This window comes from Zalophus californianus, chromosome 14 (genome assembly GCF_009762305.2).
Source record: "Zalophus californianus isolate mZalCal1 chromosome 14, mZalCal1.pri.v2, whole genome shotgun sequence".
Lineage (NCBI taxonomy): Eukaryota > Metazoa > Chordata > Mammalia > Carnivora > Otariidae > Zalophus > Zalophus californianus.
The window spans coordinates 7152985-7373139 of record NC_045608.1 but is presented as its reverse complement, the minus strand read 5'-3'; the positions used below and the strand labels follow the sequence as shown (position 1 = coordinate 7373139).

Below are 220155 nucleotides of genomic sequence, written 5' to 3'. Positions count from 1 at the left end.
TATAATTTATTAAATAATTCCCGAAGGCTCCTTGAAGGAGCATTAAGAGCTCTCAATAAAATAAAACCAATAAATTAACATCGGCGCCTCGTCCTGTGTTCACAGAGGCGTAACGAGGATAAGATCTAAGTCTGCAGAGGAAAAACATTCTCTAAATACCAAGAGTGTTAACGGTGACATAACCTGAGATCTTTTCAAGTGAATTCACACATTTATACCTCAGTTCTCCCAAGACTGGCCCATCTGGGGATTTGTTGAGATTATTCATTGGAATAATTTACTTTGGCTGTCAGTCATGGTGTCTCAAGGTTTCATACGTCCGCCGTTCCAGAAGGAATAGGTTCAACCAGATGGCCTTGCATGACCTGCGGGGGTCCTGGGTTCAGTGATTTAAACACATGGCCCAGGCACGCCGAGAACTGTTGTAAAATCGCCAAGATGAAGCTTTTACTTTCAAAGGTATCTGCAGGCACAGAAACTTCTGTTTCTGGCTCGTGCTGAAATTTGAGTTTGTCGAGCTGTTCAATGATTTTATTGATAATGTTCTTATCTGATAATGGCCTGATCGCCCTGAAATAAGGCAGGATGGCTGAGCTGTTGATGCGTGGTGGTTGGGAGTCAGAGGTGAGACACGGCAGCAAGAAATGGTTGGATTCCGGCACCCCCATCTCTTTCTTCAGCTGTGGAATGAGGAGGAGAAATGGGTGAGCATTAGGTTTGCAATAACACCTAGAAGCCCCACCGCTAACATCTGAATGCTCCCTTTGTGATGGGTGGGGGGCAGGGCGCTTTCCCCTGCCATCTCTTGTAATAGGTGCCACAACCCTGTGAGGCAGTGATCATCACTATTTCCCTTCCCAGAAGAGACTAAAGCTCTGTTGGTTTGCGAAGCTGGCCCAAGATCAAGTGGCAGGCCCAGAATTCTAACCCATGTTAGCAGCAGTCCCAAAGACTATGCCAATAACCACGGCTCCATCCTGCCTCCACTGCCCATCTATCTGCCCAAGGCCTTCACAGCCCCCTGGGATCTTCTCTTAGCTGCTCAGGGCCTCAGAGAGCTGGGGAATAGGAGAGCATCTGGGTTTCCATCCTGCTTCTTATTCTTTGTGACTCTGTGTTAAAGCCAATGTATCCCCAGCTCATGTATGCATGTCAGGCAAGGCCTCCAAGGTGCCACAGAGAGTGTTTCCAAAATTACCATGGACTCCAGACCAGGGCCTCTCCTGTCCCTCTTCTTTCTTTTTTTTTTTTTTTAAAGATCTTATTTATTTATTTGTCAGAGAGAGAGAGAGACAGAAAGCGCACAAGTAGGGGGAGCAGCAGGCAGAGGGAGAAGCAGGCTCCCCGCGGAGCAGGGAGCCCGATGCGGGGACTCGATCCCAGGACCCTGGGATCATGACCTGAGCCGAAGGCAGACGCTTAACCGACTGAGCCACCCAGGCGCCCTCTCCTGTCCCTCTTCTTGAGGACTAAGAGCTTTTGGGTTCACCTGAAGTGCTAAGAACACCTCACCAGCCTGAACTGCCTGGTCACCTTGGCCGGTAACTAAGCATCTATAAAAACCAAGGCGAGGGTTTAAATGTCAGGGTGGAAGGGAAGGGCAAGGCCAATTTCATGAGTTGTTTCCAGGTTTTGGTTTTTATTTGTTTAATCAAAGGTGCCTACGAGGTTCTCTCTTGATCACAACTCTGAGAAAATGGGAGTATTCACATTTATTTAGCCTCAAACTTTCTTCCCAGTGGGGTTGGGCTCAGAAGAGCCTCTGGTAGAAGCAGTCTGGGTCCTAATTAAACAATGAAGTAGTATACAAACAGACACCCAATTTGTTAACTGCCCTTCTTTGCGGTAAGAAAGACTCTCTGTGACCCAGGTGAGGATTTTCACGTCCTGAGTTCACTGAGACCTCACTTACAGCTTAGGTTGACATTTGCTGCTCCCTAGCAGGCTCCTAAATGGTCAGGCAAGATGGCCCGTCTCTAGGGATGTGCTTCAGGCAGGAAAATCCACGTCATATTACTATGAACCAAATATGTTAGGGATCAACAGACCTACTAAAGCAAATCCTATAGTACATGAGAAGTTGTTGAATTTCAGGCTGTCTGGGCTAATCTCTGCCTCCGACCCTCATAAAAAGTCCATCGTAGCCTGTCTGATTGTTCCCGTCCCTTTCTGGGGTATCCACAGCCCTAGCTTCAGGTCTGAAAAGAGGAGGCTTCTTCTGGGGGCAAAAGAAGGCATTTTAAAGAAATGACTCAGAAAAGAAATCTGTAGTGCACTTACATAGTCTTCCAAAAGTCCCTTCGATAAAGGCTGTAATTCCAAGATGATTTTCCGCACATCACTCGGGTGTAGCTGATGGATGGGTGCCGTCTGGGAGGTCAGTGAAGTTCCCATGAAGCAGAGCAGGAACAGGGCAAACCTGGCAGGTCCTGGTGAAAGAAAACGATGCTGTGAGACACATGATCAGACACCCCCTGCCCACCCAGCTGCCACCACCGCTGGCTGAACCCCTCCGGAGTCTTCCCCTCTTTCTGAGGAGACAGGACCATGCTCACAAATGGGGCGGCGGGACCCGGTCGTACCTGCGTGGGAGAGCATGGTGAGTGCACGAAGACTGCTTCAACAACAGCTCCTGGAGTCAGATGTGCTCGCCATGGTCCTCGGGGGATATATAAAGGGCCAGATGTGGGGAAAAAGAATGATCAACGTCCCCCGCCCATGGCAAAATCATTGCTCAGCTTTTCTCCAGAAAACACTCAAAATTCTGCGGCCCAGGTTTGGGTGAAATCAGGGCTGGAAGGAAGCGCTGAGGTTACCCTCACGTTGGGCAGATGCCTGACTCAGTACAGACACACACAGGAAGGCACACACATCTTTGCCATTTCTTCTGGGAAAAAAGCTTATTGATTTGACTAGAAGAAAGTTCAAAGCCCAGATTTGACAGGCATAACTCCCCAGGAACAGGTGATTTACAGGAGTTAAGGGCCAGTGCCCCATAGGGAATTTCTGGGGAGGGTCACAGCGAGTGTGTGTAGGTGTCAGGTGGGCATGAGGTTTTCAAAATGTATTACCTTTGTAGATTTCTGAAGCATGCTCATGCCAGTGTGTGGGGATGGCCCTGATAACCACTGTGAATGTGGTGAGTCAAAGGCTCACTCGTCTCCACTCTGTTTGGCCTTGAACATCATTGGATTCTCCAGTGTGCCTGGCAACAGCAAGGCCTAGAACCAGAATCTGTGCTCCAGAGTGATTTGTTGAAGGCACTTATTCCTATTTTGAGTGCCAACGTTGACCAGGAACTCTTCTAGGGTCTTAGGATTGGTGGCAACGAAGTTAAACAAGGTCCCGGCCCTGATAAAGCTGGTGTTCTAGCAGGCAATGGGCAGGCAGTAAGAAACATGAATAAACAAGAAAGTGTAAGGCAATGATAAGAACTATGAAAATAAAACAACGTGATGGGATAGAGAGTGGTGGGTGAGATCCTTTAAGTCAGGTGATGAAGAATAGTTTCTCTGGGGAGATGTCTGCTGTGGGAAGATCTGGGGAAAGCGTGCTCCAAGCGTAGGGGACACTAGTGCAAAAGTGAGCTTGGTGTGGCCAAGAATGGCAGCTGCAGCAAAGTTAGAGAAGGGGAGGGTGGTAGGGAGGTGGGCAGAGGCCAGGTCACAGAGGACCTTCTGAGGCCATGATAAAGAACTTGGGTTTTATCCCAAGTATGACAAGGCACCGCCGGATGGCTATAGGGAAGGGAATGTAGAATCTGGTATACTTTAAGAAACGAGAGGGGACAGGCTGCTAAATGGAGAGTGGATTGTGTGAATCCAAGATGGAAGCAGAAGACCAGTTGGGAGATTATGTGGCTGTCAGGTAGAGATGATGGTGGATTGGACCAGGGTAGAGTGGGTGGGGATGGAGTCCACAGAACCGGCTGACGGACTTATGTGGATGGAAGAGGAATCAGGGATGACTCCTAGGATTTTGATGAAGCAACTGGATAGTTGATATGCAGAGAAGGAAAAGAAGTCTAGAGAGGGGAAACTGAGAATCCTGTCTGGAATGAGGTAAGTTCAAGATGCCTGTGAGTTAAGTTCAAGATACCCATTGGGCATCTCTTTGATGACAAGTTAGCCATTGGATAGGAATCAAGAGCACAGGCACAAGGTCAGGCTGGAGCCATCCACAGAACCCAAGATGCACAATGGAAAAGAGAGTTGGAAACCCCCTTTTACCCTTAAACCCAGGTCCCCCTCCAGCACCTGCTGTGTCTTTCCTCTTCTTATCCAAGCCTTTTGACAGAATGGTCTACACACACTTTTGCCTTACTTCCCAAACCACCACAATATGGTTTTACCCTAACAATTTAATAAAAATCCTCTAGCAAAGTCCACGGTAGGCAGAATTTTGCCCACATGACTTTCATCCTCTGATGTTTACTCCCATAATTTTATTACATTACAGGGACTTTGCAGATGTAATTAAGTTTATTAATCAGCTGACCTGAAGATAGGTTGTTTGCCAGGGGGGTCCAATGTAGTTACACAAACCCTTAGAAACAAAGAGGAAAGCAGAGAGACTCGAAGCATGAGAAAGACTCAGCTGGCATTGCTGGCTTGCAGAGGGAGGCGCCAGGTGGAAAGATGAGAAGAAAATGAATTTGGCCAAGAACCAGTGAGTTGGAGGAAGACCCTGACCCCAGGTGAGAACCACAGCCCCAGCTACTACTCTGACTTTAGCCTGGTGACACCCTGAGCAGAGAATCCAGTTACTCCACGCTGGACTTCTGACATACAGAAACTGTGGGACAGTAACTTTGTAGATTCAAACTGCTGAGTTTATGGTATTTGTTATGGCAGCAGCTGAGAACCAATTAGTCTCCAGTGGCCTCATGTTGCCAGCCTTACTGGGTTCTTCTCAGCCTTCATTTTGACCCCTCCATGACACACAGTAATGCCAAACACTTCCTCCTTCTTGAATACCTCTTTTTCCTCTTATTCTGTGACAATATTATCCTGACACATTTTGGCCCTCTGACAGTGCCTTCTCGGGCCAAATCATCTTCCTGCCTGGTCCTTTAATGGGCGTGTCTCCAAGGGCCCCACCCTTGATCCGTGGTCCTCACACTTTAATGTCTCCCTCTTTCAAGCTCCCGATCTAAATGTCCAACTGCCTAATGGACATGTCCACCTGAATGCCTTACCCTTGACATGTCTAAAGTCCAAGGATCTGAACCAGGGTAATAATGACTGTGGAGATGAATGGATGTGAATGGATTGGGGAAATCTGAAGGAGGCAAGATTCACAGGAGATGGTAGTTGATTGGTTATGGGGATGGTGGAGAGGGAGGAGGTGAGAACCGCTTCTGGGTTTGTGGTTTGGGCGACTGCACTGATGGGGATGCTACAAACAGAGAGGACCACAGGGCTCAGGTGAATGAAGAATTCAGTTTTGACATGGTGAGTTAGAAGTGTCATGGAACTCTCAGGTGAAGATGTACAGTGAGCCATTAGGCATTTGGATTTGCAGCTTGAAGGAAGGAACTAGAGATATGTGGCATCTTTGGGTACCATCTGTACATTGTGGTTGAGAAAACTGTAAGCCTACAAGAGGTAACCGATGAGAGACGTGAGGTAAGTGTGGAGGCCAGGGGTACACCTCTATTCACAGAACAGGGAGAAGAAGATGACAGTCTAAAATGCTGAGAAGGCATTCTTGAGAGGGAGAGAGATGCACTAGAAAAACCTGTCATGGAACAAGATGAAAAGTGGTTTTCAAGAAGGCGGATGTGATTAGCACCATCACAAGCCATGGAGAGGTCAAATAAGATAAAGGCTGAAGAGAGGTACTAAGTTTGGCAACATGAGGTCACTGGGAACTTTGCTAGAGGAGTTTGAATACTTATTTGGGTGTGGAAGCTATACTGTGGCGGTTTGGGAAGTGGGGTAAAAGTGCACGCAGACCACTCTGTCAAGAAGCTTGAATAAGAAGAGGAAAGAGACAGCAGTGGTTGGAGGGGCACTTGTGGTGGAAGGGGGTTCCCAGCTGTTTCTTCTGTTGTGCATTAGGTTCTGCAGACCACCCAGGGCGGACCTCGTCCCTGGGCTCTTGACTCCTGTCCAACTGTTAACCTGACATGGAATAGATGCCAATGGGCATCTTGAACTTAACTCATTCCAGACAGGACTCTTGGTTTCCCCTCTCCAGACTTCTTTTCCCTCACTGCATATCAACCACCCAGTTGTTTCATCAAATTCCCAGGAGTCATTCCTGATTCGTCTCTTTGATTTGTTTATATCACTCATAGATATTTATCTTATTCCTTAAAAGGATATGTGACTCTTTTTTTTTTTGTCTTATAACCCAGTTTTGGAGAATTTTTCTAATAATAGTAAAGGTGTTCTGACATAGGGCAGTCAAAAAGGATGATAGATGTCTACCACAGTGGATGTTTTCAGAAGAATCACATCAATAAATTGGACTTCCTCAAAGTTAAAAAGTTTGGTCTTCTAAAGACACTGTTTAGAGGATGAAAAGACAAGCGTAGACTGGGAGAAATATATTTGCAAATCACAATATGACAAGATATATAAAGAACACTAAAGCTCAATTTTATTAGGATTAGGCAATTGTTTCTTTAAAATGACACCAAAAGCACAAGCAACATAAGAAAAAATAGATAAATTACACTTCATTGAAATTAAAAACTTTTGTGGGTAAAAGGACACTATCAAGAAATTGAAAAGACAACCACAGAATGGGAGAAAATATTTGGAAATTATATGTAAAACGGGGCTGATATCCAGGATATATATGTAAAAAAAACTTTTAAAACTCAACAATTAAAAGACCAAAAAATTTTTTTAAATGACCAAAAGATTTGAATAGACATTTCTCCAAAGATATACAAATGGCCAAAAAGCACATGAAAAGTGCTCAATATTGTTATGAGTCAGGCATTCGCAGCTTCTGTGTTAAATGGTTTGGCAGTTCCTCAAAGTGTTAAACATAGAGTGACCATGTGACCCAGTTCATTCCTAGGTATCTACTCAAGAGAAATGAAAACATGTGTTGACATAAAGATATGTACAGGAATGTTGAAGGCAGCGTTATTCATAAGAGCCAAAAAGTGAAAAAGGCCAAATGTCCCCTAGCAGATGAATGGATAACAAAATGTGGTCTATCCATACTATGCAATATTACTCAGCCATAGCAAGGAATGAGTTGGGGCGCCTGGGTGGCTCAGTCGTTAGGTGTCTGCCTTCGGCTCAGGTCATGATCCCAGGGTCCTGGGATGGAGCCCTGGGTCGGCCTCCCTGCTCTTTGGGAAGCCTGCGTCTCCCTCTCCCACTCCCCCTGCTTGTGTTCCCTCTTTCACTGTGTCTCTCTCTGTCAAATAAATAAATAAAATCTTTAATAATAAAAAAAAGGAATGAGGTACTGATACATGCTACAACATGGATGAAGCTTGAAAACATTATGCTAAGTGAAAAAAGCCAGACACAAAAGAACAGATATCGTATGATTCCATTTAATATGAAATACTTAGAAGAAGCAAATCCATAGAGACAGAAAATCTATCAGTGGTTGCTAGGGGATGACCCAATGGGGGGATGGGGATTGACTGCCTAGTGTGTATGGGGTTTCCTTTGGGGTGAGGAAAAAGTTGAAAATCAGATAACAGTGATAGTTGCACTATGAATATAGTTGCATTGTGAATATACTAAAAATCACAGAATTGCGCATTTTAAACGGGTGAATTTTGGGGTTTGTAAATTGTGTCTCAATAAAGATGTTGCGTTTCCAAATTATAGGAACCAGAATCATTTTATCCCATTTATTTCTCAAACCTGTGCCCAGGAGCCCTTACTGTTTAGCCAGCAGTAGACTAGATGCTAGATGCCCTGAGAATGGAGAGATGAATGCGATTGCTTCAGGCTAAATGGGATCTTGGTGCTAAAATCACTGCAAATTATATTTGCAGTGATTAAAGCCCGTGACTCAGGGGTTAAAGAGATCCACATTGGAATCCACTGGTTAGAATCCTGAGATTGTTTGACCTTGGGCTCATTTCTCCTTTCTAGATCTGTCAAATGGGCATGATAATTGGCACTTTTTTCATACGAGAAGCGCTCGGCACCTACTAGGAGTTGCAGCCGTTACAGCTCCCCCCCCTCCCCTTCCCGGCTTTTTTACAGCTGCGAGCACAGATCGGTCAGAAGAGAAAACCCAGGTCGTCCCCGCCTGAGTCAAGGTCTCGGACTCCCGGTCGGAAAAGTCCGCAGACACCGGCTAGTCGTGGGGTTCGGGAGCGCCTGCGTGCCGCGCGCCCCGCGGGGAAGAGCACGCGCTCGGCACTGGCGCGCATGCGCGTGTGTCCCGGCGGTTGCCTAGCAACCGGCCAGGCAGGGTGTCGCGCGGCCATGGAGAAGCCGGGCGCGCCCCTGAGCGCCGCGGTCCGGGAGCACCTGAGACACTTGTGTCTGCGCGAATTCCCGTGCGGCACCGGCAGCTGGGTGCGGGCGCCGGCGGGCGGGGGGCGGCCCGACGAGGGACTCGGGGATCTGGGGGACGGACGGGACTGACCAGGGGCGGGTGGGGTGGGGCGGGGCCGAGGGGCCGCCAGCCGCAGGATGTGGCTGATCTGGAGAAGCCGGGGGATGGGGGTTGGACCTGGACATTTAGGGAGCGGGCTGACCTGGGGTGGGGGCTGGGACACTGCTGGGGCCGACGGGATGGCTCCGCCGCAGCGCCCCTCCCCCACCCCGTCTGTGGGCCTGACCCAGAGAGGAGGGCAGGACCCCCATCCTGAGCACATCAGGCTGACCTGGGGTAGGGCTTCTCAATCTGTTAAAGACACCAGGCCCCTTTTGGGGTGAAGAGCCTTTGCCTGGGCAAAGAGCTTCCTGACCTTCAGATGCCCCAGATCTCACATAGCGAGAGCCCCCAGGCCCAGGGCCACCCGGTCCTGAGCAGACCCTGTTCTGAGGCCTGCATAGGCTGGTGGGTCTGGGAGAAGGGGCTTCCTCCCTCCCTGTCTCCTTGTCTCTAAGGCCAGAAACACTTCCCTTCCAAGGCTTCTCCCTGGGGAGCAGGTGGTGGCTCAGGAGGGCTAGAGCAGTTGCGTCTCCCCCCACCCCCAATCAGCTAGGTGCTCCTGCTAGGGATGAGGAGCATGACAATGACAACCTGCCGCCCCTCAGATGTGCACAGGAGTATCTTGGGGGTCTGGAATGTTTCCCTCCCACTTGCTGAAAAGCTGGCGCCCCCCACACTGGTAAGGGGCTAAGGGGAGATCAGTGTTCCCATCTTCATAGAGGAGAACACTGAGACACCAATCAAGGAACTAATTCATTTGTTTGTTTCATCAACAAACTTTGTTGCACATCTCCTGTGTGTGCCTGGCATCCATGCAGAGCTTTGGGGTTTCACCGATGTCTCTCAGGAGTCTCCTGGAGGAAGGGCTGGGAGAAAGTCAACTCTGGGACTCATCGTTTCATCATCCACTGGCATCTCAATTCTAAACTCACCTTTCCAGCCTTGCCACTTCGTCCTCAAAGACCTTTCCTTGGTTAATACATCCCCCAGAGGGCCTTTCGCACCTCCTAGCTTCTAGCACATAAATCCTTCTGAAATGTTTGGTTGCTTTCACCTGCTTCTTCAAGGTTCCCAACTTGAGTGAACTCTTAAAGGCAGGAATGTAGTTCTCGGTCTGTAGTTCTATCCGTGGCTAATAGTCAGTCAAAATTATTGATTACTCACCGTCTAAACGTCTAAACTCTTTGTCCCTGATTGTCCTATCTTACGATCTGTTCTATTTGGGGAGTCTCGAATCCTTGCGAGGGGCTGAGTGACTGAGGAGCGAAATTCTCCACCTCTACCGCTGCAGAATAAGTCACGCTTTCTTCCTCGAACTTGGAGAACATGGAAGGAGCTGGTCCCCAGAGAGGAGGCCGTGAACCCTGGGGAGGAGACCGTGGAGGCCCTGCTGGGCCTGGTCCGCAGCCCCCACTCACCCTGGGCTCTGCTGGAGGGCTCCAGTGCAGAGGACCATTTTCTGAGAGAACTGGCCATCCAGAATCCCTTGATGCTCAAAGACACCTTCTTCTACTCCTACTTCAGGTCCCTACGGGTGGTGGACAAGCAGGTAAGAGCGGGAGTTGCTGCTGGGGAGGCCAGTCGCCTTACAGAACTGTACAGTCCTTAGTGGTGGGTCCTCAGTGTTAAGTGGGAGGAAGGATGGGAAGGTAGCTGTGCCCCCGCCGAACTGATTTCACCAGCCCCCCACCAAGCAGGGCCAGCTGCTCATTTGTTGGTGTCTTCTTTCTTCGCCCCCCGGGGCGGGGGGGGGCCATCCAGGTGTGTCTTGTATAGCTGACTTCTGGTGCACCCTGCAGTCGGCCCTCCTGGGTCCTAGAAGAGATGTTTAAAGTGTCTGTATTGGTTTTACTTAAACTGTGGGGACCCGGGGTTAGGGAGGGTTGGCATGGTGCCGTATTAGTTTCTGTTATGAAAAAACCTTCTTCGCTGCTACCAAATAACAGAGCCCCAAACTGCAACCTCAGCCTTCCTACCTTTCCTTCTCCTTCCCCAGAGAAACTGTGAACTTACACAGTACCAGGCATGAGGAGTGAGAGCCACTCCTACCAATGTCCTGGGACCTTCCCAGCGTCCGCTCTGAAAGTTTCATGTCCTAGGAACCCCTCAAACCTGGGCAGACTGGCACAGTCACCAGGAAGGGCCCTAATGTCTTTGAGGCCACAGACACCTGAAGATTCACAGATGGACCCCTGAACTTTGGGTCTGACCCTGCTGGGCGTCAGCTAGCAATTCCTTACAGCCTCAGGGTCCACAGTGGCCCAGGGGTAGACAGCAAAGAACATGGCATCCCTGCCCTTGGGAGCTCACAGTCCAACAGGGGACACAGGACACTGAGCTGGAAGTTGGACAACACCTCTGGGGGGCAGGGTGAGGGCAAAGAGGTGAGAGATCCCCTCTGGGGTCGAGGCGCAGGGATCCTGGTGGGAGGTGCAGGAGAGCCGTTCAGGAGGTCGGTGAGGGAGAGGACGGAGTTTGGCGTGTGCAACGTGACTCCCTCAGGAGGGGAAGGGGCTGTCGCTGTCCTCCTGTGGACCCCATTTCTGCTCCACAGCTGCCTCGCCCACGAGAGTGCCTAGCTTCCTGCCCGCTTCCCTTCCAGGTGAGCCTGGTGGATAAAGGTCTCCTGAAATTTCAGAAACTTGAAGAGTTGGTACTGAGTGCCAATCAAATCAAGGAGATCGATGCCATCAACCTGCCCCCAACCCTCAAGGTAAAGGAGCCCAGGCTCCCTGTAGCATCTTTGTGCTGGCGCAGCCCAGAGACCCTGCCCTTGCCTTGTCCTGCCACCCGACGCTTTAGCCAGTGTGGCTGTATGCCAAGGGTACCAGCCCCAGGCTTCAGAAGGGGAGGCCAGAGTCCTCAAAAAAGTAGAATTTCTGTGTGACCCAGCAATGCCATCTCTAGGCATATGACCCGGAGAATTGAAGGCGGGGACTGAGATTCTTGCAGCCAAAAGTGGGCCCCAAATGTCCATCAACAGATGAGTGGGTAAACAAAGTGTGGTCTCTCCATACCGTGGGATGTTGCTCAGTCAGAAAAGGAATGATTCATGCCACAGCATGGATGAAACTTGAAAACATGATGCTGAATGAAAGAGGCCAGACCCAAAAGGCCACACATTAGGTGATTCTGCTTGCACGAAATATCTAGGAGAGGCAAATCCACGGGGACCAGAAGCAGAGCAGAGGTTACTAGGGCAGGGGTGAGGGCGGTGGGGAGTCACTGCGGCACACGACGGGTACCCACTGTGATGGGCACAGAGTGTCCATCTGGGGTGATGAAAACTTTCAGAAATAGGAGTGATGATGTTGGCTGCATGATGATGGGACCCCACATAACGCCACTGAACTGTACACTTAACAAGTAGGGAAAATGGCAAATCATAAATATTTTGCCACAATAAAAGAAAAATCATTTTAAGAAAAGCTGGCCTGGGCTTTATTATGAGTTTTCTGCTGAACCAACCAAAATGGTCTCAATTTTATTTTATTTTATTTTTTTTAAATTTTTTTTTTAAGATTTTATTTATTTATTTGAGAGAGAGAGAGAACGAGAGATAGAAAGCACGAGAGGGAAGAGGGTCAGAGGGGGAAGCAGACTCCCTGCTGAGCAGGAAGCCCGATGCGGGACCCGATCCCGGGACTCCAGGATCATGACCTGAGCCGAAGGCAGTCGCTTAACCAACTGAGCCACCCAGGCGCCCAAAATGGTCTCAATTTTAAATTAAATGTGGAAATCCATAGATTTCGTGGCAGAAGGGACTCAGAACTATGGCTCAGTGCCAGGCCTAGGAAGAAACCAGGTGAGGCCTTGGAGCAGAAATCCAAGAATGCTCTGTTATCCTCCAGTGAGTCCTTACTCCAGCCAGGGGCCCTTTGGCTTTCCCAAAGACAGGCTGCCATGGGTTGGGCAGTTGCCAAAATGCTATGCCTGTCCCATCCACTCCACCACCCCCTCCCATGTGTCCTTCACAAAAGGAAAAGAAACTTTCCAACACCTGCTGCAGAAATATTTGTTCCCCATATTTTATTTTATTTTATTTTATTTTTTAATTTATTTTGAGAGAGTAAGTGAGAGAGAGCATGAGAGGGGAGAGGGAGAAGCAGGCTCCCGCTGAGCCAGGAGCACAATGCGGGGCTCGATCCCGGGACCCCAGGATCACGACCTGAGCCAAATGCAGACACTTAACCGACTGAGCCACCCAGGCGCCCCTTTTCCCCATATTTTAAAGGGAGCCCAGGTGGGCACAGGGCAACCGGATATGAGAACTTCCCCGTTCCACCTGCTGTTTCTCAGGGAGGAGGGAGGGAGGACAGATGGACTCACAGGCCCCGTTCTTTCTGCTCCTCCCAGGTGCTGGAGCTCTACGGCAACAAGATCAGCAGCCTGGAGTGTCTGTGCACTAACCCGCCCCCTTTTCTCCAGCACTTGGGGTTGGGTCACAACAAGCTTCTGGGCCCCTTGCAAAGTCTGTATGTCACCGCGGATCACTGGTAACTCGAGAGCCCGGGATGGAAAGAGAGAGAAGGGCTTAAGCCTTAGGTTTGGGTGGTGCCTTCAGCACTCAGCTTTGCTCTTTTCTATAACTACTGGTTGGCTGTCAGCCCCAGACCTAGGATTCATGTCTCTGACTGAATAAGCAAAACCTCCCACTGCAGCCCAGGGAAGGATTACAAGAGGTAGCGGGAGTGGGTCAGACCTTTCACTCTGAAGCTTTTAGAGTGGGGTTGCTGACATCGGAGTGGGCAACGGTCGGTTGTGGGGCTGTCTCATGCGGCATCCCTGGCCTCCACCCACTAGCTGCCAGGAGACCCCCACACCAGTTGTAACCACCCAAAGTCTGTAGACTCATGCCATGGCCAGAGTACCGTGTGTTCTGATTTTTTATTTGGAAAACATACTTCCTCTAAACCGAGGTAACCTGCTTCATGCCGGGTGTGAGTTTCATCAAAACACATAAGTGAAACCTCTGTCTTTCACTGCCTTGAAATTCACAAAGGAGGCTACCCTGCTCATGGATCGGTTTTGCTGATGTCTTCCCAGTCTTCTTTTTTTAAAGATTTTTTTTACTTACTTACTTATTTATTTATTTATTTATTTGACAGAGAGAGACACAGCGAGAGAGGGAACACAAGCAGGGGGAGTGGGAGGGGAAGAAGCAGGCTTCCCACAGAGCAGGGAGCCCGATGCGGGGATCGATCCAGGACCCTGGGATCATGACCTGAGCCAAAGGCAGACGCTTAACGACTGAGCCACCCAGGCGCCCCCCCACCCCCAGTCTTCTTGAAGGCTGACATTGGATAAGGTCCATGGGCTGACCTCATGAGATGTGTTTCTCGTGTGTTTCCCGTTGACTGGCTAGCCAGCCTCACATCACGGGCTGCCTGGGGCTGGGAAAGCAGGGCAGGAGGGGAGGGGAGGTGCCCAAGTTCAGTCCGCTGGGGACCGGAGGGTATGATGTGCTGATGACGTGCCCCTTGCGTTCTTGCAGCTGTATCAGAGCTGGTACCAGTTTGCTCTGTGCAGTGGGGAGAGCACCCGTGCCTCCCTTCCTGGCCCTTTCCTCCAGACTGGGATGGAGGGCACGTCCTTTGTCCTCACTGGCATGTTCTTCACTCATGTGCCCCCAAGACATGAATCACAGGGCTTCCTATGACCATGAGCCAGTGGGGCCTTTGGAAGGCGTCCTCCAGCTTCTGGACCCCTCAAGTTTCACGCACCCTCTTCCCAGGTCCCCATATTTACTGGCCCCTCTTACCCTACCCACGGCTCCTCCCCACGTGGCTTCCTTCTGTCTTCCTTGCCACTGTCAGTCTTTGTTGAGAACCTTCTAGATGCACAATGCTGTATCAGGCTCTATGGGCGGTACCAAGAGTTGAACTGAGAAGAAGAGATCTGTGTAAATGGAAGTCATTGCAGGCAGGAAGTGGCCAGGGCCATCTCTATGTCACACTGAGGATGGCAGTGTCATGGGGAAGGGGGCAGTACAACCAAGAGGGCTTCTCAACAGGGGGGCAAACTTGAGTCAAGGGCAGCTAACTTGGGAGTCGGGAGTGGGGCTCCTATCCCGCCCTCAGCACGGGCCTGCTGTCTGTCCTGGACATGGGGTGCTGGGGGGTGTTGAGCAGGGCGGGCCCGGTGTGTGACCACAGCTGCCTGTCCCCATCCCCACGCTCACCCTGCCTCTGACTCCTGGATGGCCCTGCTCCCCTTCGAGGCCCAACCTCGTCTCTCTGGACCTGAGCTTCAACGACCTGACGGACCTGCAGGGCATGATCGCCAGCCTCAGCACCCTCCCACACCTGCGGCTGCTCGTGCTGCAAGGGAACCCCCTGGCCCTGGTGCCCTACTACCGAGGCTTCACCATCGACAGCCTGTCTGGGCTCTGCGTGCTGGACGACATCACCGTGTCTCCCAGTGAGAAGCATCAGTTCCGGGGGCTCAGCCACAGTGGGGGTGAGGGAGCGGATGGGCAAGTGGGGAGGGGCTGGCGTCTGACCCCCCCAAGCCTCTGCTCACCGGCCCACCATCGAACTGGGTGGCCTGTCCCGGCAGCTCCCCAGTTAGTCAGGGGTAGCTTACCTTCTTGGTCACAGTTCTCTCCCAGATTTTTGATCCCTGTAATTGGGATTTGGGGGCAGAAGTGGTAAGGAGGCTGAGACCATCCTAGGCCAACAGGAAACATTCTTTCATCAATTTCTTTACTTTTGTGATGGTTTGAGATCACCCCCTGGTGGCCCATGCCACAAGCTGCATCAGAGCCTTCTCAAGGTCGGGGTGATGGAGCATTGGTAATCAGAGCTTCCTGTATACCAAGCTGTGCTAAGGTAACATCGATTCTTCATCTGTAAGCATCCTGCAAAGGCAGCTACTATCATTCACATTATATACAAATCCGGAAAACCCGCTTAAGGGCGGTATCTTACCAAAAAGGGACTTACTCCAAATCACTGTGTTTGAACTTTGCAGAACTGGGATTTGAACCCAAGTCTGCGAACTTCGAGGCTCAGCCCCGCCTGCAGGGAACCAGCTGGGCCTGCCCTCCCCTGCTGTCCCCCTCACTTCTGCCCCCTCCCCTTGCAGACCTCTTGGCCCGTGAGGCCCAACTCGTGGTGACTATTGGAAATGTCAAGGGCGTTCTGGACACCTCTATCCTGGACCCGGAGCCGGGGCCTCAAGGCCCTTTTATCACTTACAGCTACTACGTGACCTACGATTTTGTGGAAGACGAAGAAGGAGAAGGAAGTGATTACGGTGGCGTGCTGGCTGAGGTTTGTGCCCCGCGGGCTGCTCCCGGGAGCTGGGGCGCATGCGCTGTACTCCCCCAGGGTCTCCTGTGCAGGCAGAACCGCTTCTTGGGGCCCAGAAAAACCCCTTTACTTGGAGCTTTCTGGTTCACACCCTACTCTGAGAAGGGAAGCGGCTCTATTCAGCCCCTTTCTTGCAGCTCCAGTTACTCACCTGTGTTCACCTCCTTCCTTTGCCCTTGAAATCCGAGCAAACGGCCTCACAAGAGAGCAACATTTACAACCAGCTGGTTGCTCCCCACCCCATGCTTCTCCCCTCCTCTTCCATCGCCCTTCTCATTGAAAGCAGACCCGAGGGTATCATCCAACCAGGAGAGATGGGGGACACCCTAACTCCTGCAGAAATTGTCACTGTTCTTACTCCTATCATAGACCTCTCAGAAGGGCCAAGATGGGCTTTTTTTTTTTTTTTTTAAACTTCCTGCCCAAGCCCGTGTGTTGGTTGATGCTTCGAGTTCACCGCGGCACGGGCGCCTGTTCACGCACATGCGCGCTGCGCGCGAGGAGAACCCTGCGCACAGCGCCCGGCGCGGGTGTCTGGCTCTCTCCCGCAGATCGTCAAGCCGTCGCCCGGCATGGAAGAGCTGGGCGAGGACATTCCCGAAGAGGTCTTCGAGGAGGCTGAAGACTCGCTAGAGTCCGGGCTGTCCACCCAGTCGGGAGAGCTGGAGGGTTCGGTGGCCTCGGGCGGGTCGGGGCCCTTGCCCAGGGTGACCGACTCCCCCGAGGAGCTGGCCAAGTTGCGGCCGCGAATAGATCCCCGGCTCTGCCCCTCCCCAGGGTAAGGACGGAGGCCAAGCGGGAGCAGGGCCTGGGTGCCCGGGGGACCCTCTGGGCCGGTGGCCGCGCAGGTGCGGCTGGGTTCAGTGGTCGAGGCCCCGGGAGCACCCCCTCACCAGAGCGCAGCTGCGCCTTCTTTCCCTGCACGCTCAGGTGTTCTGAATGCTGGGCTTTCGTTAGTCACCGCAGAGGTGAGAGAGGGACAGCCCTTTCCCTCCGTCCTCAGAGTTGAAAAGCTCCTTGGTTTAACTTTTTAATTCTTCTGGAGTTTATTCTGGCGTCTGACACGTGGTGTGGATCTCGCAGCCTGAGCAGCAGGTGCTTTCTCACCCTCCGAAGGCCCACTTCCCGGGCCTCGTGCCTATCACATGTTGTGTCTTATTTGACAAAGAATCTTTCTCGATGATGAAGAATTTTACAAGAATTTAGAGTCACTTCTCATTGAGTCTTGAAGCTCCGTTAACTGATTTGTTAACACATTTCAAAACAGGGAGCCTGGTTTGGGTTTATTTTATTTTTTTTGCAAATTCCTGCTATCAGCTGGTGTTGTCACTTGATTCTTCTGACGGCCAGAGCCCCGAAAACAGAATTTGCGACTGAGTTCTAATGAACTGAGCTTTCGCCCCACACAGATTTTGCTGCCGATGCCCTCAAGGAACTGGGAAAGCGAGTTTCTCTTGAAGCTAAATTGTTATTTTTTTTTTAAATTATTTAACCTCCACTGAGGGTAAATGATACAGGCTTGTGGAGACTCTGAGGGGGCTGCTGTGGGCCCCTGTGCTGAGTTCCCGTGGGTGACAGAACGAGGGAGGCGGCTACCCCAGCTGTCAGAAGAGGGGGAGCCCCCAGCCAGCCCCGAGCCAGGCTCCCTGGTCAACCCCAGCCTTGTGGTGCTGGTCACTGTGGTTGTTGTTGTGGAGTTTTTGGAAATAGTAACCACACAATAAAACCACAAATGATTCTGCCTTAAAAAATATGTCGATTAGAAAATAAAAATCTCTCCTCCTGCATCTGTCGAACTCATCCCATAGAATGAATTACTCTTTTATTTATTTATCTACTTTAAGTAGGCTCTACGCCCAATGTAAGGCTTGAACTCAGGACCCCCAAGATCAAGAGCTGCATCCTCTGCTGACTGAGCCGGCCAGGCGCCCCAGAATGAATTACTCTGAATAGCTTTGTGCATGTAGTTCCCTGTTTCTTCTTACACAGTCATATATACAAACGTATATACTCCTGTAATTTTTTTTCTCAAAAAATGAACTCATATTCTGTGTCTCAGTTCGAAATGTGCGGATTCTGCATGTGGCTGTGGACACACAGACCTGTTCTATTATTTTATTAAAAAATAAATGATTCAAACGTAACCCACATATCCGGAAGTATCCACCTTACAGCCAAATGACGAGGGCCCCCAGGCAACCACTGCCCTTGACAAGAAACAACATACCAGAACCTCCGAAGACTCCTTAGGCCCCTCCCTCCTTCTTGAGGGTCACTGTCAACTCAACTAACACCGTGAACTCGTGAGCCTCTCTTCGACCTTTCTGTAAATGGCATCGGGCAGTAATCCTGTGTGGCCACGCTGTGCGCACGGCTCCTCACAGGCCTCGCCCTGGTCCCTGGCCACGGCCTCCCGGGTGACGGCCCCCTGTCTTCCTCTGCCCCGCCCCCCCCCCCCCAGGACAGTTCTCTTCAGCACCGTCCGCAAGCCCTGGACTGATGTCATCCCCTGCAACTACAAGATGCAGCACATGCTCAGGGACCTGGTGCCCCTCAAGGCCTTCCTGCTGGCGGGGACCACCGTGACCATCGTGGAGGAGAAGGTGGGTGACCAGGGGTCCCATCTTCCGGGCTCCAGTCAGGGCATCACTGGGGGCCCTGCTGCCTTGTTGGCGAGGCCTCAGCGCCTTTCCAGCAAGATCCCAGCCAGCCCCCAGCCGGGCCTGCCGTCACTCGCGGCCACCTCGCCGTCCCCTAGACTCTCTCCTGGCCTCTGGTGCCTCTGCCTGTCGACACTGTGTTGCCTGACAAGAAAGCAAAAGGGGAGAAGGACAAGAAGGGGAAGAAGGACAAAGAGAAGAAGGGGAAGGACGGGAAAGGGGAGAAAGAGACGGCGCCCAAGGTACCGGCTGGGCTGGGCTGCCAGGTGCCCCGGGCGGTCGTGGCGGCGGGGGGCGCTCTGGGCCCCGTCCCTGCCGGGGCCACATCCACTCTCCGCTCCTCTCCCCACAGGAGCAGAAGGCGGCCAAGAAGAAGGAGCTTCCTAAGGAGCTCCGCCAGGACCCGCCCATCCTGCGGGTGCTGGGCAGCGGCTTCGTGGCCCTGGAGCCCCTGCTGGTCGGGGAGCCACTGGTGTCCGAAGTGTGCAACTTCGGGGTGATCCGCACCCTGGAAACTGACAGGCTGACCTTTCTCAGGGTACGGCGGGGAGGGCCTCTCCTTCGGCCATGTGCTGCCCAGCTCCCAGCTTTATGGGCCCCGCGCCGTGGGCAGCCTTCTCAGGTGCGAGGAGCCCGGCCAGTGGGCAGGTCAGGCCCGCTCCTCCCTGGGAGACCTGCCCCCTTTTCCTGGGCCCCTGGCGGGACCTGCAGCTACCCCTGCCCCAGTGTCCCCCAACTCCAGTAAGCCTCTCTTGTCCTGGTTCTTTCTCTCAGGACGCAAAGAAGAACAAGAACAAGAAAGCTAAAAAGGGTAAGAGCTAATGATGGTAACCGAGAGCGGGGAACGTTCCTGAGGACCTTCGTCTGTTCCCACTGCGATAACAAGCCACAGCCTGGGGGGCTTATAAACAACAGACATTTACTTCTCGCAGCTCCGGAGGCTGGGAAGTCCAAGACCAAGGTGGCAGCGTCGTTAGGTAAGGGCCCTCTTCCTGGCTCGTAGCCAGCCCCTTCTTGCTGCGTCCTCTGGAGCTTCTTTTGTAAGGATACTAATCCCACTCATGAGGCTCTACCCTCACGACCTCGTCACCTTCCAAGGCCCCATCCCCTAATACTATCACTTCTGGGGGTTAGGATTTCAACGTGTAAATTTTGCAGGGACACAAACATTCAGACCGTAGCAGGACCTGGGGAAGGATCAGCCTGATTTGGGACCAAAGAAATGGAAGGACAGAGAATCCTGTCTTCTGGGCAGCGGGAAGGCGATGCCCACCCTACGGACCCAACCCTCCCTCTTTCCTGCATCCCTGAGACAAGAGCAGCTGCTGCAGGTCATGCTAAGGGCAGGAGAGGCAGCCTGGGGTAGGAGGCAGGTGAGGCGGGAGAGGGGGCTGAGTTGGGCCCGGCCCAGGGTCCTTCTGGCCCAGCAGTCTGGTGCCTGTTTCAGGTCACTGGTCCTATTTGCCCAACGAGGAGTCTGGGCTTGTTCTGTGAACAGGGGGCAGTCACTGGAGTGTCTGCAATAGGTCAGCTTTAGATCTGAGCTGTAGAAAGAACTGGCTGGCTTGGAAGGAGCGATAGGAGACAGGGGACCGGCTGGGAGGCTGCTGCTAAGTGTTAAGACCAGGTCGAGGCAACACTGTTCCCGACAGCCGGAAAGTGCAAACGGCCCAAGGCCCATCAGTGGATGAATGCCTGGATGTGGCATTTCCACACAACGGGGATTCCTCGGCAGCTAAAAAGGAACAAAGCGCGACATGTGTATAGCCTGAGGAGCCTTGAAAACATGATGGCGAGGAAAGAAGCCAGTCACAGAAGGCCACATAGTGTTTGAACAACGTATAGGCAAGAAGGGCTAAGGGCCTGACGTGGAAATGGACGGCAGAGGTGGTGTGCAGGGGACAGGTCTGACAGTGACTGGGGGTCAGGGCGGGCAGGAGAGGCTTCTGCCCGGGGCCTGCAAAGCTGCATCCGGGGCTGGGCTTGGTTTTGCACCTGTGAAGTTGAAGTGTATGGAGCATCCAAGAAGCCTTTCCCTCTCTTGCCCCTTGTCTCCTGATGCCTTCTCCATCTCCTCTGCCACCACCCCAGACAACCACCATTGCCACCTTGCTGCACCTCCTTCCTCCCACATGGCCACTCTGTAGGCTCCCCCGCGGCAGCCAGGGCGATCATGTTTGCAAGTCCGGCTGAGTCACTCCCCTGTTGGAATTTCTTCCATGACTTCCTACTGGCTGCATCACAAAATCCAGATTTCCATGTTCTATAAGCCCCCGAGAGTTCTGCTTGGCATACTTTATCCGCTACTGTTTACTCAGCTACTCCATCTGCCAGATCTCAGCTTTAGTTGCCTTCTTCAGGGAAGCTGATCCTCTGGATTAGGGTGGGCTCCCTTGTTTTCTTCATAGCATTCGGTGGGTTTTGGTTTTTTGTTTCGTTTTGTTTTGTTTTTAAGGGATTTTATTTATTTGTCAGAGAGAGAGAGAGCACAAGAAGGGGGAGCAGCAGGTAGAGGGAGAAGCAGTCTCCCCACGGAGCAAGGAGCCCTATGAGGGACTTGATCTCAGGACCCTGGTATCATGACCTGAGCTGAAGGCAGATGCCTAACCAACTGAGCCACCCAGGCGTCCTGAATCCAGTGTTTTCATCTATAGTACTCAGCACCGTGCAAACTATAGAGATATGAATCCATGTAATTGTTTTATTTTTATTTTGTCCACTACACTGAAACTACAAGTGTGTGTGGGGGGCGCTGCCCCTGCATTCTTTAAAGTCATACAATCCCCAGTCCCCAGCATAGTAGGCTCATAGTAGGCCATCAGCATTGATTGAATGAATGAATCAGCTTATAGATGGTATTTAAAACCACGAAAATATGTGTGCTTATGTTGACAGAGAAAAGGATTGAGCCCAGTACCCTGGGGTACTCTACAAATTTTGAGCAGGAAGGGACAAGACCTGGAAGGATCACATTTAACCATGTCCTAAAGCAAAATTCAAAGATATCGTAAGGAATACAAAAATAGCACGCAAGGTGGGGCACCTGGGTAGCTCAGTCTGTTAAGCATCAGACTCTTGATTTCAGCTCCGGTCATGATCTCGGGGTCGTGAGATCAAGCCCCACGTTGGGCTCTGTGCTTAGCATGAAGTCTGCTCGAGAGTCTCCTCTCCCTTTCCCTCTGCCCCTCCCCCCACTCGCACGCACTCCCTCTCTCCAAAATAAATAAAATCTTTAAAAAAAAAATAGCACCTGGGGCACCTGGTGGCTCAGTTGGTTTAAGTGACTGCCTTCGGCTCAGGTCATGATCCTTGAGTCCTGGGATCGAGTCCCACATCGGGCTCCCTGCTCAGCGGGGAGTCTGCTTCTCCCTCTGACCCTCTTCCCTCTCATGCTCTCTATCTCTCATTCTCTCTCTCTCAAATAAATAAATAAAATCTTAAAAAAAATAGCACCCAAAGTAAAATTCACATATGCCATCCAATAAAAAAAAAAATCAGACATGCAAAAAAAAAGCAGAAAATTTAATATATAATGAGAATTTATCAATCATAACTGACTCAGAAATGACATACATGTTAGAATTAGTAGACAAGGACATTAAAGCAATTATTATAATTATATTCCATATATCTAAGAAGCTAAAGGAAAGATGGTGGTATGTAGGACTATAAGCCAAACTTTTGGGATGAAAACTACCATGTCACATTAAAAATACATTTACTGGGATTAATGGCATATTAGACAATTTAGAAAAAAAGATTAGTAAACTGGAAGCAGTAGAGACTATCCACAATTAAAGTCAGAAAAATGGCTGGAAAAAATGAACAGAGCATCGGTGAATTTTGAGACAAATTCAAAGGAACTGATGTCCATATAGTTGGAGTCCCCAAAGGACAGTGGGGGTAGGCAGAGAGAATATCTGAAGAAGTAATTGCTGAAACATTTCCAAGTTAGATGAAAATGGTAAATAAACCAATCCAAAAAGTTCAGTGAACTCAGAACACAAGAAGCATGAAGAAAACTGAACTAAGCTAGATAATAATAAAACGGCTTAAAATCAGTGATAAAGACAGAGGAACGAAGATAAAGATGACAGCAGTCTTATCATCAGGAAAATGCCAAATAGAAGACAGTGAAAGACTTCTTAAACCCTCAAAGAAAAATAACTATCAACTTAAAATTCTTTACCTAACAAAAATATCTTCCAAAAACAGAAGTGAACTGAACACTTTTCTAGACATACACATGCTGAAAGAATGTATCACCAGCGTACTTGTATTACAAGAAATGTTCAAAGAAGTCCTTTAAGCAGAAGAAAATACTAGATGGATCTGGGTCTGCACAAAGAAATCAAGAACACTGGAAATGGTAACTGTGGTTAAATATTAAGACTCCTTTCTTATTATTTAAGTATGTTTAAATGATTGTTAAGTGTTTAATGAAAAAATATATTGCAGTGGTTATAATACCAGTAGAATGTATAACAATAGCAAAAAGGCTAGGGTTGGGAGTAAGGAAAGAAATGGAAGCGTATCACTGTAAGGTTCCTATTTCTATGTGAAGTGGTATAATATCACTTGAAGCCAGACTGCAGTAAGTTAAAGATATTTATTATAAACGCTAAAGTAACCACTAAAATGATACAACAAAAAGTTCTAGCTAATAAGCCAACAAAGGAAAGAAAAGAGGGATCATAAAGATATTCAGTTAATCTAAAAGGGGGTGGAAACAAAAAGAAACAGAACATGTGAGATAAATAGAAAACAAATAATAAGATGGTAGACTTAAACCCAATCATATCAATAATCACATTAAATGTAAATGGTCTAAACACCCAATTAAAAGGCAGAGATGTTCGGATTGGATAAAAAAGTAAGACCCAACCACATGCTGCTTACCAGAAATCCACTTTAGATATAAAGATACAAAAATATTAAGAAATGGAGAAATATATTCATGCTTACACTAATAAAAAAAGGAGCAACTATTAATATCAGACAAAATAGACTTCGGAGAAAGAATATTACCAGAAATAAAGAGGGTCATTTCATAATAATAAAGGAGCCAAGAGGATTTAACAATCCTAAGAATGTATGCACCTAATAATCAAGCTTCAAAATACATGGGGAAAAAAAAACTGATAGAACTACAAGGAGAAATAGGCAAATACAAAATTATATTCAGAGATTTCAATACACCTCCCTAAGTAATTGATAGGACACATAGAAAATCAGTAAGGATGTAGGAGACTTGAATCACATTGCCAATCAATTTGAGGTAACTGACATCTATAGAATACCTCACCCAATAACATGAAAATACACATTCTTTAAGTGCACACAGAACCAAGATATTCCATAATCTGGGCCATAAATAAAATCTAAGTTTAAAACAATTCAAGACATACAAAGTACCCTATCTTCTATGACCATAGTGGAATTAAATTAGAAATCAGTAACAAAGATATTTGCAAAATCTCCCAATTTTTAGAAACTAAATAACACACATCTAAATATCCCATGGACCAAGAAGAAATCAAAAGGGAAATTTAGAAAGTATTTTGAATTGAATGAAAATAAAAATATAAACTGTCAAAAATAGTAAAACTTAAGTAAGCCAGTATTCATAGAGAAATTTATAGCACTAAATGCCTATATTAGAAAAGTTTCTGGGTTGCCTGAGTGGCTCAGTTATTTAAGCATCTGCCTTCAGCTCAGGTCATGATCTGGGGTCCTGGGATCGAGCCCCATATTGGGCTCCCTGCTCAGTAGGGAGTCTGCTTCTCGCTCTCCCTTTCCCTCTGCCCCTCCACCCCACTCATGCTCTCTCTTGCTCTCTCACAAATAAATAAATTTTTAAAGAAAAGAAAAGCTTCTAAAACTAAATTTCACAGGGCTGTAGGATACAGGGTCAGTATTCAAGAAATTAAGTGTATTTCCATATACTAGCAATGAACAATCATAGTGAATTTTTACAATGGCATTGAAAAATATGAAATAGGGATAAATCTGACTAAGGTTGCGGAAGTCTTGTATTCTGAAAACTACAAAACGTCGCCAAGAGAAATCAAAGACTTAAATAAATGGTGGGATAAATATGTACACGGATAGGGAATTCAGTATTGTTAAGATGTTGGTTTTCCTCAAATTGATCTATAATTCAACCTAATCTCAATCATAATTCTAGGGGAATTTTTTTTCTCGTAGAAATCAGTAAGTTGATTCCTAACTTAATATGGAAATTTAAAGGACCTGGAAGAGCCAAAAGAGCTTTGAAAAAGAACAAAGGACATACACTGCTGGACTTCAGCACCCATTCAAATACGGACATCTGATTTATGATCAAGCCACAGGGTTAGGATGGTCTCAAATTTTTTTTACACTTTTGCAAATCTTTTTATTGTCTGGCTTAATTGACAGTTGCATTGGAATAGCTGCCTCTGCTGTTAATCTCTTGTGTTGCAGTGTTTGAAGTGTATGAAGAAAATCCAATCTCATATGGACATGTAACTGGAAAAGGGAATATGTTAAAATAGGTTTTCAAATAACTGGGTATTTTTCTTTGATATTATGTCAAATTTGACAACTAGTAGTTTTTTAAAGGCTGTTACAGAGTGAAAACAATCTATGTGAATGCATTTTTTCGTAGTCAGTTATGTTAAAATCCATTGGTCTACATTGCCTTTTTTTTTTACATTGCGTTTTGAAGGGCTATTTTAACTCATGCACAATTTGTAACATCAGGCATTTGGTTATTTGTAAAATACTGGTTCGCTGAGTTATGCAGATCTTCCAACTGTTGACACATTTCATTATACATTCCAAAAATCACATTCTTTATCAGCACCCATATCATCAGAAGAGTCTTTGAGTATTGGGAAACTGTTAGGTTCATGGTGGCAGATACAGTGTTTCAAAACTCTAATTTCTACTTGAAAGCTCAGAGGTTATAAATTTATCAAAATGCTTTCCGTTGTTTTCCCTGAAATGCCAGACTTCATTCTCTTTTTAGAAAATAACCTGCCAAACATTCACGTCTGAATAACCGCGGTTTGTCAGCGTCCTTTCAAGTGAAGACGGTGCTCCAAGACACAAGCAGCGGGTTCAGCTTGCAGCTCAACACAGCTGCGCCTTGTTCAGGGATTTGATTAGATGCGATTTAACTGTGTTCCTCCCGACGGTTAAGACCCGAGGGTGGAATCTCGGCCTCCCAAAGCGCGCTCCCCCTGGAGCCCGTCCAGGGCGGCCGAGAAGCAGCCCGCTCGTCTCTCGGGACTCACATACTCGTGTTTTTATTTCTCAGAAAAAAAATCTGCGGCTCCAACGTACGACAGCGACTACCAGCCCCAGCCGCTGACGGTGGAGGTGCAGATCCAGCTGAACCAGTACCGCTCGGCCGAGGAGGCGCTCCGGGAGATCGCCCTGTAGGGCGCCGGATTAAAGGCTCTTCCGACGACCGCGGCTCCGCGTCCGTGCGGCCGCCGCGTCGGGTAGCGGGGAACCGGCAGGGGGCGCGGGGCGGCCGGTGCGCGAAGCCCCGTGTGGGAGGGGTCCCGCGGCGCCCCGGAGCCCCGCCCCAGCCGAGCGGGCGGTGCGAGGCTAGAGCCCCGGGTCCCGGCTCGGCTGCGCGAGCTCCTCGCCTGTCGCTGGCCCCGCGTCCCGACTCAGGTAGGTCCGCAGGGGGCGGGTTGAGCGGGCCCCGGGGCGCCTGGGGCCACCGCTGCGGGGTCAGGCGCGTCTCACTGGGCCGGAGGGTCCGCGCATCCGCGAGGGCGCTGGTCTGGCGGCGGGGTCGTCTCCCCCAGTGGGCCGTCGGGGCTAGGCGGCCTCCTGCTGCCCCTCGGCTTCTGCTCGCCTGCCGGGGCCCGAACGGCCGGAACCGGGCCTCGTGGACCGGGAGGGGTGTCCGCCGCGGGGCCCCTGCTCTTTGCTCCGACGACCCCGCCGGCCTTCGGCCCCCACAACAGCCAGTTAGAGGCTGTCGCGTGGAATGAACTAGCCCTTGGCACTTTCCCTTACCGGAGCGTGTTGGGTCGCCGAGCCCCCAGGACCCGAGACGGCTGTCCCCGCCAGAAACAATTGCAGACCCTTGGGACTCGGCAGCACACTTGCGGGGGGTGGGGGTCGTGCCCTCGCTGAAGCCCACGAGGGGTTAAGAACCGGGCTCCTGGGGGCTCGCCGTATGGAGACCTACACGGGGCGGGTACTGAATTCGGATTCACAGTAGTGTGAGCGGTGGGGAGCCTGGCTCCGCGGTCTTTCCGGGGGGTGGGGGGGGGAACTGGCCTGGGTCAGACGTGGGGGGGGGTGCGCCGCAGGCCCAGGCTCCCCGCCCGCAGCTGGAAGCCCTCCCGCTCGCCCGCGCCGCAGCCCCGGCGCCCGTCCCAGCTGCGGCGTGGGCTTGACTAATCAGCCGTTCCCTAGCTGGTCTCCTGCTTCGCCTTCCCTTCCGTGATCCACCATCTAAGCCGCCGCAGGAGGAACCTCTCAAGCAGTGTAATTTGTCACCGCCTTCGCCGAGTCCTCCAGTGGGTCTGTCCCGAGGTTGCAGTAAACCCAAGCCGCCGCGCGCCCCTCACCGGGGCCTTCTCAGGCCCGAGCTCCCCTTCCCTTTGTGCCCATTCCCCCTGCCCCTCATCCTCCGGCCGCAGCACGCTCCTGGCCGCCGAGCCGTCGCGCCTGCTCCGACTCCGGGAGCTCCGTGACGCTGCCTGGCACTCCTGCCCCCCCCCCCCGCCCCGGTCTTTGCGGTTTGGCCCCTCCGTTCAGCCCTTGCTCAGATGCCCCTTATCAAGGAGCGCTTCCTGGACCACCACAGGCTGGAATCCTCTAACCCAGTCGCTGCGGTCCCTTACGCTGCTTCCGTTTCTTCTCAGCACCGTCTCAAGTCGGGATTGGTTTTGTTTGGTCTCTGTCCTCCGCGGCCCTGCCTGTCGTGGCGGCCTCCGCGTCCCCGGCGGCCGGAAGCGGTGTGGGACCGGGATGGGGCGACCGCGGGCGGACCGGGTAGAAGTGAAGGCCTGTTGGACAAGGACCACATGGCAGCTGAGGTGAAGGGGAGGGGCTCGAGGCCTGGCTTTGCTGCCCTTGATCTTGGGCCGGTCCGTCTCCCGGCCTCCATTTCCGGGCCTTCTCTCGGTCCTCGGGGTGCTTGCCGAGAGAACCAGAGCCGCGTGGCGGGGAGGGATGGGCCACCGCGGCCGCAGGGCAGGCAGCTCGGCACAGGTCTCCGGCTTTCCTGCTCTTCCGTGCAAGGGGTTTGTTCTTAAAACCCGCTTTTAAGTGACTCCAAGAAACCTTCCAAGAAGCTGCGGGAAGAAACTTGAGGCCAATGTGAAGGATGTGTCCTGTGGTTGCCTGTCTCAGGAGGAGCAAACTAAGGGCAGTGCCCGGGGCTGTCCTCTCTGGGACACCTAACACAGGGCCTGCCACCAACAGATTAGAGCGCACACTTTTTTTGGGGGGGGGGGTGGGAATGGTTTGATTTTGGACTCAAGGGCCCTGAATGTCAGGTTTTGTGCTTAGAATGAATTTCACTGGAAACTAAACTAGCTCTGTGCCATTTTCACTAGAAGATACTGGAGTTTCCTGGGAAATGCTAAAAGTGCTTGTGGTGCCTCAGGTTTTTGGTTTTTTTTATTTTTATTAAGTTAATTTAAGTCATCTCGACACCCAGTGTGGGGCCCGAACTCACCACCCGAGATCAAGAGTCCCATGCTCTTCTGCCTGAGCCAGCCAGGCGCCCCATGGTGCCTGGGGTTCAAAGCAGCTGCAAGTCCTTTGGGGGAGAAAGCTCACGAGAGCCCTCTGAAGACCGCAGAAGGCAAGGGCTGGCGTAGGTGTGCTTGGCCTGTCCGGGGGACAGGGACTCTGGAAAGAGCCAGAGGATGCGCTGAGAAAAGTAAATAAAGGGCAGGCCAGCAGGAACTTCGCGGCTGGGTGGCGGCCTGCTCACGCGGCGCTCTCCCTGCAGGCCCTGCCATGTCCCGCAGGCTGGGCTGCCTGGTCCCGTCCAGCCTGGCTGTGCTGCTGCTCAGCGGCCTGCTCTTCCTGAAGAAGGAGGCCACGCCGTCGGGGGGCTCCGCGGCCCGCCAGCCCTTCTGGGCTCCCCCGGGGCCCCGCCGCAGCCAGTGTGCCCCCAACCACACGGTGGCTAACGTCTCCCTGTCCTTGCCTGGCCGTCACCGCCTCTTCCTGACCTACCGCCACTGCCGCAACTTCTCCATCTTGCTGGAGCCCTCAGGCTGTGCCGAGGACACCTTCCTGCTCCTGGCCATCAAGTCGCAGCCTGGCCACGTGGAGCGGCGTGCGGCTATCCGCAGCACGTGGGGCCGGGGCGGGGGCTGGGCCAGGGGCCGGCAGCTGAAGCTGGTGTTCCTCCTGGGGGTGGCGGGACCCGCGCCCCCCGCGCAGCTGCTGGCCTACGAGAGTCGCGAGTTTGATGATATCCTGCAATGGGACTTTGCGGAGGACTTCTTCAACCTGACCCTCAAGGAGCTGCATTTGCAGCGCTGGGTGGCAGTTGCCTGTCCCCAGGCCCACTTCGTGCTAAAGGGAGATGACGATGTCTTCGTCCATGTCCCCAACGTGCTGGAGTTCCTGGAGGGCTGGGACCCAGCCCGGGACCTCCTGGTGGGAGACGTGATCCGCCAGGCCCTGCCCAACAGGAACACCAAGGTCAAATACTTCATCCCCCCGTCCATGTACAGGGCCCGCCACTACCCACCCTACGCTGGGGGTGGGGGATATGTCATGTCCAGAGCCACCGTGCAGCGCCTCCAAGCAGCCGTGGAAGAGGCTGAACTCTTCCCCATCGATGATGTCTTTGTGGGCATGTGCCTGAGGAAGCTGGGGGTGAGCCCCATGCACCATGCTGGCTTTAAGACATTTGGAATACGGCGGCCCCTGGACCCCCTAGACCCCTGCCTGTACCGGGGGCTCCTACTGGTGCACCGCCTCAGCCCCCCGGAGATGTGGACCATGTGGGCGCTGGTGACAGATGAGGGGCTCAAATGTGCAGCAGCCTCCTTGCCTCGACTCCAAGGGGCAGGTTGAGTGAGTAGACCCAGTGTTGATTTTCCTGTCATGATGACAAATTGAGAACTTGACACTTGACCCTGATGGTCTATAGGAAATGCTGACTTCATTTTTGTAACCCCCACCCCAACCTTGCTAACTCTGATTAAAAACACTGAAACCTGGCTTCACCTGTCCCAGCATGTGTTGAATGGGAGCCAAATTTGGCTTAGCAAATGCTGCCAGAACTCGGGTGCTGGGGCGGGGGGGGGGGGGGGGGGGGGCAGGGTAGTTCCTGGAGCCCCTTGGGGCTCTGCCAGTCTGGGAGGTGAAGGAAAGAGGCTGCACAGGGCCCCAGAATATACACACAAACATGTTCTTTTTGAAGTGCAAAACAAAAAAAAATTATTCTCCTTCAGATACAATAGAGAAACTCGAAGGAAAGAAGGAAACAAGCATGTGTTGGAACGTGTCCTATTGAGCACCAGGTAAACGCTCTACTTTCAGTTCCTTAAGGATAATGGACTTTTGGCTCCTAGGCTTCGCTGTCCTTACAGGCAATGGGGCTAGATCACAGAAGGCATTAGAAACACTTAAAAAGAAATCTTATGAACAGGCTCCCCTCCCCCCCCAAAAATGCACATTCCTATGGGGGGAGCAAAGACTAAATCATATTTGAAAATGTAAGACTGGAAACAGAAGTTAAACAGCTACTGAACTTGTCTGGGCATGACAAAAAAGGACCCCTCTCTCTGGCCAGGCTGCCGAGATGCCCTGGGTGAGAGGTAAAAGGATGGGTGCATGGGAAGCTGTGCAGACTGGGGTCAAATGTTAAACAGGGTGCAGTGCCCCAGGGGTAAGAACCAGGTCCATGGGGTGGGGGGGTGCAGGCGCTCCCAGCTCACTACTGCCTCCGGCCTGATGGGCCAGGGCAGGACCTGCTGTGTCCTCTCCGTGCAGGGAAGGCTGGGCCGGCCCCGCCTTCCCCAGGCAGAGCCCGCAGACGTGGGCAGCAGCCGGGCACTCAATCCTCACGCAGGTAGGCCTCCTGCTCCGGCTCGGCCCTCTCGTCCCCTTCCTCCTGTGTTTTCTGACGGAGCTCCTCCGTCTGTGCTTCTGCCAACTTGGTCTCTGCTTTCTGGGACAGCTGACGCACTTCCTGTACCTGCGACTTCACCAACTGAATGTGATTCCGGGCAGTTATCGAGGCCTGATCTGCTCCTGCCAAAAGATGGGACAGTGAGGCTGAAAGGTTGCATGGGGCGGAATGCGTGGGGCAGGCGGGGGGGGGGTGTCGAGGAAAGCCTGGGGCCCTGTGGCTGCGTCTGAGCCCCTCCGTCTTAGTCTGTCCCTGCCCTCCCTCTCTGCATAGCAGAGAACTTCCTACCTCCACGCTGAGGTCTGCATTTTTCTCCAGCTATCGGCAGCTCTCATTAAGAATGACAACCCCCACAATCCTCTTTATAGCTACAGAGCTCTTAGCACGGACACCTTATGAATTTAACCACACAACTAACACACTTCTTTTTGACAAATTAATAGCTCAATGGAATTGTCAAAGCTCTCTTTCATCACCCAACCCAATCTTCAGAGATAACCTCTGCGGGAAGTTGAAACGGCATCTTTCTCCTCTTTTGTACATATGGAATGCACAGAGAAATACTGTTACCTTTTGTGTCATTATGTAAATTTATACTACTTATTGAACATATTTTGCAATTTTTTTCTTTAAAAATGTTTTTGGGGGGCGCCTGGGTGGCTCAGTTGGTTAAGCGACTGCCTTCGGCTCAGGTCATGATCCCAGGGTCCTGGGATCGAGCCCCACATCGGGCTCCCTGCTCAGCGGGAAGCCTGCTTCTCCCTCTCCCACTCCCCCTGCTTGTATTCTCTCTCTGTCAATTAAATAAATAAAATCTTTAAAAACAAAATGTTTTTGGGCTCTCATTTTGTTTACCTGCTACTAGTATGTCCTCATATAGATACACATATTTATCAATTCATCTATAGAAGATCTGGGTGGTTCTTTCCAACCTTACTGTATTAATAAGGATCTTCAGTACAATGCTAAAAGTTAGTGGAGAATCGTAAGCACCCCTCTTATTGCTGACCTTGATGGGAATGCCTCTCATAGTTCATTATTAAGTAGAATTACTTAACCTTTATCATGTTAGGAAAATTCTATTCATAACTGTACTTAGATTTACATCATAAATGGGTACTACATTTTACTGACGGCTTCGGGGCACATGGTGACATTACATGGCCATTATATTACGTAGCTTTCCTCCTCTACTGCAGATGATCTCAAGTAGTGAGTTATGTTGATAGTTTTTTTTTTTCAGTATTGAAGTGTCTTGTATTTTGAGGGTGAATGGCTATATTTGACTTACATCCATATAAGCGATGCTGACCATAGTTTTGTTCCAGTGCTGGCCTAGTGCAGTTTGCGGTCAGGGCCCATGCTGACTTTATACAGTGACAACAGTCGGAAGGCTTGCCATCACGTTCTATGCACTGGTATGCTTTCTGCAACAGGAATTATGTTTCTTGAAGATCTGCTAAGACTCTCCACGAAACAGTTGGACTTAGTGTCCATTTTGGGGGCACAAAATCTTTGAATACTATTTCAACTTTTATGGTTATTGGTTTTATTTGGATTCTTTACTTTTGGGGACAATTTGGGATTTCCATAAAGACTGTAATATTTATATAATGAAAAGCCCTCCGTATCTCTAATAGCCCTTTCTGATGTTACTTTTGCCCTCTAAAAAGTCATACTTGCCAAATTTTTAAGGGAACATATTTTGCCTTTTTAATTATTTTTTAAAGATTTTTATTTATTTTAAAGAGCGTGAGCAAGCGCATGAGTGGGGAAGGGGCAGAGGGAGAGAAGAGAATCCCAACCAGACTCCCCACTGAGCACAGAGCCCAACGTGGAGCTCCATCTCACAACCCTGAAATCATGGCCTGAGCAGAAATCGAGTCGGACGCTGAATCGACTGAGCCACCCAGGTGCCCCTATTTCTTTAAATCTTCTTACACCTTTTATTTCACATACATACATCATTCATTTCTTTACCACTCATCTACCGATGGACACTGGGTTGCTTCCATATCTTGGTTACTGTAAATAATGCTGCAGTAAACACAGGTGCATATATCTTTTTGAATATTTTTGTTTTCGTTGGGTAAATACCCAGTAGGGGAATTACTGGATCATATGGTATTTCTATTCTTAATTTTTTGAGGAACCTCCATACTGTTTTCCACAGTGGCTGCACCAATTTACATTCCTACTAATAGTGCACAAGCATTCCCTTTACTCCACATCTTGGCCAATACTTGTTATTTCTTGTCTTTTTGATAGGAGCCATTCCGACAGGTGTGAGGTGCGATCTCGTGATTTTGATTTGCCTTTCCCTGGTGATTACTGATGTTGAGCATCTTCTCGTGTCTGTTGGCCATCCGTATGTCTTCTTTGGAAAAATGTCTATTCAGATCCTCTGCCTGTTTAACTGGATTGTTTTTTGGTGTTAAGTTCTATATGTATTTTGGATATTAGCCCCTTATCAGATATATAATTTATAAGTATCTTCTCCCATTCATTAGCTTGCCTTTTTGTTCTGCTGACAGCTTCTTTTGCTATGCTAAAGTTTTTTATTTTGGTGTAGTCCCAATTATTTTTGCTTTTGTTTCCCTTGTCTGAGGAGACCTATCCATACCTAGATGTTGTTAACGGTGAGATTGCCTATGCTTTCTTTTAGGAGTTTTATGGTTTCTGGTCTCACACTTAGGTCTTTAATCCGTTTATTTTTTGCGTATGGTGTAAGTAAGTGGTCCAGTTTCATTCTTTTGAACGTAGCTGTCCAGTTTTCCCAACACCATTTGTTGAAGGGACTGTCTTTTCCCCATCATATAGTCTTGCCTCCTCTGTTGTAGATCAATTGACCACAGAGGTGTGGGTTCATTTCTGGGCTCTCTATCCTATTCCATTTATGTCTCTTTTTGTGCCAGTACCACATCGTTTTGATTACTATGGATTTGTAGTATATCTTGAAATCCGGGATTTTGATACCTCCAGCTTTGTTCTACTTTCTCAAGATTACTTTGGCTATTCAAAGTCTTTTATGGTTCCATACGAATTTTAGGATTATTCTAGTTCTGTGAAAAATACTATTGGCATTTTGATAGGGTTGCATTGAATCTGTAGCTTGTTTGGGAGAGTATGGATATTTAAACAATAATAATTATTCCAATGCATGAGAGCATGATATGTCTCTACATCTCTGATGTCTTCAATTTTTTTCATCAATGTCCTAGTTTTCACTATATGTGTCTTTCACCTCCTTGGACAAATTTATTCCCAGGTGTATTACTGCTTTTTATTTTTTTTTTTAAAGATTTTGTTTATTTGAGAGAGAGAGAATGAGAGGGAGCACGAGAGGGACGAGGGTCAGAGGGAGAAGCAGACTCCCTGCTGAGCAGGGAGCCCGATGTGGGACTCAATTCCTGGGACTCCAGGATCATGACCTGAGCCAAAGGCAGTCGCTTAACCAACTGAGCCACCCAGGCGCCCTCAGGTGTATTATTGCTTTGGGTGCAATTGTAAATGGTTGGTTTATTAAGCTTTTGTTTATTTATTATTTATTTATTTAGAGTGTGTGTGTGTGTGTGTGTGTGTGTGTGTGTGTGTGTGCGCGCGCGCGCGCACGCGTGCACAAGCAGGGGTGGGGCAGAGGGAAAAGGAGAGAGAGAATACCAAAGCAGACTGTGCCCAGCAAGGAACCCAACAGAGGGCTCGATTCCACAACCCCTAGACCATGACTCAAGCTGAAACTGAGTCGGATGCTCAACCAAGCCACCCAGGTGCCCCTTGTTAATTTTTTTTTTTTTTTTTTGTAAACATTGAGTATGTTAGCTGTGGGGTTTTCATATATGGCCTTTATTATGTTGGGGGATGTTCCCTCTAAACACACTCTATTAAGAGTTTTTAACACGAATGGATGTATTTTGTCAAAGGCTTTTTTTTGCATCTATTGATCCTATGGTTTTTATCCTTCCTCTTATTGTGAGGTCTCACACTGATTTGCAAATATTGAACCACCCTTTCATCCCTAGAATAAATCTCATTTGTTCTTGGTGAATGATCTTTTTAATGTATTATTGATTTCAGTTTGCTAATATTTTTAAAAAAGATTTTGACAGAGTGCGCTTGCGTGAGCACAAACACAAAGAGCAGCAGGCCAAGGGAGAGGGAGAAGCAGGCTCCCCGCTGAGCAGGAAGCTGGACTCGGGGCTTGATCCTAGGACCCCAGGATCATGACCTGAGCTGAAGGCAGATGCTTAACCAACTGAGCCAACCAGGCGCCCCAGTTTGCTAATATCTTATTGAGGATTTTTGTATCTATGTTCATTAGAGGTACTGGCTTCTGGTTTTCTTTTAAATATTTACTTGAGACAGCGTGAGCACGTGTGCTGCTTGGGGGCGGAGGGGCAGAGGGGAAGGGAGACAGAATCCCAAGCAGACTCCCTGGTGAGTGCCGAGCCTGATGCAGGGGCTTGATCTCGTGACTCTGACATCAGGACCTGAACTGAAACCAGGAGTAGGAAGCTTAACAAACTGCACCACCCAGGCACCCCTGGTTTTCTTCTTTTTGTAGTGTCTTTGGTTTTGGTGCCAGGGTAATGCTAGCCTTGTAGGATGAATTTGGGAATTTTCTTTTGTCTTCTATCTTTCAGAGTAGTTTGAGAATAGGTATCTTTTTAAATGTTTGGGGGAATTCAATTTGGTGAAGCCATCTGGCCCTGGACTTGTTTGTTGGGTTTTTTTTTTTTATTCCATCTCATTACTAATAATTGTTCAAATTTTCTATTCCTAATTCACTTTTGGAAGATTTTCTGTTTCTAGGAATTTATTATTTCTTCTAGATTGTCCAGCTTGTTGGCATATAATTATTCATACTCTTAAACCTTTGTATCTCTGTGGTGTTGTTGGTACTTCTATTCCAGTTCCAATTGAGTACTTTTTTTTTTTTTTTGGATGAGTCTGGCTAAAGTTTATCAATTTCTCTATCTTTTGAAAGAACCAACTCTTGGCTTCACTTTTTTTTTTTTTTATAAGATTTTTTGAAAATTCTCTACACCCAATCTGGGGCTTGAACTCACAACCCCAAGATCAACAGCCAGCCAGGCGCCCTTGGCTTCACTGATCTTTTCTCTTTTTAAAACTTTATTTCTCCTCCAATCGTTATCATTTTGTTCCTTCTACTAGCTTTGGGATTTGTTTGTTCTTTTTCTAGCTCCTTTAGGTGTAAGGTTAGGTTTTTTGAAGGTTTTGTTTCCTGAGGTAGGCCTGTATTACTGTAACCTCAGAACTGCTTTTGCTGTGTCCCAAAGATTTCAGTCCATCGTGTTTTCATTTTTCTCCATGTATTTTTTTATTTCCTCTTTGATTTCTTGGTTGGCCCACTTGTTTAGTAGCATGTTGTTTAGCCTCCATGTGTTTGTGTATTTTTCCAGGTTTTTTTCTTGAAATTGATTTCTTGTCTCAATTTGTTGTGGTAGGAAAAGATACTTGATAGGACTTCAATTTTAAACTTAGACTTGGTTTATCGCTTAACATGATCTATTCTGAAGAATGTTCCATGTGCACTTGAAAAGAATGTGTATTCTGCTGTTTTGGGCTGGAATGTTGTGTGTGTAAATGTAGGTCTATCTGGTCTAACGTGCAGTTCAAAGCCATTGTTTCCTCGTTTTCTGTCTGGATCATCCATCCTTTGATATAAGTGGGGTGAAGTCCTTTACTATCATTGGATTACTGTCAACTTCTCCCTTTATGTCTGTTAATATTTGCTATATATAGGTGCTCCTATGTTGGGTGCATATTTACAATTGTTATGTCTTGGATTGATTCCTTTTTTTTTTCTTTTGGTTAGGGAGAGAATGCACACACGGGGAGGGGGAGAGGGAAGGAGTGAATTTTTTTAAAGATTTATTTTAGAGTGTGCTTGTGGGGGATGGAGAGGCAGAGGGTGAGGCAGTGAGAATCTTAAGCAGACTCTGAGTGGAGTGTGGAGCCTGACGCTGGGTTCGATCTCATGACCCTGAGATCATGACCTGAGCTGAAACCAAGAGTCAGTCAGATGCTCAACTGACTGTGCCATCCAAGCACCCTGAGAAAGTCTTAAGCAGGCTCCATGCCTAGTGTGGAGCCTATATGGGGCTTGATCTCATGACCCTGAGATCATATTAGCCAAAATCAAGAGGCAGATGCTCAACTGACTGAGCCAACCAGGTGCCCCACACAGTCTTAGTCTACTTGTCTGATAGAAGTATCACTACCTTGGTTCCCCCCACCTCCCCGCCGGTCTCGCTTATATTTGCATGGTGTATTTTTTTTTCCATCCCTTCACTTTCAGTCTATATGTGTCTTTAAGTCTGAAGTGAGTCTCCTGCAGGCAGCTTATAGATGGGTCTTGTTTTTCTTACCCATTCAGTCACTCTATGTCTTTTGATTGGAACACTTAGCCCATTTACATTTAAAGGAATTACTGATAAGTATGTACTTACTGCCATTTTGTTAATTGTTTTCTGGCTGTTTCTATAGTTCTCTGTTCCTTTCATCTTTTGTTCTTTTCCCTTCCAAGTTTCATGGCTTTCTTTAATGTTTATTTTTTGTGTATCTATTACATATTTTTGATTTGTGGTTACTACTAGGTTCATATATAACATCTTATGTGCATAGTAGTCTATATTAAGTTCGTTGCTTAAGTTTGAACACATTCTAAAAGCACATTTTTACTCCCCATGTTTTATGGATGTCATGTTTTACATCTCTTTGTGTATCCCTTGACTAATTTTTGTAGATATAATAGATTTTTACTACTTTTGTGGTTTAACCACCATACTGGCTTTCTAAGTGAATAATATTTTTACCAAATACATTTGCTTTTACTTGTGAAATTTTTTCCTTTGTTAAAATTTCAGAATTTTAACATTTCCTGAGTGGTGATGAACTCCTTTAACTTTTGTTTGGGAAACTACCTCTCCTTATATTTTGAATGATAACCTTGCTGGGTATTCTTGGTTGTAGGTTTTTTCCTTTTAGCACTTTGAACATATTATGCCACTTCCTTTTGGCCTACAAAGTTTGTGCTGAAAAACCAGCTATCAAATACCCCTTACGGGGAATCTCTTGCATATAACTGTTTTGCTGTTTCTAAGATTCGGTTTATCATTACTTTTTGTAATATTAATTGTGTCTTGGTGTGGATCTCATCCTGTTAAGAGCTATCTGCTTCCTGGACCTGGATGTCTGTTTCCTTTCCCAGATTAGGAAAGCTTTCTGCCCCCTTCTAGCTCTTTTCTTCTGGGATCCCTATAATGCAAATGTTGTTATACTTGATGTCACCGAGTATCTTTAACCTGTTTTCATTTTTTATTTTTGCCCTTCAGCTTGTTTTCCATCATGCTGTCTTCCAGGTTGCTGACCCATTCTTCTGCATCTTCTAATCTGCTGTTGATTCATTCTAGTGCATTTTTTTAATTTCAGTTGAATTCTTCACCTCTGACTGGTGGTTTTTTTGTTGTTGTTCTTTGTTTTAGAGAAAGCAAGAGCAGGAGGGGCGGGAGGGGGAGAGAATCTCAAGCAGACTCTGTGCTGAGTGGGGGGCTCGATCTCACGACCCTGAGATCACCACCTGAGCTGAAACCAAGAGTGGGACGCTTAACCTGTGCCACACAGGCACCCTTTATTTTGTATTTTCTCTTTGTTGAAATTCTGAGTTCATCCACTTTTTTCTCAAGTCCAATATCTTTATGACCATTACTCTGAATATCTTCTCAATTGTCTTAATGTTCTTTTAGTCTTGAATCCTTATTCTGACATTGTTCTGCCAGCTTTTTGGGGTAGCTTTCTTTTAATAATGGTTTGGTTTAGCTTTTTATAACTTTTTTTTTTTAAGATTTTATTTATTTGCCAGAGAAAGAGCACAAGCTGGGGAGCAGCAGAGGGAGAAGAAGCAGGCTCTCCACTGAGCAGGAAGCCCGATGTGGGGCTTGATCCCAGGATGCTGGGATCATGACCTGAGCTGAAGGCAGATGTTTAACCAACTGAGCCACCGAGGCACCCCTAGCTGTGATTATTTTTTTTTGAACATATTCATAGTTATTGTGATGACTCATGTTGGAACTTGTTCCTTTTTCTTTTAAAACTTCCCTGTCAGGGCATCTGGGTGGCTCAGTCGTTGGGCGTCTGCCTTCGGCTCAGGTCATGATCCCAGGGTCCTGGGATGGAGCCCTGCATCGGGCTCCCTGCTCTGTGGGAAGCCTGCTTCTCCCTCTCCAACTCCCCCTGCTTGCATTCCTGCTCTCTCTCAAATAAATAAAATCTTAAAAAAAAAAATTTAAAACTTCCCTGTCTTAAATTCATTTATCAAGTTTTGTTTAGCAAGGTCTAATGTTGAGCTGATGTCTATCTCTTCTCAAAACTACTGGCATGCTTTCACTTCTTCCCCAAACAGATTTAAAAAAATTTAAGTTTTACTGAATTTTGTTCATTCTTACATCTGTTGTTCCTAACTTTTTTCTTCACAAAGTAGTTTCTTCAGAAAGCATATGTGGTTGGTAAACCGAGTATTTTTATGTCTAAAATGATATTTGGGTGGATATAAAATTCTAGGTTATTGATTTGTCACTTTGCATCTAGGGTTGTTGATCAGAAGCCATATCTGATTATACTTCCTTTGTAGGTAAATCTTCTTATAGTTTAAGTATTACAAAGGAAGTACATAAAGGAAGTATATAAAAATTGTATATTTTATATTGAGCCCTTTTTATTTTTTTTAAAGATTTTAATTTATTTATTTGAGAGAGAATGAGAGAGAGCACGAGAGGGAAGAGGGTCAGAGGGAGAAGCAGACTCCCTGCTGAGTAGGGAGCCCGATGTGGGACTCGATCCTGGGACTCCAGGATCATGACCTGAGCCGAAGGCAGTCGCTTACCAACTGAGCCACCCAGGCGCCCTACTGAGCCCTTTTAATCAGTTTTGTAAAAATGTCTTTTTTCCCAGATAATGCTTACACTTTACTTTCCCTTTTCTCCAGCTCAATCTAAGGCTGCCTGGGAATGTTCACACTGGAATGCCTCAGCAAACCTTCCTGTTCACTGTACCTAGAAACTCTGCTCCCACCTCTGGTGTGGCACTGCTATAATGCTTTCACGTTTCTAATGTTTCACTCTTCATTCCACTTGTGCTTCTAGGATCTCGGATTCCTTTAGTTAAGATTTTTTTTTTTAACTTCTAAAAATATATATTAATTAATTATATCCTTTTTAAGATTTGGTACTAGAGCCCCTAGTTTGTTATCTTAGAGTCAGAAAACAAAAATTTCTATGAGCTACCCAGTTTGAGACCAGTTCAGGTAAGAATAAACTAGTTTTCTTCAAAATATATTTAGTTAAAAACCTTCAGCTCAAGCCCACTGGGTGGATTGAGAGGTTCAGAAAACATCCTGGTGAATGAATAACTGCATTTTCTATATTGGGATACAAAGGTGCAGAGGCTTAGCATTGAGCTGAATCTTACTGTACCCAGTGTCTCAGTGCATTTCTTAACCCTTCGGTCCCCATTTTCTTCATTTGTAACATGGGGATACTAATCCTCACAGTTCCTTAAATTAAAAATTCTATAAAATACTTACTGCAAGTGTGAAACAGACCAGTACTAAATAAATGGTAGCTATTATTTGTCCTGGATTTGCCACTGACTAGGATTCCAGGTCTCCATTTCTCCATCTACACAGTAAGGTTCATACAGATTAGTGGTCTTCAGTCTCCTCCAACTCTGCCACTGTATGACCAGTTATCAATAAATATGGGGTTATAAAAAGAATAAAATGCTTAAAGATGATTTAGATGCAATTATTCTAATTGGCAATAGCTGTGTCGTTTTCTAGAATATGGACTCCCTAGCTAGTGGAAATGGGGACATTTTCTCACAAAGTTAGAGCCACATGGGCCTTAGACTAATGTAAATCCCTCATTTTACAGCCAGATGAAAACTCAGATGGCACCTAGGGAGTGACAACTTGAACCTACCAGTTTGGTATGCAGCTTCTGCCGCCATCTCTGAAAGACCAAGTGCAGTCAGCCAAGTGGTTTCCAACTTCAAGTATTCTTGTTGTTTTGAAGTCATCTGTAAATTAAACACAGCACTTGAGCCAACATGAAGAGGTTAATAAGCACATTAACATGGCCTTATTCAAAACAGATTTAGAGAACAGTTACTATAAGACACCACAACGAGGTAGGCGCACTCATACAGAAACGTCTATTAACATTTTGCTTACCTCAACTCTGGCTCCTATGATCACCTGCCACACTTCATCTTCCTCCTGTGAATTCATTTTCCCAAGTAAACTTGTATATTGTCGGTACAAAGAAATTAAGGTATAAACGGCCTACAAATATAGAATAAATGAGTAAAATAAGTGAGGCATATTAGGATTTGTGAGATTTATACCCCAAGGAAATAGAGTCCCATTACAGCAAACTATTCAGTCCTTCCACCTCACTGAAAATGCATGACTGTAGGAGGTAGAGGCATTATTCCAGGACATAAGTATTTCCACTTGTCAAATTCTGTGTTTATAAAAGCTTGTTAGCAATTCAGACATAGAGAATACAATGTAGAGGGAAAACTCAGAAGGCGGAGGGAAAAAGCTGCTGAAAAATGAAGGTACAATAAACCTATAAATGATTTGGATTCTCCAGATACCTCTCTACTACCTCAGGTAAGTGGTTTTCAAACTGTCTCCACAGCGAAATCCCTGGTGCTGTGAGTGGTAGACTCTAGACCCCTTTACCCATAACTGAACTCAATCAGCTTGGCTTTCTTGTCTTTACTGGGCTGCTGTATTTAAAGATCTAAAAATCACTGATTTAGGTCAAAGGCTCAGCCAACTTTTGTAAAGGTCCAGAGTAAATATTTTAGGCTTTATGGGCCCTATAGTCTCTGTTACAACTATTCAACTCACAAAAGCAGTCTTAGACAACATATAGACAAATGAGCCTGGCTACGCTCCATTAAAACTCCAAAAACAGGCATCACAGATTTGGTTTACAAGCCACAGTTTGCTAACCCCTGGTTTAGAAGATCAAGACTTAACAAGAAGACACTTACCTTAGTATATTCAGTGATTGCTTCAATCAATGCATATGTGGTCTGAGAGAGAAAGGTGGAGGTGCTATCTGTTACCAAAGACACAGCCCTCCTCATTAATGCATCATTACTAAGAGAATGAGGCTCCAATTTCTGAAAGACATAAACATTTCACTCAACTTCTAAAGCTTGAACCAGCTGAAGAAACAAGTGAAAAACACTTCTCACATTGCAACTGCTTGTTTTCTTTTTAGGCTTTGTTTTGGCTATTAAAGACAATATATGGAAATAATTCCAAAGTATGCTTTCTATCTACTTTTATTCTTTATGCTATGTTCCAAATAGCCAAGCATTTCTTTATATGAAATAAAAGTCTAGTAATTATAACAAATTCGATGAAATTATGATTCATTCATTACTACAGGCTAGATACTTGGGATATGAAGATATGTAAGATCTATTCTCTGTCCTCAAAGATTTCAGATGGGGAAGGGGAGGAGCTGGGGCTAACAGGGAACTTGAAAAATTAATGCAATCAAGTACGATGGTGGCAGAAGTCTGTATAAGTGTCTTTTTTTTTTATTTTTTATTTTTTTTTAAATTTTTTTATAGATTTTTTATTTATTTATTTGAGAGAGAAAATGAGATAGAGAGAGAGCACGAGAGGGAAGAGGGTCAGAGGGAGAAGCAGACTCCCTGCTGAGCAGGGAGCCCGATGCGGGACTCGATCCCGGGACTCCAGGATCATGACCTGAGCCGAAGGCAGTCGCTTAAACAACTGAGCCACCCAGGCGCCCAGTGTCTTTTTTTTTTTAAAGATTTATTTGGAGAGAGTGCGCACGCACCAGGGAGAGACAGACCCCCTGCTGAACATGGAGCCTGATGCAGGGCTTGATCCCTGGACCCTGAGATCATTTCCTGAGCCGAAGGAAGACACTAAACTGAGCCACCCAGGCACCCAGAAGTCTGTACAAGCTACAAGTAGGGACATGCATGAGAAAACAATCACTTTTATGTTGAATGAAAATAGCTTAAAAAGACTTCACAGAGTTGATAAGGGATAAGCTGAGTCTAAGAAAGTAAATGGGTGGATGGCGGAGAGCAATTCTGAGCAGAATGAACAGTACAGTCTTGGGTAGGGGTTGGGGACACTTCACTCTGACCTCAGCTATTATGTTAAAAAAAAAAAAGCCAATGTACCTATCTCAAGAGTTAAGGAAATGTGGCTGCCTTAACTAAATTCAAGTATTCCCTGCTTTCTAAAAGTCTGCGCTAAGTCTCTTTGCTTTTAAGGTACCTGACTGTATTTAGTACCTGATTTCAATAACCAAAAGAAGTCCGGAGAGGATTTTCAAGTTTACAAAGAAAAAAAAAGCCTTTACTGTACTAAATGTCTTTTGTAAAAAGCAAAGTGGCATAACATGAACTTTTGGAAAGATATTCTTCACTTTATGCTGAATTATGAAAGGTTTTACAGGAATGCTCTACTTTCAGGTCATCCCTGACTCTGCCTTTTCCTTCCTCAGCAGAGCATTTATTGTATCAGAACAAAGAAACCAATTCCTCTGATCATATGCAGTCTTGTTTTTGCTAGAGTATAAACCCACAGAATCACTTACTGAAAGTAGCAGTCAAGAAATCTTTGACACATGAACAAATCCAGAATTTTACTTACCATATTTATCTTCCATTCAAATAAGTATTCATTACATACCTTGCACTGAAGGTACAGGAAGACTGAAAAGAATATTATTTCTGCTCATTGGAAGCTAATTCTGATATATTCTAACTTATGTCTTCATAATGCATTTTATTTTAATCTCAACACAGGGCTTGATCTCACAACCTTGAGATCACAACCTGAGCCAAAACCAAGAGTCGGACACTTAACCGACTGATCCACCCATAATGCATTTTACAGTGCGTTTCACTTGTTCCTCATGACAGGCCAGGTATTATCACTTCTTTTTTACAGATGAGGAGATGGAAACCCAGAATAATTACATTATCTCCCAAAAAGTCACGTATTTGACCTTAAACCACATCTTCGTCAACTTTTGTACCCTTTCCATTATGCTCTGCTGACTCAGGAGAGTGTAATCATCAAATATCAAAATACAACACAAGTGGTCAGAAAGAGGGAGATCATTGTTGGCCAGAAACTCTGAAAGGCTTTAAAAAGAGGTGGGACTGGGCCTGAAGATAGCTAGGAAGAGAGCTGTCAGGCAGCCTGGGGATGAAGAAATAATGAGGAAAAGATACATCTGTTGCATGCAGGGGACATTCAGGGATCTGGCCTGGTTCCAACAGATAGATAGCACAAGGGAGGTAAGAGAACAAGGAGACTGGAGTACGGGGAGAGTTGGCTGGGTTTTAGTTCTGCAACACACAATGGAGAGCTGCTGCAGGTTCTGAAGAACAGAAGTGAAACGGCCATTCCTACAGGATAATGACCTGAGGCTCCTGTCATGTGGCCCAGAACTGAGGTAACTGGGGCTTAAGAAAAGTGTATGAACTGAGAAAGGACAAACCCAAAAACTTCTTTTGAAGGAAAGAAGAAAGGCTATCCTAATTGTGGCAGAAAATGGCCTGGTGCTCAAGTAAGGGTTTTAGGATTAACAATTCTATGAACAAGCAGAGATGAGGTTTGGTGTGAGGAACAAAAAGAGGCAGGCTCATGAGAAAGCCTCAGAAAATGCTGAAAAGATTTGTGATTAAAAGATCAATTCCATTTAAGATTTATTTATTTAAGAGAGAGAGAACACAAGTGGGGAGGGGAGGAGCAGAGGGAGAAGCAGGCTCCCCACTGAGCAGATAGCCCGATGCGGGGCTGATCCCAGGACCCTGAGATCATGACCTGAGCTGAAGGCAGACGCTTAACCAACTGAGCCACCCAGGCGCCCCTGGAATTGATCTTGTTGCGATAAACACACATATAAGTATCAGAAATATTCTGCCGAAATGGGGTTTGCTAATTTCCTATTGAGCTCTTTCGCAGAAAGCATATAACCAGTGATCTTTTTAATAAGGTACCACTTTCATATCACCTACGTGATAACTCCACCTAGATGTCTACTAGACATTTTAGACTGTCATTTCCAAAACTTAACTCTTGATTTCATCCTCCCCAAACCTACTTCCCCTCCACTCCAATAAATGGTAACTCCATTCTTTCAGGCGCTTAGGCTTTTTCAAAAACCCTGGAATATACTCCATATTCAATCCATCAGCAACTCGTGCTGACCACATTTGGTCCACTTCTCCCCACCTACACTGTTGCCCGCCTACTCCAAGCCTGGACTAGAGCAACAATCTCCCATTGGTCTTCCTAGTTCCACACCGCAACCTTTAAAACCTTATGTGAGATGGTAACAGCCTGTGTTAAATTCCTCTGTGGCTTCCTTTTCAGAATAAAATTCAAAGCCTTACAATGGCTCAAAAGGACAAGACAGTGTGAGTCTCAGCTAATTTTCTGGTTTTGTCTATTACGCTCTTTCTCATTCCACTCCAGCCACATTAACCTTTTTGCTGTTCATCAAACATATCAGGTACACACACCTGCTTCTAGGTCTTTGCACTCAAGAGTTCCTTCTGCCTGGCAAACTCTTCTCCAAGATATTACCATGGCTCATTCTTTCAGATCATTCTGATCACAATTTAAATATCACCTTATCAGAGTAGCCCTCCTGGACCAAACTCTCCTATCTAAAATAAAACAACTCCCTCCCAGTCCCCCTATATTCTTACCCTATTTGCTTCCTACATAGCACTCATCAGGTAGCATTTTATATTTATTTTCTCCCCTTTCTTTTCCCTAGAATGTGGGTTTTTTTTTTTTTTTTTTGAGCGAGAGCGAGAGAGATGGGGGGAGGGGCAGAGGGAGAGGGAGAATCTTAAGCAGGCTCCATGCCCAGGGTGGAGCCCCATGCCGGGCCAATGCAGCCCGATCTCACAACCCTAAGATCATGACCTGAGCCTAAACCAACGGTCAGATGCTTGGCGCACCTGGGTGTCTCAGTAGGTTGAGCTGCTGACTCTTGGTTTCAGCTCAGTTCATGATCTCTGGGTTGTGGGATCGAGCCTGGGGTAGGGCTCTGTGCTTAGTGCAGAGTCTGCTTGTCCCTCTCCCTCTGCTCCTCCCACCCCCACCCCGCCCCTGCTCTCTAAAATAAAATCGTTAAAAACAAAACATCTAAGAGTTGGACTCTTAACCGGACTGAGCCACCCAGGCGCCCCCACCCCAGAATGCAAGTTTTATGAGAGCAGGAATTCTGTTTTGTTCTTACATTTCCAACATGTGGCACATTAAAGTTGCTCAATAAATTTTTGTTGAATGAAAGACTATTCTGATAGATTGTAATATCCTCATCTTATTCTCCTCCCTCTTTATGCAATTTGACCACCTTGACATACTGTTCCTACCAAATGGGACAATTAAAAATGGGAATATTAATATATTTGCTCAGCTATGAAAAGATGAGGCTGGTATAGGAGAAAGTAAACCATCGCGTGGGTGGGGGAGCACTGGGTAACACGAAGAGCTGAGGGTTCACTGCCCGCACTGTACACTAACACACACCCACCGACACTACGGGATTTTTACCTGTGCGATAGGAACTGCACACAGGGTCACACCAAATCCAACTGCCACAGTTCTGTGCCATGGTCTTATCAAGTCTGAGAAGCAGCGCTTCTTAAAGTTAGCCACGACAGGAACACACTGCCTGTACCTAGAAACACAAGTCAAATTTAGGAAGGCGGTGACTACCAATCTGTAAGTCTCTTCAATTTGTTGGCAGGGGTTAGAAACTCACACTTGGCCAAGCAGGAGCCTACACGAAGATGCTGGGTCGGCCTTCCAGGTGACAGGGCTCGGGGGAGAGCGGGTCGGACTGGAAAGCCTCGGACTCGCTGGAAGGGGCAACTGCTACCGAACTCTCGGGAACCTCGGCCGCACAGGGATGCGCGCCCAGTGATTTCGAAGTTTCATCGGTAACAGGTGTGGAAGTTTAAAAGGCAGTCTCAAAGCTTTTTAAAAACCTTCGGCCAAAATAAACACTGCTGCACGCAGCGTTTAGCTCCGGACCTGTGGCCGAGGTTGCCAGGTGTCCCCGATGGTCCCCACTACGTCACACCCGGAACCCGCAGCCAGCAGGGCCGCGCGGGGACCGACCAGCTCCTCTCCTGCCCGCAGGGAAAACTTCCTCTCATAACCCGCCGCTCGCCCGGGCCGCTCCCCCATCTCCTTCCAGTGACGGCGATGGGCCAACGGGAACTCGCGGGCAGGCCGAGGCGCCGCAGGAAGCCAGCCCGAGCTTGGGGAGGGAGGAGGACTGGCGTTCAGCCGGTGGAATAATGGAAAAACCGTCAGAGAGAAATAAACCCCCGGTTTGGCCGCGGGAGGCGGGAGGCAGAGCCGGGACGTCCTCGGACCTGAGAGGGGCGGGACGCCGCGGCCTGCTCGGCCGAGGAGCGAAACGAGCGCCGGCTACGCCGGCGCTGCCGTCCCGGCCACGGCGCTACTTGCGGCGCCTCCCCCCTTGCGGTGCTGCCCTCGTACCCGACCGCAGCGGTACCTGAAGAGGGAGGCTACGCTCCGCGACAGCCAGCTCCTCAGAGCCGCCATCCTGCGCCGGCCAGCCGCCAGACGCACACGCCGGAAGTGACGCCACTTCATGAGCGGAGAACGGGGCGCGGCCTCTTCTTGAGCGGGCCTGGCCCCATGACCACACCCCAGCCCGAAGAAGCAGTCGGGATTGGACGGGAGGGAGGGAGGGGGCGGGGCTTAGGGTAACGCCAGTAACGGCTGCGGCGAACGCCCAACGGCCGGAGCTTCGGCGCGGGCGGGGCGGGCCCTGGGCCTGAGGGCGGGGCGGGCCCTGGGCCTGAGGGCGAGGAGCGGGCGGAGCGGAGTCGGCCGTCGTGAGGGGAGCTTGGACTCCAACCCGGGCGTGGCCGTGCCTCGAGAGGCAGCCCTAGCCCGGGCGCGAGGCGCAGAGCTCTTCCGTCAGCGAGCCGAGCGCGTCCGGCGCGGGGGCGGAGCAGCTCGCCGTGGGGCTGGCGGCTGGGGGGGTGGGCGCGAGGCGGGCGCGGCGGGGGGGCGGGGCTGCGGGCGCTGTTACTTCAGCACCAGGAAGTAGGTGGTCCAGCCGGCCAGCAGGAGCGCCCCGATGAGCACCGTGTAGCTGAGGAGCACGAAGGCCAGCAGCTCTCGCAGCAGCTGCAGCACGTGGATGGTGGACGAGGCCGGCATCGCCGTGCGCGGGAGGCCCGAGGACCTGCGGGGCAGGGGCACTCGGGAGTCCCTGAGCGCGCAAGGAGGACGGTCCCCCGGAAGCCCACCCACCAAGCCTGCGCTGCTGAGCTAGGAGTGCTGTAGGCAATGTGGACACAGGAAGAAGCTAGGCTAGGTCCTGGCCCTCAAAAGAGTAAACACGCTGTCCTAAGGCTAAGGAAGCCCAAAGTACTGATTTTCTCCCTAACAACCAGCTGGACGCCCTCTTTGCATTTACACCATAGAAGTCTTTTAAACCAAAAGTTCCCCTCATTCTTTGGCTCCTAATCTGGATCTGGGTTCTGAGGAGAGAGAAGCCTGTCTCTTCCCAGCCTCAGCTGCTGCATTAGTCTTCCTCCCTGGCCCTCTCTCCTCCCATCCACCTCCTGCATTTTTAATGCTGTGAGTGCTGCTAATGGCCTGGTGGAGTAAGGCTTTCTTTTCCCATCACTCAAGCTGCAGCCCCAGCTGTCGGTGCTGCCTGGGAAGGGAACAGGAGAGACCCATTCAGGTGGGAGAAGACAGCAGGCCCTCCCTGAAGCCCCTCTGCAATTCCCTGGACTCCAAAGCTTGACAACCTGCGGAGTTTGAAAAATGTTTGCTTTATGGTCCAGCACGCTTGCCCTTGTGGGGAGCCAGTATTGCAGGAGTGCCAAGAGGTGGGTATCAATTTGATTCTGGGCTTCCCTCTCCCCACTGTGCTCCTGTGCACTTGCTCCAGTCCTGCTATCTTCCCCCACAGACGGAATCTCAAGGCAACAATCACAAACTTCCCTCAGGGCCAGCCACTAGCTTCCTTCTCTCCCCATTTCACTCACTCAGCAAAGTTTCCGCGACTCCTCTGCTGCAGCAGCTCCACGGTTCCCCTCCCGGTCTGGTGTCTGAGGTAGGCGTGTGCGTACTCCAGCGATCTCGGCAGAGCTGTGGGGCAGCAGCTGCACTCACCAACTAGGTGTGGTCTAGAGACCGATCACAGTCTCCACGTGGTCCCTGAGCAATCAGGGAGCTGCGCACAACCCATCCCAGGCCAGGCGGGGCACTGGCAACCCTGCCTGTTTCACCACCATAGCCCACAGGCTCTAAGGATGCCTGCAAAGCTCTTGACTCGGAGGGGCTAAGCAAGTGGTACACTAGGGGATTTTTCATGCCCCTTCTTGTCTTGCTTTTCTCAACACTGCGGGTGGGATACAGTCCAAATCCTTTTCTAACAAGCTCACATTGAGGAGCCCCATCCTACTCTGAGTCTCAGACTAGAAGAACCATTATACAAATGACTTTCACTTATGACTGTCCAACTACAGCACGGGCTGTTATCTTAAAAAACATGTACGTGTGAGCATGCATGTATGTATGTGAGAAACAGGAGCTTAGAAAACCAAGAGCTCCTGAGTGCTTGATTCTGACAGTTTAGCAGTTTAGAGACACACTGTACGGTCACCTTCCCAATGAGCCCACTTCCAATTTCAACTTCCAAGCGTGATGCAAAAAGGGCCAGTTAGGATTTCAGCAAATAAAGAACAGACCCTTCCCCACATGTAACAATGAAGAAAAAGCACAAACTTTATGCTGTTACTGATTATTTTGCTTTTTGTTGTAGTTTGTGGTTAAAGACTGGGTTTTTTTTGTTTTGTTTTGACCTTTAAAATAGCAGGGAGTGTGGACATCAACCCTTTTTTATCAACATCATCATCCAGAAGCAAATGGCTCCTTAATTTAATCAGGGTCTGTTATTATCAAATCATTGCCCCGGCCGCAGCCCTGCTGAAAACAGGAGCAGAACATTATCAAGCTGCTCAGGAAGCCAGTGAGTAGTAATTGCTCCCCCAGAGAATTGGTCATCTGAAGGGCTTCTATGTCCTGCCTAGTCACAGGAAAGAAAGTATGGCTAAGATTTATACCCTCACCCCACCCCAGAGCAACAGATGAAGAAGAGAGGCTATTAAAGTAGGCTCAGTTCGGTTGGCTTTCACTCCCACGTCCTTCAAATGGATGTCTCGGGGCACTTAGGTATTCCAGCCTCTGCAGGCTCTAGTCACCACGCAGTAACTGAACCTAAGAAACATTATGTGGCTTAAAATTCACAGGTGTTCCTTTAGAAATAAGAGCAACTGAGAAAGTTTACATTGTTTGCCTTTGACAAAAAGGCACCCTCTATGTTCTGTAGCAGGTCATTAAGCCTATGACTGTAAAACACATCTGGCTTTAGAGTACAATTCCATCTCTCCATGATTCACTCTACATGATGCTGCATTTCTACGCCTTGCCATCCTTACAACAGTCCCTCTTCCTGGCTGCTTTAGACACTCAGTTCATTTGGTAGTTTTTTTTAAAAAGTATTTCTTCTTGAATTTCTGCTGAACACAAACACTTCCTCCTGGTGACAGGCCAGTCTTTAACATACAACTGAGAACAAGAGACGGACCAGCATGTCACAGTTAACTGTAATCCATTTCTAGTGAGGGCAGAGCGAGACTGCCCAATCCCTTCCCAGTGCTCTTTAAGAATTAAATGTGCTACTTTTAATATTCCTCCTTTTAACCATTATAGACACACCTCATCTTACTGCACTTTGCAGACAGTGCGGTTTTTAAAGATTAAAGGTTTGTGGCAACCCTGTGTTGAACAAGTCTGTCAGCGCTGTTTTCCCAACAGCGTTTGCTTACTTTGTCACATTTTGGTAATTCTCGTATCTCAAACTTTTCCATTATTATTATATTCATTACGGTGGTCTGTGATCAGTGATTACAATTCACTGAAAGCTCAGGTGATGGTTAGCATTTTTTAGCCATATTCTTTAAGGAATATACAATTTTTTAAACACAATGCTATTGCACACTTAAGAGACTACAGGATAGTGTAAACATAATTTTTATATGCACTGGGAAATCAAAACATGCATTTGACTCGCTTTATTGCAACATTCACTTTATCAGGGTGGTCTGGAACCAAAGCCACAATATCTCTCGATATGCCTGTATTCTCTTGCTCTACAGTTAAACTACAATTCAAATACTTCTCTGTTGGCTAAATTCAGAAGTGTATAGTAAGACACAGAACAGTGCCTATGCAGACTTCTTTATCTACATAGACTTTTTTATGGAGTTGCTGGTGTAGCAGAACTGCCTACCTAACTAGACAAAAGTCCAGACATGATGTAAACAATCCGCCCTCTCTAGGAATAAATGTACCATTCACATACCCTTTCTCAGTAAGGGCATACTCCTTTGAGACAAAGGCTGCTTCAAGTATTAAGTGAACTTACACAAAGGCGTATAATATACAATTATCCACCACTTTCTATTTGCATACAAATGAAGCAATTGATGTTGTTAAGTCTTCTGCTAAATGCATTTTAGGAGTTGACCTAACTATGCTCTGAGCAAGCGAGAATAAACTCAGAAGTGAATGTAGACACATGAGACACAACTGAGTATCTGTTCGTAGGACAAAAACCCCAGCCAAGGAGACCTGACCAGACTTGAATTGAATCCCATGAGCCAAAAACATTGAGGGACAAGGTGGATTTCATTCTCTAAGGCGGCTGAGGCTGACAACAGCTGGGGCTGGAAGGTATAAACTAATCTCCCTGGGATAACAAGTATTTGAAATAAGATTTTCTAAAATAAGCATAGTTTTAAACACCGTTTTCCAAATACTGAATGTCAAGGCCAAACTGAATGCATGAGAAGCAGATCTCTTAAATATGACCTCTTCTACTCCTCACTCTTAAACTTTTTTTGATTGTAGAATTTCTCTTTCACTCATAGCATGCAATGTGCTACCAGAAATTCACTCAACGAAACAAAATGAGAATAAAACATGTGGTTACTGATAAACAACAGAGGCCACACCTCCCCTGAGGAGGGATGCTGACCTTGATCCCCCAACAAAGGGGAGACTTGGGCAAGGGCCACGAAGCCATCCATTTGGTTCCCTTCTTGGATTTAACTTCCAGATGTTAGGATGAAGCAGGAGGGAGGTAGGGAACACACACAGGTTTCCAGACTCTCGACCAATACCCTGTACCTCTGCCCCACAGGCTAATCGTCTCCTGCAGGAGCAGCTGCGACTGCTGGACTCCGAGACCATCGACGAGCTGTCCCAGAGAAGGCTGAGGTCACCGGACCAGGAACTGCAACGGAGCAATATGTTTCCAAGCAAAACAAATGCAAGAGGCTGAGTGTGGAGAAGTACATGCGACAGTTACCATGGAGGTGGTGTCGCCAAATGCTGAAGAAGCAAGAGTCATTGCTGCACACGGTGGGACCCGCTGGTGCTGGGGCCCATGATGGGTGGGGAAGAAAACCCAATGCCTCAGTGGAGGCATCTGCCACGGAAACATCGTGGAGTGAACAGCACGTGTGCTCAGAAAGTGTCTTTGAATAGTGTCTAAGAAAATTCTCAGGAAGCTGCTCCCCAATCCTCACGTTCCTCAATGTAAAAAGCCCTTGATAGGGCGCCTGGGTGGCTCAGTTGGTTAGGCGACTGCCTTCGGCTCGGGTCAGGATCCTGGAGTCCCGGGATCGAGTCCCGCATCGGGCTCCCTGCTCGGCGGGGAGTCTGCATCTCCCTCTGACCCAACCTGCTCTCGTGCTCTCTCTCTCTCTCTCTTTCATTCTCTCAAATAAATAAAATTAAAATAAAAAGCCCTTGATAAGTATGAGACCCACAGAAATTTAGCTGGTCAGATGAACTTCGATTTGGAGAAAGAAGTCCCTCCACCCCTCTTGCTTTATAGAAGCAGAGGAATTGAAAGCAGAAGGAATCAACACTTGCCTTAGTGATCACCTAAGACAGAGGCTGAGGACACCAAATATAATGTGCCATACTCTGCAGGAAAAAGAAATCTCAACTCAGTGACAGGACCAGCTCTTGCCCCAACACCCAGCCACTGCCCCAGGCATGATGTGCCTTCAAGAAAGCACTGTTTATTAGGGGTGAGACTTTCCACTTTTCATATTTACCCATCCGTTTCTGCCTTCCTATTTTAACAACTGACCTCATTTGTGCAGCTGTATAAGATTACCCATCCCCACCATCCTTAATACGTTTCCAAGAGGTCTCTAAGAAGACCCTGAGCTTAGAACATTAACAACTGGTGTTTCTGTTAGCCAGATGGATTCTCTTCTATTCTTTTTTCTTCAAGAAATTATAAACACAAAAGAGAAGCAGAAAGGAGAAAACAGTGTAATTGAAGAGGCTGACCCCCGAAGTAAATTCTGTATCCTTCTGTTACTCTTCAGTGGGGTTTCACTTCCTTTTGGCAGCTTCTCCAAAGGAGCAGTTTATTCTGCAGTTCATTCAAGTCGACTTTGATCAGCCTAGAAAGGTTTTTCCATTAGAGACTCTATCCAGGTGGCCCCATTCATTAGCTTAGTGGTGGCAATGACATATTCTGTACCTCCGTCTTCCAGCTGGGAGAGAAATCGCAGGGCCGCGATTTCAGCAAAGGTTACGCCCCCAAGGAAAAATATCAGAGTGACTCGGTTTTCTCCTGGTTGACCTAAAAGGGAAACATTTCAGAATTAAGAATTATTTATTAGGGGTGCTTCTCTTCCCATGTCTTAAAAAACTACATCATGGGGGCACATGGGTGGTTCAGTTGGTTGGGCATCCAACTCTTGGTTTCAGCTCAGGTTGTGATCTCATGGATCGTGGGTTTGAGCCCAGGCATTGGGCTCTGTGCTCAGCAAGGAGTCTGCTTGTAGATGCTTTCCCTCTGCCCCTCCCACCACTCACTCTTGCACATGTGCTCTCTTCCTCTCTCTCTAAAAATAAATAAATCTTTAAAAAAAACCCACATCACTGGGGCGCCTGGGTAGCTCAGTCAGTTAAGTGTCTGCCTTCAGTTCAGGTCATGATCTCAGGGTCCTGGGATCGAGCCCTGAGTTGGGTTCTGAGCCCAGTCGGGAGTCTGCTTGAGATTCTCCCTCTCCCTCTGCCCCTCCCCCTGCTCACTCTCCCTCTCTCTCTAAAATAAATAAATAAATCTTAAAAACAAACATGGCATCATTATAAGAAAAAAAAAAGTTAACTGTGTCTTGGTACAAATAGTTCCTTTGAAACTCAGCAACATGATTTTGATCTCAACTCAGACGTTGAAAGCTGCTACTCCTGAGGAAATGATGGGTTCTAGCGCTTACACTATACATTGGCGACGAACAAAAGAGGTCTACCGGACTCTGAGTGCTGCGTACCTTACAAATGTACTTTACAAAGCAACAGCACAGTCCACGAAAACCACAGCAGCAGTGTGTAACTGCTATAGATCCTGGCCACCGACTTACGTTTCTTTTGCAGTCCCGTGGGCAACGGCTGCCGTTCTTCAAAGTGGGGCCCTGGGAGTATGCGGAGAACTTCCTCGATACTGCGCCAGCCAGGCCGTGAGAGCAGCTGTGCCAGCCGCACGCTGAGAGGGGCATAACCACTGTACACATACGATATGTCCGTGGGATTCTGTTAAATAATTAAAGGGGAAAAAGTCTATAGATATAGAGACGTAGAGCCACTGAACAGCGGCCTTTTGCGTAACCCAAAATTATGTGATTTGGCTTTGAAGGTAGAAACACAAACTCCAGCAACGTTCTGCTCCAATCCACCCCAGCTTGGCCTGATTCTTAGCTGCCTGAGGTTCGCTTTCAACTCAGATCTTGCAAAAGCCACTCAAAGCATCTCTAGGTACTGACCATGAAATGCTGTTATTTGCTTTGGCAAGAAACTTCTTGGAGGGAAACCCAGCATTCTCTAGCTGAGCAACAACGTGCGTATCCCTTGAACTCAGTCATTCGACTTCCAGGCATTTCTCCTACAGAGGGGCTTGTCCACCAGGATAGATCAAAGCCCAGATGTATTAGCTGCAACTCCGTCTGTTCTAGCAAAAGACTGGAAACAACCTGAATTTCTATCAAGAGAAATCTGTTAATCATAAATTAAGGTTTATCTGCAAAACCACTATGTAGCAATTAAAAAAAAAAAAACTTACAAAAAAGAATGAGGTAGATCACAGAGGGATCTTTAAGACATAGTGTTAAGTGGTGGTTGGGGTGGGTGAGGAGAGGCAGGTCAGAACAGGGAAGAGAACTAGTATACTGTCTACCCTGTACAACATAGAAATTAAGAGTATCTATATTCCACCCCCGGGGGGAAGATCATCTGATTCTGCCACTGGTGGACGAGACATTTTAATTATTAGCTTTTGTTGCAGGAGGCAGCCTGATAAAGTTCCTATGAAAGTCTAAAAAAGAAAATAAGAAAAAGAAATTTAGAAAAACTGGACTCAACAATAAATGTAAGGCAAAGTACACTCTACTTTGGAAGCCAATGGTATAAAATATGCATCATTTATATTAAAAGGTCTCCAGATACACAGAATCTTCCTGGAAGGATAGATTAAAAACACTGGTTACAGTGGTTCCTTCTGAGGGAAAACCAGGGTGAGATGTGGAGGGAACCTGACTTTTCACTGTTTGCCTTATTTTTGTATGGCCGACATTTCTACCACACGTGCTGGACATTTTCCAGATCCTTCACCACCACCCCCGCCCCCCTCCCCGTGCTCTGTGTCCAGGAGGCGAACCTGTAGGCTCTATGCCAATGTGCTCCCATGCCCTCTTTGGGTTTGGCCAATGGGAGGCACCAGATGGAACCTGGAGAGTGGGCAGCATGTGAGGTCAGGGGTTTACAGCCCCAGCTTCCTCTCTGTGACACTGCTGGAGGCTGGCTGTGTCTCTCCACCAGAGGCCTCTCATCCCTTGTCTTGTCACATGGCCTCTCCACACAGCTCTTCTCTTCAAGTTCTGGAACAGGTTTCTGCAACAGTTCCCTCTCCTTGCCCTCGGGCCCAGGTTGGTAAGGAATCCCCACTGCAGGCCTTTTGCCGGCTCCCACCCTGCCCACATCTTAAGAAACTCCCCTCAAATTCCCCAGCGTCAGAGCGCCCTTTGTTCCCTGCTGGGATTCTGACAGATAGGATATGTGAATGCATTACTTTCTAAAAAACATTAGAAAACTGTTCTAGAAAGGGCAAGGTGGATGTATAAATCAAGTAGCCTAGGTGGCCACGATAAACCATTAACCAGTAAGTAAACTGAGTTGAAGTGGAGGGGTGTGTCTCACCTGTTCGTTCACATCATCCATCCAGAGGCGTAGCGTTTTCCGGATTGTTGGGTAATTGTTTCTGCCCCCCGTCTGTGGTTTCAGCAGGCCAGCCTTCTCTAGGTTGTACAAGGTCAATATGTGCTCATAGCCATATGTCTGCAAGACAAGCCGTTCGGATTGATGTCAGAACAGGAAAAGTGTTTCTGCCACTTTCTAAAAAGAGCACTTCCAACAAATGGACTTAGTGTGTACTGTGGGGCACGTTACCCAAATCCACGGAATGACTGTCTATGGACACAGGGGCAGCATGGAGGATGAGATGGGCCTGCCCATTACAATTAACCCAGCTCGCTTCTTCAAAGACCGATTTACAGTTTTATTATTTTTTTAAGGATTTTATTTATTTATTTGTCAGAGAGAGAGAGTACAAGCAGGGGGAGAGGCAGAGGCAGAGGGAGAAGCAGGCTCCCCGCTGAGCAAGGAGCCCGATGCAGGGCTTGATTCCAGGACCCTGGGATCATGACCTGAGCTGAAGGCAGCCGCTTAACCAACTGAGCCAGCCAGCACCCCTACAGTTTTTACTTTAAAGTCAGAATTTATGGACCCAACTTAAGTGAGCATCAAATAAATTAATATATATTTTATATGGGATATAATTTGATACTTAAAAAAAAGAATGAGGCAGATCTATACATTCTGATAAGAAAGATCTAGATATATTCTTTTTTTTTTTAATAATTTATTTGAAAAAGAGAGAGGGTGTGTGTGTGTACACGCGAGCAGGGGAAGTGGCAGAGGGAGACGGAGCATTTCCAGCAGACTCCCCGCTGAGTATGGAGCCCCACATGGGGCTCCATCTCACGAACCTGAGATCACACCCTGAGCTGAAACCAAGAGCTGGATGCTCAACTGGCTACACCACCCAGGTGCCCCTGGATATATTCTTAAGGACAAAAAATATTGTAACAGAATATACAGTAGGATTTTATTTCTATTTTTAAAAAGATACAGTAGGGGCTCCTGGGTGGCTCAGTTGGTTGGGCAACTCCCTTAGGCTCGGGTCATGATCCTGGGGTCCTGGGATCGGGCCCCGCATTGGGCTCCCTGCTCCTCAGGGAGCCTTCTTCTCCCTCTCCCTCTGCCTGCCACTCCCCCTACTTGTGCTCTCTCTCAAATAAATTTTTAAAAATCTTTAATAAATAAAAATAAAAAGATACAGTAAATAATAATAGTAATAGCCAACACTTACATAACACTTTCTGGGGGGGGGGGCAGTGTTCTGTTGTAAGCCTGTCATATGTGCATTAACTCAGTCTCTTTATTATAACCCAATGTGCTAGGTGGTATTACTATCTCCATTTTACAGAGAAGTTTAAGTAACTTGCCCAAGGTCACACAGCTACTTAGTAACAGAGCTGGGACATGGATCCAGCCAGTCTTACCCCAGAGTCTGTGAATGTGAATATTCTTTGTCTGTAAATGCAAACAAGGGAGTGTGGAAGCACACAGACCAAACTGTTGCCATTGGTCCTATTTGGGGAGGGCGATGGGGGTGTGAGTGAGGTGCAGGAAGGATCACATGTTGCTCCAGATGCTTCGCCTTATTTGAATCTTATATGATGAGAATGCATGTGTTTCCTATGTAATTTTTTAAAAGATAATACCAAAAAAAAATTTGAGCATTTAGTTTTAATAACAATGTACTTAACTATGGCTGGTGGTAGCAAGTAAATACTACCTGAGACATTTTCAAACAGAGGGGAGAATATTTTAAATAATTGTGGCCTTTTCCTAATCATGAAGTAAAACAAGCTTAATTTAAGTACATCTGTTAAGGGATTATCATCAGAAAATTTGCAAAAAAGGTCCCCTCCTCCATCAAATGCAATCTGGTTAAGAGCAAAGGCACCAGACCCCAGTTCCCTGGGTTTTGGCACTGGCTCTGCCACTCACTAGCCAGGTGACCATGGGCAAGTTACAAAATGACCCTGTGCCTCAGTTTTTTCATTCATAAAATAGGGATGATAAGAGTATCTAATTCACAGGGCTGTAGTGAGGATTAAACAAAGAATACATTAAAGCTCTTTCACTAGAGCCTGGTACATAGTAAATGCTCAATAAACATTAACCGTTATTATTATGCAAACACAGTAAACGGTGATCAATACCAAGAACAACCCCCTCTAGGTGTTAAAAAAATTTAAGACAGTGGAAACAATATACCAAAATAGGAGCTTTAAGCTGTACTTTGTTAAAAAGATGTTTCCTCCTTTGGTAAATTAGTAATTTGAAATCTACTGACCTGGAGAATTTCTCTTTTGTAATAATCCAGAACTTTTTGTTTGAGTCCACTATTGCACACGGACTGGAGGCAAACCAATCTTAACACCTTGATCAGCGGGTGCTTTTGGGCAATACAGTCTTCAATGTAGCTATTGACCTGGAAACAAAATATATAGGTATGTATCCCAGCATCCAGTTTGGGGGCCTAACGAACTTGGTATTTACGATTATTTTTCAAAGTGGAGGACACACTCAGGCAATGCAACCGCCTGTCTGAACACAGCAGACAGCCTTCTGAGAGGTTCCTGAATGTCTGGGGTGTCTGTGACCGTGTCTGTCTCAATAACAGAAGTGATTTATTGGCCGCAAAGTAATAGGAACTTTCTTGGGAAATAGGAGATTTTCTAGAAAATAGGAATTTCCAGAAATTGCATAATTTTAAATGTATTAATACAGGTGGATATTTACAGGAATTATATGAGCAGTTCCCTCAGAAAGCAGTATCTTCATTTATCTACGACAGGCCTTAAAGATGGTTGGTTGCAGGGGCTGGAAAGCGCCTTGCACAGAGCAATGGTAACTACACATGACTTGGAGAAATCTGGACTTCCACATTTTGCACTTGCTCTCAAAAATGCCTCGGCAAGGCATGGGAATCAACACAGTTGCTTTTCTAGCTATAATCTGACCTTTGACAAATCACCAATGATTTGTTAGTTTTACTGTTCACATACCTTATCAGTGTCTATTCCAGACATAAACTCCTGCTCCACTGTTAGTTTATCAAAGAAGTCTTCAGAAGCTAAAATGTAATTAGCAAATTTGCAACTTAGAAATTAAATAAATGTTGATTTGAGCAGTGTGCTTTTCTACACAGAAGATAATTAAGAAACAAGACGCGCAAAAACACAAGCAAGCAAAAGGCTCAAACTGTCATCTGAAAACAATCTTCTAAAACATGGAAAACCCTACAACCCTGTGTTCCTAAATTACATCGACATGCAGCACTGTACCCCTTTGTTGTCCTTAGGACTCAACACAGATCCCAAGAATTTAGCCTTGGTACCAGGGAAAGCTAATCTCCCTAGCACTTCACGATCATCATCAAATTCAACCCCATTTTAACTGCGTCCTATTAACAGGAAAACAAAGGACTGATTTTCCAACACCAAGTTTTACTTCAGATTCAAAGTAGACTTCATAATACATGGCACCCAAGTTTTATGAATAAACTCGTCTTTGATTTAACACACATCTTCTGAGCTCTTTCAAAATACTCAACGTGATCTCTCTACCAATTCTGAAGGAATTTTTCAAGGGAAAAACAAAAACAAAAGCAGAAACATCACATTGCTCTGATGAACCCTTAACAAGAGGGGAAAAAACTAGATAAAAAAAGAGCCTCATTATGGTGGCAAACTTACAGAAGAGTTTTTTTCTCTTATCACTATTCCAAATATCTTGTCTTAGGATTATATTAATAACGGGGAAAAAGTGAGTTAACCACAAATGAAACACATTTAACTATGAACATGCATGCACTTAATTAACACTGAGAATGACAAACAATGTTCAAATAGAGCTGCCTTTCCCGAGGAGATATCATGGTGCCCGTGACCCCGGCGTCAAGAGTGTGCATGCAAGTCAGCCCTGATGAAAATCATCACTCCAAAGGATACTCACTGGTAACGTCTTTGATTAACTCAGCAATCGAGGTGTGGTTTGCAAGTGAGCCTCTTGCTGCCTGCATGTGGGGCAGCTGGGAAACAAACTGCTTGATCTCCCCAACCGTTTTAGCGTTGTGCCTTTCCTGAAATGGGGGAAATGGCAGACCCATCAAGCAGGGGAGATATTTTATTTATTAATTTATTTTTAGAATTATTCTGCTTCTTTTTCAAGATATTATTTATTTACTTTAGGGAGAGAGCGAGAGCGAGCACGAGCAGGGCAGAGGGGCAGCGGGAGAGGGAGAAGCAGGCTCCCCATTGAGCCAGGAGCCCGACGCGGGGTTCGATCCTGGAACTCCGGGACCACAATCTGAGCCGAAGGCAGACGCTCAACTGACTGAGTCACCCAGGTGCCCTGAAGGTATTTTATTTTTAAGTGCTCTGCTCTGTGTGTTGCTCACAGGATGTATAATTTATATCAAAGTGGAAAAAAAAATGGAATACAAATAAATCAGGCCAAACCCAGCTCCGCCATTACGAGAAAAACAGAGAAGATGAGTTCATGGTGCCTGATTACTGTGTTAGTTCTTCAGAGAGCAAACATGTGAGGTTTTCTCCTCCTATGCCCGGGTTCCTATCGTGATTAGTATTTGGGGGCATCTGAGTATTTGTGGGGGCACTATTAGGTTACCCAGAAATACTTCTGAATAAAAAACAAAAACATTATGTTAAGAGGGGAATGTAAACAGCAAAAAGTGTCCTCTGTAATAAAAAAAAAACTAAAAAGGCATTCTTACTGCTCAATCTCAATCTTGAATATTGTCCACAAAGCAAACCTCGCTTAGTGATGGGATTTTTTTTTTTTTTTTCAAAACTGAATCATGTAAACCAATGTAACTTCAGAAATGTGAAAATCAATGAATGAATATAATCCCTCAGAAAGATGAAATCTAGAAATACATACTCGGTGCAACATTAGTTTTCAAAAATTCTCCCAGTTTACGTTTCCAAAGTCTAAATATTCAGAGTTTATCAGCTTACTGAATTTCCCTGTTTCCAAAATGAGTTCACCCAAGAGTAAACAAGCATCCGGGCAAGAGGAGGCAAGAGGTGATAATGAAGCGCCTCTCGCATTGTCACCTACCGCATCGGCGGGGCTCCGCCACCATTGGCAGGCTGGCTAAACTTAGAGCTTTCACCCCAAACCGCAAGTTCTATTCTAGAGGATCTTTTATTTATAGTACAGCCAGCTTCCTCTTGAGTGAGGTAGGAAAAAATGAAAAAGGAAAAGGCAAAACAAATATTTCTAACGAAAGCCTTTAAACCGCAAACACTGCTCCCGCCACTCTGCAAAAAAAGGAGGCAACTTACACCTTCTGTCATGGGACCTGGGAACAAGTTCCAAAAGAAACCCTGCACGTTAGGAGAGAAATGTGCACTTGCACCGAAGCCCAGAGGCTCTTCCTCTCCTGGGGGAGGGGGGGCAGTCTAGCCTGTGACCCAGAGCTGCAGCAAGACACAGCCAAAGTGCCTCACCTCAAACGCCGCGGAGATCACCTTTGCTTTCTTGCTAAGCACGGAGCCCACCGCGTTGAAGTTTTTGTCTCGGATCTCAGCATAGAGCTCCTCTGCAGAATTCAGCTGAAGCTTCTTTGCTTCCGTGGGGAGATCCTTCCCAGCATCGCCCTGCTTCTTCGGTACAAATTTCTCCGGAGGTAATTTCACATAACCTGAATGACAGTGGAAGGGAGAAAGCACCTGTGTGCCTTTACTGGAAGAACGGATCAAAGTGCCAGGCACAAAACAGGATTTTCCAACTCAGGAGAAAAGTAAGCCAGCTTTAGGAAACAACGGCATATAATACTAAGGTTTTGATTTTTCCATGATCAAAGTACACTTTGATCATAAAGAAATACATCAGGACTATTTTAAGCATTTCCAAAACCAAACCAACATGTTTGTGAACTTTGACCTAATGACCTGTCACACCTAAACGCTAGGAGGCCTCCCCCGTCTTCCATCCTGTGTCCCCAACCTCGAGTGTCGGCCCTTCCCTGGATACGCCCCACTGCAATGTCCACAGCAGCATCCCTGTGTCTCTGATGCAGCCTGCCCCTCGCCGTGGCCCTCTACACCTACCCCTCCCCAAACCCAGTGCAAATGCCACCTCTCCAACGAGCTTTCCCAACAACCACCAGCCACGAGGGTCTGCATTCTCCAAACTGCAGTGCCACCTGCATCTAACCCAGGGCCACTGCTCACGGGGACAAGCAGAGTCCTGCACACTAAGCATCCGGCCAGCCTTCGTGGGACCGACAACAGCAGTTTTTGCTTGGACTTTGTTTAATCTGGTGTCTGAAAACCAGAAGTCAGTATTGTATTTTCTCAAATATCCTCTAATTTAAGAAAGCATCTCTAAAAAAAAAAAAAATGACCTTTTGGAGATTTCTATCCAATGACCTTTCAGGAAACACAGATGTCACTTTACTTACTGTTCTGAATGCCATAAATTTCATCAATGAGTCCTTCATACGTAAGCTGAGTGGCAAGAGGCGTTAATAAGTCAACGTTTCGATCGAGCAACAAGAGATTATCAAAAACAGGAAATATTGAATTTTGGCTTCCTGTAAATTCTCTCTTCATCCTGATCATCATATTGGCCACTTGCTGGAAAAAAAACATTGGATCAGGTGGGACTTTTCTGGGAAGTAGCAGAGTTTAAAATGTAGCTAAAAACAGAAAGACAATCAAAAAATTTAAAAAGGAGAGAAACTGTGGAAGACTGAGATTGATCAGAAATAAGCAGTTAGAGAAAAGCGTCTGTGTTGGCCACCCACTCCCACACACGCATGTGCGCTGATGGCAGCCACTACTCAGTGAGGCACGAGAACTCGGATGCAGTCTGTTCTCGGTATTGGAGGGACTCCTGCAAAGTCACCATGAGCACGGACTCGGCGAGTACCGAGCCACCGCTGTCGGGCAAATACGGGCTTAGGTTTCTGCGAGCCTCTGGTCAGATTTTTATCAAATAATCAATGTGTAACCTTGTTTTACGTGTGTTTCTATTTAAAGACACTTTATTTCCTATAGCTTGTTGATTCACCAACAATGAACTCACTGCCAACAGCACCATCAGTCACACCTGAGGGAAGCTGAGGCAACACGGTATTCTCTCAGTAAGGCCCATCACAACCTTCCTGAGCTCAGGAACACGGGCATTGCTTCAGGACCACCCTTGGGGCCACGTGAAAGAGTAAAATCACCAAGAGAAAGCGCCAAAATGCAAAAAACGTGGTGTTAGGTAGTGCATGGCCCTACACAGTGGCAGGAAGGACACCTGTTTACCGCTTGAGAGCCAAAACAAGAAGGCAGAGCATTGCTGTACTGGACATCAGCTGGGAAGGTGCACAGCGGGCAGCTCAAATTTTTTGCCGCTCTTGACATGTCCACAAACACTGCAAGTATCGATTTGGGGTTACAAGTGCATTTCAGCAATTAGGTGAATTCACACATAAATAGGATTAACTGTACTTGTTTGTAGATAGCTTCTTATTGCTCCCCTTTTGGGTACCAGGGCACCCCTTCCTTCACCCCAGAAACATGCACCATTTCTTACCCTGGCACACTCCCCTTTCCCAAAGATCTGGGGGATTGTCCCGTACAGAGCCTGCAGGGTCATCAGCCCCTTGGCTGCGTGGTAGAGGCTCGTCTGGTCACTCTCCAGGTAGCACTCCTGCGGGGAGAAAGGGTGGTTACTGTTAGGCCCCAGTCACTGGGTGCTTGCTGGGGGCCTGCCTCTGTCTGGCCCCGGGACTTTCCCCTTATTTCCCACTTTGCCTGGAAAGCTGGGGACACAAGACCGTTTCGTCAAGCTGCTACTTGGCAGTCAAGAACACAAGGCCAACAGCTGTGCTACTGGGATGCAGCTGTGGAAGCACCTGGCAGAGCCTTCTGGAAGAAAACTGTTCACCAACCACACCAATTCTTCTTATTTATCGAATCTCAAGTAAACTGATTAACAAAGACGGACAATGAGAATGGGTTCTCTCGCTCCCTGTGGGGAGTGCAGACTTTGGGAGGGCATTCGGGGAAGGCCACATGCTAATACCCACAAAGGCACACATTCTTTGTGCCAGAGGACCAGACAACAGAATACTTAGCAGTTTTCACAACATGAGATGTTCATATGTGCTGATAACAAAGGTCCTAACGTCTTGAGGAGTGAAAAGGGGTAGCTGAACGAAATTTAGAGTCTGATCTCATTTTCAGAAAATACACTTTACTTTATAAAATATATAAGGTATATTTCGTCAAGGCCAACAAAATACACACAAAGCCAGTTGGGAAGCGAGAGGGGAAATGCTCAGTTCTGACACTGACTCAGGTCGCCTTGATCTGAGCCCCTCTGTGCCACTTACCAGCTGCTCCCTAGGCCAGTTAGATAACCTCTGTGTGCCTCAATTTACTCATCTGTAGAAGGGAGTACATTCCACATGGTGTAAGGAATAAATGAAGAAAATGCATGTAAAACATTAAATCCCAGCACTTGAAACATATAGTAAGTGCTTAATAAATGTTAGCTTTTATTGTTTGGATATTTTTCACAATCATCGTCTGCTCATAAGTCAAATGGTACATGAGGTGCCTGGGTGGCTCAGTCAGTTAAGCGTCCAACTCTGGATTTTGGCTCAAGTCATGATCTCAGGGTTGTGAGATCGAGCCCCACATCGGGCTTTGTGATGGGTGTGGAGCCTACTTAAGAATCTTTCTCTCCCTCTCCCTCTGCCTCCCCACAAAAAGAAATAATAAGTCAAAATGGTATATCGCACCAGGCACCTGCTCTCCACCCACCCACCCAACGTATCTAGTCTCCAAAGCCAGGAGGGAAAGGATACCAAAGGGATTAGGGAAGAGAGTGGAGCACTCCAGCACTCTGCCCATGGGAGGAAGGAGGGCTGTCCCCCCGAAGACACTGTGAGGAGTATCTGGTCACCACTGGAAGCCCTGCCGGATGATGGCTCTTCCAAGTCTGGGGTATTTTAATACTTCACTGAAAAGGAAAGGTGAAAAAAAAAAATGTCTGAAGACACACTTTCTGGCAAAATTACTTAAAACTCCTGATTGGAGCAGAAGTCAGATAAAAATTCAAGAAAAAAAAATAGTAGGGAACATCTCTCAAAATAGCATTCATATTATTATTATTAAAGATTTTATTTATTTGAGAGAGAGAGAGAGCATGAATGAGTGGGGGGTGGGGCAGAGGAAGAGGGAGAATCAGACCCCCCGCTGAGCAGGAAACCTGACATGGGGCTCAATCCCAGGACCCCAAGATCACCACCTGAGCCGAAGGCAGACACTTAACCAACTGAGCCACCCAGGTGCTCCTTTAAGATTCTATTTTTAAGTAATCTCTATACCCGACACGGGACTCAAACCCAAAACCCCGAGATCAAGAGTTGCATGCTCTACAGACTGAGCCAGCAAGGTACCCCAGCATTCATATTATTTTTAATTTAAAAAGTTGTGTTACTACAGACATTTTTTTTTTAAGATTACTTATTTTTATTTTAGAGAGAGAGGGAAAGTGAGCAAGTGTGGGAGGAGGGGCAGAGGGAGAAGGGAGAGAGAGAATCTCCAGCAGACTCCCCACTGAGCATGGAGCCTGACATGGGACTCAATCTCATGACCCTTAGATCATGACCTGAGCTGAAATCAAGAGTTGGATGCTCAACTGAAGGAGCCATCCAGGCACCCCAGACATTCCTTTTACAAGGCTATCTTTTAAAAAAGATTTAAAAGTTAAAAACAGATATTAATCTTGAATTTTTTGCTCTAATATAAGTGTCGGGGGGGGGTGATAATTTGTGTTAATATCCCAACTCTATTGTGCACTTGTGGAATTTTAAGCCAGGAGGACATTTTGGGAGGGACAAATGCTAATACTGTTAACATTTAAATACTTTTTGACCTCCAAACCCCACATGCCTACACAATAGAACAGCCAACAGTTTCTATAAAGGAAACGGGTTAATATACACTGATTTTTATGTGTACATATGAAGGCTGTGATACATTAATCACTGTTACTGAGCGTTCAACAGGGTGAACTCTGATTCCCACATTTTATACAGAACAATGATGGAGAAGATCCTAATCACATCCCCAAAGCATAGAAAGATCTACACGTGCCTTCTGATGCCAAAAATCACTAAATTATGCTCATTGTTTAAAATCACATAAATATGTAAAATTACATCAACTCCATCAGAAATTGGGGCTGAATTTCGCACTAGGTGGAATTCTCAGCTTTACCATCCAGGCAAAATATCTAATTTCTAAACAGAATCTGAAGTAAACATACAAAACCAAGAGCTTGAGATTCCCAGCAGAAAATAATTCTGTCCTTTTTTTGCAAATCATCAGAAAAACAAACAGGAAATCTCTCCTCTGGACAGGGTCTGTCATGCCGGGACAAGTTTTCCTCAGCTGCTACCAATTCACATTAATTACAGAGATGTGAATTAATGACATGTGGGTATACCATTACAGCTACACGATAAAACAGATATAGCAAAATGGTAATTCCAGAATCTAGGTGATGGGTATATGGGTGTTCCCTGTCAAACTCTCAACTTTTGTGTATGTCTGAAATTTTTCATTTAAAATGTTGGGGCGGGGGGAGTCTATACCATCTTTGGATGAGATTCAGCGTATAAGCAAACCACTAGGGAACATGGCGGAAAAAGAACCTTCGTTATTCAAATTAGTCAGTGGTGCCACTGAGATCTACTGCCTCAAGTTAACTCTTTTAAGGTGGTGATCACTGTTAACAACATCCTGGGGAAGAAAACTTTCAAATAATTTTTTTGTACAACACCAGAGGTTCTCAAAAGTTCTAGTCTCCATCACAAACCCATGAATCAAGGAAGGAAATATGGACAAATGTGAGTGCACTGAAAAACACGCATGGCAAAAACTACCATAAGCAAAGTCCAAAGACAAATGTCAAAGGAGAGTAAAGAACAGTCTACAGTTACAGGGCCCACATGCACAGTGACCTACGTACAGGGTTATTCACCACCTCCAACAGCACAAGGTGAGAAACGCTGACATATCCTACAGAAGGGGACTGGTTTAATAAATTATGGTAACTCCAAACAATGCAACGGTATGCAGCTTCAAACAAAAATACAGAAGCATTTTCACATATGGTAGAAAATGATCTTGAGATAATATTATCAAGAGAATAAAGCAAGGGGCGCCTGGGTGGCTCAGTCGTTCAGCGTCTGCCTTCAGCTCAGGTCATGATCCCAGGGTCCTGGGATCGAGCCCCGCATCGGGCTCCCTGCTCCGCGGGAAACCTGCTTCTCCCTCTTCCACTCCCCCTGCTTGTGTTCCCCCTCTTGCAGTGTCTCTATCAAATAAATAAAATCTTTAAAAAAAGGGAATAAAGCAAGATACCAAACTTATATGGTATATGCCACCATTTGTATAAAGTGGGGAGGGTATTTTATATATATTATGAGCTGTAGCTACACAAAGCATCTCTGGGGAAAAAAAAAAAGAATTAGTAATAGTGATTGCTTCTGACAGGGAATTGGCAGTTTGAGCACTGGGAGGCTTACTTTTCATTCTGTATCCTTTCTTACTCAAAGAAATCATTGTGCAAGGATAACGTTCTCAAAAACTTTCAAGGGCACCTGGGTTGCGTCTGCCTTCGGCTCGGGTCATGATCCCAGGGTCCTGGGATGGAGCCCCGCATCGGGCTCCCTGCTCTGCGGGAAGCCTGCTTCTCCCTCTCCCACTCTCCCTGCTTGTGTTCCCTCTCTCGCTGTCTCTCTGTCAAAAAATAAATAAATAAATAAATCTTAAAAAAAAAAACACTTTCAAATCATTTTATTAAAGATCAAGTAATATTCTTATGAGAGAAAGTGTTCTTTGAAATAAAGGTGGTAAATAAAGCAAATACATAAATTTACATTTGCAAGAAAACTCTTAGTTCTGAAGGCGTGCACGTTTGCTATAAACATATGTGGAAAATAAGCAGCGGAGAAAACCAGGGCTGGAACAACTGGCTACCCAACTGGAAAAAATTAAATGAGCCTCTACCTCACACCACACACTCCACACAAATACACAATTCAAGCTAAATCAAAGACCTGACCTTTTTTTTTTTTCGTAAAAAGCAAAACTTCCAAGATTTTCGAAGGAAAATATAAGATTTCCTATGTCTTCAGCGTGGAGAAGGATTTAGTAATACTCAAAGAGCACAAATTAAAAGAATAAAAGTGATATATTTAACTACTTTAACTTGGAAGACTCCTACCTCTCAGTGTCAAAGCTTACTACAAAACCACAGTAATTGAGAGAGTAGGGTGCTGGCATAAGGACAGGCATATTGATTAATGGAATAGAATTGGGACATCAGAAATAAACACTTACATTTATGGACAATGGATTTTCAACAAGGGCACCAAGACAATTCAATGAGGAAAGTACTGCCTTCCAGCAAATGGTGCTGGAACGAATGGACGGCCACATGCAAATGAATGAAGCTGGATCCCCACCTCACATCAGATAAAAGTGAACTTAAAATAGCTCAAAGACCTAAATGTAAGACTGAAACCATAAAACTGTTTGAAGAAAACATAAGGGTTCCATTAGTCCGGGTTAGGCAATGATTTCTTAGATGGGACACCAAAAGCAAAAGCAACAAGAGGGAAAAACAGTTAAACTGAACTTTAAAATGAAAAATTCTGGGTTGAAAAAAAAATTTGTGTTTCACTTTTACCAAGTGAAAAAAACTCACAGAATGGGATAAAATATTTGCAAATCATGTATCCAATAAAGAACTTGCATCCCGAACATTCCAGAATTCTTACAACTCTTCTAACGAAAAGATAAACTACTCCACTTTAACAAATGCACCACGGATAAGAATGGATATTTCTTTAAAGGAAGACATACAAATGGCCAAGAAGCACATCATTGGTCACTATGGAAATGCAAATCAAAACCACAATGAGATAATGCTTCACACTCTCCAGGATGGCAAACTTCAAGAAGACAGATAACAATGTGTTGCTGAGGATGTAAGATTGGAACCCTTATCTATCTCTGGTGGGAGCAGAAAACGGTGCGGTGACTGTGTAAAAGTCTGTCAGCTCCTTCAAATGTTAAACACAGAGTTTTACCGTATGACCCAGCAATTCTACTTCCAGGTATATGTAAGAGAAACGAAAACACATGTACATACAAAACCTTGTAAGAATGTTCACAGCATCATGATCGCCAACAGGTGAAAAATCATCATCTGTCCACTAAAGATGAATGATAAACAAAATGTGGGCTATTAGTACAACGGAATACTGTTTGACAATAAAAAAGAATGAAGGACTGATAATCTGCTACAACATGGATGAGCCTCGAGAACATGATGCTAAGAAAAAGGCCAGACACAAAAGACCATGTGTTACATGATTTCGTTGATAAGAAATCTCCAGAATAGGCAACTCCATACAGATGGCAATGGGCTAGTGACTGGCAGGAGCTGCGGAGGGAGAGAGGGGGTGACTGCTAATGGGCAGAGGGTTTCTTTCTGAAAGGAGAAAAATGTTCCACAATGAGACAGTGGCAATGGTCGCACAATTCTGAATACATTGAAAACTAGTGAACTGCACACTGTAAAAGGGTAAATTTTGTAGCATGTGAATGATGTCTCAATAAAGCTATTACTACAAAAATAAAGCACTTTATGATGGGAAATGTCTACAGGATAAAAGATATCATAATGAAAAGACAAATCACAGATTGGGAGAATGTACTTGCCACTTCTATAACCTCCAGTGATTCGTGTCCAGAATATACAAAGAATTCCTTAAAAAGAAAGAATGAGCAACAAAAAAGAACAAGCTGAAGATGTGCTGAAGAGAAAAATCTTAAATGTCAATAAACATATGGAAAGAGGCTCAGCTTCACGGCAATCACAGAAATGCAAATGAAAACAGGATCACTGACGCCGTCATGCTCACAAATACGACAAAAATCAAAGTCTGACATTAAAAAGGAGAATGTCAAACTTACTTTGAATGCACCCTCCGATTCCATGGATAAGAGATCCCCATCAAATGGAATGAGGTCAAGGCTGTACTCCTCCCTATGAATAAAGGATCCCAGAACACCCAGATCCTTCAACCGCTGTTCACACAGTAAACTACGTCGCGGCACAAACAAAATGTGGAAATCTCTTGTTGGACCACGTCTGTCTTCACTGCAAATGAAGTAACATTTGTTAGCTTACAAGCGCCTATGAGTCGTAGCCTATTTCACTTATTTTATTCCCAGCGCCTGGCCCGTGGCCTGGCACACAGCAAGCACTAAATAAATGCTGGTCAGATAAACATACACATATTGACTTCCAGGTTCAAACTGTTATATAGTTGCTCCTTTGCTCTCTTTTTCCGTGACAGGAAAGAGGCATTGATTCACAGCCAGTGTTTCGTGATGCATTTTCTAGCTTTCTCTTAAACCATTTATGGGGCTTTAAAGCTCTCAGGTTTATTGAAACAGGATATCTGTGTCTTACTGAAAACAAATGACTCTTTAACCCCACCAATGCAGCGACACAGTCTTACAGGAAAATGAAAGATCACTCTTGACTCCCAGGTCTAGTCTCCTTGACAGTGGACTTCCCAAAATAGCCCATATGCTTTTAAGATCTTAAGGGCCACATCAATCAACTGTACCACAGAGTGCAGATGGGGCTGAGAACTTCCTCTACAGATTGGATGCTATATTAAATTTTAATCAGCTCATACTTATTTTACTTATGAAATTCAAGCACACTATATTGAGTGTATTGAAAAATAACCATTAGGGGTTTTGGTTTTGTAATCAGAGTCCTTTCTATTGATATAGGTCTCAATTTTAGCTGTCCTGAAAATGGGGTTATATGTTGCCCCCCTTCTCCAACTGTTTGAACAACTTCATGAGTTTCCCATCTGCCCTCTTATGTTCTTTCACGCCTGCCCTGTTTTCTAAAAGACCACCTTTCCATGCACTGGCAAGATGAAGAATTGCAATAAGAGGCTCAGGACATTAAAACCATGAGAAGGACCAACCTCTTTTGGACCAAACATAAGCTCTGAGAGATACCTGAGCACATTTTCGGCAATTATATCCATCAGTTCTAGCCTGGGTCTGACAAAGAAGATAATATTCTTGACATCAGCTGCGGGCAAACGACTTCCTTTAAGTGTGAACATTTTTTCCACTTCATGTTCCTAGGAAAACACATACACAAAAGGTTAACAAAAACCCTGAACTTTACCTATCCTATCCTGATTCAGACATCATTAACACTCCCAGCCAAATGACATTATTACTTGATTAGCAAAATTTAGTTTCCCCAAAGCCAGGTGTATAAAGGAAAAATTTTCAGGATTAAGTCACTGCTACTGCACCTGAATTCAAATGACTCTCACACGAGGAATTGTCAGTGACACTAGGTAATGGTCACATAATACAAAGCTAGTAATTTCCCTAGAATTAGGATCAGCATAAAATCACTGGCCAATGGACCACTGTATAAAGAATGTTAGACATGCATTAGTATCACTGTCTATAAAGACCAAAGAGCTTTGCCAATTACTCGGGAGAAAATGTAAAATCCTATTATTGCTGAAGTTTAGAATTATTAATGCCTGAACAAAACCCAAATAGCTCACTTACCTTCAGTAGTGAATATTGTGCAATCAGGCCAAACGGTCCTGTGAGATACTCGTCCCAAACTATTGCCTGTAGGAGAAGAGGAGAAATACTCTTGTTATGGTTAATGTCAGGAATTTCAACAACACCCACAGAAAACAGCAGTCATACGTAGTAGGAATATTTGCTTCAAACTCTGAATTAACAAAAATTTTAATTGGCTCTAACCACATTCATATCTTATAGGTCTAAAGAAAACCAGCATCTGGACAAGTGATGATATTGCTGATTTTTTGTTTTGTTTAAAGATTTATTTATTTGGGAGAGAGAGAGAGAGAGTGTGAGTGAGTGCACGGGGCGAGGGAGAAGGAGAGAGAGAAAGTCAAGCAGACGCCGTGCTGAGTGCGGAGCCCAACTTGGAGCCCAACACGAAGCCCGATCCCATGACCCTGAGATCATGACCTGAGCAGAAATCAAGTCTGACGCTTAACTGGCTGAGCCACCCAGGTGCCCCCTTCTTTTTTAACTGAAATTTTTACTGAGATAAGTGTAGGTTAACATTTATTTGTAAGAAATAATACAGAGAGCCCTTCTATGCTCGGCCCAGTTTCCCCCAATGGTAACATTTTGCAAAACCAGAGTACAATATTACATCCAGGATACTGACATTGATCCAATCCACGATCTTATTCAGATTTCAGTGTCATTTCTTGAGCCTGAACTGGGCACCTAGGACTTAGCCTGCTTTTTTTTTCCTCTCAATGGCTGCTAGTACCCACTCTATCTCCTGGGGTTCTATTCTTCCTACGACTGATTCTTGAGATTCCCCGGTTTTCCTTTTCTTTTCGGAGTTGTACTGCCAATTACTTAAGGGGGCCTGATAAATCCTAAGGGGAGAGGAGAAAGGTGACACCGCTTAGAAGAAATCCTATCAAGTCTCTGATCTACCATTTCTCACTCAGTTGTGAGCTGAGTGGTGGTAAACGTCTAACAGGAGAAACAATCCTCAGAATGGCCACGTTAAAACCTCAAATAACTCTAAACTTCTTTCATAATCCGTGTGAGCAGCAGGCTGTAAGCTGCTGGAGCTTCAGAGACTTTCGACGGTTCGATATGCAACGACACGCATGATCGCTGTAATGCATGGGCACTGGACCATCTACGTCCTTGGGCCGGACCCGCCCCACGCGTCCGGATCTCAGGGGGCACCACACCTGCCCCTCTGGACCTGAAGGGCACCTGACATAGGTGGTTCACGAGGGACTGAGATACCACAGTGGCTTACTCTGCTGCAACGAAACAATTGCTATGCCACGCCGACTCTGTGGACTGTGTGCCTCAGGACCCACCGTCAGGTTCCTCTCCCCGCCTCACTGGTCCCACCTGTTCCCCTCCTCGTAAGTCCCAGGGACCCCGTACACCTGGAGCTCAGACGGTCAGGCACCGGATGAGGCCAGCCCGGACGGGCGGCTGGAGAGCACTGCCGCCACCTCCCGTCCCTCACCTTACTTCCCGCGCACTTGTCCAGGAATTCGCGCAGCTCGCGACGCACCGCCTCGCGCAGCACGTTCAGGTTCACTCGTCCGTAAGACAGGTGCGCCGCCATCTTGCCCCACCGCCCCCTCTCCTGGCTAAGCCCACGGGCGCGGTCACGTGGCAGCACCGTCACGTGACCGAGGCGGCTGACTGCACGCAAACCCGGAAATTGGAATGGGCCGACGTCTGCTGTCTTTCCTGGCCCTAGCGCCCGCCGTTTCCTTCTCCCCCGTCGGTTCCGACACTCCCCCAAGACCCCCGGCCCTATCCGGACCTTGCCTCGGTCCAGGAGTCGTTGGGCGCGGAGAATTGAGTTGAGAGACGGGGACTGGACCCTACTCTTTCTTCTTAGCATACCCACTCTAATGGAAATCTTGTGTAGCAATCAGAAAGCCCTTCGCTTTGCTCTCTTAGTCTGTAGGCTAAACTTTACAAAAAAGGACAGCGGCCGAGGGAATCTGTCATGTGACGTCTCTTTAGCTCTTCCTGGTAAACTTCCACTGCATGGTATTTCACACAAATAACTGTCCCACGTGGAATCATGTTCCCACTGCATCAGTAAAATTCGTATGTTATCTTGTGAGTTGTGAGGATCAAAAAGATGGAATTTACATCATGTTTCATATTAAAAGCTTAGAAGGGTGCCCGGAACTTAATTGCTTAATAACTATTGTTTTAGGAGGATATGTGCGTTTCAATACTTTGAGGGTAGAAATTGACTATTTGGGATGTGAAAGAGGCTTGAAAATGTTGGGTCTTCGAGTGGATGGCTCCTTTCAATTCTTTATATACACTCCAGAAGAAAGGGCTCACTAAACAACTACCATGAAGTCTAAGTAAGCAAAGAGCAGAATTTGGGGATGATGCAGAAAAGCCATCAATCAATCATACATATATACACAGTTGTACTCTCAATTCCATGATTCATCAAAACCGTTTAGATTTTAAAATAACTTATTTCCACTCATGCAGATTGCCACGCCCTATTTCTCAACCCGGTTTTCACAGTGGTTCTCAACCTGTATCACGAATTCTTGTCACATGTGCAGGCTTTTTGCCCAGCTGAAAATGTGTTATTATTTTAGCACCATCTGTGAGAATACATGTTGAGCTCAGCAGGCCTTGTCATGAACTGTTAAATGAGGCCACAACTTACAGTTAAGAGGTGAAACACTCAAGGCTCGTGAAATCCCAAGCATGCATGAGTATAAATGAGCAAGACCAGGACGATAAACTCTCCTCCTCAGACAGGATCAGGATGCTAGAAGATGATCAACATAGGTGTTTAACCTGCATAGCGACCCAATGTTTGGAAACTATACTGCTGTAGTTGCCCTATAAATATTGCAGACCTTAGGGTTTTTAGTTTTTATGGATATAATCGACATGTAACACTGTATTAGTTTCAGGTATACAACGTGATTTGACCTAAGTATAAATTGCAAAATGATTACCACAGTAAGTTTATAGTTTGAGTCTTTTAATCCCCTATGGTTAGTACTGAAGTCAAGGACTAGTGTCAGGGTATTATTTAGGTTAAAGTAATGTGCTTGTTCAACTAATAACTCTGCTTTGGAAGTATCGACCTGTTGGTGAGTCTGTGCTCCTAAAACAAATGTTTGGTTCAGTAATCATTTTGCTGAACAGCCCAACAACTTTCAGGGTTTCTTTCTAAAACGTCATGGATTGATAGTTGGTACTACCTGCTGCCATTTATATTTTTGTCAGGTAATAGTGTGATATAGCAATGGATAATAACCTTAGTATTTATTTTATGTTAAGTGCATAGGATGCTTTGAGATGGGGATACGTTGATTTCTTAAAAGCTGTTTATCGGGCGGGGTCTTAAGATGGCTGCCAGGGGGCCGGCTCCTGATGGAAGAAAAGATGTGGAGTGGGCTGCTACCTCCGGGCCTAAATGAAAGGGATATTGAGTTGAATTCTGAAGATGAAGCCCCATTAGAGAACTCTGGATTTAACTTACAGGAAGATAAAGAAGATGGGGCCGTTACAGAAACAGAGATCTCAGATTTCCCAACTGATGGACCAAAAGCCTGGAGTAGAGGCAAATGTAAACGCATATGAAGAATGCCCCTCTGGAATTCCCTTAAATATGTGGCATAACTTTCAAGAATTTCATTAAAAAACGTTCAACAGAAAACCTCAACTTCAGGATTCAGAGGGAAAAGAAAATGCTGCAGGAAAGGTAAATTGAAAAATGAAGATTCTCAAAAATGAACAGACCTCAAGTGAAACCCAGTGGAAGGAGCTTACTCAGTATTTTGGAATCAACGATAGGTTTGACAACCCCCGCCCCGCCCCGTTAAAAAGAAAAAAATTGACAAGTCAGGCCTTGAAAAGACCATAGGCCAGGCTGTGGAAGAGTGGAACACTGAGAAGGCTGAGGAACTCAGCAACCAGCTAGCTACTTGAGAGCTTGGTGTAAAAATTGCCAAGGCAGTTGCGTGCCACAACTTTGTAAAAGCCAAAAAGGACGCTGAAAATTCACAGGTTGCCCAAAAAAAGAAACTTGCATGGGGGTTTGAAGCAAAGAAGAGATAGGAAACCAAGAGCAACATGGGATATATGTAACTTGCCAGAGTTCCTCAAGACATTTGAGTCTTGACTTGGGTTTTTGCTTGAGTCTTCAACTGCTCAATTTACTGAAAAGATTTACCTGCTTATATTAACTATGTCAGGAAACTGATAGATCGGAAAAATAAGCATAAAATTTGGGAGTTATTAAATCTTTTCAGTCTTTTTCTAAAAAAAAGGCTGTTTATCAACAAGACTGTAGAAATTTCTATTTGGATATATAGTGCTTGCTCATTTAAAGAAAAAACACTGACAAACAAACCTGAGAATATCATCAGTTTACTACCACTGGCAAAAAAGAACCATTTATTAAAGTAGATACAGAACACTTGTTTGCTCAAATTTTAATACTGCTTTACATTCTGTTTGTGAAACACTTCCTATTTTAATATGTTTATAACTAAAAATTTCAACTCATTACAGATTTTTCACTCGTCAGACACACATTTGATAATCTTGAGGGGAAAAATACATCAAAGGCATATATACAATTATAGAAGTTCTTATTATACATGTAGCATGGAAGATACATTTATTACTTTTTACATATTCTAGAAGACATTCAAATGAAGATAAATAGACTCAAACTTGTTGATAAACTTCTGATGGTTGAGGTCCTTCATTTTATTTTTTGTGATAAGAAAATCCAAAATTATTAATGTTGAATTTCTCATCGTACATTCATCTAAAAACAGTAAAAAAACTTGTAAAGGTTGTAGATTGGTTAATTTAGGTGTTTTATAGTGGCTTATTATCTAGTTAATTGACTGCTGGGGATATCTGCTGAAGAAATAAATCTGGAGAAAATTCTCCCAGTTATTTTTATCTGCTAAAGAAAACAAAATGAAAACAGAAAAAATAGTTGCAAAGCCACGTGATGTTATATTCTGGCCTAGTCCATCATGTCTTGATGTGTTTTCTTTTTCATAAAGGTAAAAATCTGAAAAGAAATTTTTTCCCAAAATATAGATTTTTAAAAAATATATACATATAATATATAGAAGCTGAAATTATGCAAAACCAATGAACAAAACACCACAGTAGAGTGAGTAGGTGCAGCATATAGATTATAAAATGTCCCCACAGCAGTTTGGGGCTTCCCCCCCCCTTACCTGTTTCATGATTATAATCACACCCAAGTATTATCAAGCCTGAAATAAAGGCACTACTGACATCAGGTAGTGCAAAGAGCTCAGATACTTCTTTAAGAATAAAATACTTTAAATGAGTAGATGAAAATGCAAAATGGCACATTTTTCCAACTCATTCCAGTGTCAAAGCTTAACCCAAATATCTAAATATACAAACACAGCCTGGAAAAATTTTAGTGCAAATATGAAAAGTAATAGCATAATTTAAAGTTACTTAAATAAGGTATTGTGAGGGTAGGGATTGTTCTAGGAGGGTTCCCTCAGGACAGTAAATGTAATGGCATCTGGTGCAATGTCTTGTTAGAACTTTTAAAAAATCAAGACAAAATCAGAGGTGAAAACTCACCTACTAAGTATTTATTATTTTAAATTCTAAGGGGACACTAAAAGGGTGATTTAATGAAGCTCAAAATATTTTCTTAGATTTGTTGATGGGGGTCAAAAATAACGTGAGTTCTCCGGAAGTCTGCACACACGATGCTGGTGTTCCATCGCCTACATGTTAGTGCGTCTGAGAAGCCCGGCGCAGGGCTGGGGGTCCCATCAGAACGTCTCATCATCATTGCAGTGGGTGGCCCAGTGCCCGAACACCTCACAGATTTCACAGTACGGACGCTCCTCGCTCCGACTGCCATGGTGTGTGGAGTGGGGGGGGTCCTCTGACGCCTGCGCCTGGGTGGGGCAGTCCTCGGTGTCGTGGAGGTCAAAGCAGTCACATATGTCACAGAAGAGGCGAGGTTTCTTCTTGGACTGTTTCTCCTGGTCGTCACTACAAATGTTAACATGTACAATCAGAAACTCATCTCTACCAGATGAAATTCAAGAGACAGTATCACCCTCAAAGAACAAAAAATAAGCAGAATTAATTATGGCCAAGTCTGGGAGCCTCAAGTAGACGTTCTACAGTCCACATTTTAAATTTTCACATCAAACCATTTATAGGGTTACATCACTCTCTTGCCAGATTTATGGAAATCGATTTATGGCCAAGGCAATTGTTTTCTCCAATCCACTGAAGAACTTAACTTTAAAAACCTTTATTTAGGTGGAACAAAGGTTCTGATCAGTACTGCTTAATATAAAATACCTGTCGTAACTGTTTAGGTCATCCCCAGTCCCATTAAGGGCTGCTTCTGACATCATCTCCACCTTCATCTTGAGGTCTTGATTCTTCCTCTGAAGGTCCACTATTACTGAATTCAGGAAATCAATCTGATTTGTCCAGAAAAAGAAGAAACAAATGTATAGAATGTCTAAATGTACACTGGGGTATCGAGAACACCATGAAAGTACACTCTCACGCTGTGGCTACAGAATATGCTGTGCCTCACGGGGCGGGGGGGGGGGGCAGCGCACGCAACAGTGGCCATTCCTGAGCCCACATTTAAATGCTTTATATATACACACATACATACACAAAACTCTATAAAAAGCATAACCAGTCAATTGTTCCATTAAACTCTGGGACAAATCCAGAACTTTTATGCTCTGTAGATTTGAACAAGTTCAGGAAATTCCCCTCCGACCACCGCTTAACATCTACTGACTGATCCCAGTGGAACAGTCAATACACGTTACCTTCAGACAAAAATGAAGGTGTTTCAAAGAGAAGGCTCAAGCTCCCTTTCAGCTGAGGAGACAGTGACACATGGCGACAGGGCAGTGCTCAGGTACCACATGTACAAGGAACACCTGTGCCAAGATTCACTGAGCAGTGGGACAATGAGGTGACCATCAGGAGGAGACACTCGTCCTAACGTCTCCTTTCAAACCAAGGGCACTTTAAAAACAAAATGTTTTTACCCTCTTCTACATATAACAAAAAGGTCCAATTTCTCTAAATATCCACTGAATAAATCCTACTTTACAATATTAAAAATGATACATTTCACTTTTTAAAGAAATCCTGGGCCTAATTCTCTTGCCAGGGCAAGTTCTGAAACAAAGCTAGCAATCACTAGCTTCGGGATTCTCTGCAGGAGACCCCTTCCAACACTGACGGGAAGTTTCATTTTCTAAGACTTTATCCTGTTAGGAGCTACACTGCAGGAAGAAGGAAAAGCCACAAAATGGATGTAAGTATAGTGGGAAACCACACACACACACACACACACACATGTGATCACAAATTAGGAAACATAAAACAAACCATTTGCTGATTGGAAGAAAGTGTTGGCAGCGGCAGATGGAACAAACGGAAGCAGAGAAAGGGGAAAAGAAAACACCGTTAATTGAATCTATGCTTATCAGACGCACAGACGAAGCAGACAACACCATCAGGGTGAGTCAGTACACCTGCTGAATCCTTTCATGTCTTTCAAAGGAGATGTTGGATAACTAAAACAAACTGCAAACTCACTAAATTTTTCTTTATTTGAAGAGGATGGTTTTTGTACCTTTGAGTTTTGAACAGAATAAATATATCTAAAATGTCCTATTAAAATTGAAGATGGAAACTAGTTGGTCATGTGCAAGTACATTTCCAAATACAGAACAGTTTGCCTCCATATAATCCCATTTTTAAAACTAAGGCTGTTTTGATAATTTTGGCTTTGGGGAAACAGTTTTCAAGAACTCTGTCTTTTTAAGGTCAAGAGGAGCAAGGAATCTTTTGACAGAGCAATTCCACTTCTATGAGTCTGTCCTAAAGAAATACTAGTATATCTGCAAAATGATAGATGTTCAAGATAATTCATTACAACATTGTTCCTAATACACCTGAAAGATCAGAAACATCCCCGATGTCACGTCCACTGACGTGCTATACAGATACGCCACCATTTGTGTCCAAAAGGAGAGGAAAAGACAACTAGTTTTGGTTTTTATGTACATGTTTTTATATCTCTGGAAAGACTTTTTTTTTTTTTAAGGTACCAATAAGAATGATAACCTGTTTAATGACAACCTGCTCGGGAACTGAGCAGATGAGAGATGGTGTGTGGAGGGAGATTTTCTACTGTATATATTTTTAATATTTATTGTTTAGACCATACGGCCTAATATTAAAAATACATACAGTATATTGCCTCTTCAAAAGGTTAAATGATCTTTTAAAATAGTGAGTAAGCCAAACAAAAAAAAGGAGTATTACCTGACTCTCTTGGGCTCTTTCATCCTCTTCTGCCTGAGTATCAGTATTACCTTATATTTAAAAAAAAAAAAAATGGAGCAGGATTCACAACACTTGCCATCTTTTTTTCCTGGGTTACTGCAACCAACGGGCCAGTGTCAGACACGTATTTTCATGTGAAATTCCCAAATGGGCCTCTTTGGGAACAGTGCATAGGTTCCTACCGGGCATCTGGAGCCCTGAGGGATGTACACAGACGCTGGCCCTCACCCGCCCGTCTTCTCCCTCAGGGGGCTGGCTCACTGGTGCGGAGGATGCCCATCACACCCACCTGGAACCCAAAGTAGCAAAGCAAGCGATCATTTGCTCACAAAGGGACCACCTCTGCCTTCCATCATGGCAGTGCGCGGACGTCTCCTATTGCGGCCATCACTCCAGAAGGGGGCATACCAGGCACGCCCCTGTGTGGAGGACCTGTGTCATGACTAGCCCTTATCTGATTCGGTGGTTGGGAGATCCAAAGGCAGATGGGCTCGGTCAGGGGCAGCACAACAGCCTTCCAAGGACATCTCACTAGCAACAGCTCCTCTGCAGGAAGCGGCGGTGTTGGAAAGAAGCACCATGTGGCCATCACTTTACCTGAGGAGCTGCCGAGCTGCCTCCTGTTTTCTTTGAGTTGAAGCTCCAGGTTCTTTACCTGGAGTTCAAGCTTCGCCTTATCCGACTCCAGAGACTGAACGACGGAATGCAAAGACTTGGCGGAGGCGCTCTCTCCCCTGAGCACTGTGACCTGAAACGCAGCAGGTTAGCTTAGGCTCGCAGCTGGAACAAAAGCAGGAGTGGCGACGGCCCCCCCAGGTGATACTCTACCTCATTTCTCAGCTTTTCCAGCTCTGCATCCTTTTCGGTGAGTAAGGCACTAGTAATACTGATGGATTTCTGCAAGGAAGCTTTTTCTTCATCTGCGTCTTTTATTAACTTGGATTCTCTAAAAGACCAAAGAGTTAAAAAAAAAAATTCCAGAAATCAACCAAGTGAGTGGTGAGTGCACAACGGCCCTAGAACGAACACGCAATTAACTTGAGTTAACGTAAAGAAAAAAGTATTACGGGGAAGTTTTAAAGGGGCTGAGGCTATTATGCTTGCAAAATTTTACTTGAAATTTTACTCACTGTGAGGGAGAACAAGTTTACCTAGGCATAGACATGCAGAATCTGCATATCATTGTATCCATTTGAATTTAAAGAAACAAGTTAATAACTTTGGAAGACGTAGAATTAACAAAACAAAACAAGACTGTTACCCCCAAAGAATTCTTTTAAAAATCTACCCTCCCAACTGAATTGTTCTTTCTTGAATAAATTACTACCAAGCAATAACAACAATTAAAATACACACATGCAAAGCGGTTATACACGGATGTCATGCAGAGCAGTTTTATGCTGGAGGTATCGATTGGTTCTCACTAATTTCAGTAAACTTTTCGCAACTTCTGAGAATGTGTTTTTGAGATCTTATGGGCCAAAACAGTCGCAAAGGTTATTACTGCTATTCATACTGAAGGAGTATGACTTTTCATCCATAGAATCTGGAAAGGACTTTACGTTGCTCATAGAGATTAAAGGTAATTACATAAAGGCTGGAACAGAAATGTTAAAATGGATTTCCAGGTGGAGAACAAAAGTACTTGGGGGGGGGGGGGGAGTCTGGAGGGAGGACGTCAGAGCGCTTGGTTTATGTTCTCAGCCTGACTCAGCATTCGGTTGTCAGCAGAGGGAGTGGGACCAGGCCTTCATGAGAGGGAAACATTTATCCCGTAGTCAAGGGGTGGAAAAAGGAAGGGGAAGATGAAGGAAGACAGGGAGGGAGGGCAAAGACACAATTGATACAACCCAGAAGGGGAAGCTACTGTGTGCTTGTGTGTGTGTGTGTGTGTGTGTGTGTGTGTGTGCTTGTGTGTGTGTGTGTGCGTGTGTGTGTGTGTGCGCGCGCGTGTGTGTGCGCTTGTGTGTGTGTGCGTGTGTGTGTGTGCGTGTGTGTGTGTGTGCGCGCGCGTGTGTGTGCGCGCGCGCGTGTGTGTGCGCTTGTGTGTGTGTGTGCGCGCGCGCGCGTGTGTGCGCTTGTGTGTGTGTGTGCGCGCGCGCGTGTGTGTGCGCTTGTGTGTGTGTGTGCGCGTGTGTGTGTGCTTGTGTGTGTGTGCGTGTGTGTGTGCTTGTGTGTGTGTGTGCTTGTGTGTGCGCGCGCGCGTGTGTGTGTGCGTGTGTGTGTGTGTGCTTGTGTGCGTGTGTGTGTGTGCGCGCGCGTGTGTAACTTTTTGTTGTAAAAATTACATGTATTCAAAAGTGCCAAGCTCATGAAAGACAAGGAAAGACTGAGGAACTGTCACAGACTGAATAAAGGAGGCTGTGGAGGCATGACCACTGAATGCAATGTGGTTTCCTAGACTGAATCCCAGAAGAGGAAAAAGACATTAATGGAAAAACTGGGGAAATCTGAATAAAGTCTAGAGTCTAGATAAGCAAACCGAACCACCGTTGCTTTCTCAGTTTTGACAAACATACCAAGGAGTGTATGATGGGCTTATCAGGGGGCACAGGGTGAAGGGTACTCCGTGGGGACTCTCTGTGCTGCCTCGGCAACTCTTCTGCAAATCTCCATTTTAAAATAAAAAGGTTTTAAAAATTACATGCAGTGTGAAACAAGAGGGAAAGAGTCCTTGTGTATATCTATATCATCTACATCTATATCTATATAAGAGTCCCAAATATATTTTGGGAAAAACACAGACTGGGGAAAAAACGTCCTAGCTAGCCCTCAGGCCATCCAACCTACAACACTGCATTACTGTAGATGATCATCAGTGAGAGTTCAAAACTTCAACAACAAGCAGCCAAATCGCTCCTGGTTCTAGAAGAAGGAACGGTGAATGCGGAGCATGTCATGGTTCAGTCTGTTTTAGAACTGACTGGAAGAATTGGAAACTGAGGCCCAGGTTAGAAATGGCAGAATGTATGTCTGGTTAGTGAGACCCAAGATATCCGGCACACGAATTACAGAATTCTCATGATTTATGGTAAATTGAAATTCTACACAAAGATGAAAATATAAGTGTTGTATTTATCTTGTTGTGTGGCTTACACTTATACTTCAGAATAAGTAGTAAGAAAAGAATCTGAGACTTACAGAAATTTCTTCAATTCGACACCCAAGCATGATATGAACACTGGAGAGTGGATGGGTATTGGTGCTGTTAAATCACTAAGTGAACAACACCTTGCTAGGAAATAGGATCTTGTTTAGGTCAAAACAAAGCAAAGATTTTAATGGAAGGAATGGACAGGTACTTCTTCCACCTGGAAAGTAAATATCTGATGTTATCCGAAGTTATCCAAAAAATCTGGGACTCAAGTTTCAATTAAACATATTTGGTAGTTTACTCTACTGTAAAAACTATTTCAAGAGCTTTACTTGTTATAAATCCAAGTCAAATTTGAAAAATGTACTTTAAAGGACGCCTGGGTGCCTCAGTTGGTTGGGCGACTGCCTTTGGCTCAGGTCATGATCCTGGAGTCCCGGGATCAAGTCCCACATCGGGCTCCCTGCTCAGCAGGGAGTCGGCTTCTCCCTCTGACCCTCTTCCCTCTCATGCTCTCTATCTCCCATTCTCTCTCTCAAATAGATAAATAAAATCTTTAAAAAAAAAAAAGAAAAATGTAGTTTTAATGTTTTTACTGAAAAATACCAGGATTTGGGGATTACTGAACAGAGTTAAGTTCTTCTATAATCAGAACTCTAGGTAGCCAAAATCGCATAGGGTCTTTGTGTTAGGGAGGGAGAGACCACCAGCTGGCAGAAGAAGGTACAGGAACCGCTGTCTGCTTATCGCATACACAACCCCTAAGAGAGGCTGCCTTCTAAGAAGATGGCAAGCAGAACGTTTCTTGTACAAGTTATCAAAAGACACAAGATTAAGAAAGGGATCTGCCTTGTGATTTATATACCAAATGACAGGACAAATAGCCTTTGGCAGCTCATCTTTGTGGCAGATCTTCATTGCTGGCTTCTGAGGCTATTTCTAAACCCTAATCCCATTGTGCGAACCAAGAGGGACTAATTTAAACCACTTACCCACTTACGCTAACATTCCTGACATCTGAGTCACCAACCACACTGCCAGGGGGCCTCTGTTACCTTGAAACCATGCTAGCCAGAGTGACTTGTGTTACTCAAAGTATCAAGAAGTGGGGGGTGGGGGGGGCTGGATGGCTCAGTCGGTTCAACGGCTGCCTTCGGCTTGGGTCATGACCCCAGGGTCCTGGGATGGAGCCCCACATCGGGCTCCTTGCTCCGTGGGGAGCCTGCTTCTCCCTCTCCCTCTGCCTGCCGCTCCCTGTGCTTGCGCGCTCTATCTCTCTGTGTCCAGTAAATAAATAAAAAATCTTAAAAAAAAAAAAAAGTATCAAGAAGGGAAGATAAACATGATACGAAAGAACAGCTATGGGGGCCAGAAATCTTTCCCCCCAGGGGAACATATTTGCCAGATTCTTTCCTTACTACTTACTTAAGAAATAAATTCTAGTAATAAAGCAAATACCTTAAAGTGTTACTGGGCAAGCTTTAAAAATGCAAGATAACAAGAACCAAATATTAGAAACATGAAAAGAAATGCAGGTACAGTAAGGAGAGCTAAATTTGCGCTGAAGTTCTTTGCTGTATATAGGTATAAAAACGGCGTGTGTGTGTGTGTGTGTGTGTGTGTGTGTGTATGTGTGTGTACTGCTAAGAATATTTTACAAAACAAAAGCAAGACACAGAGGGACAAAGGCAGCCAAAAAATATATACAACAATTTGTTTTACTAAAAATATATGAAATTTATTTATTATAACGTGGATAGACTTTCTTTAGTCTTACCATTAAAGACACACAGATAGAGCAAAGGAAGCAGGAGTAGGGAAGGGAAAAGAGAGGCTGAAATGAGCATTGGTAAGTAGCGCAAGCCCGAGACAGTCAGACAGTCAGCAACCCACAGTGAGCCTAATGAGCTGAAGTAGCACAGGACCTCTTCAGACTCGGTATCTTAGACGGTATCGCCAACCAGCTTCCATTCCTGACATTTATCCTGCATTTACACTAACCGAGTGAATTCTGACTCCAAAGAGTCCACGTCTGAGATTGGGGCTCTCAAGTCCCTGCAGTGACATCACAAAGCCTAGAGAAGGGAGGGAAACCAAACATGTTCCCAATCTGCTGCAGGCTTCAGTGGACAGAGGAACCCGCTTCTCCACTTCCATCAGGCAGAGCAATTCAAGGCTGGCTCTGCTCTGTCAGCTGTCTTGGAGCCTGTTTTGGAAGAGGTCTGCCTAACTTGGAAACCCGTTTCCAAAATAATGATCACATGTTTAAGTTAGGAGAAAAACCTTTACTACATGTTGCTGCAATTCAATGTTCAGATACCAAAAGACCGTAGCAAATACAGGACAATGCTACTATTGAATGTTAAGTAGTTTGTGCCTACAGGTCAGGAATAAGTTCTGCACTTCAATATAATGACCATTTGAATGACACAATTAGATACTAACTTGACTATGTATGTTCAATGATCACTGCTCAATTAAACTCTTGACTAAGATCTCAGTTCTTGCATGAATGACTACACTGCAAATACCTTTATGATTTAAGTACTTGCCAGCCTTTTAAATTAAGAGCATATCAAATTCTTTTCAGTACTCCATGCTCAATTTACTTTAACTATTACACACACAGACCTACATATGAATCCATTATCAAACTGGCTTTTAGAGGGCATTTAAGGGCCCAAATTATTAGCTAAAATATATTTGCATTCAGATTTCAGACATAATGTTCCATAAGGATTAATTTGACAACAGAACAGTGCTAAATAGGAGAAGCTAGGTTTTTTTAAAATTTTCACTTTCAGAAAAAATTACTATCTGTATCTGCATTTACTGATATAAAGAGTAATTTTCAAGAGACAGTCTTCTAAACTTATCCAGGACTTAAAATGGGAGCAAAGTTGGTGAAGTAAGAAGTGGCCTTAACAAGCACCCAAACGTGGTCCATCCTTTTAAGCCGTGAAAAAAGTTACAGGCCTGATAACATTTTGAAAGGCATGTAATTTAAAGTCACATGGTAAAGACTAAAGAAGCATAGCAGCTTTACTCTATTAAAAAAACAAAAAAGATTTAAGAGTAACAATAAATAAATAAATGTACAGTGAGAAAAAAGCCAGCATAAAAATCTGAAGCCCTCGGTCTTAGGCCTGCATCTGAGTTCTTGGCCAAGTTGCCTAACATTTTGGGCTTTCGTTTCATCGTTTGTAAATGCAAGCCCCGCCATATATTTCACTGGGTTGTTCTGAGATTGAGTGTGTGAATTATGAATACAAAGGGATAATGCCAGTACCTGCTGACTTACACCAGCCCATTTTCATATGCTCTCTCACCAGAATGTCACAGGAATAAGCCCTATTAGTTTTTTTCACACACCCCTGGTAACTGCATAGGGAGGTTCTCGTAACAGAGCCTTATCTATGTAAAAGAGCTGTGGGGGCCTGCACAGGTGCTGGGGAAGGAATGGCAGACCAGTCACCACAGCTCATGGTCGCCTGGAGAAAAGCTGGCTGGATTTGGCCGGGGGGGGGGGGGGGGGGGGGGGGTTGCTGATGAGCCATATGCGCATTCTGGTGTGAAACTTTACAGAAGAAGGAATCTAAGTATTTCTTAATTAAAAAAAGAAAGGAGGAAAGGCAGCCCGGGACTGAAGCCTGACGTCCTTTAGAATGTAGCTTGTGGATCCCACTATCTGTGGGTTGACTAAAGCCCTCAGTTCCTAAGCAACCGCCATGTTGGTGGGAGGAAACACTGTCAGAGCAAAACACGTGAGTCAGTGGTGAAACTTCCTTCTCTCTGACAAGAATAAAATCCTTTGCAAGAGCACTGAAGAATTCTTGATTGAGATATTCTTAAAGAGTTACTTTTAGTTTCATTAAGAAAAAAAAAGTGCATCCCCACTGCGCTGCCCATCTATCTACTCAGTACCGCACAGGCTGCTGTTCTGAGCAAGAGCACGCACCACGTCTGCTTGGCATGCAGCATAAAGCACAGAATTTCTCTAGACACAAACTGCACATTTTAAAAGAGCAGACAGAGCCTGTCAGGATTTAGAAGCATCAAGCTTCTAAACGGTTATTTCTCTGGGCCGGTTTATCCTTACTCAAAAGTGCTGGAAGGTTTCCATTTCAATATCATTTGATTATCATGAAAGAGTAACAAATAACAAGGCTCTTTTCTAGAAAAATAGAAACATTCAAATTCATGCTAACACATTATTATTGAAAAGTTAAAGTTTTTATATAATGCAATCAGTATTTATACGCTGATTAATTACTCTATGTAAAATTACAGCATTTTTAGCTCCTGAAAATGAGGAGGTGACAGCAGTAATAATGAGACAATCTGATCTTAGAACACTTCTGAATAAATGCAACTGAAGGAGGCTTAAAAATTAACCTATTCTTTGTCTTGGTAATTAATACTGTAACTTTTGCAAATACATTTTCATCATTTATCAGTTATGAGCACCAAACTATCACAATCCAATTCTCTGAAAAGAAGGTGGTATGTTTTCTACAAGGCACCATACGCATCATGTTCTGACGTTTTCCTAATTAAACACATACACGCAACAATAAACACAAAAAGAAAGCCTACCTCTTTTTCATTTCTAACAACTGATTATTGAGCACAGATCTCTCCTCTTCTAGCTGAAAAAAAACACACACAAAAAAGTTCAGTTCATTAGAGAAGTCCACAGAGAGACCTATTTCTCATTCCACATGTCCCATTCCCAGGCTCCGGGGCAGCTAAAGCAATGGGCCTTCCTCACTGGCGATGAAAAAAATAGTGGTTAGTACATCATGTACAGTTGTTAATTTACAAATCACTTATGACGCGAATGACTCTCCTTCCTCAGAGCAGGCTGTATCTTCAACATTCGATAAATGTTTCATTCATTTCTTAAATGAATGAGTGAAAGCTTCACTGTTAACATTCTGGCTCCTTCCTTCACCGAAATCACACAGATCAAGTGTCACTAACTCATGGGGAGGCTAGGAACAGGCTGTTTACTCCGCCTGGGCCTCATTTCATGCCTTCCACATTCCAGGCATTGGTTTCTCACCTATAAAACAAGGAAGTTAGAAGAGAATTTCCAGTAGCCCTTCAGTTCTAAAATTCTATTCTTCTACGAAGGGTGAAAAACAAAAGACTCCGTTAATTAATCCTGTGAGAGAAGACTCACCCCCACCCCCTGGTCTGTACCACACAGAGTTTATTATATTGAAATACCAATTTCAACTCACACTGTTAATAAAACTAAGGGGTGAGGGGCGCTTGGGTGGCTCAGTGCGTTAAGCGTCTGCCTTCAGCTCAGGTCATGACCCCGGGGTCCTGGGATCGAACCCCTGTCCCTCTTCTCGGGCTCCATGCTCAGTGGGGAGCCTCTTTCTCCCTCTGCTGCTCCCCCTGCTTGTGTTCTCTCCACACCCCCCAAGTAAATAAATAAAAAATCTTAAAAAAAAAAAAAAGCCAAAAATCAAAGGGGTGAGAACACTCCTTTGTGGGTTTTTTCCCCCCCAAATCAAAGAATAACACCAGACTATGGAATGGTTTCCAACAGCCCAGAATTTAAGCTACTGGCTCACTATATGTAGCTATAGTCTTATTTCCGATTTTGTATCAGTTATGCATATGCTTTGCTATGAGGTCTTCATACTATTAAAGTTCTTATACATAAACGTGTTTTGAACATAAAATTGTATTTATCACAAAATCTACTGAGACTAAACATTCAGTTTTTTCAATGTAAACTCTGCTTTCCTAGTCCACTAGAGATGTATGCTTTTGCTGCATGAGTAATTCACAAAAAATATTTAGAAATTTTTAAAGAGTGAAAGGAAGGAAAAAGGGTGGGAGACAAACCTTAAAAACTAAAATAAGAGGGAGAACATCTGGAGAGTGGGATGTGGAGATGAGAGGGGTTTTCTTTGTTTTTCCTTCATGCCCTTTTATACAGTTTATATTTATTTTATAAACAAGGAAGCTGTTTTATAATTAAGAGTAGGTACTGAGAAGTACCTACAGAGAAAATACGAATTATTAATAAACACGTGAAAAATCATTCAACACTTTAAAGAACAAGTATGCAGAGATTTTCCCTCTTTCTTGGAGGGTGCATTGTGCCTGAATTTCCATGGAACAGAAATTTGAAATACTTATGGTACGGGTTTCTTTATAAGAGACGTTTTTTCCTTCTTCTCCTTCAGGACCCAATCCAGGTTGACAAGTTCATTTCCTAGTTACGTTTCTTTAATCTAATTCCTCACTGTTTCCTTATTTTTTGTGACCTTGACATTTTTGAGGCACACAAGTGAACACAATGTCAATTTGGATTCATCTGATGTTTCCGTATGAATAGAGTCAGAGCACACACTTTTTGGCAGGAACACCACAGAACTGATCCTGCGTTGTCCTCAATAGGGATCAAAGGGCACACAATGTTTTTTGATAAGGGTAACTTTGATCACTTGGTTGAGGAAGTATCTTCCATGTTTCTCCACTGTAAAGATACTATTTTTCTTTGTAATTAATACGTATTTTGTGAAGAGATACTCTGAAGTATAAGCATAAATGTAAACATCCTGCTCCTCAGCAAAATGTCAATCCATTTCTTTTAGCACCAACTGATGAGTCTTCCCTAAATAAAATACTACCATCATGGTTACCCAATAGTGATTTTCTAATTCCATCATTTCACCTATTTATTAGTTATCATTTCACTGTAAGAAAGGGCCTTCGTTTTTCCTCCATTTATTTATATCTACCTGTTTCCATGATACACCATGGTTTCTAATGTTCATCAATAGGCTATACTCCATAACTATATTTCTTTTGATATTCAAATTATCTCAGATTTGGCCAGTGGGAGCCCCTTCAACATGATTATGATGTGCTTTTGACTAATCTCCAATATTCTTTAAGTACTCCCTTGCTTCCTGGTATACAAGATATTCCAGGTTCATCTTGTACTCTCTCTGTCCCAGCCCTGGAATCAGCCATTTCTCTAAGAATCTTTTAAATGCAGAAGTACACTTAAAAAAAAAAAAAAAAAAATGCAGAAGTACACTTAAAACCAAAATCTAGGTGCTAAGTGTACTCACTAACATTAGAGTGTTGTTGCTTCTAAGCCCTGTCAGTGTACTTGATCAAAATTTAAAACTGCTGGTCTTCAAAAGATACTTTTTTTTTTAAAGATTTTATTTATTTATTTGAGAGAGAGAGAATGAGAGATAGAGAGCACGAGAGGGAAGAGGGTCAGAGGGAGAAGCAGACTCCCTGCCGAGCAGGGAGCCCGATGTGGGACTCGATCCCGGGACTCCAGGATCATGACCTGAGCCGAAGGCAGTTGCTTAACCAACTGAGCCACCCAGGTGCCCTTCAAAAGATACTCTTAAGAAAGTATAAGGACAAGCCACAGACTCGGAAAACACTTGCAAAACACAACCTGATAAAGAACCTGTATCCAGAACTTACTAACAACACTCACAACTCAATAATATGCATACAACCAAATTAAAAAATGGGAAAAGAGGGCCCCTGGGTGGCACAGTCAGTTGACAGTCTGACTCTTGGTTTCTGCTCAGGTCATGATCTCCGGGTCCTGGGATGGAGCCCTGTGTCAGGTCCATGCTCAGCACGAAATCAGCTTGGGACTCTCTCTCCCTCTGCGTCCCCCTCCCAACTCTCTCTCTAGAATAAATCTTTTTTTCAAAAATGGGCAAAAGATCTGAATAGACACTTGACCAAAGAAGAGAGATAAAAGGCCAATAAGCACATGAAAAGATGCTCAAAATCATTAGTCAACAGGGAAATGCAAATTAGAACACCTGAGATACTTGTGTTACAATTTCTAGTTTCATTCCATTGTGGTCAGAAAACATACTTCACATGATTTCAATCCTTTTAAATTCAATGAGACTATTTATGGTCTATTCTGGAGAATGTTCCATGTGCACCTGAGAAGAATGCATATTCTGCTCCTGTTGGGTGGAGCGCTCTACAGATTACTGTTAGGCCTAGCTGATTCATAGTGTTATTGAAGTCTGTATCTCCTGTTGATCTTCTCTCTAGTTGTTCTATTAGTGAAATAGGGTATTGAAGTTTGAAGTCTCCAACTATTATTGTTGAATTGTCTATTTTTTTTTCTTAGGGTTTTAAAGATTTTTATTTATTTACTTGAGAGAGTGAGAGAGAGTACAAGGAGGGGCAGAGGGAGAGGGAGAAGCAGGCTCCCTGCTAAGGAGGGAGCCCGACTGGGGACTCAATCCCACGACCAGAGCTGAAGGCAGATGCCTAACTGACTGAGCCACCCAGGTGCCCTATTTCTTCAATTCTATCAATTTTTGCTTTGCATATTTTGGGCCTCTATTATTAGGTACATATACATTTATAATTGTTATATTTTCTTAATTTTTTATCACTATAAAATGTCTTTCTCTGTCTCTAGTAACAATTTTTGTTTTAAAAGCCTATTTGGTCTGATATTAGTATAGCCACTCCAACTCGCTTTTGGTTACTACTGGCAGGGAATATCTTATTCCATCCTTTTACTTTGAGCCCATTTGTGTCTCTGAATCTAAGCTGTGTCTCTTACAAACAGCATACACTTAGATCATCGTTAAAAAAAATTCATTCTGGGGCGCCTGGGTGGCTCAGTTGGTTAAGCGACTGCCTTCGGCTCAGGTCATGATCCTGGAGTCCCGGGATCGAGTCCCGCATCGGGCTCCCTGTTCAGTGGGGAGTCTGCTTCTCCCTCTGACCCTCTTCCCTCTCATGCTCTCTATCTCTCATTCTCTCTCTCTCAAATAAATAAATAAAATCTTTAAAAAAAAAAAATTCATTCTGGGGCGCCTGGGTGGCTCAGTCGTTAAGCGTCTGCCTTCAGCTCAGGTCATGATCCCAGGGTCCTGGGATCAAGCCCCGCATCAGGCTCCCTGCTCCGTGGGAAGCCTGCTTCTCCCTCTCCCACTCCCCCTGCTTGTGTTCCCTCTCTCGCTGTGTCTCGCTCTGTCAAATAAATAAAATCTTTAAAAAAGAAAAACTGAACAGAAAGTATAGACATTTCTCATACACTCCCTGTCCCCCACACATACACAATCTCCTACACTATTAACATCCCACTAAATCTACATTGACACATAATTATCACCCAAAGTTCATAGTTTACTTTAGCTTCGCTCTTGATGGTGTACATTCTAGGAGTTTTGGTGAATGTATAAAGACATGTATCCACCACTGCAGGATAACCAAAATAGTGTCACTGCCCTAAAAATCCTTGGTCCTCTCCCTAGTCATCGTTCCTTCCCCTCTTTACCCCTCCCACAACCACTATCTTCTTCTTGTCTCCACAGTTTTGCCTTTTCCAGAATGTTGCATCTTTGGAACCATACGATATGTAGCCTTTTCAAATTGGCTTCTTTCACTTAGTAATATGCATTTAACATTCCTCCATGTGGTTTCATGGCATGATGGGCCATTTCTTTTTGGTGCTGAATAATATTCCATCATCTGGATGACCACAGTTTATTCCCTCACCTACTGAGGGACATCTTGGTTGTTTCCAAGTTTTTGGCAACTGTGAATAAATCTGCTATAAACACCCATGCACAGGCTTTTGTGTGGATTTAAGTTTTTAGTTCATCTGGGTAAATACCAAGGAGCACAACTGCTGGATCTTATGGTAAGAGTATGTTTAGTTTTGTTAGAAACTGCTGAACTGTGTCCCAAAGCAGCTGTACCATTCTGCATTGCCACCAGCAATGAATAAGAGTGCCTATTCCTCCACAATTTCACCAGCATTTGTGTTGCCAAATGTTTTAGATTTTGGCCATTCTGAGAGTTGTATCATATTATCACATTGTTAATTTACAATTCCCCAATGACATGATGTTCAGCTACTTTTCATATGCTAATTGCCATCCACATACCTTCTTTGGTGAGATGTCTATTCAGGACTTTGGCTATTTTGTAATTGGGTTATTGATTTTCTTATTGTTGAGTTTTAAAAGTGCTTTGTATATTTCGAGTAACAGATGTATCCACAATCCTGTGGCTTGTCTTATTCTCTTTTCACACTCTTTCACAGAGCAAAAGTTTTTAATTTTAATAAAGTTCAGCTTATCAATTCTTCTTTGTGGATCATGTCTTTGGTGGTCTTGTTCCTAAAAAGTCACCACTGTACTCTAGGTCATTTAGGTTTTCCCTGGTCTTATTTCCCAGGAGTTTTATAGTTGTGCATTTTACATGTAGGCTTATGATCCATTTCAATGCAGTTTTCATAAAGGATGTAATATTTGTGTCTAGATTCACTTTTTTGCATGTGGATGTCCACTTGTTACAGGACTATCTCTCGAAAAAAAAACAATCTTTGCTCCATTGTATTGCCTTTCCTCCTTTGTCAAAAATCGGTTGTCTATATTTATGTAAGTCTATTTCTGAGCCCTCTGTTCCACTGCTCTATTATTTTCTCAATCCCACACTGTATTGACTACTATATCTTTATACTAAGTCTTGAAGTCAGGTCGTGTCAATCCTTCAACTGTGTCGCTCTTCAATATTCAGTTGTCTATTTGGGGTCTTTCACCTCTTCATATAAACTACAGAATCAGTTCTCAATAGCCACAAAATAACTTGCTAGGATTTTGACTGAAATTTCATTAAATCTATAGGTCACGTTGGAAGAGCCAACATCTTTTTTTTAAGATTTTATTTATTTGACAGAGAAAGAGAGAGAGAGATATCACAAGCAGGGGGAGGGGCAGAGGGGGAAGCAGACTCCTCACTGAGCAGGGAGCCCAATGCGGGGCTGGATCCCAGGACCCTGAAGGATCATGACCTGAGCCAAAGGTAGATGCTTAACCGACTGAGCCACCATCTTGACAATACTGAGTCTTTCTATCCATGCACATCTATCCATACTGAGTTTCCATTTATTTAGTTCTTCTTTGATTTTGTTCATCACAGTTTTGTAGTTTTTCCTCAGAAGCTGTACACATTTTGTTAAATTTACCTAAGTATTTCATTTTGGGGGGTGTTTATATAAATCGTATTATGTTTTCAATTTCAAATTCCACTTGTTCATTTCTGGTATATTAAACAGAGATTTGACTTTTGTGTATTAAACCTCGTATCCTGAAAATCTGTTGCAACCACTATATGTTTGTATTTTCAAATACACATACACATAGGTATGATCATTCTTTGTCAAGAATGCTGTTGATTGTGTGGCCATAGGGCGGGGGACTGTGACTGAGTGAGGCCAATACATATGAAGTAGCTCTTTACACAGTGCATGCACACGTCAACTTAGTCTCTAACTTTTATTCCTGGTTGCTTTCTTCCACTTTCTTTCCACTCTATTACCTCATGTATTGTTAATCATACTCTTTCTGTAATTTGTCTATGCTTTTCTCCTTTTTCTTCCCTATTTTTTTTCTTGCAAATGTTTTAAACTCACATTCACTAAATAATCAAAATTAACATCACCAGTAAATGGGATAAAGCAACATCACATGCCTCTTGGAAGGATATATCAATTATCTTCCTGCTAAAAATGCATAACCATCATGATTAAACATCACACAAACCCAAAATGAAGGCTTTCATACAACATCATTGGCCTGTTCTTTAAAAAAAAAAAAAGTCAAGTCATAAAAGACAAAGGCAGAAGCACTCCAGATAAAGAAAATGAAAGAGACTTGAGTCGGTGAATGAAATGCATGATCCTGGATTGGATCTTGATCCAGATAGGGGGTGGGGACTATAAAGGACATTTAGTAGGACAACTGCCTAAACAGGAATATGGTCTGTACATTAAATAATAGTGTTAAAAATTCCTGATTTTGGTAACTGCATTGTGGTTAGGTAAAAACAAGTCCTTACAGTATGAGTATCCTGTGTTCTCTTTCTATAACTTTTTGCAAAGTTTGAAATAATTTCCAAATAAAGTTAAAACATGAGTCTGTTCTTACCTGTAGCTCCCTGAGCTGTTAGCTTAGTTGTCTATTTACTTGCATTTAGTGCTCACACCAGTACTAGTCCTTTGGCCGTAATTTCTCTTTAGCTAAATCCTGAATTTTGATTCATGACCAGATTTTATCATCAAACAGCTTACTTTCCAGAAGGACTCACAGATGCTACAGCTTCTAAGTTCTTTCATGATGTTTTTTCAGATGTTTTTCGAAAACATCTGCCTGTCTAATCTGTGTAATAACTGCCAGGATAGAACACTCCTGATTATATTTTCGGTCCCTTAGAACTTTGGGAACAGTGTGGCACAGTTTTCTGGCATTGAATGTGGCCATCGTGGGTTGGCTGGTTTTTGTTTGTTTTTGTTTTGTTTTTACCTTTTTATAAGGAATATGCCTTTTCTGCCTGGGCAGAATTCTCTATTTCTGAATTTCATTAATAACCAGTATATGTTTTGGTGTCAATTGCTTTGGACCAATATCCTCCTCCTCCACCACCACCTGCCCTGGGTTCCCTGACTGAGCTTCCATACAACCTACCACCTCCTTCCTGTATCAGACTCAGTTCCTCACTTGGGGGAAATTTCCTTATTTTATCTCCTAACATTTTCTTCTGTTGCATATGGTGAATTCCTTACTTCAGAGATGCTACTTATACTCATTAGGATTATCTGTGTCCTCCACAGCTACCATCTTTCCCCTGATGCTTCAATTATCTTTGTTTCCCTCTTTATTATGACTAGCTCAAGCCTTTCCTTCAGATGTTTAGAAATGTTCATTAGGCTCCTTTCTGTTGCTGATTTATTTAGCAGTCCTGACATGGTGCTGTTTTGGTTTTCACTCAGTTCCTTAACTCTTCACTTCTTCTGTTCCACTTGTGTCACTTTATCATCTCTTTGAACCCTTGTTTTATTTAAGTCACTAAGGTTTTTATATAACACGAAGCAATATTCCACTTTGGGTAATGCTTTCTCATGGCCTGAATCCCTCATCTCTCTTTGGATTCCTGTGTTCCTTTTTTTTCTTCTTTTGGTACAAAAGGCATTCAAGGATTCATCTTATTATGGGCAGCTCTACCTAGACCTTCTGCTTGTTCACATGTGATATAAATTCATTTTCCCTGATACCTATCTGGCTTTATCTGAGACCTTTAATCTTCATCTCCAGGGTACTATGGGAAAACTGGGCACCATCGCCTATACATTTCTGTAGCTGGAGGGCTGTAGGACAAGGCTGGAGGGGGTGATTTTAAGGGAATGTACACAATCTGTTGGAGGTCTCTTTTGTGGATTTTTCCTTTAGTGCCCACTCTGAACAAAGGTAATCCTATTCCTGCAGGAATATGTCTTCAGGCTTTAGTCTCACGCAGATACTACAAAATTGTCTTTTTCAACATCTATTCTCACCTCCTCTGCTGCCTTCCCTTCCCAGAGATGGGAATGCAGCCTCATTTATGGCTGGATGTGGTTACATGACACTATTACAGAGACAGGAATTTTCCTCTCCAAATTAAAAGACAAAACCATGTAAAGAGAGTAAAGAGAAGGCCTTTCTGTCTTTCCCCACTTGGCCCTCCCCCACTTCCTCCTGGAAAGTTTTGCAATGCCTGGAGATGCAAGAGCCCTGGTGACCAAGGGGCTGACTGTACATGCTAAGGGTAACAGCAGAGCAGAAAGAAAGGGCAGGGTTCCCTGAGGACATTCTTGAGTAGAGGACTCACCTGGACTGCCCACCTGTGGACTTATTATCATTTGCTAGGAAGCCCCCCATCCTTTTACTTAAGCCACGCTTTGTTGACTAGCTATGGAAAATGACAACCAGTAGTTCTTCCTACTGCTGGCAGAATCCTGAGATGGTCAAAGAGGGCTTCCAGCCTCAAGGATTCTTCTGTGACTTTTCTCCCCGGCTGACTATTCACCTCTTCAATTTAATTTTCCCTAAATTGGGTTTGGCAGAAGGATGGGGAGAAGCAGAGTAAAAATTCTCAGGATTTTGGGGCACCTGCGTGGCTCAGTCGGTTGAGCATTGAACTCTTGATTTTGGCTTCGGTCATGATCTCAAGGTTGTGGGATCAAGCCCTGCGTCAGGCTCTGTGCTGGCCATGGGGCCTGCTTGGGATTCTCTCTCTCCCTCTGCCCCTCCACCCCTTCTCGATCTCTCCTCTCTCTCTAAAAAAAAAAAAAAAAAAAATTTCTCAGGATTTGCTACACATTTCCTTTTCTCTTATGACTGGGAACAGTGTCAACAGAGTCAAACCACAATCACGTCCCTTTCCCTGGTTGTCAATTTTAATGTTTACAGCATGAAGCCGATTGGCTTTACTGGATTTTCCTGGAGACATTTTTTTAATAATCAGAAGAGTGTGTTCACTTCATTAGGTATTGAGGGAGAAGAATTCTGTGATCAGTTTCACTCAGCCCTATTTGCCCAGAAGTCTCCGAGCTCAGATTAAAATTACAATGGCTAATGTACACTGTTTTAAAAAATAAACTATGACAAGCTAAAAACAGTGTTGCCTTGGGGTGCCTGGCGGGCTCAGCTGGTAGAACATGCGACTCTTGATCTTGGGGTCATGAGTTAGAGCCCCATGCTGGGCAGTAGAGTTTACTTAAAAATGGTGTTCCCTTTCTAAACATTCACATCTGCGAATCCAGGCTTATTTAACATTTGCAGGCAATTATTCATAAATCAATCTAGATGGTAACCCCAATTTTTTGTAGACTGCATTTGCTGTAACCTCTATCAGAAAGAAGTGTTGATAAAGTACAGTTATTGAGATCTAATCCCTGTCTAGCTTCTACAAACCAACCGTAACCTCATTTTGCAAGTAATCAGGAAGGGGAATGGGTGGAGAAATCAACACTGTTGCCAGAGTGACAGCTCAATGTATCTGCAATCCTTACAAAGGGGAATACATGGGAGGTTTGGAAATGATGCATCAGACATTTCAAAAGTAACTATTTCAGGTGACTATTTCTATAGAAGAACTCACATTATTATGATTATTTTTAGTATTCTCTAGGACAGGAAATAATGCTCTGTATCATTTCCATTAATCTTGAAACTACATGACCCTGCCTCATTTTGCACTGTATGCTTCCACTCTCCATGGAGGGCACACGCCCCGCTCATTTGGTGATCAGGCTTCTGGCAACCACAACTCTCCATGACAAAGCTATGATACTGGAAGTAACTGAATCATGTAAAAAAGTAGAAAGAGTAGTCAAGGTTTCTGCATCCTGAGGCCCTGGCTAAAAACGAGATATGCATCTAATCACTCGCTCACTCATTCGAACCTACATACCAGGCGCTGTGCTTCCCACCATCTCACAGCCTGTGCGGGGAGAAGCAGAAGAAACAGCCACAACACAGTGCTGTGATTGTGACAGAGGATCGTGGAGACTGCTACCTGAACACAGAGCAGGAAGCAGCTAGCCCTGAGGCTGGAGGAGACGTTCCCCATGTGGGGATGGGGGGAGAAGAGCTGTCAAGGTGGACATGTGAACGGCAGCTGACCAGGTGTGGCAGAAAAACATGAGCCAACAGCGTGGACGGTGTCAAAAGAGGAAAGTCAAGAATGTAGGTGGTGGCGCCAAATGTTCACAGAGGATGGAAAGGAAGCCACGCACTTGTGCAATCACTAGGTAAGCGATGACTCAAGCAAGAGTCATATCAGTGGTGCACTAGCGGTGGCGAAAAGCAGACTGCAAGCGACTGGGAAGAAAATGGGAGGTGAAATTAAAGGCGGAAAACAGTACTCCTTTTAAAAGTTTGGAAGTAAAGAAAAGAAGATTGGGCTATAAGTGTGAACAGTATGGCAAGATTTAGAACCACTTTTAAGGGGCGCCTGGGTGGCGCAGTCAATTGAGTGTCCAACTCTTGGTTTTAGCTCAAGTCAGATCAGGATCTCAGGGTTGTGAGATGGAGCCCCATATGGGGCTCCACACTCGGCAGGGAGTCTGCCTGAGATGCTCTCTCTCCCTTTTCCTCTGCCCCTCCCCCTGCCATGCTCATGCACCCTCTAAAATAAGTAAATCTTAAAAAAAAAAAAAAAAAGGACTGCTTTTAAGAGAATGAGAAGGATTTTCCAACCCACAGAAGATCTGAAGTGGCAATCACACATTGCAGCCACTGGCAGGGATGCAGACAGACTTCGGGAGGGACGGTGACAGTCTGAATGGAGAAAGGAGACCGAAAACACTGAAAGCAGACACATAAACAAAATGTGGTACCTGCATCCAATAAATACCATTCAGCCCTGACTCCTGCTACAACACGATGAACCCTCAAAGCAAGATGATGAGTGAAAGAAGCCAGTCACAAGAGGTCATCACAAGTGATGGGAAGTGACTACTTCAACGGGGAGGGGGTCTCCTTTTGGGGTGATGAAAATGTTCTGGAACTAGACAGAGGTGACAACCGCACTGCATGATGAATGTACCAAATGCCATTATACACTGTAAAATGGCTAAAACAGTAAAGTTTGTTACATGTGTTTACACACGCGCACACACACACCCTGAAGCAGCATGAAACTGGTCAGGCCATCAGGAAGGAAAGTGAAGGTGAAAGCCAACAGTCAATGGCGATTATATAATTATAACAATCTTCATAATCGTCAGTTATCAAGAAGAGGTAAGTTATGTTAACCATGAGGCTGAACAATACAAAACTGCAAAACAAGCAATTTCATATGGTTCAATCTACTCTGTTCCTTTTTCAAAGACAGGGCACTCTGTGACAGTCTGTAAAGATTTCTGTGACTATTGATGCCAGATATACCAAGCCTCTCACAATCCCAACCACTCCTGATTTTTGCTCCCCTCCCCCCCAAAACAAGTACCCCACTTGGGAAAGGCAACTTCCACAATTTCCTTTGGAAAGGAGAATGTCTGATAGGGAGAGCAGACAAAAAAGAATGCACACATGTGGGTTTGGTTTCTGGTTTTGCCAGCTCTGTTCCAGAGGACTAGGAACAGAGGAGTCCTTCCAACTCCAAGATACAATACTTCACGGGGGGCGCATGATGTCCACTAGTCAGTCAGGTCAAATGAGAATTTCTATCTAAAAGTGGAAACTAACATCACTCCCCAACTTTGACCAACCAGTCCTGCTCATGATCAGCCCTCCTAATCTCAGAATATCCTACATCTTTTTAAATTGATAGAGAATAAGTTCTACAAAATCACTGTCTCAGGGAGGCGGGGATTCTTTTATTTCGATAAATGACCTCACATCCAATTGACAAACAGGAAATCAAATAGCCCTCATCGTGAAGAAAGTAATCCCAGTGAGATGCTGAAGATGCAGAACAGATTCTGGGGTGTCTTGGGCTTTCTAAGCAAAAAAAAAAAAAAAATTATATATATATTTTCTTGCTGCGGGAAAAAAAAAAAGAGTACATTTCTATAGCATTACTTGACCCCCACCTACCACATTCCTAGCTCACAGTTTTTCTTTCTTTCTTTTTTATCTAAAACAGTAATAATTATGAAGTAAGTAGAACTAAGTTTTAGTCTCAGTGTAGGATAGGAGCCAGGGAGCAGGCCCCAAGTTAATCTGACATGAGTGCAGGTCTTGGCTTCACTGTCTAGATGTGTGTCCTTAGCAAAATGGTACACTTTTGAGCCTCAGCTTGTCTACAAAATAACCTTCCTATCTCAGAGGTAAGTTATGATGAGTATGAAACAGACAAAGCCATCAGTTCGATAAATGTTTAGTGAATTACAATGCTACTAAATGAAGGAATCAGGATAGAACTCAGGTCCTAGGTCAGTATTTAACACATGCCCTGTCAGCCTCATCTGCACTGTTTTAAGCTTAGAATGTAATGTTCCTGTAGTAATACAATTAAAATTCTTTCTTTTTTCTAAAAGCAGGGTTTCTGCCAAACATGGTCGCTCTGTAGTATATTTCTAAACACAGCTGATCAATAACTTGGCTTGACTACAGTAAGTAATAAAGTGAAATTTGTAATTTTACGAAAGTAAGCAGTACTCTAGATTCCTGGAGATTACACAGTAAGAGTAACAGAGCCAGTGAATTAATCAGTCTTCTGTAGACTAAGGTGGCTTCTAAATTATTTTAGATGGGTGATTCCATTTTTTTAAATAAAAAACAGACACTATAAATATATGTGTGTGTATCTGTGTGTGTATGCATATATTTGTATTTATATTTGTATTTATTTATTTCAAGGAAAGAATTACCCGTAATCCTCCCTGGTAATCAATATCATTGTTAACAAGCTCTACCATTGAAGCCTATTATTTAGTTCACGCCCATTTATTTCTCTTCTGAGTAAAACACAGAACTACGAAGGGCCTAACAACTTGTCCTTTAGAGTCACTTTTCTTAGCTGATCCTTGCACACGCTGTTCCGTAACACCCTTCGAAGTCACTGACTTTCAAATTTCTAGTGACAAAACCTTTCAAAAGGAAGGCAATTCAAATGCCAACATGCAAAAGGAAAGAGCATGGGAGGGAGGGAGCCCTGCAAAGCTCTGCCCAAGGAAGCATGATGCCTCCTTCCACTGCTTTCCGGTTCTGATTGGCAGAAGCAAGAAATGTAATCAACAGTCCAGTTAAGGTCACAACATGAGAGGAAGGGGTGATCTCTCTGTGTTCCGCCCACATATGGAATCTGCTCTCTCTCCTAGGGACCTTCCAGGAGGTCAAGGGAAACGCCCCTCTCAGAGATCCTTCTCTTGCAAGAACTTAAGAGACACACCGAGAGAGCTACCTGATGTTTTAGATGCTCTAGTTTGTGCCAGGAAAAAAAGGACCCCATCTGGTTTCAAAGGGCTTCTATTTCTCATGAACTCCAGCTTCTCATATACTGACCAAAGGAGAGGGCAGTGGCCCTATTTAACTCAACTTTTCCTGACCCAAATCAGAAGATGGCAAACATTTCTTGACGTTATTACCTGAATGAGGGTAAGTCAGTTACTATCTTCATGTTCCTGTTCCTCTTTTACAATTACTTTAGAAATAATGACAGGGCCATCTTCCAGAATTATTGTAAAGACTGAGATGACAGCTATCATTTATTTGTGCTTGTCACCTAGTAAGAGCCAGTAACTGTGAGCTAGTAGCACCAAAGGCATCATTACCATCCTCGAGTCTGGAGAGATGGGACATTTCCTTTGTGAAGAATATCGTGGAAAACTATACTAAAGACTTTAAAGTCTGAAATCAACTCTCCAAATAGTGCTTTCACCACAAACTGCACCATGTCAATGGGTACTCAATATAATTACCCCAAATTACTCCATCCTAAGTGAGAACTAATCTTTGCAAAGTATGCTGGGGGAAAAAAATTCTCCTGAGGTATAAACTTTATTTACTGACCACACAGTAAAATTCCCCTAAGAATCTCATTTTAAGATTCTGCTGAGGCCAGATGTGACTAACAATTTAGCACTTGGATTCAACCACAAAAGAATAAAAAGCAGAATATGGCAGTCTTTAAAATCAGTTTTGTTTCAGTACTTAATAAACGTATCACAAATCTTTGTCATTTAAATACGGAAGCCAATGGGTTGTGGTGAGCTTCTCGCCCATTCCGGGGATAACACATACCACATATCAACGCACACAAGGGCTCACACATATACAGTTCCATTAGGAAATGCTTAAAAAAAAATGCTTTAAAGAAAAGCAGAGTTCTATTTAAAAACAGCTGCCAACCCCCACACCAAATCCTTATCCTGGGAATGTGCTTCCTTCAAACCAATTCTGATGAAAGAGGAAAGGAACCTTAAGAGAAAAGTAATTTTGAAATCCAGGCAACATAGGGAGAAGATATTGTTCCTTTCCATTTAAATACATTGCTATGAGACTGTCTAATAAAGGTCTTATTTTCACTTGCTCGCAAGTTCCCCGTGTTGTTACTGGTCTTTTTTGTGGTTTTTTGGTTTGTTTGTTTGTTTTTTAAAGACTCTGTCAACTCCCACCCTAAGTCCTATAGCAGCACACTTGAAGGAAAGGAGACACAGCACACAGCCAACTTGAAATCCCATTTGCAATGACCCAACCACATCAGGGCCTCCAAGTGCCCTGCCAACAGCAGCAGGTGGGGAGCATGGCAGAGCTAGGCATGCGCCCCCCGATCCCCTGGCCCACTGACCTTGTGATGACCCGTGACTTCGTCCCTGCTTCTCCCCAGCTCCTCAGCAAGTTTCACGTTTTCTTCTTGCAATGCCGAAAGCTGCTGGGACTTCTGAGCTGCTGCCTGCTTGAGGGTTTCTCTGCAAAGGACAGTGTGCACGGTTACCATAGCAACAAGACAGGCAAGGAAACTGTGGGAGACGACCGGCTTCACAGCAACTGAGGAAAATATATCTGGGTCACGTGCCTGATAGGATCTCTAACAACAGGGAGGCAGTGGTATCTACGTGCAGGAGAGGCTAAATGGCTTTAACCCCTCAGGAGGAGGACTGCCACCCACAAATTATTACATTTTTTTTTAAAACCTAATAAACACTATATCCACCCTTTCTCCACCCACACTCACTCACCCACTTCTATCTAAATACTTCCTGTACAAAAAATAATGTTACTATTAAAATAAATGACAAACGAAATGGTCAGTCCTCTTGTCTTGAGGACTATTTCCATCAGAAAATTATGCTAAAACCCACTATGTTGATAAAATGATTTACTTTGCTGCCAAGGTACTCTGGTCTGACTGCACAGATCTGTAATCTGTTGTTTTTTTTTTTTTTTCTGGCAGAAATAAAAATCTAATGCTCCCACATTTGCTGGTATCTGTCGGAGTCAAGTGCTGGCGTGAATCTGAGTATATTTTTAGGACACCCTCTCCAGGTGAAATGCCCAAAGGAAATGCGGTTTTCCAATTACATAACAGGTGTTTCATTTTGATTCAATTCCTTCCACAATGTTAACTTGTAATTAAAAGAAGGAAATCAGCATATAAAATGTGAACAGCGTAAGTACAGCTATTAAACATCTTCCCTATGTTAAAATTATCCAAAATATACATCTCAAATTATTATCCTTTACACATGGATATTGAAAATATTTTGTTTGATCACTGGATTTTAGTTTTCTATCATAGAAGGTTTTGATGCCACTATAAATTTTAAGTCTGTGCTGGCTAAACTCCACTCAGGGAGCTGTCATACATGGCGAATCCTGAATCAAGTCCTCTGGGTATGAATCCATCTGCTGATGCAGGAACACATCTATTTTTAACTTCAATTGTCTAATGGGTGGCAACGCCTGGCATCTTCAGTTTTTTTGAGTTTTAATTCTCCATCCACCTATAATATACACATCAGGGTAAGGTTTAGGGGAATAAATCTACACAAAAATTCTCCTAGCCCATTAAATTAGGTGTTTTACAGAGATGTCTATTTAGCAAGTGAGGAAAAACAGAGAAGAGATTTTAGCCTCAAGTCATTCAAAAGCTAGGAAGGTTGGTTTTAATTATCCACGTACACACACACGTACACACAAACACACACACACACACACACGCACGTGCGCCAGCTAAAGTTCACCTTCTGGCCAAAGTCCATCAGTTCTTGACAAATCTGAAGATTTTACTGAGGATGAAATCATCCTAAGTCAAACCTTTTATTCCTAGGTTAGGTGTCACTGCCTTCCTCAGGAGCTATGTGGACTCATCATCTGGATGACCTGTCAGTGGTAAGTTTGTGATCCTGCTTTCTGTCTCTTTAAGATTTTCATCTTTAATGGCTTATTATTATCATCATCATCATCATTATTATTATTAAGTAGGTTCCACTCCCAGCATGGAGCCCAACTCAGGACCCTGAGATCTAGACCTGAGCTAAGATCAAAAGTCGGATGCCTAACCAACTGAGCCACCCAGGCGCCCTTAATGTTTTTTTTTTTTTTAAATCCTTGGTTTCTATTAAGAGCCCAAAGTAAGGAAAATTAAAATAAGGAGTCAAAGAAATTTCAAAATGTTCTAAAATACTGATCTATGAAAGCATTATCTGCTCAACATAAAATTTGTAAAATGCTTTCATGAACATTTTCTCAATCAATCCTCAAAGCCCAGTGAGGTTAATATTATTTGTATTTGAAAGATGAAAAAACTGAAGCTCAGGGAAGCAAGAGATTTTCTCCAAATCATAAAGCCAGTAAATTGTAGAAGCAAGAGAAGTGGAGTTAAAACTGGCGATGGACCTCAGCTATGATTCAAATATAGAAACACCTTTCCATTTTTCTTTAGAGTGCAGCGGGTACATGCATTTCATACAAGAAGGCTCTCATAGCCCAATTTCCGGAAATACTCCATGGAATAATTCAGAAAATACCTACAAGTATTTCTAGCAATTTTTAAAGCTGCTTTTCTTTCTACATGACAGAAGACTATCCCAGTGTTAAAACTGAGAGGCAAATACATATTTTTCACAATGACTTGCAAACATTCTACTTACAAGTCTATTACAAATCAATTAATTGCCACGCTAAATCTATTCTAGATTTATTACTGTGCCAGGTGAGTAATTAAAGACAACAATTAAACTGCTTACAGCATTTCCCCTAAGATTCAAAATTATACGTCAGAGAGAAAACATCTTCTCTCTCCACCTGAAAATAGGAGCTGGCTAACCACAACCAAGAGTTTTCCTAAAACCAGTCTAATAAATAGCACAGAAGGAACACTTAGCTACAAGTGCTGGGTTGCCAGTGCCAAGGGCAATATTACATAGGAGGTAGTTCCAATTAGAACCCCAGTGTCTACACTAGGGCCCATTTTCCTCCAGGAATCCAAGTCCTGTCAGGTGAGGGGAGACACCAGGAAAGTTCTAAAGGACCTAAAGCGCCCCAGATACATGCTGAACCACAGAGAAATGATCAGCTGCTCATTCTCTAGCTGTGAGTACTGAGGGACTAAGGAGCAGTAAAACGACTGCCTTTTCTTCTTCTTTTTTTTTTTTTGAGAAGCACCATTCCCATTACATAGTACATTTATTTTAGATGGTCCTTGAAATGTGGCCAAGCCTACAGCAGGGAACAATGAGTCACTGGGGGCAGGGGCTCTTCCAACCTACTCCGTCTACCATTTTCTGGAGCCTGTGACTGGAGTCTCCCACTGCCCGTTCCTCCTGCTAAGGAACCCTGGCCATGGTGAACCAGGTCACCGACAGAAGACGTGATTCCTCAGGCCTGGTGGGCCAGAGAAAAGGCGGAGAGACAGAAGCAGCGCAGGCTGCCTGCCCAGTGGTCCTGGTTCCTCCTCACCCAGACTACTCCCCCTCAGGGTCAGAGACCCGGGGACAGTGGCTTCAGGGAGGACAGGCAAGGTCAGAGGGGCCACAGCAGGGGCCACAGTTCTTTGCTCATGATCCTTTGTGCCCACAGCCAGGAGGCTAGGCTTTTATTATTCAATGGTATCATTCAAAGAAGGGCAGAAAATTTATCTCCTAATAGAAGTAAAACCACCCCACAGTAACTGCGGATGGGTGACATGACACAGTGATTTAGTGAGGACGTTTAACGCTCAAATACTACACCGATGCAATGGCCCTTGTGAGAGACTCCTAAATAGTACTGCAGGAAAGAGGGGTTTTATCGAAGTCCCAAGAGCTCTCTCGGCTAGGTCCACGCTGGCCCTGCCCCTCCATTACCTAGTACAGCCCAGAGAGCTCAGAGGTAGGATTATGGCAGTGGGAGGTTGGTTAGGGAATCTTCTGCTGCTCAGATCCTCCCTCACCAGCTGCCTGTGTGACACAAATGAACTAAAGTCAGCAGTGCTTCGAACACTCCAGGTCAGCCTAACTACTTGTGTGTCACAGGGCAAAGTCCCACACCAGACCCGCGGCCACCCTCTCAGAGCTGATGCTGGCTTTGGTTCCCATCACAGTCTGGGTGATGTGGCTTCGGAAGGCCAAGAATCACAAGCTCTTCCTGACGGCCGTAAGCACAAGTGTAAACTCAGAAATCTGTGTATGGGAAGGGAACTGGTAGGAACTAGGAACTGTCTACACACCATCTGAAGAAGTATCATTAAAACTAAGACTGAGGCCTGGAAGTGCCAGATCACTATACTGTGCGCCTGAAACTAACGTTACACTGTATGTTAACTAACTGGAATTTCAATAAAAATGAAAAACAAAAAAACAGAGACTGAGGAAGGGATTGATCGTGTGCCCGGAGTCATTCAGAGGAGATTCTTTCTCAGGGGATTTTATGAACTCTCAGAAGAACCTGACATGTCCTAGGTTTAGTCTGTGCTTGATCAACAAATCGCCTTGAGGATGGAGACTTGGAACTGGTGCTTCTGTTTGACTGAATCTCATGCCTCTATTTGATCAGAACTGGAAGTAAATAAGCCCTAGAAGGGCAGGGGCCATATAAATCCATCTTTGTAGCCTTCCCAGCACGGAATACACCCTCAAACGCTCACCACCTTAACTGGCTTTAAATTTTTAGGTTTACACAGTTGATATGGTATAGCTCTCAGAACAGAAAATCTACACCAAAACTATCATTTTAAATGCCCGATAAACACCAATGATTACGATGATCGGACTTGAATGGCAAGGATTTGAAGGTGGTATTGGCAAAGGAAACACAGCTGGCCTGTCTGCCTGAAATCGAGGTAGCAGACTGATGGATAAATGTTGATCAGAAAGATTCTCCCAGAATTCTCTCATCTGATTTCCATGCCAGAAGGTTTGATTACTCTTAAAATCAAGATTACTGATAATTTTGAAAGTGACATGCTTTTTTCTCCCTACAGAAAGGGTTTTGAGAGATTTATTAAGGGTCTGACGCTTCAGACCCTTTAAAGCACACTGCTTTAAAAAAAACCTGATTCCTCTTGTACTTTCCTCATAAAGTCATATTCGAATCCCAAATGCCCTAACATATCAGCCAGCACACATTCACTTTGATCCTTTAACCCGGCTACCATTTCTGACTTAGCTACCTTCCAGCTAAGTGGTTACAGGGGTTACTTCTCAGGTACGCTACCGCATTTGGGGGCAACTCCTTTTTAAGTACTTGTGAGGCTATTTTTTAAATAATTAGTATTGTGAAAGTGAAAACGAAACTAAGTCCCCCAGTTTCTCTCAAAGGAGATGAACTTACATTTCTTTCCTGAACTCTTCCATTTTTTGGTTCTCTACCGTCAGAAGTTCTTTTGATTTGTTCAGCTCTTCCACATTTTTCAAGTTGTTTTCTTTAAGTGTATCCAACTTAAAGACCAAGAAAAAAAAACTTGATGAAATTATTTCATTTTCCAGTGACATGACTGGATAGACAAATTATTCATGCAAATGTGCACTAAAAAGATAGGTGACATTAGTCACTTGCACCAAAAAAAAGTCACTGGGTGAGATGACAAATGACCACGTCTATTATAAACCGCAAGCCTCCCCCTTACGTTTAGTCAGACATTCCCTGTACACCTGGCAAAAATGTCAAACTGCTACATGAATTACAACAAAAGTTTGCTTTCATTTTGTGTACAATTCTCAATATTTACCATTGAACTTGCTATTCAAGTATGACTCCTCTTAAAAAAAAATAAATAAATTGCAAAGGCATGACATGAGCAAGGATTATTCTTTGTAATAAAAACAAAAAAAAAAAAACCCTTTCCTTCCCCACAGATTAGTAATTTCAGATGTATTCGTCAACCTTAGTACCAAATGTACGGAGTCCTGACTACAAAAATTTTCTGAATCAAGTATCTGTAGGTGGGAGAATATCTGATTATCCATCTAACTTTGACCTGAAAAGGAAAAAGCCAGGTAAGTGAGGCCAAAAAGCACGCACATTTGTTCAGCCCCATCACCTGCCCACAGGGGATGCAGCCAGCTTAGGGCCTGGCCCTGGTGGGAACGCCAGACACGATCCTGGAGTGAGTGGGGACGTGACCAACTACAGGCTCTGGCAGGTGACTGGAGTTCTAGGTGCAGAGCCCCGACCAGGAATGGGGAACTCACTTGGGGCTTGTCCACTGCCCAGGGTATGCTCCTGGCACCACGGCGGCTTCCTGGGACTTGGGTAGTCCTTTCCTACAGCCAGAGACACCTTTGCCACGCCATATGCCACCTGTCAGGAATCCTAGACAGTGCCTCAATGGCTTTACCACCACAGTATTCCTTTTAATGTCCTCTACCATTATTAGAGGAATCTGGAATTCCAGATTCACAGAACAAGAAAAACCAAGTATCAAAATGGGTCGAAAAAAATAATTCATCCGGTCTTGTATTCTGGTTGTATAACAAGGACACCAAGGGCTATGTCATGAAGGCACACGATTCTCCCCGATCTACCCTCAAAAATTAGATCTATTCCCTAAAATCTTCTCATTTATTATAGCTTCTGTGAGTAATCATCTGATTTTTTAAAATGCTTTTTCTTCTTCTCTTAGGACTATCAGTTCTGAAAATGTACCCCCTTCTATGTCCCATTTTATTCGCCCTATAATTCTCTCAAAATGTGCATGTCTTTACAGATTTCCATCTTTGACCTTCCACAGTGAGAAGGCCTAGCCTCTACAAATCAGCTACTCAGTGTGGCTAGCCCTTCCTTTGCTTTAATTCCTTAATGTCTCACCTGACCATCCCTTTCAAAAGCATCTGAAGTTCTATAGAACTTCACTTAACTACTTTGGCGAATCCGTCCGCTTAGGATTCAGAGGTAACTGCTTCCCAAACAAAGAAAGGGTTGGTACGAGCTGGGAGTGGGGAGGAGGGGGATCAAAAATGGGTCCAGGAAGAATGAGAAATACGCTACTTTGCACAGAATCGGAGCAATCTCGATGCCACAAGTGCGTCTGAGACCCAGAAGTAGCTGTTTGGAGAGGACACAAAAGGGAACCAGGACTGAGTGAGGCCAAGAAAAGGCCTACGTCAAACTCAGGGCTGAGGAGTGGAATTTAGTGGCTCGAGGTGAGAGAGAATTGAGGGGGGAAAAATGTGTGTGATTTCGGATCAGAGATACAAAAATGAGAGTGTTACGAGTACCTCTCTCATCGGTCCCATCACTGAAGTTACCAGAGAAAGCCACGCTACTGGGGTTTTCCCCTCATTTTTTTTTTAAAGGTTGATCCTATTAAATGAGTAATGAAGTCATCTACTTTATTTAATATTATCGTGGTTCTGGTGTACATTCAACTCCACTAACAGATCAAACCTGTACGAGGCCACACTTCAAAAAATAAACAATCCTGAGTTAGTGATCAAACATTCCATGAAGTCGGTAAGCTGTCCTTTGTACAAAAAGCCATTTAAATCTGATTACTTCATTCTGTAGTTTTTCATTTGTTTGCTTGGTATCCTCCAAGGAGGCCAGAGTTTCACTCTTCTCTTTGGTCATCTGTTCCATTATCTGCATGGCGTCTTCTGCCGTTTGAGCAGCCTGAACACAAGAAAGCACTGTGAGAAATGAGGACAGCCCTTGGCAAGTCCATCGGGGACACTCAGGCTGTGCTGCTCAGGCAGCCCTCACTATCTGTGTGGTTAAGGTGAAGGACCAGCCACCAGTCCAATGCTGAGACAAACAGACCGAGCCACGAAAGGGGAACCAAGTTACAGACCCTTTTCATGCCGTTCTTCAAACAAGCCAACTGCAATTTGCAATTTTATATTTCCAGACCCTTCCAACCCTAGCTCCAGAGTTACACTGACAGTCACGTTCATCACTCTGACCTATGTTTGAGAGAAACATTCAGTGATAACGAACAGTAACATCCTTATGTAGCTGAATTTTCCCTTCGTCATATTTATTGCTGTATGTTTGAAATACTATTCTTGCTATTTGAGATTTGGGGCTTTTGAAATCACCTGTAATTTAGGTTGGGAATTTCTCAACTAAAAAAAAAATTATTTGGGCAATTATTAACATAAGGCTCAAGTGTTTAATGAGAAGCATTAAGTGGAAAAGTCTATGAGAGAAGTTGTGGGTAATGAACATAAACATGACTGTGAATAAAAAAGATCATATGCATACAGACACAAATCCTTAGCTGATAAGATATAAAAATAATCATAAAAAATAAAATTTTTTGTTTATTTGTTTTTCATAAAAAAGAAATTAAAATCTTTTTAGGCACTTGCTTACAATTTCATGTGGTCTGCTAAAGCTGACGGGAATTCTGCATTATGCCTTCCCTACTACCAGCCATGGGAAAGTTCGCTGGAGTGTTCTAACTCCACTTGGAAAGACACAAGCAGTTAAAAGCCAAATAGAAGATACTATGTTTCACCATGTGCCCATTTTACTATTGTTCTTAATCCTTTAGCACCACAATTTACTTTTTCAGGAAAATTTTTCCTTAAATTAAAAAATGTATCCTTTTTATTCACAGTTTACAATTCTTTCCAATGGAGACAGACAACTGCAATTAGAGATTTAGTAAAGAACTGGCCCTTTAGGGTGGGGGGATGGGTTAGCCTGGTGATGGGTATTAAAGAGGGCACATTCTGCGTGGAACACTGGGTGTTATGCACGAACAATGAATCATGGAACACTACATCAAAAACTAATGATGTAATGTATGGTGATTAACATAACAATAAAAATTTTTAAAAAACTGACCCTTCAGGTGGTAAAACAACAGCTTGAGACATACGAGCAGCTGCTTAAGTGGGGTGCATTTCCTCACGTGGCCAGGAAGACAAGCCTCCCAGGGCCGCTAGGAAGTTAGTGCCCGGGGTTAGTAGTCCAGGCCTGGTCCCTGACCCTCCCATTTTACCGTAAATGACTGAAGAGTCTCGAGCTCTCTAATTTTAAGAGTGAGCTTGCTCTTGTCTTTCCTCAAAATACGGTTTTCATTTTGTGATTCTAGGAGGTTGGTTGAGATATGGCTGTTGGTTTTGGCCAACTGGCTAATCTCTTTCTGAAGGATGAAGTAGCTTTCCGCCAGCCTTTCCTTCTCCTTCAGGAGCTCCTCCTTGGCCAGCATCACGTCTCTCTTCTCGGCCAGGAGGTTCTTGTTGTCCTGTGCCACCTTGGCACCATCGGCCAACGTCATCTCATGCTTCAGTCGGAGGTCGTCCAGGATCCTGGTGAGGTAGCTGTGCAGTTCCTGCAGCTCCAACTTGGATTTGGACAAGGTGGTGAAATCGCTCTTCAGAGTCTCTATATTGGCAGCGAGCCGAGCCGTTTCTGCACTCAAGAGCTCCTTCTCCTTAATTATCTCCACCACTTTCTGTTCTGACTTGGTCTTCTCTTGGACGAGCACAAAATTTTCAGACTGCAGCTGCTTAGTACACACTTGTAACTCTTCCAGCTCCTGCTCCAGGAGCACCATCCTCCCGTGAAGTTTATTGTTTTCACACAGGGACGACTCGTTTTCCTGTGCTCTGGCTTCCTTTTCCAGGATGAAGGACTGCTGCATGGTGTGGATCTCCTCGTTTAGTCTCTGACACTCTTCTTGCAGGCTCAGCCTGTCCCTCAGCAAGATGCTCTTTTCAGAACAGCACGTCTGAAGTTCGGCATTCAGACTCTCCTTTGCTTGCAGGGTGCCCGCATGCTCTTTTTCTAGACTCTTCCTGGCATTCTGGGCCTCTTTCAGCATCAGAGAAAGCTCATGCTTGGTGGCTGCCAGCTCTTGGGTTTCCCTTTTCCTCTCCTGAAGCTCCTTCTTCAGAGTGTCGAGATTACCAAGGAGTTTCATCTTCTCGTGCACTATGATTCTTCTGTTGGCAGACTCTTGATCGTATTTCCTTTTGAGGTCTCCTACGGTTTTCATGGAATTCTCTCTCTCTGCAAGCAAATCTCCATTTTGCATTTCCAGGACAGACTTTTCCTTCAAGAGACTGTCATGCTGCTTTTTGAGCTTAGTAATTTTCTGACATACCACCTCCTTCTCAGAAGTTAGGTAGGTGATCTTCTCGTTCAGGCTCATCTCGATATGGGTGGCTTCTTCTGAGCATTTCTTCAGTTTTTCAGTGATGAGCCTGTTTTCACGTAGAAGTTCTTCTTTTTCAGCCAAGAGTCTTCTCTCAGATGAGGCCAAGGTTTCTTTTTCATGAAGAAGCTGGATGCACTCGGAGTCTGTGATCTCCCGACTAGCCTTGATTTCTTCCAGGAGCTTGGTGAGGCTGGTGTTTGTAGCCTGAAGTTGCCTCATCTCCAGCTCAGCCTTCCTCAGAGCCTGCTGGGCATCATCTAGCTGTGTGCGGAGCCCACTGGCTTCCGTGCTGAGCAGCTGCTTGATCTGGAGGGCGGCCTCCAGGCTGGCGCTCAGCTTTTCCTGATCTTGAAGAAGCATGTCCTTCTCAAACTGCAGATCTTTGCTGCTCTGGAGAAGATTTTCTCTTTCCACTTTTAAGGCTATGCACATGTTATCAAGACCTGACTGCTTCTCCAAAGCTGACTTTTTCTCAGTGGTGAGATCTTCAATCTCCTGCACCAAGGTTTTCTGATCTTTGACTAGCTCCTCGTAAGAGCTCTGGAGCTTCTGAATAATTTCATCTTTATCTTTAGCCAAGGTAATGTTTTCAGCAACAAGCTTCTTGATATGATCCTCCAGGTGATCTTTTTCTTCCTGATCCTTCTTAGACTCAGCAATCAAAGTATCTTTGCTGACCTGGAGCTCTTCCACGAGTGTCTGCAAGCTTGCTCTGGAAGCCTGCAAAGAGTCATTTTCCATACTGATCTTCAAAAGTTCTTCCTGTGCAGTATTGATTTCTCGTAGCAACTGCTCTCTCTCAACAGCCAAAGATTCCTTATGGAGCTGTTCCTGCTGATAAAGCTTTTCAGCATCTCGCTTCTCTTCTAAGACTGTCTCCTTTTCTAAATGAAGAGTTTCATTTACCGACCACAGTTTCTGCTGATCTTCCTGGAGTAAAGTTATTTTGGCCTCCACCTCTACCAGCTTTGATAAAAGTGAACCTTTTTCTAGCTTTAAAGCATTTCCCTCCTGTGCAAGAAGCTGCTTCTCTGACTTCAGACCCCTCAGCTCTTCTGATATTAGTTCAATTTCTTTTTTGGCTGATGTTAACAAATAAGTTAGCGACTACAGAAACAAAGGGTGGAAAAGAATGGAAACAAAATGAAATCAAGCAGACAAATGCGAGCCCAAATAACTTAATGTAACCTAAATCGTAAAAGGTTGAAATTTTTTTTTTTTTTTAACAATAAATGTCATAGAAACTATCTGGGATAACGAGGAGGGGGGAAACCAGATTGAAAGAGCCCAAAAAAGGATAATTAATACAAAGCAGGTTTAGCTTTGCAAAGTGCTGGTCTACATACTGGTTTATTTTTTCTTTGCAACACTTATGAAATCATCCCTGAGTGGTATCTAACGAGGCAAAAACAGTAGTTTGACTTTGACATCAGGGCATGAGATTCTTTCCTGCCCTTCCAACTTCCCAATTATTTCTACTGTAGGAAGAATTCAGAGAAGAATTTTAAAAAATACAATCCAGAGAACTACAAAAAGTGAGCATATTTTAACCAAAAAAGGGGGGGGAAGGGTGAGGGAATATAAACTGTTGCTTTTCAAACTAAAAGACCTCGACTTTCTAAAGGACAGTCACTGACCTGATCGATTTAATCCCAATTATTACATATAACTTATTAAAAGTACAGACCAATTTGCTAGACTGTGGTGACTAAAATACATGGGTTTCTTTTTTTTTAAATACTAGTTTATAAAATGACTTGACCACATTATCTATACCAGCGCTGTCCAGAACCTTCTGCAGTGGTGTGAGTGTTCTTTATCTGCACAAATATGGTAGCTGCCGATCATGTGTGTGGCTGGTGAGCACGTGAAATGCAGCAAGTGCGAGTGAGGAGTTCGATTTTTAATTTATCAAAATATAACAAATTGAAACTCAAATTTAATGTGGCCAGCAGCTAGTGCCTTGGACAACACAGCTACAGATCACTGGCTCTTCAACCAGGAAACACAGCAACTTTGTGGGCTCCATGAACCTCCTGACATCTCATATAATAACTTGTTGAGATACAGATTTTCCCTAGGAGGGAAAGATCTTAAGGTTTCATCAGATTCGTAAAATAGTCTGTGAGCCACTATTGTTGACAAACATTAAAATCCACAGAAATCAGACAGAGACAACTTTGGAAGGGGAACAATCCTAATGACGCTTGTAAAAAATTAAAAATTAAAAAAAAATTTACAACACCAGTAAGCAAAATTAATGAGCCTTCACACAAACTACTGGAAAGCTATGGTTTGCTCAGACTGCCACATTTTAAGGGAAACATTAAAAAAGTGGAGTCTGTCCTGGTAAAGGGAAGCACAAAGACAAAAGATCTGGAAATTATACCCAGTGTTAAATGGCTCATAAAACTGGAGATGTTCTACAGGAAGAGGGTGACCCGGAAAGGAGAGAAGGTGTGTGTATACAGACATGGCAGGTGTTCTGTCATGGTCCAACTTAATTAACAAGTTTGAGGTGGGATTTGTTTCAAGTCTCATGTATGCTCTTACGTTTCCTTTATACTAATCTCCTAGACAAACATTAAAAATAATTAAAGACAAGTATTTACTTTTCTTTGAGCAAGTTCAATGATGGCAGGAAAAAGTTAAACACCGGTAGGACTGTTGAACTTCATTAAGTTACCAGAGTAAAAAAAAAATACACTGGGTTGCAGAGATGATCCTGATGCCATAAAATCAAATTCAATGTATTAAATTCTACTCTATTTAATAACAGGATTGTGCCTTCGGGGGACATACAGAAGCCCTCTCTAGAGCCCTCACTTCTAATGTGCCCTACAAGAGCCCTGCCTCTCCAGGGCTCACTAGCTTCACTCGGCCTCGGCCTGTTGCTTTGCTGCAGGACGTCTTTCCTAACCCCACTGCACGGTGGCAGCAAGACGGCCAAGATTAGAGGCCACAACAGAGTCTCCTGCAAGCGGGCGGAGAGAGTTCAGGCTACACGTGACTCTCTGGGACAGCTGGGAAGCCAGCAGCTTGGGAGTGGAGCGAGGCTACACGGCGCACTCAGGGAAGACCCGGACGGCAGCCACCCCTGAGCAGGGGCAGCAGCTAGCAGAAAGCACCGGAAGCCAGGAAAATGTAATTCGCCATCCTGCCATGTGCTCGGAGGTTAGCATCTATTTGTAAAGGTCGGTGCAACCCATCCCATCTGCTGCCACTTTACATGCCCCACTGCAGCCGTGATGCCACGCAGCAACATGACCCTCTCCCAGAACATACTTTGGCTTTGTCGGCTTGCTTTTTCAGTTCCGCCATCTCCTGCATCAAGTCGCTGTTCTCCTCCTGCGCGGCCTTCAGCCTCTGCTCCGTGTCCGACAGCATCTTCTGCAAGCTCTGCAGGACAGCTTCATGCTTCGCCTTTGTCTCACAACTGGCTTCCTCGAACCTGGCCTTCAGATCCTGGCACTGGTTGTGGCTCATTTCCATCTTTTTTTCCTGCAGAAACCCCGAGGGAAGCAGTAAGTCACCCAGCCATATCTGCACCGCCCTCGCCTTCCTTGCCAGCACTTCGTTCCATACACTCTCTCCTTACCAGGTCCAACAACTTCCTCAGCAGCTCTTTCTTTTCCTCCTCATGCTTTTTAGCTGCTTCCTGCTGGCTCTGTTCTGCCTGGAGAGTGACCTCCCCAATACTCTTCTGCAGAAAGCTTGCGTTTTCATTAGCCTTTGTAAGTTTTAGCTGTAATTCTTCTACATTTCTAGAACAAGGTTCAAAGTGTCAGAGTTTTCAAAAAGAATGCTTTAAATTCCAGTTATACTTAGACAGATACTATTCATAATTGTATTAATGATTATAAGTTACGAGTAATTAACATCTGAAATAAACAACAACAACAAAAAAGGCCTGACTTACCTTGAAAACTAATTTTAACAATTGAGACAGTTATAAATACATTATTTAGAGTGACAACTACTGTAATTGTGAAGGTTTATTATTTTATGTCAATAGATCAGTAAGGAAAAATGAATGAAAAGTAAACAGATGAGGAAATGAATTAGTTTCCAAAAATTTTAGCAGACGAAATTATCAAAAACTCATTCTAGTGCCCCTTGAGAACACAAGATATAAAATGACAAGTGATAACCTGAAGATCTAGCTTCGTGATACCAATGTGCTTCAACAGGACGTACAGAAGACGTGGGACACAAGAGAACGGGCTACCAGAGGACTCCAAGAGTAGAGGAGGGAAACCTGGATGGTCCCTCTGGGTCGGGCACCTGTCTGACACCCACAGAGCTGGAGATCCCCGGGGCACCTGGGTAGCTCCCCCCGTCACAGCAAGTATGACCACAGGTGGCCAACCCAAGCCCAGTCGCCACCCTCCGCCCACCACCACGCTGAACCATGGGGGTGCATGGCTGGATGTAAACCTAACTGCCAACTAGTCACACTTCCAGAATCATGGGTCTCACAGACCTAAAATGTCCTCTGAAAGTTTCTGCCTTAGGAAATAAAACATTTGACTTTTATCTGGCAGCTATTAAAAGAAAAGAATGATCAAAGCAACAACAGCCTCAGAATAAAGACAGGAAGGAAGGTGGAGATGGAAGCTGGAGCGCGGAGGGCCTACAAGGTAGTGCTGACAAGCAGCCGAGGGCTCTGGGACCGGCCCGCCCAGGCCCAAAACTGCAGGCAAGGCACTTCACCTTGTAAAGCCTCAATTTCTTTCTCTTCAAGATGGGAACAAGAATACACTCACCTCACAGGATTATTATGAAAATCAGAAAACATACTCTACTAGAGTTGTCTGCAGAGTGCAGGGCACATACCTAGTTAGCCTGTAATATGGGTTACCCTTCATTACGCTGAAACAGGCTGCCCGTGAAAGATGTTCCTGCACGTGGTAAACTACTGCCTTGTCTTTACAAGCCATCAAAAACTCTACAATACTGTATTACTTAGAAGGTTCCGTAGCTGATTTAAGGGTACACTCATGTGGTAAGAAAAAGGAAGAGCGACAGGAAACTTTAAAACAGAACAATCCTGAATTTTGTCCCCCCTCCCTCCAAGACCCCACTTCAGAGACGAACCTAAGTCAGGCGCCCTTATAACCATTCATACACACCTTTCTTTCAGACGTAACTCGTCATTCATTTTTGTCAGCTGAGAAGAGTTATCTCCAGACATCTTCATTATTTCTGCAATGTCGTTCTCCAACTTTTCTTTCGCCTTTATCAACTGCTCTTCTCTTTCATCTCTCTCTCTAAATTTTGCCTCCATATCTGAATATATAGAGAAAAAAAATAGCACCGTAGTGTTAGTCAACAAAAGTTTATTGACTGCATCCTATATTCCAAGGTTTGCTCTGGGAATATTTGCATAAAGCAATCCCTGCCCTCATGAAAATCATATTCTAGCCAAGACAACGGACAATAAACAAGATTAAAAAAAAAACGCAAACAGTATAAAAATAGTGTTGATTGCTAAGAGGGAAAAAATACAAGCAGAGAAAGGAACCAAGGAGTTGGGGAGGCTAAAATCTAGACAGGGCCTCTCTGAATGGTGACATTTAAGACCTGAAGGAACTTAGGGAAAGCAAGTGCAAAGGCCCTGAGGCACAAAAATGCTTGACTTGCAAGTATTACCAACAAAGCCAATATGGTTGGAGTAGAATGAACAAGGGGAAGGGTAGTACGAGAGGCCATCAGAGAAGTAACAGGGCTTGACATTGGTAAGACTGCAGTTTTTACTCTGAGTGAGATGGGAGCCACTGGGTGATCTCGAGCAGACAAGTGACATGACCTGACTTAGCAGAAGGATGGCTCTGGATGCTGTGCTGCACGTGGACTAAAGGAGATGAGAGCAAAAGCAGGCAGAGCAGGGGGCCAGCTGTTACAGCAGCTCAAGTGAAAGATGATGGTTGGCTTGAATCAAGGACAGTGGGAGGAGTGGTGATGTGTGGGGGATGCTGACTTGTTTGAAAACAGGGCAGAGAGGATTTGTGGAGGTTGCAGACCTCAAGCAAGTATTTTATCGCATTATACCATACTAACGAGCGAAGAAGTGAGCCCTGAATAGATGTTACTGTAACGTATTACAGTTATCTCAAATCCTAGGAAACCTACCGTATTCAGTGCTTAGTAAGCAGAGACATCTTACCTGTTAAATTTTCTCTCAACTTCTCCAATTCAGCAGACAGTGCGTTAAACTGTTCCTCCTTCTGGTGTAATTTATTTACAGTTTCTATTGGGGATAAAGGTAAAAGTTTAATATATTTCATACTTAATAAGCCATCTAGAGGTTGGCAGTCTTACAACCAAATCAAATCACATGCTTGGGATTTGAGAGGATAGAAATACTAAAAAGTCCCATTACAACATCAAACCACTGTGTACTGACCTAGAGAAGCAAGCACGCATCTCTTTTTGCCTCCCCACATCTGTGGATTAAACAGGCACCAGGCATCCCTTTCCAGGCCTCTCTTTCCTATTTCCAGCTAAAACTCAAAAAAGCTATCAATGACTAAAGATTAAGTAAGATAATATTTTTCTCAAGGATACTTAAATTTTTACATGGAACAAGCTTTTAGTCACAGATGGGAGTCTGAGGCTTCAGGAAGCCAATGCACTCTGGCATTACTGTGTGCTGCAGAAGCTTCCAGAAGCATGACGTCAGACTATAGGAGAATCTATTCCCTGTACTCCAGAGGCCAGCTCCAGCTTGAGCACCTGACACTCTCTAAAGCCATACTTAGTAAGACGTACCTTGCATGCTTCTCTGAATAGAGACCGCCTCCTCCGAAGCATTAGCAAACTTTTCTTTCTAAAATTAAGAATGGGATATTCAGAATAGAAAGATATCAAATTATAGAAATAAAAAGTTTCAATCAGTTATAACTTCAATACTATCTACTTTTTGTGACTGATTTTGTCTCATTAAAACTTATATTTAAAACATGTAGACACCAAGTACTACCATATGTATACTGTGCATGTACTTGACACAGGGGAACAGGGTTTACATCTATGTCCTTTCCCGGGCATGCATGTACATCTGTACATGTGCGTGAACGTGCATACGTATGTGCTTGTGTATACATGTGCTACGTACGTATGGTTTTTTTTTTCATGTCGCCACCCTCAAGTAGCGGAACTTCTCTTCAGAAGTCGGCCTGTGACAATGGTCAGAATTCTGCAATGTTTTCTATCTGAGAGTAATCAGAGCCTAATATCTTGAAACTGTATCAACTACTTCTTAAACCAAAAAGGCCCACCCCTCACCTACTCTTTTCTAAACATGACAGTAAATTTAAAAAAATAACAAAATAAAATAAAATGCTCTCCTGGTCTTCCTGAGATGAATTTTGAGCTGGACACACCAAGAAAAATTTTCAATGACTATTTCTAACTATTTAGGATCATGAAAAAAAAATGGGCATACAAGCAACACAAGTCCACCAAAGCCCAAAGGTTGCCCCCATGTTATTCTCAAAGCCAGACTTAGATGGCAAATTTTCTCTCCAGAATACACAGAGGGTATGCTAATTTACAAGAAAAGTAAAGCATTCTCAAAGTTTGAGGGGTGGGGGAGGCAAGGCCAGAGAAATGGTATGGAACTCAAAACACATTTTTTTTTAAAGGACATCATATTAGAAAATCATGATTCCCGTGCCAACTTGCTCTCAAAATGTAGCTAAAATACTGTATATCAAAACTGCCCAACAGAACCATCCATCATGATGGAAATAGTCTATCCTGTGCTGTTCAGTATGGTAGCCACTAGCCCACATGCGGCTATTAAGCACTTACAGTGTGGCTAGTACAACGAAGAACTGAATTTTATATTTTATTTAATTTTAATTCATTTAAATTTATATAGTCGTATGTGGAGAGTACCTACAATAATGAACAGTGCAGCTATACATTTGACATTTGAAAAAAGTAGAAATTCATAATACTGGCATTTAAAAAAAAAAAGCAAACATTCATTCACCTCTGGTACTAGCGCAGAAGTTTAATAAGCGGGAAAGAAGAGTGTATATGGAGGATCTAAGACAAGTGTCCCCTCCTAACTCATGTTTCTCTTTCCCAGTTTCTCCATAAGCCTACGATTCTCCTTCCCCGTGCCGTGTGCTTATGGTTGTCAGCCTTGACTAAGTTCCGTTTCTGATGCAGGAAGAAGGGAGAAGAGTTGAGAAAAGGTAAGGAAAAAATGTCTTACGACTTGCGATTAAGGCAAGAGGCTGTATGTGAAAAGAAATGTATTTTGCTGAGATGGAATAAACCAAGCTGGAAGAAACGATCCCGGACTTCGCTGGGTTAGACAGCGCTGTGCCGTACTAACGGGGTGCCGATCGGGGTGCTGATGGCCCCACACAGCTCTCCCCAGCTTGCTGTCACAAGGAGGCAGAAGGCACAGCCTCACCCTCATTACAAATGAAGCCCCAATGTGCTGGGTGTGTAACTGGGAAGGTCCCTGTGTTTAGCAAAACTAACCAATCATATTCCAAAGCAGTGCATTTACCAGGCAAAGGATAGTTTTAGAAAAGGAAAAGGTAATACCTACCTTTATTGCTGGTTTGGGTTTGATCCCATTCCCTTCAAGGTATTTATCAGCCAATGACTGATACACTCAACTTAAATCAATACTTTGAAAGAGAAAGGGAAAGAGGTGCAATGCTTCTTTCTTTATGGAGATTTTTGTTTTTAAACCAGGAACCATTCAAATGGCCAGAAACCCTGAGAGTCCAATTCCCAAGAGGTACTTACCAAAATCTGAAGTTCTTTTTCCAAAGCCTCTTTCACTTGACTGACTTCACTCAAGTTTTCCTGAAGGCTATTGAGTGTTAGCTCTTTCCCCTGCAGCTCCCTGGTAATGCTACTAGCCTACCGTACAGAGTTACACGGTGCAGAAGCAAACCAACACAAGGAAACAAAAAAGAATGAATGAGAAACAAAAAATAAAACAAACAAAAAAACATATGAGAAACAAAAACCACCAAATAAAACTGAAAGGAATAAAGGCATGGGTAAAAAAGACAAAACAAAACTGTCTTTTTTGTTTGTTTTTTGTTAATTCTAAGAAGCCAATGGCTGTCCACAATCAGTCCTAGATAGTACGATCTAATGACTATTTAAAATAGTCAAAAAGAGTATTTTTCTATACCAAAATCTGGAATATCAGCATGATCTAAAGCAGAAAGGGCAGATGCTTACTTTCTAAATGGGTAAGTTAAGCAACTTCATTTTCTGGACTTTAAAGGCCATCAAGCGGGAAGAATGGAGCCATGTGGCCTGTGTTATTTCCTCTATATTTGCATGTGCTTAAAGTAGTTCAACATTTAAAAAAAATAATAAATTTTAAAATGCACTGAACAGTAATCAGAAATTGGTTTTCATTAAATCTTGATGTAAAAAAAAAAAAGTTGACGAACTTTTTTTAGCTACATATTCTCTACTAATTAATTTTTGTGATTTGGCTGTTATTTCGGATCCAAGTGAGGAGACTGAGAAAAACTTCCTGTAATTAGCTTGTCATCTTCAACTAAGGTTACTTAGCGATTTTTCAGTCTGTCCTCACACTTCCCCCATCTAACCTTACAATACTTTGCCAAAGCAGCTTCTCCCAGAAAAACCTCAGAACATTCCGCATCAGCACCAGCACCCCCATTAGTGGCAGGAGGACTGGGACCATTCATTCCTCAAACAGTCCTTAAAGATGAAGATGACATTTGACAAGGCTAATTAGAAAGGGATGTAGCTGGCAAATGTTTCATGCAATTTCCTATGCCTTGACCAAAAGCATACTTGCCCGTCTTTCCTCAAAAAGGCAGGGAATAGAACCCGTCCTCACTGCAGCACAGGACAAGCTCTCCAATGGGACAGAAGCAGCGATGCAAAGGGCTCCAGGCTCTTAACCTTATTCCACTGTATTATTTATCACCGCGTGTTAATTTACAACAGTCACGTGGTACTCAGCGTCCACAGTGTTTGTATACAAGCGTACGGATGGGACAATGGTGTAAATGGAAAAGGAGGAGGAGGTAATCATTAAGCTTCTTTCTTGTCTGTTCCTTCGTTTACCTTAATACTATCATCTTAGCTGAGTTCTCGATTTTAAAAGAGATTACAGGGGCACGTGGGTAGCTCAGTCGGTTGAGCATCCAAGTCTTGATTTCGGCTCAGGTCATGATCTCGGGGTTGTGGGATGGAGCTCAGCGGGGAGGCTGCTTGAGATTCTCTCCCTCTCCCTCTGCCCTCTCTCCTGTGCATGCGCTCTCATACTCTCTCTCTCTCAAATAAATAAATCTTTAAAAAGAAATTACAGACTAGAACCAAGCTTAAACAGATCACAGAGCATGTCCCGAGAGACAAGGTCATAAAGTACCCAGATACTGGGAAACCAAAATAAATTAACCTAGTCGGGCTATTATTTTCTCTAATCTCCTCAAATGAAACCATGCTCAAGATACTCAGAGGACACTGTACGCAACCGGGAAATCTACTAGCACCAGGCAATCTGCTGTAAGTAAATCGGGAATTTGGAAGATGAATGAGCTCCACTCAGAAGTGACACACAACGCAAAGTGAGACTGACAAAATAAAAGGATGGAAGACGCCAATACAAACCTTGCCACTTTCAGTATTCTTTTCAATCTCTAAATTTTTAATCTGTTTCTCAGCTGCCTCAAGCTGCTGTCTAAGTTTCTCGATTTCCGATTTACCTTCGGAACTGGCTTTCTGAAGTGCATCGAGATCCAAGAGCTTTTCTTCAGTAGCCTTGAGCTGCGATGTAAAATTATCAATAACCTTGGTTTGCTCACTGCATTTGGCTTGTAGTATCTCTAGCTCCTTTACCTTTATTTCAGCTTCCTGCAGTTTGTTTAAGGTGTCCTCCATTTCTACTAGATGCTGGTCTTCCACTTTGTCCAGTTTCGCCTTGACAGCTTCCAGGCTGCTCTCCTTTTCTGTAATGACCGCCATCAGCTTACCTCTGAGGGCTTCTATCTCTTTAGCATGAGCAGACCTTTCAGAGTCTTGTTTGTTCTGCAGAGTTTCTATTTCGTGCTGGTAATCTAGTCTCATCTTCTCTATCTGTGTTTTTAACTCGGCAAACTCTGCCGTCTCCGTCCCGACCCCCTTGCTGAAGGACACTTTCAGCTCCTCCATTGCCTGCTGGTGGGATGCGATGGCCGTCTCCAGCTTGGACTTCCACAGGGCTATCACATCGGAGTTCTCCTTGTTGGCATGATCAAGCTTGCTTTTCAATGACTCGTTCTCTTTGGAAAGCTTCTCTGTGGCAGCCTGAAGAGCCTTTATCTCCTTCTGATGTGTTTCTTCGCGGGCTCCAAACTGCTCCTTCAGAGAAGCGATTTCTCTCTGGTGGTCAGTATGGGCGGCTTCTAATTTTTCTTGCAAAGAGCTTATCTCTTGCAAAAAGGAGAGTGACATGTCAACATCCCCAGCAGGTTTATGGGACTCTAGCCTCCTCCGCAGTTCAGCTACCTCCTGTGCTCTCAATGCTAGGTCTTTTTCTAGTTCCATTATACGGGACTTTTCCGACACTGTAGCCACCTAGTAACCGCAGTCCAAAGAAAAACAAATCAGGTAAATAAACAATCACTGACGATTTTCTTTAACCTTGAAGATCTTTAATAACTCCCCCACCTCAGGCAGCCGTCGAGCTACTGCGAACGCCTGCAGGCTCACCCACCTCTAACTGCCATCATGGAGGAAGCCCAATTCTGAGAACTCCAAAGTCATCATCTTTGGCAAACTTCCACCATCCTGAGATGCTCCAGGAATCGAAAACTGAGATGGAATTTAACTTATTCCAGAATTATTTCTTTCTCCTCTAAAGAAACTTAGAGAAGTGCCCATCAACTGATAGTAAGTTAACAGAAAGAACAGCTTTCAAAGTTCTCAGGTATGTCCAGCTGAGGGGAGGCTTGAGGGAAGACAGAAGCCTCCTCATTTTACTTGGTTTTTCCCTCCTCTGCTTTACCCGGCATGTGTAAATGCTCACTTATCTAATGCAGGTGATTTTAAAGAACTGTGCTACCTGGTATTATAGTACACATGGCTACAGAGCACCAGAAATGTGACAGATGCTGTAAGGGTAACATAGACAGATTTTGAAGACTTAGGGGGAAAAAAGAACATAAAATATCTTGTTAGTTTTTATACTGATTACATGATGAAATGATATTACTCTGGATAAACTGGCTTAAATCAAATATATTATTAATTTTACCTTTTTTTAATCTACTAAAAAAGTATGTTAATGTGGGTGGCAGAGAATTTTCAATTATATATATGTGGTTGGTATTATACTTCTGTGGCCTATCACTGGTATAAAAGGTGTGAAATTACCTATCAAACGTTTCAATGAATCAGCTGTAGAATAAAAGCTTTAGCTGGATAATGAAAAAATAATTTACTAACCTTTTGTTAGAAAGACAAAATAAGAACAATTACTTACCTGCAGTTATATATATGAATCTTTAGAGAGTCCCGCCTTTTAGATTTTATAATTCTATTGGCATTTTAACGTACATTATCTTGTTCCCCTAACCCAGTGGTTCTCAGACTTTATTATGCAGATCAATCTCCTGGGATGTAAGTCTAAAAGGCAGGTTCCCACTTACTCCCACTGGATGTTTTGATTCTATTTGAGCTCTGTGAGAGCACCCAGGAATCTGCTTTTTTTAAACACCCCAGGACTAGGAAAAACACTTTCTTAACCGGTCTCCTTTTATTCTTAAGAAATGATTTCCCTCTGATACCTGTTAGCCAGTCAGTGTAGGACACAAAATATGTGGGGATCGGTCGCTTCAGGCATAAAAGTGATTTACTGGACTAACCTGGGAAAGAAAAGGGAATGTGAATAATTTAAAAACAAATTTCAAGGATCAAAACTCCTCCAGGTTGAAGGCTCCTCTCCCTCACTGCCTTTACTGGGACAGAAAGTGATGGATGTGTTTCCTTCGCTCCCTCTGTCCACCTACAGGCTGTGATATGGACGAACACTACCATGTCCACAAAAGGCTAGGAAAAGAAAGCAATCGGGTCTCTGAAACTGCAGGAGGAAGTCATTAAACTATTTCAGAGCCGACTGTAATTGGTGCGCTTCAGTGTTAGAGATGCTCCAGGTTAAAGATGCTTATGTACTTTTTTCTGGGGCAGGGGGTGGGGTGTCCAAGAGTTTGTTGCCACAAAGTAAGGTATAAAACATTAATGAACCCCAATGCTACAAGGTCTGGAACATAAATCCAATAGGACAAGAGTTCTTTATTAGTCAATGTCAAGTAAAAAACAGGTGGAAAAAAGAACAGCATGATTACACTGTAGCATTTCCATAGCTCTTCCGTTTTTTGTTTTACTTCCCAAAGTCTGCCCTGGAGCAAAGCTATGTGTCTGCCTCTCCCACCAGGGTGAGGCCGTAAAAGTCAGGTATCATTTCTTATTCTTGCGACTTTCTCCACGCGGCAGCAAACACCCTGCTCGTAAACTGGACGTACTGGCTCAGGGGAATTCTAAAGCACTTCCTAAAAGGTAGGTAATAGGAAACTCAAGTGGCTCATTGGCTGGTTTCACACTTGGCCCAAGCAAGAGTGAGGATCAAACAAAAGGCATGACTTCTTATAGAAAGAAAACAGCTTGAATCTGGAGTAGTTGGATAAACCAGCTGTAAATGATGCCTCCTTAACCATGGGGCGGGGGGGGGGGGGGGCATCCATCCAAGTTGTTTGCTGACAAACGTACATAAGAGGAGTTGAGGTTTAAAAAAAAAAAAAAAGGAGATATATTTCCTTGCTTCAATAGCCATTTCCACTAAAGGAGTCCAATCTTATCATCAGTCCCTTATATTTCCCAGATCAAGTCTTTGGCTCACAGGTAACAAAGAAACATCACCAAACTACCAGGATTTTTTCCACCAAATACACAGGAGATACCTTTACTTTTGAGGCCAACTGAGAACATTTTCTCTCCTCTTAAAAAATAAAAGCTTATGATTTAGAGAAGAAAAATTACCCAATTTTCTAGATTTTTAGATCAGTCAATGATTTCTCAATAAAAGAAATTTCTACAAATACTAATAATTCAAAAGAAAAAAATCAGGATACCAAATTTGATCAGAGACAGTAATTTTTAAAATTTTATAGTTAAGGATCTGGGCAATTTAGCCACTGACAGTCAAATTTGTGATTTAAAAGGTGTATATATACACACATGTCCTCTTGTATGTTAATGACTCAGATTATTTATTAAATTTTTCAGCACAGAACTACCTCTGTAACAGACAGACTCCATCCTGTGGGGGTCAAGAGCACAGACTCTGGGGCCAAATGTTCTAGATACAAATCCTGGCTCCACTATTACTATTAGATGTGTAACCTTGGGCAAATTATTTAACCTCTCCATCCCTTAGCATCCTCATCTGTAAAATGGGGCAATGCCACCACCTGCCTCGGGGTTGAGGTGAGGTCAAAGAAGGTGATACTGGTGCGGTGGTCAGAACAGTGCCGGGCACCAAGTAAGCACTACCCAGGTGCTTTAATACATAAGTAAGTGAACACGTGGCCTACGCATTGGCTCCGAGGGCCAAGGACAGCGAGCTGGGGTTGCAGGAAGCCCTTCTATTCTCAGCACACTTTTCCCTCCTGACCGCCGAGGCTTTCAGCTACTGGTGACAGAAAGGAGGGAAATGCAAAGACAGATCAGGTATCAAGAAAAAAGGGTCACTGGGATGAAAGTCCTCAACTCTCATTCAAAAGAGCCAGTGTTTCGATTTCCCCAACAGGTCAGGGAAGAAGGCAGGAAAAGAGAGGTGAAGTCAAACAACAATAAAAAAAATTCTTCAGAAAACCCTGCCCCTGGGAAGACGGGAACCAGAGGACAACCAGCTGCCCACGGCGGACTGGAGAAACGTGTTTCGAGGAATTAACACCAAGAGCCTCAGCTGTGGCTGTGGGTGTCCATGCAGTCCACCTACAGTGTAGAGTTTCTGATCTTGATTTTGGTTGAGTTAACCAAAGGAATGATGAGTCTTTACCTTGGACAAGACTGCATATGAAACACCTGCACCTAGCCATCCGTCGACACTCATGAGCACCTGAACGGCACCAAGACCAAACTCAGGTAGAACCACTGGGTCAAGGCTCAGGCCAACTGCACGGCACGTCCCCCGAGGCGTCACCATTCCCAAACACGGGTCTGCTTCATTTAAACAGTGAAAACCATTACCCTAGTGTCTTCTAACTCCCTCTGGAGTTTGTCAGCTTTGGTCTTTTCAAAGAGCAGGCTCTGTTCAAGCTCCTTAATGCGGGCATGCTCCAGTTTGGTCTGCGTCTGTTAGTAAAAAGGAAGAGGAAGAGAACACAACAGTGCCACCATGACATGCCAGCACAAGAGGAGAGAGAGCGGCATGCAGGCTGAGCCACCAGTACCTTCCGCCAGAGGATGAACGCAAAGGGAAATGGCAAAGGGCAGAGGATGGGCTGAGATGGGGAGGCTGGGGGTGCGGATGAACACTATCGGATGAAAGGATGAGGTGGGCAGGGGACGCAAGCTAGTCTACTCAGAAAGACAAAAGTGGAAACACATGAGGCAGGATGAGCAGTGTCAGATGCGTGCAGCCAAATATAAGTTATATTGATAAGTGAGGTTGATCAGCACAAATTAGAATCGTTAATATTCCTCTAAACTATCATTTTCCCCCTCCCCACAACAGCTATTTGACATTACTGTGTATGTAACTGACTCGGTGACTTTAACAAGTAAATTGACCCTCAAAATGACCACTGCTATCCTCTAAATATGGCAAACACAAGCTCATAAGTCTTACAAGTGTTCAGTAGGTCCCTAGGGCAGATCCCAGCGCTTTGGCGTACAATTTGATGTGAACAAGCATGAAGCGTTAAGCCTAATGAAGGGAATCCAGACACTAGAGCTGAGAAAATCACACCAGCGGCCTTTGCTGAGATGAGTGAAAAGGGTCTGGCATTCTTAGCAACGTTTCCCAGTCCCCTAGTTTCCTTCCAACAGTGGGTTTTCCAAAAACTATGTGTCACCAAGGAAAAAAAGGATGGAGTCACACTTACAGGAGGAAAACAAAGTAATAATTCCGTTTGACCGCCTCCATCTCTGAGACTCAGATCAGGAGAGAAGTTGGGAGCTGGTAAAGGGCTCATCTTCTCCATCTTAGGATGACGTCATTATCAGCTCAGGAGTGAGAAATGGGTGACTCAGCACAAAGGCCTGAGTTTGAACTCCATGCAAAAAGAGCTGGGAAGATCCTAACTGTCTCAAACCTTCAGAGACTCCCCATCATCATTTAACTTAGATGTAATGTGACGGAGAACCCAGAAGGCAATCTCTTTGTAACAGCACAGTCTTAACCAATGGGAAATAATCTACATACCAGTTTGAACATACCTCTTTCCCCCCACCCACCTCCCCCACCCAAGAGGTTATCTGCAGACCCAAGTGACAAAACCTAGGGACAGCACTGCTCCCGGCAGCTTCTAGTCACTTACATTAATTTAAATATTTTGTGGTTCTAACTGGTCAGATCTGTGTCTGGACAATTATGGGCAACGCAAAAATGACAACAAACTCTAAATAAAGTAACAGAAGGTGTGCAGAACTTAAGTAGAGGGTGGATCATGTTACGTTATAAACATCTTTTACTGACTCCGATGGTCCTCTAGGGATTTCAACACATAAAAGTGCTTGGTGTGCTTGTGAACCAGGTATAAACCATTGTGGAATATTTGAAAGGTGAACAAAAAAAAAAATTTTTTTTTTTTTTTAATTTCTTCATCTGCTTCAGCTCTATACACTCAACAGAAATAATGAAATAAAATTCAAAACCTAACTGTCTGGACAGTCCCCTTGGTCCAGATGTGCCTTAGAAAGAAGTTGTTCAATTTACCTGCTTTTAGAAGAAAAGAATCTAACCCAGATCTACATAATTGGGGTCACAGCCTCAAGAACTGAAATCCAAAACTTAGAGTAAAAAGCAAAAGGCAACAGAACCTTTCTTCACCTCCTGACACTGAGTTCAGTGTCCTCTGGGTGAAAGGTCACTCCTTCCAGATAAAAAGGAAACATCCACGAATGTGATCTTCTTCCTATTCCGTGATCTCCCAGATGACTGCAATACCTCCTTGGGGCCGGTACGCATACAAACCATCTGGGACGCGACAGCTGGCTGAGCGATCAGCTTCCATGCCTCGGTGTGTGGTAAAAACGTTACACTGGACAGGACAACCCTCCTTCTAAAAGGACTCCTTTCTCACAATAAGACAGAGCATCCCAAGAGGGAAGTCCTGCAACAGGGACTGAGAGGGAAAGCAAAGGCTCTGCGAGAAGCGCACAAGAAAGGCAGGAGGGAGGCCCCATGCAGACTGACACCGGATGCAGCGGGAGCCTGTTTTGGGAGGAGAGAAGAGACCCAGATCACTGAAGTAGCGTCACAAAAAGGAAACCTTCAGAACGGAGGCTTTTTAAAAGTTCGGCCTTAAGCTATTTCGGCTGCCAGGAGGTGGTAGGAAGGAAAACCTTTGTTTTAGTTTTACTCTCTTACGGTGGTAAAACAAAGCCAAAAGTTGTGAGGTTCTTTCAGCTGGCCTCACAGCCGGCCGGGTGCCACAGGAAGTCCTGCTTCGGAGGCTCTTTAGGTGAGATCTGAGTTGGGTGTGTGATCTTCATCAGAGGGAGGAGGGGAAAGAAACACCTACAATGCTGGTAGCACGGCTACTAGAAAAATCTCACTTCGATAATAATAAATTTAAAGCACATGGCGTCTTCACTGAACAATGCCCGTTTCTAGTTTCACCAACTCAAAAGGGAAAATCCTGTAGTCACAACACGTGGACGCTTGAGCTTCTTGTCACCTGCACCGGCAGGCACTGGCCAGCAGGGGGAGCTCACAAAAAGGCAGTCTGGCCCTCAGAAGGCCCCTCTCTCTCACGGGAACAAAATTAGACCACTTGGGTAAACTTCCGCAGAATTTCTCTAATTCCTTCATCTTATGTGTTTTAGGTTTCAGTTAGCTATCCTCTCTTTTAGAATGATTCTATTAAAATGAAAACACATTATGAGTTAAGTGAAGAAGGGCCAGGCCCCTAAACAAAATCCTTTTTTTTTTCTTTCTGGCGAAACTCTTTATAAAGCAAACATTTGCTTATGCATTAAATGGATTTACATAGCTTAGTCATTACATACAATTTCTTCAGGATACAAATTTAACTGCTCTGAAAGCCACATGCACAGAAATATTAAGGTCAATGTCTCAGGTCAGATGATGCAGTTAGTATTTGAGTATATCAATAAGCATTTTAATCTGTCATCAATCTGTGTTAACAAGGGAAATCTCCACACAGTTAAGTGCCCTCTTACATTCTCAGGATCTTCAGAAATCTGGCTCTTTTGCTATCAGTAAAAAAATAAAAAAATTAAAGAACAACAAAAGGAGAGATTCCACTAAAGTTCTGATTATGTGTTGAGGGTTTCAAAACAACTCTGATGAATTTCAAGTGAGTTTACCAGAGCCTATGCCGGCCTGGTGCTGATGGGAAGATCTCACTTGCCCCTCCCCAGCACACCCTCAGCTGTGTCTCACATGAATCAGATGAGGATATGAAACTTCTAATGAGACTTCGGGGTGTTTTTAAATGGATGAGAACAACACGAAAGTCAACTAAAGGGATGTGACCGTATATGAAATGAGCAGAGAGAGTAACTACCGAATTATGAATAATCCACTAAATTCCGGGCCTTATAAAACTAGAACTCGGAGAATGTCTTCCTTCCTCCTTGTCAATAATAAAGACAATTTCCAAAGGAATCAGAGTTCCTATGTGGAAGGGCCCCTGGAATGGAATCATGGTGTGGGCTGCCAATAGGCTCTGAACTTGTAACAGCAGCAAAAATGTATATTCTGGGAACTGCACAGACAAGTGCAAGTTTTACTAAAATATTACAGATTAAAGTACCAAAAATTTGCAAAATTTGAATAATTTCATAATTCGTATTTGTCATATATCTAGCAGTGGTTTAAAAATCATCAAAATCATGTAAATCTGGCATCGAATTAAAAAACTAATATGAATAATTGTTAAAAGATGAGAAACTTGATGCTTACAGAAATCTCTGTGAATATAAAATACGCCACAGAAATTAAAGAAGCTGAAATAAGAAATCGCTCTTGTTTTTTCTTCAGGTAATCACTTTAAAAAATCAATTACTAGAACAAGTATTTATTCCTTTTACAAGGTTATAAAAAATCGATCCTGCTCAACTGAAAAGCAAAGCTGAGATAAAGCACAAAACTTTTTTGGGGACTACTTTGATGAAGTTAAAAATGTTCCTTACAATGCCATTTCTGATCATCAGAGGAACATCTGGAGTCTCACCTGGACACACTGCCAGATTTATGACTTGATTAACTCCAATTCAAGGTCTTGAATTTTGAAGTGCAAGAAAAGAGTAGTAAAAATGTGACTGGGACACTGGAGTCGGGACAGCAGAGTCCCAGGTCCAAAGACCCACTTGGGCACCTGGGCCGTAGCCACGCCCACAGCCCCGCCCAACCCAAGCCTGGGGCTCCCTCCATTCTCTCTGCTGCTTGTTCTGGCCAGTGATCTCATCCATATTTGTGAATACTAGTATCCATAAAAGCTGTAGAGCGTTGGATGAGTTTTACCTCAAGATCGCCTTTTGTGATGGATTCTTCCTCAACCCGGAACTGAAGGTCCTCCACCTTCCTGTGGAACAAAATCAAAACAGAGCACTTAAGTAACCAAGGAACACATCTGCCTTACCGAAAAAAAGGATCTATAATCAATGCCCTGATGAATGTAACAGGTGATGGTGGAGGAAAATAAAGAAATGCATTTTTAGGCATCTGGCTTAGAAAACAGAGCAAGAGCTCTATTCTATTTAGGAAACTTCAATGTTTTAGCCAGGTACTGATTCCAAGAGGCGTGAGGTAAGAGTTGAGAAAAACCACCTAGTTTCCCTTGGTCACAACCAACAGAATGAATCTAATGGAGACAGGACCAGCCTAAAGGGAAAAGGTCTAGTTACCACAGAAATAGGTTCTGAGACTTCAAGTCTGTAATTTCTATCTTCCAATTACAGAACATAGGGGAAAGCAGCACAGAAAACGAATCTCTCTTTATACCACCCTACATCAGATATGTTAGGGTGAGACTAGAGGGCTACCCATGCAGAAAGCCCCAGGAAAATACCAGTACCTGTTCTAAGCCTGGGAGAATAAGGTTATGAACAACTTGAGTTACTTTTTTTTTTTTTTCACATTTTAAAAATCTCTGATTTGGGTGTGGGTTTCAATCAATGCTGTCACCAAGTCAATGAAACAGGATATCCTGAAGATTTACAAAATCCAGGTAACATCCATGTTATAAATCTTCACAAGTTTGAGTGTAAGGAAGAAAAGGGGACAAAGTTCATAACCTGTCTGCAAAAACCAAAACTGTCAAACTCACTAGCATGTCTGGGAGTTAAGAAAAATTCTACTCTGTGAAATCAGAAAAATAATCATAAATAATTTACACCCCTCAAGCTCACTGAAGGGCTGGGAGGACATTTCTCCTGCCCAGCAGTCAGCAGACCAAGAGCTGGCTTAAGAGCCGAAGCAAATGGTGCTGGTGCCTTGGCATTCAGGAGGGCCTAGAAAAGGCCTGTTGCTATCTCTCATTTATTTGTACCCATTTTTAAGATGCAAAGAGAATTTCCTATGTACAGTGTTTCTCTTTCTAGTGAGAAAATCATTTCCTTGGTAAGAGAATGTATTCTATCTCTGCTATACCCCTTACCACAGCAGCGCAGCCCTGACCATCCTGAACTCAGAGACCATTAAGTTGCTGCCATCAGAAAGGACAGAAGAAGGCATCAAATGCAAGGGAGGACAAACGTCCCACTACCCAGGAATGTTCCAATGGTTTCCATGCAGACACCTTTTTCAGAGATCGTGTTGGTTCACAGCCTCAAGAAACCTGTAAGAACCAAACTTGCTTTCTGTCTCACACAATTTAGCACTCGACTCCATCCTGATCTAGATGATGCTCTAACTGCTTCACATGGAAGTTTTGTTTTCCTAGTAAGGTACTGAGTTTCTCAAGGACAGCGACCTGGTATCACTGGTGAGTGATACAAAGGTGCAGTTTTACTAGATACATGGAAAGTGTTTCACAAATACTAGATAATTTGGACCCACAATGTCCTCTCACCAAAAATGGTTCCAGATGGAAGCAGGGTTTGAATTAATCTCACGACCCTGAGGTCATCCTCAAGAGGATGCTTGGCACAGGCAGGGGCTCAATAAATAGCTGTTAAATGAAGCAGGGTATGTCTAGATGATTCCAAACTTCTCAAAAAGAAGTCAAATCCAAGCAAACCCTCTTCATGTAGTACAAAGAGTTTCATTTCCACTGAACACACAGGCTAAGGGCTGGCGCCTTAACGAGAACGTTTTCCTAAGGTGATTTAAAAGGAAAAGGCCACACTTGCGCCAAGGAACAGTTTGAGGTCACCTTTTCTCCTCTTCAAGTTGGTTGAGAAGCTCCACCTTCTCCCTGTCAGCAGCCTCCACCATTGTTCGCAGCTGGTCCATCTTGGCCTCCAATTCCAGGACATGCTGGGGAAGGCAAAGGTGTCAGTGAGTGGCCTCTCTCTAACCCAGACGCAGGCCCAGGGATGCCTCCAAAGAGCTACACCTAAGTGGTACCACTGTGGGTTGGCATGACCCTAAAACCTTTTCGCACTGAAATGCTTTCTACGATCTTTAATTAGGTCACTTCTCGGCCGCATTCCTGGAAACTAGATGATGAAAAACCACACCATTAAAGCAACAGAGGGCAATGTTAAAACAACGCTCATCTTTTTTTGAAGCTGAAATGCATACAAAGGATAATCTACAAAACAGGACTTGCCACCGTGGGTAAGGTCCTAGTGAACAAGCTCCCCTGACAGGGGCCAAAAGACCCAGATGTAAAGACCGAAAGACTAAGGTCGACTCAAGAAGAACAAAACTTCATCTTTGTAACAATACAAAGTGGTACCCCAGGTCACAGCTTCAAACAAGCCCAGCAAAGACATTTCTGCTCATTTCTAGTGCTCCCAAGACTAGCTCCCCGGCTCCAAGCACCGGGTAAGCTGCTCCGCCTTCTCCCTCAACTTAGAAAGCACCGCCACCTCCACAGGGTCAGCTCGGAACCCATCACCATCCCTGAAGCGAGGTCAGCACGAGACTTCACCTGGTCGCGTCCGTCCCGGGCCAGAGCTAGCTCCTGCTCTATCTCCCCCACGTGGCTCGTGGCCTTGGCCACCTCCGCCCTCTCTAGATCCCGTTCAGCCAGCAGCTGCTCAATGTGCTGCTGCTTCTCCTTCAGGGCCTCCTGGAGGGCAGTGGTGCCGGAGATCTTCCTGGCGTAACGGGAGGAGGTTTCAGTCAACTGCAAAGGAAAGTTAAAGACGTGAAGGGCCATGATGCTTTCGGGGATGCGAGGAGGGCGCAAGGCATGCAGGCAGGCGTCTCCTCAGCAAAGCAAAGGTGCGGCCCCAGCTCCCAAGCTTGCCAGTTACTAGGAAAAGCTTCTCCTCAAGGAAACAAGACAGCATGTGCCTCCCGACTGAATATCACAAACAACACATCAATGTAAGAAGTCATGGAACAATCAGAAAGATGGTTAGAAGGAGAGTAAGCGGCTCAAATGAAAGGTACCCTGAGCTCAGGTGACAGGGCCTTGCTGGAGTCTAGAAAAATTGCACAGAACTCACTGAACATGTTTCTCTAAACTCCATTTCCGTCCAAGTTTCATTAAGAGGTATCTCCTTCTTAGGACGTCTTGGTCTGTCTTTTCCTCCCCAGACTTGAGGTTGAGATTTTTTTCAACTTTTTAAGCTTCTAACTACCATTAAGTAACCAAGAGGTCACCCTTGGAGTCACAAACCTTCCTTGTATCAATTAAACAGTTGGATTTTGTCAGGATTTTCTTCATCTTTCTTTCAAAGTGAAAGACACAGATAAAAAAGAATGAAATTTTGCCATTTGCAACGACGTGGATGGAACTAGAGTGTATTATGCTAAGGGAAATAAGTCGGTCAAAGACAAATGCCGTATGATTTCACTCATATGTGTAATTTAAGAAACAAAACAAATGAGCAAAGGGAGGTAAAGGAAAGAGACAAACCAAGAAACAGACTCTTAACTCGAGAGAACACCACACTGATGGTCACCAGAGGGGAGGGAGTGGGGGGGAGTGGGGGAACGAGGTGGTGGGCACTAAGCAGCACACGTGACATGGAAGTGTTCAATCTCTGTGTTGTACACCTGACACTAATGTGACACCGCACATTAACGAACCGGAATTTAAATAAAAACCTAAAAAATATGAAAGGCACAGGAGATCTCACCCAGGAATCCAGAACTCGAAGACCTGAGTCCCAATCACCAGAGAGATTTCTGAAGATCAGGTTAAGAGGGAAATTCTATCTGCCTTCGGAAGCTGGGGTGGGGGGAGGCGCGGTGTGAGTGTGCGCGCAGGTGTATGGGAAAGGGAGCAAAAGGACATGCAGGGAGGAAAAAGAGGGAAAGAGAAACTGGGAGAAAGAGGAGGAGGGGAGGGCAGGGCAGGGCAGGGGAAGGAAGACGTGGGGCAGAAAGGCGGTGGAGGGAGGGTAGAGAAAGAAAGCCGTCCGGGGTCCCCTGCTACTCTGTGCTGTTTCCCATACCAGTTCCTCCTTCTTGAGGCTCATCATCAAATAAAAACACGGAGAAAATAACCTCCTATCATGGTAATGGGTAACGTAGGCAAGTTGAACAGCATTCTTCCAAGTGAGGCTCCAGGGATTGGGAGGGAATTCAGCAAAGGCCTCCCATCCCTTGGCATGCACTTGTCCAAGGTCACTGACAGAGAGACCTGATCGCTGGATCCGGATCAAGTGGGCCCTGACTTCATCTCCCGCAATCAAAGCCTCCTGTGCCCCTCGAATGCCCCCCATCAGTCAGAGCCCTCGTCCAGGAGGCAGAGTGAGCATCTGTCATTAAGTACTAGTTAGGCAATTTGAGGGACGCCCGGGTGGCTCAGTCGGTTGAGCATCCGACTCCTGGTTGCAGCTCAGGTCATGGTCTCAAGATCAGGAGCCCCACATCAGGCTCCTCGCTCAACGGGGAGTCTGCCTGACATTCTCTCTCCCTCTGCCCTTCCTCTCCCTCCTCCCCCGCTCTAAAATAAATTTTTTTTTTAAATAGGCAAGTTAACAACTATTAAGAGTAAAGGAATCCAATCAAACCCAAATTGTCCTCTGCTGTTTCTATTTAGCGAAATTTCTTAAATTCCTTGAACATAAGGGGGGAGGGGTGCTCTTTTAACCATCTGGCCCTAACTTTCCAATTTCATTATATGGTTAAAATTATACTTTCTCATACTAACACTTCTTCTTGAATGCATTAAATCTGAGGTTCCCTGTGCAGAGATGCCCCGGGGCCCTGCAGCAAAGTCACAGGGCACTGTGGAATATTTTCACATTTCAAGGGAAACACTGCAACACCTGCTGGACACCATACGAACTACCAGCTTGAGGCAACTGAGTCCGAGGCAACTGTACTACATTCCTTTCAATAATGTTGCATCTTCCCAAAGCTAGGTTTTGGCTGCTGCCATGACAAAAAGCCAGTATTGTGCAAAAAAATCAATGTGTCACAGGAAATGAGGGTGGCAGTGTTCAGGAAGATTCCAAGGTTTGACAAGGATGTGCAGTGCCCAACACGCACACACAACCTAATAGTAAGTGTGGTTATTTAAGAATGAACCAAAAATATTTTTTCTCTCAGTTAATGTGTATCATTCTTTTCGAACAGCTACTAAATTGCTAGAACATAAATATTAAGTTGTTTGGACCTAGTTCCTTAATAAACAGAACCGCTAGCTATTTCCTGGGCCCAGGGCTATTATGATAAAATAACAGGCACTCAGGTGCTAGGCAATCAGAGTTTGGGCACCTCTGTGTCAATATTCCCAGAGGACCTTTTGCATTAAAGAATCATTAGACATTTTCACATACATGCATGGGATTATGTTCTAGGAAGTCACACCTTCTGTATTTTTGGCATATTCTTTTATGATGATTCTTGGTTTAGAAACTACAGCCACCCGCATCTACAAAAACAAGCTGTTTTACAAGGTAAGGAGACTCCTTTCTCTTTTGTCCCTCTTTTTCACTGAGTGAGGTGAGCTAAGATGTATCAGAACTGGTCGGAAAAGAGGAGAGATTGGGAAAGCAGGGGAGAGTTTAGTTATCTTCCAAAGAGATGGACACTTATAATTACAACATAATAAAAGTTAAGAAAGAATTCCTAATCTAGAGAAAACACCTCCATGGACTTGCTCCTGGATTAGCAAAGTAGACTAGATGTCCATATGAGTTTGCTGAACGAGACTTTGTCCAAAGAGGAGTGGCTTCACTTCTGTGTCGTTGTTCTTATCAAGCTTTTCTTGTCAAAGTCCATTTGTAACTTTTCTGCTGAAGATGGAGACTTTCTTTTCATACGCAAAATGAAAAAGTCCAAACAGGTATTTATTTCCCCAGAACTTAAGAGAAAGTCCAGCTGGCTAGCAGAGCAGTATTCCCCCCTCACCCTGCACTTGAAGGAAAGATTCCTCCCCTTTCCCTTCCCAGAGGACCCAAGGACCACGGAAGAGAAGGCAAAACGAGACCAATGGCCAGCAGCCTTACTCCGGATCACACCACTTAACATTCTCCCCCCTGTCTGTAGTTTACCGTCATAACGCAGAGACCCAGTGCAGTGCAGTCTTACAAATCTAAACAATATTTGCCTCACTTCAAGTAAATAAATTTACTGGCAGGAGATGAGCCAAGAAGTCATTGTTTTGACCCTATTAAAACGCCATATTAACAAACAGAATGAGCCGCCACTGCCTATTTTAATCCTGATGATTCTATTTTTACTGATCTAAATGGGGAAAAGGGGGAGATAGGAAGTGGAAGGGAGAGGAGGAGATGGAGGGAGGAGACAAGACAAGGCTTTCCCTAGCACGCTTTCCCGTTCCGCTAGTTCCCCTCTGTCCTCTGGCCCAAGTCAGGGACACTCCACATACTAACCGCTTTCAGTGGGTTAGACTCTATTAACATCCTGCTGAAATTCTAAGAACATGCCTTTTCTCAAAATACTTTAGTTCCTCCAATTGTTTGAAGTCAGAGAGACCGAGGTCATTGAGGAAAAGGATCCCTCCAACTTTCCTGTCATTCCTGTGCCCAAAATAATTTCAAAGAAAAGAAATCATCCCATATGTTAGACTCAACAGTAGTTACTACAGACTCAGCAAGAACTGGTACATCTTAGGGCCTTAAGAATCTGAAAGCGATGTTCAAAACTTATTTCCAAATTTGTCTTCTTGCTAAAGCTCTGTTTTATGAAACCTAGAATGGGCCTCCACAAGCTACAGGGAACATTTAGTACAGGGCAAGTTAATTGCTCTGAAAGCAAAGCAGGTTCAACAGCAGCGGGCGTTTATCGTGCCTGGACGGTAGAGGCATGCAGTGAGAACAGGGAGGCTTACTAATCCTGTCCGGCTGGGCTTGCTGCTCACGGAGGAGGCCACTGAGCTCATGGAGCTGAGAGACGAGGCAGAAGGGCTGCGCTTCAGGCTGGCGGGCGTGGTCGCCATCACTCGTCTCACGGCAGCGGCCTTGGCTTTGGCTGGCGTAGTGGAAGGGAAGCCAATCTTGGTCACTTTGTGGACAGGCGCAAACAAGCCATATTTGGGTTGGCACTGAAAATACCTTTAGAGAGTAACAATAAAAGCAGTGACCAAAAAATTAATTACAAGAAATAACAACTACAAACAAAAGCATCGTTTTTTGGTCATCACTCACGCCTGGTTTGCTGTGAATTCTACCAGTAAGCCAGGGCGGTCAACCAGCATACAGCATTCACATGTATGTAGGCTGATAACCTCAATAATTAATGAATAACAACATGATAGACAGAGACAGAATTACCCATCTACTACTAAAGCGCTCCTAAGGTGCAAAGGGAGTAAATATTCCTACTATCTGACAAACTTACAGCAGAGGGGTTCAGACAGTGATGTGTCAATGTGGGTTCATCAGCAGTAACAAACGTACCACCAGGGTGCAGGATGCTGATACTGGGGGATAGTGGGGGCCGGGGGCATACAGGAACCCTCTGTATCTTCCTCTCCATTTTGCTATGAAACTAAAGTTGCTCTAAAAAAAAAAGTCTTAAAAATAAATTGAATGCTTGTTCAGAATCCACTCAGACGCATTACATGTATTACTAAAAGAGACAGTCAAAAGAACAGCTCCAATTCTAGTGGGGGGGGTGGAATCAGTAGATGAGTCTTAGGAAATAGAAATGCAGCTCTTGGGGCACCTAGGTGGCTCGGTCGGTTAAGTGCTGACTCCTGCTTTCCACTCAGGTCCTGATTTCAGGGCTGTGGGATCGAGCCCCGCCTCGGGCTCTGTGCTCAGCGAGGAGTCTGCTTAAGACTTTCTCTCCCTCCACCTCTCTCTCTCTCTCTCAAATAAATAAATATATCTTAAAAAAAAAAAAAAAAACGCAGCTCTTGGTGAAATCTCCCTGAGCACCTTTACATGCAGGAGGGAGACAAGATTCCAACTCCAGACAAACCTGGTTCCAGCAACTGCCCCATCGTTCTTCCCAAGAGGCTCATCCAATTCCACACCACACCATTCGCCCTTGGCAAAGTCTGTCTCCCCAAGAAATCGGACTACACCGGCCTTGGTGCCACCAACCTGGAAAAAGACAATGTAAAAATAAAGAGATGGACATAATTCCATAGCTTAATCCTTTGCCGTTGCAACAGATAGTTAAGACTCCACATTTCCCCCGACAACTTCTTCCTTTTACCTTCTCTTCAGCTTTTAAAGAGTTTTCTCCGAAGACTGGTGAAGTTTACCAGGGTGACACATTACCAGAGTGATCTGATATGTCCCAGTAATGAAAAACCTATGTACTACGGAGTCATTGGGCTGTCCACCCAATTAATTAGTCCCTTCCTTAGAAAATACTTCATTACTCCAGAGGGATTCTCCTGCTCCAAAATAAGTATCTGCTACAAAAATAAAACCCATACACCTGTTGAAGGAAAACAAAATTCATCCATACTCCCTACATTGTAAAAGCTGCTCTGTTTTCTCATTCTTCCTTTACGTCTTCATCCACGGAAAGCGACAACACACACATAGTAAGGATGGATATTCACACATCCACACGTTTGCTTTTGGCCTCTCACATGTACGTTGCATGAAAATGTAAATTCGTTAAGATAATTTGTCTCTATTGATACTTTCCATTGTGAGAGTATTTCCTCAGACTGTCATGAAACTCTATTCTTCACATTTCACAGGAAATCCTCAAAGCTGTCTTTTTTAATGTGTAACTCTGTCCCAGCCACTGTTTGATGTACTATGCAAACATTATTTCCAAAATTACCCACCAACATTTATGAATTATTCGCCACCACTTTTCTATTCCAAATACTCATTTTGCCACAGTATCCCGGGGCACATAAGAACACACTGATGTGTGTGAGACTTTCTACAGGTTTGAAAGTTCAGTATTTGTGCTACCGCCGTGGCATTACATTTACGGCCACTTCACAATCTGTGTCCCATCTGCGAAGGCTGGTGTCCCTTACTGCTCTTCAGACGACTCGTTTTTGTCCTTGCTTCTAAGCTTCTTTTTTCTTCACTGCTTTAGAAATTGCCCCCCAACCCCCCACCCACGTGACCAAGAGGAGTCACTGCAGGAACTTAAGAACATTACAAGCAGAAAATAAATGTTTTGCCTGTCTTCTCACCCGCCCAAGACAGCCCCTGCTGTTCTGGGTCGCTCTCCCTGCCACGTTTCCGGGCGGGCTAGCATTCCACGGCAGGGCTGTACTACAATAGACACTTCTCACACTTTCCATTTGGGATGTTCACCTTTTTCTTATTGATTAAAAAAAAGAAAACCAACAACAACCTCCTTATACATGATGAACTTAAATTAATTCTTGAATAGGGGCGCCTGGGTGGCTCAGTCGGTGAAGCATCTGCCTTCGGCTCAGGTCATGATCCTGGGGTCCTGGGATCAAGTCCCTCGGGCTCCCTGCTCCGCGGGGAGTCTGCTTCTCCCTCCCTCTTTCTCTGCCCCTCCCTGCCACTCGTTCTCTCTCTCAAATAAAATCATTTAAAAAAAATTAATTCTTGACTAGCCAATGCATTCTCATGGTTCCAAAAATTTAAACACAAATATACATTGAGGGGTGTCTGGGTGGAGCAGTCAGTTAAGCGTCTGACTCTTGGTTTGGGCTCAGGTCCTGATCTCAGGGTCTGGAGACCAAGCCCCATGGCTGGCTCAGGTTCAGCCCAGGGTCTGCTTAAAAGACTCCCTCTCCCTCTGCCCCTTACCCCTCACCCTTCCAAACCTCACCCCTTGCCCTCCCATCCCCGTGCACGTACACACGCTCCCTCTCTCTCAAATAAATAAATCTCTTAAAATAAATAAATTAAATAAATAAGCAAGCAAGCAAACATCAAGGGAGGCGTCTCCCTTACTGAGCTCCTGTCCCACCTGCTCCACCCCCACCATGCAGGGAAGCACTGTTACTGATGGCGATGCATCCTTCCTCCCAGCACTACCACATGCAGATGAAAGCAAACATTACTGTCTGCTCTTATTCCTCCCTTTTATTTTTACACAAAAGCCGGTGTTTCAATATGCACTGCGTTGCACCTTGCAGAACACGGAAAACCTCCTTCTTTGTATCTACAATTACTGTCATTCTACTATATGGATGCATTTCAGTTTATTCAATCAGTCCCAATTGATAGACACTTCAGTAGGTTTAATTAATTTATTTAACACATTTAAAAATCATTTTGGCTAATTCTAAAACAAGACCAATGGGACAGTGTTAACTGTAGATTACCTTGGGAAGGTAAATTATTGATCCTAAACCAGTTTTTAGTTTTTTCTTTCGTTTTTGATGTTCTCTATTTTCTTGAATTCACATTTTATCCTATTTCCTTTTTCCTTTCTTTTGGTTTATTTTTCTTTCCTTCCTAGTTTCTTTTTAAATTTTTTATTTAAGTAAGCTCTAGACACAACGTGGGGCCTGAACTCACAGGCGCAAGATCAAGAGTCACATACTCGAGCAACTGAGCCAGCTGGGCACCCCTCCTTCCCAGTTCTTTTTCTTTAAGATTTTGATCTGAGGGGCGCCTGGGTGGCTCAGTTGGTTAAGTGACTGCCTTCGGCTCAGGTCATGATCCTGGAGTCCCGGGATCGAGTCCCGCATCGGGCTCCCTGCTCAGCTGGGGGTCTGCTTCTCCCTCTGACCCTCCCCCCTCTCATGTTCTCTCTCTCATTCTCTCTCTCTCTCTCAAATAAATAAAATCTTTTTTAAAAAAGATTTTATTTATTTGATTGATATATATATAGAGAGAGAGAGAGAGCATAAGCCAGGAGACAGAGGGAGAGGGAGAAAGCAGGCTCCCCGCTGAGCAGGGAGCCTGATGTGGAACTTGATCCCAGGACTCCGGGATCATGACCTGAGCCGAGAGCAGACACTTAACTGAGCCACTCAGGTGCCCCTCCTTCCTAGTTTCTTAAGACCAATACTAAGTTTATTTTTGTCTTGTCTTTTTTTTTTTAAGATTTTATTTATTTGACAGAGAGACAGACAGTGAGAGAGGGAACACAAACAGGGGGAGTGAGAGAGGGAGAAGCAGGCTTCCCGCTGAGCAGGGAGCCCGATGCGGGGCTCGATCCCAGGACTCTGGGATCATGACCCGAGCCGAAGGGCAGATGCTTAACAACTGAGCCACCCAGGCACCCTGTCTTCCTTTTTAATACTAAAGGCACCTGTTTCTAAATTTTCTATGAATATAGCTTTCTATGAATTTGGGATGACACATTTTTTTCTTTAACCCTTTGTTGAAGATGGAAAAATGTTAAAACCTCAAGCCTATGTTCTTCTTCTCTAAAAGGGAAACTTTTTGTGAAACTGACTTAAGGAACCAGGGCAGATGGTTCAAGGCACTCCAGGCAGGAAGGGCATATGAGGGTGACATAGGGCAGGCAGCGCCAGGACAGTACAGAAGCACCCTGCTGTCATGACAGGTGTCACCGAGGCAAGATGGCGTCGGAGAAAACTCCTCGGCAGGAGCCCTGTTGTGTCCGGCACTGTGACCCCCATGCCCAGAACAGCACAGCAGACACTCAACAAACATTTGCTGGGTAAATGAAAGGGGACTTTCTCCATTGGAACCTACATAGAAAAGGCCACTTTTCCACATAAACCGACTAAAGGAGAAAGAACACCCATAGCTGAGGCTGAATTTAAGGTCTCAGAAGCAAGTAAAGGAAGAGAGATATGCTGACACAGAGTGGGCTCCAAAGTTGGACAAATTCAAATACCGGCTCTATTAATTAGTCACGTTGCTTAATTTCTAAAGCTCAGTTTCCTCATAAGTAAAATGGTGATCATTTGGGGGCTGTTGTGAGGATGAAGTAAAGTAATCCACGTAAAACTGCTTAGAACAGTGTCCGACAGCGTAAGCCAGCAGCCAGTTTGCCCACATTAACGGGAATACTAGTTCTAGATCTGGCACATACAACTGTTCAATACTTTTTTTTTTTTTTTTAAAGATTTTGTTTTTATTTGACATCAAGAGACACAGAGAGAGAGGGAACACAAGCAGGGGGAGTGGAAGAGGGAGAAGCAGGCTTCCCGCGGAGCAGGGAGCCCAATGTGGGGCTCGATCCCAGGACCCCGGGATCACGACCCAAGCTGAAGCAGATGCTTAATGACTGAGCCACCCAGGCGCCTCTCGATTGTTTAATACTCTTACCGGTATTCATGGCATCTATGAACAGTCACCTATATAAGCTGATCACGGTTTTCTCCACCCTCCCATACCACACCACTCAGAGCTGCGAGCTGTGGGCTACCCAGCATCACGTGAACAGAACACAGGTCATTAAAGATAATGCGATCTCATCGGATAATCTGTTGAATTCTTTGGGCGTCAATCTAAGCTGCTGTCATGACAATTGTTTTTCCAAGAGGCATCTAACAGGCTGTGGTCAGTAAATAATCCAAGCAAACCACAGGTTTCATTCAGAAGCTTAAAAAAAAAAAGTACCACAAACAGGCCGGCGCTCCTGTGGGCTCGGCATCAGCCTTTGTCCGTCTGCTGGTACACACTGCTGTGGTGTTCAACAAGAGCCCATGGAAGAATCATAAGAAGAGGCGGTGATTAGGTCCTAAGGCAGGCATGATATGTTTTCATTTCCAAGAGCTATCCTGCTGGACTGTCAAGGAAGATATGCCCAGAATATAGCATATTTCAATGTGATGACTGAAGCCAACCACAAATATGACCATTCTGAGGCCAAAGGATCCTCAAGCTAGGATTTCCAGAATTCTTTCAGAAGAGAGAAGCTGGAACAAAAATCCCCAGATTTTAGGACACTACAGAAAGATTTACCTGGAGACAGAGGATCCATGAGTGTCAGGAATGTGGAAAATCCCGCAAGCAAAAAGGCAGTCTAACCTTGCATGACAGAATCCACATTGGCCAAAGGCCCTTTGAGTGTACCTACTGTGGAAACAGCTTCAGGGCCAAAGGCAGTCTTGTTAAACATCAGTGAATACTCACAGGAGAGAAGCCACATCAATGCAAGGAGTGTGGGAAAAACTTCAGTCAACGAGGGAGTCTGGCCATTCATGAAAAACTCCACACTGGACAGAAACCCTTTGAGTGTGTTATTTGTCAGAGAAGCTTCAGGAATCAAAGTAACCTTGCTGTCTATCATAGAAAAGTTCACAATGGTGAAAAGCCCTATAGATGTGATCGGCGTGGAAAAGCCTTCAGTCAGAAAGGAGGTTTCATTGTTCACATCAGAGTCCATACAGGCTTGAAACATCATGCCTGTACACAGTGCAGGAAGAGTTTCCACACCAGGGGGAACTGAATCCTACCTGGCAAAATCCACACAGGAGAGACACCCTATCTGTGTGGCCCATGTGGGGAAAGCTTCACTCAGACAAGAAGTCTGGCTGTGCACTGGCGAAGCTGCTCTCAAAGACACACCCTCTGACCACTCCCTTCTTCTTCTTCTTCTTCTTCTTCTTTTTAAGATTTTATTTATTTGAGAGACAGAGACAGAGCACGAGCACGGGGAGCGGCAGGCTGAGGGAGAAGCAGGCTCCCTGCTGAGCAAGGAGCCCGATGCGGGACTCGATCCCAGGACCCTGAGATCATGACCTGAGCCGAAGGCAGATGCTTAACCAACTTAGCCACCCAGGAACCCCCTGACCACTCTCTTCAAAGGAAGTTCTCTTTATAAATTAAAAGTACTAAATCCTCACATCAAGCAACCTATCCAATTCCATGGAATGAATGGAGACTCTTTCAGAAAGACCATCACTGGGTAGGACAAACCGACTTTTCTCCTTTCCCCCAAATGAATATGAAAAATAAATGTCGTTTACTATAAAAAATAAAATTTAAAAAAAATTTAAAATACCACAAATAGCAGATAAAGCAACTATTTCTCTAACTGCAGGTAATAAAATACACATTTACCCTGAAGAAAAAATACCATGCCACAAAATTTACTTGAAATGGATGACTACAGGTTCCTAGGATGGGTGGTTTTTTATACTTTTTCTCCCATCAAACTTCGAACTCTTGACTCCTATGACAGACAATATGCTTTCCCTCTTCCTGTGAAATATCAGTAGTTGCTCAAAATATCCTCAACAGAGACAGGAAGTCACATGAAGTCCTAAAATCACTCAAATGCTTTTCTGCTTAATCATTCTACAGTCAGATTTTTTTCTAAGCATTTAAACATGATTGTACCGTTTTACTTCTCAAGTGTTCCAGAGAATCTAACAGTATTTCAGTATGTGCAGTTACATTAGATATAAGCCACAATTTTCAAATCTATGTTTTAGGGGTACATACCAAAATTCTTTGAGAAAAAAAATTTCAACATAAAAATAAGTAGATCCATGGAAAACACAAATAACTACCATTTACTATCTTTACTCTCAGGATATGAGCATATTAACTCCTAAACTGTGGTCAATTTAAATCAAAATTAGAAGTCACTACTGGAGACAAAATTAAACTAGAAACTCAAAGGAAAACAAAGCCAGTTATCATGCTTTAGAAAATCTCAGATTTGTAAGTTCTCATTCATTCATTCGGTATTTATTTCTTGAGTGCCTGGGTCCTTGGGATACCAATATAAACAGAATACAGTGTTGGCCACTGATAGAGAGTGAAACGGGGACAAGTAATTCTAGTGAAGAGTAATAAGTGCTTTAAGAGGTTTCTACAAAATGCTGTGGGAACAGATAAAATGCCCTCTTGCAAACTCATGTACAAATAAGAACACTGATGAATTCTGCCGGCTAACGAGCGGGACAACAAACAGGAAAGAGGGAACACTTAATGCTCTCTGAACTCCCCCATCTATTTATGATCAATCCCAAACAAGCCATGTAATCTCACTGTGCCTTGGTTTACAAAGCTATCAAATGTCCAATGAGTGCTAATGAGGGACTGTCTCGCAGGAATACTGTGAGCAACAAAACCTTGTGAAGTGGACTCTTATTTGCCATATTCTAAGTTAAGCAGCTTATTTTTTTTAAGATTTATTTATTTGAGAGAGAGGGAGCAAGCGAGTAGGGGGAGGTGCAGATGGAGAGAGAGAGAATTTCAAGCAGACTCCCTGCTAAGCATAGAGCCCGACACAGGGCTAGATCCCAGGACCCTGAACTGAAACCAAGAGTTGGCCACTTAACAGACTGAGCCACCCAGGCGCCCCAAACAGCTTATTTATAAAAAGGTAAATATGGCTAATTGGTATCTACCAAGTACAAACTTAGCCCTGACTTAAAATTTAATCAGCTGTGAAATGAAGGTGCAGCATAGGTATTTTCTACTAGCTCAACTAGAGAGCCAACCCCTTTTGGGGTGGTTCTTCTGGGCAAGTCTCCCACAGAGAAGGGCAAAACCTTCCTGTCCTGTTTTTACCTCTTGTCATACTTTACAATTTTACTTCTCCCCTTCGAGAGTATGTGACAGCTATACCTAAAACCCTCTAGTTCCTTAACAATCTTTAGGAGTACCTACTACGTGTCAGGCACTATCCTAAGCGCTGGGGAGATGAACATGAATGACATACAAAGTTTCTAGACTTCCATGGAGCCTAAATTCTGGTCAGGGGAAAATGGACAATGAACAAGTAAATAACTGAGAAGAATGTTTTAAGTAGTGTAGAGGGCTAGGAAACAAAACAAAATAGGGTGATGTGATAGTGCCTGGGGAGGTGACAGGGAAAGGGTCCCCGAGGAGGTGACGTTTGAGCCAAGGCTCGAATGACTATAAGGCGCCAATCATGCAAAGACATAGGGGCAGAACATTCCAAGCAGAAGAAACAGCCAATCCCAAGGTGCAGCTGAGTCTGGGGTTTAGGAAACAGCATGGAAGCCAGTGTAGCTGAGTGGAGTGAGGCAGGGAGACATGTGGAGGGAGAGGAGCTCCGAGAGGGCGGGCAGGGTCCAGAGCATGCGGGCTTCCCCAAGAGGGAAGGAATTCAGAGTTTCATCTGAACGCGATGGGAAGCCCTATTAGATAGCAGTGTGTTGGTTTTGGTCACTGCCAAATCTATAGCACCAAGAACACAGCCTGGCACAGAGTAGACACTCAGCATATTTACTGAATGGACTGGAGGGTGTTAAATACAGCTGTTACAGGTTCTCTAGGCTAAATAAACGTCGTGGTTTCTTTACTCCCTTTATGCCATCAGTTTGAGTTTCCCAATCTATAACAGATGGCAGTAAATAACCCCCCTTAGAGAATTAACACAAGTGCAGTTGATGTAGAACAGATACTCTCTCATAAACTCTACCTTGCCTGAGAACAGGCAAAGAAAAGAAGACATAATTACGAAGACAATGGTTAAAAGAAGAAAAAGGTATGCTTGACTTGCCTGTTAACTCTTGAAATTCATCCTCCCTTCCCAGGAAGTTTAAAAAAAGAGGGGGTGTGGAGTGGGGAATTAATCTGTTACATCAAGGGATGCCTGAGTGGCTCAGGTGGTTAAGCGTCTGCCTTCGGCTCAGGTCATGATCTCACGGTCCCGGGATCGAGTCCCACATTGGGCTCCCTGCTCAGCGGGGAGCCTGTTTCTCCCTCTGCCTGTCGCTCCCCCCCTGCTTTGTGCTCACTCCCTCTCTCTGACAAAATCTTAAAAAAAAAATCTGTTACATCAGAGCGTGGGCACAGAACTACTAACTTTTTCATACAAACTTAAAAGTACCCAAATCAGGACATTTTGAACTAGGAGCATGAATTCCTTTAACAAAAATTTAAGTAAACAAATAGTGAATGGATAAAATGTGGTATATCCGTAAAACAATATTTTAGCCATGAGAAGCAATGAACTACAACATGGTGAGCCTTAAAACATAATTTATGTGGAAAAGGCCAGACACACAAAAAACTCTGCTATATGAGAGCATTTATACAAAATGTCCAGGAAAGGCGTACGACAGAAGACAGATCAGTGATTGCCTGGGGCTGGAAGTGGGAGTGGAAATGACTTGCCAAATGTAAGAGGGAACTTCTTGGGGTGATAGAAATATTCTAAAACTGGATTGTAGTGACTGCATAACTCTATACATTTATTAAAAGTCATTGGGGTGCGTGGATGGCTCAGTCAGTTAACAGTCGGCCTTTGGCTCAGGTCATGATCCCAGGGTCCTGGGATCAAGCCCCACCTTGGGCTCCCTGCTCAGGAGGGAGCCTGCTTCTCTCTCTCCCTCTGCCCCCACCCTGTTCTTGCTCTCTCTCTCTCTCTCTCTCAAATAAATAAAATCTTTAAAAAAAAATCACTAAACTGTACACTTACAATGGATACATATATTATGCCTCCATAAAGCTGTTTAAAAACAAAATACAGGGGCGCCTGGGTGGCTCAGGTGGTTAGGTGTCTGCTTTCGGCTCAGGTCATGATCCTGGAGTCCCGGGATCGAGCCCCGCACTGGGCTCCCTGCTCAGCAGGGAGTCTGCTTCTCCCTCACCCTCTGCCCCTAGCCCACTCCTTCTCTCTCTTGCTCTCTCACTCTCACTCAAATAAACAAACTAACAAACATAGAAGGCTGCCTGGGTGGCTCAGTCGGTTAAGCATCTGCCTTTGTCTCAGGTTGTGATCCTGGGATTGAGCTGGGATCCAAGTCCCACATCGGGCTCCCTGCTCTGCGGGGTGTCTGCTTCTCCCTTTGCCTCTGCCTCCCGATCTCTCGTCTCTCTCTCTCTCTCTCCCTCTCTCTCATGAATGAATAAATAAAATCTTAAAAAAATATATTCTTTGCCCAAACTCCTGGGCCCTTAGATGGGCTCTAAGACATTCTGGTAATTCTGCTTAAAGATTTCATGAAAGCAATACTATGAGTGAGAAGATGTGATCTAGTAACAGGCTTTTCAACATTAGACTCAGGCTCGGGCAGTAGTCAATCTTTCCTCCCTCTGAATCCCACAGCAGGACAGGGTGATCTGCGTCCTCGACCAGAAATTCCTGAGCCCCAGGAGCCTACACAAAGTTCTCAAGGCTGGAGAGATACCAGCTTTGATATCTGTAAGGTATCCTACGTTTGCAAAAAGAACCTAATGTCATACTAATTAATTAGCCAGGCCCAGGGACTGACCGCTGGAGAAAACTCTCCCAACATTGCAAAAACAAAACCACCAGTGTGGTGCCAATGGTTTTATGTGGAGCCAGCATCAACAGATCTACATTTTAGGCGCACCACTCTGTCACAGTGTGGAGGACAGACCTCGGGAGAGATGGACTAGTGGCAGGGACAGCGTAGACATGGCGTGGCAGCGGTGTGACAGTCCAGGGGAAGGAGATGCCGGCCTGCCTGAGGCTGTGCAGGACACCAGGGTTGGAGAGAGGAAGGGGGAGGCTGAAACCGCAGACATGAAATCTGATGGGCGGATGGATGGCTTAATGAATTCCCAAGCCTCAGAAGTAAAAGCACACTTACTCTGCCCTCTCACAACCGAGAGCAGCGAGCAGGGAGAGCGGTGTTCGCACCCGCCACGACCTGCTAAGATGTGACTACTGACCCTGGCCGCGAGCAAAGTGGGGGCCGCAGCCGGATCCAGCTTCTCACCAGAACTGTGAGGCGATCTGCATTTCCCTGAGCAAAATCTATCATGCTGGAAAAGATCTCCATATTCAGACAAGGTCTCCAAAGAGAATTTTTAACATGACGCGAACATCTGGAGTCTTCTCAATCTTGAGGCACAAAAAATAACAGATCTTTTCTGCTCACAGCTACTATCCCATCAATCAAGGTACAGAGAGGTCATAGTAAATAACAGCGCTCCCGGAGCTCAAGAACCGCCCAGATGATGCACAAATTTGCCCAATGTAAGGGCAATGTCACCACCAGACTCACAGATTTGGGGGTTCTAAGTCACTGGTAAGAAGACTGAGAAAAACAGATGAAATCAACTTATTAGAAAGGGTATATTTGTATGTTGTTTGTGTAAACATAAAATGGTAATGGGTATCTGGACCATAATTTGGCTGTATATTACAAGTTTAAATGTTTATATCTTCCTCTAGGCAGAAATTTCATTTCTGCGGAAAACAATAGGAGCAATCTAATGTCTATGATTAAATTAGGTGCAGTACTTCCAAAGAGTGTGATACCAAACAGTAACTTATTATTTTAAACAGAGTTGTAGGGGCGCCTGGGTGGCTCAGTCGTTAAACATCTGCCTTCAGCTCAGGTCATGATCCCAGGGTCCTGGGATCGAACCCCACATCAGGCTCCCTGCTCGGCAGGAAGCCTGCTTCTCCCTTTCTCACTCCCCCTGCTTGTGTTCCCTCTCTCGCTATGTCTCTGTCAAATAAATAAAATCTTAAAAAAATAAATAAATAAAGAGTTGTATTTACTAGCATAAAAACACCTCGAATCTACAGAAGTATATTGTGGTGTTTACACTAAATGACCCTACTACGTGCATGTTTTAAATAAGTTACAGATAAATCTCACAAACATAACATTGAACAAATCAAGAGACACACATGAAGAAGTATACACTGGATGAACTGTAGTTATTTAAGGTTCAAGTACACACAAAACAAACCTTATGAATAAAGATCTTTTTTAATTCTCAGGAAGACTTTTTTTTTCCTCTTTCACAGTATCCGTAAGACCTACAGACCTACACTGCAATATTCTTCGTGTAAGAGCTCTGGGAGTAGCTCGTAAGAAAATAAAGCTTGTCGTTTTAAAAATAAAATGCTGAAAAGCCTCCTCATATACGGTCATAAGCTAAGAATTCAGCATAGAACATACAGTCTCAGACATGGAGACAACCCATGTTGAAACACAACAGCTGGAAGTCGGTCACCTTTCTCAAGAACCTGACATCACCTCCTTAAAATATCAAATATACCCAAAAAACCACAGCGAGACCATCTCAAAAAAATTCTGGGCAATTAGTTACCCAGAGATTCGCAGTCTGCAAAGAGGTGTGTCTCTGGGAGTCCAGCAAACGGCAGCAGAAAGCAATCTTCAGTGAGACCCATGCAGTATTCATGAGGACAAATGGGAGCACAGAGAGGCCAGAGAGTGACGGGAAGGACGCAGATGGGTTTGTTACAAGCAGCTCTGAGGCCCCTCCCCGAGCCTCCTGATATTAAACCAAACCCAGCATAACTTACTCCATGGCTAATTCATCCCACTGGTGACTGTGAGCATGAGGTGCAGGGGAGAGGTGACAAGGGGGAGCTTCTACAAGCCCTAACTGCCTTCCTGAGTCACACGTGCCCAATTCGGTCATAGCTCCGGAGCTCCTACTGGGATCTTATACAGGTCATTTGGCTCCACATCACACCCAATGCAGAAACCCACTTTCTTGCTCTTCCTGCAATGGGAGGAAGAAGCGAAGTTACACAGGGCAAGGGTTTGGAGAAGGCAAGCTCACCTCCTGCCTTCTCTGCACTGGGAAAATTCTAGACCAAACCTCACACAACAGGGACCTAATGATCTTAGTTTCACTGGGATTTTGGTAATCAATAGCATTTTTCTTTAATTAGGAAAATTCCAAATCAAATATTTTAGATTTCTAAACCCAATTTCCTTAATAAATTAATCTTGAAGTAAAAACGTTTCATATTTCTAAATCAAAGATTTCTGTTAAACAAAGCAGCAGATAAAGGAAAATCAAACAACAGAGCTGGGAGAAGAGGACGCAGTGAGACATAACACATTTATCACACACTTAGACAACCTGAGGCAAGTGGTATTTCTTCTCCGGGCTTCAGTATTATAAGCAAAAAGAGGCATTTGGTGATCTCAAAAGATTCTTTCCAGCTCTAAAATGCTGTGGTTCTAAGGTACTCCTGTAATTTCTCCTAGAAATACTAACCAAAGGCAGTAATTCATTTTATTGCTTCCAGTAACACACTCAGAGGACTTCAGATTCTCATAGATTCAAATGAAATTCTGTTCCAAGTATCCTAGTTTTGAATATGTCATTAAAATTTTCCTAGAAACACACCATTCAAACCTCTACAATCCAACCGGCATCTGCAGATTCTCCTCCTTTCTTCCTATAAAACTGGAGGAAGTCTCCCTCTCTTAATCAAAGGCCCAGCGATACCCCTGGGTGTGCTGGGGTGCCACTTCTTTCCAGGCACCTCATCCATCACTGATCCTCCCTCTCTACTGTATCTTTTTTTTTTTTTAAGATTTTATTTATTTATTTGAGAGAGAGAGAATGAGAGAGAGAGAGCATGAGAGGGAAGAGGGTCAGAGGGAGAAGCAGACTCCCCACCGAGCAGGGAGCCCGATGTGGGACTCGATCTCGGGACTCTGGGATCGTGACCTGAGCCGAGGGCAGTCGCTTAACCAACTGAGCCACCCAGGCGCCCTCTCTACTGTATCTTTAACCTATTCCTTAAGTCTAGCTCAGTTTAGTCAGATAAATACCCCAGACCCTGCCATCTTGAAAAAAAGAAAATAAACAAAATCCTCCCAAGACCCAACACTTCTCCAGCATCAGGCTGACATCTGTGCTCTCCTCCAACTTCCACCCTCTTCAAAGAATGGTCACGCCCAACACGTTCTTAGCCACCTCCCATCCATTCTTACAAAGTAGCCAGAGGGGTCTTCCCAAGCTACAGATCCAACCTCACCCTCGTTCTTAATGAGAACAGCCTGTCCTCATGAGCCCCCTGGCACTTGTCCCTGTGGACATCATTAACTAGTCTCACCTCCTACCACACATACACTGCATCTGGAGAAGGACAACTGGCCTTTTCCCCAAACATGCCAATGTCTTTCCATCTCAGGGAGTCTACTTCCCTCAGCTAGAAGGCTCCCTCTCCCCACCACCACACTTCCTGCTGCCAGGCCAATTCCTATCCTTCAGGTCTACTTTAATCCTGACAGCCTCCTGGAAGCCTTTGGTTGTCAGTTGTCATTTCGGTTTCTTAGCAGCCAAGCAGTATGCCACTGTACCAGTATTTCAATCAACTATTTGTCACACTGGCGGGTGGAAAGGGAGAGCTTCTTGTTTTGAAAGTGTGCTCTGTGCTTTCTCAAACGGGAAAGAGGTTGTTTACAGATAAGCACTTAGGATGGCATTGCATTCAATCTGCAATCTAATCTACAAAGCAGTCCTGTGCTAAGGTCTTAAGTTTCTGATTTAACCAAAGCTCACTCGGTAAGTATGGGCCATAAGCCTTAAACCTGTCTATGCCCTTTAACCTAGTAATTCCACCTCTATGAAGTTATCCTACAAAAGTAAGACACACACAGAAAAAAATTTCAGAGGCGTTCATGGCAGCAATATCTATACAGCAAAGAAGAAAAAAAAAGTAAGCATCACGACTCTCGATCTCGGGGTAGTGAGTTCAAGTCCCATGATCGGCGTACAGATTACTTAAAAATAAAAAGATCCTTAAAAAAGGCGGGGGGGGGGACATCAAAAAGCCTTTGTTGCCACAAAAGAGCAGCTGTACCAAATTCAAAACTGGTACAGCAAGTGAACATCAGCTAAACAAGATAGAGGTTGAGCTCCATCACACAGAAATGCTACCTTAAAAATGCTTTAAGTTCTGATGCATCAACCTTTGAAATTCACGATGATTGTAACTGACCTTGAAACTAAGGGATCCAGAAGGAACCCCTTGAAGGTAAGAGGTGTTAGTGGGCTTTTTCCGCCATCCTGGAGTCTGCGGAGGCCTGCTGGGAACAGGACTCCTGTAACGCCAAATAACGTCTGGAAGGCTGTGGTCCAAGGCCATTTTTGCTGGCTATAAGCGGGGTCTCCGGAACCAGAGGGAGCACACAGCTCTTCTTAAAATCGAAGGTGTTTATGCTCGAGATGAAACAGAATTCTACCTAGGCAAGAGATGTGCTTATGTGTACAAAGCAAAGAACAACACAGTGACTCCTGGTGGCAAACCAAACAAAACCAGAGTAATCTGGGGAAAAGTAACTCGTGCTCATGGAAACAGTGGCATGGTTCATGCCGAATTCCAAAGCAACCTTCCTGCTAAAGCCATTGGCCACAGAATCCGTGTGATGCTGTACCCCTCAAGGATTTAATGAAGAGTAAATAAAGGTGTAGATTTGTTCTCTTGAAAAAAAAAAGAGGTGTTAGTGGGCCCCCACAGATATGTGAGGCCTCCCCGATTCATGGAGGCGCTATGGGCCTGGGAGGCAGAAGTCCTGGGTTCTAACTCTAAAATCTATTGAGAACTCACTATATGATTAGGTAGTCACTTCATTTCTCTGGGCTTAAGCTTTCTTAACCATAAGACAACAAAGTCACAAAAAACACTTCCAATTTTACAATTATACTATCAATCATCAGCTCTCCACAATAGGCACTAGAGTAAAAAGACCACAATTTAAATTACAGGTCCACCCCTCTTTGGGTTGGGAGCCCTTGGACTAGCGACCCCACCCCTCCGAGCCTCCGTCTCCTCCTCAGCTTCCCAGGGCTGCTCCAGAACACTGTGGAAACATTCCATGAGACACACGGTACACTAACAGCTCTTCTCCTCCCGAGGCATTCCTGGAAGCTGCCAGGCCTGGTGGAACTGTACAGCTGCTGAACAGATACAAGGAAAGGCACCGGGTCAGAGACTGCCGACCAACTTCAGGCCCTACACTGAACTGACTGAAGTGTGGGAAGAGTGAAACGGTAAAGCTTCAACTTTTCATCCGGGGGAGAAAGAGCTACCATTGCTTGGGTGTTTGCTGTATCCCAGGCACTGCTAAGAATTTTATATGCATTGGGCGCCTGGGTGGCTCAGTTGGTTAAGCGACTGCCTTCGGCTCAGGTCATGATCCTGGAGTCCCGGGATCGAGTCCCACATCGGGCTTCCTGCTCAGCAGGGAGTCTGCTTCTCCCTCTGACCCTCTTCCCTCTCGTGCTTTCTATCTCTCGTTCTCTCTCTCTCTCAAATAAATAAATAAAATCTTTAAAAAAAAAAGAATTTTATATGCATTATCTAATGTAATCCTTTCAATGATGCTGGGGGGTTAGTACTATTCTCGTCTCATTCTTACAGATGAGGAAGCTCGGAAGTTAAAGAACTTGCTGAGGTCACAAAGGCAGAGCTGGGGCTCAGCTTGTGTTTTTAGCTCTGCAACACTGGCCTCTTGTTTAAAACAAAAAACAAACTGGGGCGCCTGGGTGGCTCAGTTGGTTAAGCGTCTGCCTTCAGCTCAGGTCATGATCCCAGGGTCCTAGGATTAAGCCCCATAACGGCTCCTTGCTCAGTGGGGAGCCTGCTTCTCCCTCTGCTCGTGCTCTCTCTCTCTCTCAAATAATCTTTAAAAAAAAAAATAAACCAAAGAACAAAATCACTAGTGTAAATTCAGGGGTTCTAGAATGTACAGCATAGACCTTATACATTGTGTTTCTTGCTTCTTAGTAAATAGCAACTACTATACACTTTCTTCCTCTTCCTAGATCTCAAGCAGACAACTCCTAACCTTAAAGGAAAATAAACTGGAGATCATTTCAAAGGCACAGAAATTCGGAAATAACATCCTATGATATCTGAGCTTTTCAAGACACCTAAGGAAGCAGGATCTTATGTATACCCACACACCATCCTTACAGCAAAAATTACAAACCAGGGGGGAAAAAACTTTTATAAACACATCCAAGTCCACTTCTGAGCTTGTTTTGTCAAGTAATAGTTATGAGTAATAAACTCAATATTCCTTTGGCTAAACTGGTAGAATCAGAACCGATTGCTGCAAACTTATGCTCATACTATGCTCAAAAGACATAGCCAGTTTCTAATTTGTTCCATGGTCACACATAAACCGAACACTAGAAAAGCTGACTAATTTCTCTATAAATGAGTGATCCCTCTAGAACAGACTCCAAGCCTGTAGTGTGCATTTCAACCATTCATCAGTTCAACACAATGACCTCCAAAGGTTTCTGGACTCACCAATACTCTGTCTCCAATTTTGAGCTCTCTTTCTCCTTTCTTGATGGAACCGGCCTCTGAGAGGTTGGAGATAGATTCACTGGCAGTTTTTGTAAGGTTGCTGATCTGAGACGTAGCTGAAGGTTCCTTTGCTGTTGGCTGGGATGATTTATGGGGGATATTTGAAGGGGCTGCTAGGGAGGGGGTCATCATGCTGGCTGTGGAGGTGGACAGAGGCGAAGTCGCTCTCGAAGCAGGCGTTGTCTGCAGGCCGTTAGCTTCATCTTCCACCTGCACCTTCCTTGTCAGCTTCGAAGGGCGCGTGAATATGCCCTTTAGAGGCTCACACTGGAAATACCGAACTCCTGCCACCGAACCATCATTCTTGCCTATGGGTTCATCTAAAACAATCCCGGCCCACTGGCCTGGTGCAAACTGGGTTTCTCCCAGAAACTGGATGAATCCAGGCTTATTCCCATTCACCCAAACTCTCTCCCCGACTCGAAAGTCATCCACAAATTCCTCTTGTGCCTCAGAGGATGGCGTGTTTGATGCTTTCTCACTGGATGTTGTTTTTTCTACTGGAGCTACAACTGCAAACAGAAGAAAGGATCAGAAAAGACTCAATTTCATTTTCAAGCCGACAACTCCTAACTTAAAAGAAAATAAACTGGAGAAAGCCCGAAGCAACAGAAGCAGTCGCAGCTCTTTTAAGGTATTCTGTCCATCTGTCTTTCTGTCGGCGCTTTTTTTTTTTTTTAAAGCAAGGAGGCCAAAAGTACTTGACCCATCAGGGCACCTGGCTGGCTCAGTGGGAAGAGCACACAACTCTTGATCTCAGGGTCATGAGTTCGAGCCCCACGTTGGATGTAGAGATCACTTAAATCAATAAAACTTAAAAAAAAAAAAAAAGGACTCAGCCCAAGACTACCATTTTCAATGCTGTCGAAGCTCAGTGAGCCAGTAGGATTTAATTCTTACTGGCAATTAAGACTGGAAAAAGTCAAAGCAAGGGGGGAAAAAAGTCCTTTTCCCAGAGTTCATAACACAGGTCTGATTTCATTCTTTCCTCCACCCCCCACCGTGCACATCAGGAGCAAACACCTTTCAGATCCCCCGGAGCCGGGCTCTATTCCCACGTGGGAGTAGTCAGGGAAGGCTGACAAGTCCAGGACCTTGGAACCAGAGATTCGCAATCAGGCTTGGAGGAGGAGGCGATTCAGTGCTACAGCCCTGCCATCTCACTCCAAGACCACCAAATAAACCCTATTCCTTTGGTGATAAAAATCGCAACAAGGGGGAAAAGATAGCACCTGGCCCAACTCCCTGCGAGGAAGGGGCAATCTCTACCTTGCGGTAAAAGCAGAAGTTATATTTTGCCAGAAATGTGATATTTACACCAGAAACTCAAGCATTCAACCAGCATTTATTAAATATTTGGTATGAACTGGCAAAGAGCCCACATTCTTAAGCACTCTACCATTTATTAGGCATATTGTTTTGTTTTAAAGATTTTATTTATTGACAGAGACAGACATAGTGAGAGAGGGAACACAAGCAGGGGGAGTGGGGGAGGGAGAAGCAGGCTTCCCGCTGAGTAGGGAGCCTGATGTGGGGCTCGATCCCAGGACCCTGGGATCATGACCTGAGCTGAAGGCAGATGCTTAACCGACTGAGCCACCCAGGGACCCCCTTATTAGGCATATTGTGATCTTAGATGTTACATGACCTCTCTGAGTTCAATTTCTTCATGTGTAAGGGGAAAGTAGTATCTACCTTAAGAGTTTTATTAAATGAAATAATGTATTGATTCATGCTCCCCCTTTCTATGAGTTTCTACCACTCTGGCAGTAGTCCCAGGCATTGTTCTCACTAGTGGACAAATCAAGACAGCATAGTCCATGCCCTTTTAGAGCCCAGAGCCTAGAGGTGTGGACACAGTCAAGAGACACACCAGGTAATTTCAGGTGATGTAAGTGCTGTGGAGGAGACAGTGCCTTCAGGCAGAGCAGTCAGGGAAGGCCTCCTGGAGGAGGTAACATCTGGCCTGAGGCCTGATCAACAGAAAGCGTGAACTACGGGTAGAAAGGGAAACAGAGTGGTCTGGCCAACCTACAAGGCGCACTGAACATCCCTTTACCCTACCTAGAAGGAGAGACTGGCGTTTCGATTTGTGGAGGGTTTTTTAGTTCTGTTTTTTGTTTTTTAGAAGACAATAAATGCTCTCAAATCAAACAGATAATAATCTGCCAAAGACAGACCAGCCCAGTCAGTTTTTTAGAATCTATTCCAGCTTTGTACATGAACAATTCTTCCTGACAGGGTGCTGCAAGCGTGAGTTTCCAACAAACAATCTTCATAAAAGTGCTCAAACGGGCAACGATTTCCTTTTAAGCATCTAACTTTTAGTGTTTATAAGCTGTTTCATTCTCAAAAAAAAAAAAAAACACACACGTAATGTGTGGCAAGTATACTGTTGAGGAAACCAAGTCGAATTTCTCATGATCCCCTGCACTCAAGGACTTTACATCCTAAGGGGTGTGCGTAAAAAATGCTAAAAGTGAAAAAGACAATTCTAAAATGCGGGGCGTGAGTGTGACCATGGGAGGGTGCAAGGAAGGGACGACATCTGAAGGGGTCCTAAAGACAGGAAGGATTTTGAAGAGAAGGAGAATAGGAGACACCTCAGTAAAGCTTTCCTCTCCTCTAAGATGTTTTATGGTCTCCCTGATAAGACCCCGGTTTTATCCTGATACACAAAATGTAAATAATTTGGGATCTTCATTCAATCAACAAATGTTTAATGAGCTCCTGTTATGATCCAGGCAATGTTCTAGGTATGTAGGTAAATTTGGGCAGTGAAAAAAAAAATGACAAAGATCCCTGCCATCACAGAAGATCAATGAGGTTTTATGGAAAAATCTGAAGTTGGATTTAATATTTTGTGGTGGACACCTATCTGGAATGGCTGATAACCTATCTAACAGCATATAAACCACATGAAAAGACCAGAAAAGCAAGCATCAGATGCCCTCTCCTGACTCTCTTATTTAAGACCGTTAAGTGGTCATTCTGGGCTGTAAACTGAAACGGTGAAGGAGGAGACAGAGAGCAGAGGGGAAGAGACTGCTGAAGATCATCAAGGCCACAGGTTCATCTATGAAGTGAGGACGGCTTCCTGCATGAGCTAGACTCGAGCCATCGTACTCCCTGCTCCCTTGAAACCAATGGCCAAGTTCTGATTGCTTAGTATCATCAAATCTTTAAGCCAGACTCGTCTTTGTTTTCTCTACACATCCCTAAACCCCAAAGAGAAAGGTCCAGATGAGTTAGGAAGACACAGAGAAAAAATATCATAACATTGTAAGGATTAAATACTGAAGTTACTTGACAACTATTTTAGCACCTTGCACTAAATTAACTAAGAGCTCTTCATTAAGATTTTTAGATATAGGAGGCGCCTGGGTGGCTCAGTCAGTTGAGCAGCCAACTCTTGATTTTCGCTCAGGTCATGATCTCAGGGTCCTGGGATCAAGCCCTGTGTTGGGGGTGGGGGTCCGCACTCAGTGGGGAGTCTGCCACAGGATTCTCTCTCCCCCTATGCCTCTCCCCCCAACCCCCTTAAATAAATAGATCTTAGAAAAATATTTTTAGGTATAAAATTCTGTATTTTTAAAAAAGATTTATTTAATTATTTTAAAGAGAGAGCAAGAGAGAGTGAGCAGGGGGAGGGGCAGGGGAGAGGGACAGACAGACTCCCCACTGAGTACACAGCCCTACACGGGCCTGGATCTCAGGACCCTGAGATCATGACCTGAGCCGAAACCAAGAGTCGAATGCCTAATCAACTGTGCCACCCAGGTGCCCCTAAAATTCCATGTCTTTTAATTAAAGCTTCTTCAAATATTTTCAAAAATATGAAGTTGTTTAAGGCTGTCTTTTTAAAGTTTTCAAATAGGATTCTAATTTAGATATAAATCATAACACCTTACCAGCAGCAGGTGTCTTCAAGGCTGTGCTTCCAGGCTTTAGGATCTTGGTAGGGGCCTTAAGCCCACTTGGTTTTAGCATACTCATTGTCCTCAGTATGTCGGGGCTATTTTTCCTTTGCCTGTTGCCACTATCTTGCCCCAACCATTGATACAACTGTGGGTGTTTCTATGGTGAAGTCAGTCTCTGGGTTAAATCTGCAAGAGAAAAATATAAACAGAATTTAGAATCTATGGGAGGAAGACAGTAGAAATAACACCTATTATTAAAGCAGCTTTCACAAGCTAAACTTTTCCTCATACATGATGACAAACTGTCTCCACACTGAACCTAGGAAACTAGATAAAAACAGGAAGATGCTGCTGAGATGCATTTAGAAGCAATTTATTACCCCTAAAAACAAGCAGCTGAGCCTAGCAATACATTCACTTCTCTTTACCTAATATTACCAGCTCGGTACAGTGCCTAAAATCCACACAGTCCACATAAGGGGGTTCCAAAAAATGTGCCCCAAACTTAATGGCGGGAGAAGAAGGGAGCTTTCAGTTTTTACTTCATTCATTTCTAAATTGCTGAAGTTCTATGACCACAAGCCTGTATTAACCGTGTACTTTTTTAAGTTCACAGAATTATGCAATGCTCAATATAAAACCACATACTCACATATACCGTGAGACTAGAGCAAGGTTCAAACTCTGTAAGAAAAAGCTGTATCTGGGAAGTGCCGAAGAAAAAAAAATTTTTTTGTTCTGTCCGTAGAAACACAATATCCTTCTGATTTACTCAAGACCAGGTATGAATCTACAACTTTGGGGCTCAGGCAAAACAGGATTTTGTCTTATTCTCTTAATGAACACTGAGTGTTATTTGCGACTGATGAATCACTAAATTCTACCTCTGAAACTAATTTTAAAAGTTAAAAATTAAAAAAGAAAAGAAGAGGAGAAATGCTTTGGGATTCTGGAATATGGGGAAAGATTTCCAGATTTTACACTTAAAAAAAGAATAATTCAATCAAAGAGAAAAATGCTATTTATTGACTCTGTCAAATAATTATGTTTTTGCCCTTTTCTCTGCTAGCAGAGCTTGGATAATGATGCACCATGTTACTCTGCCGCCCTATTTCTCCTACAAGCAATGACAAGCATTAGCAAAAACATCTGGCCAGGGATGACAGAGGAGCCTGCTATGGTCCCAGAAGTGGGCTGAATGGTGCCCACTGCCCCCACCCCAACAAAGATACATCCATCCAGAACCTGTGAATATGACCTTATTTGGAAAAAGAGTCTTTGCAGATGTAATTCAGTTAAGGATCTTGAGATGAGATCATCCTGGATTACCTGGGTGGGCCTTAAATCCAATGACAAGAGTCTTACTAGAGGAAGAGAACTCACCAAGGAGGCGCAAGAAGATGCAGGCAGAGACTGCAGGGATGTGTCCAAGAACCAAGGATGGCCGACAGCCACCAAAAGCTTGGGGACAGGCATGAGATGAGTGCGCCCTCAGGGCCTCCGGTAAGGAACCAACCCTGCCGACACATTGCTTTTTGACTTCTGGCCTCCGAACTGAGAGAACACATTCTGTTGTTTTAAGCCCTCCAGTTTGTGATCATTTGTTAAGGTGGCCCGAGGACTAACACAGCCACATCAGTTTTTCTGTTCAAGATAATCAGAATGAACAGAAATCATACCAAGACAGTTGCCGCATTAGGCTCCATTTGCAGATTCCCCATGGTTCTTAAAAGGCTCCAAAATGGTACAAGGTGTGTTTAAAAATGTCAAAGGTACATTATGTGGTTTTGAGAAGACTGATTAACAGAGAAAGAAATACTGTGTCCTGGAAGGCAGTGACTGCCAACTCTGACTATTAATACAACATTCCCAGCCTCCTTTCTCCCTTCACCATGACCATCCCTGCCATGATGGTGGCAGTGTGTGTGCCAGGACAAGTGGTTGATTCAGGGTCAGGTTTGAAGCCACTTGCTTCACTATTAGACCCTCACCATAGAGAGCCTGTAAGTTACAAGCAGATTTACTGGCTCTTGCTACTGCCTTAGATGGAAGTGAACAGCTGAGTCCCCTCTAACCTCAGCTGAGAAAGACTATTTACAGGTCCAGAGAATTTGAGAAAGGTGGGGACAGGCGAAGGGCAGAAGCTGCCGCGGGGCCTCGTTATGCTGTGCCTACTCTTCACCCTGGCCCAACATCCTAAGGTGAAAGGGTCAGATATGTAAGAACAGAACAGACAGAGACAGCACAACGGTCCTGGGGAAGCTATTATGAAGGTAAAAGAGGATGACATGCTCCTTAAAATACTTTCACTCAGGCAGAACAGTGAGTTCTTGGGCTCTGGTCAAGCACTCCTCCCTAAAGAGAGATTTTGAAAACCACCACAATCAGCAACTCGGAAGCCTCAGCCAATTTCAAATTTTGCAGCTCAACACCCTGAGCTCACAAAAATCTGACCATCTAAAAGCTTCAGCCTAAAGGAACAGAGCATGTGTTATTAGGAACCTAAGAATAGTGATAAACCCAAAGTCTAGGACTTTGTGGTCTAAAGTGAATGCCTCTGCCTCTTGGTCCATCCGAGTCATTTGAATCCCAAAGCAGGGAACTGTGACCAAGACATAACAAAGGAGAAAAGTCTAGTCTGTATCAATAAAGGAATTAGGAGCAACACCAGCAATGCTGGGTTTTTACATCTTCCAATTCAAGTTTCTTCTTCGTGTATTATTAATGAATGGCATGTCAGTCTTGATTTAAAAAATCAATTCGATGAAAAACAAAAGATCAAAGTCTTGGTCGTGGTACCCACAAACTGTAATGACCAAGAAGCAACATCTCTGCATAATCTTTCAAGGTCAGTGAATGTCACCTTAAAACTAATCAATTCCAAAACATGCAAAAGGGGGGGGAGAGACATTCTTGCCTAATACGCTGAGTGTAGTTGAATTTCTGATGTTTGTGCTTACTGAAAAGCTCAAGAGTTTTGAACCTAAAATAAGACAAACCATCTCCTCTCTCCTCCCAACATGTAAGGACCACAATACACAGATTATAATCTAGAAATAGTTTTTATGCATCTTATTGCCCCATTTGAGGTTTACAATTCTGTGGATCAGCTACTATTACCCTTTCTTAACAAATGAATTAACACCTCAGAAATTAACAGATGTATGTCCTCATTTGTTAATGACCTACTGCCTGAGGTCACTTGGCTAAGCAGCACAGATGTGAACGGCAGGCCTGATTCCAGTGTCCAAGTTCTTTCCACTAAACCTAACATTCAAACAGGAGGGGCCGCACACCACAATTAAAAACATTAGGACTCATCTTACTAAAATGACCTACATGTGTACAGCACCAAGAGTGCCCAAAGCACAAAGATAAAACTGTCTCATCTGCATCTCAAAATAACTGTGAAGGTAGGTGAACAATTACCATTATGGCCATTCATGGTCAAAGAGAATGAAGGTCTGAGCAGTTAAACAGCTTTCTCAAGGTCACTCAAAGAAGTGGTGGCACTTTGGGGCACCCGGGTGGCTCAGTTGGTTAAGCGTCTGACTCTTGATTTCAGCTCAGGTCATGACTTCAGCGTCATGAGATTGAGCCCTGCACTGGGCTCCTTGTTCAGCGTGGAGCCTGTTTGGGATTCTCTCTCTCCCTCTCCTTCTGCATTGTATATGTACACACACACCCATACTGATTTCATACATATAATTTAACATTGAAAAAGTTAAAATACACCACAAAATGAAGAAAGGTGATCAGGTATTGCCAAACTAAAAAGAAGTCCAGAAAAAGGGAGTTAAAAAAAAAAATGTCTAATTTATGGACACTGGAAAAAGGTTCTAGTAAAAAAACAAGGGTAGTCTATGGAGAAGGAGTCGTAAAGATTGCAAAAATTGCACGAAAATCGGCCTTAAGGATATTTGAAACAAAGCTCCAAAATTCCACGCTCAGATTAAGGTTTGGGTCTCCAACAGTGACCAAAGGGAATGGTGTCTTTTGGTATTTCTCTCACTATAAATACACGAAGTTATATTTTATAAACCATTATCTCTACATTTTTTATGATTCTAGAGTCCCATCTCTGAGTAAATGGATTTTAAAAAATGAGTTTCTGAACCTACAGAGTGGAGGGTAAGCTCATCAAGGTAGGAGTGACAGAACTATGCCATTCTGCCAACTCTGACTCTCAATACTGTAATTCCGTGGTTCTCAGAGTGAGGTCCATGCACTCCTAGGGCACCCCCGAGACCCTTTCAGGGAAACAGAACTATCTGCACAGTATTACTAAGGCATTTTTTGCCTTTTCCACCTCCATGATGTTTCCACTGATGGTGCAAAAGCACTGGTGGGCATTGACTGCAGGCACCGTGCCAGGGCAATGAGAACACACAGCACGGTCTTCTCTGTATGCTCTCACACATACCTGCAGGAGCGGGAGAAGCCACTTTCACATAAAAATGTAAAGCACTTGGTGTAGCAAAAAAAAGGAATCATTTTATTACATTTCAACCCTTAAATACGTGACTTTTTAAAAAAGATTTTATTTATTTATTTGACAGAGAGAGATACTGAATGGGAGGGAGAGGGGAAGAGAATGTGAAGCAGACTCCACACTGAGCGCAGAGCCCAATGTGGGGCTTGGTCTCACAACCCTGAGCCTGAGCCAAAACTGAGAGCTGGACGCTTAACCGACTGAGCCACCCAGGCGCGCCTCAAATATGTACCTTTCTAAAATTCTGCAACAAAAGAGGAAGCACACATGAAGTACGTCTGCCGTGTACCACTGCACCGTGTCTCAAAGAAAAATGTGTGCAAAGGAGGTGCAGGCTCAATTAGCCACTTTTTTCATAGAATGTCAATGTTACTTGAAAAAATGACTGGTAAACTATGGTTACTGAGGCATGGGTATCTGGCAGACATTTTCTTGAAAATGAACTATGTGACCTGGTCACTTCAAGGCAAACAACTCTTTGTTGACAATGAGAGATTTTAAGCATTCAAGGGAAACTTCGAATTTTGGGAAACCTATCCTCCACTGTGAGCTTGACAGTTTCCCAATACTGAAGACTTTTCTGATGAGATCAACTGTATTAACAAATGTAATTTTTGTAATACATTTGTATTAACAAACGTAATCATATAATGAAATGTGTCAATATATGGAAATGTGCCTCTCCCTGAATCAGTATTTTTTTAACCTACAACACATAATGTTACAAAAACATCAAAGCACAAAGTAGACCAATGGATTTTTATGTAACAATAAAAGTTCATTCATACAGTTTCAGATGCCACTTTTATGAAACTTCAACCTATCAAATTTTGGGAGTAGTATCAAAGAAGAAAATCCATAATTATCTAAAAATGCTCTTAAAATACTTTTTTCCTCTCTTCGTCATCTATGTGCGGCCAATTTTCTTCATGCACATCAACGGAAACAACCTCTCACTACAGGTCAAATGCAGAAGCAGCTGTCTTCTATTAGAGACAGATTTGCAAAAATGTAAAAACAATGTCACCTTCTCATTAAAGTTTTTATTTTAGAGAAAGTTATTTATTAAAATTTATGTAATGTGTAACAGGTTTATTATAATTTCTGATGAACTGATATTTTCAGCTTTAATTTCTAATATGGTAAACATCAATGGATAAAACCTAAATAAAGAAAAGCTCAATCTTTAAGAAGGTAAAAGGGTCCTGTGGAAAAAGCGCGAGAACTGCTGCTATATTCACTTATGCTTTACATTTAGAGTTGCAAAGGTTGAAAACCCCCATTCCCTAAGGGCTTCCAGAAGCATGCGCTTCTGCTTCAGATATTTACAGATGAGGATGCCAAGTTAGCAAACAGAGCATTTACTACTGTATTACCACTGGCATGCACTTGCCAGGGGCTGAGTGATACAACTGAACTTACAATTTGTGGGAAGACGAGAAGTATGTACATAAAGCAAAAAGAACACAATTATGCATTAACCTCGGGGTATTTCTATATGTAAACCAGGCATTTCTCTAAGGCGGTTATCAGATGGACTGTATTCTAAATCAGTGGTTCTAAAAATGTGCAGCGGTATCAACGTCACCTGGGAACTTGTTAGAAATGCAAGTTTTCGGGGGCCCTGCCCAGACTTACTGAAACTAACCCTGGGGGTGGGCCCAGATTTTAAGCCCGTCTGAGAACCACTCACTGCTGAACAGCTGGTAAAAAAAAGTCCCCTGAGGTTCATTTTCTCAATTACACGCACATGAACCATCCAGGTGTCCGATTCTTCAAATACCAGGACAGACAGAGGCCCCGGCACTTCAGTCCCCACCGCTGTTGTTTCTGGCAGTTTGCTCAGCCTTGATGCCCTTTCCAAGTCTAGCGATGGCCATCTGCTAAAACCTTACTCAAGGGCAAACTCAGGCATTCATCTGCCCCACAAAGCCTTCTCCAATGCTCACCAGTGAAATTGTGCCCATCCTGCAATTTCCCACAGCAGAGTCTGGGCCGCTTCCCGGCACCCAGCACACTGAGCTGCGTGTGTAGTCCATGCGATCCACCAGGCTGTAAGCGCCTTTTAGTCGTTGTTACAGTCCCCAGAGTACTTTAACAACAATCCTCATTAAATAATATGAATGAGGAAAATAGCCTCAATTGTTTAAATGACTCTACAAACCAGGTCGGGTGTATCAGTATTTTATTTTATAAGATTTTATTTATTTGACACAGAGAGAGAAAGCACAAGTAGGCAGAGCGGTAGGCAGAGAGAGAGGGAGAAGCAGGCTCTCCACCAAGCAGGGAGCCGGACGCCGGGCTCGATCCCAAGACCTGGGGATCACGACCTGAGCCGAAGGCAGCCACCCAACCGACTGAGCCACCCAGGTGCCCCGGGTGTATCAGTATTTTCAAAAGTTATACTTGTCGGGTGGCACCTGACTGGCTCAGTTGGAAGAGCACACGACTCTTGATCTCAGGGTGGTGAGTTCCAGCCCCACAGTCGGTGGGGAGATTAAATAAACAAACTTTAAAAAGTTATACCTGGTGCTTGCTATAGGTGACAGAAAAATACATGTCCTAGGCGTAAGCTCAAAGAATTTATAATGCAGTTGGGAAGAAAGGACTCACATATATATGAAAATAACTAAGAATACAATATAATTTATGAGAAATACCAAACCATGTGATGATCCTGGAAGTGTTTTCAGAAGATGGAAGGGGAGAGCGGATTAAGGCAGAAAGAAAAGGCTCCATAGCAAGGCAAGATTTCTGCAGGCGCTCAAAGGAAAGTAACACCGTTGTGCGGGTGTTGGCAGTCAGGATTTTTAAAAAGGCAGACAGGTAGGACTCCAGAGGAGGAGGAGGAGGAGGAGGAAAGGTATAAAGCCTGTAAGACAATGAGAAGCCTGGTTTGACAAACGTCAGAAGATTCTTGCAAGAAATCAAGTTAGACAAGAGTCTTAGAGTTCAATCTAAGAAATTTACTATGATCAGCTTTTACTTGCCTCTCACCTCAAGTGAAAAGCCTCCTTTACTTCAAGATTCTAGGAGTAGGAAATGAAAGATGGCTAGAGTTTCCTGTTAAAGCCTGAATTTATGTCAGTTGTTCATCTCAGTTATCTTAACCTGGCTACCACGGTCAAGCAAAGATTTAAACCAAGGGTTGGCAGGCTTTTTCTAGTGGCATGCCAATTCTTCGCCCATTCCAACCGTGGGTCCAAGTAACAGACAGGGGTTGCCAGGGCAGGTCTTAAATTTCAGGGAAGAGAAGCCATGAGCATCTGAAGTCAGTGATCAAAATGGAAATACAAAGGAAGGTTCTCACCTCAGATTCTTCAGATAACACCTTAGCAAGGATAAATGTGGAGAGGCTATAAAGATTAGATACCACCAAACACAAATGACAAATTCCGGTCTTCTCTACTACTCTGCACGTGGGGCGGCAGAGACCAGATGTTCCTCCACCTACTCTGCCTTGAGAAGGTGAACAATTACAAAGGGAAACCTCACTAACCCAGAGTCAGGAGACCAGAAGGGGGAGCTCTCAAGCAGTACCAGTCAAGAATCGTCAAGGACAGACCCCAAAAGAACTGTCAGCAGGGAAGAATCATCAATTACAGGAGAAGATAAACACTGCATGTCCTCCAAGAAATCGACTACCCCACCCAGCTAATGAGAAACAGTCATGACCCTGAACTCTTGCTTTTCTCCAATGGATTTTCCTCAAAAACCACTCTTCCCAATTTCTTTCTCCATAAAGTAACGTGCTTCTCCTTATTTTGTTCGACTAGCCTATGCTTTTTGCTATGGCTTGCTTGTCCTGAATTGCAATTATCTGCTATTCCCAAATAAACTCATTTTTTGCTGGTAAAATAACTTTTAAGATTTTTATAATATCTTACCATCAACTGCTCACACCAGTCTGTAAAGTCATACTAAAAGCTAAATATTCTAGGTCTGCACTATCCAGTATGGTAGTCACCAGCCACATGTGCTGCTTAAAGCTGAAATTCTTTTAAAATGAAATAAAGGGGCACCTGGGTGGCTCGGTCGGTTAAGCATCTGCCTTCAGCTTGGGTCATGATCCTAGGGTCCTGGGATCAAGCCCCACGTCGGGCTCTCTGCTCAGCGAGGAGCCTGCTTCTCCCTCTCCCTCTACCTGCCGCACCCCCTGCTTGTGCTCTCTGTCAAATAAATAAATAAAATCTTAAAAAAATAATAATAAAATGAAATAAAAATTCAGGGGCACCTGGGTGGCTCAGTTGGTTGAGCATCCCACCCTTTGTTTCAGCTCAGGTCATGATCTCATGGGTTGTGAGATCATTCCCCACATCAGGCTCTGACCTCAGTTGGGAGTCCACTTGGGATTCTCTTTCCCTCTCCCTCTGCCCCTCCCCGGTTTCATGTGCACACACATGTATGCACGCGGTCTCTCTCTAAAAATAATTCTTTAAAATGAAATAAAAATTCAGCTCATGAGTCACAACAGCCATTACAATGCTCAATAACCACATTGCAACATATAGAACAATTTCTACCATCAAAGAAAGTTCTATTGGACAGCACTGTTCTAGAACCTCCTCCATCCAGGGAGGGCCTACTTGGCAAATGTAATCTCCTGAGGAAATTTTAAGATTATTTGAATTATACTGCTTTGGTCGAAATATTTTTGATTCCTCTTTTAGAAATAACTTCAGAGATAGTTTATAAGTTGTACTTTATTGGCAACCCAATGTGGTAGTGGCCATCCCAAACTCTCAAAGCACTTCATTGGACTTGGCTCTAAAACACTACTGGCTGTTTCCAAAATGTGAATTAAAAAAAAAAGTTAAAATATGATGTACAACTACTCAGCATATAAAAAAATGTATCCAAGGCACATACATAATCCTAAGAGTGCTAAGAATTACTAATGGCTCTATCACTGTAATAGATGAACAACACTTCCCTAGATGACAAAACCTAAGTTCAGGTGTATTTTTTTCCATTTATTTTTTAAAAAGTCACATTATTTTATCATCTCAATTTCCAAACTATAATATTGCAACACAGACTACACACTAACCCCAAGAATCCTATATTTACATCACTGACTGATGCCATAGTTCTAATATCTTTTGAAGCCAAGAACCATTTGTTGTTGTTTTGGGGGTTTTTGGAGGGGGCGGGGGGGGAAGGAGACAGAGAATTTCAAACAGGCTCCATGCCTAGCGCAGAGCCCAATGAGGGGCTCGATCTCACGACCCTGAGATCATGACCTGAGCCAAAATCAAGAGTCAGAAGCTTGGGGCGCCTGGGTGGCTCAGTCGTTAAGTGTCTGCCTTCGGCTCAGGTCATGATCCCAGGGTCCTGGGATCGAGCCCCACATCGGGCTCCTTGCTCCGTGGGAAGCCTGCTTCTCCCTCTCCCCTTGCTTGTGTTCCCTCTCTCACTGTGTTCTCCCTGTCAAAAAATAAAATCTTAAAAAAAAAAAAAAGTCAGAAGCTTAACCAACTGAGCCACCCAGGCGCCCCAAGCCAAGAACCATTTGTAAAATGTTTATCTCTAGAACTCACTTCTGAACAGTCAAAAATAGCTACTATTTTGCTTGTACATTCTCAAATGGGATGTGCAAGGAGGGAGATTTCCTTCCAAGCACCAACTCCATTATCAGACAGAAGGACTCCAGGATATATAAGTGGCTCAGCTGCACAGTCCCTTCTGGTTCTCTTCTCAGTACAAGGTTTACATTTCACCTGACAGGAAGCTTTGTTGCTAAACATCAACACTAGAGGAACAGGGGTTTTGGTTTTGGTTTTGGTTTTTCCCTGCGTAACTTACCAGTTTATTTTGAGACAAAAAAAGCCAGGCCTCAAATAAGCAAAAATTTTGAAGTAGATTAATATCCTGGTTTGTGATTTAACTTTGAGATCTGACCAAATAAATTTTAAAAGGGCAAGGTATTCATTTCACGGAAGCAAATAACCTTAGAAGACCTATCTTCTTTGGTATTTCCCAAAAAGAGTGTGCTTTACATTTCTTGAGAATGTCAGCTTTACTCCAAGTTAGGATTCCAGAAAGTACAACTATTCTCCTCCACCCAACAAAAAATGCGTCCTACCCCCAGGGAAGTCAAGATTTGGTACACATTTGTTGAGTGTGTTAGATACTGGCAAAGACCAGCATCTGGGGAGGTTTCAAGTGATTAGGCTAATGCCAGTACATAGTGCACCCAAAGGCTTATCAGCTAGTATTTCTAAGAATTCAAGCACCCCACTTTCAGATAGAACTTCTCTCACTACACAGTATTTTAACAGGAAATTACATAGATATCAGCCTTCTGTTCTAAACAGATTTTCAGGGGTTGGGGATATAGTTCAAGACTACATCCTTCTCAAAACAGAGAACATTCGCTTACTGCAGTTACTCCTTTTAATAAACAATCTACGCTTCATAAAGAATATTGAAAACAACCAGATAAGAAAAAAAATTTGCCTTTAGGGAAAAAAAACCAATGGATTATTACCAAGACCTGGGAGGAAGGAAAAATAAAAATAAAAACATGACTCTAGTAATGAATCCCAAGGCTGGAAATGGAGCCAGAGCCACCTAACACTATGCAAAGCACAATGAGCAAGCGCTATTTCAGCTGCCCCAGCAAACTACCAAACTGTCATTTTAAGATGCCTCTCGGATGACTTACCCTCTGCTATGATCAGCTACTATTCAGACCCCATCTGGATAACCCTTTCATGAAAGAAATCTTGCAAAGGGAATGGGAATTCAAAAACCAAAGATTTTGGGGCGCCTGGATGGCTCAGTCGTTAAGCGTCTGCGTTCAGCTCAGGTCATGATCCCAGGGTCCTGGGATGGAGCCCCGCATCGGGCTCCCTGCTCAGCAGGAGGCCTGCTTCTCCCTCTCCCACTCCCCCTGCTTGTGTTCCCTCTCTCGCTGTGTCTCTCTCTGTCAAATAAAAAAAAAAAAGTTTAAAAAAAAACACCAAAGATTCTATTCTCCCTGCATAAGAATATATGCCAAAACATAGAAACGTAGAAATGAAAACTGATCTAAAGCAGTTAGTCCCCGTAGCTAAAATTCACTTCAAATTTGCAGCTTCAAATTTAAATTTCTACAACTTATGTGTACAGGACAGCTCACATCTAAGAAGCTGTCTTAAAGACATCCCAGTTAAAGACACACATCTGAAAGGGAACACACCTAGTGGACCCATGAAGGGCTTGTAGTCTCAGAGAAAGTGAGTGTTCTAATAGGTCTTACATGTTTAAGAAAACAGGGACATGTGGCTGTTACAGAGGGAAACACTTGGGACAACACTTTAAAAAGAGAAGTCTACTTCAAAAAATGAGATGTTGAATCTCTCTAATACTGACATGCTTTGTGAGGGAAAAGCAGTAACAAAACAAAAAAAAGTTTTCTGGCCACCTAATAATCTCTCAACTCACAAAATCAAATATAGAAGAGACCAATATAACTACTTAAATAAAAGATGGGAGGGGATAATTAATCAAGTGCTTGCACCCAGTATATAAGGACACAGGGTTTTTCAAGTTTTTGTTTAATGAAAGACAATCCTTGGGGCACTGGGTGGCACAGTCAGCTGAGCGTCCAACTCTTGGTTTTGGCTTGGGTTGTGATCTTGGGGTAGTGGGGTCAAGCTCCACGTTGGGCTCTGTGCTCAGCACAAAGTCTGCTTGGGACCCTCCTGCCTCTGCCCCTCCCCACCATGCTCTCTCATAAATAAATCTTTAAAAAAATAAAAACAGGGTGCCTGGGTGGCTCAGATGGTTAAGCGTCTGCCTTCGGCTCAGGTCATGATCCCAGGGTCCTGGGATCGAGTCCCGCATCAGGCTCCCTGCTCCTTGGGAGCCTGCTTCTCCCTCTGCCTCTCTCTCTCTCTCTCTCTCTGTCTCTCATGAATAAATAAATAAAAAGTTTTAAAAATAAAAAAATAATAAAAAAATAAAAACTGAGGTGCCTGGGGGGCTCAGTCAGTTGGGCCTCCGACTCTTGTTATCAGCTAGGCCATGATCTCAGTGTTGTGGGATCGAGCCCAGTGTCAGGGTCTGCACTCAGCACAGAGTCTGTTTCTCCCTCGCCTCTCTCTCTCTCATATAAATGGGTAAATAGAATCTTTGAAAATAAAAATTAAAAAAATACGGGAGGACAATCCTTGAGGAAATTCTATGTATTAACCATGAGAGACTAGGTTTCTGAACCTTTGTGTGAACCAATGCTTTTTCTTCCAACTCTGGCTAAAACAGGTACAAAGAGCAAAGCAATTATTCAAAAACAAATGATAACTTCTGAACTGTGATGCATCTGCACTTAGGGCTCTGGGTCATAAATAATTTATACTAATTCTGATAACCATGTATGATCATTTCAAACTGTTAGTTGCCCTGATGCTGAAGATATTCTTTCAAAGAACAAAAATGTCAGATTTGCAGGAAACAGGAAAATTGATAGCCAGTTACATAGCAAACAAAGCCAACGATTAACCACATACCCATTCACACAGTAAAATACCGCTCTACTAGTTTTCTGTTTTTTAAATTTCCTGCCAGAGGATATTTTAAAATAATGATTTTCTTACCATTATACAATCTTCAGTAAAATACAGAGAGCCTAACATTAATGTCTGTGTTTTTTTTTTTTTAATCTACAGAAGTTGCACAAAAGTCAAACACAATTTACCAATATGAGACAAACTGGTACCTCATGGTGGCTGTAGAATCGGGCCAGGTCTCAGCTCATATCTGCCAAAAGCTGCACAATTTGAGCAACCCTGCCTATGAGGTCATGATGATGACATCACAAAGAAGAGTTCTGATGTGGGTCGACCTCTAGGACGCAACCTCACCACTTAAGAAAAACCAGGGATGCTGGGTGGCTCCATCGGTTAAGCATCTGACTCGATCTGAGCTCAGGTCTTGAACTCAGGGTCATGAGTTCAAGCCTTGGGCTCACATTGGGCTCCATGATGGGCATGGAGCTTACTTAACAACAACAAAACCCAGAAGGTTCTATATCCCTGAATCTGGAGCTGATGACTCAAGAAATGCACCTTCTCCCAAAGGGTCTCCCATCTAAGACGAGCCACATCTTTCTCCACTGCTGACCAGAATAAGCAATGCAGGTAAGCAGAGAAAAGCACATCTACCTAAGTCCTCACCTCACCACGAGAAACATATTTTTATGTATTTCAAGCTGGCAAGTTTTCATTCTGGCTCAGTTTCAAACACCTTTTATTAGTATTCTCTCCTGAAAAATTAAACAATATTTAAGAATTCTGAAAACCAGGGGCGCCTGGGTGGCTCAGTCGTTAAGCGTCTGCCTTCGGCTCGGGTCATGATCCCAGGGTCCTGGGATCGAGCCCCGCATCGGGCTCCCTGCTCGGCGGAAAGCCTGCTTCTCCCTCTCCCACTCCCCCTGCTTCTGTTCCCTCTCTCACTGTGTCTCTCTCTGTCAAATAAATGAATAAAATCTTAAAAAAAAAAAAAATTTTGAAAACTGAGTAGGAAGCAAATTGTAAACCTAAAATGTTACCTCTGCCTTGACAATCTAACTTCGCCAGTCCCAGTATTTATTCTATTTACTAAGAGGAGTGAGGATTAAGATGTGTAACCTAGAAGTTAATTCTGAAAATGCCAAAAGCATAAAGCCTCACCACAGCTCTGTAATAGTGTATTCTTGCTAAGAAAGGGCAAAATTTCCAGACTATTGGTAACTGTTATAGCTTCCCCCTCTTAGGAGTTTTGGAGTTCACAAGCCAGCACAGAGTAAGAATTAGTTAAAATTTACTGTTATGTCTAAGCAGTTAAAAATGCTTGAATTGGAAGGAAATGTAACAAAGGATTATTAATAATTATCTCCAGGTGATGGGATTAGTGGTAGTTTTTAGATCTTCTCTGTTTTCTTGAGTTTAAATTTTAATGAACAGATATCATTTCTTGAGCAGGAAAAAAAATGATTTTTTAAGACACAGTAAAACGGGGCGCCTGGGTGGCTCAGTCGGTTAAGTGGCTGCCTTCGTCTCGGGTCATGATCCTGGGGTCCTGGGATCGAGCCCCACGTCCGGCTCCCTGCTCAGCGGAGAGCCTGCTTCTCCCTCTCCCTCTGCCTGCCACTCAGTTTACTTGCGCGCGCGCTCTCTCTCTCTGTCAAATAAATAAAATCTTAAAAAAAAACCAAACACTTTTTTTTTTGAAAATGGTTTCAACCACAAAGAAAACCCTCTACTGTGCTGCTTTCCACGCAGGAACATAAATGCAGCACACAAGGGCAGCACGAGAGGTGGATATGCACACGCAGGGGCTCGGTGTTTACCCAGCCCATTTCCCGGTCTTCCTGGAGTCCCAGAACGCATTTCCCAGCTCCCTTGCGGCTCAGTGTGGTCACGTGACTGAGTTGTAGCCAATGGGATGCGAGGAGCCTGCAGGCAGTGGGCCACGCCCAGGCCTACCCCCTAAAATCTTCGCTGTGTGGTCCCCCATCCTGGCGGGCCCTTCCATTGACTGGACAGAGACCAACCGGGCAACCGCAAAAGCATGGCTTGAGGATGGTGGTGTCATAACACGGAAGAAGACTGGATCCCTTTATCACTTCTCCCTGGTCCACCATCAGTAAAAACCCACCCTGGACTTTTCCATAACTGAAAATAAACTTCTGTTTGAGTCACCAAAATCAGTGGGGTCTGTTAGAGCAGCTAGCTCTTCTTACCTAATACGGTGACAAAGATTAAAAACTTCCCTTAGAGGGGCACCTGGCGGGCTCAGTCAGTAGAGCATCCAACTCGATCTCTGGGTTGTGGGTTCAAGCCCCACAATGGGGGCAGAGATTACTTTTAAAAAAATAAAATATTAAAAAAAAAAAAAGGAAAACTGGGGTGTCTGAGTGGCTCAGTCGTTAAGCATCTGCCTTCTGCTCAGGTCATGCATGATCTCAGGGTCCTGGGATCAAGCCCCGCATCGGGCTCCCTGCTCAGCAGGAAGCCTGCTTCTCCCTCTCCCACTCCCCCTGCTTGTGTTCCCTCTCTCACTCTGTCTCTGTCAAATAAATAAAATCTTTAAAAAATAATAAAAATTAAAAAGTATGCTTAGAGCTTTACAATCTCCTCTAAGTCAACTGAAGAAATTTTTAAGATAAGTACTTGAGATGGAAATACTTCATACCACAAAAAGCATAACTATATCAATAATAAATAAAAGTATTATATTTTCTTAAAAGTACTATACTTCCCTGGGTGGTGCAGTCAGTTGAGTGTCCAACTCTTGGTTTCTGCTCAGGTCATGATCTCAGGGTGGTGATATCAGGGTCCTGAGATCAAGCCCAGTGTGGGGCTCCCCGCTCAGCATAGAATCAGCTTGGGTTTCTCTCTCCCTCTCCCTCTCCCGCCTACAAGCATGCACTCTCTCTAAAATAAATAATTTTTTTTTTTTTTTTAAGGGCAAAAAGACGTTTAACTGGCAAGGGCAACACAGGTGTAAAAAACATACAAGTCTAATTACAGCACACTAAAACTTACGTGAGCTAAGACTGATGGGTTGAGAACTGTTCAGTTAGGTGATGGCAGTATTCTACTTCTGTGCACGTTTGAAATACTCCATAATGTAAAGTTTTTATTATAGGAAGTGTTTTAGTAAAATCTAAACCTCGCCTCTCCCTCATAACCTAAAAAAAGCTTAAGCAATTTACAGAAACAAGAGATTCCTCAAAACAAGCAGTTCCCAAAAATAAGCACAGTATAAATCATGTTCAAACAAAAGGAATTATGTTCTTCATAACTCCCCTGATTTTTTTAAGGTTTTGTTTACTCATTTTTGTTTTGCTGTTTTTATTTACTGTTATTAAAAAAGTTAAGGCTTAAAAAAAAAGTACGAAAAGAAGGCTAGACTAGGAAATGAACACCTGGATTCTGTCCCAGCTAGATGACCTTGAATTAGCATTTAACTCCTTCCCAGACCTTGGTATCCTCAGTTCTAACTAGAGGTTACTAAGTCAGATCCATTTCCAACACCATTCTTTTGTGGTTTGACTGTTTTGGATTTCAAATCCAAACTCCCTAAGCAAAAGGGCAAGGATCCAAAGTGAAAGAAAAGCCACTGTGGCTCTAACTTTGCCAAAGTAAGAGTACTCTGCCATGTGTGAAGAGAGAAGACTCGTCTGATAAGATCAGCTCCTAGCAAGCTCAGCATCTCCTGGCACCCTCTAGCAGAGCATTGTATCTTCCCAGGCAAATCACATCCCCACCCTACACCTGGTTCCCTCATGGTCCACTTCTCCCCATGAGCAAAACAAAAATCCTCCACTATTTACTAACTCTGGAAATTCTGTTGTGAGGCAAAGGAGAGTTTGAAGAATCTGAGAATCTGCAATGAAGTTCATCTGCCAGGAGAGGGCATTTGGCACTGAGCCTCTGGAAGCCGGCTGCAGGCTATGTGGTAGAGAGGCATCTGGAGACCCAGGTCTCAACTCTGCCCAGTGGGGGACCAGACAGGTTACGCGACTCACCTACAGACAGCCACACTCTGAGACTTCTGAGCCCCCTTCTAATTCTAAAATGATCAAAGTTCACTAACTTAATAACAGAAGAGAAGGTAAAGAAGTTCCAAGGGTAATGGAAAGTCTAGTTTGAGAGGCGTGTTTCTGAAGCTCATTTTCAAGTCAAGCTTGAGAGAAAAATTCAAAGGCTGTGTTCTAGTATCATACTGCGGAGTTTGGGAGGTTCATTCACAGCTTAATCCCGTCCCCCGGAGTCATGGTTATGTAAGTATCTGTTGTATGCTGTGTCACTTGCTGTCCCCCACCCCCAACATGGGAGACGCAGTGTAACCTGAGCCGGTCTGCTTCAGCCACTGAAAACACTTACACAACACGCTGGTAGCTTTCCAAATTGACTCATGTTTCCACTAAAGAAAGGCAAATTATTCGATTTTTCCCCTTTTTGGTTTCATTCACATTCATATCTACATACAGAAAAGAATGGAAAAGACAAAACTGAAGAGCATTTACATATTTTCTTCAACTTTTGAGTAAAACAAGGAAGGTCAAGTATTCCAACTTCACCCGAGACCACCAAAACCCAACCAATAAGCTGATGGGCCTGCCTGAGGCCAATTTAACACATCTCCTTTTCTGGCCAAGCTGAGCTTACACTCTTGGGATGAGAAGTGCAGAGTTGCACCTCGCCTCCCGAGGATGGGCTGTTTTTTATTTTTATTTTTTAAAGATTTTACTTATTTATTTGACAGACAGAGACACAGCGAGAGAGGGAACACAAGCAGGGGGAGTGGGAGAGGGAGAAGCCAGCTTCCCACGGAGCAGGGAGCCCCATGCGGGGCTCGATCTCAGGACCCTGGGATCATGACCCGAGCCGAAGGCAGACGCTTAAGGACTGAGCCACCCAGGCGCCCGAGGATGGGATGTTTATACAGCAAAGCCCTTACTGCTCCACACTGCACATTCCCCTGCCTAAGGGCTTCCGGGACATTCTGTAAAAGGATATAGGCAGAGCATCCCCTCCTCATGGGGTCCTTCCAGAGGCCTCTCCCTGCCCTAGCTCTTCCTTCTCTGCACTTCACTAGCCACTGTGCGGTCTTCTATTACTGAATGATGAATCACACTCCTGTCTTGTTTGCTTAGCACACGATGACTAAGTTCCTCATGGTCAGGGGTAAGTTTTGTCTTTGCATCCAAAAGGACCAAAAGTATTTGGTACACAGTAAGAGTTCAAAAAAGTTCTGAACTGACTCAACATCAAAACAAGAACCCATAAAATGATGCAATACTGCAATTTTCAAACTAAAGCACCAAGTAACTCTATCTTACTATCTCTAAGCCTTTGACGAAGATGACAGCAATATGGAGTTTCCCAACCCAAGGGCTTCTTTTTAAAGTAGGTCAATGACGCTATGGGCAAACTGTTCAATTACTACCTCTAGTGAATGGTATGTAAGAGCTATAAGTCTCAAGTTAGATCATTATCTTTGTTGACACCAGCATACTTTCTAGAATAGCCCTGTCTGATGAAAATATAATGTGAGACAAATCCATAATTTTGCATTTTCTAGTAACCATGTTTAGAAAACTAAAAACAGCTGAATTAACAATTTACTTAACCGAATATATCCAAAATATTACTTCAAAATGTAATCAATATTAAAATTATTAATAGGCTGGGGCACCTGGGTGGCTCAGTCAGTTGAGCATCTTGCCTTGGGCTGGGGTCCTGATACCAGAGTCCTGGGATCGAGTCCTGCATCAGACGCCCTGTTTGGCGGAGAGTCTGCTTCTCCCTTTCCCTCTGCCCTTCCCCCCTGCTTGTGCTCACTCTCTCTCTCTCAAATAAATAAATACTCTTAAAAAAATTAATAGGCTGTATCACATTTTTTTTCCCTACTAGGGCTTTGAAACCCATTGTGTTTTTTATATTTATAGCACAGCTCCACTAGGACTTACCACATTTCAAGTGCTCAATAGCCATAAGGGGCTACTGTACTGGACAGTACAGGTCTAGAATATATGTTTAAGGCAGAATATAAATGAAGTGGCCTTCCTCTTGGCATCAGTAATAAAGTTGCCAGTTGCCCCAAATCCCCCTGGGTATACAACATTCGTCTTTCCAACTTCATTAACACATGTATGTGAGGAAAAGGAAAAATGTAAAATCCTGAATCTAAAACTGTGAATAATCATTAAGATAAAAAAAGGGGGGAAAGCATTTATAACAAGAGGATCTTTAAAATACCTATTTGAGGGGTGCCTGGGTGGCTCAGTCGTTAAGCGTCTGCCTTCGGCTCAGGTCATGATCCTGGGGTCCTGGGATTGAGCCCCGCATCGGGCTCCCTGCTCAGTGGGAAGCTTCTCCTTCTCCCACTCCCCCTGCTTGTGTTCCCTCCCTCGCTGTCTCTCTCTGTCAAATAAATAAATAAAATGTTAAAAAAATTCTCTATCCCCCTCTCCCTCTGCCCATCCCCCAGCTTGAGTGTGTGCGTGCAAGTGTGCTCTCCCTCTAAAAAAATAAAAATTAAAATAAAAAAATAAAATACCTATTTGACAGGGGACACATAATATATAAAGATGACCTGCTTGTAGCACAAGGCACTGGCCAGTAAAACTGATAGCTCAGCACTAAGAGTTTGAAAATAGACCCACACAAAACTCAAAGGGAAGTACAGAGATTGCGTTACGGGTGAAAATTTAATAAATGTGTCTCAAGGTACACGAGGGGAACCAGAAAGTTAGTGACTGGCAGATTTAAGGCCAACATAGCAGGAGCAGCGTTTCAAGTACAAAGTGGGGAGAGAGAGCATTATTCTACTGAAGCAGCAGCGTGCTTAGCTTCTGCAGCCTTTCTGACTGTAAGAAACCAAGGAATGGAGTGATAAGAACATGTGGAAAGAAAGGCTCAGGGACTGGAGGGAAAAAAGCTGCAGGACCGTCAGAGATGCTAAGGGTTAACTGCTGTTAGTTATTTGCTTCTTACTAATCCGGTATTTTTGTCCCCTAAACTTTAGTAAATTGTCTTTGACTTTGAAACAGGCTAGTGGCTATAATTTAAAATGTAAGACCCAGGGAAGAAAAGGCATTGTCCCACATTTTAACTTTGGAGAAACTTGTCAGCCTTCTTAATGAAGACACAGAATCCTGGTTGAGGGATGGAGAGCATCTCCTCCAGAGTGGAGTATCTGGCAAGCACCTGGGGTCAGTCGGTGTGAACTGATGATGAGTGACATGAAGCCGCCTAAGGCCATGGCTGGTTCAGCTTCCCAGAAGCTAGCCCCTTGAGCAGAGAGAAAACGTGTGAGAGGTTACCAAACACAGTCCAGGGCACGGGCCACAGATCCACTGCTTCAAATTAGTGCCAGAACAAGGGAGGTAAACTAGAGAAGAGCAAGCAGGGGTCTGGGGCCATTTGGTTTCAGCAGCAACTAAGTGATTGGCTTAAAGGGTAACAGGATAAAATCTTAAACCTGAGCAGTCAGTCTATGAAGGCTGGTGCCTGTGACACAGGGAAATTCCAAACTGCCTCTCTGTTTCTTCATCCCACCATCTCCAGCAGAGGATTAAAAGACTCAGGAATAATGACAAGATCAGCCAGGGGAAAAGGCCATGCAGCCCTGTCAGAAATAAACATACACGAGAAGAGGACGATTTTCCAAAGTGGACAGAGGAGAAAGAGAATCCACCTTCCTGAGGGCTGACTCTGTCTTTCCAAGGCATATGCCTAAAGGGGTGGAGCAATGTCTCAAATTTGTTCAGGAGGCCAGAGCATCTGAAAATAGTGGTGTTCTTAACAGAATATCATGAAATATTGAGATACAGTATAAAAAATGTTTAATATAGGGGTGCCTTGGTGGCTCAGTCGGTTAAACATCTGCCTACCACTCAGGTAGTGATCCCTGGAATCAGGGCCCGCATGGAGCTGCCTGCTCAGCAGTGAGTCTGCTTCTCTTCCTCTTCCCCTCCCCCTCCTGCTTGTGCTCTTTCCCTCTCACTCTCTCAAATAAAATCTTTAAAAAAATGTTTAACATACAGTAGCAGAGCCTAAGACGTAGAACAAAATACACGATACATGATATAACTTTTTAAACAAGCCAGAGTCAAACAGCTTTAAAGTTAACACAAAAATTAAAAACAAAGTGCACATCTCTAGCAAGAATAGAGTACAAAAGATAAAAGATAAGTAAACAGTGCAGTCACTGTTTTTAAAAGAATCAATGTGAGGGGCGCCTGGGTGGCTCAGTCGCTTCTTAAGTGTCTACCTCCAGCTCAGGTCATGATCCCAGGGTCCCAGGATTGAGCCCCTCATAGGGCCCTGAGTCTGCTTCTCCCTCTGCCTCTTCCCCTGCTCATGCCTCCTTGCTCTCTCTAATAAATAAATAAATAATCTTTAACACCCCCCCCAAAAAAAAGGATCAATGTGAAAAGCACATTTAGACACTAAAGGACACAAGCCAGGAAGGGTCAGAAGATTAACTGACTCCTTAGTCCAAATGGTGCCACATTTGAACTGTTATACTTCCAATTTGTAACTGGTGGAGGCCTTACAAAGCAATTTATAAAATCAGTCTACGAACCTTAAGTGCCAGTTTGAGAATATCATACAATAAGATACTGAAGGTAAACAGAAACTTTTACCCCATCTCTCTATAGAAGTCAGAAGTAGCTTTTTTAAGTGATTAAAGACTCAGTACAGGATGTTTGCTGAATGAAGTCAGAACAGGGTATCAATAGACATGACCATTTCAAAAATTATTCTGTGCTTGAAAATTATATGTTTTTAAGATTCAGTGTATGACATAGTGCAGAATACAAATTGTACCCAGAATTTCAAAGTCTACAGCAGGAGAAGGAGGCGGCTGAAATCCAACCAAGCCAAAGCGATCCAGAGCATTAGGCAATTTTTCTAGAAGTTGAAACTCTGTGTCATGATGCAACCGCCTGCAATTATGAATGTCTTTGTAGAGCTAAGTGTGAGTGGAGATTTATTTTATGTTCCTGCTACTTAAACAGAAAATATGCAGCCTCCCAAAGTTCCTCCAGCTGCAAAAGAATTTTTATTTTTTTTAAGATTTTATTTATTCATTTGAGACCCAGAGATACAGAGAGAGAGAGAGCGAGAGAGAGCATGAGCAGGGGGAGAGGCAGAGGGAGAAGCAGGGCTCTCCGCTGAGCCAGGTGCCAGACGTGGGGCTTGATCCCAGGACCCTGGGATCATGACCCAAGCCGAAGGCAGACGCTTAACCATCTGAGCCACCCAGGCGCCCCTGCAAGAGAACTTTTTAAAAAGGGAGCATGGAAAGCTGAATAATCTGAGCTATTTTGCTCATTTACACAAATTTCTACAAAATTCCTGTGGCTCTAACTAATACCACCAGCTTAGAGAAAGATCTTAAAAGGGACAGAAACTACTAGGCCTGGTCAGTATCTCCCAGAAGAACTTACTTAATAGGTCGACAGCAGTCAATTATACTCATGTGTCAAAAGGAACGAATGTGCTTAATATAGCAGCATAAAATTTTAGAGTCAGAAGAGATCTTAGCAATCTAGTTCAACTTCCTCATTTTACCACTGAGGAAATGGACTCTAAAAAGTGAAATCACTTGTTAAGGTCCAGTTACTTAACAGTCTAGGACATAAAACCTCAATCTTCAGATTAAAGACTCCTGGTCCTAAAGTGTGCCAATGAATACAAGTTTCTGATCTGTTATATATACAGCAGTGAGAGGAGTCAATCCCCAGGCAAGTTAAAATTGGTGTCCCTTTCCAATCTTCACAAAAGAATAAAAGTAAGCATACTGTCTCTTCCCCTTAAACAGACACTGCCCGTACTAAAAGCAAACACATACCAGCTGTTTGTTCTGAACAAGAAAAAGGCACAAAGATAACTCACAAAACAATCACTTGGGTTTTTTTCCTCTTTATAAAATCTCTCTTGTTTTTACTCTGCAAATAAGCAAATTTAGTATTTGCTATATAGATTTTCAGATCCAATGGGGGAAATAAAAATCACATTTCTATTTTCACAGTACTGAAGGACACCTGCTATTTCAAGAGAAGATACCACTCTACTCATTTTCCTTACGAGTCCCTAAGATGCTTTTCTGTACAACCACCCTAGATACTGTAAACAGAGACTAGGAAACAGTTTCATTTGGATCTTAATACCCAGCTTCGTTGTTGGTTATTTTTTCCCTGCTTAGGTATTCTTCCATACAGACACACAGCAAGTCCTATCAGACCTTAGAAAGAAAAACCACACCTTTGGGGAGCCTGGCTGGCTCAGTCCATAGGGCATGCGACTCTTGATCACCAGGTTGTCGGTTCAAGTCCCACATTGGGTGTAGACATTACTTAAAATTATAACAAGAAAAGAAAAAAAGAAGAAAATAAAAGCCTCACCTTTAATTAAACTCTGGGAAATAAAACTGACAAACATACAAAGGGACTGAAATTTGGCAAGGCACGAGTTCTGACATGAGGAGCAGGAGATGCTTTTCCATGCTGAATATTTAACTCCTCATAAATTACAAGTTCTTCAGTGACAACTGTTCATTAAAAACGTGCCCTTTAATAATGGCAAGGCACTCCTACTCAAACTAACTTTCAAAAACATGGCCATGAAGAAAGGTTTTAATTTCCCATACTGGTAAAAGTGGGTTTTTCCCCTTTCTGACTTAAAAGAAAGAAGAAAACTGAGCTGACAGCCAACTTCCTTACCAACAGGCAGCCAGGAAGACACTAGGGACTAAATGGAAGGAAAGAAGCGTTCTAACATTTACTGAGTTTTACACACTTTAATTCATTTAATCCGCATGGCAACTACATGAAGTAGCTATAATGCCCAATTTACAGATGAGAACACTGAGCTCCAAAAGGTTAAGCAGTTGGTAGGTCTTCCATAAAGTAACAGAGCCAGGATCTGCTGCCAGGATCTGCTACCAGGCAAAGGACTGACTTCCATTACAAGCCCTGTGTTCCCCAAGGCAGAGGTGTGCCTGTTTTAATTATCTCCAATATCTGGCCTAGTGCCTCCCTACAACAGGTACTCAATAAATGCCTGACAGATACGGAAAATAAAAGATAATTGGTGAACTCAACAACAAAAACAAAAACTCAACTTAAGACTGGGCAAAGCACTTGAATACACAATTCCTTCAAAGATGCACAAATGGCCAACAGGCACATGAAAAGATGTTCAACACCACAAATCTTTAGAGAAATGCAAATCAGAATTACAGGGACATACCATCTCACACCCATTACGAGGACTACTACCAAAAAATTGGAAAATTACAAGTGTTGGCGAGGATGTGGAGGAACTGGAACCCTCTGCACTGTTGGTGGGAATGTAAGATGGTGCAGACGCTGTAGGAACAGAATGGTGGTGCCTCCAAAAATTAAAAAGAATTACCATATGATCCAACCACTTCTGGGTATATATACAAAAGAACTGAAAGCGGGGTCTCAAAGTGATATTTGTACACCCGTGTTCACAGCAATACTCATAACAGTAAAGCACAAAAGCAATCCAAGTACCCACTGACAGATGAGTGGACAGGCAAAATATGGTCTATACATATCACAGAGTAGGATTCAGCCTTAAAAAGGAAAGAAAGTCTGACACATGGTACAACATAGATGAATCCTGAGGACATTATGCTAAGTGAAATAAGTCACTCACAAAAAGACAAGTACTGTGTGATTCCACTTGTATGAGGTAATCAAAGTCATAGAGACAGAAGGTAAAATGGTGGTTGCCAGGGGGAGGGAGAGGGGGAATGGAGAATTACTGTTTAATGGATACAGAGTTTCATTTTGGCAAGATGAGGAGGGTTCTGGAAAAGGATGATGGTGGCGGCTACACAAGAGGAAGGTATTTAACGTCACTGAACTGTAAATTTAAAGACGGTTATGATGGTGAATTTTGTTATGTGTATTTTACCACAAGAAAAACTGGAAAAAAAGGTAGTTGGTATTCTTTTGTATATTTTTATGCCAAACACTAACATACTAGTGTTCTGCACGTTGCTTTTGCACTTAATATTCTGAAGGTCGAAGTAAAAGATAATTGGTATATTCTCCAAAGAAGCTATACAAATGCCCAATAAGCACATGAAAAGGTGTTCAACATCACTAGTCATGAGGCAAATGCAAATCAAAATTACAATGAGATACCGCACTTGACCCTCACTAGAATGACTGCAATTAAAAAAAAAATTTTAAAAGGGGCACCTGGGTGGCTCAGTCGTTAAGCAACTGCCTTCGGCTCAGGTCATGATCCCAGGGTCCGGGGATTGAGCCCCGCTGTCGGGCTGCCTGCTCTGCGGGAAGCCTGCTTCTCCCTCTCCCACTCCCCCTGCTTGTGTTCCCTCTCTCGCTGTGTCTCTCTGTGTCAAATAAATAAATAAATCTTTAAAAAAAATTTAAAAAAACATAATGAGTTGACAAGGATGTGGAAAAAATGGAACTTCACTCGTTGCTGATGGCACAATCACTTTAGAAAACAGTTGTGTGGTTCCTCAAAAGGTAGAGCTCCCATATGAACCAGCAATTCCACTCCTAGGTACACACCCAAGATAAATGAAAACATAAGTCCACTCACAAACACAAATATTCAAAATAGCGTTATTCCTAATAGGCAAAAAAGTGGAACAACGCAAATGTCCATCAGCTGATGAGCAACAACAACAAAAAGGTGGTATATCCAAGCAATGGATGATTTAGCCCTAAAAAGGATAAAGTATTGATACATGCTACAACATGAATGAACTTTGAAAACATTTTGCTAAGTGAAAGAAGTCAGTCATACTGTACGATTCCATTTATATGAAATGTCTAGAATAGGCAAGTCTATAGAAACAGAGTAGGGCTGGGAATACAGGGCTTCTTCTTGGTATGAAGAAAAGATACTAAAACTGATGGTGGCGATAGTGGCACAACTTTACACGAAAAAGCTAGTTTACCCAGCAGTTTTTCCTGTTTACCACCTACAAGCCTCTATTTTTGACCAAACAACAGAAAAAAGACTTGCAGAAAACTCAGTGATTATAAAATGCTAGAGATCAGTAGGATGAACTCATCAGGGCAGGGAAGCCTCTCCTTAAGCCTCTCCTTGATGTAAACCCAAACTTCTTAGTTTTATTGCCTGTTACTTGCCTTCAAAACACAGAGCAGCTACTGTCTCAACATGTTACTTTTATGCCTCATTATCTTTGCTCAATATGGCCTAGAATATCTTACCTAAACTATCCCTGCCTCAAAACCCCAGATTTCCATCAATACCAAACACAAGGGCTAATTCCTACTTGGGATTCCCTCCCAGACACACACACCCGACCCTAATGAAGTGACGACCTTCCAGGGTCCCACCTTAGGTGCCACCGTACTCACTGCAGTTGTCTCACTCGTGAGACACAGAGTTCCTTGTATCTAGGAGAGTCTTCCGAACACAAGAGATGTTGGATAAACTGGCACTTCTGGAGATTTCTCCTCCCACACACAGGACACTTTCTCTTGGTCACATTCACCTGAAAAGCTTTTCTATAAACCCAACCATGCACAAAACAAACACAGGCAACCAGTGATACAGGACTGGACTTTCCTTTGTCTTCATGTTCCCCAGCCAATTTGGCATTTGAAAGCCCGGACTCCCTCCGCATTACCGTTACCACCTAACAAGGTTATCTAGAGCTCTCCGGTTCAACAAAGCCGAATCCCTTCCATTAATACAGCAACCACATAGAGTGGAACAGGACAGGTGTCACCCCCACTTTATAGAGCAACAATCAGAGAAAGGTTAAGCAACTTGCCCAAGCTGAGACTGAAGCAAATTCAGGACCTCAAACTTCTTAACTATAGTTCTGATTCCTCATGCTGGTTTGCTGAGGGTATTTCCAGTGAAAATTTTACTCTTTTAATTACTTAAAAATAGTAATATAAATTCAGATGGAAGGACATACTCTAAAACACTGAGATGATTTTCTCTGGACAATAGGATTATGGGTAAATTGCTTTTTTCTGTGTTTCTGTATGTGTGTTTGTTTTATACATTATGTATTGAACCCACATATTATAAAACAATATATATTATTAAAACATAAGGGCCATTGTAAAACTGATATATAAGAGAAAAAGCACCTGAGAACCTTCGAAAAATAATCACTTCACTAGAAAACATTTTCTAAAATCTAAATTTGAGGGGCACCTGGGTGGCTCAGTTGGTTAAGTACCTGCCTTCGGCTCAGGTCATGGTCCCAGGGTCCTGGGATCGAGCCCCACATCGGGCTCTCTGCTCAGCGGGAACCTGCTTCTCCCTCTCCCTGCTGCTCCCCCTGCTTGTACTCTCTCTGTCAAATAATAAAATCTTTAAAAATAAATAAAGTAAAATAAAATAAAATCTAAATTTGACTCTGAAACTAGATTCTCAATGTAACAACCTAAGTAAGCCATATATGCCTTACAAGAGAAATCAGCAATTCGGTTTCGAGATACACAGTTTTTTCTAGTCACCCATGTGTGAAAGAAACTTAGTGATAATAGTTTTCTTTCACTTCGGCCATAAAAAAAAAATTACCATGCCTATAAAGCTTATTCATTCTATAGTCTAGAAAAGTCTAATAGGATCTTTCCTGCCTTAAGGTATTTGAACATAATGTCTCCAGTAATAAATCATTCTTAGGAGTAAATCAGTTAAAGAGACAAGGCAGAAGGTCAAAAGATTTGGTTTCAAGATTTTTAGGAAAATATCCCTAAAATCTCTTATCTTTCCTGAGAAGAGGGGGGGAGAAATATGCCAAATATTTCAACACACTACACGACTAAGATTTGTAGAATCTGATAAAAAAAAAATCTTGTTAACGTTGCCATCCCTTTATACATCAAACCCAAATTTCGGATGATTTGTACTCCCTGAACATCTGGATCTTCAGGCCTTTAACTTCAGAGAAGATGCAGTAAATCAAGGACTCGAAAATTTTAAGTGTGAAAAATGGGCAGAGTTCAAACTGGGATCTAATCCAAGCTATACTTAGACATAAGTAAGCAAAGGAGAATACAAATATCAAACTACTTAACTGGAGTCACAAGTATATTAGACTTTGTGCTTATATAAAATATTCGGGCAGGAAAATGTCTGTACTCCTGAGAAGAGGTGGAAGAGAATACATTTTACCCAGGAAAAGAGATACCAAAGGGAGTTCCCAATAGGGATTCTGTATGAGGACTACTTTCTCTTTTCAAAGATTTTACAAAGAACAGTTTTAAGATTTTGTTGCTGAACCACTTTAGACAATTAAAAACCAGACCCACCCATTGAGTTAGTGCTAGTGGAATCTGTCCTTCTGGAAGTGCCAGATGGAGATTAAAAAAAAAAAAAAACCTTTTTACTAATGGTGGCCAAGATTCCTTGGTACTTGGTGCCAGGACCAGGATATTAACCCAGATGTCCTAGCCAAATCCAAGGTTGGTTTACTACTATCTGCCAACCTTAAAAAAAAAAAAAATAAAGCCTCCTCTGTTCCCCTGATTGAAATCTGAAGAGGTCGCTCTTACTTGAAATTCTTGTGTAGTACCATCAGTCAATATGTTTTCCCTTAAAAGAGCATTGTAACTGAAATGCTGATTTAAAGCATATGGATTCTCTGAGTTCCATCTACATGGGGAACATAACACTACGTATATTAAAATACATAAGATGCTGTAATACTTTAATGTAATGTATGGTGATTAACATAACAATAAAAATTTAAAGGAAAAAAAAAAGATGCTGTCATAGTTTAAAGCCTCCCTAAACAATTATCTAAAAAACTCATATCCAGGGCAATACTGACAATGCTTTCCAATTAAGATTGAAGAGACTTACATGAAGGTTTATATTAAACAGAGATTTCTGAACCATGAAACTTTTAAGACTAAAAAGGAAGGCTTTGCTGTCAGGAGCACAATTCCAGGAAAAAGCTATATATGCAAATGTCAGTTACAAGGCCTCCCAGGGTTGAGCAAAGATCCTGAATACAAATAGCAAAGTATACACTCAATAGCAAGTCTGAACATCAAGTACTGGTTTGGCCTTTCTGCCAACCACTAAAGTGCTACTGCCAACATACTTGCGCATTGCTTAAAATACCATAAAATAGGGTTCAATTTCTAGCTCTGTATTCATTAGTCGTGTGGCCTTTTAGACAAGTCAGTAAAATTCTTTGAGCCTCATACATTCCCTCATATTTAACTACTTCTTCAACAAAATCAATAGCGTTATTGTCTTTCACTATTTTAAAATATTTTAATAAATACCTATTTTAAGGACTACAATCTATACGGCTTTAAATGATCGGTCCTCTCCTCTCCCAAACTCCCACTTCAGGACCTTTGTACTTGCTGTTCCCTCTTCCTACTATGCCCTTCCCTCAGGGATCTATATTCCCTCGCTTCCTCTAGATCTTTACTCAAGTCACATTTTCATCAAGGTCTCCTCTTGCCACCCTATCTAAAATTCTTATTACCCTAACTCTTGTCCCCAAAACTGCATTTTTCCCCTTCCCTGACTTATTTTTTTTCATACCATGTATCACTGTCCAACATACAATAAATTTTATTGATACAGTTATTGTATGTCTCCCCTACAAAGATTTCAGTTTTATTCACTGCTATCCTATCAGCACCCAGAACAGCACCTGGCACACGGCCTTGCTCAATAAATATCTGTTGAGTGCATACCAAATGAGACTTAATACAGCTCACAGATAGGTACCCCACAGGCCCACCTGCTGCCTTTGGGGAGAATATCACAACACTTCAAAGAACTATCAGCTTGTCAGGACTGATCAACAACACTGATGCCCTCTTTATATCTGAAAAAACACCTGGACCTCACATATCATTTGTACAAGAGAATTAAGAAGAAAGTTATACGGGGTAAAAAGCCTCACTTTAGTTAACACTCAACAACATGTCCTTTTAGGGGCGCCTGGGTGGCTCAGATGGTTAAGCGTCTGCCTTCGGCTCGGGTCATGATCCCAGGGTCCTGGGATCGAGCCCCGCATCAGGTTCCCTGCTCGGCGGGAAACCTGCTTCTCCCTCTCCCTCTTCCTCTCTCCCTGCTTGTGTTCCCTCTCTTGCTGTGTCTCTCTCTGTCAAATAAATAAAATCTTTAAAAAAAAAAAAAAGGTCCTTTCATGGGGCGCCTGGGTGGCTCAGTCGGTTAAGCGTCTGCCTTCGGCTCAGGTCATGATCCCAGGGTCCTGGGACTGAGCCCCGCACTGGGCTCCCTGCTCAGCGAAGAGCCGGCTTCTCCCTCTCCCTCTGCTGCTCCCCCTGCTTGTGCTCTCCCTCTCTCTCTAATAAATAAAATCTCTTTAAAAAAAATATTAAGCCATCTCCATGTAACTTCACCACCCTACCCTCTGCTTTTTTCTTTAGCTTTGACTTGAATAAAACCAATCTTAAAACTTATGAACCTCATATTTGCAATTACCTAAATAATATTTACCAAACACACTACTCTGTAGAATCCTGCAGAGGGTGCTATAAAAAGAAATAAAAGGGGAGCCTCGCTGGCTCAGTTGGTGGAGCATGCAACTCTTGATCTCAGGGTTGTGGGTTCGAGCCCCATACTGGATGTAGAGATTACTTTACAAAAATCTTAAAATAAAGTGGAAGGTCCTTACCATATACATTCCCAGGATGAAATATATATGTATATATACATATGTGTGTTGTGTGTGACCATATATGGCCAGAAATATATCTGCAAATAATAATCAAGAACACCTGCAAGGGAAAAATTCAAAGATGCCTGCCTTTGTATGGAGTACATGAGGACCAGTTCATCTCTTACTAACCATCCATTGGGCTTAGAATCCCAAGAGAGACAGTACTTAAAAGCAAGGGTCAAACATTACTGCATTAAGTTCACATGTATTTATGTATGAGTCACATGGGATGCAACAGACTCAATGTTAGACACTGGGTAAAAAAAAAAATTTTCAATGTAAGTAAGAAGGGCACCAAATTGGAAACTCCTACTAAAGAACAGAAACCAGATCAGCTTATGTTGTGCTTGAGCACAAGCCCAAGCTTAAGCAATTCTTGAAAAGGTAGGGAAGGGCACGATCTTTATCTTCAGACAATACCTACAAGGGATCCCACCCAGTTTCAGGTTTTTTTACTCCTTTGAACGCGGGGGCCTAAGAGGTACTTTACCACTTTCTGTGAACGTCAAAAACCCAGCACCAGCCTTGTTCTAGCGATCATCTACTTCCTTTGGTTTAATAAAGGCCAGCCTTGCTCCTTGCCAGGAATTCACTATACCAATCTAATAACTAAGCACCTGGAGTCAATACCCGAGCTCACATCCTGACACCACCACGTAAGAGTTGCATGACCCTGCGCAAGGTACTTGACCTTTGGATGCCTCCTCTGTAAAATGGGGATAATGATAGCACCTTCACTGGGTGAGGATGATTAATGAGATAAAACATAAAAGACATGCCCAAAGCCTGACCAAAGGAAGCCCTCAATAAAGGTTAATTGTTATTATTTCCAGAGGGAAAAAAATGCCCCAAGGCTGAGGAGCAACATAACTGAGGATCCTTGCAAAAGGTTATCATTAAACCCAAAAGTCAAACACATTTGTTCTCCTGATTTGTGGATACCACGGATTACAGTAATAGTAATAAAACAGTAACACCAACCAAAATCATAACCACAACTGCAGCAACGCTAATACTGAGCACTGTTCTAACCTAAAACGGGAAGAAGGCAAGGTTGCCTTAAAAAAAAAAAAAAAAATTCAATTTTCTCTACCCTCCTTTTAAAATACGGTAACTGGTGACCAAGTTTTGCTAAAAACAGGTATGTAGAAGATTACAGACTTGACGTGTAATTTCTTCATACCAAAGAGGTGGGGCTGTGAAAGGGGGAGGGGGTGGTGCTCGGTTCCTGCCAGATGGAAAAGCCACATGAAGTGGAGAAACGGCCGAGTTCAGGGTTTATCCCCAAATCAAAATCAGATTTTTGAAGCACAGGACCTCCAAATTGGGGGAATCAGAAGGCTCTGCTTTTAAAATAACCTCTACACAAGTGTCATCTGTCTTCCGAGCCAATCCCCTGCCGAGGGAGAAGGCTCGGGTTACGGGGCACTGGTGTTATTTGAGAAATCCTTGTCACCTCTTGTCATCCACCTTCTCCGAGAATCACAGTCCCACCTGGGGGGAGGGGGACAAAAGCCACGGCCAGGCAGACCGGACCGGCGCACGCACGGAGGCCACGGCCAGGGTGCCCTCCATTCCGGCTCGCGGGCACCGGCTGGCAGGGCCCGAGGGACGCTCCCGAGGCCGGGCGGCTGCGCCCGGGGGCAACAGGTCCCGCCGGGGCTCGGCCTCCGCGGAGTCCGGGCCGCCCCAGGCGCCCCAGGGCCAAGGGGAGGGGAGCGGGGCGCCCGGGAGGGAGCGGCGCCTAGGGCGGCGCAGGGGCAAGGAGTCCAAGCTCCATCTTGAGGCGGACGGAGGAAGGGAAGGCCGGGCTCGGCGCTGACAGGGCCGAGCCACTTTTCCGGCTCCGCGGGGGGGGGCACCCCAGGGACCCCCGGCCTCCAGGGCCACCCGCTCGGGACTCCCTGGGTCCCCACGGGAGCGGCCCCGCTCGCGGCACTCGGGGCCCTCCCCGACGCCGGGCCCGGCCCCCCACCCCCGGCCCCGAGCCCGGCGGACCGGAGCGGGCCCGGCCGGGCGCAAGGAGAAGGGGAAGGAGGATACCAGGGAAGGGGAAAGGGTCCGCGCCCCGCTCACCGTCGCCTCGGTCGCCGCCGGTCGCGCCACCTGCCCCACTGCAGCAGCAGCAGCAGCAGCAGCCGCGCGGCCGCCGCCTCCCGCCTCCCGGCTCGTCGGCTCGGGGCGGGGGAGAGCGTGACGCGCCGCCGCCGCGGGGCCGGGCGGGCGCGCGCCGCCAGGAGAAGACGCGGCGGCGGCTCCTCCCCGCGCGCTCGGCCGCCGCGCCCGCCCCCGGCCCGGCCGCCCAGTGCCTGAGCCCCGCGCCCACCCCCGGGCCCCGTCCCGAGCCCCGCACCGCCGCCTTTGTCTGCACCCGCCGCTGCCCGGGAGCCGAGCTCCAGCCGCCCGGCGCGCCCGCCGTCCCGCCCTCAGATCCTAATGAGGACCGGGATGGAAGGAAGGTGTGAGGGAAGCCCCCAGAGGCCTGGACTAAGGGGCTTCTCCTCATTTCGGTTAGTTGCGCATTTTCTGAAAATGTTCCCAGAATTGGCAAGTCACACCCGGGAGCTCCATTCAGTCCTGACCACAGCCTGCTAGCTTGGGGCTGATTCTTCCCCCCCTCCTCTTTAAAACGCCAGACCCAGGGTGAGAAATCCTTGGACACAAGCCAGGAGGAGCTGCCCACAGCTGGTTAAGTTTAGGGAGCGTCGTCTCTGTCCTCCTCTCCCTCCGGGGAAAGACCCTGGGTGCGGAATTCCTGGGAAAACCTGAAGGGAGCCGCCTACAGCACGTGAAGCTTGAGAAGGACCATCTCTGTCGGCAGGCTCCTTTCCTCCAGGAAAAGGTTTAAAATCCCTTGAAACAAGCCCAGCACTTGCTCCATTAGTTTGAGAAAGGTCTCTTTTATTCGCCCCAGCCGCTTGGACGAAAGCCCTGGTTAATGTCCCGTCCTCCCTCCGCCCCGCAGGGATCTCCCTTAAAAGCTTTTGAAAGGGACTGGAGAGGAGGCAGCCACAGCCTGCTCGAGGCTGCTGCCACACAGGGCGGCCAGCATTTCACTCTCACTGACCATGGCAACCCCAGAAGCTTTGCAGCTCCTGGGAGGAATTTGCAGCTGTCGGGAAAGCCCGGGGTTTTGCAGCGGCTCCGAGGTGGCTAAGGGGCCCCAGGGCCGCCTCCTCCTGCGGGGTAGAAGAGAATAATCAGAAGGGCGACCCCTTTGCTGACCTTTATTCAAAGCAGTGTGCTGCTGGACCAACAGGCTCGCACAGGGCATAGGGAGGGAACTGCGCTGGAAATGCTCGAAGTTCTGAACAAAGTAAATTGATCTGCTGGCCCCTCCGCTCGATTCACATTTTTAAATCACAAAAATGACATTACTTAATTCAATACTGCCTTGGTTTGCCAGCTGCGAGGTCAAAGTGGTGGGGGCCCCCCTGAAATCCAGTATCCATATTCCTAATCTGAAAGACTCACCCCTCACCCCCTCATCTGAACACTTCAGCTCTAATAAGCAACCTATATAATCATAGATGCCGTAGAATGAGGTCACTGTTAATGGTGGGGTACAACTGTAAACCTTTCTGTTTTTATCTTTCCTCCCCTACTCATTCTGCTGAGCCTGTCTTTCTTTTAAAATGCTGATATTTTGTTCATTATAGATTTTTTGCATTAATTTCTATTTTGGAGGCACGCCTGGGTGGCTCAGTTGTTAAGGGTCTGCCTTGGGCTCAGGATAGGATCCTAGGGTCCTGGGATCCAGCCCCACATCAGGCTCCCTGCTCAGCGGGAAGCCTGCTTCTCCCTCTCCCACTCCCCCTGCTTGTGTTTTTTTGTTTTGTTTTGTTTATTTGACAGAACCCAAGTAGGCAGAGCCCCAGGCAGAGGTACAGGGAGAAGCAGGGAGCCCAATGTGGGACTCGATCCCAGGACCCTGGGATCATGACCTGAGCCGAAGGCAGACTAGCTGACTGAGCCACCCATGTGCCCTAATTTCTATTTTTTAATATTGTGTTAAAATATTATTTCTCTAAACTACTGAGTTTTTAGTACTCCTTTAAATTCTGTGACAAAGGCCTAGTCCCAGCCCTCCTAGAAGAACACTGACTGTGCTCAGTCCCACAGAGTGGCCAATATTAAGACTAAAGATTATGCTCAATCCTACCTCAAAATAAGCTCTCACATTCCATTTTTAGATTTAGCCACTGATCATTTTAAAATGCATGTCTTCTGTAAAAGTATTAGAACAGCTCAATTGACAAGACTTTGGAAGATGGAGGGACATAGCAGAAGTAGAAAGCCAGGTAGGGTTCCCAAATCTTCATTTTACAAAGTGAGGAAGTTTATAAATACCTGCGTTTTTTTGTTTGTTTGTTTTCTGGAACAAAAAATAAAGGTTTAATCATATCATTGATGTAACCAATAGGCATAACTACAAATAGTGGTAGAATTCTGTTGGGGAAGAGAGGTAGTAGTGCTTTAATCATGACAGAATGTCAATAGATGATGTCTACAGATGATAAATAAGTAGCAAGATAAGTATATTCTTAGAGATATAGAAGTTACTACCAGAGGGGTGGCTGGGTGGCTCATATGGTTAAGCGTCTGCCTTCGGCTCAGGTCATGATCCCAGGGTCCTGGGATCGAGTGCCACATCGGGCTCCCTGCTCCTTGGGAGCCTGCTTCTCCCTCTGCTTCTCTCTCTCTCCCCCCCGACCCCGTCTCTCATGAATAAATAAATAAAATCTTTAAAAAAAATAAAGCACATTGTCTTAAAAAAAAAAAAAAGAAGAAGAAGAAGAAGAAGTTATTACCAGAAGAACAAGAAGCAAAAAAATAGTGGTCTCTGGGCACCTGGCTGGCTCAGTTGGTAGAGCATGCGACTCTTGGTCTGAGGGTTGTGGGTTTGAGCCCCATATTGAGTGTAGATATTATTTAAAAAATAAAATCTAGGGGTGCCTGGATGGCTCAGTCGTTAAGCGTCTGCCTTCAGCTCAGGTCATGATCCCAGGGTCCTGGGATCGAGTGCTGCTTTGGGCTCTCTGGTCAGCGGGCAGCCTGCTCCCCCTGCTTGTGTTCCTTCTCTCGCTGTGTCTCTGTCAAATAAATAAAATCTTTAAAAAAGTAAAAATAAAATCTATTAAAAAAATATAGTGGGGACCTCTGGGTGGCTCAGTCAGTTAAGCGTTTGCCTTGGGCTCACGTCATTATCTTGAGGTCCTGGGATGGAGTCCCACCTCAAGCTGCTTGCTCAGTGGGGAACCTGCTTCTCCCTCTTCCTGCTGCTCCCCCTGCCTGTGCACTCTCTTGCTCTCTCTCTCTCTCTCTGACAAGTAAATAAAATCTTTCAAAAATAAATAAATAAATAAAAATTTAAAAAATATAGTGGTCTCTGGGGCACCTGGGTGGCTCAGATGGTTAAGCGTCTGCCTTCGGCTCAGGTCATGATTCCAGGGTCCTGGGATCGAGCCCCATATCAGGCTCCTGGCTCAGCAGGGAGCCTGCTTCTCCCTCTCCCTCTGCCTCTGCCCCTGCTCATGCTCTCTCTCTCTATCTCTCTGTCTCAAATGAATAAATAAAATCTTTAAAATATATATATATAGTGGTCTCAGGGAAGATGGGGTGGGGAAGGTAGGCAGAACAATGTTGCTTTTCACTATAAACCCTGATATACTTTATTCTTTTAAAAACATGTGCATGCATCACTTTGCTTCCCCCAGCCAAAAAAAAGTATTTAAGATCCTCAAATAAAATGAGTAAAGAATAGTCTCTGAAAATAAGACGAAATAAGAGAGGCATACAAACCCTAAGAGACTATTAACTATAGGAAACAAACTAAAGGTTGCTGGAGGTGGGTGGGGGGATGGGGTAACTGGGTGATGGGCATTAAGGAGGGCACGTGATGTAATGAGCCCTGGGTATAAGATGCAACTGATGAATAACAGAACTCTACATCTGAAACAAATGCTATACTATACGTTAATTAATTGAATTTAAATAAAATAAGATTAAAAAGTATTCTGGGCAAAGTGATAGATGTTTTTTGGTTTATTTCTACACAGCTCTTTAGCATTAATTCTTTTTTCTGCCAGTTTTCCAGAGTACTGCAGGTTTATTATTTTGTTTATTACCCGTCTTACTCCATCTCTACTGGAATGTAAATTCTAAGAGAGTAAGGATTGTTGGCTCTTATTCGTTGCTCCAGCTGCATTCCCAGAATAATGCTTTGGTCCATAGTAGATTATTAAAAAGGACGGAGTGAAAGACTTTAGGTTCTAAATAACTGGGGACTTCTCCTCTGTATTTTCTCTTCTTTTTAAAAAGAACAATAAATGTTCATTCCATAAAATTCAAGCAAGCAAAATGAAGAAAACAAAACAGTTATAATCCCACACATCCAAAGGAAATTACTATAAATAATGGTTTTAAATAATTCATTACTGTTTAGAAATATTTTAAATCTCTCATTAAGGCACTACTAGTTCTTACTGCCATTCAAAAGCAACACTCACTATAAAATAGTGGTTGGAGGGTACTTTGAAGATTTTATTTATTTATTTGACAGAGAGACACACAGCGAGGGGAGAGGGAACACAAGCAGGGGGAGTGGGAGAGGGAGAAGCAGGCTTCCCGCTGAGCAGGGAGCCCCACATGGGGCTCCATCCCAGGACCCTGGGATCATGACCTGAGCAGAAGGCAGATGCTTAATGACTGAGCCACTCAGGTGCCCCATGGAGGGTACTTTATAAACTGCTATAAAGATGTGAGAATTTAAGGGCGCCTGGGTGGCTCAGTTGGTTAAGCGACTGCCTTCAGCTCAGGTCATGATCCTGGAGTCCTGGGATCGAGTCCTGCATCGGGCTCCCTGCTCAGCGGGGAGTCTGCTTCTCCCTCTGACCCTCCTCCCTCTCATGCTCTCTGTCTCTCATTCTCTCCCTCTCAAATAAATAAATAAAAATCTTTAAGGAAAAAAAAAAAGATGTGAGGATTTATAGAGCTTTTGAAATAGAAAATGAAGCCAAGCCTGTCAGAACAAAAACATCCCTAAATTAGAAGTAAATTTTATTTTTCTTTCTCTTTCTTTTTTTTTAAGTTCCTGAACCATGATAGATAATTAAATAATAATTAAGTTATATAATTATACAATAAATAACTTAAAATGTAACTCGTAAGGGATAGTCCATGATTAAAATAATCTCTATAAAGGGGTGTCTGGGTGGCTCAGTTGTTAAGTGGCTGCCTTCGGCTCAGGTCATGATCCCAGGGTCCTGGGATAGGGTCCTGGGATCGAGCCCCGCATCGGGCTCCCTGCGCCGCGGGAAGCCTGCTTCTCCCTCTCCCACTCCCCCTGCTTGTGTTCCCTCTCTCACTGTGTCTCTCTCTGTCAAATAAATAAATAAAATCTTTAAAAATAAATAAAATAATCTTCTATAAAGAAGACCTAGGAATTCATTTTCACTAAGATATCTTTTTAAATTACATCTATTTTTATTAGCATTGTTTCAGAATCCAGAGTCAAATTAGTTTCATGAATCCCACAAATATCTACTAAACCCCTCCCTGCACTGTCCCAGGCATTGTTCCAGGTTTTGGAGGGGACAGCAGTGAAGTCTTGCCCTCCAGCCTTGACTTTTCCTGCTATCCGGTTTGCTAGTCACTGTTCCATGGATTCCATTAGTCACATGCCCGCAGTGGATATAATGCACCAGCCCATGCCTCTTGTCAATTTCATTCAGCTCTGCTAAAAATTTAGAGAGAGAATTACAAAGTCAGATACAAGAAAAATATTTACGTTAACTTTGATGTTTGGGGAAATGTTTACATTTCCTTGCAAATGTAAGGACCTATGGCTGGTTCATTTAATGCAAAGGTGGACTATCCCATACATATATTGAATCAATATGTTGTACACCTGAAACTAACATAATGTTATATGTCAATAATATCTCCCTCCCCGTCAAAAAAGTGACTAATCCAGAGCAAGTCAAAGTCTTCAACTGCAAAGAAAGGAAACGGAAAATAAATCCCCCAATCCATGATGAAGCAGTCACAAACTATTAGGGGCCAAAAAATAATTTTATCACTGAAATCAAGACTGTCCGCTATGTCGACTTTATACAAAGAATGGGGACAGGGGGTGCCTAGCTGGCACTAGCTACACACTCTTGATGTCAGGATTGTAAGTTCAAACCCCACATTGGGTGTAGAGATTACTTAAAAATAAGGACTTTAAAAAAACAAAAACTAAAGAATCCTGATGGTAAGGACGGAATTTTTCAAAAAGCAAAATGATGAAAGAATGACAAGCTAAATTAAAATTCCTACCATCACTTATCAAAGGGAACCATCTTGTGACAACAAAAGCCATATTGTACACATTGAACAATATCAGTAGGGCACCACACGTCATGATGTAAACTGTATTTAAGGCCTTCTAAATAGACTGGTACTTTGAGTACGTGTAGTTTCATGATGAGGGGGTTGAACAAGATGACTTATCAAGTTCCTACCACAAACATTTTTTAAGATTCTGTGACTTTTCTCCAGTAAAGCAAAACATTTGTGAAATCAGTGGTTGATGCAGCCATTCAAACCTAATTCAACAAATATTTGAGTGCATGAAAAGCTGATCCTATCTTCAGCAAAAAAATCAAGCAGACTCAAATACATGTATACACATGTTCACAGCAGTACAATTCATAATAACCAAAAGGTAGAAACAGCCAAATGTCCATCAACAGGTGAATAGGTAAACAAATTATGGTACATCAATACAATGAGATATTACCAATCAGAAGAAAAAAAAAAAAGAATACTGACCCATGCTACAAGCTGAATGAACCTCAAAAACATGATGCTGAGTGAAAGAAGCCAGACACAAAAGGCCACATACTATGTCTCCATTTATATGAAATATCCAGAATAGGTCAATACATGGAGACAGAAAGTAGATGGTCGTTGCCAGAGGCTGGGGGGCTGGGTGGGAGGTGGAAGCAACGACTTAATGGGTGCAGGTCTCTTTTTGGAGTGATTCAAATGTTTGGAACCAGACAGAGGTGGTGGTCACACAACACTGTGAATGTACTAAAAGCTACTGGGTTGTATGCTTTAAAATGGTTGATTTTGGGGGCTCCTGGATGGCTCAATTGGTTAAGTGTCTGACTTTGGCTCAGGTCATGATCTCAGGGTCCTGGAATCAAGCCCAGCGTGCTCAGTGGGGAGTCTGCGTGTCCCTCTCCCTCTGCCCTTCCCCCGGCCTCCTGCTCTCTCTCTCTCTCTTTCTCGCTCTCTCAACAAATAAATAAATCTTTTAAAAATGGTTGATTTCATGCTATGTGAATATTATTTCAATAAAAATAAATGACTGAATATAAATATAAATGAATCGAAATAAATAAGATATAAATATATCAATATAAATAAATAAAAGTAATAAATGTACCCCCCCAAAAAAGTCAAGCAGAGAATAGATGATATCCAAGTAAGTAGGAGATTCTGGAAAAGAGATTTTTTTTTTTTTGTAAGATTTTAAGTAATCACTGCACCCAACATGGGGCTCGAACTCACAACCCCAAGATCAAGAGTCGCAGGATCTACTGACTGACCAGCCAGGCACCTCTGGAAAAGAGATTTTATTAATTAATTAATTTATTTATTTATTTATTTGACACAGAGAGAGAGAGAGAGAGAGACCGTGAGAGAGGGAACACAAGCAGGGGAAGTGGGAGAGGGAGAAGCAGCCTTCCCACGGAGCAGGGAGCCCGATGTGGGTCTTGATCCCAGGATCCTGGGATCATGACCTGAGCCAAAGGCAACTTAAGGACTGAGCCACCCAGGCGCCCCTGGAAAAGAGATCTTAAATTGGGAAGCAGTTTGGACTAAAGTCCTTCCCAACTCTAATAATTCTATAATTTTACAGACCCAGCTTTTCCTATGTGTTCAACCAGACAATTGGGGGGACCACAACTGTATTGGGTCTGAAGTCTAACTGAACAAAAAAAAGACCAAAACAGAATCTGGACTATAAATCTAAGGGAAGGTGCATAGGGAATTGTCAGCCACTGCCAGGGCTCCCATAAAATGGCTCAGTCTCATTTAGACACATTCTAAAAGGAAAGGCTCAAACAAAATAGGCACTTTTTTTTTTTTGAGAGAGAGAAAATGAGTGAGAGAGAGAGAGAGAACACAAGCCAGGGGGGGTTGGGCAGAGGGAGAGGGAGAAGCAGACTCCCCGCTGAGCAAGGAGCCCGACCCAGGGCTCGATCCCAGGACCCTGATCTGAAGGCAGACACTTAACTGACTGAGCCACCTAGGTGCTCCAAAACAGGCAAATCTAATACTATCCTCAGTCCTATGTCCTGGAGATACCAGATAGTCTTTGTGATTTCAACTAAAAAATGTTAATAGCACATTAAATACTTTATTTAACTCTGTAGTACTAACTTCATTGACTTCATGCCTCACAGATTGTGTGAGGATATGTGTGTGTGTTTTCCTGGGTATACGTTTATTACTTGTAAACAGGTCAGTCAGATACACTTGAGATACTCTTAATGGTGGTCAATGAGACCGGTATCAGGATTTCCTGGGGAAAAGAGCTTAAACAACAAAAAAGAAAAGGCAAAACAGTGTGAAACATGCCATTTTTTAAAATAAGAAAGGAAGAGGGGTGCCTGGGTGGCTCAGTTGGTTAGGCGGCTGTGTTCGGCTCGGGCCATGATCCCGGGTTCCTGGGATCGAGTCCTGCATCAGGCTCCTTCCTCAGTGGGGAGCCTGCCTCTCCCTCTGCCTGCCACCCTGCGGATCTGTGCTCTCTATGTCTCGGTCAAATCTTTAAAAAAAGATTTTATTTATTTATTTGACAGAGTGAGGGACAGCGAGAGAGGGAACACAAGCAGGGGGAGTGGGAGAGGGAGAAGCAGGCTTCCCGCCGAGCAGGGAGCCCGATGCGGGGCTCGATCCCAGGACCCCGGGATCATGACCTGAGCCGAAGGCAGACGCCCAACGACTGAGCCACCCAGGCGCCCCAAATAAATAAAATCTTTAAAAATAAAATAAGAAAGGAAGAGACATACATATAGATAAATGTTTAATGGAAGTATTTATATAAAGCAAAATATTAATATGCCTTTCTTGCCTTGTCTTTCATCATAGCCGACCCTGACCCTAGACAGCCCAAGTCCTCCACTTACAGTGACTGCGAGGTGGGAGTGAAAGTGAAGTTGGGTTGTTAGCCCAAAAGAGCAGAGAAAAAGAAGAAATTAATAGTCCGGTTTTGACATTCAAAATAGGGTCTTTTCAACAGCTTTACTGACATGTAATTCACTCACCCTACAATTCACCCATTCAAAGTCCCCCAGTCTACATTTAAGAGTCTGGAAGAAAACCCTTCGGCAAGGTGGTAGCTCTCTGTACCAACATTGTTAGGAAGGTGACTGGCAAGGTCGGGCGTAAAGAAGATCCAGTTTGTGCTTCTGGGCCTCACTTAGACTCTCGGGGGGCTCTGCATGCTTGCTCTGGGGGCCACAGCGGCAGCATGGCATCGTGCCAGAGACTCCGAGGTGCCTGCTGTGCCAGGGGGAGGAGAGGAGGCTGAGTGAGCAGGAGGAGGCACTGAGTCCGGACTGAGCCAAGAAAGAGCGTATGTTAGCAGCAGACTCCAAGCAAACACTTGGACACGGAACCAGGACAGCCGCCCTCCAAGAGCTCTGCTGTGGCTGACATTGCTGATTGCCTCCCCAGGATCCTTTCCCCCTTTCTTACTTATATCTTTTTTTTTTTAAGATTTTATTTATTTATTTGGCAGAGAGAGACACAGCAAGAGAAGGAACACAAGCAGGGGGAGTGGGAGAGGGAGAAGCAGGCTTCCGGCCGAACAGGGAGCCTGACGCAGGGCTCGATCCCAGGACCCTGAGATCATGACCTGAGCCCAAGGCAGACGCCCAACCGACTGAGCCACCAGGTGCCCCCCCTTTCTTATCTAACAAACCCCAATTATATTGGACATGGCAATGTGGCCAACACTTCATGCTCACTTACTCAGACTTTCCCTAGGAAAGTCAGCTGGAGGCACTTCTGGGAAAACTTTTCCTTCCCTGATAAATGGAAACAAACACAGATGTGCTATCTGGAGCCAAAGCAGCTATGTTGTTACCCTGAGGTAATTAATGAACATGAAGACAAAAAACAGGCCAAGGTGGCAGAATAGAAAGATGGAAAGAACAGAATTCCTCTCCGAGGAAGAGACCCATTCATCTGGGGCAAATATTTGATAAGATCCAAAACAGAACTACTCAGAACAATAAAAATAAATATTTGAGGGCTAACAGACTGGTTGAAAAGAAATGTTCTGAAGAAACTAGAAACAGCTACTGAGGATTTTTATTGCTTTTCTGTATGTTGTGTGTAACTGTGTTTTACTCCAAAATTTTCAGAAAATGTACATCACTTGTTAATGCTTTATGAATTTGAAATTTGCTTTGGGGAGATGCCACACAGTTCTGAGTCCTGCGCCAAGGTGGACATGGCTTTGGGGGAGACCAGAAGCTGCTTACAGGAGTTTGTTTTCTTAGTAGAGAGTCCTCAAATGACCCTTGCAGTTCTGTAATGTGAACAATCCACATATGAATACAAGCACATGTAGGATTTTCACATACAAATCATCTCATTGTTCTGGACTTTACTAGATAAGGTAGTTTATCATTTTCTTTTTTCTTTTTAAGATTTATTTATTTAAAAGAGAGAGTGAGAGCAGGGAAGGGACAGAGGGAGAGGAACAGGGTGAAAGCAGACTCCCCAGTGAGTGGGAAGCCTGATGACACATGGCTTGATTCCTCAACCCTGAGATCACAACTTGAGCCACAATCAAGAGTTGGATGCCCAGCTGACTGAACCACCCAGGTGCCCCTGTCATATTCTTGTTTAACTTTCTGCATACCTGCGTATGTCTCAAATTGAACATTAATGCCAAGCATATGAATTATGCACTTTTTCCTCCAGTATCTTCAACCTATTTGTCTCTACTGACTCCTCATTAACATGTAAATATATTCAAACTCCTTTATCTTAAAAACAAAATAAAACAGGGTGGCTAGCATCTGCCTTCGGCTTAGGTCATGATCCCAGGGTCCTGGGATTGAGCCCCGCATCGGGCTCCCTGCTCAGTGGGAAGCCTGCTTCTCCCTCTCCCACTCCCCCTGCTTGTGTTCCCTCTCTCGTTGTGTCTCTCTCTGTCAAATAAATAAGATCTTTAAAAATAAATAAATAAATAAATAAATAAATAGAACAAGACCCTCCATCAACACATCTTCACTTTCCCAGCCAAGCTTCTTGAACAAGCTCTGATGTCCCTGTTTCCCCATTGGAATCTGGCCACATTGTTTAGCTGAAGTGGTTACTGCCAATATCATTAATGACCACTAGGTCATTTAGTGAGCTTACTGACGTGGCTATTTTTGATGAGTCTGGCAATAGGAGTTTCAGCTGAGCAGTGGAGGCAAGAATTTCACCTACTCAACTTCTTAGCAGCATTTTCACTGTTGGCTCTTCCCACTATGGTATATTGCAAAAAGCGGCTACAATTATGCATGCCAAAATCCATGAGAAGAGCTACCTAGATAACCTGTAACTGATTGCAGTTAGGGATTGTTGGGGAGCCCAACTGAGACCAGAAGAACCAGCCAACTAAGCACAGTCTAAATTTCCAATCTACAGAATTATGAGCTACATAAATGGTTGTACTTTTAAAATCCACTGTCTTGGAGTGGGTTGTTACTCAGCAATAGCTAACTGATACATCCTCTTTCCATATGCCCCTCTCATCCTTTATCTTCTATGTCATCATACCCTTCTTGGTTTCCTCCTTCTTCTCTGGCTAGGCCTTCTTAATTTCTTTTTCAGGACTCTCTCTAACTACCCCTTAATACTGATGTACCTCAGGGATCTAGTCTGTTTCTCTCTTCTCATCCCACCCATCATTTTCTGTCTGTATAATCTCACCAATTTACTTGTTTTCAATTACTATCTACATCCAAACAATTCCCAAATCCACACTTCCAGCCCATAATTCTTTTTTTTTTTTTAAGATTTTGTTTATTTATTTGACAGAGAGAGATACACAGCGAGAGAGAGAACACAAGCAGGGGGAGTGGGAGAGGGAGAAGCAGGCTTCCCGCAGAGCTGGGAGTCCGATGCAGGGCCCGGGATCATGACCTGAGCCGAAGGCAGACGCCCAACAACTGAACCACCCAGGCACCACCTCCAGCCCATAATTCTTGAATTTCAAATTAATACATACAAATGGATGTTGGATATCTCCACTTCAATTTATTCAATAGATATTTATTGATTATGTCATAGGCATAAATTGCATATATTCAATACTGAACTCCTAACTCCTCTCCTAGGCTGTTTAATTCATTAATTCCTACCCACATGCAACTAGGTCAAATTCTTGCAGTTAGTCACTAAGTTCTGCCAATTCTATCATATTTCTGGTAAATCCATCTACCCTTCTCTATCCCTCCTGCCATTCTAGGCTAGACCACTATCATTATGGGACAGTTGCAATGCAAAATTTAGGTCCTTCCTTCTGGATAACAGCAACATGTGATTGTTGGTCTTTCTGACTCACATTATTGACTTTCAATACCTTATCTGCCTTGTTATCAGAATGACCTTTTTATAAGGCAAAGTTGATGTAACTCTCCTACTCAAAACTCTTCCATGGGACAACCAACCTTTATATGGGTCTGAATGTGATACAGTATAAGGACACAGCACCATCTCTGAAGTACTCTCCCCACAATAATTGAATTTGAAACTAATCAAGACTTTAGGGTTAACTTCTAGATTATAAGAAATGTAGGGGATAGGGGAAAAGTTAAATAATGAATTCAGAAGGTGGAACATCCTATAGCACAACTGGCCCAGTTTTCTCAGCTAGTCAATGACATTTTATTTTTTTTAAGATTTATTTATTAATTTTGAAAGAGAGTGTGTATGTGTGTGCACGCGGAGGGGAGGGGCAGAGGGAGAAGGAGAGAAGGAGAGAGAGAATCTCTCAAGCAGACTCCCCGCAGAGCACAGAGCCTCAGGCTGGGCTTGAACCCACAACCCTGAGATCACGACCTGAGCCAAAACCAAGAGTCAGACACGCAACCGACTGAGCCACACAGGTGCCCCTATTCGATGGCATTTTTAAAAGGAGACAGTTATACACTAAATAACTACAAAATATTGTTGAAAGAAATTAAAGACTAGAGGCACCTGGCTGGCTCAGTGGGTGGAGCATAGACTCATCTCCGGGTTGTGAGTCCAAGCCCCATGTTGGGGGTAGAGATTACTTAAATAAAACTTAAAAAAAATTTAAAAACTAAATAAATGAGGGCACCTGGGTGACTCAGTTGGTTAAGCGACTGCCTTCGGCTCATGTCATGATCCTGGAGTCCCGGGATCGAGCCCCACATCGGGCTCCCTGCTCAGCAGGGAGTCTGCTTCTCCCTCTGACCCTCTTCCCTCTCGTGCTCTCTGTCTCTCATTCTCTCTCTCTCAAATAAATAAATAAAATCTTTAAAAAAAATAAATAAAAAATTTAAAAATTTAAAAAATTAAAAAAATAAATAAAAACTAAATAAATGAAAAGTCCCATATTCATGCATTGGAAGACTTAGTGTTAAGATGGCAAATCTCCTCAAAGCTCCCCAGATTTAACACAATTCTTATTAAAATCCCAACCAGACTTTTTCAGAAATGGAAAAGCTGATCCTAAAATTCATATGGAGGGACACCTGGGTGGCTTGGCCGGTTAAGGGTCTGCTTTCAGCTCAGGTCATGATCCTGGGGTCCTGGGATCGAGCCCTGCTCCGTGGGGGAGTCTGCTTCTCCCTCTGCCTGCCACTCTCTCTGCTTGTGTGTGCTCTCTCTCTCTGACAAATAAATAAATTAATTTAAAAATAAATAAAATAAAATTCATATGGAATTGCAAGAGACTCTGAACAGCAAAAAATAATCTTAAAAAAAGAAGAGCAAAATTGGAAGACTCACGGGCACCTGGGTGGCTCAGATGGTTAAGCGTCTGCCTTCGGCTCAGGTCGTGATCCTGGGGTCCTGGGATTGAGTCCCACATTGGGCTCCCTGCTCCTTGGGAACCTGCTTCTCCCTCTGCCTCTCTCTCTCTCTCTCTCTCTCTCTGTCTCTCATGAATAAATAAATAAATAAAATCTTTAAAAAAAAAATTGGAAGACTCACACTTCCCAATTTCAAAACCTACTATAAAACTACAGTGAACAAGGCAGGTTAATACTGGCACAAGAACAGACATATACACCAATGGAATAGAATTGAGAGTCCAGAAAAAAATAAAACCTTCTTTTTGGGATCAATTGATTTTTGACAGGGTGATCTTTTGCAAAACCATTCAGTGGGGGAAGGAGTCATCTTTTCAACAAGTAGTGCTGGGGTAAAAGAATATCTCCTTGCAAAAGAATGAGGTTAGACCCCTACTTAATGCCATATACAACTCAAAATGGGTCAAAGACCTAAATGTAAGGGCTAAAATGATTAAAGTCCTGGAGGAAAACATAGGAGTAAATCTTCATGATGGTGGATTAAGCAATGATTTCTTTTTTTTTTTTAAGATTTTATTTATTTCTTCATGAGAGACAGAGAGAGAGGCAGAGGGAGAAGCAGGCTCCCAAGGAGCAGGGAGCCCGATGTGGGACCCGATCCCAGGACCCTGGGATCACGACCTGAGCCAAAGGCAGACACTCAACCATCTGAGCCACCCAGGCGCCCTAAGCAATGATTTCTTAGGTACTACACCAAAAGCATAAGCAAGAAAAGAAAAATAGATAGGCTGAGCTCCATCAAAATTCAAAACTTTTCTGCTTTCAGGGATATCAAGAAGTGAAAAGATAATGGGACAAAATATTTGCAAATCAGATATCTGTTAAGGAACTTGTATTAAGAGCATATTAAAAAAAAAAAACACTTAAAACGCAACGATTAAAATATATACAACCTGGGTCACTGGGCGGCTCAGTTGATGAAGCGCCCCACTCTTGGTTTCAGCTCAGGTCCTGATCTCAGGGCTGTGAGGTTCAGCCCTGCGCTGGGCTCCTGCTCAGCAGCTCAGCAGGGAGTCTGCTTCTCTCTCTGTCTCTCTCCTCCTCACCTTCGGCCCCTCCCCCCCTTTTGTGCCTTCTTCCTCCAAAATAAATAAATCAATCTTTAAAAATAAAAGATGTATAGCCCAGTTGAAAAATAGGCAGAGGATGTGAATAACATTTGTCCAAAGAAGGTATACAAATGGCCAATAAACACACAGAAAGATGCTCAGCATCATCAGTCATTAGTGAGAGGCCAATAAAGAAATCACAACGAGAAAGTACTTCACAGCCACTAAATAACTAAAATAAACAAGACAGGCAGTAAGAAGTATTGGCAAGCATGTGCAGAAGTTAGAACTCTCACAAAGTGTTGATGAGAATGTAAAACAGTGCAGCTACTCTGGAAAATCATTTGACAATTCCTCAAAATGTTAAACATAGAATTCCCACATGACCCAGCAACTCCACTCACAGGTAGATTCCCAACATATGTCCACACAAAAACTTGTATACAATAACAATAAAAAAAATTAAAAAAGAAATTAAAAAAAGATGAAAAAAAAAACTTGTATACAAATGTTCATGTGTTCATAACAACATTATTCACAAGATTCAAAAAGTGGAAACAACCCAAATGTCCATCAACTGATAAATGGATAAACAACATGAGGTATAGCCACGCGATGGAATATTATTTGGCCATAAAAGGAACAAAGTACCTGCTACAACAAGGATGAAATTTTTTTTTAAAGTTTTATTTATTTATTTGAGAGAGCGAGAATGAGAGAGAGAGCGTACATGAGGGGGGTAGGGTCAGAGGGAGAAGCAGGCTCCCCGCTGAGCAGGGAGCCCGATGCGGGACTCGATCCCGGGATTCCGGGATCATGACCTGAGCCGAAGGCAGTCGCCCAACCAACTGAGCCACCCAGGCGCCCAACAAGGATGAATTTTGAAAACACGATGCTGAGTGAAACAAGCCAGATACTAAGGACCACACACTGTATGAGTCCATTTATATGAAATTGCATAATAAATAAATAGGCATTTACCAATAGAGATACAAAATTGACCCGTGTTTGCCAGGGGCTGGGGTGGGGGTTGGGGGGGAGAGAAGGAAATGGAAGTAACAGCTAGTGGATACAGGGTTTCTTTTTGGGTTGATGAAAATGTCCTAAAATTGGCTGTGGTGATGGTTTCACAACTCTGTGAATATATTAAAACCACTGAACTGTAAATTTTGAAATGGTGAATATAATTTATATGAGTTTTATCTGAAAACAATTATTAAAGTTTCGCATAGAGCTACACACACATAAATGAGTACATGTAATAACTGGTGAAATCTGATAAGCTTTCTGGATTGTACCAATGTCTATTTCTTTCCTTGATATTATGCTGTGTTTGTGTAAGATGTGAACTTGGGGGAAACCAGGGGAGGGGTGCATGGGACTTCCCTGTACATTCATTTGCAACCTCCATGAATCTATAATTATTTCAAAAGAGAAAGTTAAAAGAAACAAAAATCATCATGGGGTGGGGGGAAGGGTGAGTTGTTCTCAATTAAAAGAGAATAAAAGAACGTAACAACCAAATGTGTGAACTTTGATTAGATTTTCCCGATTTTCTTGGGTACCCTGATGGTATTGTGGTTATCTAGGGGAATGTCCTCATTCCAAGAAAATGGACACTGAAGTATATAGGGGTGAAGTATCGTGATGTCTACAATATATTTTTTTATTTAATAAGATTGATTTATTAGGGAGAGAGAGAGAGAGAATGCGAGTGCAGGGGGAGGCGCAGAGGGAAAGAATCTCAAACAGACTCCCTGCTGAGCACGGAGTCTGATGAGGCACTTGATTTCAAGACCCTGAGATCATGACCTGAGCTGAAACCAAGAGTCAGACACTCAACTGAATGAGCCACCCAGGCGCCCCTACAATTTATGTTTTTAAGTTAACTCTCCCTACAATGTGGGGCTCGAACTCACAACCCCTGAGATCAAGAGCTGCATGCTCCCCTGACTGAGCCAGCCAGGCGTCCCCATGATGTTTATAGTTTAATTTCAAATGGTTCAGCAATGCACACACACAGATAAAACTAAGTGGCACAATATTAACAATTGTTGAATCTAAGTGATGGCTTATAGGTATTCATTGTATTATTTCTTCAATTTCCAGCATGGTGGAAAACTCACAATTTATTACTTCTCCCTTCTTAAATCTTACCAAAATGGTAGTGAAGAGATGAAAACCAACAAGGGTAAAGAGAGCAGGAGAGGTGCCAACAGTGTATTTTTTTCCCTTCCCAGGGGTATTTTTCTGGTGGTTGGAAGGCAGGTAGAATATTGCCTTAATTAGAGAGAATAAGGCTTAAAGTAACTTCAGAGGGGACAATAATGAGGGGCAGGACCCTGGGAAGGCACATCACTGGAGACACTGGGCACCGCAAATGATGGGAATGGATTATGGCCTGGCTTGGGGCACCTGGGTGGCTCAGTTGGTTAAGTGTCTGATCATGATCCCAGGGTCCTAGGATCGAGTCCTGTATCGGGCTCCTTGCTCAGCGGGGAGGCCACTTCTCCCTCTGTCTGCTTCTCCCTCTTCCTGCCGCTCCCCCTGCTTGTGCTCTCTCTCTGACAAATAAATTAATAAATAAATCTTAAAAAAAAATTATGGCCTGGCCTTATGTCACCGGATGCTTGTGGCCACTCTTGGACTTTCTGCCTTCTTGCTTCCATGGGGGATCATTTTTAGCCATGCTTGGGCCTTTGTATTCCTTCCTCAAGTTTCTAAGTCCCAAGAGGGTCATCCGATTGGCTCAGCCTGGGTCACAGGGCTGTGCTACAGATGTTGGGGATCCACGAGAGGGCACAGTGCTGCCTCTTTGGTTCTGTATCAGGAATAGGGGCTCAGAACTTATCGCAAGATTCCCCAAACTGGAATGGTGTTTGGATTCTAGGCAGCAAAAAAGGATAAATGTCTGCCTCGCCCCTTTTTAAAAGTATTTATTTATTTATTTATTTATTTAAGAGAGACAGCACGAGCACAGGCGGAGGTGGGCAGGCAGAGGAAGAAGCAGACTCCTCGCTAAACAGGGAGCCCGATATGGGGCTCGATCCCAGGACCCTGGGATCATGACCTGAGCCGAAGGCAGATGCTTAACCCACTGAGCCACCCAAGCTCCCCCCTCCACCTCCCCTTCTAAGAACAAAGCATTTCAGTTCAAAGCAGTCATAAGAACTACTGTATTTGAATAAATTTCTCACCATCAAAATGGTTAGAGTATTTTGTCAACCTTACCCAAATGTTAAGGATGACAATGCATGTCAGGGATTTTCATGTTGTTACCTTCTAGAAGAGACTCTGTAATTTGAGTTTAATGAGATTTTTTTTCATTTTTTAAATTATCATTATTCTATCAAAAATTATAAACTGGGAGACATCTAGGTGGTAGAGTTGGGTAAGCATCCAATTCTTGGTTTCAGCTTGGGCCATGATCTCAGGGTCATGAGATTGAGCCCCATGTCGGGCTCTGAGCCCAGCAGGGAGTCTACTGGAGTTTCTCTCTCTCTCTCTCTCTCCCTCTGCCCCTCCCTGTGCCCACTCACGCGCACTCTCTCTCTCAAATAAATAAATGAAATCTTTAAAAAAAATCATGAACTGGGATTAGAACTCATCACATCAAATCTTCCATTTCACTCTTTGTCCACAGAGCCCTAGGACCCATGAGTCTTCTTGGCATCGTAAATCAGTTTTCTGTATGTTGCGCCACAGTGCTTTTTCACTTTGTAACTATGTGGACACCATAAACGCAAAAATTAGCACCTTTGGTGAGGAAGTTAATTTTAGTTTAGCATGTTCCTTTTGTCATCATGGAGCAAAGCTTCAGGCTGCTAAAGTTAATTCTCATTTCTGTATTTATTTCAAGGAGTTTAAGTGCAAAAGAAAATTAGTTTGTATTTTTTTTCCATTATATAATCTTTTACAGTGCTTTTGGTTTGGCAATAAAAATACAAACAAAACATCAACAACCAAACACATACACACACACACACACAGGCTTTAATGCTAAATGCACAAAGGCATAAGACAAATTTTATCTAATTGAATTTATTCACATATGACATCTCCTTCACAAAACAGAGCAAATGAAGATGGTCAAATGGTATTATTGCTCAAGGGGAAGAAAAATACAACCTCTTCCCTGCAGAAAATCTGGCTTTCCAGCTACTCATTCCTGTAAAGATCTGCCTTAGAAAACTGCCTGCCAGGAAAGCCAGCCACTTATATTATCCGTGCCTTCAAGCTAAAAATACATCCAGAGTATTAACCAGCAGTAATGTGCTGCTCCAGATCTCCACATCTGAAGAGCAACGGCTAATTACTTGTTGTAATACTGTATTCTTCTGAGAAAAGGAAGTAAAGTGTTATTATCCCTGTTTCACAGATTAGAGAATTGAGACCAGGTAAATTAAAAGCTCAGTGCTACTGGAGTCAACCACGATCGAAACTCAAAGAATGCCTAGGTCTTCCTAAAAAACTGATGAGTGTGGAGTGCTGGGTTGCTAGGTTGGTTAAGGGTCTGCTTTCAGCTCAGGTCACGATCCCGGAGTCCTGGGATCAAGCCCCACATCGGGCTCCCAGCTCATGAGTCTGTTTCTCTCTCTCCCTCTGCCCCTCTGCCCGCTTGTGCTCTCTCTCTAATAAATAAATAAATAAAATCTTTATTAAAAAAACTGATGAGTATGATTTTCCGCATTCAGACTCTTATCAACAGTTATGTTGAACTGCACGAAATCGCTGGTGTTTGATTATTTTTGCGTACAAAAAAGGCAACTTCATATGGTTTAAACTAATAAAAATTTGCTCACATTTACTGTGGCATGGTATCTGTGTGAAACCCAAAGCAGGGTATCTCCTGTCTTCATAGCACTAGTCAAAACAAGGTCCTCCACAGTCCTTTGACTCTTAGACAAGTCGAGATGGTACACATTATATGTTGAACCATGTCCCCCTTGTCTGAATTATCTGTTGCTGTGTAAAAAAATTAGTCTAAAATTTGAGTGGCTGAAAACCATAAACATGATCTCGCACAGTTTCTGAGGGTCAAGGATCCAGGAATGGATTAGCTGGGTCTTCTGGCTCAGAGGCTCTCATGAGGTCTCACAGTTATTTGTGGGCTTGACTAGAGCTAGAGCATACATTCTCAATGGGAGCTTTATTGCCGCCAAGGGGATGAAAATTTGTTAAGGGTAAGATCAAACAAATCTTAGCTATTACAATGATCTGTGTCAAGAGTTGGACGCTTAACCGACTGAGCCACCCAGGCGCCCCTTATCTGACAAAACCTTATTCTTTAGTATTCAATTTCTCTTCTTAGGGAGAGATTAAATAATTAATAGGATTATACTGGAAGTTTAATATAACTTAACATTTCTCCTTAAGGGGGTATCTTAGCCCCTTTGGGCTGCTATAACAAAATACCACAGGCTGGGTGACTTATAGAACATAGACATTTGTTTTTTACAGTTCTGGAGGCTGGAAGTTCAAGATCAAAGCATCTGCAGATTCAGGGTCTGGTAAGGGCCTGCATCCTGGCTCCTAGCTGCCATCCCTCTGTGTCCTCATGTGGCAGAAGGGGCACAGGGGCTCTCTGGGGTCTCTTTTATAAAGACCCTAATCCCATTCATGAGGACTCTACCCTCATGACCTAATTGCCTCCCAAAGACCCCACCTCCTGATATCAACACCTTGGGGCTTCAACATATGAATTTGGAGGGGACACAAACTTTCAATCTATAGCAGGGGATGATGATGATGATGATGATGATGATGATGATGGTGATGACAACAGACCAGGTAAGTTACACAAGGCTGGAGGATCCTTTCCCGAGAGAGCTCACTCCCATGGCTACTGGCAGGGAGCCTCGGACACTCGCCAGGCAGGCCTCTCCACAGGCTGCTGCTGTGGCCTCACAACCTGGCAGTGGACTTCCCCAGGATGAGAGATACAGGAGAGCAAGCAAGGAGGAAGCTGTCACGGTTTTTCTAATCTGGTCTGAAATTCACCCCTTTACAAAACCTACTCGTTAGTAGTAAGTCACTAAATCCAGTTCACACTCAAAGAAAGAGGAATTAAGCTCTATCTTCTGGAGAGAGGAGGTCTAAACATTTATAGACGATTTTATTTTATTTTTTAAAGATTTTATTCATTTCTTTGACAGAGGGAGACACAGCGAGAGAGGGAACACAAGCAGGGGGAGTGGGAGAGGGAGAAGCAGGCTTCCCGCGGAGCAGGGAGCCTGATGCGGGGCTTGATCCCATGACCCTGGGATCACGACCTGAGCCAAAGGCAGACGCCCAACCGACTGAGCCACCCAGGCGCCCCCCCCTATATTTTTATATAAAATTTTTAGGGGCACCCGGGTGGCTCAGTTGGTTAAGTGACCGACTGGATTATGATCAGCTCATGATCTCGGGGTCCTGGGATCAAGCCCTGTGTTGGGCTCCATGTTCAGTGAGATGTCTCCTTGAGATTCTCTCCCTCTCCCTCCCCCTCTGTCCCTCCCCCTGCTTGCACTCTCGCTCTCTCTCCAAAATAAATCAATCTTTTTTTGCCATTCTTTAAAACTTAAATTCCATTAACTAACATATAATGTATTATTGGTTTCAGAGGTAGAGGTCAGGGAGTAAGTCAATCTTTAAAAAAATTTGTCTTAAGTTTTCCTTTTTACATTAAATCTTTTATTCTCCTCAAGTAGATTTTTTATGTATGGGGTGAGGCAGAGAATCGAAATCATTTAAACATGTGTGTTTATGTGTATCACAACTAACAATATACATATTTCCTTAACAGTATAAAATGTAACATACATGCATATAATTTAGTTAACATGTATAGTGTTACAATATAAAAGTTAATATATATTATATAATATGTTACATATATTAACTTCTATATAAATATATATGGACCTTCCTCAACTTAGATGAGGTTACATCCTGATAAACCGATTGTACGTAGAAAATACCATAAGTGAAAAATGCAATTTATACACCTAACTTACTGAACACCATAGCTTAGCCTGGTCTACCTTAAATGTGCTCAGAACACTGACATGAGCCTCCAGTTGGGCAAAATCATCTACCACAAACCCTATTTTATAAGGAAGTGTTGGCTATCTCATGTAATTTACTGAATCTTGTACTGAAAGTGACAAACATAATGCTGTGTGGGTACATGGTGGCTGTTAGTGTATCAGCACTTGATCCTCGGATCGAGTGGCTGACGGGGAGCTGCAGCCGCTGCCCAGCATCACGGGAGAAGATGAGACCACAGTTTACTAGCCCAGGACAAGATCCAGATTCAAGTATTCACAGTATGGTTTCTACTGAATGTTTATTCCTTTCCACTAAAGTCAAAAAATTGTAATTTGAACCATGGTAAGTTGGGGGTTATGTGCAGTACATACATAATACGTTCATACACGTACTCTCTGGTTAACACATACATTAGGGAGATAGCTAGATCTTTTTCCGTATCAGAAGATGTAGAGTATTTCTGGGGCACCTGGGTGGCTCAGATGGTTAAGCCTCTGCCTTCCGCTCAGGTCGTAATCCCGGGGTCCTGGGACAGAGTCCTGCATCTGGCTCCCTGCCCTCTCCCACTGCACCTCCCTCTGCTCATGCTCTCTCTCTCTCTGTATCTCTCTGTCTCAAATGAATAAATAAAAAAAATCTTTAAAAACAAATGAAAGAAGATGTAGAGTATTTCCTTTTTTTCCGATGATTTCTTTTTTTTTTAAGATTTTATGTATTTATTCATGAGAGACAGAGGGAGAGAGAGAGGGAGAGAGAGAGAAGCAGAGGGAGAAGCAGGCTCCCAAGGAGCAGGGAGCCCGATGTGGGACTTGATCCTAGGACCCCAGGATCATGACCTGAGCCGAAGGCAGAGGCTTAACCATCTGAGCCACCCAGGCGCCCCCTGATGATTTCATTGCAGGATTATGAGTGCAGTCTGATTTACCCAGACCCGTACTGACAGACATTTAGGTTATTTTCAGTATTTGCTATTACATGTACTGCTGCAATAAACAGTGGTGCGTGCATGTATCTTGTGCTAAACAACAAAATCCAACTGAGTACAATCCAATTTATTCAACAATTCATGAGTCAGGCAGCATCTCATCTAACAAGAAAAGAGCTCTGGGGAGCTGTACAAAACAGAAAGCTTTCATAAGCAGAAGGGGGTAGGAAAAGAAAGTTTCTAGCACAAAGTGCATTGCTTCAGGCAAGGTCACTTTCCTATGGGGGATTGCAGGGGTCTCTCTGGCAGATTACCTCACTAGTGCTGACCAGGTAATTCCAGACTGAGTGGTTAAAGGTTGTGTCCCTGGGAGAGGCTGAAACTGCAATCAGCTTAGGAATTAAGTTTTGGTTTGCTGACATGGACTTAGCATAAGTGACTCCATTTAGGGCCTGTTGTTTCTTTTCTAACAGTTACATTATACAAATACATATTTAGGATTCATTCTCAGATTATAGGTGCTAAATCTAAAGGATGCATATTTAGATTTCTTTTTAATTGCCCTCCCAAAAAGACTGAACCAGTTCACATCCCCACCAATGATGCATGAGAATGTCTGTCTCTCCCTGCCTCCACCCAACCCCACACTTGAACTGTTCCTAGACACAAAACCAACATTCCTCCATCACAGACAGGCCATCACAGGCTACCTGGAAATAACTATGCATATGTTCCTGCCAGATAAAGCTATTTGAGTCCCAAATGAAATTCCTAAAGCGGAAAGATGATAAGAGTTCTTAAATTTGCCAAGGCTGCTCAGATGTTCACGTTCACATTCTGCTGTTCACAAAATTCTCCTACATTTTAATAGCGTTTACGTCAGTGAGCATGATTTCAGCGCCTCGTCTAAGTGAGCCTGGCTTAAAGAATCAGAAAAATAACTAGCTCATAAAACAGGAAGTTTGGAGTGGGGTTGAGCTTCAGGGTGGGTCGATTCAATGACTCGACAATTTTCTCAAGCACCCAAAACAAAGCCTTTTCTTCTCCTTCCCTGCCATTTGCAGAGTTTGTTTCATCCTAAGGCTGGTTGTAACATGGTTGCCAGAGCAGTGGGATGTAATACGTTTCCTTATTCAGGTTTTCATGTGGCTTTCTTAGCACACACACACAAAAACACACATATCCTCTGGCATGCCTCTCTTTGCCTCTGACTGGTCCATACTGGCCCTGATCAGCCTATTCTTTTTTTTAGATTTTATTTATCTTAGAGAGAGCATGAGCTGGGGGAGGGGCAGAGGGAGAGGGAGAATCTGAGGCACATTCCTTGCTGAGCACAGAGTCTGACTCAGGGCTCCATCCCAGGACCCCAGGATCATGACCTGAGCTGAAATCAAAAGTTGGATGCTCAACAGACTGAGCCACCCAGGACCCCAGGTCTGCCCATTCTGAACATACTATAACCAGGGTAAAGTGAATATTGCATTCACTACGTTCACTACACTGGTTTGGTTTTCGAAGACTATCACAGAGACTATGAAATGTCCCCCCCTCCAAAAGCCATTCTTCCCTGTTTCTGCACCTGATTTTCCCTGGCATATGGACATCCAGAATGAAGACTTATGTTCCCAAGCTGCCTGTGTTGTAAGGTGTGGCCGTGAGACTAAGTTCTGGCTGAGCTGAAGTGGCCTGTGTAACTTCTGGAAGGGTTCTTAAAGGAAGAGAGCAACCCCTTGCCTTTCTTCTCTACTTCACACTGACTGGAATGCAGACATGATGGCTGGAGCTGCAATCATCATCCTGACCCCAAATGGAAAACTACTTGTGACTGGCAGAGCACCAACAGAGGAGGATCATGAATCCCTGATAATGGAAGTCCGTAGGCATGCTGATCAACTAACTGTATTAGTCTCCTGGGGCTGCTGTAAAAAGTACAACAAACTGGGTAGCTTCAACACAGACACTTATCCTATCATAGTCTGGAAGTAGAAAGTCAGCAAGGTGAATTCCTTATGGGCTCTCTGAGAGATAATCTGTTCCATGCCTCTCTTCTGCTTCTGCTATCTGTTGGCATTCCTTGTAGACACATCATGCCAATCCCTGCCTCCATCTTCACATGGCCTCCTCCCTGTGTGTCTTTGTCTTTGTGTCCAAATTTCCTTCTCAAAAGGACATCGGTCATATTGGATTAAAGGCCCACTCTCTTCCAGTATGACCTCATCTTAACTAAATATAGCTGCAACCACCCTATTTCTAAATAATGTCACCTGCTGAGGTTCTGGACCACATGAACGGGGGAAGTGGGGGGGACACTATTCAACCCCATACAGTAGGTAAGGTCAGTGGTAACATCTTCAAATGTAAGTTAAACGGACTCTGATTCTGGCACCAACTATATATATCCCTTCTCAGGATATTATCCAGGAATGCAGCCCAGCACCCAGTATCCAACGACCAATTCTAATTGCTAAAGGTGTTTATTTCAACAAGCTTATCTTTCACTGTATTATGGCCTCAGGAAGTTTAATCTTTTTCTGAGGTTACTCCTGGACTTCTCATCTCTATTCGACCTAAGTCAAGGGCATTCTGATTAGGTGGTAGTATTCTCAGCCTACTCTAAATTTTCAGTTGTACTCTATAGTGACCATA

At 44.0% G+C, this 220155-nt stretch overlaps 7 protein-coding genes and 1 pseudogene across 28 annotated transcripts; 4 read left to right on the top strand and 4 right to left on the bottom strand.

Moving 5' to 3' along the window:
* Window positions 1-311: 311 nt before the first annotated feature.
* IL31 (interleukin 31) lies at window positions 312-2616 on the bottom strand. The gene is made up of 3 exons (XM_027576972.2): window positions 2583-2616; window positions 2281-2429; window positions 312-680 (listed from the first exon to the last, which is right to left on the bottom strand). The coding sequence occupies exons 1-3, from the start codon at window positions 2596-2598 to the stop codon at window positions 312-314; spliced, it is 534 nt and encodes a 177-aa protein (XP_027432773.1). The 5' UTR covers window positions 2599-2616.
* Window positions 2617-8406: 5790 nt separating this feature from the next.
* LRRC43 (leucine rich repeat containing 43) lies at window positions 8407-26025 on the top strand. Of its 2 annotated transcripts, XM_027577372.2 has the most exons (13): window positions 8407-8510; window positions 9884-10141; window positions 11195-11305; window positions 12949-13088; window positions 14813-15051; window positions 15679-15866; window positions 16457-16683; window positions 18367-18508; window positions 18664-18807; window positions 18918-19103; window positions 19340-19376; window positions 19498-19542; window positions 25869-26025. In XM_027577372.2, the coding sequence occupies exons 1-13, from the start codon at window positions 8418-8420 to the stop codon at window positions 25991-25993; spliced, it is 1935 nt and encodes a 644-aa protein (XP_027433173.2). In that variant the 5' UTR covers window positions 8407-8417; the 3' UTR covers window positions 25994-26025. The 2 variants fall into 2 exon arrangements, with proteins under 2 accessions (XP_027433173.2, XP_027433174.2); XM_027577373.2 differs by lacking the exon at window positions 18664-18807.
* An 80-nt stretch (window positions 26026-26105) lies between these two features.
* Window positions 26106-29767, top strand: B3GNT4 (UDP-GlcNAc:betaGal beta-1,3-N-acetylglucosaminyltransferase 4). Of its 3 annotated transcripts, none has more exons than XM_027577375.1 (2): window positions 26106-26233; window positions 28539-29767. In XM_027577375.1, exon 2 carries the CDS (start codon window positions 28547-28549, stop codon window positions 29618-29620), a length of 1074 nt encoding a protein of 357 aa, XP_027433176.1. In that variant the 5' UTR covers window positions 26106-26233; window positions 28539-28546; the 3' UTR covers window positions 29621-29767. The 3 variants fall into 3 exon arrangements, with proteins under 3 accessions (XP_027433176.1, XP_027433177.1, XP_027433175.1); XM_027577376.2 differs by lacking the exon at window positions 26106-26233 and adding an exon at window positions 26250-27615; XM_027577374.2 differs by lacking the exon at window positions 26106-26233 and adding an exon at window positions 26250-28404.
* Window positions 29768-29939: 172 nt separating this feature from the next.
* DIABLO (diablo IAP-binding mitochondrial protein) lies at window positions 29940-47470 on the bottom strand. Of its 2 annotated transcripts, none has more exons than XM_027576120.2 (6): window positions 47318-47470; window positions 46345-46471; window positions 41763-41894; window positions 40930-41040; window positions 40679-40775; window positions 29940-30802 (listed from the first exon to the last, which is right to left on the bottom strand). In XM_027576120.2, the coding sequence occupies exons 1-6, from the start codon at window positions 47416-47418 to the stop codon at window positions 30606-30608; spliced, it is 765 nt and encodes a 254-aa protein (XP_027431921.1). In that variant the 5' UTR covers window positions 47419-47470; the 3' UTR covers window positions 29940-30605. The 2 variants fall into 2 exon arrangements, with proteins under 2 accessions (XP_027431921.1, XP_027431922.1); XM_027576121.2 differs by lacking the exon at window positions 47318-47470 and adding an exon at window positions 46556-47308.
* Window positions 47471-50837: 3367 nt separating this feature from the next.
* Window positions 50838-73403, bottom strand: VPS33A (VPS33A core subunit of CORVET and HOPS complexes). Of its 2 annotated transcripts, XM_027576927.2 has the most exons (13): window positions 73273-73403; window positions 71793-71858; window positions 71217-71344; window positions 70146-70332; window positions 63679-63795; window positions 62555-62729; window positions 61599-61792; window positions 60079-60205; window positions 59130-59197; window positions 58415-58552; window positions 56131-56268; window positions 54303-54471; window positions 50838-53518 (listed from the first exon to the last, which is right to left on the bottom strand). In XM_027576927.2, exons 1-13 carry the CDS (start codon window positions 73372-73374, stop codon window positions 53337-53339), a joined length of 1791 nt encoding a protein of 596 aa, XP_027432728.1. In that variant the 5' UTR covers window positions 73375-73403; the 3' UTR covers window positions 50838-53336. The 2 variants fall into 2 exon arrangements, with proteins under 2 accessions (XP_027432728.1, XP_027432729.1); XM_027576928.2 differs by lacking the exons at window positions 59130-59197; window positions 60079-60205.
* Window positions 73404-75178: 1775 nt separating this feature from the next.
* LOC113913236 lies at window positions 75179-75896 on the top strand (annotated as a pseudogene).
* Window positions 75897-76160: 264 nt separating this feature from the next.
* CLIP1 (CAP-Gly domain containing linker protein 1) lies at window positions 76161-194594 on the bottom strand. 17 transcript variants are annotated; one of them, XM_027577360.1, is made up of 27 exons: window positions 194456-194593; window positions 161680-161874; window positions 157709-158280; window positions 140807-140931; window positions 139713-139935; window positions 135387-135584; window positions 134664-134767; window positions 132812-132872; window positions 131506-131538; window positions 128347-128451; window positions 123730-124674; window positions 121870-121986; window positions 119866-119923; window positions 119261-119344; window positions 118227-118383; window positions 116693-116858; window positions 116380-116595; window positions 110481-110597; window positions 108318-108424; window positions 103354-103474; window positions 87853-87905; window positions 80991-81108; window positions 80760-80910; window positions 80142-80191; window positions 79200-79205; window positions 78138-78262; window positions 76161-77819 (listed from the first exon to the last, which is right to left on the bottom strand). In XM_027577360.1, the coding sequence occupies exons 2-27, from the start codon at window positions 161762-161764 to the stop codon at window positions 77594-77596; spliced, it is 4323 nt and encodes a 1440-aa protein (XP_027433161.1). In that variant the 5' UTR covers window positions 161765-161874; window positions 194456-194593; the 3' UTR covers window positions 76161-77593. The 17 variants fall into 17 exon arrangements, with proteins under 17 accessions (XP_027433161.1, XP_027433162.1, XP_027433163.1 ...); XM_027577361.1 differs by lacking the exon at window positions 79200-79205; XM_027577362.1 differs by lacking the exon at window positions 131506-131538.
* On the top strand, window positions 155499-156110 carry LOC113912518 (60S ribosomal protein L35a-like; the record flags this gene model as incomplete). Its single annotated transcript, XM_035723895.1, has 1 exon — window positions 155499-156110. A coding segment is annotated over one exon (342 nt), but the record flags the coding sequence as incomplete, so codon positions are not given.
* Window positions 194595-220155: the final 25561 nt, after the last annotated feature.

What these genes read in the sequence shown, in the direction of transcription:
- IL31 (XM_027576972.2), bottom strand. An exon ending in AGGGACTTTTGGAAGACTAT is followed by an intron (nt 681 to 2,280) that starts GTAAGTGCACTA and finishes CTCATTCCACAG; the next exon opens with CTGAAGAAAGAGATGGGGGT.
- LRRC43 (XM_027577372.2), top strand. Translation starts at nt 8,418, where the DNA reads ATGGAGAAGCCGGGCGCGCCCCTGAGCGCCGCGGTCCGGGAGCACCTG. An exon ending in GGGGCTCAGCCACAGTGGGG is followed by an intron (nt 15,052 to 15,678) that starts GTGAGGGAGCGG and finishes CTCCCCTTGCAG; the next exon opens with ACCTCTTGGCCCGTGAGGCC. An exon ending in CAAGGTGGCAGCGTCGTTAG is followed by an intron (nt 19,543 to 25,868) that starts GTAAGGGCCCTC and finishes TTTATTTCTCAG; the next exon opens with AAAAAAAATCTGCGGCTCCA.
- B3GNT4 (XM_027577375.1), top strand. Translation starts at nt 28,547, where the DNA reads ATGTCCCGCAGGCTGGGCTGCCTGGTCCCGTCCAGCCTGGCTGTGCTG.
- DIABLO (XM_027576120.2), bottom strand. Translation starts at nt 47,418, where the DNA reads ATGAAGTGGCGTCACTTCCGGCGTGTGCGTCTGGCGGCTGGCCGGCGC. An exon ending in GTGCAGTTCCTATCGCACAG is followed by an intron (nt 41,895 to 46,344) that starts GTAAAAATCCCG and finishes TATGTCTTTCAG; the next exon opens with AAATTGGAGCCTCATTCTCT. An exon ending in AGAAGCTGCATACCAAACTG is followed by an intron (nt 30,803 to 40,678) that starts GTAGGTTCAAGT and finishes ATCTTTTGGCAG; the next exon opens with GAGCAGATCAGGCCTCGATA.
- VPS33A (XM_027576927.2), bottom strand. Translation starts at nt 73,374, where the DNA reads ATGGCGGCGCACCTGTCTTACGGACGAGTGAACCTGAACGTGCTGCGC. An exon ending in AATCGGAGGGTGCATTCAAA is followed by an intron (nt 63,796 to 70,145) that starts GTAAGTTTGACA and finishes TTCTCCCCGCAG; the next exon opens with GAGTGCTACCTGGAGAGTGA. An exon ending in TGGATGATGTGAACGAACAG is followed by an intron (nt 54,472 to 56,130) that starts GTGAGACACACC and finishes ATTATTTAACAG; the next exon opens with AATCCCACGGACATATCGTA.
- CLIP1 (XM_027577351.1), bottom strand. Translation starts at nt 161,764, where the DNA reads ATGAGTATGCTAAAACCAAGTGGGCTTAAGGCCCCTACCAAGATCCTA. An exon ending in CTTGAAGACACCTGCTGCTG is followed by an intron (nt 158,281 to 161,679) that starts GTAAGGTGTTAT and finishes TTCTGTTTGCAG; the next exon opens with TTGTAGCTCCAGTAGAAAAA. An exon ending in TTTCTGAAGATCCTGAGAAT is followed by an intron (nt 128,452 to 131,505) that starts GTAAGAGGGCAC and finishes TTTTACTAACAG; the next exon opens with ACGCAGACCAAACTGGAGCA.